At 36.4% G+C, this 288,358-nt stretch overlaps 3 protein-coding genes across 13 annotated transcripts; 2 read left to right on the forward strand and 1 right to left on the reverse strand.

Moving 5' to 3' along the window:
- The first annotated feature begins 35,947 nt into the window (after window positions 1–35,947).
- On the forward strand, window positions 35,948–46,886 carry LOC126812590 (uncharacterized). Its single transcript, XM_050539053.2, has 6 exons — window positions 35,948–37,212; window positions 43,089–43,279; window positions 43,556–43,797; window positions 44,034–44,499; window positions 44,754–45,432; window positions 46,105–46,886. The coding sequence occupies exons 1-6, from the start codon at window positions 36,715–36,717 to the stop codon at window positions 46,297–46,299; spliced, it is 2,271 nt and encodes a 756-aa protein (XP_050395010.1). The 5' UTR covers window positions 35,948–36,714; the 3' UTR covers window positions 46,300–46,886.
- A 57,843-nt stretch (window positions 46,887–104,729) lies between these two features.
- Window positions 104,730–198,368, forward strand: LOC126812589 (uncharacterized). Of its 7 annotated transcripts, none has more exons than XM_050539051.2 (6): window positions 104,730–104,842; window positions 191,990–192,825; window positions 193,949–194,250; window positions 194,737–195,343; window positions 196,026–196,845; window positions 197,058–198,368. In XM_050539051.2, the coding sequence occupies exons 1-6, from the start codon at window positions 104,828–104,830 to the stop codon at window positions 197,241–197,243; spliced, it is 2,766 nt and encodes a 921-aa protein (XP_050395008.1). In that variant the 5' UTR covers window positions 104,730–104,827; the 3' UTR covers window positions 197,244–198,368. The 7 variants fall into 7 exon arrangements, with proteins under 7 accessions (XP_050395008.1, XP_050395005.1, XP_050395002.1 ...); XM_050539048.2 differs by lacking the exon at window positions 104,730–104,842 and adding an exon at window positions 148,933–149,014; XM_050539045.2 differs by lacking the exon at window positions 104,730–104,842 and adding an exon at window positions 180,251–181,144.
- A 52,009-nt stretch (window positions 198,369–250,377) lies between these two features.
- LOC126810206 (uncharacterized) lies at window positions 250,378–278,671 on the reverse strand. 5 transcript variants are annotated; one of them, XM_050535154.2, is made up of 2 exons: window positions 278,460–278,671; window positions 250,378–253,482 (listed from the first exon to the last, which is right to left on the reverse strand). In XM_050535154.2, exon 2 carries the CDS (start codon window positions 252,939–252,941, stop codon window positions 251,850–251,852), a length of 1,092 nt encoding a protein of 363 aa, XP_050391111.1. In that variant the 5' UTR covers window positions 252,942–253,482; window positions 278,460–278,671; the 3' UTR covers window positions 250,378–251,849. The 5 variants fall into 5 exon arrangements, with proteins under 5 accessions (XP_050391111.1, XP_050391115.1, XP_050391113.1 ...); XM_050535158.2 differs by lacking the exon at window positions 278,460–278,671 and adding an exon at window positions 276,293–276,310; XM_050535156.2 differs by lacking the exon at window positions 278,460–278,671 and adding an exon at window positions 270,791–270,943.
- Window positions 278,672–288,358: the final 9,687 nt, after the last annotated feature.

Consider the following 288,358-nt stretch of genomic DNA (forward strand, 5'->3'; position numbering starts at 1 on the left):
AATTTTAGACGGGGAAAAGACTATCCCGGTTTTGAATCTGGGTATGCACTTCTTCTTTCACTGAAGGAAATCACATTCTTCGTCTGTAAACACTAGAATACTGATTCTGTTTTATCGAGTTGTTCCTCAAAATTGTAACTTTGGTCTGTGCTTGAACAAGAGGTATTGAATCATTATGTAAGAAACGTCATCCTTACTAAGTATCTTGGGCCTTGTTTGTGATTGTATCATGTTCATTGTTGAAGGGTATGATTTGCGGAGACTGAATATGTGTGTTAGTTGCATGACGTATCCATGTGTCATTCATCGTTTCTGAGTTTTATAGTTTATCCAATGTCGGTCTGTGTTAGCTGTAGTTCCGTCGTTAAGCTGTTTTGTGAAAATTTCAGTTTTTTGTAATTTTTTCAGAGCCTCGTTTAACATGGCGACTAGGCGGCGCCAACGCCTTGCACTGGCCAAACTGTGCCGCCTACTGAGCCCAAAAGTTGAAGACTGAGCGGCAACATACATACGTTTTGAAAATGCTTGACAAGGTTTTTCCCATGTACCAATACTATATCATGGTGCGTAGGTTTACAAAATCGTCTTTCTAATTATTTTATGGTATATTTCTGTCCGCGGGTCAGCCGCAGCAGTGTTTTGATCTCGATTTTACAGGGTATTAATCAATCCATGGTTTAACAAGATGCCAAAACTAATAGTGTATCAAATCTCCGAAACTATTTTTTAAATGCTCAGAAATCGAGTCTAAGGGAGTCAATTTTCAAAATTTTCGGGGGGAGGACCCCCCTGAACCTCCCGCGCGGGCTCTCACCTGCGGTGCTCGCGGGTCGGGCGTCGCCCGACATTGGCGCGCACGACCAAATCATTAGACGAGGCTCTGAATTTTTTTATGAAATCTTTTTAAAAAATTGATTTATAGAATGTACATGTAAAACATATATTTCCTTGTCTATATTTTGCAATACTTTGGGCGCTACTGACCAAAAAACGCTTTTGTTTGTTCTTGTTGGTGATTAGTATAAGACTCAAGTAATATACGTTTATTGATATTTTGCAACTGAAAATATGTGCTAGATATATGTGTTCTCTGGCGGTTACATAGGTCATCTGTTGATCGGTGCATAAGTCCGGCTTTGAAAAGTAATTGGCATTATGTATATATGTGATGTAGTGGTTTTGAGAGAGTTTCTGCTGGAACATTTAATTGGCAATTAGTACATCACCACTATATACATGTACAGGTGTAGGGGAATCCATACCAACACTAATAGATTATATAGTTCAACATATGTGTTGTTATGTTCGTTACGCATACATGATTGATACTGGATACAAATATCAAAACAACGCGGCTTTTATTTGATTCATCAACTGTGCACTAACATGTAAATAAAATTAAAACTTCAATGCTCTATTAGGGGTCGAGTGGTCGAGTTTTAGATCACACAATCTGTTACTGAGTCAAGTGACATGGTTTCGATAATCACCGTGTCCTCCAGTTTCCTCCACTACCAAAGCATATCTACGCGAAAGTGAATAAATTATTGCACTACACGTCAACAATAGTTTAGTTCCGACATGACCTAGTTTGTATCGAGCGGACGTGAAACCCCATTTCTTTCTCCTCTCTCTCTCTCTCTCTCTCCTAATGAATATATATATATATATATATATATATATATATATATATATATACAAGATGATTAACGGTTTTAAACAAGGGGGATAATTCTATAAAGCTTATTTCCCGAAACTCCACTATTTCTGCTCGAGAAGAACCATCAGTATTCTTAGGCTTCGTTTAACCTGTTCTGTAACTAGCAGATCTCTCATTTTGAAAAGTGTGTCAGTGCCCGGGCTTATTGTGACTACAAAAGTTGTTATATCATTACATGTATATTCAGGTACAATACCAAGGTCAATGACTAGAAGACAACAAACCTCATTATGTTTCTCATTCTTTATCGGTCCCTAGTGCTATGATGTTAGTCCAAGAAAATTTTGGCTTCAATTAGGGCAATGTCTGTGTAGTTGCTTCCATATTTTGGTGGAAGCATTGGTTGTGTACGTCTAGTTATTTTTATGCTTAATTTGATTCTCTAAGATTTGAATATGACATGCCCATGCCCGTGGTTTAATCAGCAGATCTTAAGGAGGCTGCCATGGAGGTTGTATTTAATTACACACGTGAAAATTTTAACATTTGGCTTGAATATTTGGATAAATATATAATTTTCTAAAAGGAAATCGATTGTCTTGTATACGACCGCGACTGCTCATTAGAACAAAATGAAAAGCCATTTGTTGCACCGAAATGAAATCGTCTAATTTTGCACAGAATGAAGAAGTCTAATGTTGATATTTCGATAAATGGTCGGGTGTGTCTATGTTAGATTTATTGCTGGGGATGGTAGAGACAAAATATAGATATTTTGGCTTTATTTTGATCAATCTCTGCATGAGGTCGGGCGTGTCTTTTATAAACTATAAATGGGGAATAGTTTGGTGAAATATAGCAGGTTTCGGGTGGCGAGACCACATTAGTGTTTTGGATTTCCTGGTTCTACGATGTCTTCTGTTGCACATTTCGATTGGTTAATGGGTTGTTTATTGACCATCAAATCATAACGAGGCCAGCCAGACCAATAATCGCGACGAAAATACGTCACTGTACGTAGTTGGACAGGAAATAGAATGGATTGTGGGGAACTTGCATGTAGCTATTTGTTTGGCCAGTAGACCACGACAGAGCTACGAAAAACTGCGATGAGTATGCTATCGTACAGGCAATGATGGACACCATTGACAGGACCGGATTAAAACCTTTTAGGGGCTCTTAAAGACTGCAAAGAGTTTGGTGCTCCCATTATATGTAATTCAAAGTAAAAACGATACTTAACGGTAAATGAACACGAATACTTCAGCAAAAAGAATAAAACGATTTCAAAATTTTTTACTCTATGATAGGGCATGCGATTTTAAAACTATTTTATATCTGACGAATCTCTTTAGCAAAGATCGAATTTAATGTACGTTTAGATACTGTTCAATAAAAAAAATAGTTCGACACGCCATATTTATTGGTTAGAAGAAGAAATGGATAATTTTATATGGCCCTAATTATTAATTACAATATATTACTTTTACTATTGGCAAATCAATGGCAGATTTCATTATGATATTAATATGTCGTGTTAGCTTTTCCTTTAAAATAAAATAGAACTGGAATGAAACTACTGGCAATTATCTAAAAACATTTTGAACTTCATACATGACTTCCTTATCACCAAAGCAATCTAGGCTGAATGTAGTGTGCAGTCTAAAACAAAGGGGTATAAATGGGATTGCTTTTTCAATATGTTAAATACTATTTGATGTAAGTACGTACTGATAGAAAATTGTCGATCGTTGATGTAGAAAATATTAAAAATCTTACTTAAGCCCCGACCTACTCGAAGTTGATTAGAATTGGATTCCTTGTACAATCTGACAAGCATCTTATATTTTGTTGCTTTTGGTAGAAGTGGGGTTTGGGTGTCCTAATGATCTACCTCGTGCGCAAGGTCTGTCACTTAGTCAAGTTGTGTGGTATCGATCCCAGACTTGTACGTGGGTTTATTTATGGGTCATCCAGTTTCGTCACACTTCCAAAGACCCCTACGCGCAGGCGAATTATTGAAATGAAATTGCACCATGTCAGTCCCGAAATGACGTGTTTTGTGACGAGAGAACGTTATGCTCAATCACCCCCTCCCCCCCCCCTCTCTCTCTCTTTGTAGAAAGATAAATGGTGTCAACGTCCTCTCGACACATATCTAGTAGTGAGCTAAAACCGGAGAAAACCCACGAGGTTAGACAGGCGAATATAGGCTTAACCCTTCTCACTTTTCTATCTTTTATGACTGAATTCACAACCATACTAGTGTAATCTAAAATTAACTTTAAAAGGGCGCATTTATGCGGACAAGCCACGGAATATAAAACAAAGGAATAGCACCCATCTCTAATCACAACTGTGCATCCAATGAATGAACAAATTATTTTAACCAAAAGCGATAATTGTAATACAATTTTACATACGTCTGACTAAAACATGACCATACGTATATAGGAGTTGACGTGACATAAACACCACTCTTCATATTTAATTTAAAATATGTCATGATACATCGTGTCTGTATAATTTAGAACAATGGCGAGTTAATTTCATGGTGTCCATCAATGATCTATCTATAGTTGAAACGATTCATCACTGTTTTATTTAACGGCGTGTAACTGAAGGCAAAATAAATAGGATACTTAATATAATGATTTGAGCGGGGGAAAATATAAAGCCTACAACAGTTGCTAGAATAAAAAACATCACTACACAGATAAATACAATCGGTCCTCATAAACAGGAAATCATAATAAAAATAAGTTCATGAGCAAATGCCAATTCAGCAGTGACCCTTGAATAACACATCCTAATCCTAGATCGCTATAGGTCGTAAAAATCACTGTTCATTTAGGTGACAACAAGTCCCAATAGGCCAGCGGTGACATACCAATAAAAGAATATGAAATGTGATTTAACGTCTTGCATTTCTACACCGACTGGGTCAGCGAAGACGTGCATAAACCATGTTGTGTGGTGCTATGAGTGATATTTTGCAGAGTTTCCTTGCAAACCAATACCCCTCGCTTCTTCGTACCATTCGAACAACTAGACGCACTTTCGTTGCCAGGCCCCCTGCATGCACTTCTGACAAGGGGAAACAGCAGAATTGTTATGACACAAACAAATAGGGTAGAAGAATTATAGTTTAAACTGTAGCCGACACTGCTTGCGGTCGAGTTTGATTGCCAAGAGTTCAGGTTCTCTTTACAGATTTAAATGACAAACATCATATTACAGGAGAATCTTTTTTGGAGGAACCCAGTTATTCTCTATTGTTGAGTTGTGAATTCATGGATTTAATTCGTGTGTTTGGATTTAATGGGAAACAAACAGAATGTATTTAGAATCTGAAAAGACTGGGATTCGTAGAAATCAAACACATATTCGAATCCCACACCAGTTCGAGCTGCGTCATACTTTTGCATCGTCTTTTTTTAAACACTTGGCTGTACATGGTAATTAGCATTTGTTGACCTCGCGGGTAGGTATATTTATAAGCTATAATATATTCGTGTTTGAAAGTGTTGTCTACGACAGTTTGGTGAGAAGCTAACTCTATCACAGATTAATACTGACGACCATCCTAGATTGCGTGACGATTTAAAAAAACTCAAGATGTTTTACGACAAAAAGGAATATATTTTATGTATAATATATACTCTTTACTTTGTCGAATTCCTTATCGTGTAAACGTCTATAATCTAGTCCAGTTGAAAATATAACTTACTTATTATTGAATTGAATATCATATCTGTGATACCATACTTATTCTATTGTATATCCTTGACGATAAAATTAATTTATATGTCATGCAAATATTTCTGTACTGTTTAGTTTTTTGCGAAAACGCGTAATCCCCCACTTCGAACCTCCCAGGCGCGGGAGAGAGCAATAGTGTACTCTATATTTACCCCCCCCCCCCCCACAGACACACACACAACCAGTATGTCAGTAAAACTATTCGGCTATTAGCTATGAACAACCTTGCAATTTCAGCTACATCATGTCTAGGTTGCCTTCATTCTCGGGCGCATATGCGGATAAAAAAAATATACATGAAACAAACAAACATATTACGTGCATAATTATAGGTACAATCGTACAATCAAAACATTTTCGGTAATAAATGCTACGACATTCAGAGACTTATTTAGTCTTTCAATGGCAATGACAATTACCTGTCGATACATGGGCCATTACCCGGAGGTTAAATTCTACAATATAACTTCGGTTTCTAATATCCAAGTTCACAACTATGCCTCCAATTATCTATAAACTATAAATAATATGGGTGGTACATTTGTATCTTCATTTTCAAGATTAATGATTGCTGTATCACCAATTTGACCAAAAAACTTTCTTTTGTTTCTGTGTAACTTATTTACGGCATAAACACTATATTCTAACTCGATAAAACAATTGCCTGGTAACGTATCATTTTACGAATTTTCATCGTATACTTACCATTTCTTTAAAAGCTAAATGTTGACATTTGATTTTCAGGTGTAATTTTATTTAAATGAAAACTTTTCTTAAATAGTCTTTAATTTGACCTTTCCTTCCAATGTAGCAACCAATGTGTCGATTCATTGTTAATAAAGAATGACACTCTCAGCTCAAACGGAGCCATGGTTGCACTTGAATAGACGCAATCAGCATGGGAGTTGCGTGATTGGTCGTAAATGACATAATCGCACGCGTTCTTACTATCCGGAGTCGGTTGTGATGGTTTAGTTGCCTATTTTACATGACATAATCATATGCCTTTCCCAAACAATAGCAGTTGTTCAAATATGGTAGCTTACCACGTATTGGGGAACTGCATCGATCCTCACCTTATGACCAATAGTGATAAGTATATTTGATAGATGTCCATTATCCTATAATTAACTACTAAACACTGTCCACATTAAACCATGATACATTATAACTGAGATCAGGTCTAATTGTTAAAGACGTATGACATTAATGCGATTTCTAGTCATTATTTATTTAACATTGGTTTTCAGGGAACGCTATAGAATTGTTGGTAAATCCATGGAGCTATATATTTTTTCTATATACAGGACCATTACGTGGTGAGCTCTTTAACTTTAATAACGTTTTGGTGTATTGTCTAGCAGTATTAAAAAATGACTGGGTGAATTTTTTGTCTTGCTTTCAGGATCCGTATTATTTGTATTAACACCCGATACCACTTCTTATTTGAAAATTTAGCATAGCCAATAAATATTTGTTAGATTATTGTATCTACCAAAAAGAACATAAAATATTTAGAAATGAATACTTCTCAAATGAGTTATCAGGTGTTCGTTTAGATATAGGCGTTCCGAAACTATAGTGGGCAGATGATAAAATCGTCTCTTATATTTTAATGTGAAGCCTCTGCATAATTACTCGGATGTATTTAAAGTCCGCAGTTGGAATATATTTACCTTGTATCATTAAGACCATGACAGAGAGTAATGGCTGTTCATTTGAAGCTACACTAGAATACTAGAAGAGAGATAAATGTGTATGGTGTTTGTTTTAGACGAACTGTTCTAGGTGATGTTACCCACTCCTACTAATTTACCATGCTTATTAGCCACACACTGTATTGGGTAAACAGCCATATGTACCCCGGCGATATTAATCTTTCCACATGACATGTATTTCTCACGTGCCCCCCCTCAATTTATTCTAGCTCGACTATACTACAGCACGTTCCTTAATCATTGAGATACCTCTTATAGGAAACTAACGACTGACGCATCCGTGCATTTATCTCGCCAAATTTCATCAAAATAGCCATGAAGCGGTGAAGTAGAGATAAGCGAGACACGAGCTCGATTCAAATGTGATTACACCAGATCAGTCGCAGCAGGCGGGAATAGACCGCAGCGCCGTAACGTCAGACACATCCGGGAATTTACGAGATGTGCGTGCTCCAAGGCACGTCACGCTAAGCTGCAGTAATCCTCTTTGTTTAGCTATACGGCGCCGAATTCTACCAACGTTATGGCGTTAAAGCGGTCAAATACAGATAATGATCGTTCAAGTTTATAGCTTCGTGCCGTCAGTCGAGTTTTTACGCTCATTACTATCATTATTTGTAGGTTATTAGCGTCGACGGTCTACCATTTATCATACACAGAAAAACAACCCGCTTCCTTGTTCAATAGCGCTGGAGGTATTAAGTCCTAGAATTCTCAGTGCACAGCTCGTCAATTCAAAAAACCGTTCGATACTCGAGTTTCATAAACACGTTAGAAATATAATATGTATGGGGTTTAGAGAAATTGTCGCCGATAAGGTATTACACACATGTGATAGTAATTATCGCTTGCACGAGTTGAGCTACACGAGACGATAATTACTCTGACGATCTCTCTCTCTCTCTCTCTTTCTCTCTCGAGCTCCTTGTAGACGAGAGACGAGGTTCGTGGCAGACAACGGATAGATGGAACCAATTTAATGTTATTCTAAAGGAACCAGAATGTTTATTGTAGCTAGGTTTGGAATCTTGACGAATCAGAAAGAAACGTAACGGTTTCTAACAAAGATGAAGTAGAGACGATTAACCGTTAGTCGGGCTTTCCTGCTAGAGCATTGTGGCTTTCAGTTTCAAAAGAACAGGAAGCCATTTTGCGAGGCCAAATTGTAGCCTACCAAGTAATACTTTTGTGGATAATACCATTAATTATATGCCCGCCCATAGGGTGTTTGGGTGTCCGATTGATTGTGGCGTACGCTATAGACCATATATGCAAGGCATGGGTTCGGACCCAGGTTTGAACAAGAAAAATAAGGTTGTCTACCTAAACTCGTGCGTTTTCCTCAGGATATTCCGAATTCTATTCACTTCTCAAGAATGCTACACAAAAACGAATAATTGAAATTAAAAAATATATAATATTACGTTAGTATGGACATTAAACCCCATTCCTCTTTCTCCCTGGCTTTCATTTCTGACATTTCTTCAATTTCTTTTCTCAGTTAAGGGAGTTTAAAATTAAAGAGAACGTATGATGTATTGGAACAGCCCTGTAGTGGTCTGGCCATGCATTTAACTATAAATTAGGTAATATTAGATACCCATCAGTCTCTTTGTGCCCGGCCATTGACAGCTATATTTTGATGGATGTCGGTCAATGCTAGAAAATCTAGACCAATGGATCGAGGTATTTCAAGTCTTTTTAAGTCACTCCAAAAACACTACACCGGCAGATCACCGGAGCGCTGAATCATTTTGTAATTAATTCCTAGCATGACCACATATTGTAAGGCCCTCTGTCTCTCTCAAATACTTTGTACTTTGGCGGACTATAAATAATTTTGTAACAATAACGTGTGTTCTGTAATTCGGAAACTGTCGTGCCATCTTTGAAGTTCCTATACCGTAGGCTTGCATAAATCGATGGACTGGATGACAAAAACGATCTATCATTTTTAGCAGGTAGTCATATGTTTGGTGCTGTGCGCAAGGCAAGGTATACTTACACTTCCAGATCACCTATAATAACATTTATCATTTTTGTGAGACATAATATTGAACATATAATTGGGCCTTCATTTTAATATAAAACAGCAAAAATAAAAATCATTTGAAGCGCTAGATGAAAGAACAATATCAAAACCAATCTCAGGCAATCTTTTTATCTTCAGTTACAAAAGGGATGTACCTAATGAATAATGCACTCCTTTACCCGATCGTAATAAATGTATAGTCAGAATTTAATACACTTTATCTCGCACGTTACCTTTTAGCCGTTCTTCGCGGATAACTGCACACTATAGTCATTCACTATGAAGATGACAACTGCGACATTTATTTAAAATGTCATTTACATAAAACATGTGAATTAACCATCTGCCGCAATATAGTTAATAAAAATATAAACCACAGATTATGTTTTTCTTTTGTTTGTTTTTTTTTTCGAAATGAATAACCCCTTCCCGTATTATACATACGTCGTAATTTTGAATACTTCAAAGTCAAATTCATATTATTGGCGTCGTCAGTCTATTTTATATCATATTTTAAATAATAGATTAATTATATCCACCTATATAATATTTTCAACCTTTCCACCCTAATGACGTCATACAAATTATACTTTAAATAGGTTCAACAAAATTATGACGTAGATTATGTCATAGATAAATGGCAGACTGAGATTGTGTTGGAATAAAATAAATCCTATTGTGTGTGAAATAGCTTCATTTAACGTCCGCTTCCATCGAGGCGATATCGCAGACAATCCTACTGAATTCATGTTCGCTTTTATTGCCGTTCGGATGTCGTGGTTTCCTACCACGTTATTCAACTATCTTCCAATTAATCGATCTAAATCACCCTTTTGTCAAGCCATTGATCATATCAAATGTACCAGGATCGTCTTTCGTGACATCAGCAAGGCTTTGGACAGATAATCGACAACAATGTGTCATAATAAATGGAATCTCCCAAGACTTCAGAGTCAATCCCGCCGGTGTCCCACGGGGCAGCGTATTGGGGCCATTATTATTTTTATTATTATATATCAACGACATTGTGAATAATATAAAATCAAACATCAGACTATTTGCTGATGATACTTCTTTGTACTTAAATATAGATGATCCAGAGGCATGCACATTTACCCCAAACAAAGATCTCCAAACAATCAATACATGGGCGGAAACATGGCTAGTGACATTTAACCCCCTTAAGTGGCTAAAGACAGAAACTTTACGCAATGTTGTGAAACCACCCCTTTTAATGAACTCCATAAGAATAAAGGAAGTAACTGAACATACCTTTCAAAACAATTGTAAATGGAACAGCCACATTGATAGTATAATTAATAAAGTATCAAAATTAATGAACTGCCTTTTGCTCCATGAAATATCGTTTAAATAGAAACTGACTTTTTTCTAAATCATTTATCCCATCCAGCATAAGAGAGTGGCAGAAACTCTATACCCCTGCAAGAAACCCAAGAACTCTTTATAAGAGTAGGTCGTAGCGCTGCTTTCCGGGCAAAATTTACCTCATAGCACACTATATAGCGTATGCCCGTCTTCATTAGGCCAGTCGGGGCAGAACAGCAGGACGTTAAACCCCATTTCATTTCGTTTAAATTGTGAAGTTAAATGTAATGGCAACCATCATGGGCTAAAACAAACCATCTCCGTTATTAAGGCGTGCATTTTGGACATAAATTAGCAACCAAGAAGGTTGGGGGAAAATCTGCAGTGCTGATCAATGTTTATTGCTGGTGCTAGAAAATCGGCAACTAATAATCCTTAGTGGGCACAGACCTTAATGAAGAAAGTGGTCTGTGGGGTTAATTAAAGAAGACTACATTTCAAATATTCTGAATTATGAGACCAAACAGAACAGCGCGAGTTTTGTTGCATTAAAACCTTGTAAAAGCCTGTTATTAAGAGGTTTCTAACCTCCAGTAGAAAACTTCATAAGCCTAGACTTTTTTGTTTACAGATTTTCTATAACAACAGGTGAGACTTCCAATCTTTACATGTATTTGAAAATTTAGCCTCATAGTGGATTCCAGAAATGCAGTGATATTAAACTTAGATATAGACCAAGGAATAACTGATAACAATTAAATTACAAAGTGTAAAAAACGATCTTAATCACAAGTCAACTTTGTCAATTAAATTATTACATTTCTTCCATTCTTAAATAGCCATGTATTTTTTAAAGTGTTAAATAGACGACAGTTATGGGTACAGTTGACACAGCTTGTCCTAAAAGTGGAAAAATTTCATCGTATGCGTTTGCGGTCAAGAGCAAATCTATTAGGATCTCCATGTAGAAATGAGCTAGCAAGGCTTGGCGGGTGTTGGTCAAGCAATCTGTATCACATAAAACCAAATATGTAAGGTTCATCTGCTATATACGGTCAGACCTGTGACCATTAGAACGTGGGTTACGTCAATTAGCCCGTGTCAAACGAGCTTTTGTTTTTTGTTCAGTACAGTCCAAAGTATTGCAAAAAGTGACAGAAAAGGAAAGACAAGCCATAGCTGTGCATATTCTACCCGTGATATCCGAAATTTGAATGATTTCATAAAAAATGGTCGATGATTATTAGTAGGACCATTTTTTGTCAAAATTTCAATTGTCCATAATTATGTAATATTTTTTTTTATGAAATGGGGCCAAGAACACATCATCCAAATTTTCTTATCTCTCTAGTCATGGAATGATTTTTATGTCCCCTATGTTGTCATGTATTGTCGACATTCTTATCCACTAGAGACTAAAGTCAGATACAGTACATGTTCGTGAAGAACCCTATTTATTATCAACGATTTACGATAATTACTGTCGGGGTTATGGTCATTGAAATCGATTATTATCACCTGAGATACCTATATACAGTTTTTCTTTCATCAGGCGAGAACGTATATTAATTTTCAACGATTTCCAAAAATAAGTGTTCGAGTTATTGGTCTTGAAGAACTCAGCGGGCGATCAAGATGCTAAAAGTATATTTCCATTGTCTTTAAAGTTATGCTATTATAAATATTAGGACATTCCAAAGTTGACGAAACCTTATAAAACAAATGAAATATCAAGTTTCGCGGCCACTTAACATTATTGTTTTATAATTAGACCCAATATCTAATTGCTAACAAAACGGGACTAGTATGAGAATTTCGTGATAGCAGTTGAAATCTTAAAAAGAAAACAATCATTTTTTCCGACAATTACAACTTCTTGACTGCTCGCAATAATCCTCCGGCAAAATTTATTTACCAATTTTAAATCATTCAGTTTTTCATCGTCATGCGATCCTGAACGCTGCTCAACCAAAGCTTGAAAAAGGAAACTATATTTTTGTTCGTTAAGGCACAATTACAAGTTGTACTTTACCATTAGTGTACAGCTTCAGTAAATCTTCTTCCTTTGGGGCAATTTACATTTAATCGACGGAAATGGATTTTGCAGGCTCGGATATTCATTATACATTTTAAGCACGCACGGCGATAGAAATCTAGCACTCGCTTTGTGCGATGAATCGTGGTTTCCTTTATTTCAACATTTTCAGCTCCTATCTACAGCTCGTTCACCGAGCATGGCTTCCTCTGCCTGATATTAATGAAGTCTCGATCATTAGAAGTGAAAACGAATTAAAAGAGCGACTGGGTGATCGTGATATTATTCATTTCCTCACCACATTCGCTCATAAAATCCATACTTCAACTGGCCCCGAGGGGTCAACGGAAATGACATCAGGGCACGTGGCGGAGTAATCGATATCTTCGCGCATGACCTTCAGCCTCAAAGGGTCAATGTCAGATCTCTGGGCATCTCGTCTTATCGCGTTATGAAATACAGAGCTGTTCTGTGTGTTGCTTTAAACAAACTGTAATGTATACAATTTTAAAGGTTGAATGATGAATATATGCCAGCCTAATCTAAAATAACAAATATGGTTTTCATTTTGAAATTGATATAAATTGGGCGGATAAATTTATATTATTTAAAGAGCAATGGGACATCTATATAATTCAAATAAACTGAATAGAAAGCATATACCTTTCACTCTATTATCGTTCAAAAATTGAAAACATTATTTTAATGTCTCCAATTTAAAGAATAAAGTTAGTTTGCCAGGCAATGAATCATGCATCCACAGCAGCTAAGTCGCCCTGACAATCCATATCTTTAATGTTTTGCAGATAATTAGAGACTTTACAAGACGCTTACACCTAAAGTAATTAATATTTGATTGTCTTCTAGTTCTCTCATAAACAATTATATATACAATTAGATGGTAACTTTAGTCTCTAGTGATTCCTCAAGCTTTTCTTATTTTATCAAGGGTCATAACTATGAATGAAATGAAATGGGGTTTAACGTATTACTCTTCTGCTCCGACAGAAGACTAATGAAGACGGGCATATGCCATGCAGTGTGCTATGAGGGAAATTTTGCCCGGACAGCGGCACTACGGCCTACTCTTATATCCAATTCCAACTGTCAAGGGTTTTTTTACGTGCACGCCAATGTGTGCACGGGGCCTCGGTTTTTCGTCCCATCCTAACGACTATACATTGTCCCTTGCCAGGCCATCTGTCCTAAACCATTGACAAGGGGGAACCATTCCGGAAAATTCCGATGAACCATAACTATGAAAACGGCTGTCTTATTCATCTTATGAACATGACACTGTGTATAAACTTCAAGTAAACTGGGTGATAATTTGTTCAAAATCAATAGGCCTTTTCGTCTCTGCACACAGAGACCTATCTACTGTCCAAAAATTAGTATTATATTTTGTAATGCGGTTCTACTCCGTTTCAAAACTGTGATACACACAAAGACTCAATAAAATTGTAGACAGACAGTGTATTTTTAGAATGGGACTGAAGGTCCGACAGACAGGGGTGGCGACAATATACATCTACATGGCATTGTAGGCGCAAAAAATTATAATATCAGATTATTCATTTTTTGACTGAAACAGAACAATTCAGACGACCTTTGACATTTTGAAACTCGCGATCATTTTACCCGACCGTGAAACTCAATCGGTCTTTGTTTTACAAACGGAATAGTTGAAGTGGGTGGCCATGTTCGTAAGAGAACCAGAATAAACTGAACCAGTTTGTATGATCAAAATATAAAGAACACATTATCCCTTGAAAATAAATATACACACAGATTACTATCAGCCGTAGAAATCTCAACACCAACTTAGTCCTCTGCGGTACGTCTGTCGTTTTATTGGGTGACAAGACCAAGATAAATCGATGTAGCCCCTTTAAGTAAATGAACATATGGATCGTCGTCTTGACAGATATATCCGGGCGAGGTGGGAAAACGTGAGATAGACACGGAAACAAACCGTTACATTTATATAACAGATGGGGACCAAATGTACAACATGTAAGCTAACTGTTGGTCGTTAAGGTCGCAACTTAACTGCTTGCTTCCGACATCGGGTCATGCACCGAAATAAAAGAACAAAAAACAATCTGCGCCAATGCACAAACCAAAGGCATTCCTACCTTTTTAAGAAATTTGTATTTAATCAATATTTTCCGGAAGAATAAAACAAACTCACACAGTATCATAATTGGATAAATACATTATTTTATTTCGGTTGTTTTGGAATACAGTTGTGAAGCGGGGACGATTGTTTCACTCCTGTCTTGGAGCGAGCCATGGTAACTCACTAACCAACAGGCGATCCCGGCTTCGATTCGAATGATTTTCTAGTCTGGCTTCCCCTTATCATTGAACCGGAATTACTGTCTGAAATTTACGGAAAGAGATTAGAAAGGATATATATATATATATATACTATTTAATCCGGTTTCAGAGACAATTTCTGCAGATTCGAGTAGTTTACCCAGTAATCAAATATTTTAGAAGATGGAGGTAGTTAATCTCGATTGCTTTATCGCAGATCGTCTCAGTTTCGACCATGACAAATATAGACACTAATTATGTTCGTGTGCGATTGGTTGAAAGGCAAATGACCTTTACCTGTAGCTAGGATTGTACAAAAGGCATGTAATTTGATTAACGGCCATAACTATGAATGAAATTAAATGAAATGGAGATTCCGACTAGGTTACTTAAGGCGGGCTTACGCCATACAGTGTGCTATGGAGGATATTTTGCCCGGACAACGGCACTACAGACAACTATATGGAATTCCAACATGGTAGCTCGGTACATGGTAGGAGGATATTTTGCACGGACAGCGGTACTACAGACTACTATATGGAATTCCAACTGTCAAGGGTTCTTTTAAACGTACATGGTAGCTCGGTTTTTCGTCGAATTGGAACGAATAGACCATGCTCTTGCCAGGCCCTTTCTCTGCCAAACCGGGGACAAAGCCGAGGCCCCCTGTTTAGCGAGCCAGCGTCTTAGTCACTGGGCTACCACAGCTCCCAATGTTCAGAAGCCTGTGTGCCAGTTGGCTATAGATACTGACGTATGTCGTGCAGAAAACCGGATAGCCTTACTCTTTCTAGAATATTCGATACCATATACATTTGACCGGTTCATATACATAACATATTTTTTTATTGTATTTTGGATTCAAAGAAGGATGAATACAAATTGAGCTGACAAAGTATGTATAAATGCATGAATGAGCGAAATGGGGGTTCAACGTCCTATACAGGCAAACTTGTTTTACGTACATACGCCAACGTGTAAATGGGACTCGTCCCATCCGAACGACTGGCCGATATTTCTTGCCAAGCCTCAAGGGAAGACACGCTAGAATGCCCGAGGAACTTTCTGTCAACACTGGGAGCGAACCCGGACCTACTGATTAATGAGCCAAAACCATAATCACTGCGCCACCGTAGAACCTGATATCATTCCACAAAATACATATACTAAATAGATTCAACCTATTGTTATACAATTATAATAGGTCGGTGATAAAGAACTAACAACCCTGCTTAAATTCTCGTTAATTTCTTTCTAATAAACGTACAAAACCCGTAACCGTTATTACTCGACCGCTTGTTAATAACGCCGTGATCTTTATATGGGTGCGAACAGAAAAATGGTTATAATATTGTTAATTATGTGATAATTTGATAATAGCCGGTAACATTTTTATGGTATGTTAAATGTGACAAATGACGGCACGACAAATATTAAAACACTTTACGAACATCTAAAATTGGAACTTTTAAATATCGCGTGAACACCCTTGCTAATGTGTGACAAAATTCGTTTAATTGAGAGTCGTTTCCATAGCGACAAAGAGAGGCGTTTATTTTTCGCCCCAATGGACGTTCATGATCTGCTTTTTTTAATAATCTCATATACTAACAAAAAGCGGTTCTCTAATTTGACTAAATGTTCATTATGTGCGAAGCGAAGTGAGAAATACCCAATGGTTTCTGCACGTTAATCAATCGTTATTAAAAATCGAAGAGGGAAAGTCGGTAGTGAGGCGAGGCTAAAACATAACACGATATAATTATCTAGAAAATGTCATATTTTCTCATTAGACTTCAAATTACGGTCGTTTTTCTAAGGGCAATTACGTGCGTCATTCAGGCGATAGGTTTTTGTTACCGCGTAAAGGAACACTCGCTGGCGTGCCATTTCAAATAGCGTTTATATTATATTTCATATAATATTTGTAAGACCATTGTGTGGGTATACATTACATATAAATATATAAAACTAGATTCCAGACACGGTATCAGGTTTTTTCTTCTGATTTTTGTTTTTAAACCACCTCTAGCATAATAATATGTAAGAGAGATATATGTCTAGATTAACCAGTGATAATATTCATATTGATCAGAAAAGAAATGAAATATGATGATTTTGAATGTCTCTGTGATTATATTGTAGTTTGACTGTCCGTGTCTTCGGTTACTAGAAAATTTACATATTTCTCATCAGTTAGAAAACAAACCTTTCTTTTATTCAAAACGAAAATTGCAAAGTGTCGCCATGGTGTCATATATATACATAACCGGTCATACTAAAATAGCGGTTATAAGGTTTGATCCGCCAGTCTCAATTTCACCGTTAACATGGGATATAAAGGATCTTTTCTTACTCCGCTAACCATGAAATACGAGACTAGATCCTCCACTATAGCTCTATTTTGTTTAGTAATGGATAACAAATAGCCAATCCTGCCACTTTTAATCAAGATCGGTGGTGCAAACCACGGCTATTCAGACGACCAGTCATTGCGTTGATTTACGGACTTTAGGCAAGCAGGCAGTTTGGCGTTACTGTTGTCATGAAATCGACACCACGTGCGCAGCGACGCGGAAACTGACAGTCGTCAGGGGCTTATCGACTCAGATCGTCACGAAATTGACAAACATTTGATGGTGGCGACATGCGGCGAGTGTGGAATGAAAGTTAACGCTCGACTTCTTTTGTATTTCTGCTGCTTCGCAATTCAACCTTTATTTGTTAAAACGTCATAGCAACCTGGTGCAAATTTGTGATTAGTTTCTTGTCAATTTCGTTCCTTCAATAAACCAAAACAAGTCCGACGTTCGTGGCAGTAGATTATAATTAAACAGAAGAGGCAGTGTCTTGTCTTTCTCTTGTGTTTATAATTAAAGGTTGGGCCTTTAGAAGTCCAAATGATCCGCAAACGCTTCCCTTCGTTGGATAGTAGTGCATTCTAAAGATTAAAATGGTTTGTCCTTGATAGTTCCAGAAATATTTTGACATCGCATACCTCTCGTTTAGTCATGAATTTTCATATACGTGCAGCTTACAGCGGACACTCAAAACCCGTCATCATGGGTTTTGGCACAATTTTAATCTTTAGTTTTCTATTTAACGTCCGATCTAATTTTCAGTTAGATACGAATTTAAATATATTGCGCACATTATGTGAAATTCTGACTGACAAACAGTTCTGCGGATGTATACTTCTATTTATCTTAGTTTTCGGGGTCCCTTTGTTTGGGTCCCCTCTAGAGACATTGGAAAGACAAACGCTTTCATATTCTAATGTCTAAATCGGGCATTTCATTTCCTTTGTAAATTGTTCGATACTTTTTAATAAAGGTTCCAAGTTAGGCACATAAGACTTAAAGCAAACAAGGACCAAAATGTATTGCTTTCAAAAAGCACTTTATATTATACTAAAAACAAAGCATCGCGCATCTTTACATGTTTTGAATAAAAGCATGAAGTGTTTTATTAATATGCTATATATCAAAATTTGAAAATGAAATAATAAAAACATATAGGGTAGATAACTCTGTCTACATATATCCTATATGTACTGGATTCAGACTACTATATAGATAATGGGTTCGCAAAAAAAAAAAAAAAATAACAGAGCCTCTTGAAATCAGTAAGTTTTGATTTCACAAAATGTAGCAAATGTTCAGTTGCTGAGTTTCCGTTACTTGAATATTAAGGCACGACTCCGCCACACGGATTCGCATATTCATGTATCTAAATTCGTATTTAAATATTTAAATACTTTAAGCAACAAATAAATTTGTAGAATGAATTCTAGATCTGGAAAGAAACCACCCTCGGGGTTTCCTAATCAACTACGCCCACTATCCTTAAACGTGATCACGGTGTTGATATTACGGTAATGATGAGTCATACAGGTACACACATTATTTTAACATCCCATAGGTCTCGCTTTAGTATGAATTTTGTTGTCATCTTGGATTTTAAGAATATTTTGTTTTATTTGTTAGCTAACTAAACTTTTTTCACACAATCAACTCAGACCATCGGATTGCCATTATATTGAATGGATTAGTGCATACACTCCTAAAAGTAGTTTAACCTCAATATGGATAATCGAGACTTTGACTTTTACCGTAGAATTGGAACTTGACAATGACGACAGACGTCCGATGAATTATTTCCAAATCAACCGTTATCGTCTATTTCTAGTCCCTATTATTATCATTTAAATTTCGAGGTCTCTTTCTTTGGGGCCCCTCTCGAGACATTGGAAAGACAGACGCTTTCATATATTATACTGTCAGAGACAGGCATTTCATTTTATTTGTAAATACTTTTGATACTTTTTTTTAAAGGTGTGTGTATGGGTGTGTGGGTGTGTGGGTGTGTGTGTGTGTGTGAAATAGCTTTATTTTACATCCGCTTCCACCGAGGTGATATCGTAGATATTTTTTTTAAAGGTTTCGAATTTAACAAATTATGCATAAAACAAACAACGAATGAAATTTATCCCGTTTAAACTATATTATTAAATTATATTGTAAAAGAAGCATGACATATCTACACATGTTTTGAATAAAAGCATTAAAGTGAATTTTTATTATTATTTATGATAAATTTTGATGATGAAATATTCACCCGTTTAGTGCGCATAACTCACTCGATGTTGGTTCAGACCACTAAACATAATGGTTGTATGGGTTCGGAACATCCGATAAAATGCCGTGTCAAGGTATATTTAGAATAAACAGAGACTTCGCAGTCTGTAAAAGCCACCTTCTCATACTAAGTAGCATATCAATTATGTACAATATCTATTGATAAATGTCATTCAATTTGAATGGTCCCAACGGATCATTTATGTGAACACCCAGTTAAGTCAGGCAGCTTGTAAACTACTATATATCGGCGGTCGCATTGTGTAATTTCGACCTACCGCAGTTCCTTAACTGGAGCACAGTTTGATTCAGAATGACTGACTTTTCTGATCGTAAATATTGCAAGCTTTGTGAAACGATATAAAAGGGGATCGTTTTAAGGACGGACATTTCGCTGTTATACGCACTAGGATTTCGCTATTTCTTCTTTTGCTTAATATTTGATTAATTACGTGACAAGGAGTAGGGTAGCCTGTCCAACCTCGTGGGTTTTCTCCGGGTCCTCCGGTTTGCTCCCACTGCTGAAGACTCCAACGCGCAAGCGAATTATTGAAATAAAATTAAACCATATGTTATTTCTCTCTCTCTCTCTCTCTCTCTCTCTTAATTTTTGTAATTTCTAGGACTACACTTTTTGACTATTGGGACCAATATTTCATTTTAAATGTGTTGATAATTCTTGAAAAATAAATTGTGGAAGCGCAGCATTTCCGCTGGAAATTTATTTATAGATAATAATGATAATAATGACGAAAGGTGGGCTATCAAAGGGTGCGAAGAACAAAAATCTACAGTTAATTTTTAGAAATGATGACACTTTGGGTCCAAAATTCAGACAAGCGTAATTATCAGGACTATTAATATATAAATATCACAAATAAAAGTAATAAATATGGCGGGCTTTTAATGTTATACAATCGTTATATATCAGTCGACATCTGAAATTAGTAAAAATGTGCAGGCGTATTATTATCAGTATATTATTTCTAGGATCTGTGTGAAATATAACCGTGTGTTTGATGAAATAATGTTAAATCCTATACGTGTGAAAGATAAAACGCTCAATACAATGCTATTTTTTATCCAGCGAAATTGATAGAAGCTGATAAAAGTTGGTATAAATCGATATTAACTGTAATTTACATACGAAACTGACATAAACCTATCTAACAAAATATGCGCCAAATTGGCAGCAGTCAGAATAAATCATTCTATACTCAAGCTATATGATTGACCTGGATGAGAAAATGTTATAATCGTCCCTTATAGATATAACTAAAATGCCAAGGCCTAACTTTGCTAATTAGGTTGACTGAAATTATTTTGAAACATAAAAGAATTTAGAAACGAAAGGAAATTTATTTTAATATGTATGACGTCCAGGACTCGCCGACTTATTGTAACCATGCTTAATTTGATAAAACTAATCTTAATCTTAAAGATAGAGATAGATGGGGTTTAACGTCCACTCGACACAAACTAGGTCATTTCAGGACTAATATATGGTTTAATTTTATTTCAATAATTCGCTTGCGCGTAGGGGTCTTTAGCAATGGGAGGAAACCGGTGGACCCGGAGAAAACCCACGAGGTTGGACAGGCAACCCTACTCCTTGTCACGTACAACCGGGGATTCGAAACCACGCCAGTTGACTCAATGACAGGTCGTATGATACAGCACGCACGTGCTAACCATTCGACCCCCCCCCCCCCGAAATCTTAAAGATACATTATGTAAATTATGTAAGATTTAGATAAAGAGCAGACAGTTCTCGCTAAGATAGATAATTAAAGGGAATGTGTTGAGCATTTAAGTCATATTACTTCATTCTGAGCAGAGCTATGACCATTTGAGTACTGACTAGTCTTGATTGCCTTTGCTACTGTTGGTACGATGATAAACAAAGTCTCAATAGTCCAGCTTTTAATTAAATTATTAAATGGCAATCGTGTTCAAATCCGTTGAAAATCAAAACCATCCGATGTTCTAGAGAGTTGATTAATGATTTATATAACATTTCAAACGAAACCAAAGATCCGCATTAGGCAGATTTAGATCTTAAATTACCGTAATAGTTTTGGGTTTGGGTACACGTGTATTTGTTTGTTTGGTTGGTTTTGTTTTTGTAGAAGAAACGACTTTACTTGGTGCATCGACTATTTAATGTAAAAGCAATGTTCGAGAGCCATCCAGCCATTCCCATGATCCTTCTACATATAGATAAGTTTCACCAAAGTACGTCAAGCAACCGTACACTACAATAAAAAATAACACAAAGTAGGCGGAAATCGGCGTGTTCAGAGCCAAGATACAAGACAGGGAGGCGATCGTACTATCCCCTCCCTCTGTTGGTATAAGATACTAATATACTGTAATGGACTCCCATCCCCCTTACTATTTGTAGACAACCCTAACCTGTGTCTATACGGAAGAACCATAGAAATGTTTCTAATACGCATGTCTTCCGTTTTGCCTCCAGTCACAGTAGTGGGTGGTTCTAAAGACTTTCTTTGAGAACGTTTTGTAATCATTTAATCACAAGGATACTGGACTATAACACACTTCTTCACAAATTAAACTGGCCCCTAACTGTATACTGTATATAGATTAACATGATAATACACCGAAACACGTATTGTTTTCGTAGGAGTTTTTATTGGGGGGGGGGGGGGTGAGAAGGGCGGGGGCGAGGAATTTAGTCAGAGTGCAAACATTCTGTCAACGTAGACGTGGTTGGCCTCCGTTGATCTATTTATTAAATTGCCCATATCTCGGTTATTTCTCAACGGATCTTCTTCGGGTTTTCATTTTTAGATTCTTTGGACGGATCCCATATGGGCTCTGACTGACGATTTTTCGAAATTCGGAAGTTCGCTCGATTAATATAAGCATCAAAGATTTGCGAAAGTTTTCTGCTTGGTAGGAACAAGGAACACATCGATGCCTTTAAAATGACACATTCAAAAAATTTGTGACGGCTTCCGGAAGCTTCCGGAAATTACTAAAGCCTTCCGATTTTTCCCGAACATAATTAGTTCTCTCCATTTAAAAAAAAGAGACAAAAATGACATATGGTGGTGTTAACCCCAGATATTATCTTTCTTTTTCAAAAACCTTGTTCCATAACATTTTCAACCTCTTGGCCGCCATACTGGATTTTACAAAAAACATTCAAATCGATATTCATCCGCCATTTTAATCCCGATTTTCGGAATTTCTTTTTTTTTTCTTCTTTTTTGAACCTACTCCAAATGGCAACAATTCTTAGGGAGTCGATTTTTGAATTTCAATTTTGTTTACTTCCGGTCTCACTTTAAATTTCACCTTCTCTAGCTCGTGACCTAACGTTTTAATGACTCTAACCTTTGTATGTATGATGATCCTGGTGTTTACTAACAATTAATATAAAAACGTTCGGTTATGAAGTATAACAGCCGGTTTTATTAAGAGTTCAAAATGACCGTTTTTTTCCACTTTAATAGCTATTAGATGTTACTAACTCAATAATTCATGGTGTAACTTGATTGTTGACGTGACAAGGCGTGACGTGACGTGACATACCGAAACATGTCAGCACTCCTTCGAAGCTCTAGTTATTATTTCACGCGGAAATGGCCAGGCGTTAATTTGTAAAAACTCGCTAACCTGTTACAACGATTATCGACGATGAATAAGGGGCGGATTACAATGAAGCACTGTGGCGGATGACAAATATGACGTCATTGTCACACCCTCTGTGCTAACATCCTCAGTGCTCGAGATTTAAATAGACGCGAAGGTTTAGTATTATTGTAACTATCGTAGTGGGGAAGATTTAGTATCATGGTAACTACGGTAGTGAGGAAGATTGGATATGATGGTAACCACGGTAGATTTAGTATCATGAAATGAAATGAAATGGGGTTTAACGTCCTACTGTTCTGCTCCTATACTGGGCTAATGAAGACGGGCATACGCCATACAGTGTGCTATGAGGGAAATTTTGCCCGGGCAGCGGCACTATCGCCTACTCTTATATCGAATTCCAACTGCCATCGGATCTTTTAAGTGCATTCCAATGTATACACGGGACCTCGGTTTTTCGTCTCATCCGAAGAACTAGACAGCTGTCCTTGTCAGGCCCTCCGTTCTGCACCACTGACAAGCGGAAACCACGTCGGAAAATCCAGATGAACTTTCTCGGCCAATGCAGGGATCGAACACCCGACCTCCAGGCTAGCCATCCAGCGTCTTAACCACCTAGCCACCGTGGCTCCCTTTAGTATCATGGTAACTACGGTAGTGAGGAAGATTGGGTATGATGGTAACGACGGTAGCGGTAGTTCTCGGGCTGCAGTCGTCGATTTGGATTTGTACTGAAATTGTGCTTTCTATTATAATGTACACCTTTTCCCAGTGTCACTGACACTTGCTGACTGGAAAAGGCGCAAGGGTGGGATTGACCTCTATTTTTTTCGACACCGATTAAGCCGAATATAAAAGATGACGTTTACACTTTTCTCAAAAGATATGAAGAGTCCAGGGGAAGAACGATCTAAGTCACATTTTTGTCTTTTCGCATAAAAGGCAAAACAGTCTTTTGGACGAGAATGCTTGACGCAAACAGAACAACAAGTGGGTTTAATTACAACTTCAAAATGATGTTTAATACGAATCATAATTACCAGTACAACAACTGACTTCAACATTTAAGCCAAATTAAAGTCAAATAAAGGGTACGATGGACGTAATTGTCCGGGAAGCCATTTCAGAAAGGCCTTGGTTCGATGTGACTCCGATCGTTTTTACCTGAAATTGATTGTTCCAAACAAAGCTTATACAATTTGCTACTAGATGGCGCCATTAACTGGGGTTCGTTGAAAAAGTGGGATCGTTCTTCCCCTGGGCTATTATTGCTAGTAATAGTAAGATATACTTTGTACGATAGATTGGAATATTTGTCACGATGATGCTTGTTTTAACTGACCTACTATTTTTTCAAAAATTCTTCATTGGAATAGATGGAAGTGAAATGATTTCCCGATTTTGTGTAACCACCTTGCCCACATTTCCAGTGGCCCAAATTTTAGGGGAATCCGGCTCGTACTGCATTGTTTACGGACATGACACATTTCATATTTAGAACTATCTATATATTTGCAGTTTAAATTTCTTGATTAGATAAACTGGGCTGATTTCACCTAAAAATTTCCATGCCAAGTTTATTCCACATAACCTTTTTATGAACATTTCTAAGCTGTATTTTTAAATCGACATTTGTCTTCCATATCTACGATAAATCCACTGAATTCCTATTTACAAGTTGGCAAACAATATAAAAAAGATACTTAAAACATTGTGTGTGGGCATGGGTGTGTGTGTGTGTGTGTTCGAAACCTATGTGTGGTTTAGCCCGCTAGAAATATGTTCGTCACGCGTCAGCCACGAAAATCGTATAGGAAATCGGTGGTCTAAACCGGGCTTAACACCTTAGATGCCGTCGTTTGTTTTTCGGCAGACGTGATGTCAACAAATCGAGAATGCGAACGGATGACATGAGAGACAGCCATTGAACGAAAACAAGCACAGTGAAACGGTGCAAATTATTGACGAAAGTGTAAATTTGAAGCCAGGCTATGGTATTCCAAGTTTCACGTACATCGTTTGTTAAATGAATTGAGAGCAAGGCGCCTTTCTTGATATAAACTTAGCTTGACAATGCTTTAGCATTCATTAACACCTTTTATTTACGACATGTTTTCGTACTAAATGTGTAGTGCACGTTCCGTTGAACAAATAACAGTATATATCATATCTTTGCCATGCCGTCCATTGCTTTTATTTATTTCGGGCTTTGTGTGAACTGAAAATATTTCTTTAAATGCTCTTTCATTAAAAGATAAATTAAATGCTATTTAACATCCTACTTTTCTCCACAAAGATGGGCAATCTTCAGAGGAGACTCGTCATAAAATCCACACTTTGTGAGAATGAAATTGTCAGAGGACATGGTTTTATACCTTTAAGGAATTTTATAGGCGATATGTGGAAAATCTTGATCTAAAAAAAGATAATGTGAAAAATACATTGTACCCGAAAATACGTACTGCTACTATCGCCGATGCATCACTATTAGAAAAAGTCAAATATGGAGTTTGTTTTAGACGGTAAGAGCTTCGAAGACGTTTGTTAGCTTGTTCGTTTTTATGAGGCGGTAGCGCTTTGGAGATCTTCTTGGTTAATTTGGTAAAAAAAATAATTCAATTATACGTGATTTGACTGTACCTTACAAAGGGGGGTGTTCAAATCACATTATCAGCACTTGTGTAGATAGCATTCGCTCTCCAGTCCCCATCCGTACGTAAAACAATACAATTCTTATCATTGTCAGAAACATGAAGAAGTATCTTAGTTGAAAAATAAAATTGTGTCAGACCTCTCTATACTTCTACAGAAAAGCAACTATTTTCACTATCGTAGACCAAGAGTGACGCTCCCGCCCCCACTTCTACCTATAGCTAGGTTGTTGGTCGTATGCTACATCTGAGATAATTTTGGCAATTTATCATTGACGTTTAAAATTTCAACACATTATATAAAATTATTAACGTTTCTGTTCTTGTTGAAAGTGATAACTGCTCTTTAATATTTTAATTTAGAGAATCTTCCGAAAGCAAAGGAAAGAATAATGTGGAATTCCAACATCTTTCAGTCGGATATAGATGTTCCAAGTAAACATCCTGAAATATCCACTCTAAGTTTGCAATAAAATCCTCCTCTCCTATAAAGAATCAAAACGATCTCAGTAAAAACAAAACCAAATGGGTATTTTATAAAAGCGAATAGAAAATGCAATGACTGACAGTAAACAAAAGACATTTAACCAAAAATATCAAGGTCGCGAAGCTTAACGAGTGTAGGCCGACATAACATAAAATGAAGGAAAGCCAGCTAATAATATAGTTTTTGTGAACGAGTTTTGCTACAGTCGATATTGTATTCTAAATACTAGTAAAAGAGAATCTTGGTGTACGTTGTATTGAGCGTGGTTGGCTGTCTATTTGGTGTGACGACAAACCGCCAGTTGTAGAATTAGCATACAAATTGTTCATTTCGCAGTGTAACCTCCCGACAAAACTCCACCATATTGGCGCGGATTTCATTTCTATGACGAGAGAGAAAACGATTTAGATTTCTATTTTGACAGACAACCTAATGGCAATATCAGACCGGGGTTATTGTATAAACAATTTACGCTGGGAAATGAAATTCTAGCAATTAAGCGAAAGCACTTGTGCGTGAACCGACTGCCGAGCAAAATGCATAAGATCTTCCGCGAACAGCTATAAAAACGAAATTATCAACTTGAATAAACTCACGGCAACGGATCGAATTCTGTAACTCGGCGACCATTTATTTTCCGCTCGCAGATGTTGCTTCGCTGTAATTCAGTATAAAGCCCGTCAGCTCCCGGCGATTATTACCCGTTTGGCTTTGTTCGGCTAAAGCTGGACGGCTAATTCGCGTTTGAGGAGAACCAGGCGTTTACAAGTACTCTTCTAACCTCGGCTTATAAGCTGTTCAAGTCCCGCGGCAGAAACTCGGATGGAATAAACTAGAACACTTTATTCGGTATGTGGCTGTGAAATCCACTATATTGTCAGTGATTAACGAGCGGTCATCCCTTGTAATTTTCGTTAAAATCACAGCGGCGTGAAAACGCATTGTGAGAGTAATCACTCGATGTAAGAACGCCGTAAACCCCGTTCCATCATCATAATAGACTACGGGAAAGCTTTTACAATTACGTGTTGGATGTAATAAATTCTAATCTTATAATCTGTGAATCCTGTCACCGTCCAGCGATTTACCTAGCTGTCTGTTTTTGACCAGTAAGGTAAGAAGACGATAAGTAGACGACCAAATGTACGTCAGATCTCCCCGCACAATTGCTGCGCTTTGCAAGCTGTCAACACAAAGGTGCATACGGTGTAAATCAGTATCAAGGGATTAACAATCTTCAAGTAGTCCAGTTGTAATGTTGTCTTCTTGGTCTGGACAAATCCAATGACCAGACAAAAGTACCGCATGTTTCGTTTGATTAATCATTACAATGCCGTTTGCATATATTTTTTTATTTTTGTAGAAATCGAGTGTCCAATTATTCCAATTCCTTAAGATATTTTCGTATTTTAAAAACAGTTTTTAAAAATATATATATATATATTTTTTTTTTTTTCGTGGAAATTTTTATAATGCAAAAATATTTCGGAAAAGGGTAAATTAAGAGGACTGGCTGAACAGTTCTAAGCCTGTCTGTGAAAGGCCCGTACAAAGTAGATGGTTTCCATTTATTTTTATACGCCCACATTTTCATGTGGACGTATATTGTCGTCGCCCCTGTCCGTCCGGACGTCCGTCCACAATTGTTTGTGAACAGTCTACAGGTCACACTTTTTATCCGATTTCAATGAAACTTGAAATATAGGTTAATCACCCGAAGATCTCGGCTCCTTTCGATATTGGCATGTATCGGGCTGTAACTTCATGGATTATGGCCCCTAATTGTACGAAAAATCATGTTTTTAGCTTGTGAACACTGTAGAGGTCACAATTTTAATCCGATTTGGTTTAAACTTGAAATGTATGCTTATAACGCAAAGATCTCGGTTCCTTTCGATATTCGCGCATATTGAAACGTAACTTCGTGAATTATGGCCCCTGATTGTACGAAAAATCGCGTTTTTAGTTTGTGGACCCTATAGAGGTCATAATTTTTATCCGATTTAAAAAAAAACCGTATTATTATATCACCGTTACACCCTAAGGACGGCCGAGTTCGAATTTCGTGAAAATCGGCCCAAAACTGACAGACAAAATGGCAGCCGTTCGTTCTCAAATAGCGTTAAAATATGACATATCAAGGTTGTGGACACTATAGAGGTCACAATTTTTATCCGATTTTGTTGAAACTTGAAATGTAAGTTTATAACCCAACGATCTCGGTTCCTTTCGATATTCGCGCATATCAGACCGTAACTTCCTGAATTATAGCCCCTGATTGTACGAAAAATCGCGTTTTTAGCTTGTGGACCTTATAGAGGTCATAATTTTTATCCGATTTTAAAAACTTTGTTGTTATATCACCGTTACACCCTAAGGCGGGCGGAGTTCGAATTTTGTGAAAATCCGCCCAAAATTGACAGACAAAATGGCCGCCGTTCGTTCTCAAATAGCGTAAAAATGTGGTATGTCAAGGTTGTGGACCCTATAGAGGTCACAATTTTTATCCGATTTTCTTGAAACTTGAAATGTAAGTTTATAACCCAAAGATCGTGGCTCCTGTCGATATTCACGTATATCTGAACGTAACTTCCTGAATTATGGCCCCTGATTGTACGAAAAATTGCGATTTTAGCTTGTGGACCCCATACAGGTCATAATTTTTATCCGATTTAAAAAAAAACTGTATTATTTTATCACCGTTACACCCTAAGGACGGCTGAGTTCGAATTTCGTGAAAATTGGCCCAAAACTGACAGACAAAATGGCCGCTCTTCGTTCTTAAATAGCGTAAAAATATGGTATATCAAGGTTGTTGACCCTATACAGGTCACAATTTTTATCCGATTTTGTTGAAACTTGAAATGTAAGTTTATAACCCAAAGATTTTGGTTCCTTTCGATATTAGCGCATATCGGACAGTAACTTCCTGAATTATGGCCCCTGATTGTACGAAAAATCATTTTCTTTTTAGCTTGTTCTCTATCCATCTGTCGAAAATGTGGGCGTATCCTGCCTGGCAGCCGATGGTTTACATGCTCCTCCGCGAGGTGTACACACTTTTCCCAACGATGTTGAAAGGCCTGGATGCCGGTGAGGAAGAAATTTTCTTCAGGCACCCTAATAAAGTCGTCCACAGCTAACATGACGTCATCGTTACTAGGAAAATGACGACCGGCTAGTTACTTTTTTATTTCTGGAAACTGGTCTTATCCATTGTTACAAATCTGGCCAAAATATTATCAAGATTTGTTTCGAAACGACGCAGATTGCCATGGGACGTCATGAATCTGACACGTTTCTGATCCGCAGTCAAGAGCTTTGGCACCCATCTTGCAGAAACGTTTGTCATTCCTAACTCGTTGGCGATAATATGCTCAACCCTCTCATGAGAGATGTCCAAAACACTGGCAATATGTGGAGTGGTCAATCGTCAATCAACCATCATCATGTCATCCACCCGGGTAATGTTTTCTTGAATGGTTGCTGTTGGTGGCCCTCAGGACCCACCAACCCCTAAAGTAGAGACCATGTCATATATCTGTGTAGGGGTTATTCCTTTCATTTGCAGATAGCCAGTTTTGTTCCGAGGTTGCTTTAGAATGGATAGGATATGCGGTCGATTGCACATTATATATAAGGTACTGTGCTGAAAAGTATGAAAGAGAATATCCTAATATTAGTTTAACACAACTTTACAACGAAATTCATACCAAGAGAAGAAAAAATGTATGCATAATAACGTTGCCCTTAATTGTTTACTTGTTCTTTCGATTTTCGTAATTTTATTATGCCTTGTTTTTGAATGATTATTTTTGTATTTTGATTTGCGAATATTTACATAATGAATGTATATTTTGTTATCGCAATGTGGAAGTTATTGAATACAATTTCGCCTTATTTATTAGGATTATAAACGCTTGTATTTTTTCAGTGTAAACATTAAAACAATAAATTTTACTACACATGCATTAAATTCGTAATCTCCTTATTTATGGCCATACGACTGTCAATATATGAGAAGCCTATGGGGTCTTTGAATTTAAACTTTTAGTGGATCATGTGCTGTTTCAAAGATTGGTTGTTCTTCTCTGCATTCTTTTAGTTGCTCCGTGAGAAAGACGCTGGCTCGCTAACCAGGCGGTCCGGAGTTCCTGTGGATTTTCCGGCGCGGTTTCCACTTGTCAGTGGTGAAGGACATAGGGCCTGACAGGGATAGTGTCTAGTCGTTCGGATGATACGGAAACACGAGGTCACGTGTATACATTGGGGTGCACGTAAAAGAATCCTTGACAGTTGGACTTCGAAATAAGAATAGACCGTAGCGCCGCTGTCATGGCAAATTTTACCTCATAGCACACTGTGAGTCGTAAGCCCGTCTTCATTATCCCAGTCGGTGCAGAAAAGTAGTACGTTAAACCCCATTTCATTTCATTTCATTTCGACGCCAGGACCTTTGTGTCGCACGTCCACGTCCTTAACGCGGCTTTCGAATGCGATATATACAGACTCCTCAACAAAACATGGAGTAACAGCCTTATATTTTACCAAGACAAACCACTTCTAAACATAGTCTTACATACTTATCCCCAGCCCCGAAAATACCCCAAAAATAAAAAAATCGTGTTCAAGTTGGTACTACTAGATACGATACAAAATGTCACATTGAATCACATGGATTTACTACTGGACAACACCTCTGTGGCTGAATGGTTAGCACGTGCGCGTTTTACCATAAAATCTGTCATTAAGTCAACTGGCGTGGTTTCGAATCCCCGGTTTTACGTGGCAAGGAGTAGGGTCGCCTGTCCAACCTCGTGGGTTTTCTCCGGGTCCTCCGGTTTCCTCCCACTGCTAAAGACCCCTACACGCAAGCGAATTATTGAAATAAAATTAAACCATGTGTTAGTCCCAAAGTGACCTAGTTTGTGTCGAGTGGACGTTAAACCCCATTTCTCTCTCTCTCTCTCTCTCTCTCTCTCCCCTCTGTCTACCAAACATAGATTCACGAGATTTTGGGTGTGTTCTGGAATGAATGGTCAACGCGCTATTCCTTACATTTGATCCGGACAGCGACATTCGAGACATTTTTGAACTTCCAAGCCAAATAGTATGTTTTTAATCGCCTTGCGCGTTTTTAGTGAATTAAAGCTCGCGCTTACCATGTACGTGTTTCCGCCTGCAAAAACGTCGGTCTAATGCACATGAACTTGGACCGTTTCCATTTAAGCGTTACACGCGCGCGGAAAAAAAAGTTGCTCAATGAGCGACTTTTTTGCTGGCGTTTTTTTCTCGCGTGAAGTGTGCTCATGCGGATGTTCACGTTTTGGCGCACAGATTCTCGTCCACCAAATCAATCAGCTCGGAAATGGCAAGAGTTTTTGAACATGGTGTTATTATAAACAGGCGGCGACTGAACGTAAACCATGTTGCGCTCCATCCTGTAAAGAGAACTCCCACTTATGACGTCATTTAAATGGGATTCCTCAAACTTTTCAGCGATTTTTTCTGTACACATGGAAATACAAAAATCGAGCGCGGAATTCTGACTGAAACGCGTACATGGAAAGCTGGCCTTATGGTTTTCTTTTATTTTACATATTTATAGAATACAAAATTTACGATAAATTATACGCATGGTTAAAGGAAGGGTGCTTAGTACCTACTAAGAATTTAGTCTATACCACAAATGTAATATTTTCTCGATTTTCAGCAGAAAAATAGACTGCGACAGACTTTACACCTCCAAACTCCAATGAAAATATCGTTTGCGGCGTGTTGTAGCCTACCATAATTGATTTTATGTTACTGACCAATTCTGCGGTTCTTACTGGTCAGTTGTGTAAAAGTTTCTCGCATTTGATGAAATTACAGGATCCCCTGAAACAAAATCAATAGCCAAGATCTATAATCTCAGTTGAATTCACCCCCAAATTTACAGATCTCAAAAGTAATATCATCAACTTCAAGCTGCCTGTTTCGCAACCGATGCACGATATTGTTGGGGTCAGTAGACGGCCATTGCTTTTGGTCATAATCCATTTAGCTCTGAAGAGTGGCGCGTCAATGTCTTGACAAACTTCTTTATTCAGTGCTCACGGCTTTTAATTAATAGTTGATCCGAACAAAGTCATTTTCAAATACGTGTGCTGAAATATTAGGAAGGAACTGTTTTGACCGGATGTATTTTAAATCGAAACAATGCGCCGATTGCATATGAAATACCAACGAGACATTTTAAGATCACATAGCTTGCATCCAGTTTTCATTGAGTGACCTGATAAAATCTAGTTTCCGGTCCATTTTTAAACTTGCAATTAGTCAAGCGCAGCAATAACCTACAAGAAATGAAATGAAATGGGGTTTAACGTCCTACTGTTCTGCTCCTAACCTGGGCTAATGAAGACGGGCATACGCCATACAGTGTGCTATGAGGGAAATTTTGCCCGGGCAGCGGCGCTACGGATAACCTACAAAACAAGGAAGAAGAGAATATAGTGGAAACTAACCATTATAGACAGCTTTACCGAGGCACAGCGGTATTTGCTAGTCATGAATTTTGTTTCAAACTACACCTGATAACTGGACGTATTTTGTCCTTTGTGGCACCGATATTGAAACGGGAGTTTTGTTACCTCCACGTCGTCAATTAACCGTGTTTTGTGTTAATCAGAAGATGAAAGACTCGTCCACGATTAATCAGGGGATTAGGCTATAGAATATAAATCGTTTATTACCACGCACTAACAACACCTCGGCCATAATAAAATTCAGCTTAAACGCCAACAGCAACGCAATTTAGCTCCCTTTTTATGATCTTTAGAAATTCTCCAACCCTTTCATTTGGATCCTCGAATGTTTATATACCTATACCAATACATAATGCCCGCGCAAGTTGCCCGAATGACATGAAATTTATTTCAAGTGCCCTTTAAATGTATACTGTGGCATTTGATTGTTTCTTTGTCGGTAAATTTGTAAATAAAAATCACTTAAATACTTCACTCGTAAGTAAAATCTCTATTTAGAACTATATATATGTTTGTTCCTTAGTAACATTTCAAACCTGATCAACACTAACTTCCAAATCTTGAGTCGATCATTGTCAATTTCTTTTTGATGTTTGTTACAAGATTAGCCAGTATATATCGCCGCTTTGTCCGATTGTTATGTATGATTTTCGGGAGTGTTCGTTTCATCACGTATGCCCGTGCAATAGGACTTGGGTGAATTTAACATTCTGTCAAATTAGTGCATTTCTCAGTCATTGCGTGGTTTGGTATTAATACGCAAGATCTTATAACACAAGATTGTGTAGTCACGGAGTTGAAAATTATCGCAGTTAATGAGGATGTGTTTGTCGTATACTATATATAACGTGTTCTTTTATTATGTAATGGTAAATCTCCCACAATTTTTGTCGTATATATTAATATATTCGCATTTTTATCTTATTTTTATTTAAAGCACTTCCTAAACGTATTAAGGTGCGATTGGTCGCCAGTTTGTTAATTTTCTAACTTAACAATAATAGGGATGATCTTTATATTTTATTATGTCACCCGCCTTCGTCAACGTCATCACATTCATTTTACATGAGTATATATAGTTACAACCCCGTCTGCCTGTCCGTCCACCGATTTGCTTGTCTGACTGCCTCTGTATTGTCCACGGGGCTGAAGATAATATACTACCTCCTGTCCCCTCCAATAAAAAACAAAACATCAATAAAAAAACCCAAGATAATCAACAACTGGAATATATTAGATTATTTTCGTTGTTACTGACCTCATACAATCATCAGTGGGAGGGATTTTTGGTAGGAAACATGGAAGAACCATGTCGTTGTAAACAAGTCACTGATCACTGTTTTTGAAAAATAAAACATAAATCTTGCTCCCACTGCTAAAGACCCCTAGGCGTAATTGATTTATTGAAATATAATTAAACCATGTGTTAGTCCTGAAAGTCACACTGAACATTAATAACAGTATGCTTGGTTTACGCCATTAAGGTCGCGGGGTCGCTCCCGGTGTTGGCCGAGGAAGTTCATCGGGAATTTCAGTGGTGCAGGACGGATGGCCTGAAAAGGGTAGCTACCGGGGGTTGTTCGGGTGGGACAAAAGAAACCGAGGTCCGTTGTACACATTGGTGTGCTTGAAAAGATCCCTTGGCAGTTGACATTCGATATAAGAGGAGTCAATAGCGCCACTGCCCGGAAAATACCCGTCTTCATTAGCCCAACCGGGACAGAACAGTAGGATATTAAACCCCATTTTATTTTATTTCTCTCCCAACGAAATTTGAAAGTTAATAATTTTGTTTTACACTCTGCTGAACTTGACTTGCTTAAATTCAACGTCGAGAATGTGGTGTTCATTATTTACTCAAATAAATCTTCAAATTACTTGACGGAAATTGTTGACTTGAAAAATTTCAAGCAAACCACAATGCGGATCGTGATATTTAGCACATAATAAAGTACGTCTTGAGTTTAACCGTACACCGATGTTGATAACAGTATGACTTGAATTTCTGACGGCTTGCGCCTGCTGCTTTTCAAATGTTCTGTTTTTCCACAGCAGAAACTGATTTATGTGTTCATGTATTTTCGTCAAAAGTATTTGATTTCTGCACGTGGTATACGAACCATGCGACTCGCACGCCGAGACCGGGTCGGTCGAACTTTGAATCCCAACAGCCGTGGAACATAAATAATCCTAGGCGATAATTGCCATATGGAGATTATTATGAAGGCTGTACAGTTGTTAGGTCTGTGTAGATAATATCGTATATATATCGTCAATATATTTGACACGATATTTTTCAAAGTCCACACATGTGTGGGATATTTTGTGACAATTTTTATCATCTATCTCGTCAGTATTAAGTCGACTGCATGGCAAACATCCTTCGCATAAATCTAACAACACGTAGTGATTGTAAACAAAGTGAGTCAATCCGAGGCGTTCCCTTGGTTTTATCTGCCATAATCTGTCATTAACACTCGGTTATCAATAAAACCACTGTTATGGGCTTTAGTTCACATTTTCTACCTAACAATTTTAATATCGGTGATAAAACTTTTCAAATGAACTATTTCATACAGTTGGAGACCTCTTTCAAACTTTTACAACCCCCATGGTCGCTAGTTACCTAGAATTTCAAGTGGGGCATTTCATATCAGACGAGTGTTTAGGATAATGTAGAAACCCTCTTTCATAGCAGTAAACCTCACTAAATCGCCCTTTTAATTCCCCTCGCAACGGCGCTCGCGGCATGTTAGGAGATAGAAACAAAACGCATTATCGCTTGAAACCAGGCTCGCCTCACGTATTACTGCTAACTCTAATCTAGATAACACAAGAGGGAGTGTTGAAGTTTGTCAGGGATACTCGCCACGAAAGATTGCTAGATCACGTAAAAATGTTTTATATTCTCGCCAAATGACAAACTCTTCAATAAGGCGTCTCACGTTAATTCAAAGTGCCGGAGATACGTCTCGCTTGTAAACGTGTCTTCTTTCTAAAGAATTTTTCGAGGTCGGCGTCTTTTAGATGATTGGAGCGCGACCTCTCTCAATATTGATCTCATGCAAGCGGAAAATAGCAGACCTAACAAAGCGATACCGCCCGAGGGAAGTCGATCGCCACGTTAAGTAACCTTTACTCCCGACTGTCAATGAGCGACGGGCCATTCTCGATTAACGAGAAAGAATATAATGAAGATTGCGGGACAGTGTGCGTTACTTTACTGCCGTGTTGGCTTGTTGTTTATTACCCAGTTTTAGACACTATTCTCCTAAACCCCAAGTCCTCAAGTAGCTTGGCGTATTTCAACTCATTTCACCACAGTTCCGCACAAGTGGTAAGACGAGACAGGCACGCAACCAGTTCATTACAATCTCCCGGCTTTTGCCGATTACTACCGTATTAAGTTTCAGTGTAAGTCGTGCATAACACGCTCAGCTCGAATATTTTCTTTATCGGCGATAAGTATTGAACTTCAGCCGTGTGGAATTAGTGTTTCCGTGACGAGCCCTAAGCTACGTGAAGTATGATAAGGGCGGGCCACGGCGGAATTATAAGTATCGATTGATCTGTGTATAGCTGTTCACGCCACGATCTTGCCGCTCGGACGATCCCGCTTCATAGTTTTGTCTCTGCTTTAATCACCGCCTATCAGTATAAATCCAAGCTGTGGCGAGCTAGTGTCTAATAGCCCCTCTAACAGCTATAGTTAGTCGACGTATGTATGCCGCATTGACAAGCCGAACGCGTGCAACCGCTATAGAAATACTACAACGTGCTTTCACCGGATGTGTCAATGAGTGAGTTTTATTCGCCCCCGTCATACTATAGATGTACGTTCAGGCTTTGACTCTGTTGCGCAAAACTGTTTGTGATTTTAAAGAGGCGTGGTTTTGTTAGTTGTACAGAGAAATATTGCCAAGAACAGACATGGGCAAGCGAGTGACGGACGAGAGCTCGGAAAAGAAAGGGGACCACCCGCAAGAAAAAGATGTACGGAGTACTAACAGCGATGACGGAATAACGGAAACTAGTGTGAACTGCAGCAGTGTAGCTGACGAGAAGTCTACAGTTTTGGGAACAGTTACTACACCGCCTCAACCGACGATGGCAGAGGATGCCGAGGAATATATTAAACCCATAATAAAAGACGGTGAAGTTATCTTAGAAGTTGAATGTGGACAAAATAAGGCATTGTTATATTTATCTAAACTTTGTCAGGGAAGTAAAGGACCTTGTATATATTTTCAAGGATCGTGGTTAGCGCCCAATGAGTTTCAGTTTGTTTCTGGGCGAGAAACTGCTAAAGACTGGAAACGATCTATTCGTCATCATGGGAAAAGTTTAAAATTATTACTGGCCAAAGGAATATTATCCGTTCACCCGACTGTTTGTGATTGTGAAGGGTGTCGTACTGGTTCAACCCTGGTAAGTCATATAGCATCATTATATATTCCTATATTTATTTCCGTCGATTTTCAAAACGTGCAATATGACAGCTGGTTTAGTTGCTAGCTTAGTAATTATATTGTTTAGTTTCAATACAAAGCCATGGAGTTGTATACAGTTGAAAGAATTTAACTGCCGTGTACAGGCAGACAATAATATATGCCCCTTAACACTTCGCGTGTTGAGTTTGTATATTTTTTATTCACAGCGAATTTATTATTCATAATAATACGTAGGTAATTGCGTCTATAAAATAGGCGCGACAGCCTATCAATACCTTTTGATGATATGCAATTGTTTATCTGTGCTCAATAAACGGAGACGAAATAACTATACAACCGCCGACTGCCGTCATAAATTTCTCTTCCACAAAACTGCACTGGTTAACCACACACAAGGCATGAATAACTAAATGCTCAGCTTCTGCCCAGTATGCGTTTACTAGTTTACTACACGCGTTAGACCTGTAAGTAATGAAAATATTACAAAACCAATCTTTACTGAACAAAACTACCGATATGTGTCTAATGTAAACATACTACACGTATTTTCGAAGTCCGCGTTGGTAATCATGAAATATTTATACACTTCAAACATGGTTGTTGGTGACGACATCGGCAGCGGATTTCCCGCTTGATAATAAATATCAACGCGATTTGTGTAAGAACATGATGCAAATTTGAATGATACGTGACGGTTTCATGTTGTATGACGTATGCGCCTTAAGAAATAAATAAATGTATTGAGGAAGAAGTTATCAATATATAATTTATATTATAAACCTCCATTTTCTGAATATTTACGTTTTAAAACTGCATCAAAGCAAAACTTGTGAGGCTATAATTAGTATAATTTTGTTTTGTATGTGCGCCTTGCAATATTTTGCATGGTTATTATTAGGCTATTAGTTATTTTTTTCCATATATAATTAATATTACACCCCATCCCCCTTTCTACACCCAGACAAAACTTCTGCGAATACACATTTTTGGGTAGCTTTTGTTTGGTAACGTGAATTATTTCGTGCCTTGATGTAATTATACCGTATTCGTATGAGGTATGAAAAGACCATTGTGTTAACATAATTACCTAGCTTACCAGTAATGACGTTTAAAGTGGCCATTTCACCTCATCGCTCTAGTAAATCATCCTGTGTACGCTAATTCATTTTCCAGATTCGGTCGTGCTTAAATACCCGTGACCCACCATATATACCTAGACCAAATATAATTTAAATGTAACGAACGGATATGTATCAACTTAGGAATTCATCATTTATTGAAGTGGCCCGTGTAATTGAATACCACATGGAAGAGATCGGGGTTTTTTTTCGGTTTTTTTTTTCTGGTGTAAAAGCTCAATTTGAGTAAGCGATAGTTTGGGTGTACTTGCATTCGAAGTAATAAATCGATATGCTTGGAGAAAAATCGCACATATATGAATTGGTCGTATAATAAATTAATATCATTGATATTTCAACAGACCGTCTTCATTAGCCCCATTGGAGCAGAAAACTAGAACGTTAAACTCCATTTCATTCACTCATTATATAAACAGAATGTCTGATACAAAAATTGTTACTCCTTTAGTTTTCTTTGATAAAATACACCAAACTACATAGCAATAAAATTACTATTTCCTACTTGTTAGATGTGAAAATAATTAGTTTATTATCTTGAACAAATCCAGTAACAATTGTAAGAAGCGTGGTAGAATAGACACGTGTACTAACAATCCTAATCGATTAATCGATATATTGAAAATCACTATATGTCTTGGTAATTATTCCATTGTACAAAATATCAGATTGATTCTCTAGATTTTCCGTCGCTTATTGATGTCAGAGTTGGGCGAGGAGAAGCATCCTCTAAGTAAGATGGTGATTGGGTTTACCCGTCGAGCTCAGTGTTCATGAATGCTGGTCTTTATTTAATTTTTTTTTTTAATTTTTAGTTATCGCTATTTAGATCGAACATTCGCTAGACTTATTTTTTCTGCTGGATAAATAGGCAGGATGAAGCCCCTTTTATGAAATTGCAAAAGCGGACAATTCAGAAACCAATATTTTTTCGAGAGCAATTATCTTGATCAGAGGGGCATATTTAATTTAGAAAAAAATTCTACTATTCTCTCAGGTGAAGGACCTTATAGATATTATCGCTTTTATTTGCAATTGCTATACAAAAAAATCAGTGCATTCTCCAAGCCCTTATATTTTACAAAAGATGCTAAACAGTCTATTGTACGAAAAATCCAAATGGCAAATGTAAGAAAATAAGACCACTGGATTTCTAGAAGTAACTTTCTAAATGTCATCAGTTACATCCGGGTTTTCGTAGACTTGAGAAAAATACAGACCAAGATTGAAGTTGTTTTCATCGTCTTAGTTTGTGTGAGATTTGTCGCTTGGGAGATTTTTCCGGCCGAGGATTTTGTATTTATGGTCTTTAGAGCGGAATGTTAACTCAGTTGCTCGGCTTCGGAACATGAGAAGACGCGAAGCACGGATTTCGATTGACGCTGAATTTGTCAATAGAACTTGAAGTTCTTAGCGGAAGGCTTGGGTCTTAACAGAACACACTACGGGTAAAGTTTGCTTTCTGTCCACACATCGTACAATACACGCCCAGATCCAACTAGCGCCTATTGATATGCAATCAATTGCTCGGGGTTTTGTTTACGCAAGTGGGTTTCGAGCGTGTGAGGGCGAAGTATTCTCGCGTCGTTAGCATTGATTGACAGTCGAGAGGCTTGCCAATACTCCCTCGTGTGCCGCCATCCGTGGCCAGGTTTCGACCGTGTGTGAAGGCAAGATTACGATTAGATAAATAAAGACAGCCATGCGTCAGTAGCCGACAGTAATTGCGACGCCAGTTTCACTTGCATACTGATAGAGAAGATGAACGAGGTAATCATTACCCGACTGTCTCCTCTATCATAATACTACTTCTCACACCAAGTGGCCCCTTTATTGTATTCATATTCCACGATGACCTTCTTCACGCGGCCTCACGTACGATACAATTTCCGACTTCAAAGTTCTAGCTTTAATACCATCCCCTATCTCTTCACGATAAAATGATTTAATGTAACTTCGCAATTGACGAACCCCAATTCACGATATCATAAATATCATTTACGCTAGTTAAAGGTTAAAATGTGCGGAGTAAAAAGCCAATACTTTTATAACCAACCGTACAGTTATAAATAATTCTTTTAATCCCCATTGCCGCAATGCCCTGAGCGAGCTGTCCAATTCGTGCTAGATAAATGCCGGCAAACTACGGAGAATGCGATAGCTCGGCGGTAATTACGGAAGAGCCGCGGGTTATTAGAAGCCGTAGTTAGTCGCGCGGAGTGTTATTATCTGGCGAGACGGGCGCCTCAAGTTATACCGCTTCACGGCAATCAATTCCAACACGCCGTTTGAGAATCGATTCATATACTTGATCCACCGACGGTTCACAAAGAAATTTATTTTTCACTCGGTAGAGCGGCGAAGCGTGCTCTTTTCATAAATTCAACCTTATTTTAGACTGTTTGTCACCTAAGTATAAAATGTGGGGTTATTAAGTGAGCTTGTCGACTGAAAATGCCGTCCTCTAATAATTCTTTCATGATATATCGGCCTGTGTGCAATTTCCGCTTATAGTTTAACAATGTTTTTAGCGAGAAAAATAACGTCTACTTCTTTTCATGTTGGATAGGCGATGTTCATCACACTCTTAATCACGCACGATTCGTTATTTATGTGAAATCTTTGCACGTTTTCTACTTAAAATTATAAACTTGATTATAAATAACTATTTATTGTCATATCCAGTTTTAAAAAAAAAAAAAAAAATATACGAATGACATAATTCTCGGCAACTTATAAATGTTTCGTTTTTCGTTTTTAATGTGAAATAATATAGACTTTATTTAGACTACTGCTTTTTTTAAGTTAAAGAAACATATTGGGCGTCATATTTTATATAGTATATACCCGTTTTCGAATTTCATATTATATAGTTTGTAGATCTTAACGTTTTCTTCTTTCCAAGTAATTTTCTACCAACACGGGTCTTTATCGCATGGCTGGTTAACCTTCTCCAAGAAGAAAAGGACAACGGGACGCCTAATACATGCCTAACTGAATTACCAAGCAGAGTTGAAGAGCCCATGTTAAGAGTTGAAATACGAGTCGTTCATTTGGAACGTGTTAGAAAGAAAAGGGCAGAAATCCGGTCACGTGATATTGTTTGTATACGTACCATTGGCGTTCGCAGTATGAGTCTGCTTGAAATACGATGGTTCTCGACGAAAAGCCCTCTGAAAAATTAATTACTTCACTATCCGCCGACAGCCTAAAAGGCCTTGGAGAGGTCGCTGTGAAAATTGCAAACTCTAAGTGGTAATCGAAGAAACTATGCAAGCTCTCGGGGGTAAAAATGACAAGAGAAACTGTCGATATAGGCGTCAATTCTCCACGGAAATTTGCGCCTCAATGCAATAGCACTGCGCAACACTCTTTAATCGCTTTAGCGTGGCGTGCAACTGCCCTCTGGGAATGCATTAATCGACGTGCCTTCATTAACAATTTCGCGTGATTAGATGTACGTGGCTGTCACGGCTTGTGCATTATTAATCTCCACCTAAAGTACCAATCGACGACGGAAAATGAGATTTACTTCGTTAGAATTGGAATACAACAATACCCCGAGTCATAAATTGGAATTTTCTAGCCAGAAGAAAGAGGAGCAATTTATACTCGACTGACGCGGCCTGTTATTAAAGTACGAACCTAAAACATAATGCACGGCAATTTTGGAGAGGAAATTGTAATGGCTATAACCAAAGCGTAATTTTCATACAGGATATAGCCCGCGGATGTACTGGTCATATTTCCGCTAGCGCGCGTCTCGAGACAAACCGTTAAATTAAAGCAAGGGAAAAAAGCCCAGGGTTATAAAGTCTTAAAAGAAAAGAACAATAAATGCTTCATATAGATGATATAATCGTCCTTTATTGGATGATAAGTATAATAACATTAGAACTACTAGACCATACTGTTGGTATATAAAATACGAGTCGCCGTAAAAAAAACCAAAAAAAACCAGAGCCTATGGGAAATAAATTTGTTATTTGCTCGTTGTGGCAGATATTCGTTTACAACATTTGGGCATTTGGTTTTGCCATTTCAGTTATACATACAACTATATTTAAACCTGTGACTATTTATTACAAACGTGATTACTCAACGTTATAGACTACATATTAACTGGGGGATTTCCGTGCTGTACATTTCCGATGAAACGATATTTTAGAAGCCAGACGTAATTGATGTCACATCTAGCAAATTGAATTGTCATGCGCCCTGACCTTTTCTTCAAAGGGGTCATCTAAAGAAAACGATTCCATGGCGACCTTTCCTTTTATACGCCTTGTTTATTGGTAATTGATAATACCCCCGTGCGGCAGAAAATCCGAACCAGGTTTTGTTCGTTCAGTTGGAAGAAATCTGGTCAATGCTCGGCTTGATCAATCTTCGCTGTCGTATCGGCGGAAAACAGCCGACCTGTACTCTTCCGCCTAGCTGACTCAAACTGATACGCCCTAACAACTCAAAATAAATGATGGAATTAGAGTAATGAAAAGTGTAGAGAGAAATAGAGATCAACTAATAACATTATAGTGTTAATAAAAACGATATCCTTGTTCACCACAAGCACATTTGAAATACCGGACGCGCCCAAGTTATATCTAGTACTCTTTGTTTTAAGCATAGATTGCACATATTTAATATTAAAATGTTGTTATCATCCTATTTAAAATAACTCGAATTGAACATTTGGAATATTTTTGCTACATTTCAGAATCGTAACAGAAATGGAACTAAAAAGAAAACGCCCGCTAATAAAGAAAGTAAACCCAAAATAACAACAGACGGTGTCAAACCCATTTCTCAAGATGGTAGTAAGCCCATTGCTCCTCTGTCAACATCAGAGGGCGAAAAGACAAAGAAGGAAGCCAAAAAGATAAAGAAACCTTTAGAGAAACCCGTTAGGTAAGATAGAATGAAACACATTCGATGTTTTTATACGTCCATTATTGTTATGAAGACCAATTACAACAGTGTCTGGTGAATATACCTATACTGTTAGTACACTTTATTGTGTCGTAGAACCCCGTCAACGCACAGATAACAAAGTTTGGCTTTCTATTTCCTAAACATTCACAATGCAACAACCTTTATGGACTACTGGACAGCTTAGCTGTCATGTGCATATGTTTCATTGTCTGTTGGCCTATTTTTATTTATTTGATCTGTTCTATTTTCCAGTCCATTGCGGGAATCTAAATCGACCAATATTATGAATCCAGCAGTTCTACCCACCGTGCCCATTACCCAAGAGCGTCTACCTAAAGTACCCATTGTCATGCCCTGTAATATTGTTCCTGGTGTGTTTCCAGTCCCTAAAGTACCCGTCCTATCACCAGTGAAGCCAGAACCTCGGGACCCAGTCAGTAAAGTTATAGAGCCTACCGTTTCCGAACCTAATCAAAGGCACAATGAAACAGCAGGTTAGTGACATTTCTGCTTAAAGATATGTGTGCTTAAAGAAATCTATATGTCAATTATTTAAAGTTTGTCAATAAAATTTTTTAGGAGCATTGTTAATATTCCAATAAACTTCTATCCAAATGTCAAAAACTGCATCTCATTTCTGTCAATTTCTGTTATTTATTGTGATGACGTCATTTCAACATGTAATATAGATTATAAATGTATATTTTAATACAATTATCATATATTTCAGTTAAATCAGAAATCATTCCAATGGTTCAGCCCACACCTGTCAAATTGTCAGCTGAAAATTGTAAAGCGGAGGAAACAGCTAAGCAGCCATCATCCACACCTGTGATCAAATCCACCCCAGATGTTTGTAAAGAAAATTACATCAAAGATGATAAACCTCCAAAAGACACAAACATTAAAGAACGGCCAAAGGAAATGCCAAAAGAAACAAAACATCCTAAAATTGAAAATCCTAAAACGTCAAGTTTTGAGTCTCCAAAGCCAAGGGAATCTTCACGTTCTTCTCCGGAGGATCATGCCAGAAAGCTACCCGAAAGAGAACACGAAAAGATGACACCTAAATCTTTCACTGGATTAGGTCCAAGGCTTGGTAGCGAGGTTCCGACTTTCCGGCTTCCAGAGACATTTCCAGATACAGCGGCTTACGCAGACTACATGAGAATGTTAACTGGGGGACATCCTTTATTGTAAGTGTATTCATTTGTGGTTTCGGTTTTCTCATGTGGGATCTTGGGTTAATCTAGCAGTTAAAGATTTGGGTATGTAAATTGAAGTTAAATGGTATTTATTAAATGGGATATCGAATCAGTGGATGGCATGCAGCTGTCGGTAGTACTGTCGAATATTTGAACTAGAAGTTCTCATAACTGTTTTGCAGTCCATTGGATATTGGATTTGGTTGTACTGTTGTATAATGGGTTTTCTCAATGTTATTTTTCAGTCCTCAAGTTCCACAGCAGCTTGATACAATGTACTCTTTACGAACCAGTGATCCATCTTTTAATCATGTTCTTCATCCTTATCACGGTTGTGCTATGTACAACCCTGTCCCCCCACACCCAGGACTATATCAGAAAGACCCTGTGTTATACCCAACTACAGCTGGAGCGTTACCATCTAGTATTGGAGCACCCTGTTTCTCGCCCTTACACATGTTTTCTCAGAGACTGCCTTACGCTTTATCAGCACCTGTGATGGAACTTCCAAGACCGTTCCAGTATATGCCTATTCCAACTTCCATGTCCTATCCGTGTTCTAGTATTAATGGTCTGAAACGACACCACGCAGAATTAGACTCCTCTTCAGATATTGCTAATAAAAGGCTTCGTCTGGACTACCAGGTACCCGACTTTCGGTTTGATTCCTATCCGTCTTGTTCAACGACGTATCCACCTCTGTATTATGATTCGGCCTTGTTACAAAGTGAGGATTACCGCCGTAAACGACTGGAAGAAAGTATGAATAGTGCTAAAGACATTCCTGGTTATTTACATCCATATATGGGTAAACCTAGTTACCAGTGTACCTGTGTTAATCGACCTGATGATATAAGAAGTTGGTCAGTGGAGGATGTTTGTAGTTTTGTTTCCAGACTCGACGGATGTACTTTATACGCTGAGGTAAGTTTTACATTGTAAACATATTATTTTTACTGATAGATAAGGATACATGGTTATCATCGCTAATGAATTCCAAACATAATCCAGACCACACTTAAGAACCATCAGCGATCCGCAAGGATATTCCCATGTTAGCATTTACATGTAGAATCTAATCAATCACCATACGTGTCTCAGAATTTATTCCGTGTCCTCTATGTCTGCGTTCGAGTATGATTTATACCTTTAATATCATTACTAAAACATTTGTCTGGATCATATTGTTGATTCTCAAGTTTCAATATTTGTGAAAAACGAAACGAAAATACTCAGTTGATCAATATTCAGAGAGGAGTTAAAGTGGGTGGTTGCAATCTAAACAAGAATTTCAACGAGCAAATTATTTTATATGCCGATTTCCAGCAACATTCTTTCAAATAAAATTTTCAGAAATATTAAGTAATGTAATATAACCCACAATGATTTAACAACTGCCAGTTAATATTGTATAGTGTTAATCATTTAATTGATTATGAAACCCGGCTATCGGGATGAAATCAAATGAATGCATAGTGAATGCGAATTATTTACGAACTATGAGTTCGTGTAGTTTTTTTCCACTGATAAATCGGTTGAAGTGTGAAATGGTGTCAGCCTGATTAATTACCTCTTATCTTTTTAATTATTTTTCAGACATTCCGAGAACAAAGAGTTGATGGTAAAATCCTGCCATTACTTACAACAGATCACATGATGAAAAGCCTCGGTTTGAAACTTGGACCAGCAGTGCTTATAGCGGAAGCTGTTGCTAAGAAACTTCAAGAATCGCGATTAAATGGATGTGACAGTTGTCGTAAATTGACTTTAGGTGGTCCTATAGAAATGTGATGTGTGGTGTTGATTTTTATGGGACATTTTCATTGGATTTTAGGAGACAAGGTGTCTTTTAAGGAAACAATAGCAGAAGGCACTGCAGCAGCAACAAAGCTACTTGTCATTTGTTTTCATAAATATATACATGTATCATTGTGTTATGTCGTGTGTGAACGTTATAAAGTGGACTATGATCTGAACTATCAACTGTATATACATGTAGCAAGTCTACGACATTACACAATACATCAGATAGTGCTCATCTTTAATATTTGTGTGATAAACATTTGTAAAACAGCAAACTAATATATTATTAATAACTTATGATAAATAGACATTCAAAAAGTGCTTTTTAAATTTTTGAGTAATAGGGGTTTTTTTTTTACTTAAAAGGTTAAAAGAACACAAGTGGCTCCCTAATATGGCGCATGGAGCGTTTCGTGTGGTCGCTATATTGGATTAAGTGCGGGACTTTTAATGTTAAATAAGGCCCTTAGTTGATTTTTAGTTAAAATAGAAATGTCCCCATCTGTTTGTAAGTTGAATTTTGTAATATTGTGTTACACAGAGTGTGTTCTTTATATTAAAATATATTAAAATAATGTGGGTTTGTGTTTTAATGTTGAAAATTTTATCTGTAATAGAAAAGTCCCCTTGTCCAAAATTAAATGGTGGTGGGCATAGGGTACGCGAATGGCTCGAGTTTTGAGAGGAGGGCCATAGCGGGAAAGACAAACAAGAATCATACGGACACTCGAGACACCCTACACAACGATCAATTCAGTCCTACTGCGCAATAGATTACGACATATTATAGGCCTGTAGGTATTTTTTTTATGGAATTATACAATAGATACTTCAACATTATTCAGTTAACATATACTGCGTGACAACCGTGAACGGGCTATAATTTGGCTGGATTTCGAGAGAAATTCGTCCGATGAATCAAGTCAAAAATAGAGAAAGATATGCAATCCATAATTCCCTGCAAAAACAATCTGAATGCTGTACTGTGTGTTTAGAAAGATGTCACGTTGGATTGACAACTTCCTTCGTATATTTTTTTAATTTTCTGATTGTGAATCTAACCAGTAATTACTTATTACTCAGTTTCATTTCAATTGACACTTGTCACATGTGACCGAATTATGACTTTGTTATGACTACGTTACACTGACAATTACTCACATTTGACAAGAAAGAAAACAATGAAATAGTTTTATGAAAAGGGGCTACACGATTTCAAAAGTTATGACTAACTTGATTGAACAGTCAACAAAAGAGGAAGTGATATGATTGTATGCGTGTATTTTTGATTCAAACGTCTATTCCTTTCAGAACAGGGAACTGCGGTGGCTCAGTGCGTAAGACGTTGATTTGCTGACCAAGATGTCCGGTGTTAGCCTAGAACGTTTTAGGCAACATGAAAATATTATATGTTCTCCCTAATAGAGTGATGCCATTATCCAATCTATGGTATTTCTATTTAGGGTGGTGACTGTCGAGTTCATAAATATTTAATCACAATATGGAACACCATAGAATTGGGATTAACGCCGCTTCAAGGTTTTAAGTAAGATTAACAGTGTAAATCAAGAGACCGCCGTATTCTCTCCATCCAGGACGACGATGATGAACAATAGTGGCGATGTGGTTTTTATCCATCATGAAGAACGTATTTTTTTTATTTACAGTCATGTGTATCTTCACTGGTAGTTAAAAATATTTTTAAAATTATTAAACAGCAAACACACTCCCGCTAAAGAACCTGAATAGATGTGACCAAAATGTCTAAAGGACCTTATAGAAACACAGTTTTCATCGCATAGAGATCGCCTAATCCCGGGTCGAAACAACATACCCGATTAACCCAATCAGTGATGTCGAACAGAGGGTCTAGTAAGGAACGAAAAACCGAGGTCCTATGTACACATATGTGTGCATGTAGAAGAACCCTTTGAAATACAAGTAGACTCTGCGAACAAAATTTTTCTCATAGCACCTCCGTACCCATCTTCAGTAACGCGTTTGGTACAGAAAAGTAGAGACACCATTTTCCTCACCGATGGTAAACCGCGGCCGCATAAATATGATCGTTCATATCTGTTTGATACAATCCTATTTCGTTTCGTTTTTTTTATAGTTCAAAATTTCGTTTTACTTGTCTTTACTACACGAGGATCTGGAAGAGTTGTTATATGACCCGCGTTTTGGATGATGTGAGGGATTAGCCAAGGAAGCGGCCTGTTGCAGCAAGTTCTTGGCCTGTGATGCACGGAACTGTGGGTATCCTACTAAAAATATCAACGCTGATTAGTTAATCAAATGTCTGACGTAAAAGGTCAAAAGCCGCTCGTATGACCCCCTGACACGACTTCGCACTACAACTGGTCAGATCTTCATGTAGTAGAGGCCATCGTAATATTTTAATCAGATTGCTGTTTTATAGTATCTACTCCAAACGTTCATATCACTATGTTTCTTTTACCTCTGCGTGGAACGAAAAATCGGCGTTCATGAGGTTATCAGTAACCCGCCATCATAACGAAATCCCACCACACCCTCATTGCACACATAACAACACATAGTAAATATATTACAAATGATTGTAGATGTTTTACCCGACCATTTTCTTTACGTGAAATTGTATATAGAAACCAGAAATTAGGTAGATTAATTCCAATATTTCCCTTTGACCTACAGGCAAATAATTGCGTGATCTATCATATCAGTGGATCGTATATCAGTGAAAAGCTCACTTAAAGTATTCAAGCATTGGAGTGGATAAAATGATTTGTTACTGGACAATATGAATACGTAGATATGAGTAGATATACCAATCAATACAACTATAAACTATCTATATAAAACTAGGCTAGTGATTGAGTGCAGTGGAAAATTATGTACCGTGGCGTACTAATTTGACTTGACCGACATATAAGTATTGGAAACCACATTTTATTCTTTAGATGTTGAAATGGAATTTTGAAAGAGTTCGATTCAGGCTTATACAGTGCGGATTTGCTAACAGAGACTCTTTTTCAGTTATCGCCCCGAGTATCCACCACAGTTATTTTAACATTGTCAGACGGCATGACTTGGAACTTCAACACGCACATTCGTTGTGTAATTTCTGGTGCATTTCACAAATCGATTCTTTTTAATTTGCGTGTCGATTATTTGTACACCTACTTACACCTTTTCTATACTTTATTTCACTTTCCAATAATAATTAAATGTAAAATATTAAAGAAGACAGAGATATAGCATGTAAACAAAATATCGAAAACGTGATTATCACACAATTTTACCACAGGGAGAAATGGTCATGTGATCAACAATGGCAGCGCCCATGGAATCTGGGTTAAGTGCTGATAACGAGGTGTCTATAGGCTTGGCAGGCTGAATCCTAGAGCCTCAAGATCTAGGGGACCTTGGACTAAAGTGTATAATGTTTTAATACTGCCATAAGACTTCCTTACACACACTTTACTCTTAAACATCCGTCATCATCCTCGGCATTGCTCAGTTGTGGTTAAAACACACCTTTATCTTCCCCCAGTCGTCAGGGTGGGGGCTTGGAGGGACCTCATATATAAGTGAAATAGTCTGGGGCCATGTTCATCGAAAGCCGGCATTGGTCTTATATCTTAGATTATATTCTCCATGTTAAATCGTTTTCCACGCTAAAGCCTGGAACGACTGGAAGTGCGGGAATGTGCATCATTAAATTTCGTGATTGACTGATCGCTTGTATTTTTGCTTATGAAGCAGGCCATTTCTGTAGTCTGCTTTACACAGTCACATGCGTGTATTATTGAAATGAAATTTAGAGAAGTAATTCGCTTTACGGTTGTATCGCCTTCGCTATCAAGTAATAATCCCAACGATCCTCAGTGGTAACATATAAACTAATTGTTTATTGATAAGTTATTCCTTTATGGCACTGTTGGCATATACAAATGAGTTTGCACAGGTCAGCTTAAAGTACGGCAGCTGTAACCCATCCCTAATCAAGTGGCCCTCGGGGTAAATCAGCAACGTTTTCATATGAAGGAGTTATTTTATCACTCGATATTTCTGTTCAGATTTCTAGAACAACAGAAAATCTGATTAACAGATACAGTTATGTTTTTTTTAAAAAAATAAATGGAGCCCAAAGGTGTGAGTAATGCATGATACGCATAGACCAAAGTTGCTGGGGTGATTATAAATTACATGTGCATCTATTGCTTGATGCGTAGTGTTTTCTGCTTAACTGCTTCCTAGGGCAGTGAACGAGCAACCCATGAGTGGGTAGCAGGGGAAAAGCCAACCATAAAACACACCTAATATAGATACTTCTCAGAGATATTTATCGTATATGACGGATATCGGCACACATGAAATTACAGCAGAATACACGGATCGGTGATAATAACTTAAGCGGAACATTTTAGCCGAACATTCATGAAAACATTGTTCCGATCAATTTGTTCGCCGTCTACGGGTAAAAAAAAACCGGACAAAAATGTTTCGAAAAAATGTTCGTGAAATCGAACGTGTTAGATATTTGGAACTCAGTTCGTCGTCTGCGTCGAAGGTGAATGCTCGCAGAATATTTTTTTCCACGCAGCACCAATCAGCGATCACATACATATCACATGACACTGATATGTATGCCATTTTGAAATCATGTGATTTTTGTTACGTCATTGGGCGGTAGATATTGTTTGAGCTAAAACATTCGCTTGTCTGAGTTACCTTGTTCCTCGTCTTTGGTGATTTTATGTGGCTCTAGACTTATTTTTCGATCTATAACATTCGTTCGTCTGCGTTACCATGTTCGTCGTCTGCGGACAAGAAAAACAAACATATTTGTTCGGTGTTTTTGTTCGTCGTCTGCTTTCGACTTTCGCGCACCACGAATCACGACAAACATTTTGACCGACAAATTCAAGCAGTATATACGCATCAATCCGCAACCCGGACATTCAATTCAAATGTAATTGGTTTATTGTGATGTAATGCTTCACTACAGTACAGTAAAATTGGGTAAACTTACATATGCGAAAGGTCTCATTTTAAACACTTAATTCTTCCATCACAACAAACAATAAATTATTTAGCAAAAATACAGGGCATAACAAAGCCGAAGTGGTTTAAACAATAGAACGAAAAATAAGCGGCTTAGTTTGTCCTAGTCTATAGATAAAAATACTAATCCTTCTATTTACGAGATGCTATTTATTCCGGATGTTGTTTCAAACGATGCACATACTCATGATATTATATGGTATCGTATCCACTAATAGATCATATTGCTGCATATAAAATGGATTGGAGTTTCATAGAATCGATTGTTAAAATATATTCAAATTCCATAATTACAAAAGACAAATTAGTGTAATAGTACGTGGACTTTGAGCAATATTCTATTCACTTGAAAAGAATTGAACAACACACAAATGCTAAACGAAGGCCTATTTAAAGTAGCTAAGTCTCTAAACTCGATATCATCCAAAGTCTTCGATATTGAAAACACGAATTATTTGTCAATTTAAATCAACATGTATGCTATGATCTTACCGAGAAAGGATGGGCTTCTGATATCCAATATTTAAGACAAAATAAACATTTTACCATTGGTACACGCCATTTGTAACAAGGCACTAGCAGAACGAGACTAGACATATTCCAGAAGTCATGCTCTTATTTGGAGAGCATGCGCAATAAATACTATCGGTGTAGACTGAAATAACCAGACACTCGAGATTGCCATTCGATTGAACATAACTGATTAGAAATTACAGTAAAAACAGAAACGATTGAATATTAATCAGTTTATAAACATTCGTATTACATTATGATATGCTTTGGGACCCATTTCTGTCAATTTCTAGGTCCCAAATTTTAGAGATTTAGCCCCTTCAAGTTATTTACTAAGATGTAAAAATTATTTAAAAAATATACATTAGCTGTTAAAAATAAGATAATACATAATTGTTTATAAAGTATGATGCATACAAATATACATAGAGGTAATCTATTCTACCAGTAATATTATGACTATTTGATCAGTGGCTAAGTAAAAATAATCGACTTTGTAAAAATACTGAGTATACCTGCTCGAGCACGATATCCACCACTTACATTGGTCGACAGTACCAAGAATCCCAGTACATCGTGAATCAAAAAATCTCTTTTGGTGCAGAAAAGAAGAACGTTAAACCCCATTCAAATGGTAAATGTTATTTCTGTCACAACAATAAATTTTAGAACATACCTGTGCATACTGGGACTTTAAATTTATTATTAATTATGCAAGTCAAGTTCTCGTAAAATAACAAATAAAGACTAAATTAATACGAGAAAGTATAATATTCTATTGCTATTTTAAGAATATTATTCAAACATTTCTAGATAGTTTATCAGCTGAATTTCATAAAACCGTCAATAATATTCAAATCACTACAAAATCATCAAATTGCAGTTTTAAAGAGGTAACATTACGATCAGCGAGAAATTGAATATTTTTGCTTTTAGACAGAACGTATACCTAACCTAATCATAAAAAATGGCCGCCATATCAAGCTGGCTTAGAACCAAATGTTCTGATGATTCGGGTGCCGCGGTGGCTCGCTGAGAAAGGTGGCTCGCTGAGAAAGGGGTGGATCGCTAACCTATTGACCAACAAAGTTTCTCTACGTGGTTTGCCCTTGTCAATGGTGTAGGACGGAGGTCTGGCAAGGACAGCGTCTAGTCGTTCGGATAGGACGAAAACCCGAGGTCCAGTGTACACCTTGGCGTTCACACAAATGAAACTTGGATAGTTGGAATTCAATTGCTGTCCGGGCAAAATTCCGTATGATGTACGCCCGTCTTCGTTAGACTTGATGGAGCAGAACAGTGGGAGGTTTAACCGCATTCTGCCGATTCAGCAGTTTTTCCCTGTTCGAAACAGTTCTATCTGGACGATGATTCGATGGATGGACACAATATACTATCAAATCTAACTGCATGCCAAATCATGTACAATTATCTTTCTTTTATTATTGCCTCTTTCAAGAAACACGAATAAAGCTTATTATAGCGACGATTTACACTTTCCATTTAAATCATTGACAGTTTCTAGGCAATATCCTGAAGCGTCTGCCCCCTGCATCTCGATGGTGACATTTTGTCGGTTGGGCTTCTCCTTCGACCGTAAGGACTTTCGCACCAGAAACCTGTATAAAACACTTAATTTTATTGGCGATGTTCGTTCTAAGAATGACTGACACATTGCAGACAACCAGACGACATTTTATTCAGTTATCCGTTAAAATCGATTCCAAATAATTCCCCCTATTCAAATGCAGCTATAAGGCATGTAATCTGGAGAGTTCAATTGTGCCTGTTAAAACCTTTGCAAAATGAAATATAACGTCTTACTTCACCAACCAGGTTAATGATCTGTTAAGTCCAGGCCAAGGGAGGGGGGGGATCACGGTGGCTAAGTGGGTAAGACACTGGCTCGCTAGCCTGGAGATCAGGTGCTCGATCCCTGCAGCCGAGAAAGTTCATCCAGATTTTCCGGCGTGGTTTCCCCTTGTCAGTGATGCAGGATGGAGGGCCTGACAAGGACAGCTGTCTAGTCATTCGGATGAGACAAAAAACTGAGATCCCGTGTACACATTGGCGTGCACGTAAAAGATCCCTTGGCAGTTGGAATTCGATGTAAGAGTAGGCCGTAGTGCCGCTGTCCGGGCAAAACTTCCCTCATAGCACACTGTATGGCGTATGTCCGTCTTCATTAGCTCAGTTCGGGGCAAAACAGTAGGACGTTAAACTCCATTTCATTTCATTTCATTTCCAGGCCAAGGGTTACACGGTGCTGTTGGTGTGGGTGTCGGGAAATACTATCAAGGGGGAACCAGAATGGAAAATGACAAGGATGGAACCCGACACACCTCCTGGTTAGTAGTGAAGCAGCGCTATACTCACTGGCGTCTAATGTACCCCTATCGCAATTTTCTGAACTCTGTTTAAGAATTTTACCGATCGCCTTTCATACGTCATCATATAAAATATATATTAACAAAGTAAGTCCAAAAATGGCCTTTGTAAAGTTTTTTGCACGCAATATCTGTCCATGTAACATTGTAATTATTCAATAAAGAATTGCACAAGCGAGGAAATATTACTTTGGCGATAGTCGCCGGTTGATGAAATTAAAGATTTTTTGATAAGACCTGGGAAACTTTACAGTTGCACCGATCACATTCGTAGTATTACACTGTATGTACATTGTATGTGTGAACAATCTGGGGTCACTATCATTTATTCTTTTTTTTAGTTTTAATATAAATAAAAAGATTATGCGGGCACGCGTGTGTTGCCCTAGAAAGAGATTTGTACTTCAAATTTAGGGTGATTTTAATTATATGTTAATAATGCCTTGGCAAAGAGAGAGAGAGAGAGAGCGAGTTTAACCTCCACTCGACACAAACTAGGTCATTTCGGGACTAATCTTGGTAAAAGTAAGGGGCTCTTTACATAATTGTTAAAGCATAAGTAATTAATATTTCTTTATTGGCACGTAAAAAAGGACTTTTCAATGTCGATTCGGTGTGAGAGATTGACATGCTAACCTTAAAAAAACTTAAAACTAACTTAACTATGTCGATTTGAACAGGTTACTACACACAAACCATAACGCGCATGGATGGAGCACAGTCCAATAGTCCGAAGACAGGAATCATAGAACCACCCACAAAATAAAATACATTTTTTTATTATCTTTAAAAAAAGGATTTGATCTGGCTTCATCGGTGACTCTAACAAACCTCAAGGCTAACTTTAGTCCGAGAAATGTCAGTTACTAACAAGGCGTCACGTCCGGTAAAAAAATAATAATTTAAGGCCAAGCTATATACGAAATAAGATAATTATGGAATAAGAAGGGTTGTCCTTTTAAAATATTAAATGTTTTCGTTGTGTTATTGAAAGATACTGGGGTATGAAATCGTGTCACATTGTTTTGTTTAGCTAGCAATTAATTGTACCGTTGATTTCCGTGGCTCAAAGTCCATGTGTGCAACCATCAATTAATATCGACGGTTTTATTTTACTGTCGTGAGTTTCTGGCTCATTTGATTAACTGTCATAAATCACTAGTCGCTTTATTTAATAACAAGCATTGTCAGATGGTTTTGAAATATAGCTGATCTTTAGTTACAAAAAATCCCAATAAAAGGAAGAAATTGATACCATAGTTCATGTATAGAATAATAAGATCATATTGGTCATGGTAAAGTTGATAAAGTAATACAGAATAATAAAAATGCATAGTTTTATAGGTATGGGCAGTCCCGTAGCCAGCCGAAAAAAAATAATTGCCGACAATAGTTCTAAAATACCCACTGTTTGTAATAGACAGCAGTCAGGGATCATCATGTGGAGTATTGATTTGGGGACGTGGCACCCTGCACCCAGTCTCATATTATTGGTTATGTTATGTCATCTATCTGCCATATATTTTGTTCTGACATCTATCTGCCATATATTTTGTACTGACTTGCCCAATGGCACACTGTCGTGGGGTCCCTGTCGTGTCACTATGTTCATATTCAGAGTTTGTAGAGGACGATATACTGAGTTAGAAAACGCGTTTGCGGTCGTCCAATTTACAAAATTTTCCAGGGGAGGAGCAGTGACGGACCACGGAGAGGGCAACAGAGGCAGATTCCTTGATCCCGGTGATTTGGTGACAAAAAATATATATTTTTTTTTATATTTTGTAGAAAAAATAATGAAGACCCATTTCCCAAAGATCGTGAAACACAGTGGCCTTTTTTCGATGAATTTTGATATAATTAGGTAGGGCGACCCCAAGGGGCATCGGTCAGAAGAAAAAAAATGATACCAATGATTCTACATTGGGTGGGTTGCCAGCGAGAAGTTGATATCAGAAATGTTTCCATAACCTGAAACCCGAAATATTATTTCTGGTTGTAAGGTAGCGGTCTTGTTAATTGTCCAATATTTCGTCCGGGCGGAGAGAACCCCTTGACCCCCCCCCCCCCCCACATTGGTATGGGTATTGGGGCAGTGGATTATTTGTTCAGTCTATATTCATGCATACATAACTATACCGAATACCATTGCGATGATTGGATTTATAAATGTCAGACCTGTCACAAAAAACGACAAAACGTCGGTCACTAAAATACTTGAAACTAGTCCCATACTTTCAAAACATTTGCGGCATGTTGAACATTCAGTTCAACGCCAAATGTCAAAATTCTGTTTTTCTATATATCTATATATCTTAACGAGCGATCGAGTGAGCCAGATGGGCGTCCACGTTGATAGTATTGAACAGAGCGACGAAACGCATGGCGTAACGGTGAACCGGTGGATTCTACCATTAGCGGTACATGACCCTGATTTAGAAACCAGATTGAGGCACCAATGTCAATGAGTGCAGCGCAAGTTAAGGATTTTTAAATAGTTTACTTTATAAATATAAACCAAAACTTATGATTCGATTGGTGTTTTTTGAGCAAGCTTGTGCAAATTACAACAGCTTCCTTATTGAACATTCAGATAAAATTTCTAGAAGCCCTTACTTTTGACATTTAGGAATTACAGCGCTGGCTTCGTATCACCTGAAAAATATATTGATTCAATCCCTGCATTGTCTTCCTGGGTTGTCCTCTGTTGTTAGCCCGCCCGTGTTACGTCTTCTCATTTTAAAGCGAAAGTACACAATACATTTGATTTGACTTAAATCGACAGAAAATACTCGAGCCAAAATAAAATAAATAATTTGAAAGAAGTAAATAGACGGCGTCTGTGAAATGATTCTCAATATTACATATTGGTATGAAATGTAATAAGGTTATGGTTGAATGTTTTCTAGTGGTCCAACGCATTGGTCTGTAATCGATGCAAGTTTCGCTTGCGATTACCAAGAACCCACTGCTAAAAACCCACGCGGACAAGCGACGTATTGAAAATAAAAGTGTTGGAGTTGCCATAAATTAATAGCGTTTCCGTAATATATAAGAGAATTGACAACCTGGGCATTTTCGAAACAGTAAGCATAGCCTTGGTAGAAGGATAACTAGGGGCATTGGATACCGACAGTCACCAGTCTTCCTGATTGGAGCTTAATTTACGTGTCGAGTTCTTAGTAATTGCAACTTCCCAGATAAACGAGAAATAACATCAAGTACTGTAGGAAGTTTTAAAAAAATACAGATGATTCGAATTTGGTCTCTAAACCTGAGTTCACACTGTATTCAATGCGAATTCCGGAGACCGGCCTCCGAAATTCGGATTAGTTTGTTTCGGATTAAAAGCGATGCCCCACATTATAGCTTATTCGGATTGAATTCAAATTGAAACGCGCCACACGGAATGCGCATAACTAGCAGACGTGAAGGTCATTCATATCTAAAGCTGCGTTCACACTAGGGGTTTAATCTGAATTGAATTCAGAAAAAAAGTCTTATTCCGGACTTTGGCGTCACACTCAATTCGATAAAAACCGAACTGAATCTGAATTAACGAATCCGTATATTTTTCCGAATTCAACCCGGAACAATTATTCCGAATCGGGTTATTCGCTGTCACGATTTAAGTGTGACACGCTTGATTCAGATCAACAGTTTTACCGGAAACGATAACTTTACGCGCATGTTGGGATGTAGCCTACGTAGCTGTAGGGCTTCGTCACTGAAACAAATACTGCGGTAACATAACTAGCTAACGATAGGTTTTCAAAAAACGAACCATGCGCACTCAGCAGCTAAGTCCTCCAAGCAGTCAACAAGGGTTGTGGTATACTTTTTCTTTTGCCAATAATGCAAACATTTACAACACACTTAATTCTGATTACGAGTTCTGCCCTATACTAACATTCAATATCATGGGCCATAACTCTGGCAGTAATTATCGTAAATCGTTCAAATTCAAATGGTTTCTTCATCTTTGACCTAAAATACTGTTCATAAATATCATGGGCCATAACTCTGGCAGTAATTATCGTAAATCGTTCAAATTCAATCTGCTTTATTAGCCATGACGTTAAACACTGTGCATAAATTTAAATCAATCAGATATTAACATTAGCCTCTAGCGCGTCGGACGGGGCGACGACAATATACGACCACATTTCTATGTGGGCATATACAAATCCAAATACAAAGATAGGTGTGTTCAGATCACAGCTGAACATTCACGGTCTAGACCTTGGGGACAGGGAAGGTAAGCTTTAGTCTTCTCGAGTCTAGTGGAGTCTAGTCTCTAGCATGTATTGCATATAGCTGGATAAAATGCTTTACATTAAAGATACATTATGGGAGATTCGATAATGAGTTGGCAGTTCTCACTATAATAGTTAAAAACTAGATAATGGAAAGGCAATTTGCTGAAAATTTCATTCAAATCGCTCCACTATGAACCGAGAACTAAGCGGTTGAAATTTCCGGCTAGTCTTGCTCATCATTACTAAAGTCAGTACGATAAACAGCATAGTCTCGATTATCCATTTAATCATTAAATCGTAAAGGAAAGTTATGCAGGCTAGCGATTCCATCTAGTTGATTATGGTCTGGATAAGTTAATTAATGTCTAATTAATAACTGAGATAACATTTCAGACCTCAAGAAAGACCTGCAATAGACAGATTTAGCTCTTGCATTATGTATGTTTATGTATGTTTAGTGCTGAAAAGATTTGAATTATGAAATGGGAGCTACGATGGTTCAGTGAGTAAGAAATGTAAAGTCAAACGTGAAGTACATGTACATACTTGTTGATGTATAGCAAACGCTACCAAAAGAGTAATCGTCCTCATTCGCATTTGATTTTGGTGCCAACGAAATCGTGCCCGGCGCTGCATGGCAAGGTGTCGAAGATGTAAGGCCTGGCGTCGCTGATGTAGCCTTGCTTGCCTCAGGAAGCATAAGATCACCAATACGAATGTCTGGCGCATCCATCTTGGCGTTTTTCATTCTGAATTCAATCCGAATAAACTGTAATGTGACGCACCGCTTTTAAACCGGGAAAACCCAATCCGAATTCCGGAGGGCGGTCTCCGGAATTCGAGTTGAATACGCATGTAGTGTGAACGCAGCTTAAGCTGGATGCACCTATCATTCGTATTTGTGATCTTCTGGTTACGTTACTCGTTATTTCAGATTCTGTTCGGATTTTAGCGAATTGAGTGTAACGCCTAAATCAGATTAAACCCCAGTGTGAACGCACCTTACCACTACCAACCCTACCAAATGGAGTTTTATATGATTCCAAGTTAGTTGATAATATTTTATTGTTCATATTAATGGGGGTTTGCGTTATGGTTTGTAAAATTATTTTGTAAATCGATTAGATAATTGGTTGTCTAAAACTTAATTATGTGAAAATTACCTGACAATTCCGCACTACTATTGTCGCTTAATTAATTTATGTCACGGTTAATTAATTCATTTGATTAATTCCTGTCAGAAATAATGCCAGACAATTAACAGAAATCATGATATAAGTATTTTTAAAATGCCTTCTATCCATATAAACGTCACAATTTACTTATTTATTTGGACTATTATTATCTGCTCTTCTTACGACAGCGAATTTTAACACAGTGTTTTGAAGTGACAATTTCAAATACAAGAACTTTTTGATTATATTTTATCCATTTTATGCCTCCTTCATAAGTAAATAAGAGTAATCAAATTAACATGTCCATAATATGATTTAGATTTAAACAATATTTTATTTATAAACGAATGGGATTGATTGAAATCTATAATATGATGTGTAATGTATTGTACGTTAAAATTGAAATACACAACAAAAACAATGCATTTGGGGTACTTTTGTCACTCGATGTCTTCATTAGCCCAGTTCGGAGCAAAACAGTAGGACGTTAAACCCCATTTCATTTCATTTCGATATGTAAAATTACATGGTTATCTATCCATTAAAGAAATGTTTAATATGTCATGTCCAATGTGTAGCAAGGTAAAACATACATTAAAGTAGCTAAGTCTCTAACTCAATATCATCCATAATCTTCAACATTGAAAACACGATTTATTTGTCAAATTAAATCAACATTCATGTTGTGATCTTACCGGGAAAAGATGGGCTTTTGATATCCAATATTTAAGACAAAATAAACATTTTACCATTGGTACACGAATCGTGTACCATAATGCGCTTCAGCCCCAGTTGCATCGGTGTAGACTGAAATAACCAGACACTCGAGATTGCCATTCGATTGAACACAACTGATTTGAAATTGGAGTAAAAACGGAAACGATTGAATGTAAATCAGTTTATATACATTCATATTACAGTATTATATGCGTTGCGACCCACTTTTGTCAATCTCTAGGTCCCAAATGTTAACGATTTAGCTCCTTTAACAACAAAAACCAACGGTCGGTTAACACTATTTTTGAGCTCTAATCAAATTTCTACTCAGACGAAGGACCAGATCCGACTTGCCAATTAAGCTCCATAAAACTAAACGATTTTTGAAGACGGGAGCTTTTTCTATTCGTCTGACCACTTTTCCCCACCCGAACTCACCAGTTTGCCACAATTTAATTTAATATCACTGAAACACTAATTACGACTACCGAACTCCATCGGGTGAATTTTTTTACTTTTCTGTGGGACCTAGACTAAAAAGTAATTTAGATTGGCTAATTTAATTGAGAAATTATTTTTGTTTAATCTGATATGTTAAGGAATCGTGTGTGGTTTTACTAAGAGCATGATATGATGGTGGCAACAAAACCATACATTTGGAATTACTCAGGCAATCGGGAACCGCGGTGGCACAGTGGGTAAGGCGCTAGCTCGTATACTAGGAGCTCCCGGGTTTGATCACGGTGTTATCTTAGGAGGGGGATCACGTGGCTAAGTGGGTAAGACGCTGATTCGCTAGCCTGGAGGTCGGGTGTTCGATCCCTGCATTTGCCGAGAAAGTTCATCCAGATTTTCCGGCGGGGTTTCCCCTTGTCAGTGATGCAGGACGGAGGACCTGACAAGGACAGCTGTCTAGTCGTTCGGGTGGGACGAAAAACCGAGGTCCCGTGTGCAATTTGGCGTGCACGTAGATTCCTTGGTAGTTGGAATTCGATATAAGAGTAGGCCGTAGCGCCGCTGCCCGGTCAAAATTTCCCTCATAGCACACTGTATGGCGTATGCCCGTCTTCATTAGCCCAGTTTAGGAGCAAAACAGTAGGACGTTAAACCCCATTTCATTTCATTTTGTTATCTTAGGAATTTCCCTGGGATTTTCCGGTGTGGTTTCCTCTTGTCAGTGGTGCAAGTAACCGTGTCTGGTTGTTTGAATGGTTCAAAACGCCTTTGGCAGTTGGAATTCGAAAAAAGAGTAGAGCAAAACCTCCCTTTTTTACGCTTCCCGGATGGAGCAGAAAAGTAAGACGTCGTGGAGAGGCTGTCGTCAACTTGCCTCATACGGATTTTTGCGTGTCTTTGCGAACCATGTAATATTTGTAGATAAACAAAGTAAAAATGCATTCGCATTTATTGTGTTAATTGAAAGCATATAATTTTCATACCATTGTGTCCAAATACTGGTATAGTACGGTCACAGGGTGCATGTTTAGAAATACGAACTAGCCATACTTCCTTTTTCATTTATACTCAGTAATGATACCCCAACCAATATTTAATTTATAAGAGTAATAATAAAACCATAGCTAAAGTTAGTCATAGGCAATGACGAATGGCGTACACAAGACAGGATATGCTCCCGTGCAGCTGTCATATTTAAACCTATGGCCCTGAGTAATTTTTAGTGGAGCCCCGGCTTCTAAAACCGTTATTCCCAGGCCATGCTAGGTATATTCAGTCATTGAAGAACACCTGTTAACATTTTTCCTTTGAGGAGTTCTTATAGCTAACAACTTTTTGTTGTGCTTTGTATTCAATATTCACTGCAAGTAGACAGATTTAAACGAAATACTTAAATCCTAGTACTGTATAAAAAAAAACAAAAAAAAAACCCCACATCTTTACACTGGGTATGGAAAATAAATTGACAATCGGATATACTAGCCATGTATGGCAGCTGTAGGGATAATGTAACACAAAGCAGACGACCCACGCTTCCGCAGACGATCGTATACCTAATGAATTGTAGATTGTGGCCTTCGTACATGGTGATCCATTTCATATCTTTTTATACAATAAGTGCAGAATTTATCGAAGAAGCGATACGGCTATTTTGTACTCCACGTGTAAGCCATGTGCGGTTTTAAGAGATTTTCTGATAAACGCCCATAATGCATATGGATGCCATCTTAGGAGTAGGGCTAGAGTACTGCCGTTTATACTCGCTAAATGCACTGAAATGAAACCTTAGCCGATTCCAAATAAATTGCTAAAGCAGTTTACGAACACATTTAGCTTCGTAAAGTGTGTTTTAATTGAAAATACGAGGCATGCCTGGGCATAAATACACCCAAATTATTTCTCCATAACTGGTTGAGAAATTTCACTGATTTTCACAACCCATTAAAAGTATGACTATTATATTATGAAAGTCTATTCTGCCAAAACTGTCAACTTCCTTCCTCATTAACTTCAGTTGATTTAGCCGTATTTTTTTTTTAAATTAAAGTATGTTCAGACGGGTAAATTCGAAAATAAATGTGGAATGGCGGATTTCTAAATTGTAGATCTAAATATTCTTCAGTGACATTACATGTATGCTGGTTACGTCAAAGGAATTTGTTTCATGTTTCAGAACGGGTGGTGTTTGCGGCTATATTCTTTTGGAAGTAAACAATACGCAGGCCGAAATCATTTGAGTTATTGTTAACATCCGCAGCCTTGGGAAATACTTATTCCTTTTCCATGAATACTTGTATCCTGCATCCCGATACCCATTTTATACCGAAATCTGTATTCAAGTGCTGAAGAGCAAAACGTCTAAACAACGTGACGCAAAGCCTTGTGGCCGTCTTTGCATGATGAACAGTAATGAACACCCGTGGCAATAGGAACCAGGGTGTGGGCCAAATTGGCTATCAACAAAAGCTTTAGCTTACTATTGATTCGCCACAGTATTATAAATTTCAATCTAGTGTATTCTTTGTTAGAACTTTACAACTTACACAGTTAGTTTGGCGAACAATCCCGCTGCTCCGCCATACTGTTTCCCGCACGAGCAACGTGTATTATCATTGACCACAAGGTGAAACTTGAGTGACCCTATATGTTGGTTTAAAGCTCTAATGCCGTGTGCGTGCCAGGACTCACGTTCGGGAGCCTGCAAGATATAGCCGTAAATGACATTAAGTCTGCTTCCACGGCTCATAATTTATAGCATTACGGATCGCTTGAAATGGAATATTTCTCATTTAGCCGAGAGTTAACGATTCTCCAACTGCAACGAATAGCACATACCAATGGTGGGGAGAAAAAAAACTTGGTAGATTGGGTAATCTGTTCGGCAGCCATGCACAGTTTAATACCACATAAAGCTGTGTTTTAGCCCTAATACATGAAGGCGGGAGGCACCATGGCTATCTGATATCAGATACACTGTGATATATGGTGTGTATAAAGTAATAGACTGATGATAAAGAGGTTGAAACGAGTACATCATTTATTGTATTCTATCACCAGTCCGCTTATATTGATGTTTATCTGGAGCTGAGCTGTCCAACTAAACGAGATATTGTTCAGAAATTCCCAAGACTGAACCAAACACGACGAGTCTGAAAACCTAGCACGTACACGGAAAAGGTTCAATAAAGGGATTTACAAGAATGAAGTTAGTGTCAACACAACGGCACATGGCAATAGTGAACGCGGTCGATCGGAAATCCCGCCTGTTTTCGGTCTCGCGTGTAAACCAGTTTGCTAAAACGATTTCGCCGAAAGCAAGCGTGCCCTGTGGTATTATCGTCGTCTCTGAAGCGTGCATTGATGGAATAAAACCGTCTAGGCTGAAAGCGCCTCCCAATTATCTACGACTGTTTTTGATGGATGAGGCAAACTAGCTTCTACACATCAACCTTTGCCGACCGCTCGCCTCCATGTAAACATCTCTAAGATGAACGTATTGTAAAAAATCTTTTATACTTGTTTATAGATATTCCGGAATTTACGTAACAAATGACGCAGTGTCGGCGTTCTGTATTATTGTTCGCAATAACACTGACAAATGGCTAACCTTTCTGCTGTGTTTTCTCGATTTCTCGCTTCAACAATAATTGCTAGAAAAATCGGCCCTGTTTTGAATTAAACACAAAGATCTTGTTACCGACCCTGTATAAATTTGCTGCTCTCGTTCAGATGAAAAGCGTCAAATATGTGTCGATCCACGGCACAAAGAATGAGATAAAGAAAAACACGATGATTGTTTTATTGTAAGAAACGCATTGCCCGAGGCGCTATGCACGTTTTATGGATTTATGTATCGAACGTTGTGTCTGTATTTGTAATAATATCGCCAACGTCTTTCAAAACGGAACTTTTATTCAAGTATAGCATTCCCTTGGGGGTTTCAGAAAATCCATCGGAAAATCAGCAACGCACTCGGCTTCCTAATCCGTTAAAGAGAATAGTCTAATATTTCTTACATTCGGTCAACTTGGTTCATTTGTTTGGGAATCTATCAGCTTTTTGGTTGTGAAACTGTTAGTGATAAACGATACTCGAGAGCAAAGAATCTGAGCTTAATGTCACGAACATGGTCAATCAACAAAAGCTATGTTTATTGATGTACGTATAAATAGGTCTTCAATTCGTGGTATAAGGTCGCAAAATTCTGAGGTTAAAATCGTGTTACAGAATTCTATTAGGGTATAATTACCGTGTCTCGTTTTAAAACTGATCGATCATTTTTCGAGAAGGCGACACTGACATATGTAAATGAGAAAAAAGAAAAGACACTGTACGAAATTTCTATACAGAAAGAAAGAAAATACACACACATACTTCAATAGCGCCACGCAACGCCTTTATATCACTTTATACGCAGGTCCCTTTAATAACAGCCTGTCGTACTCATAATGCTTCTGTACACACAGATAACGTTACTACGGCCCTCGCTTGCTTTATCACTGCGTACGATAGACCGCTATTTCTCGACCTAGGCCGCGTTATGATGAGTAGTGTTATCGCGGGACTGTAGACGATATTCACATTGTCAAGTGCAGACTTCAAGTAGCATTTCCCGCCATTAGTCAGGTGTTATGTTTTGCGATGTACGATTCACGATTGACACTTCGCTACGCCCATTCGTCGCTGCCGCCACGGGAGGTGAGAATGTCAGCTGTCAATCATTATACGGTTGCTTAGAGACCGCAATAAAAGTAGATAACGATGATATAAGAAATGTGCAACAGCAATTTATGAACGCTAGAAGCGTTTATGTAAATTATCGTCAATTTATGGGATTTAGTTAAAAATCAACAATTAGCCCGGTATTTACCGCACCCTTTTTATCATCACGTCCCTTTGTTTGGAGCACGGTCTCTCGTATTACTGATAAATAAATTAACAAACCGACGTGACCAAATTTAAGCTTAGATAGTGAAACCAGAGAAGTAATCCATCAAATACACAATATTTTTCGTGGGGGCTTTCCGTTTGCTCGTATTGTGAAGTTTGCGGACTAATCGGGAGCGGCGACTGTTCGCAATATCTTATAACTTATGCCCCGTAAAGCCTTTCATCGTCATATCATTAATAATTACAGTACTCTGGAAGTTGAATCTCCAAACGAAATATCAGCCCATAAAATGATTTAATTCCGTTCAGTATTTACAATGATAAGATGAACCGAAAATTTCGCAACATTCATGTTCCGCTGCAGAGGATAAAAAACAATTGAATTCAAGTCGGGAGTTTTGTTTACTTTATTAAATGTTGAACAGTCAATGTGGGAAATTTTAGTGTGAACAAAGGCGTGAAAAATTAGATATTGTGTCAACGATAATACTATTATGAACTAAACTGGACATGTTGTCATAGCCGCCATCTTGGAATTGTGACGTCTTATTTAAATCGAAGTCTTCCAATCGATGCATAAAGCAAGTATAGAGCATGCCCGGTTTCATATCGAATTGGCGGAGGCTATAGGTTTTTACGAAGACCATCGCCAGCAAAAAGAAAAAGAAAACAAACAACTGCAAATGACGATAAGAGGCTTTACGTATATAAACTGGATGATTTGATGATATATTTGAACTAAAAACATATTCAAACTAATTAATCTATCAAAAAATTGCTTCAAATCCCTCTCAAATATCTCAAGCTATAAAAAATCTATTTAAAGAAGCCATGTTTGTCACGTGACTTGGGGATTGGATGACTGACTGGTTAGCGCGTGCGCGCTGCATCATGAGGTCTGTCATTGAGTCAACTTGCGTGATTTCTATTCCCCGATACGTGACAATGAGTAGGGTCGGCTGTCCAACCTCGTGGGTTTTCTTCCAACTTCTACAGACCCCTACGCGCAAGCGAATTGTTGAAATAAAATTGAACCAGATGTTAGACCTGAAATGGCCTAGTTTGTGTCGAGAGTGGACGTTAAACCCATTTCTCCCCCCCCCCCTCTCTCTCTCTCGCTCTCTCTCTCTCTCACACACACACACCCATACACACACACACATACACACACACAACTTGTCGGTCGTGGAAACTAGCCTAGCCGAGGGAAAATCCATTGCATATAAAAGACGATGTTGTCTTTAATCGCTGTCCATTTACCATAAATATCGAAGCATAATTAAATTCTGGAATTGTTCTCTGTCTACACCTCTTTTTCGCAGTTTAGTCTCAGAATCTGTTGTACGTTTAAAGTAGCTAAGTCTCTAACTCAATATCACCCAAAGTCTTACACGTTGAAAACACGAATTATTTGTCAATTCAAATCAACATTGGTGTTGTGATCTTACCAGGACAAGGTAGGCTTCTGATATCCAATATTTAAGATAAAATAAACATTTTACCATTGGTACACGAATCGTGTACCATAGTGCGTTTCCGCGACCAGAAAGAACGAGGCTAGACATATTCCACAACTCATTCAAAAGGTGGCGCCATGAGAGCATGCGCAATAGACTGGAATAACCAGACGCTAGAAATAGCGATACGGTTGAGACTCATGCCGTATTTCGCTGGACATAACTGATTTGAAATTAGGGTCAAAACGGAAAGAATTGAATGTAAATCAGTTTATATACAAACAGATTACATTATTATATGCGTTGCGACCCTTGTGGGTCAATTTCTAGGTCCCAAATATTATCGATTTAGCTCCTTTAAGTCACACTTTTTCCACGTCCGCTCGCCATCTTAGTTATCAACATATTTACATTTAGCGCTCCCTAATGCAAACTGGTCAGATAATCTGCGAGCGCAACCTTTGGTGTCACTCAAGCAGACAATCCTAATCGTCGGGCTGACAATTAGTGACACCCTCTCATTTTTGTCCTGTGCGAGCTCCATGTGTGTTTTTCCGAGAATCCAGTATTTTTCTAGTAAGATTGGGTGTCTCTACTTTCGATGTATATCAAAATTGTCATACTTTTATTGGAACCTTTGGCGTCACTCGAGCAGACAGCCCTAATCTTCGGTCTAACAGTAACACCCTCTCATTTTTGTCCTGGGTCCTGTTTCACGAAATTTTAACTAAAGATAAAATCCAGATTTTAGTAGATACTTCAATTTTGATTGGCTAAGCACTAAAATCAATCTAATATTATCCAATCAAATTACTAAAATTTGGATTTTATCTTAGTTAAAATGTCGTGAAATAGGCCCCTGTGCGGGCTCCATGGGTGTTTTTCTGGGAATCCAGTATTTTTCTAGTAGGATTGGGTTTCTCTACTCTCCATATATTATACCAAAATTGCCATACTTTTATTGGAAATAACCACCTGATAAATACTATTGTGGGAATACATCTTTAAGCAGTTAGATTTTACCTTCCCTAGGTCTCCAGCCCCACAACCTTAAACCAAAACCGTTTTAAATACATTGCTTAATTTAATAATTTGTAAATAAATGAATTCTGCCCGGGGCCAACTCGTTCTACAAACTTGTTATAAAGAATCAGCTATATTGCGATTTCCTGTCGGAGACCTTTACAGAAGATTCCTTGGGCAGTCGATAGCAATAAAATACTGAAATATGTGTTGTTGACATGTCATTCCGATCCAGAATAATTAAAACATAGATCCTATTTCGTTTCTATTTTATTATAGTTCAAGATTCCGTTTTACTTGACCCCACTACATCTGCGTAGTGTAGTACACCTGCGTTCTGGGTGATATGAAGAATTAGCTAATCGTTAATGATCTGTTGCGTCGAGTTCTTATCGTGCATTGCGCGGAACTGCGGGTAGACATTCGAGGCGATAAAAAAAAAAACAAAGCAAAAGTTGTATATCCGAATAGCCGCTGGAAAACCGACGATGATTTGGTAATCGAGTAACTGACGTCACTGAGTCAAAAGTCGCGTGTATGAACCGATCTTCATGTAGTTGGGGCTTTCGAAAGTATAAAAAAAACCGAAACGAAATATAGAGCTGTAACTTTACCAGATTGATTCCAATCCCAAGTTACTATAAATAGAACAAAATTAGGCACATGGTTCGGTACATACCCAGTTACACCTTATCCACAAAATATTTCCAATGTGGATTTCATTCCTGAAGATTCTGTTGTTTCACTCACTGGTATTATGGCCATAGGAAATAACGCATCTCTGAATCTTTACACATCAGAGATTCATTTTGATACTCTTATGACAGCTCTTTCACATCTTGGTTGACGCTTTGGTATTTTACTAAAATAATTAAAGAGGTGGTGAGTCGTGATGAGTAGTTACCGTCATAGAATGCGACATTTAGCCGTGTTGTTTAATGTCCCTTACTACAAAACATTGCTCAAACACAGATCGCTAGAAAACTGCAGAATGGTCTAACATTAGGTCCGATTAATCCTTAAGAACAGCTAAACGAGTGTTTCTATGGTTGCTTCGTCATCTGAATTCTAAAATCAAATCATTCGTTGATGTATGCCGTACATGTGAGCGAGTATGCTTACTCTTTGTAAACACCATTTGTTGATACCATTTCCCATTTGTTTTGGTAGATCAAATGATTTATGTCGTGTGTATATATATATATATTGAGCAAGGATAAAATCAGAATCATCTAAGAATAGCTGAAAGGGGTTCTGTTTGTTTGGGAATGAGGTCCATTTTGACTCGGCAGAAGCCCCAACTCCCAAACTTGTCTGTAGTTTATCAAATACTCTTCACTTTTTCAGCGATCTTCTCACAAACGATGTAAATAACATTTGGTATATGAATGTTGTGTGGATATTCAGGGACACATAATTGGCCTTTTCTCCAAAACATCTGGATACATTTCAGCACAATTTGGTACAAGACAATGTATGAGTTTGTTTAGCTATACTATTATTCGATATTTTTCCCCGAGACAAGTGAATGACTTCTATGAATACGTGATAATATATCAAAAAGTTTTAAATATAAAAAAAGTTATCGTATTGAAATGGTATGTTTTATTTTTTCAAAGGCCCAAAAATTAATATTGCCTTCCTTTCAACCAAATTATTTATAGTGATTGTATCAATATAAAATTGATTGTTATGGTATAATACGTGAGATATTACACGAAAGGATGATTTAGCTTGAACAAAACCGTGTAAATGATTTTAATCCGATATTGCAATGACTTGACTTTAAAATTTACTCGTTATAAATGGCTATTGAATTATAAATGAGAAACCTTACTCAAAAACTCTATCAATTCCGTAGATAAAGTAACTATTGTTAGTATTTTGATCCTTGATAAATATTAATACTGATTTTACCCCGAAGCTTAACATTTCTATGTTTTAGCTGAGCGTTTAGTATTTTACAAGCACCAGTGGCGTGCAGTAGATTGGGGAGGGGGAAGGGGGCGACGGCATCCATATGTGATCAATCAATCAAAGTTAAATCAATTTTATCGAAATTTAAAACTAACGCTATTAACTTTGTCGTGGCTAGCCTACTTAATTTATTTGATCTGTTTTGACATATTTAAGATTTCCCCTTTTCTCAGATGTTAAGCCCTATACTTTTTTTAACGTCCGCTTTAACGTATCGCAGACAAGTTGTCTTATTTTCATTTCTATTATCTTAGCGCATGCGCAGGAGTCTTTCCTGTGGGAGGAAAACGGAATACTCGGAGTAAACCCATGAGATGGAGAAAGCGCCCCGATCTTCAAGCCACATATACGCTCACACCAGGGATCGAAACCACAACTGCAAGCCAGAGGTGATCGGCCAGCTAGATGTCGAAACACGCCACTAGATCACTAGGTCATCCACCACCCATACTTATAGGCCTATACTTAGGTCATAGAGTCATAAATCAAGGGGTTGGCCACAGGCAGCACCAAACCTCTGCACGTCGCTAACAGTTTATGTTGTATTTGTGTGTATGGTGCTAAATCACTATATTCCAGTTAATAAATCAAAAATAAATTATCTGCAAAAAGTCTCCAATAAATTCAATTTATATTTGCATATTTGTTTACTTACTTTGACAAACGGCACGTTTACGGTTTATACAATAAAAAAAAGATCATGATTCATTATTCAAATCGTAAAAAAATATCTTGATCTTATCATAGTCCATTAATATTGATATATAATTGAATTAAGTTGTTCAGTGGTTTAGATAAGTCATTATCTTTTGTAACACCGTATTGCAAATTGTCCTCTAAAGGGTCTAATGACCGTAGTCCAGCAGCCAAGGCAAATTAATCGACATGTAGCGAGTAACAGACTACACTACCAGAGAGAGAGAGAGAGAGAGAAATGGGGTTTAACGTCCACTCGACACAAACTAGGTCATTTCGGGACTAACATATGGTTTAATTTTATTAACATAACTCGCTTGAGCGTAGGGGTCATTAGCAGTGGGAGGAAACCGGAGGACCCGGAGAAAACCCACGAGGTTGGACAGGCGACCCTACTCCTTGCCACATACAACCGGGGATTCGATACCACGCCAGTCGACTCAATGACAGACTTTATGATACAGCGCGCGCACGCTAACCATTCAGCCATCCAACCCCCCGACTACACTACCATAGTTTTAATGTTAATAACACCCGATACCACTTCACATTTATTTGGGTAACATTTATTTTTCATGTGTCCATCTAGACGTCATAGTACTTGTTAACTTATAGGTATTAATCATTGGGTCATAAGAAATAAACGTACTGAAATGCTTTTTGTCATAAAATATTGTTAACAAACTTTATTTTCGTTGGACAATTCAATGTTGCAATTGAAATTGGAAGACCCCTTATACGAAAGCAAATATCGACATTTATTACACAAGGGGTGATTTATACAGCGCGAGTGGTGGACGTACTTTCTGCTCTGATCTAAATTCGAACATGTTCTATCTGCTTTACCAGAAACTCACGAGGCGGTAAACAGGCATAGGCTAAAACTCTTTTGCGTCGGCGTCTTATAGAGATCAGTCTGGAAATCATCGATCTAGACGTCGGCAAATTCGTTGATTTCTCCGTTTCTCACCATTTATGTGTCTAGAGACTTATCTTACGCGATAGAACAATAAATTCGCAACACACAGATCACATCCCTTTGTAGTCTGAGGTATCTGACTCTCTCTCTCTCTCTCTCTCTCTCTCTCTCTCCAGCCTTTGTAATGTATTGTAATAGATGTCGACCAAAGGAGAGCTCAGGCGATTAGGCACTGTTTTTAAACCGCCAAGTTGTAATTTATTGTGAACATTCTAGAGACTACGATTACTACTGGGTCGTTTTGTAATTTTAATTCGTTGCTTAGCTTGGCAAAAACATGATCTCAAATTTCGAAACCTTGCAAACACCGCAAACACCATTTATGAGATAAACACCGTCTGTTTAGAATTTAGAGGACTGTTATTGTCCATTTGATACCGCTTAAATCATTAGAGGCCGAGATCGCGTAGCGATCGACCGCCTCTAATGAAAAATTCATGAAGATTTCATAGAATAAAGTTTTGAGTTGTAGAATTTTTGGTAACTACAAACAGAGTCTAGCCCAGAAAATATTCATTCGCAGTGAGTCGTATAAGAAATTTAGAGGACTGTTATACTCATTCGACGCCACTTTTTGACCAATCAGAATCCACGAAATTTCCATTTTGGGCTAAAATAACAAAAAGATAAGTCATACAGCTGAGCAAAAAAGAGTGCCCTCCTCATTTAGCTCACAAATATCGTTTGATTACGAAACCTTGTTAAAATTCGGACAACAACTGCTAGAGTTATGCTCGTCGTCTTTGTTACGTAACCTTTATTTATTGGAACGTTGACATTTGATTAAACCTTGTTAACACTCTAGTTATTTCTATAGGTGGTTTCAGATGGTAAAAGAAGATCCGGATTTGCGATGTTTATTTTCAGAGTTCTACCTCCTGATTATAAAACGCTAATACTCAAAAGACGTTAGCCAGGATCTCTACCGAGTTTCAACAATTTCAGATAACAATTATATCAGTTATGTCCCCTGATTAGACGTCATTTGAAGCACCAATGCAGAAGAGCCCGATCAAATTTGAAATAACCCCAAGGGTAATACTCCTGATGTGAACATTTATTTAACAGTTTAGCGACTACAATTATTTTTTTTTTTAACTTTAAATGCTTTCGAAAATTTCTGTTATTTCCTCTGAATAATGAAATTTGGTTGGGTCTTTAAGGATAGTATTGCATTAGAACTGTTCAAATTTTATTGTTGACTTTACAAGGCCGCTGGGGTACGTAGTGTGCGTTAGTTGGCAACCAATGTTTTTTCAGCCTATCAAAGCTTCAGAGCTGTTCAGGTAGTTTCCAAGACTTTCCGCCTGTAACACACCTTACATTATACATTAATTGAAAGCGTGTATCTTTTCAAGGACGCGTCGATCGGAAGACTTTATCTTTCCAAAGATGCATCTACGACACACGGCATATGCTCCATAAAGGCCACACGAACCTGTCGTGGCGTGGTTTCGATTCTCGGTTGTACGTGACAAAAAGTAGGGTCGCCCCAACCTCATGGGTTTTCTTCGGGTCCTTCGGTTTCCTCCCAATGCTTAAAGACCCCTACGCGCAAGCTAATTATTTAAATGAAATATACCACTGACAAGTGGAAACAATGCACGCCGGAAAATCCCGATGAACTTCCCCGGCCAACACCGAGAGCGAAGAAGCCGCGATCTCCAGGCTAGCTAGCCAGCGAGTTACTCACCGTGCAATAGACAGATTCAGCTCTTATGTAATAAGTAGTGATGGTGGGTGTCATGCACCTAACCATTCTGTAGCATCTAACACTATAAGAAGCTTGGGATTCTGCTCTCTCCGATTTGTGAAATCATTGAACAAGCCATCTTAATTGTAGGCAATGCAGGTTATCGTTACGCTTTCTAGAATAAATGTATAGTGGAATCATTTCACATTTTTAAGGAAGTTGGCATGGCTTCAATCTTATCTTGTAATTTTTGTCTCGAAGGAAAATCAATTCTATGCACAATCACAGATGCCAATTTAACACATTCCACCCATTCTTAATGACAAGATAAAATTCGTCATCTTCTTTAAGCAATGCCGGAAGTTCCTCTATAGTACTATAATTGTTAATGGCATTACCATATACAATACCAGTTGCATTCGGTGTAAAATTAGGGATTTCTTCCTATAATACTAATGGACATAAGTGGAGCGACGTTTCGACCACAGACATTTACATCCACAATCTAGGATCTAACTGGAGCTAGCGGGCTAGGGTTGTCACAGCAGAATGGTACATTCAGTTACAAAAGAGGTAGCTAATGCTATTTTATATTTTCAGCTATTGATGTAAGTGTCCTCACGCAAGACAAAATCTGATAATATCACATATTACATATTCATATCATGTTGATAAGTACGTAGCACAGACAAAAATGATGGGTTGCTTTACGTTATTATTCATTTTTTGACACTTTCCTGTGAGAAACGATAAATCATCAAAGAACTGGAATGACGGTGACGTTCTTAAGGATCTGAATGTATTGGCCTGACGTGACAACCAAGCGTTCGTTCAGAATGAACTGGCGTTCAATTTTACGTATTGTCCATTCGAATCGTATTGGCTACGCAGTATTATTCACCTGCTTTGTTTCTTATTTTATATGCAACCACAGTACAAGTAATACCTGGTATACTTCAACGAAAATTATTACAACGCCCCCATCAGCTTACTAACTATTTCTATAAGAGACACAGAGGCGATCAACACCCACGTCAGAATGGATGAAATCGTGTTAAAGAAACACCCACCTTGACAAGCAAGGCCGAACCTGTTTGAAGAAACGAAGATAACTCGTGGAAAAATGACTGAATATAAAATAGCTCATTTTTCACGAAGCCTACAATTTTCACGTGCTATAATTATACACCCATATCCTGTGCACCTGGTCTAGTTCACATACGGTAACAATTGACGGACAGTATAGTACAGTCTATAACAATCGGCGTTCGCGGATCTTCGTACCGATAAGAGCCAGCGATTTGCCGCTATAGAAATACTACAATAACCTCTCTCGTTGTTGTAATTGTTTGGCGAGCGTAAGCTGGTTCGATCCGTGCAGCCACTCACTTATCAGGCCACACGTGAGAGATTAAGAATTTCCTATTGCTCTGGCGAGATATTTACAAGGCGGGATTAGATTATTCCAATTTTTATTGAATCGAGATGAATAGTAGAATACGAGGGCCGCTCCTGTGTCGCTAAGAGAAACCCATTGGGACGACCGCACTCGAGCATTTTACGTGAGCGTCAATTCGTTCATTATCTGGCAGTCGCTGTTCGAGTGGTTACGACTGGGGAATAACACATTGTTTTCGCTTCATATAAAATTTTCGTTGACCCCGAGTACACTGTCTGAAATCTTGGTAGCAAAATGAGTAATGACATTTATGTAAATTAAGGTATTTAAGGCGGCTACGTGCATGCAATATAGCGCACAGATATGACACGCGGGATTTGATAATTTAATCACAAGTAATATCTTCTGACGACTTCAAGTCTTTATAGAATTTCCACAGATCGTGAAAACAGCCATATAATATTGTGGCTACGGATAAGGCAAAATTAAAGGTTATAGTAATTATATAAATGGGTCGTATCAGCGTAATGCTTAAACGATCTCAAGCGTTCTGAAAATGATCGTCTATTTGAATAACAAAGTTTATTTTAACAAATACTTAGTCGTAGTATTGATCAAATTTTAATAACGGTAAGTATGTAAATTAACCAACATGGATCGGTGATTGTAACTTAACATTAAATTAAATAAATTTTTTCAAGCGCAGATGTAACGTATTCTATATGCTGACGATGACGTCATACTCCAATTCATATAACCGACTTCGTTCATTTGACGAATCTGGATAAAAAAAATATTGTTTATATATTCATGTTCTACTGTTTCACATTCTGCATTTCTGATTATTATCTTTCAACGTCTCTGCTCATAGACTATTATTTGCAACACACATAGCGTAAACGATATTATCGCCCTCTAGGGTACTTTCGCCGAACCGCGAAATGATTTTAATGCGGATTTCCACGCGGTTTATCAAGCGGAATAAACCGAAACGAATTTACTTATGAATCTCGATGGTGTTTATTTCTGTTGGAATATTCATAAATTGTGCTTTAGAATCCTGTAGTCGTTTTCCGCATTTGAAGTCATTGTTACATTGTATTTGAGAGACCCGCAGAGCAATAACTAATTCCAAAACTGTCATATCTACATAATCATAATGGTTGGAATAAATTGATGGTTAACGTTTTATGATACTATAGTTAAAACGTGTAAAACCATTATTGTGGGAGCACGGTGGCTCAGTGAGTATGGCTCTAACTAACTAGGAAGTCCAAGTTTTACCGTTGTCGGTGGTGCAGGACCGAGAGATTAACAGGATGAAACATTTTGGTTTGCCCGTCTACTCGTCGGCATATACATACCGTACAAGAAACCTTGTACGGTGTAATATTCCGGTCTGCGTCGACTGTTCAACCTGATTTACAAATTATTATTTCTTCATTTACACCTGGAATTGTAATTTATAGACCGAAAAAGGTACGTGCCCATGAAACAAGTGTAAACATTTCATATTTTAAAAAATAAGCTTCTGGGTTCATGCCTGATTTGAGCTACACCCATCAGGCTCCGATGCGACCACTTATCAATTTTTGACACCAGTCCAGCTTTATAACAGAAAACATTACAGATATTGATGAATGAATAAAATCATTACCCCAATCAAAAAATAAATAAGAAAACAGTAACACTGACCAAGATCGAGAAATGATCGATAGTGCGGATGTGTTTTAAACTGATATAGAAATGAAATGGGGTTAATCGTCCATTAAGTCATTTCGAGACCAATATTATCATAACTATTTGTAGGATGAAACCTGAGATATACATATGGGATTAGACAGGTCAGCACATTCCCTATCGCTATCACATACATCCTTAAAATCGAAACCACAATCGAAATTGTTTCAGATCTGTGATTCGCAACTCTTTATACAATTAGGTCAGGGTCGTATTCTCGAAAGTTTATTCTAGCTAAATTGCTTTGATTTCGGTCTAAAATAAAATTGTCGACTTGATGGGATGTCATATGACTTCTTTTGTGTGGCGACAATCTGATGTTTAAAGGCACTGCTGACACTGCAAGTCAGAAACTAAAATTAGTAATTAAGCATAATCGCTCAAAATCTTTTTTTAGTCGAATAGAGTTTAGTATTAAAAAAAAAACACTTTTGCATTATTTTAGAATCCCACTACTTCTGGATCTGGAACGTCCACCGATGTGTCTTACAGTCGCGGTTCCGATATGCTTGACCCACACTGTCCCATCTTATTTTGTTTATATAGCTATCAACAAATATAATTATACACGTAAGTGTAAAATAATTGCGCTAGCTTGATCGACGGCAACCCACATACATCTGTCGACATTGTCCACGAAACAATATCATTACTAGCGATCGTGTTTTTGTCAAATGTCTACGGTTCATCAATATTGAATTCGATACCATACTTATCAGCAAATAGCGTTCGTACATCAAAGTATACCACAGATCTGTAATATGAATAAAATTAAATATCTGTTTCCTGTGAGCCACCTCTGGGATTAACAGCGCCGTGAGGGTTCCATTGTTCTGCTCTTTACGCCAACAACAGCTGTAGAGAATCGATTTTATAATTCCAGAAAAAAAATTAGCCGCGCTTATAGATGCATGACAGCTCAAATATGGTGGATTGATAATCGATTTTCCTTATGACAATAACATAAATTTCACCCCCGGAAATTATGGAACAATATTCATTTCTATGGCCTAATCCGTCACAATTTGTGAAAGCAAGTAGATGAAAGCTTCCGGAAATTTCCGCTACGACAAACCTCACGGCTGCTTCGTTTTGATTAATGAGTCGTTGAATTTCTAACGCGTGCACACCTGACACGGGTTGTTTAATGGTTCATATTTCCGATATGAAGCCATAGTTTCGCACGCAACACTCTGTAGTTTACGATGTAGTTTGGGCTCTGTAGGAGCTTGGTTACGATAATGAACAGAGAAATACGATTCCTGTTAATCTAAGACTTCTTGCAATACTAGGAAGTGCTATAAGTTCTCCTGCTTCACGCCGACAATGTTGGAAATCAGTCGGGAACAATTCCTTTTTCCTTTGTTGTGTCTTCAGTGATATGGAATGGATTTAGATTGACGTTATCAGGCGCTGCATTAGTAACCCTTGTCAGTTGTAAAGACGCTATTTACACTCGATCGAAGAAATAATACGTACCGTAGCGCTACGTCGACCGTACATTTTCTTCAGTCTTGGTCAATCAGTTTTAGCGATTGGCATGTACTGAACCCAGGGCTGTCCTTCTGGATTGGTTTTCCGCCCAGTGCTCGCTGCCTAGTAATTATCAAAGAGAACAACGTCTAGTTTGTCTGCCCTTACGGTCAATTAGTTCATAATCATTTATTTTTGTCTGTTGTTTCGCCAGACGATATATCAACATATTTCTATAGAGTATACAACCCACATGAGACTAATTACAAGTTTAAGCTGACTCACATTTGATGTTAAATCTTCCGTAAATTACACCTTCGAAGTTATGTGGACAATTTCGCCAGACAAAAAAAACCACGCTGGTTGCGCGTGACAATGGCGGAATTACGGAAGCATTATGTCGTTCGACCGCCGTAAAGTCCTTAGATTTTGAGGGGGGGGGGTATGGCCGAATGGTTAGCACGTGCGCGCTGTATCATAAGGTCTGTTATTGAGTCAACTGGAGTGGTTTCGATTCCCCGGTTGTACGTGGCAAGGAGTAGGCTTTTCTCGGGGTCCTCTGGTTTTCTCCCACTGAACTATTTGTTAATCCCGAAATGACCTAGTTTGTGTCGAGTGAACGTTAAACTCCACTTCTCTCTCTCTCTTAATAAAAATAGTATCGTACATTTTATACAAACTCTAGGAAATATCGGCGGTCGGGAGGTCCGGTGTTAAAACCGGATATTGGCCGAGAAAATTCTTCAGGATTTCACATTCTCTTCTTCCTTGTCAGCGGTGCAGGGCTGAGTGGCTCGCAAGAAAAGGCTTCTATTCGTCAGAAGGTCACATGTTCACCATTGACATCGTGTTAAAGATCCCCTGGCAGGGCACTATTTCACTTATATACAACGCTGCATGGGACGTGTCCGTCTTTATTAATCCGGCTGCTATACAGAAAAGTAAAACGTTTAACCCCATTTCATTTTCCTTTAATTTGTATACATACTAGAGTAGGCCAAAGTGTAAGTATGTACACATATTATAATGTTTGCCGCTCTCGTGTAATGTCCTTGTGACGGGCGATTCACCTGCAACCCATTGGTCACAGGTGTACTATCATTGTTTTCACATTGTATCAAGATATATGACAGACATTTTTCTGACAGCAGATTTCTTTGCCGGAAGACATTTTATTGTTGACTTGCTTATTAGGATTACAAAATTGACAAGTCTGATTCTGAAATAGAAAATATCTATATTCGGATTAGTTGAGTTGTATGCCCTAAACATAATACGACTTCCATTATTCGTTTTTATACATTTTAGTCTACCTAAACTTTATTTAAATTCACAAGTTATAGGCCTACTTTAAAATTGTGATTATTCTGACTCCTTTTACTAAATTACGAATATCACACCCTCATTCGTTATAAATAAGATCTCTTTGCTCAGAATTTAATTTAACTATTTGCGACTACACCCATTTGTAATAATGTCTTATTTATTATAATCATATATCTTTTACATGTTATTAAATTTAGAAATATTTTAATGAAGTCTGCTATATCATACACGCCCGAATAGTCGTTATTAACGCACGAATTGTCGTTATTAATCTTTCAACGTATGAAATTTCTGTTCTATTAAAAGCTTAATATGTTTTATTATGATTTTCTTTTTTTTAAATAAAAAACAACCCAAAAATAAGATTTAAGCGCGCATTCGCTTTTTTTCTTGGGCCCATTCCCCCGATATAGGCATAGTTTTTCTCAATACGTTCTTTGTATCATTGTGAAACGGCCGACCTTATTACCTTGCCACCACACTTAATACCATAGAGCTTTGAAATTGTGAATTTAAACTTGTGAAGCTATTAGTTTTTTGTCAGTTGTCGGTGAGTGATCACTTCAGTCAAGAGATATTCTCCCTTACCGGGTTTTAATTTCTATTCTACTGGGAGGTCTAGCGAATCACTTTCCATTCTTTGTTAGTAAAAAATCGCTTCACTACTCGATAGACCCGAGGTTACTCTTGTCTCCACACATTTGAAATAATATAAAAACCTAGAGCGTCAATTGCAGAATTGTCAATGGCATGCACGTCTCTTTTTTGTCAAACTGGCGCGATCTGTCGTGACCCCGCCATGCCTTTTGCAGATTAAGTAGAAAATGATCCTCGTACGATAAACGCTTCACGCCGTCATTGATTTCAACCTTGTTGAGAGCCTCGTCGCTTCAATATCGATCTTTTTGATTGAAAAGACTTCTTAAGACTTTTGTTCGGCCGACTGACGGGATTACCTCGCGGTAGGTGAAAACGCCATGATGTATTCAACATGAACTGGGCTAAGTGTTAAACCGTACAGTTTGCTGAATCGCTGTGTTTGCCAACAATTTACCCATTCGTATTCGTTCCGGTACGCAGGTGAATTAAAAGCCGTACCGGGGAGAGCTTGTTAAATCTGGCGTGTTTATAAATTTCGATTCCCTTAATACACTTTGTGTGTCAATAAATACTCGTAGGTCTTGTCTCTCAAATGCCTACCATTAAAAAGAACGCTAGATCAACATTTCTTTTCCCCTTTCCCCGCCGTGTCAACACAAGGTTTGTTCCTTATGACGTACGAGGTATACTTAAAGGGGTTGACATTAGATAAATGGCCGCAATCGATGTATGGATACATCCTGTTGAAAACCGGGTTTGGTTGACGACAAATGACATGGATAGACTTGTACGAGCGCGGTGATAAATAGCACGTACAACGCACCTAATGATTGATATATCACTCGATATACGCCGCCATATCGCTCCCATGATTGTTGATTTTATCATACAAAAATATAAATATATCCACTCAAATGTTTCATAAAAAACAGTAGACAGTATCTTTTCGTGAATATATTTTTTTATTTATATAAAAATTCAATTGTTGATTGTCTTAGCTTTAGCTATATATTATAAGTATAGCGTTTTGTTATTTGGATTGATATTATTAGTCGATGGTCTAAATTAGTATTACGATGTTCGTGTATATGGTATTAGAGGCGAAAAGGCGATACACAACCATTCAAAATAAGAAAGTTTGATCGATTAAAGGGTCATTATTCAAGAACTAAATCTGCCTATAGCAGGTCTTTCTTTAGGCCTTAAATGTTATATAAGTTATTAATTAGACATTTGTTAACATAACAAGACCATAATAAACGCCCGATACCGTCGAATGGTTCCGATTTTAAGTGGATTAGAACGGTTCGGCCATTTAATGATTTTAATTCAGAAATAGAGAAGCGAGACTAAGACTGGAATAACCAGCACCGTGGTTACTATAATTAATCAATGCACACATCTTGTCAAGACTACAAACATTGATAACTTCGCTCAGAATAAAGTAATTTTAATGAAATTTTCATTATATTCATTTTGCATTATCTATTTTGGAACTTTTATAGCAAGAGCGACCAGTTCTCTATCTGAATCTAACATAATGCATCTTTAAGGTACCAGTCGGCAACACCCTAAAAGACGACTCATATTTATATAATTTTAATTAAACTTGTATATATTTTGAATTGAATTAGAAATATTTACCGAATTGTATAGCTCAACAGATCTTTTTATGTCGACATGTGAGCATAATGTATTTTAACTGCGTTTATGTTTATTAACTCTATATGAGTAAATGTTTAAGTACGCTATTTCAAATGTTTTTTGCATGTGGGTCCTTGCATTTGAGGTTTAAATTTTAATGTTCAATCGGTGTGTATATTTTTTTTAAAACTAAATCTATCAAACGCCATTTTCGACTTGATTTCTATTAGGGTGAGTTTTGGGATCTACTTAATACACGACAATTTTTAGTTATGAGAATACCTCAAATGAAAAATGTCCAGCTCACGCGATTTTCGAATGGGGCGTTGTAGCAATATATAAATAAATTCGACCGAATCAATCGCCGCCGAATTGCGGCCGAAGGGGTGGACACACTTGGCGTATTCTTCGCTCCATTCACTAGTCGATTGGATCATCTATCATGTGATAAGTTACATGATTAAACATGGCAGCGACCAGGAAAATAAAAAAAAAATATAGCTGCAGAAAAATAATACGCCCCGATTCTTTTTCGGAATTCCACGTTGCCATGATAGTCGCCATTTTGTCTTCAAAAAATCATGCGACTTTCTTGACATCGGTGATGATTGGCTAATGAATTCTACAATGGCGCGAATGCTTCGGCGAAGCGGACACACTAGACGAATGTAAACACGGCGAATGAAAATTCGGCCGAATATATCAAACATGTTTCATTCGGGCGAATAGAAATTCAACCGGATGACACTGAACACAAATATTGAATTTCAGCGGCTACAGATACGGCCGAATGATTCGGCTAGAGTTTCCACCGCTTTAATGGGAAAACGTCCAGCCAAAGACAATCTGGCGTATCTTTAAAATAAAATAATATGACCGGACAAGTTCTCTCCCTTCACAACAGGGTAGATCTTGCATTGTATATTGCGATTTTATTTCAAGGCTCTAGACAAATATCTCGAAAAAGGGTACATTAGAACACTATTGGATATATATTTTACAAACATATTTTTGCAAAATGTCTCATCGGGAGTCAAATCAACGGAATCAACACGACGGAGCTTTGAAAAGGGGAAATAAGAGTTACGTCCCTTTACTCATAACACCGTCATTTTCTAGTTTATCAAGTAAATCATGGAACCGATATTATAGGTTTTTAGAAAGAAAATACAATAATATTATAACTAGAAATGGTCTGAGCAATGTAAAAAATTTAAATATTGAAGCCGTCAATCGTCACTTGCTTGTTGTTTGACGAAATATAATTTTTCAAGATTTAATACATGCTAAAATGTGCGCAAATTCATTATTTAACATTTCATTATTAACGCAGAAGCAAAATGTCTCCCTGCTGGGATTGAATTAGATTTAACCGTGGTCCGTCAAATGATATGCGCGAAGATTACAAGTGGGGTTGACTTGTTTTGACTGTATCGGCTAGATAGGTTGTTGAGCGGAATTGGGCCATTTTTGGACTGATATTCTAGGTGTGGCCGAGTGGGTTCAGCATGATTTCAATGTGTGAGTGATGTAAGATGGAGTATCTGGCAAGGAACAAAGTCAAGTTCGATTGGGACGAAACATTGTGGCGTGCACTAAAAAGAACCCCTGGCAGTTAGAAATGAAATGGGGTTTAACGTACCACTGTTCCACTCCTAAACTGGGTTAATGAAGACGGGCATACGCCATACAGTGTGCTAGAAGGGAAATTTTGCCCGGGCAGCGGCGCTACGGCCTACTCTTATATCGAATTCCAACTGCCAAGGGATCTTTTACGTGCACGCCAATATGTACACGGGACCTCGGTTTTTCGTCCCATCCGAACGACTAGACAACTGTCCTTATCAGGCCCTCCTTCCTGCATCACTGACAAGGGGAACCACGCTGGAAAATCTGGATGAACTGTCTCGGTCAATGCAGGGATCGAACACCCGACCTCCAGGCTAGCGGCCAGCGTCTTACCCACTTAGCCACGTGATCCCTCTGGCAGTAATAAGTCGATGAAGAGGCGGAAACGCTGCTGTGCGAGCAAAGTTTCATCTTATTGTAGTTGGCTTGAATGACTCATTTTAGAATATTTGTAATTTATTATTTACTACAAATTTTAGGTATAATACGTTCTAAGGGTTTTATCCGATGTAAAAAAAGATAAGATACCGTTAGAAATGTGAACTGGAGGTTATTATCGCCGCCATCATGTATTATAAATGTATGACGTTCTGAAAGAGTAATTAATATGCACAGAAACAGTTTTAGACACAGACTTAAATATCGATTTTAAGTTTCAGCAATACCGAAGAGATTAACACGAGTGTTATTTAACCCGTATCGTGAATACCACACGTCTGGAGAATCACACACGTAAAAGACACGTGCTCCCTTTATCTCACCAAATATATGTCATGGGGCGTTGATAGGCCATTAATGTGACTACCATCGCCCTCTATTCATAAAAAAATACGGGTCCGTAAGTGTTGAATTTTTAACAGAATTGATAGAACAAGTTGTTTGCCTGCTTAATTGAATGAAGATAGGCACGGTTATTCACATATCGATTGAATCGCACAACTGTGTATATTCTTTATAGAATTAAATATGGGAACTGGTACTGATTATTACTGTCATATATTAGAATACGAAAAATGCACAATGCTAAACAAACTTTGGATGCCAACAAAGTAATTTTAATGTATTATCTGAGTCGCTTCACTTGGCGAGAGAAAAGTTAACAAAGTCGCCACATGAGTTGAGTCAGAAAAGTCTATTTGAAATCCAACTACGTTTCAACTTGCACGTTTCATTATTATCTACCCACAGAATCATTATCTGCATTTGTCTTTGTGTTCGTTTAGAAGAAACACGCGGCATGAACAATGACTTAAGAGATAACCAATCTAAGACGAAACATCTGATTAACGGGCGCATTTGTCTTTTTGAAGATTTCTTCATGAAATGGCAGCCAATTTATTGGTTTTGTTTACTCGTGCTGGTCAAGTTAATAGAGGAAACCAGTAGAAGACTCTATAGCAAGTATTAACTGTCATAATCAACTAAACCGTCCCCATTGGCTCTGTTTACATTGGAATTGGTCAATGACAAATTGTCCGAGAGAATTAGTAATAATTGATAGATTCTCGCCTTGAATGGACGGTGACCTTTGAACTTTAAATGCTACAGTGGATTGTAAGAAATAAACCGATAACATGTTTCTCAAAGCAACTTCTGTACATGCTCATAATCGGATTTTAAACGGCGGCTTCGCCTAAAGCATTTTGATATTGTCTTGTGAAAAAGGCGTCAACCTTTCCCTGTGTTCTTTAAGTGCACGTTTGGCGTCTTAAATCGATTATGTAATTCGTTTATCCTGATGTCGTAGGGAATACGGACAGATTTCAAGTCCAGCCATAATATCGTTTTGGTTATATGTGCCGCCATTCTTCCCGTTTTAAATGATTTTTCTGATGTACTCACGCGTCTTGTATGAAAAATGAAGTAGTGTTGATATGAAAAAGGAAGACATGTTTACGACACATCTTTGCCGCCTGTCGATGTCACAGCTGTTGTCTGCTGAAACAAGCTAGGCGTCTGCGTCTAAATCATTTTTGAATTTTTATCTTAGCTGTGATCAATAACATAAATTGAAAAGACTTAATGGTAATGTGATCGATCGATCACTACTCGAATAGCATTAAAGTGTTCACGCTATCGATTGTGAATTATATATTATTTGAGAGTACAATCTAATTATATATAATGTCGACTCAATGGTGTGCTCTAACAGGACAAATTGTAACGGTGACTATTTATATTGTTCAGTTTCAAAATTTGGACATTTTCTATGGATAATGATGGCTGCCGATCTGTCAGCTGTTGTCCAATAACAATCACCGACACTTTGAGGTCATTATGCTTTCCATTCAAATTGCGATTGTTTGAAGCATAATTAACTTGGAATCCGACCGAAGTGGAACATCTGACCACAGGAGAATCAAGTTACAGAATAATTAAGTTGGATCTGGTACAAAACTTCCGCAGAAATTGTTCTAAAATCTTTGTTAATTAGAATCAACGAACAATCTAAGGATTCCTCAATACAACTTAGCAATACTCTATAACATCATAATTGGATTACGATGCACGCCAACCCATTTCGTAATATTTATTTTCTGTTAAATAGGGGTGGGTTGGGGGATGGTCGAATGGTTAGCGCGTGCGCGTTGTATCATAAGGTCTGCCATTGAGTCAACTGGCGTGGTTTTGATTCCCCGGTTGTACGTGACCTCGTGGATTTTCTCCGGGTCCTCCTATTGCTAAAGACCCCTATGCGCAAGTGAATTATTGGAATAACATTGAACCATATGTTATTCCCGAAATGACCTAGTTTGTGTCAAGTGGACGTTAAAATCCATTTCTTTATATCTCTCTCTGTTAAACAGGGAGCGTATTGGCTTGGGTTCGATTCCTTTGTTGTCAGTGGTGCAAGAGGGAGGGCCTGACAAGGAACGATGTCAAGTCGATCGGATGGCACTAAAAACCGAGATCCTTTTCCACGACGTGCACGTAAAAGAACCCTGTAACGGGAAAAATTTCTCTCATAGCTCACTGCTTGGCATGTATGAGCAGAAAAATGGGACGTTAAACTCCATTTCTGTTAAATACAATATAGTCATGACCTGTTGGAAGTAGAATTAATACGCGGAATGGTCCCCATTCATGGATCCTATTAATCACCGACACCGACGGACAAGAGCGTTTAGGTCAACACCATCCACAGTTTTGGAAAAAGTGACCGACAAAGAAATTTATGTTATAGATCTGCATATTCTACACATCATCAAAAATTTAAATCATTTCATACAGAATTTTAAAAAAAAAAAACATATTTGTACACACCCTATCCAAAATTTAAATCATTTCATAAAAGATTAAAAACATTATGGATAAATAAGCAGGATTTTGTTGTCAATTTCACGTACCTATACTTTTGTTAATTTTGCATGACACCTTTTACAATTTGGATGTGATGTGTAGAATATACATGTATAACATATTTTCCCTTGTCGGTCACTTTTTTTTACAATACATTGGGCGCTATTGACAAAGTCATAGGACCGCCATTCTTAGAATCTTTGGAATAATGCTACGAAATGTCAACTACCAAGCACAATATGTCACGAAGATACCGAAATGTTTTGTTTACCAGTCTTACAGCCATTGTATTATAGTGGCATACCATTTAACCAAAAGTCCTGGCCATAAATTACAATTTCAAACGGGCTGTTATGCATTATATTGCACACTATATCGCCGCGGTGTTAAATATCAAGACGTATGGTAATCTATATATAAATATATGTGTATATACAGTTCACGATTTCTAGGGCTACTGTCTGGTTCATTGTTATTTTTTGTTTACAGCCGACACTTTCTGGCACGATTTGGAAGAACGTGAAAATAAAACTCGCCTGGCTGTAATAATTAAATCCAAATTTGAGCCAGTTAAAGAAAATAAAAGTCTTATCCAATAAATGCCAGACGATACATGATTTCTGTTGCAATATCATCCGACGCACTACTACCCAAGCAGTGGCCTATGATTTATCGTACTGTTAAACTTCGAATAGTAAGAAATCCGTGCTCGAATTTCTTTTTTTTTTCTAAAACGGGGACGGGTACGTAATTGGCGAAGTATTACAATGACTAATTATTCACTTGTAACCAAGACCAAATGCTTGTGCTGGCTCCATAACTCAGAGCATTTACGATTTTATTAAAACCTTGCCGTCATTGTTTAACAACCTGGGTCGTTTGACAATTAATCGTAAATTATAGTCCTTTAGATTGCATGACTTTCAAAAACATTCTGTGATGGTTCGCCTAGGAAAATGGAAGAACATATCGACATTCAGTGCCATGCATGCAATAATTTAGCGGCTGGTGGGTACATTTCAAATTATAAATTATATTTCAGTTCCAATTCCTATACGTTCACTATTGGGCTCACAGATGTTACCGTCAAAGATATTAATGGCGCGATGGCGATAATGGAAAAATTGCGTCTGGAAATAGTTAAAACAATTTGATTGTATTATGCCACAAATTGGTCCTGCTTTCCTTTAATTTTGATATATAATACTGTTCAATTCAAATAACACACCTCACTTTGATGTATTGGGATTTTATACGGTCTCTGGCAGTTTGATTTAAAATCTGAATAATAAGTGTTGTCAATACATAGGCGTACGGGCCCGATGAGTATTGGGGGGGCAAACTGAAATGCCCGACAATATTCCCGTTTAAAGACAGTCGTCAGAAAACGCCGTAGTTGTGGTTGTGGGGAGCACCGTGTTGCCCCCCCCCCCCAGCTATTCCAGCCCGTGATTCAACGTATTCTCTAACTTAGGTGGCTGACATGAATTCCAATCAACCAATCAATCGTTAACAGTCCACGGAGAGGCGACCATCGGGAGAACATTTAACAGTCACAAATACGTTTCATGTTATTCCAGCCCGTAAATACAGCAACTTCAACGTGGTTCAATATAGCTTAACTTAGTTGGCTGATATGAATTTCAAACAACCAATCAATCGTTATATCCACGGAGCCTGTCTTTGCGATGTATAGGTGGGGCCTTGCCCTTCCTGAGAAAATTTTGAAAATTTAACCGCCGCAAATGTGTTTTCTGCTCTTTTAGCCCGTGAGTTAAGAAACTTCAAAATTATCCAATAGTTTTGCAACCGAAATCTCTATGCCGACCTGAATTCCAATCATTCAACCAGACTGTTGCAGCTGCAGTCACAAATAATAATCGATGCCCGAAAAACGTCGCAATTTACAAATAGTAATGGATGCCCGAAAACTGTCGCACAAAGCAGAGTGGCTCCAGACAAAATGTTTTAATCCATAGTCAATTCAAGAGCTTTATTAGAGCTTTATTAGATCTCGCCCCCTTCCCCTCAACTCGTGGCTCGTACGCCTATGGTTCAATGACCTTTTAAGTACAACTTGGTAATCATAATTTTTGTTTTGTTTCGAAGTGCAAATTGATCTTGAATGCTTGTCTAATCTGTTTGGGGTGGGGTGGGGGCACGTGGCAAGGGCTTTTCATCGTTGTGCTGACTGAAATGGTTCAGTGACCTTGTTTTTTTATTTCAAAGTACAAATTGATCTGGATTGCTTGTCTATTATTTTTTTTTATTTTGGTGGGGGTGGGATGTCACGTGGCAGGTGCTTCTCATCTTTGTGTTGTAAAGGCGGGTCATGGTGGCACTTTAAATTTAATAAACCCGCCTGTTACCATAAAATATAGGCAAAATGGAACTAAACAAATTGTAGGGCGGTAAGATGGCACGCGTCCACGAAACAAATTATTGGCTGTCAATGTCCTAATTAAACAATAAATATGCAAATGAAGCGCGTGGGGAGTGATAAATGTGTGATTAAATGATGACTAGTATTGTGTAGTCATAATAAAGAAGAATTACTACTCTTAATTGATTTAGTCTTTTCAACAGATTGACGTTCAGTTGTTGGGATTTTGTACGCATCGGGCAACTGTTGGTGGGGTTTTGTTTTGTTTTGTTGAACAACCCTTATTTTTTTTGATTTACTTAATGCAAAGCGGCCATCTTGTTTCATTGGCAATATATTCTTTACAAGTAATTATATTATTTTTCAGATTAAGATATAAAATAGCTTTCAACCAAATTTCACTCCATTTCTGCGTTTATTTTCTAACACATATTATGTTAGTTGATGCGTTTATCTTTTTTTATGTTACGTAACGAGAATATAAATATAAACAATTCGAGATAATGGATGGCAGCTTGTACTGTTGATGACGTTCGAGTTGGTATGAAACAAATGGTTAACGTGTATAATTATTTGTACAAACAGCCATGATGAATTAGGCTTATCAATATTCATGTAAGACGATCAGCCCGCTATAAATAATTAGACTCTTCTTCAGAATCAGCCCACACAATATTATCGCCATGACAGATAGCAATATAGCACCGACATATAAACGTTCACATAATGGCCGATAATTGACTTGGTTCTATAAATACGAAACCACGGCATCGTAAATAACTACACACCACCATTTCTTCAACCGACAAGATATAATTAGTTGGCCAAGGGTTGTTTCTGGTCACGATCAGACTAGGATACAATACATTGAAACATGACAATCTACCTTAAGCAATAATGTCAATTTCAATATACTTATACATTTATATACCTGTCTTCACCGTGTGTTCATTTCACGTGGGAAACTTCAGGCCGATACGCACTGTTTAACTATTGACACAGAAAATGGGAATCAAGCGCTATTGATGAGAAGCTGTCCTACTGTACATCATTAAAATGATCAGTTTCAAGTATAACAAACATCAATACCATTGATCTAAGCATCTATATTTCAAATCAGATGGAATTCTATACTAAAAAATATAGCATCTGATTTTGTATTTGGTTACACTTAACGATAAGTATTTTTTATAAGAAAATGACAATAATAAAAGAAATAAATACACCAATAGAATAACTGTATACATAAATATTAAATCACTTAATACATATATGTTGCATTCTTGTGTGAGATGTATCAGATGGTATATAATGTTTATTTAAATGATACAATACTTATATTTTACCGATCCCATAGTTTGATTTAGTTCAAAATATGAGAGAGAGCATTGTCATATTCAGTTCATCCCAATGTATATGGTTTTCTGTACATGTGAGAGTAGAAACTATACAATGATCTGAATTCACATGACATTTTAATTAATTGTGAATTAAAACTCATCACAACAGCAATGGCCGCCATCTTGAGATAACAAACGGGCATTATCATCTCAGAGGATTTATGAATGACGTCAACTGCGACTATTATAAGGTTTGTATATTCTCTATATCTGCATTTGTAGACAATATATTTAATAGTTAAAGAAAGAATTATCATTCATACATAGGCAATTCATTTATTCTGTTCAGGAAGGGACAACAAACCAGGTCCTGTTTGCACACGCCACATTGGCGTGCACGTATAAAATGGACGCAGGCCGTAGCATACTACACGCCGGCGTATGCCCGTCTTTCATTAGCCCAGTCGGTGTAGAAAAGCAGGACGTTAAAACTCCATTCATTTCATTTCCACGATTAGTTGGTTTAACTCGTTAATGGCTTGTTTAAATCTTGTAATAAATATTGTATAAACCAATAAGGTAACATGCGTTCTGCTTTGATAATTTTAAAACAGTAAACAATTGACTTTTAAACACAAAAACAGTCAACAATAATGCTACACAATCAAACCCGTAATGTTATAATACATTTCCCTCTGTCATAAGATCAACGTTTTAATCAAACTTTGAAATTAAATAGGGAATGAATGCATACATTAAGAGTAATATGGCGTTCTTAGACCAGTTGGCTGCAGCTATAACAAACACATGAAGATCTGCACGAGTTCATTTTAGACTATACCGTTGATGCCGTCTTTTATTATACAAACCATAACGCTGAAGAATTTCATACATCGCTTTAAATATTTCAACGGAAGAACATCCCACTAAACACCTGTCAGCTATTTGGGATAGGTCTATTCTTATTACAAATATTAAACATGGCATACATGGGCGACTGAACGGAAATAGGTATTGCGCAGAATGTACCCGCGGGAAAGGTCTTCAGGCAAACATACCACAGGCATTGATAAGTGAAGAAACATTTACTTGACTTTACTAAATTGCATTGCTTCTCAGAGCATGTTTGAATACTACCGATTTCAAACTCATCCAAGTGCAATTTCGATATTGGTACAAAATGTAAAACACAAACTGTGAGCTATGCCGTATTTTGTTGAGCAGTATTAAACCCAGAAACACCATTGTCATCAATCTTTTGGTGGATCTTGAAATTTATAAATGATTCTCACATGGAGCAGAAAGGGTACGAGATCATGTGGTGAAGCCTGTGGGTGCGATGGATTTTTTTGAGGGGAGGCATAGGAGTAGTGGATTTTGTTGAGGATTCGTATTCTATTTCCAGCAACCGAGTGAATACTGGGGTGACTACAGAAGTTTCGCTAGGCAAACGAACTAAAGTATGTTGGCTTGTGGGTATGCCTACTGAGAATTAAAAATTATTCTGACTCTTCATGAAATGAGCAATTCTCTTTAAGGCAAGTAAAGTAGACCAATGACAAGCATTTTTGTTTTAGGTACATAACTATATTATTCATTGTTTGTATTGATTGTTTGCCATATCACCCGTCGTGGAAGCGAATATCAAACCCTACCGGGTTAACCAGTTAGTACTATATTTTACGAATATTGTTCTCTGAAGAAGAAATTACATCATCCGTGTAAAAATAATCGCAGCTCTCGTCTTACTGTCGATTATTTTAAGTATATAGGTATTTCAATATAGTTCTTTATATATTAAATAACCATAACTATATCCATATTATGTCAACCATAACGTCTTCGGTGTTGGGCGATATTGAGTAAAGCTATAAACATATATATATGGTAACATCCAAATACCGTTAAGTGGCCTATTGACATACCATAAATATATAATAAGTTTAAGTAAATATCGCAAATCTTGTCGTTGCTTCGATACCTGTGTCTTATTCAGTAAGGAGTTACAGTATAATAATAGTGATATTTTAACCACGTCTAATACGGGGGATTATCGTGGACTATATATAAAATGGACGTTAATTTGATAATCTATTTGTGGATTGTGTCCTAGACACCACAACTATGGTAACCCACAAGGCCTTTAACCGGCTTGATAAGATTCTATGTTCATCGATTAATCTGTATATGGACGATCAAAGCCCGTCTGTGGCCAAACCGTTTACAGAGAGATAATATAGATTAACAAACTGTGGGTTTATATTCTGATATTATAGTCGATTTACAGTACAGGAGAAACACTGACATTTATCATCAGTCTCCTTACATCGTGACCACTATACGTCATTCGACCGTCACCTTTCTACCTTCAGGGCATTGATATAAAAATAAACACCCATGACTGTAATTAAATTGCAACCGCATCACATTTTCTGTTGTCTGAAATAATTGGTGTATTTGAAGCCATTCATTTCAATGTGGTACTCCCTATAATACGTTCGCTTCCAAATTTGTATCATTGGATTGTAGGAACTAAAATATTGGATTCGTTTTTGGTTTTTTTACGTTGCTTTTGTTTTACAAAGATATTACGCTTCAGTATAGCTTATCTTTAAACGAATATTTAACTTAATCGATCGATTGAAACGATGTTGGTGTGTACAACTACAACATTTCAACCAATTTGTATTAGTTAGCTATGGGTACATGTATGTGCGTTTTAGTACCAAAGTGAGATTCGAGGATTCTAAGCAGTGGGTAAAGATGGTCTTACCTCCCTTTGGTGGCAGTTGATCTGTTTACCACCAGTACATGCATACATCTTCTATATTTTTTCGTAAAAACAACAACAATCATGATCACCTATGCTGATAGTTGAAACTGTAAACTGACTGAGATGTTGACAAATTTGAATAAAAATAAGGTAGTACGTATTTTCCAGCTGTGTTTTTATTTTTATTTTAGAGGAGTGTAATTTGAGGTAGATCCAAAATGAAATGAAAAGGGGTTTAACGTCCTACTGTTCTGCTCCGAACTGGGCTAATGAAGACGGGCATACGCCCTACAATGTGCTATAAGGGAAATTTTGTCAGCTGCACTACGGCCTACTCATATCGAATTCTAACTGCCAAAAGATCTTTTACGTGCACGCCGATGTGTACACGCTGTCCTTGTCAGGCCCTCTGTTCTGCAACACAAGCGGGAACCTCGCCCGAAAATTTGGATGAACTTTCTCGGCCAATGAACAGCCAACCTCCAGGCGAGCTAGATCCAACTGTTAATTTTTTAATTAAATATAATATGCACGTCACAAATGTATCTGCATGGTTTTGTTGGCTTTAAGTGCGTCCGTACACGTACCCACATCAATAAGGTCGCATTCATTTTCACTTTTCGAGAGAATAAAGCTGGAAAAAATATTAACAACACGACCCGCTTTTAACAGATTGAAAGTTGATCATGATATCAAGATATAAAAAAATCCCAGAAGAGCTGAATATTTAAAGGGTAAATATTTCAGCTTCCTGGTAAAACATTGATTACGACCATAGCTCGTCTTTATTCAAAAATTCAGAAACTGTGTGATAATTGGTTACTTCCTCAATCACCGACACCACATCATTATACGACTGGTGATTATTGGCCTGGGGCATCGTAAAGCTTGCCAATTATATAAATATCAAGTTCGTCTATTTAACGTTTACAGTAAATAATCATCAGTGATGGACGATTTTGTTCTTTAATATATATGATTCTCGTTTTCGTATATTAAATGATTAATGTCCAGATATAATTAATGGTATGGGGGTGATTACGGAATCGTGATCTTCCTAATACTATTTCGTACCTGATTTCAATGCAACTGAAATACAGCAAAGTGAACAGATCCTTAAATCCAGTTTAATTGCGCATCAAAGATGATTACAATGTTAAACTGAAATCAATCTTACTACCATGTACTACTCATCATGTTGTTCTTGTGGGGCAACGCTCTTCGAAACAATCCGAAGGCTCTGCCAATTCAAGCACGGTTGCCACGAAACTTGGTATGCTTGTTCCTTGGACAATTGACGAACTTCGAATTTTGATATGAATTCACAATTTCAAGATGACTGCGATGGCACCGTATTGGTACGCTTATTCTGGTTTAATTTAATTTGCGACCGAGGGTTGATTATTAGATACTAGCAGGATACCCGGTTTCGCTCGGGGGTCATAACTCCGAAACCGGAAGTGGTAGACTAACGCCACCTGGCCTATGTTATTCCCCGGTCGGAGCTACCCCTATACCCCAAATTTCAGACTTGGGGCAGACCTAGTGCAGCCGCCAACCCCGCTTTGCTCGGGGGTCATAACTCCGAAACTGGAAGTGGTAGACTAACGCCATCTAGCCTATGTTACTCCCCGGTCCGAGCTACCCCTATACCCCAAATTTCAGACTCGGGGCAGACCTACTGTAGCCGCCAACCCCGAACAGACAGACAGACAGACAAACGACAGTCACAAATATTAGTATATAAGAAGATAATAATATCATTGTAGTAACCTCTCGTGTTTCTAACATATTAAATACGGATAGCGAAAATGTTCACTTGCTTTTAACTTATAGCACTCTTTTCAGCCATAAAATAATGTTTCGATAAACACAGTCAGTAGTACGACCTAAATTCAAATAAAGATGCTGATGACGTAATTTTAAATTATATTATAATAGCATTATGTTTATAACATTACATTTGCATCAGTTATTCAGGGGTCATCTTCAGTTCAATTATCTCATATTCATTCAATATGTAACTTAAGTTGCTCTTGGTATTCATTACTGCAAGTCATAAAATATAAACCTTTCGTACTTGACCAAAAGGAATGTCTACTTGTACGTCGATTTAGCAAGGAATCAGAGGACCTGGCGCCTCGTTATTAAAAGATCTGCAGCTACGACTGGTTGAATGATTTAGCCTTGATATTAATGATTTTGTTTCAAACTTAAGTGATTAAATCGTACCGAACCCTTGGTTATTTAAAGACTCGTGGCCTTGACATATTCAATCAATTTCTTATCGTAAAGTTACATGCACTATTTCGCCGAGAACGTCGCTCAACTCCTTAACGCTACTACTTGTGCCTGGTTAGGTCGTTTAAAAAAGCCGCACCGCGGACACGATGTACAATTGTATACCAAAAGGGTACGTGAAGACCGAGAAGGCAACGATCAGGGCCCAACTTAGTTTTTGCCACGAAAGCTATCGGGACTAAATGTAAAATGGACTCGGGTTAAAATTCAAATAACTAGGTTTCGGTTGGTATGCATCAGAAGATCTTTTGGGTTGTCTACCGTTTTCCGGAAGTCGTCTTTCTATTTCTGATGTTATATTATGTATATATGGACTTGACTATTACTGTTCTTCATAATTCTAAATCGACTTCAACGGAACTGATCTTAAAGAAAACTTTAATATCATGGCTTATGGCGCCCATTTCCGGTCTTCAATTCAACCGCTGACATTCTCGCCGGATCAAACTGTGTTTCGTCTTTAGTGAATTGTATCCGCGATTAATATTTTTTTTACACTACTGCAATCATTCTCCGTAAATCAAGTTGGAATTAAGTCGACATCTGCTTCCTTTATTGACGACACTTTGTCATTGGAAGTTGGCGTTGAAATCAAAGAGGATTAACTGTTTGCCGATAAGCCTACAAGCTGTTGTTCAATTGAGTATGGATTGAAAGAGTGACGTCTTACATGCCACAATTTTAAAGAATCAAAAATAATTCCATTGATTTCAACTGTTAAGGTCATAAATCAAGCAGACGACAGGATAGAAGTGATCATCCTAGAATCGTGTGTCGACACCATCGCGCTCTGTTAAAACTTTGTAATCAATAAATTTCGTCCACAGTTCATACTTTTAATTTGGGGAGATCATCCTATATGCAACCGCCTAGTGCTCATAGAAAAAAATGTAAGATTATAATTATTCGCCAATAATAGTGTCTGGAATACGAATTAGACGGATGTCGCGTGATCATCCAAAAGGGACCGAGTGGAGTCAAATGGCGCAATTTGCATTTTAAATGTCATGGGAGAGGTTTCAAATTCTTCTTTCATTGTTTTTGGTCAGCCAATATATTTCTTTGTGTAGACAAAGAGCGGCAGCTTAAATGTTGACCAGGGTCTTTATATCTATTTAGGAACTGAAAAAGAAAACTGTGTTGAATAACTTTTTTATTTCGGCAACTATTTATTTCCACCTTACCCGAGTCGTTCTAACACTATCCCGGACCCTGAGAGGTATTTGTAAACAGAGGCTAGAATCGGTAAAAGGCGGCTATGCTGTTGGATCTTCCAAACTATCGAAGGATTCTTGGATTTTGAGCCCCTTCTACACAATGGACTCCGTAACTCACGTTTTGTTTGAATTTACGACGTCGTAAGTACATCAGGATATCGTTGGAAATCTAATAAATATATAACCATATCCATAATATTCGGGAAGTTGAAGTGTGCTTCGTTTATGGCTACTCAAGCATATTTAATTGTGCAATAAACACAGATTTGATCGTTAAACGAGGATTTTTTGCGCTTACAGATCTCACCGAAAATGTCTACAAATAAAATAAAACCAAGTACGAACAATCCAAACCATTACTTTAGACAAAATTCGAAGTCCTAAAAAACGGTATCGGCAAAATAGTGTGATTAGAATGAAAATGTGTGCAGTGTCATTGTTTATGAGACAAGAGAGGGGCAAATACCCCGATCACTCGAAGAATTGGAAGCATCAGAACGAGCCAGAACAACTCGAGCCACTTTCTACAGAGAAACTTTGTCTTCGCTATCAGTGTTTGTGGATTTTATCATTGGAGGATCGTACCTTATCCAATTAGTGGAGTATATATTCGGTAAATTTCGAATATTTGTGAATATAAAAGTAGCAACACAAGAGTCGATATCTGATCATTTTTACCCTACAAATATGTCAGCTCTAAACACCAAACATATCTGACACGTTAGTCAAACCCTAATCGACACACACACAATTATTTCACCTTTTCGTAACCTACTCTAACACACAAAGATGAATTTCAATGAGATAACACTCGCTTCACTGCACGTGTAAAGCCAATGGAGTCTTTTGTACAAAACATGTGGTAGGCTACGATTTTAGCCGATCACGTGTCGTTGCTAGGTTACAAGATTTTACGATCTGCGATGGATAGCGTGATGTCATTTAATCCCATCAGCGAAGCGAAAACTCATCTTGCCAACCCTATTCCCAGCGGGTTATATACCAAATGGTGTGTACCATGTAATGGGGTCGTCTGATGACCTCGTATATATTATGGACTGGTTATAATCTATTTATTAGATTTCCAACAATATCCTGATGTACTTACGACGTCGTAAATTCAAATAAAACGTGACAAGATTGCATTAGGGGTTGTATTACAGTCATATTTACCCAAGGTCTTTAGCCCCGTAGCTATCTAGTGTCTTCGGGTTGCACTTATACAGTAGATACATACATAAAATTGTTCATTTCTTAAGTAAATAATGGTGCTATAAAAAGACCAAATGTCGGTTTAAAGGAACCATTGAGTACGCCCACGACGAAGGAGCCACAAGCAATGCAAAATGTTTTTAAATGTCCACTGGCAACCGTTGACTCTTACCCTCTCCAAATCTAAATATCGTGTTCGTGTTACCTTGGATAGCCTCCACTACATATGGCCACAGATAACCAAATATTTCCCCATTCACTTGAATGTTTATTCTCGTCTCTTTTCCTCAAAATTTTAAATGGCGGAACGCTTTCCACCAAAAATGGAACATGTGGCAACATCTTGCTCGAAAGCATGTATGAGATGTTTATCGTGGAAATCTTGAAATATTCAAACAAGAAGTAGCATTCTAGTAAACATGTAACTAATGCTGTATTCGTTACAGGAAATAGTAAATACCACACTTGTCGTGTTCGGGTGCACAAGTGGGAAATCAACATGGCTGTCATTATCCCTTCAAGGATTATTAAAACCCATAATCACCATTTGTGAAATATAAATCGCTAAAAAGGCATATCAGCCCAAAGACGTTGCAGTTCGGTTCAGTATTTACAAAGATATGATGAATTGAAAATTTATCATCGTTCGGCATCCAATGCAAACGATATAAACAAGCCAGTGTAACGCTTAAGTATTGGTCAATCTCTTGATGAGCCTCTTTTAAATCCAATTGAATTCAAGCTAGGAAATATCTACATATACCGTTGATGGTCTATACTGGTTTAGTTTTCTTAATTAAATGTTAAATAATCAATCTAAGAACAATTTATCGTAAATTAAGCTGTGAAAAATTACATAAAGTCTATTGTCGATGAGCGGCACGGTCAATTAGCTTAGCATATGCCTATTGGTAATATCTAATTAATTGTTACGGTGTGTGGACATTTAAAATTCAAAGAAACGTAGGATTTTAGTCCCAAAAAGACCTAGTTTGTGCCGCGTGGACGTTAAACTACAGGCTACTGGAACATTTTTGTTGATATAGACCGTACTGTCCTAAAACATGAACTGCCGTACGGTACAATAACAAGTTAGTACAACATGGAAAGCCGGGTATTTTTCTCGCTTTCAGTTTAATGTGTTTCTTGTTATTGTTCAGAAAATGTATCCTAATATGTAAAATTCTATAAATCACGTATTCAGATCTATATGCACGTCCACAACAAGCATTTAACTACAAAAATAGTATAAATACCGTTCAAAACTTTCAACTTTGTAATTTTGGCTGCAGTCTTGTTACGTTATATTTCGTGAACTCGATATAGTTTTAGCTACCCCAGTTCTCCAGTAGAAGTCACGACTTCCGAGTCAGTTTTTGTAGTTACGAACGATATTTACCATAAAACCGAGGAGTAACGAATACAGCATTACTCTCCGCTCATAACCAACCCCGTAACTCTGTTATCCTTCTAGCCTCAATTATACACCAAAAGGTGGGCGAAAATCGCCGTGCAAAAAGGCGAAAGGGAGATAGAAACTATTTTGGTCCGACAGGCTGTCAAGGAAGTCGACGGCGATTTTGACTGACAATCATCTATGTCTCTAGTCGTCTTTTCGAACAGCTCAAAAGATTATTTACCAATCAACTAAAACAACCGAAAAGAGAGTTTTGTACATTAAAGCTGAACTCCGATTACAAACCTACAGAAATAATTAAATTAAAAAAAGGTAACGCCCTTCAATTTGTAGGGGTAACAAAAACACAGACAGGTCACGCCCACGTCCTGTACATGCCGTGTCAAGCAAACTGTTCACACCCGGTTAGCTAGTCAACTACCAATTACGTCCAGACTGATCGCAGTTCTTTCACTATCACTACTATCAGCTAACTGAAAATAGTATTGCTACACAATTATTATGTCTGATCAGGTACATATTATTTTATTAATTAGACGAAATAAGTCAAATAGTTTTATAATCGGAGTTCAGCTTTAAATTCCATGCACGCCTCGCCTAAAGCTAATCTAAACACACCATTTCATCGGCTAATCTCTGCCAATGTAACAAAATTTGACCTATAATAACAAGTGAAGTATCTGTTCTTTAACTATTATAATAGCGTTATTAGAATCGGTCAACTTTCTTTGGGTCATGCATGCTAACCGATTTTTTTTTACCATTGTGACTTTGAATATCGACCCTGTAAGTTCAGTTAAAAACTATTTTCGCACAAAATAGATCTACCACAACTGCGATTTAAACTGCTTAACAAGGAATTGGTGTCAGATGTTTTAGAAAGATCGGTTATATGAAACCTCACAAATAACCCTATTTTATATTTTAGAATTTATTTCCATCGATCCTCTGGCAACTAATACTAACTAACTAATGTTGATCTTACGCTGTAAATATTATTTGTGTATTTTAATCGTAAATTGACTGGCAGAAAGTTGCCAGTAAAATGACTGTATTTTAACACACACAAGTGGTAGATTTAGATTTACAAACAGCATGTAAATTTACAGTGTGTGTAAAATAACTTCGGTGTAGATTTGCTTTGTTCTTGTAAAGTGTGATAAATTTACATTCACTGTAAATTGACACTGTGGTTGTAAATTGACACTGTGGTTGTAAATTTACCTCAAATTTATCTTACACTCACTGTAAATTTACACGGTGGTTGTAAATTTACCTCAAAGTTATCTTATACTCACTGTAAATTTACGTGGTGTTTGTAAATCTAAATCTACGGTTTAGGGGTACATTTACAAGTCAGTGTTAAAATACACTGATTTTACTGACAACTTTCTGCCAGTCATTTACGGCAAAAATGCAATTTGAAGTGTATATTTACTTGAAATATACTTTGAAAAGGTGACATTTTTTAAAGGGAATGTGTTTGTCCCCACTCGGCTAAGTAGTCCTAGATCCGATCCTGGCGAACAGTTTTTCGGACCTTTCAGCCGAGCATGCAAAACATCATTCGATAATGGAAAGAAATGAAATAAAATGGAGTTTAACGCCCAACTGTTCTGTTTCTTACAATGGAAAGAGTGGGAGGCATGACACGAAGCAAAATGTCCCACACAACCTTATGTACGGCATATCACTGTCTCCGTACGCCAGTTAGGTGCATTCAGATTTTGAATAACATATTTCTCTAAAATAGACTAATCTGACTGACATAACAGTAAATATTTTGCACAAAATTCGATATGTGGTCGAAGGCGAATAACAGATTTGAACACTATTTGACAGTAAATTTACAATCTGTTGTAACAAGCGGTTGCCATGTAAGATACGCCCACATTTTGCAAGAGATAGACAGAGAACGAGCTAAACAAATAATGTGATTTTTGTACAATCAGGGGCCATAAACCAGGAAGATATGGTCCGATATACGCGAATATCGATCATTGGGTTATAAACATGCATTTCAAGTTTCATCAAAATCGGGTGAAAATTGTGACCTCTAGAGTCCACAATATTTTTACACTATTAGCGTATCAGTGGTGATTTTTCATACAATCAAGGGCCTAGTTCAGGAAGTTACGAACCGATATGCGCGAATATGGAAAGGAACCAAGATGTTTGGCTTACAAACATGCATTTCAAGTTTCGTCAAAATCAGATGAAAATTGTGACCCCTAGGGTGTCCAAAAGCTAAAAACGTGATTTTTCGTACAATAAGGGGCCATAATCCATGAAGTTTCGATCCAATACATGCCAATACCGAGATCTTTTGGAGATAAACCTATATTTCAAGTTTCGTCAAAATCGGATAAAAATTGTGACATGTAGAGTATCCATAAACAAATTGTGGGCGGACGGACGGACGTCCAAACAGACAGTGACGACGACAATTTACGTCCACATGAAAATGTGGGCGTAGGAAAATACTATTTCAAATGGCATTTCTGTTAATATACAGCTTACATAATGTAAACTGACATAATGGTTGTATTTCTACATTACGTTTGATGTAATCTTACATGTGGCCAAAGCGGGAATAACCAATGTGGCCACTATTTGACAGTTAATTTGCAATTTGCTGTAAAAATAATAATTCAAATGACATTTCTGTTAATATACAGCTCACATAATGTAAACTGCCATATGGTTGTATTTCTACATTAAGTTTGATGTAATCTTACACAAGCTTTGTATTCATATGCATTTACATCGGTTTAAATGTAAGTTAACAAACCATGTGATATTACAAATCGGACACTGTATTTTAAGTATACTTATAAATGTTAATATATATATAATTTTAACAGTTTAATAACCGCGTATACATTTTACAGTGTTTTTCATTTTTGTGCTCAGTGATCTTTTACGTGCATGCCAATGTGTACACGGGACCTCGTACCACCCGAACGACTACACAGCTGTCCTTGTCATGCCCTAGGTCCTGCAATACTGACAGGGGGGGGGCACGCTGGAAAATCTGGATGTACTTTCTCGGCCACTAAGCCCCCCCCCACCCTTCATAAGTGGACTATGACGAAAAGTAATGAAGCCTTCACAATAAACCTCAGAATGCCTCGTTTGACATTTCTGTCCAAACGAGGCAAAAACGTGTCAAAATTTTTGCCCCGATTTTGTCACGCTGTAACGAGGTGAAAAAAATTCCTCGTTTCTCTGGATTTCCAAAACGAGGTTTTTTAAAATTGCCCTGTTTTTGGACCGAGGTATTTTGTTCAGAACGAGGCTTGGTAAGATTGCCTCGTTTACTAGGCGTGTTTTTTTTATCCAAGATAATTATTAGCGGTATTTGCTATCAGTAAATAAAGCCATATACATAATGGTCGGACCATCACGTGACAAATTGCAGATCTACAAATTAGATTATTTATTTGGGACATGATATTGTTCATAGTTATGGTTTACAATACTGGAGTTCTATTGTGTATAATAAACGTCCCAAGCGAAACAACACATAACAATGTCACGTGACAATATTACATATCGCGGATTTATAATGCGAATGCCAAAACGATAATTAAATAATACGGCAATCTGTAATGGGAAAAAGAGAATTTGTAGTTTTCTAGCTGGTAGGGGGGGGGGGTGTTAACGTCCACTCGGCACAAACTAGGTCATTTCGGGACTTACATTTGGTTCAATTTTATTTCAGTAATTCGCTTGCGCGTAGGGGTCTTTAGCAGCAGGAGGAGCCGGGGGAATCGAAACCACGCCAGTTGACTCGATGACAGACCTTATGATACAGCGCGCACGTGCTAAACAATTCGATTAGGGTACTTTTATATGTATTAAGTTACATATAGGCCCTATTTATATTTGCGTCTCGTCTAAATTCCATCACAACACGGCAAACTGTATTTATGGGAAAAAGAGAATTAATTTTCTCAAATCCAAAAATTTACAAACCACATTTTCTATTGGTACATGTTATGGTTGATTATTAGGGTTTACTGTACTGGAGTTCTATCGTGTATAATAAGCGCTCCAAGACGAAACATAACAATGTGACGTGACATTATTACATATGGCTGACAAAGGCGTTCTTTGATTAGAGTCATGTTGTTTGTTTTGATTATTAAAACTCGCCTGTACCATTACAAGGTGACAAACTATAGTTATATAACTAAAGTTATATAAAGGTCTATCAATGTTAAAGTTCTAAAGAGATATACAATTACACGTTTTCTGTATATTGTACACAAATCTCGTATTTGAACATGTTTGAATAGTAGAATTACCCATAAAAACAGTTAAAATACAACATACATGTACATTAAAAAACATATTTGTATCAATACAGGTTACATGTAAAACAATACATTTCTAATTTGTGAAACTACACTTTTATTGTTAATTTACCCATCTTTTACAGTAACCACATGTTACCTCACCAATACAGTAAATTTATAGTATAAAAACATACAGTGGTATTTTTACAGCGTTATGTTAAAAAAAATACGTGTTTTTCGTTGTAATTTTACATGCATTTTTAACAGTGTAGCGACACCGTACATGGGAATAGATATTAGATGTTCTCGAAACGGTAAACATACCCTGTATATGTGACAGTCAATGTCTACAATCAGGCAATGTGTACAATGCCTGAAATATACCAGTCAATGTGTACATTGCCGGGTTAGGGTAAGGGTTGGGGTGGGGGTTTGGGTTACAAAGGCATTGTACACATTGCCTGATTGTAGACATTGACTTTAACATATATACACAACTAATGCATATATCGAGTTCAGTGACATGGTCAGGTGGAGTATCTAGTAAGTGTATCTTAAGCACACCCTGTCTAATACACGCTATTAAATAGGGAGAGGTGGGGTTTAACGTCCACCCGACAAACTAGGTCATCTCGGGACTAACATATGGTACAATTTATTTCAATAATGCGCTTACTCGTAGCGATCTTTAGCCGGGGGGGGGGGGGTAACCCACCAGGTTCGGCAGGTGATCCTAGTCCTTGTCATGTCACGTGCAAGCTTTGGATCGAAACCACGCCATTTGACGTAGGAGTCGAGACTAAATATATACAATATCACCCTAGTCGATCACTTAATGAATATTGTTAGAAAATGTCATGTTATGTACATGATGATATTAAATAAAATATTGTTGCTGTGTTGATTGTTGTCATTGATTATAATAAATACGGGCTCAATTAATACCATCATTATAAACACTAATTATCATTATAAACACTGATTATTCTATCATTATCTTTACTTGAGCAATTAATTTTACATATTGCTAGATATATAATTAGTCGGGATTTCAAAACCAAATGTCACAAGACCAAAAACAATATATTTTATTAGCTGCATAAATTCTGTGGGTAGTTGTCTCTGGTTGGTGTACTATACTTTATCTCGTGGTGAGACTGGATACCCAATCTGAATCCAGATTTTGTTACATGGTGTTCTCAACGGTAAGTTGTTTTATAAACTATTTTGAAGATGACACAGCTTGTTTGTAATTCCAGTAATCTTTGAGAAAGTATTGAAATATTGAATGCAATTATTTCTGAATAGGTACCTTCAAACTTATTGGTGCCACGTTGACTAACCAGGAGGTACAAAAGCTGCTCGGTGTTTCCCCAGTCTTCTCAGTTGTGCAGGACTGAGAGGGTTATACAGGAAAGCGAGCTACACGCCTATACCTCTATACACGGGTTCAAAGTTGCTCCGTATTTTCTGGACAAGTTTCCCCTTGTCTGATAAAACCAAGGTCAAACCATGCACTCTTCGGTGTACCCGTAAAAAAAACACTTGACAATTCAGATTCAAAGAAGAGTAACCGGAAATGCCACTGTTCGGGCAAACCTTTACCCATACTGCATATCCATCGTCATTAGACCGGTTGGTGCAGAAATGTAGGGCGTTAAACCCCATTTTATTTCAAACTTAATTATTTGTTATACGTAATTATTTGTTATACGCAATTTGTGACCGATTTTCTGTTTTAACAGTCTTTTTTAAGCTGCACATGTACGGTTCAAACCATTAGCGCTTACATTTGCAACTAAAATCTTAAGAAGTTCATTTTAATTGTAACTATTTTTCATTTATTTCGCATAGTTAACAATATTTATACATGTAAGCTTGTGATCCTTGTCCTTGGTTTCAGTTTTTTTCCAGTAGGTTTATTTAAATATAATGGGAAGCTAGTGTACGTGACGGGGAATACCCGTTCCCCTCTTTTTTTCGCTAAGCATCCGTCCCCCCCCCCCGCTGCCCCACCCTACAATCACCATGTTCCACAATTAAATAACAAACACCGATCTCGATGCCTTGACTTTTATTTATTAGTTAGAGTGTTTCATGGATTGGTATGCCAGGGCCGGTGAGAGGGAGGGCAGCTTTGACACTAGTCCGGGGGGGGGGGGGGGGCCGGGGGAATTCCGAGCAATGTTTTTTCTTTTAAAATTACTAAAACCAGCGGCTACCAGGCAGGATACGCCCACATTTTGCAAGAGATGGATAGAGAACAAGCTAAACAAAAAGCGATTTTTCGAACAATCAAGGGCCATAATAATTAAGGAAGTTACGACCCGATATGGGCGAATATCGGCAGAAACCAAAATCTTTGGGTTATAAAGATATATTTCAAGTTTCATCAAAATCGGATCAAAATTGTGACTTCTAGAGGGTCCACGACCTTGATATACGATATATTTACACTATTTGCGTACGAGAGGCGGCAATTTTGTCCGGCACTTTGGTCCCATTTTCACGAAATTCGAACTCAATCATCATTAAGGTGTAGCGGTGATATATTCAAACGTTTTTTTAAAAAAATTAGATACAAATTGTAACCTCTAGAGGGACCACAAGCTAAAAACGCCATAGGGCCATAATTCAGGAAGTTACTATCTGATATGCGCGAATATTTCAAGTTTCATCAAAATCGGGCCACAATTGTGACCTCTAGAGGGTCCACAACCTTGATATACCATATTTGTACACTATCTGCGTAAGAGGGGAGGCCATATTGTCCGTCAATTTTGGTCCGATTTTCACGATATTCGAACTCAACCTACGTTACGGTGTAACGGTGATAAGTTCGAACGTTTTTTTTTATATCGGATAATAATTGTGACCCCTAGACGCGACCTTTCGTACAATCAGAGCGATAATTCAGGAAGTTACGATCCGATATGTGCGAAACCAAGATCTTTGGGTAATAACATACATTTCAAGTTTCATCAAAAGCTGATAAAAATTGTAACCTCTAGAGTGTCCACAAGTTAAAAACGTGATTTTCCGAACAATCAGGGGCCATAATCCACGAAGTTACGGTCCAATACATGCCAAAATTGAAAGGAACTATGATCTATTTGGATATTAACCTATATTTCAAGTTTCGTTAAAATCGGATAAAAATTGTGACCTGTACAGTCTCCACATTTAAATTGTGGACGGACGGAAGACCTCCGGGCGGACAGTGGAGACGACAATATACGTCCACATGAAAATGTGGGCGTATAAAAACTAAATGAATAACATATGCGATGAAAATATTTTCACGGTCACGGTTTTTGTTTTTCCATTTATTAGCTTCCTTAAAATTTCCTGTTAAAATCGTGTACATCTGATTATTATTACATCAGTAAAACCATGGATCTTATAATACATTATAAGGTCCATGGTAAAAGTAGTACGTGTCTTTGGTGTGTCGTATGTTGTGCTAAATTTCACTTTCTGTGTTTTAGCAAAGTGACTTCCATTTACCCCAGATATACGCCAAAATGACGCTAGAGATCATGTATCTTTGAAAGCATTTCGAGCCCGGGCGACCCCCCACGCCGAGCTGCCTGTCGCGACCCTGTGGACTGCCGTATTGAAATACGTCGACTGGCCACGATTTTGGAAATGCCATATAACTTGTCTAATTCTAGGACAAATGCACCCACCCCCCTCCCGCCTCTTCCACCATTGAAAACCACGGCGGGCTTAGTATAACCTACAATAACAAAAGCTAGAAATCGTGTCCACAGTGATTATTGCTAATATCGTAATTGTTAACGATTTTCCTCTTCTATCCCCTAGACAAAGATAAAAATATCGATGTTATTAGACAATATTATAGTCAGGGGACCTTTCCTTTTTAAAACATGGGTTCACACTGGTATAACTGCGAGATTGTAGACATTTACAGTTCTGTCAGACAATTGATGAAACGTCTATTTTAAACTATGACGTATCCCTTTGTTGAGACAGACAGACCCTAGTTCATCTTCAGTTTACATTTTACAACCGGAAATGACAGATTAATGAACTTCCGGTCTGGACAGGAAATGTGAATTGGGCAATAATCACGTTGTGTGAGCGGCGAGAGCCTCATCCTGACACTAAGGTGATTGGAAAGGAAGACTATCTCAGTGATCGAGACTAAGAGGGTATAAATGTGACATTGAGTTCAAATCAATTCATGTCATTTTTTTCTTGTTTTCGAGACGAAATTCAGTTAAATTTATTTAAATTTCCATCACGCCATGAAACCTACACCCGAGAAATAAGTTTAATTCTTCATATTTCGCACATTACTAATATTTCAACTCATGATGATGGCTTGGCAATGGTATTAAAAACTGCCGGATTGCGTTTGGGCTGTCAAGACGAGATGTAAAGGTCAGTGAAGAATAAGCTGGCGGTGGTGAAACAGAGAGAAAGATATAGTTATAATTTTGATAATTACAGAGCACAAAAAAGCGATAATAAAAATGATAATACATGCAGCCAGTTCGATTTTATACGCTTGTTTTCCAATTCAACAAAACATTTGGTTATATCAGAAAAGATGGTCGTGTGATGCACTACACCTGATATATAAACATCTGGCCTATGTTTATTTACACCCTGTTCAATAAAAACGGTGACTCATTCCCAACTTATCGAATAAATGTGTAAATTAATAGGTATTATAAAATGAATCAAATACGTCACGGAAATCCATCCCATTAAGTTTATTTTCAAAAAAAAACTGTGTCCTTTTCGGGACGATATTGAATTATAATTAAACATACATTATGCAAGACTTAAATCTGCCTATTGCAGGTCATTCCTTAGGCCTGAAATGTTATATAAACTATTAATCAGACATTTATTAACAAATCAAATTAACAAGACCATAATCAACTCTCGATGGCATCGGATACTCGAGATTGTGACTAGATTAGAACGGTTCGCCAATTAAAACTTTGATCTAAAAATGGGAAAGTGAACAAACTATATTCCCCAAACAGTTACCTGCTAATTAATTTATTATGCATTGTTGAAATTAACAGGAGGGAACTTCATTCTCATGGAGGATTATATTAAACCGTGTGGGAAAACTAATATATACACATAACTGGATAAAGTCTTAAATATACTAAACAGCAAAAAAAACCGTCAGTACGATTTCAAAATCAGAGAGGAAATTTAATCAAATCATTCTAGAACCAGCGGCTGCCAGGCAGGATACGCCCACGTTTTCGAGAGATGGATAGAAAACAAGCTAAAACGAAAGTGATTTTTCCTACAATCAAGGGCCATAATTCAGGAAATTACAATTCGATATGCACAAATATCGAAAGGAACCAAGATCTTTGAGTTATAAACTTACATTTCAAGTTTCAACAAAATCGGATAAAAATTGTGACCTCTATAGGGTCCACAACCTTGATATACCATATTTTTACGCAATTTGAGAACGAGGGGCGACCATTTTGTCTGTCAGTTTTGGGCCGATTTTCACGAAATTCGAACTCAGTCGTCCTTAGGGTGTAACGGTGATATAATAATACGTATTTTTAAATCGGATAAAAATTATGACCTCTATAGGGTCCACAAGCTAAAAACGCGATTTTTCGTACAATCAGGGGCTATAATTCAGTAAGTTACGGTCTGATATGCGCGAATATCGAAAGGAACCAAGATCTTTGGGTTATAAACTTACATTTCAAGTTTCAACAAAATCGGATAAAAATTGTAACCTCTATAGGGTCCACAACCTTGATATATCATATTTTTACGCAATTTGAGAACGAGGGGCGGCCATTTTGTCTGTCAATTTTGGGCCGATTTTCACGAAATTCGAACTCAGTCGTCCTTAGGGTGTAACGGTGATATAATAGTACGGTTTTTTTTTAAATCGGATAAAAATGATGACCTCTATAGAGTCCACAAGCCAAAAAACGCGTTTTTACGTACAATCAGTTGCCATAATTCAGGAAGTTACGGTCTGATATGCGCGAATATCGAAAGGAACCGAGATCTTTGGGTTATAAACTTACATTTCAAGTTTCAACAAAATCGGATAAAAATTAAAATTGTGACCTCTACAGTGTTCACAAGCCAAAAAAGTGATTTTTCGTACAATCAGGGGCCATAATCCATGAAGTTACGGTCCGATAGATGCAAATATCGAAAGGAATCTAGATCTTAGGGTGATAAACCTATATTTCAAGTTTCATTGAAATCGGATAAAAATTGTGACCTGTAGACTGTTCACAAACAATTGTGGCCGGATGGACCGACGGACGGACGGACAGGGGCGACGACAATATACGTCCACATGAAAATGTGGGCGTATAAAAACGACTTACTAAATGGATCAAAGCAATTTTTTGTGAACAGTATGTTGACACATTAGTGATTAATTCATCACAATTCCAAGACATTACGAGAAGATTTAGGGTCTGTACACAGCCTATATGTCAATATCTGGTATGTCCACCGCGAGTGTCAATAACAGCAGCGTCTGTACATGGAGTGGACCAGACGATTGGTGAACGCCATTGGAACCTGGAACCACACACTCAGAAAAGCCTGGCGCAATCTATCGGCCGTGTTTGGTCTCGGTACGAAGTTATTAAGTCTTCTCTGAATTTCATCCCAAAGATGTTCAATCGGGTTTAAGTCCGGACTAAGGACTGGCCAGTGCATAACGTTGACACCGTTCTGCTGTAGAAAGTCCGGAGTAACTCTGGAAGTGTGAGCACGGGCGTTGTCATGCTGGAAAATGTTGTTTCGATGACGTGCGAAATGTTGTATGATACGTGGGATCTGAGAGCTTGATCGGTGTAGCGCACCTCTGTGATGCTGCCTCCCCTCTCGGGACCAAGATTTTGGAACACTACATGGCCCACTCTCTAGTTCAGGCCGATTCCACCCTAAACCATTATGCTTAGACCTCCCCATGAGTCTCGTTCCATGACACATTGGTCAGAATAACAAAGGCCACGTCGACAACATATTCTGGTCCTGCCATCTGCAGTTGATACGCAATATCGACTCTCATCTGTGAACAAAACAGTTCTTCATTGCCTGTGTCGCCAGTTCTGGTGTTGCTGGGCAAACTGCAGACGTTCACGTTGATGGCGAGGGGTGAGGATCGGTCCACAGTAAGGTCTACGGCAATGGATGTTCTCTCTGGTGCGACGTCGGCGCACTGTATCGGTACTGATGGGTTTTCCGTGTGTTCCCACTGTCTGATGTGCTGTTTCAGATGCCTGTGTGAAGGGATTCTGCCCGTGCTGTCGCACAACATGGCGCCTTGTGGTAACCCTTGGTCTACCAGTTTTGGGGCGATCATCCGTGGTGTTGGTGCCCCGAAAGCGTTGGTGAAGCCTGTAGATGGTCCGAACATAGACCTGGAAATGATTGGCAACGTCTTGGGCAGTGTGGCCAGCGTCGATACTTCCAAGCGCCTGGTTCCTCTGAGCTGTCGTGAGTCGTGGCATGCTGCTGACGTTGTGGTGTGAATGATTTAACCAGGTATGGAGGTGCATTTTATAGGGCTGGTCGCGGTGAACAGCACGTGCGGTGAAGATTTGGTCACAAATATACAATAAAAACATTTGGCAAGTTTTATGCAATGCGTCTATTCAGAGTAACATACCATTTTGCTGCTTAGAAGAAACATAAAAGAGGTTACTTAAGTATGAAAGTGAACAGGCCATGCTCAGTTTGGGTTGATCTCAATTCTAAACTTGTGATTGGAAATAACATCCATCGTAAATGTGAAAAAGCCTCGTGTGTGTGATCAAGTAAAGAAAATGGCAAGTCACAGATTTCCTACAAGCATACTCGTTAAAAGTGAATTACTTATTGCAGCTTTGCAAAGTGATTGTTTTGTGCCTTGTCTGTAACTTAAATAAACCTTATTTATAGATATTTGAATTGAGATAACGGATACATTACAATTTGTCGTGTAAACAAAAATATATAAAATATTTATAATACCGGCGTCAGTATACATAACAGTAGCTCAAGGAAATAAAATATAGTATCATCGATTCTAATTCAAGTTCAGAATTCATAAATATAAAGTTTCAAAGTAGTGCAATAATGATACACCGGTAGGTTAAAATAATATCGGATGTTTCTAGAAGAGTATAAAATGAATCTGTAATGACGATCCACTTTATATACATAAATTATACCGTGGCCTGCTCGATTGTTATGTGGGTTAAGAAACAAGCAGACTTTATAGAGAACACATTACCCCAGGCTAAGTTGTACAATAGAATGGTTATAGGTGTAGTGCATTACACACTTCCGATATCCATCTTGGTCTGACGTCATACACGCGTGGGAAAATTTACAGGAATTAGAAAATCGTTTTCGAGTGAAGAATAATATTGACTACATCGAATGAATGTGTCTCAATTAATTATGAATGAATTTAGATGAAGAATGGTTTTGGTGTATCAAAAACACAAGACCGTAAAGCACATAATATGTTTATGCGTTCGCTGTATGTGCTCTTTAAACTTGGTTATTGTCGTCACAATAAAGCATATGCGTGGTGGGAAATATCCTATTTAGAAATAGATATTGCGTGATGAGTAGAGATCAATCCAAGTATTATCCAATGATTTATGATTTTGTGGTCTTTCTACAATTGAGACGAGCTAATCGATGGAACCATAGGATCACATCCAATCAAGATTTCATTATATTGCCTATTGTTTGGGGATTTCTATAGGAGGGCAATCAAAGGCATGGCAATTTAAACTCAAGTTATACATTTACAATGCACACATATGCAATGCCGATTTTATTTTGCTTGTCAATCGAACGAACCTTAGGTTGGTTCAATTCATATACTGTTGCGATTTAGATTTAACGCATCAAGTATCTCTTTTAGAAACTTTGCTGTGTGCGCAATTATCTTTAAATTTTGTATTTCGCTAAATTAGGTCGGGGGGTCAAGATATCGGAAACATTATTCTTTTTTATCTTGCACTCTATTGTCGATTATAATGTAACAGCATCACTGGCGCTTTTGTGATGATCAAGAAGTTAATTAAGAATAACGAGATGTTAGATTGTAGTTGAACTGATAGGAATGTTGATAACACGATCGGTGAATAGAATATAGACGCAAAAGATCACCATTACTTTGGAATTCTTTAATATATTGACGAAAGGTTAAGAATAGCTAAACTAAATACAACATAACTTTGGCTGATGCCGCTTTCAACTTATTCTATCCCGGGCGGATTTATAAGAAATAATTCCCAAACGTGACAAGAGCTGTATCCAAGATATAAAACTAATCAGACGGGCATTTCGGGTGGTAGCCATTTATTAAATACCTCCAGAAACGCTGTATCTATAGTTTATTTTTAAGGGTATGTTCCTAATTACCATAACTGTATCCATGGTGTCTATTCTCAATGTGCCCTATTTAATACTTAATAATTTTGATAAACATTTTTGGAATTAGTAAACTTGCTTAATAGATTTCGTTCGTCGTGTTTGTATCTCAGTCTTTGAATACTGACGCTTTTCTACAGATGTTCAAACAAAGATTGAGGGATGTTTATGTTCAGTATTGGAAATATATTGAAAAAGGACAAACTGTTAAGAACTTAAATAATTGCCTTAAAACTAACACAAAAAAATGATTTTTATTGTAAAATTAAGACAAATTATGATATTGAGAAATACATAAGCTTGAAATAGAGACAGGGAGGCATAAAAAAAACTTTGTCCACAGAGATAAGAGGACCTGTAAAAATTGTACTAGCGGAGAAGTAGAAGATGAAACGCACGTTCTTCTCCATTGCTCCGCCCTCAATAATCTTCAGAAAAAGTTTTTTTTAAGTCATCACATTAAAACTAGTTTGAATGATTCAATAATGCATATAATGAACGTTGATAAATGTATACAAGATGTTGCAACGTTCGTATATAAAATATTTAAAAATAGACATTAAATACCATTTACTATGTAAGGCGTTATATATATATACCTATAATATAATTTAATATACAGTAACCTCTGTAAACCTTATTCTATGTTCTTTGATGTTTATTATTGTATTGTAATTTGTATTGTATGCTTTACCATACTCGTGTATTGACCATGCAGTTGTGTAATAAAGCATTATTATTATTATACAAGCAAACAGTAAAAAAGTGTTGCAGATGTGCCTGGATACATCATGAAATTGTGTCCTATCTAATATTTTATTATATCCGTGAAAATATTTATAGATTTACTTCCCTGCTGCAAAAACTACATTATTTCGATGGCAGAAAGTGTGTGTTAGGGGTGGGGAGGGGTATTTACCTCAGAAAGATATTGGCCGTGGGTTTGTCTTCCAAGTTTCTGTTTGTTAAAGTGTGGCTATATAAAGATGTGATTTATTCAATATTTAACATTTCCGATGAATATTTATGAAGTTTGACCTTGCTTCAAAAGTTCCATCCATTTACAATTTTTGATGCCAGGAAAACAGTAAGATCCCCTGGACACATAGGCCCCCAGCAGGCTTTTGTTGTCTTAGCGTGTCACCCTCGTTAGCTTTCACACAGATACCTGCCGGATGTCTGGGTAACAAAATGTGACGCAGTGCAATATCCGTGTTTAATAAGAGCCTACTACGGACTAGTGACCGAGAATCTTGGAAGTATGATATATCAATAATAGTCGATCGTACAACAATTGGCAGAGCTTTGAACTTTTTCGAAGAGCGCCGCCTCAAAGAACAAGAGCAACAACCATATGAGTAGTTCCTGGTCCACAAATCGCTATAGCGAACTCCGTTCAGCAAAGACAGAAGTGGACTGTCACGAAAATCACCTGTTATCAGACGGGGTCCTTAGATCAGTCTCGGGGACATGTATCCTGTCCTGAAATATCTCACTGGCTAATCGTAGTATCATATTATTAACCTCATACATTCTACCCCCCAGCAAAAATAACAACGCAAAATGGCGATAGCAAACAAGAGCAAATATTAGATAGATTAAGAATGAGGAAGAACTTATATATCTACTTCACTGATATTATACAACCACTATTATAAATCATTTGCTGTGGACTTCAGGGATTATTTTTGTAAAACTATACACGGAGATGAGATAGAATATTGAAGGTTTATCTATTTTAGTTCCTGATAAAACACGTGGTGGCTAATACGGAAATAAGACGTGCTTACAACGCTCTATTTACGTCATTAGGATGTGGTTAAAGACAAGATCGAGCTCTCTTGTATAGTCCAGGCCGTGATATAAATACATCGTTCTATCTAGGTTTATATACTCATCTTTCTTATATTTATAGCCATATGAATATAGCGCCGTATATATCATCTAGGCCCTTTCTCAGTGTATTTTCATCTATAATAAAAACTAAAATATGCTAAGCTCTGTCTAGAGAAAATATAAAAGAGAAAACAATAATTCAAAATAGCATCATAATATCAAAATCCGTGAGGATTAAGTTAGAATAACTGCATGTGGAATTCATTAAGATCAAAATATTGAATTAGCAGTCTGGTGTGGATTTCTGCGATGAACCAGTATTCAATACTATGTCACTCTGTCCTGCATTTATTTTTCTTTGCAGTGGGATTTGTTATAGGTTCCGTCCATAGACTGAACTAGTACGTATCGTTTTGACTCAACATTCCGCCTCCGATTATTGTTTGGACTAAATCGTTGCTGTAGGAATCGAACAGTTTGAACAAATTAGAACAGCGATTTAACGTTACCAATATGATCGCCTGTCTTAAGCTTTTGGGATTTATCAAGGCTTACCCCCCCCCCCCCTCCCCTCCCCTATCCAACAGCTGCTTTAACAGATAAAATATGGGCTCAACTGAAATCAGAAACCAGCTTAGTTACCCGACGTTAAACGGGCGAAAATTTTCGAACTTCCTTAATAACGCAATAATCATCTTTTTGGTGTTTATGTTCGAAAGTAGTTAAGAATATTATCCAACTTTCATTAAACCTCAACGGAAAGTAGTTAAGAATAGTATCCAACTTTCATTAAACCTTGACGGAAAGTTGTGCCCTACCTAACCGTGATTCCACGCACATAATATAGACATTAAACTGTTGGGTGTATAAATATATATTTTTATACAGCTCTACAAATCGTGATGTACAATATGTAAAACTAATAGCAGCACAATTAAAATATCACGATATAACACTCCATATAGTAGTTCAGGTCATGCACAAATCATATTATTTAAAAGGAACGCTGACTGTTCTATCTCAGACACTGCATTCAAGGAATAACCTAAGCTCTTGAGAGTGAACATTGTACATATAGTGCACATTAACAGCCCTTCATGGTAGAGATTCCGAGATGGGTCGGCTGTTGGGTGTGTGTGTGGGGGGGGGGGGGGCATTTCCATACCAAGAATTCGTCTACCTAACCCTAACCTTGTTTTGGAGTGTGCGAATTTCCACCCTCCATAACCGACTGGAAATAAACTGTCCTGACAAAATGTCCCCCCCCCCCCCGCACGGTGATGGTGAACGTAGATAAAAGTGTTAATGTTGTAGCATCCCCAGACAATGATATATATTGTACGATGTTTGAAACAAAGCTATGTATATTTTATAGGGATTGCTCTGGAACTAATGGTGTGTTATGTGATGGCGAGACGTTAAACCAATTACCGTGTATTCAAGATAGATTTACTCTTTTAAAAAATTAATTTGATTTTTAATTAATATTTTTTATACAACACGTGATATCGCTTTCTTCGTCGACGTTTTTGCAAAACTCATTTATGAATGTTAAATTATCGCTTTAACCGTTCAAAATTCACTGACTTTAAAGTCTCTGGTCGTCAAACTATAATATCGCAAACGTTGACACTCTAAAGGAATATCAAATAATGTTTCCTTCTATTCAAATCAACCCGTCTTCATTAGCCCATGGGGGGGGATTAGGGCGTTAAACTCCAATACATTTCGTTAAGTTCAACGATATTATGAATTGTAATTTGTCAAAATTCAGCACCGCCTACAGACAATGTAAACGAGACATGAACAAAACAAACCAGCGGCAACTATGATTTTCACTGAAATCTTTTGATGGACCTCTTATTTTATCCGATTGAATAAAACTTGGACATTACCCACTGTGTCTATTTTGTTTTAATTATTTGATGTTGAATAGTAAATTTAAGTATATAAACAAATTAGATATTGTCCGAAAAATGAAGATCAGCGGCTTTAAATCAAATAAAGTTCATGATCGCCTGCTCGGCATATTTTGAATAGGCTCTAGTTGTATACCTTAATTTAAATGGTTGCATTCTTTAAACATCTGTCTTATCTCATTGGTTAAAACAGACAGTAAATCAGTTTCACTCCTTTGTCAAGCATCTTGCGGTCCCCCCTTTCTTTCAGAATTTGTATAAAGTTTTAAGTACGACGTCGTTAGTTAATACATTCAGAATGAAATACAAATCCAGACTGCCAACGATTATAAGGGAATGATATTTTATCACGCTACATTTAAAATACAGTGAAAAAAATCGAAAAAGGGTTTTGTCTATTATCATCACAAAAACGAAAATCAATATTGAAAATAAAAGGCACAACAATTCCATTAAACTAATTACGTAATTAGATGAAACATTACACCTTCAATTAATGCATGAGAAAACATCGGTGATTGTTAATATTTAATTTAAATAACATTCACTACTTGATATTCCTTTTATGGTCTATGATAAAAGATATCCCCGTTCGCACGATCTCGCTGCACGTTTTTCCTTAACGGGCACAGATCAGTAATATTTAATGGTAAAAAATTGGTAAATAATTGCCTCTTGTGTCCTACAACAAAGAAATATAATATCGTCATATTTTTATTCTATTTACATTCCCTATAAATACCTATCGATTGTATCTTGTACGAAAACCGATTCATTTCCGGTTTGACTAGACGTGTGCTCAAAGCAAATATTGGAGATTATCGTAAATGAATCTGACCAGTAAATTAGTTAATGATTGATTTTTTTTAAAATTAATAATAGATAATTTCACATCTATATCGTTAGTTTTATAAAATTAACGGATGTGTTGTCTAAAGCCGGGTGTCAAGTGTTGAAACGAAAGACAATAAGAGACTGTGTCATGTGCGTCATTTCTCTTAGAAACGTAGGAGTAGTTTTAGTGTCATATTTCTGAAACCACCGTTAAAAATAATTCATTGTTTAAGTGCTAGACATATTTTTTTTTTTTTTTTTTTCGGAAGGGAATTTACGTCAGTGTCTTAAAAAACACTCTAGCCTACAGACGGGTGAATGACATGTCGTCTAATTGTACAATCTGGCCACTGTTTAGCATAAAAAATGTATCCCCAACTCTGTCAAATAATTTTACTCTTGTTCTCATTCCAACAAATTATTTTCCGATATTTCTAGAGTACGAAACAAATAAGACTGAAATGGATATTTAGAGGAAATAGCGATTAACGATGTATCAACATACGTGAACTAATCGATTAACAGTTAGATAACAATTAACGACTTCGGTTAATGTGTGAATAAAATCGTAGCTATAATGGCAAAGCGGGCCAGGATGCGCATGCATGCCACTCTACTTCTAATACCCTGAGCTTTCTCCTTTGGATGAATTTCACCTTGAACGCTTCCCTGCAAAAGACATTGTGACTTTACCCAAAGATTGTATTTAGGCCCAATCCCAACTACACATGATGATTCGGTTACAGGTGGGATTTCATCTGGGCCCACGAAAAGGATCAGGCCAAGATTCCCAAGATCTACTTACAAGGGGTACCACGTCTCTTTCGTTTTTTTTATCTCCAGATTACATGGTTCCTGATGATTTGAATATATATTTCATTAAACAAATTCCAGTCAAATCAAGTCTTTGTATAATGGCTGTGTCGTGATAGTATCGTTAGCTGGACTAACCTAGAAGAATAAATTGATATCATTGTCTCTTTGCATGATTAACAAACATTATTCTGACGGTTTTCTAATATTGACTAGACTAGGTATCTACTGTATATATTATACTTGGAATTTCAGACTCCTTCTTTGAGTAGTCCTTATTATGTTCTTTAGGCCAGAATCGCATTTACACATGTAAAGGACGACGTAATGTATAACTTTACGAAAGATCTGTAGGATTTCGGACGTCTATCTGTCTTACTAGTATATCTGTCTCACCAATGTACTGGTCCAATGTTCTTACAAACGAGGCATCTCTTGGCGACAAGGAACGGGTGGTTGCATTAATTGATCGAAAACATCGGTCTGAGCATTTGTTGTGACTTACATAAGATGACTTGAGCAGCCCTGTGATGATTTGCAACAATACTCTTTGGGTGTTAAATGTTTTTAAATTAAAATGTGAAATACATGTGGCTGCGACCTTATAAGTGCTGTATAGTTCATTTTATGTTATTGAATTAACTGTGGGGTTTTGTCGACCTCGTTCGAGTTAAATTGTGCTGTGTCCCTGTTTAGAGTACGATTTCATGAAACGACCATAAAATATAATTAAATATGTTCACTTATCTTTAGCGCAAAATGTTATTAGTCCTAATAAGTTATTGGTTCTCTTATCCTTAGCGCAAAATGTTGTTAGTCCTAATAAGATGTCGTATATTAAGTTTCTTGTATAGTTTTAACAACATTAACAAAAAGTATTTGTTATTTACAAGTAAACGTTTTTGTTTCGACGAATCGTCTTTCAAACTGACTAAATCAAGAATTAACTTTTAAACTGTACAGCATTGCTTTAAATTTGTAAGACTCGCCAAGACGAAAGAGTGTCATTAAACAAAGCCAAGTGATTATTTGAAGAACAATCAAATATTTTAAACTGCAGAACACGTGCGTTAAGTACATGGTGTCTCAGAGAACAAGTATTTATTGAAATATAATCATACAAAATCGTGTGTTTCAAATGCAATTGACACCGAAACATTTGATTAACATCGTCATTATACAAATGAAGAGTTAGGAAAACGATTATTTCCTAATGCCATGGAGGTATTTGTTTATTTCACTAACAGAAAAGTAACATTAATAATGTAATGGTCTGTTTTTGTTTAAGCTGTTTTGTCTCAGTTCATTCAAAGCTACTGAACATAAAAGTATTAAAATTGATATGATGGTCTCCTTGCATGATTTACCAACATATTTCTGGCTGTTTTAATATTGAATAGACTAGGTATGTGGTTTAATGTTGTATTAGGCGATGTCTGATATTTTAATCTGTAAACAATTACAGGATTGAGAAGCTTCTCCATTAAAGTCCTACTTCCAATTTAACTAGAATAACGACCTAGGGTGGAATGAAAATACCCGCGTAAGGTTAGGAATAAACAATGATATTACAGCGAATATATATATTAAATTATAACCAGCCAATGACAGACCTCAGCAATTATTGCCCATACCTGCGTCCATTGTTCCGTTCAACGTTTCTGTTGAACACTCAACAGACTTTTCTTGTTGATTTCGTTTTAAATTTGCAAGGATTTTTCATTTGGTTATAATGTATAACGCTATGGAAATTCAGAAGTTTTCGACTGATAGTCGCCGAGTTACCACACCAGTGCGTTCATGCTTGGAAATCTGGAGAAAGTAATACAGTTCTTTATGAAATGTATTTCTAAACCCGCAAATTTCGAACCACGATTTGATGTGATGCATACAAGCGATAAATGGAATTATTGAAGAACAATAACATAATTTGTCGAATGAGCTCCCAAACTAAACTTACGCTGTCGGTCTACAATTAGCTCCGCTTGAGAACAGACAGTAAGCTAGTTGACCTCATTTAATTCCTAAATCGACTAATAAAATTGAAAAGCTTTATTTAGTCTCTATGTGTATGACAGATGTGAAACGGAGTAGAACCACATTACAAAATAGTATACTAATTTTATGATATGGCGGCCATTCAGGGCAGAGATCTATTCTCGAAATTAGATAGTTCTATGTGTGCAGAATGATGAGCTTGATGAGTCAAGTGGGGAGAGAGAGACAGAGAGAGATATGGGGTTTAACGTCCCACCCGACAAAAACTATGTCATTTCGGGACTAACACATGGTTCAATTTTATTTCAACAATTCGCTTGCGCATAGGGATCTTTAGCAGTGGGAGGAAATCGGAGGACCCGTAGAAAACCCACGAGGTGAGTCAAGTGGCGTGGTTTCGACAAGTATAGTATGGGTGCCTGTCCAACCTCGTAGTTTAATTCGTTTTGAGTGGAGGTTAAATCCAATGTATGCCTGTATTTTCTTCTTGTATTAAAGTGGACGTTAACCTCTCCACTTCTATAGACGAAGAAAACACTAGGCAATCAACGTTGTTGTGGTTGTTTATTACAAATGTAACGTCCAATACATAAGGCATGATATGATGGACAGGTTAATTTAATTAAGTTATTAACATAAGAATGAGTAATATATAGAAGATAAGTAAACAAAAATTACAAAAAAATAAAAAGTTCTTGTATATCTAAAAGTCACTTTAAAACACAGTTTTAAAATCGCTGTCGTGAGAAGAGAGGGTGGGTCATCTTCTCACTTTGTCATAATGAAAACAAGTTAAAACAGGAGGTCCAGTTGTTTAATGTGGAAAAGCGAAGTTCTCGCAGTAAAAGCCACATAGCTGGATCCGTGGAGTATTTACAAATAAAAATGTTCGTGTGGTTATTTCCATATAATAAAAGTTAGTTAAAAAGTCCTTTGACACAGATCACAACTTCGGTATTTAAAATGATTTATTTTCTGTAGTCCATTCAATATTTTCTTTGTTTGTGACTCTTCCCAGATAAAAGTTACCTGAAGAGGGAAATAAGAGCCAGCAGCAACACAGAACAGAACAATTCAAACATTTATAAGAATAGTACTTTACACTGCATACAAATTATATAGATGTATATGCACTGTCATTGTTAATAAATCTAATGGTTGTGTAGATCCCTATTCCATTTGTCATTATTTTTTGATTATACTATATATTAAATCATACAGTAGATTGAACCGCCATACTCTCCTACAACAATAGTTCCTTCCTTTGTAATTATATATGTAGTTCCCTATCTTAATGTCAATCTATTCTGATATTATTAAAGCACCCGGGTGACTTAGCCGTCAATCTGGTCTACACAACCAGTTATCTTTCCATGACTAGTGCTCTTTTTCCGCAATTTACTTAACCAGTTAATTCCCGATTCTGCTTTGAATTTTGAGATCGCTCCATAAATTTTATATGACATATTAAACTTCTTACACGAAGTCTTTTATCTTCCAATTTATTGCATGTAATGAAGACATGATTAACGGTCAAAATGTGGCCGCATTCGCACTTCACTGGCTTATATTTATAGTCGGTAATTAAATCTTTAGTTCTAAGTCTTGTGATTAACCCACAAATTTTGCGCGATGGGTGATTGATCTCCATCTTTACAACAAAGTCGTTATTTAATTTGAATCTAAAGGTATTTGCTTTGGCCAACCCAGTTTTCCATTCTGATTTAAAGGGCCAATCCCGATAATATTTTGAGAATAAAACTGTTTAATTTTGTGTTAAAATCCCTTAAAATCCTCTACCTTAGGGCCGAGCAACTAACTCAATATATGTGATACATTGTCAAACAACTTAAACCCGTCAGTATTAATCTGGAAATGGAGACCGGTGTCCCAAGCTATATTAGGCGGTGTCTGGATAAAACCAGACTTTTATTTTATAAAAATAATGTGTAGGTGAAATTTAACTTTTGTTATCAAGTACAGCACATGGGTCATTCACTGTATAGACCTTTAAAGGAATGGGAATCGATTAGCAGGTTACCCAACGAAACAATTGACCCGAAATCTTAAACGGGTTACTTGTCCGGATAAGCAGTTTTGACGTTCACGTCCAAACGACTCTATATTTTGTTCAAATCGGGATAGTCCCTTTAATTTTAGTTTTAACCATGATAATGAATTACTGAACGTTGTATTTTAAGTCAGTTTCGCAGACTCATTTCCTGCTATGCCGACATGTGATGGTATCCATGCAAATTCTACGGCTCTATTTTTGTTTTGGAGAGGATCAACATTTGCACGAATGTTGTGAACAGTTTCTGGTCTTGGTGTTGTTTTGTCATGTGGTTTTGACTCTGTACTGCTAAGGAAGTCTGACACGATGACTGCTTTTTGAACGGTGAGGGCAATCAACTATCGTTCTTACTTTTTATATCTTTCTCTTCGATTACAGAATTAAACAAACAAAAGTTATTGAGTAATGGAATTAAAGACTCATCTATCATGATTTTAACAATAGATAGTTAATTAGCGCGAGTCGCTGTATATTGATCGCTTTATATTATTAGCTTTGATTGTCTCTATTGTTGGTCTCTCGCTTAACACTGAAATAAACGTGATTGATATGATAAAAACTAATTAAGATATTAAAGACTCTATTTTTTTCCAGCAAATGTAAGTCGATACCAATATCCCTTTATTGACTGAATAGCTGTTTACGGCAATAAGCACTCAAGGTAGTGTTTCAAATCAGAAAGTGGAAAGGCAAGACGACACAACGATTTAGCAGGGAGATCGAGCATTGAAGCCTCTATTGTCGCAACGGGTATTTTGCGTGACGTGAAGACAAAATTGCGAATCAATATAAATCGAAACATGTTGGATTGCTTGAAGAAGCCATTAACACTAGCAGACGAACGGTAATTTCTGCCGTTACTAAAGCAACGTGTACCCCCGGTCTGCTTGGCACGCACGTTATCCATTTCTAACTCATCACGATCGAAACCCACTCCTTCCAATACGATTATTAACGAAGAAGAAGTTCTTGTCGGTCAACCATCCGCGGTATGTGTCGAGCTACGGGGCCGTAAATAACTAAACGTATGGCTTGTTGGTTCGATATACAGTAGATTAGGCTAGTATATATAGGTTACTTATCTATAGTATCAAGAATATAGTCAGTTTGTATATAGTGATGTATAAATTCAACATTCACCGGGGCTATATACACCGTTTACTTATTTTATCGTTAATCAAAGATCTTTTCAACGCCTTAAGAATTTACTATGGTGTACACGCCGTATGTGTGTGGTAGAATAGTTAATTAAAGCTGTTATTTGGTAATATATAATTGAAATTAAAGATGACATTTATCAGAGCCGCTATCGCGGTGAAAACGTTAGTATCAAAATGTAGTTTTATTTTGCCATCTTTAATTTTATGGGGGGTTGGATGGCTGAATGGTTAGCGTGCGAGCGCTGTATCATAAAGTCTGTCATTGAGTCGACTGGCGTGGTTTCGAATCCCCGGTTGTACGTGACTAGTAGGGTCGCCTGTCCAACCTCGTGGGTTTTCTCCGGGTCCTCCGGTTTCCTCCCACTGCTAAAGACCCCTACGCGCAAGCGAATTATTGAAATATAATTAAACCATATGTTAGTCCCGAAATGACCTAGTTTGTGTCGAGTGGACGTTAAACCCATTTCTCTCTCTCTCTCTCTCTCTCTCTCTCTCTTTAATTTTATATATATATATATAAAATAAATAAAAGATTCTATTCTCAGGTAAAGGATATATAAATATGAGGTTTTTAGAAAGAAAAAACTAATTTCATCTTAGCTAGCGCTTTCACACACAATATGTGTGTGTTTGTGTGTAAAAAAAAATTATCGTTGAAATTCAATTTTTTAAATATTCGATATGGAAGTGAGAGCTGACAATGAGCATTCTGCAAGCAATCGAAAATGGAAGCTACGAGGGGAAGGGGATACTTCCGAATATCCGGTTCAAATTTATACCGCCCACATGCGAATCACTTTGAAGAAATATTTTATGAAAATAACGAACTGAAGGATCTCATCTCTACGAGAATAAATACTCAAACCTATGCGTAATCTTTTCTGGATTAACGAAACAAGGGGTCATAACACATAATACTTCTTAAAATAGCTTGCTCAAACATAGATGACTGATTTTCAACCTAATCTGTTACGTGTTTATTTTTCGTGTTCTGAATATTTGCCTTTAATTGCTTCATTTTTCAGAAACGTTTGACATCTATAATTCATTAGCTTTTTCCCCGCGTTTAACCCAAAGTTAATTTTACGGACTACTAAATCTCAGTACGTACTCACTAATTGTGTTAAGTACTAGCACGTTTGGCATATTAAATCGATCGGTGAGCTGAACGAAAAGTGTTCGTCTTCGGTTTAAGTTACTGTGATCATGAACCAAGTTGAACCCAGGGTCATGAAGGCCCCTCCCTTCAGTATGTCTTATGTTGGTCACGTAATTATGAGGACAGCGTAATATATATCCTTAAAGAGATATATTATGGGCTTGCATTTTGTTCTGATTTAGCTTGTTGTGCTTATTCTAAAGATCTTTATTAATCAGTTACAATTTATGTTTTACTAAAACCTATCATTGGTAGAAAACATGTCGACCACTTGCTTTATACTAAACGTGTAGTGAACAGGGGTGATATAGAGCTTAGCTGTCAAAACAATCGGTTGACAGGATGAGTTTATAACTAAAGTAATCAGGAGTAACACATATAGGTCCGACAAGAAAAGTATGTATTTATATTATGCAAAATCAAGCAACCGGTGTTTAAAAAAATTGTAGTTCACGCACACTCACCTACTGCCCAATGTTACTACATCCCCGGATCCATTCACTTGAATTGATATTTGTCTTATCGGTTTGGTTTTGCGTGTAGCGCGGTTCTCCCGCACTTACTAATAGAAATATCAAAATAATTAATATAATGGTCTCAGAAGCACCAAAGTCTCGTGTTAGTTCACACACACACACACCTCCTTATATTACCACAGAAATACAAAAACAATTAATAAATGTCATTCCTTTCATTTATAAGTATGCTATTGTACAACTGGGATGGTGTGCTGATCGATGTCTGGGTTTATAGGTGAGATAGACTTCCCGTGGTCAATTCATTTTGCTGAGGGTTCCGTATTCATTTCGATATTCGATTTAATCTCGTACCCCGTGAACTGAATTGTTATGCTACGTAGTCCATTATTCGCCCATCACCGTACAGCTCTATCTTTATCCACAGTCTTCGACATTTTAAAAACGAATTGTTGATCCATTCCAATCGATACTGATATGGGATCCAATATTTAAGACATAATAAACAATTTTAAATCAGTCGGTGACGTCGGGTGCTCTATAATCTCAAGCCCCATAATTGTAATGAGGCGCCTTGACGAACGAGGCAAAACGTCAAGTGAAATGTCAAACGTAGTCCCGATGTAGACTGGACTAACCAGACGGGAGTGACAGCCATTTAATTTGGTCTGCACATGTATTTCGACAAACATAACTGATTAGATGGGAGCTGCTTCCTAATTATACCGATACTCTTGTAAATAATTATAGGTTATTATTTGTCCTATCAATTAGAATGTGCACGAATACGCGTGTTAAAGGATTTACACTTATATCAGTTATAAACAATCTTGTATGTTGGGGGAAACAAAAATATAATAATTCATTCGCACGTTACTTTCTTGTAATAATCTTACCATTGTTTAATTCAACGGCGCGCGTTCGGGTAATTCAGAGGAAAGAAAACCATTAGAAGAAAACGGTGAATACCATCCTCTAAGGTCTCATCAAAGATATCACTTCCCTTCACGTTACCAACAGATAATCCATATATGGTTTAAATCGATTGTTACAACTCCCAGTCTTAGATCAGAAAATAAATGCGTTATACTAATATGCGGCTACTCAGTGTAGGAAATATTGAGAATAATGTAAAAGACGATACCGTAGCGGCTACCCAGTATCGGATATTTTGAAAATAATGTAAAAGACGATACAGTAATTAAGCAGTTATTGAAAATAATACACAAAGTTAGTATTTGTTTGCGAGTGAGAATGGGATTTAAAACCCTATAACGGTTGAAATGTGTTCTTTATGTTGTAATCTAGAGTATTAATTCAAAACACATAGTGTAGATGCCATCATGACCTCGATGTTCATGGATAGAACGGTACACTCAGTAGCTGATAGCATTCCAAGAGGGAACATCATGACGTCATTAAATCAATAGATGGTCATGTCTTATGTTCAAATTGACAATATGCATTTGGACAAGAATTTAAATGTAGATGGACTGAATAGTGGTCTGGAATAGTGGAATATCATGGCTTTTAAGGAACCGGTATCATTGTTTCTTGGCATAACCTAGGATTTGCGAATACATCGATTTTAACTGGCAGTCAAATAAAGTATTTGAAAATATTTGACATGAATAAAATGAAATTCGGGCTGATCAGATCATAAACTGAAAATATGATCCTCGAAATTTGTAAATGTCGCTACGGTAATGCTGGCGTCACACCGTCCCGAAATTGACTCCAGATGGCTATACGAATATGGAATTTTGAATTTCGCGCGAAGATGGTCCCGAACTTGGTCAAAAACAAATCAACGGCCGATGCAAGTGCGATGCCTGTCGAACGTCACACGAAGCAAACACGAAGGTAATACGATGATGTGAATTTTGTATAGTAATTTGTCCCGCAGGCCACACGAAGGTCACACGATGACCCGTGAATCTCTCGGCCCAGATCGTAAAAACATCGGGCCGGGCCATTCGTGAGGGCATCTTAAGCCATCGTATGACCCGCCTGTGAAGTTTTTTAGACTATGGCAGCAACTATGGGAGCGCTGGCAAAATCTTTGGCATGCCAAAAAAATGCGGAAAGACCTTGCGAAGGTCCATTTTGCCTTTGATAAGGCGATTGTGGGGGCATTGCGAGGGCTTTACATATTCTTGCGACCTTCGTATTGTGTTCGTATGGAGAACAAGCGGTTGCCATGCAAGGTACGCCCACATTTTGCAAGAAATGGACAGACGACAGGCTAAAAAAGCGATTTTATGTACGGTCCGATATACGCGAATATCGAAAGACACGGAGATTGTTGGGTTATAAACATACATTGCAAGTTTCATCAAAATCGAATAACAATCGTGAACCCCTATAGTGTCAACAACTATGGTATTACATACTTTTAAACTATTTGCGTACGGGGAGCGGCCAGTTTGTCCGGCAGTTTCGTTACGATATTCACAAATTTGGAACTCAACCGTCATTGTGGTGGACGGTGATACATTTAAATGTTTGTTTTTGAATCGGATAAAAATTGAGACCCCTAGAGGTTCCACATGCTAAAACACGATTTTTCGTACAGTAAGGGGCCATAATCCACGATACATGCCAATATCGAAAGGAACCGAGGTCTTTGAACGATAACATTATATTTTAGGTTTCGTCAAAATTTGATACAAATTGTTACCTGTAGAGTGCCCACAAACAATTTGTGGACAGACGTTCGATAGGACAGGGGCGACAACAATATACGCCCACATGAAAATGTGGGCATATAAGAATGCCCAATGGTACCGATGATCAGATGAAGATGACAAGATTTGACAAGATACCCTCACGATGGCCTTATAAAGGACACACTGGACACACAAATTCTAAACGAAATGAACTTTCGCAAAATTTTCCCAGCGCTCAAGAATTTGCTGTCGGAGCCTGAGAAACTCCACAGGAGATCATACGATGGCTTAAGATTCCCTCACGTCCATCTGGTGTCAATTTCGGGACAGTGTGACACCCGCTTAAAGGACAATAAAGTGAATTCAGTTACTACTTAACTCGGACAGAACAATTTTTTCGCCTCGCTACGAGCGAGCTACGTACCCACCGTGCATTGTCGACGAAATTCCATACTTGATCATCGCGACAACAAGGGTGTGAATTTTGTTGTAATATCGTATAAATATGCATGTAGAATGTGTTGAGCGGCGGTATTCTTTTGCTGTTTCTTGTTTGGGTTTTTTAAATCTTAGACTCACCCGTTACTAATATAATCCCAACAGGCCTGTTTTATTGGACAAATGAATGGCAATCCAAGAGTGTGATTTGTATAGTAATTATATATGAAAATGTTATACCACCCACAACATTATCAAACAGTTCCCGTAGGCTTGTGGACAAATAAATAGCAATTAAAAAACCCTACTGTGTTTACCATTGCCTGATATAGCCGATTAGATCGATCTAGCCCCGTACAAAGTATATGTAACGTTTGCTTATTTTTACGTCTCCGTATTCTCTACACGAAAATGTCATTTAAGAGAAAATCAAACTAGACTCCATTCGTTAATTGGAAAACGTTTAGATTGACCGGAGTGTTTATAACACCCAATCTAGCTACATTAGTGAAGAACTCTCAAAATAGAAGAAGTGGTGGAATTTTAAAGTACTTAGTATGTACGACCTTTAATACCAACTCACGTCAAAGTAGATCATGGGTAAAGACATATTTACCCTCGCTCTTGCCACTTCCGATATCTTGAAATAGAAGAGACCTTATTTAGGCCAACATAGACTCTCCTTTATGAATATAAATAACAATGAACAATCCTTTTCTTGCTAGATGTTGGCGTCACGCAAAACAACAATTGAAACAGAACGTCACCCATATATATATATCTATGCGTAAGAAAATGGTCATTATTTTAAAAACCGTTACCAGATATTTCATCTGCGTAAAATGTATGTAATTTTATAAGAAGACAACATTATATTTGCAATTATAGTCCATCAAAATTAACATGGTCATAGACAATCGAGATTACTAACATTCTTCTCGTGTGGTAATTTTGGTTACGTTTAATATCAGTAATATAGCATTGATTGTCCAACGTATTGGCATGGGGTAGTACGGTCAGTGAAGCACGTCATTACGTTGGGTGGATCTTCTATATCGACGTTGAGATTCTTGTCTGCAGACATAAAGCGTCAACAAACCTACGTCGAGACTAGTAATTGGCGACAACATTTCCGACAGATAATGTTCTTATCTCTTCATGAACCACAATGGAACCCGATATGTTCTTCATTGTTTCCGTATCATTCAGAAACGAGAGATTTATTAAATAAAATCTTTTCGGTATCGTGGCGGTTGCCGTGAATGCTTTAGATGGGATTTCTGAGTAATTGAAACTGGTCATACAAATACAATCTATTATTTTATATAAGTACACAATTTTATAAAAGCATTGGTGACGTCAGAATAATCGGACATACAATCGTAGGTCTGCCTGCAATATTTGTGTGGTTTTGATCCCATGATGACACGTGAACGAGACGAGATTCGCTTAACCGGTTCACTTAATGCTATAGGAACAATACGTAATGCCATATTATATTAGTTGGGAAATCACACAGCCTCTCTTTTAATTTACGCTGGGGTTTTTTAAAGGCGTTTTAAACATGTCCTTTTTATAAATGCATGTGTAAGAAGAAACGTGGGTGGTATCATAACAAGGAGTAAGAATACCATGTAAATACAGTTGATCTGGGATTTGTATCCGCTGATTTTTGTATTTTTAAAATTCGTGACAAAGTCTAATCCGGCTCACTCAGCATATTGATCAGTTTTCTTGAAGTCCTTTGGAAATCCTATTTAACCTTTTAATGTGAAAATTATAGATTTCCCGAATATTTACCATTAATTCTATGATGAATTCCTTAAAGGTTGTCCGTGTCTACCACTACAGATGCATGATTATGATTTCAAAGAAGTGTGTATACTCTATATTTTAGGAGGGGTTGATAGACTATGTATTTGAGTGGGGTGGATATAATTTTTGGACCAGAAACATTTCAAGTATGATCGACAAGAAATTTAGCGTTCTTGTTTTTTTGACGGGCCCTTAATTTTTGATATGGCGTCACATATTTAAATTGCTGCAATGACGTCATGCTTGGCTGCTGGTCCATAGTATGCTTGCCATGTTAGAGAATGAGATAAAGTTTGTATTACAGAGGGGATCGGTATACATGTATGCTTTGTATTTTCGAGATGTGGGCATATCTAGTATTTTAGAGGGGCTAGTATACTTTATATGTTAGAGAAGTGGATATGCTTAATATTTTATAATGATGGGCATAGACACTTCAATTTTCGTTTATAGTGTATATGAATGTTATGGGGTTAATTAATCCAGCCGTATCGAATAAGATATCTGGACAGAAATATATGTGTGTCCCTGAGGCAAATATAATTTACATGATTCAGTGCTCAAGTAAAAACTCGTTAAATTTTACTAGTAATTTCACAATTGCCCCGAAGCTATTGTCAGCTTCTTGGATATGAAATTATTTGATACGGTATCAAAGAATGGGAAATCAACGAACTTCAAATCATATTCCATAATCCATATCATACCAAGTTTAAATGAAATCGTAAACAAGAGCCATTTAATTTAGCCCAATGTTAATGTTTTCGAAATAACCCAGAGTGGATCTAGAAATTTCTGGACGGGAATGACCAACTCAAAGGGACATGAAGCTAGTCAGTTCGGAAATGGAGATTTTGCGCGGTTGTTGCAAAACTCCATAAGAATATTGTTCCTCTTCAGGCATAGATCGTAATAACATTTCGAAAAATCTTAGGGAGATTGAAGACGTGTTTTTGTAAATGAGTGTAATGTACTGTTCTGTTCAAGTAATATGTATTTGTGTTTAGTAGAATTATGTTAAAGTATAAACCTGTAAATCGCGAGTAGCGTGTAGGGTAAAGGAAAATGTTCAAGGTAAATTTAGAACTGAATGGCCTTTTTAAATTCGCGAGATAAGCGTGTGGGTCGGTATAAGGTTATAATGAAGGTTTTAAAGGAAACACGGGGTCCTGCAATAAAAGCAATGTACCGGTTTCCAGATTTTCGCGTTGTTTTGGAAACACGGGGTCCTGCAATATAAGCAATGTACCGGTTTCCAGATTTTCAAAACGTATAACGGAGAATAAGTTCAAAATATGAGTTAAAAATGGGAAAACATACCATGGTAAAATGGGTAATTTAACGTTGGATTCGAATGTGTGGTTAGCTGTCGAATAAATTTTGAATTCTCAGAAATTCCATGCGTAGTGTTTACGTAAGTGTGATCATTCTCATCTTACGTGTCATTAACTGTGGCATTTAAAAACATTCGTCGACGGATGATTATAGGATAGACATTTAATATGAGGACCGTTAACTGGTTTCTAAACACAGTTAAATCGATACTAAAACAACAAGTTAAATGGATCGATGGAGCCAGAAAATGTAATATTTCAAGATAAAACAAGAAATATTAGCTTAAACATACATTATGCAAGAGCTAAATCTGCCTATTGCAGGTCTTGGGCCTGAAATGTTATCTAAATTATTAATTAGACATTAATTAACTTATCCAGACCATAATCAACCCTCGATGTCATCGCTAGCCTGCGATGTTTATTGGATTATGTTCCGATTTGCTGTTCGACCTCCATTCATGATTTAATCATGAAATGGATAATCGAAACTGTGTTTTTTATCGTACCGACTTTAGTAATGATGATCGAGGCTAGGCCGAAAATTCAATCGCTAAATCTCGGTTCAGGGTGGATCAATTTGACTGAAATTCCCTTATATTAACTAGTTTTTAACTAGTATAGTGAGAACTGCCAGCTCTTTATCTAATCTCACATAATATATCTTTAACGACTGAATTTCATTTTATAAAAGTCTATACGTCAGAGGTATTTTGGTAGTTTCCGAGTAGAATGAACACATTCATGTAATAAAAACATCCCAAACTTGGATATACATATATTCCGATGTATTATTCATAATGTAAGTCTGGTTAGATTCAACACTTTTGAACTAAAATGTGGATGAAGAAATATTCTGTGGTATTTGACTAATAGCATTGCTGAGATGTGGCCTATATGCTTTTTGAACACTCGGTCAATCCTATTTGTATACAGTACTAATATGAATATGTAATCAAAATATACACGGGAGTAAATCGTTCTATCTCCGGGAGAACTGTTCGCCAACATATAAATCAACTCTGTTTTGTTGGTAAAGGGGGAGATAACTCATGATTCAGAATTATTGACTTGACAGGCCTACTCATTGGAAGCTATTGACAACACCCGTAAATAACAACAAGTCGGGCTAATATAACACCACCTTGTCCAATAAAATCAATACTCGTTGTTTAAACTATCATCATGCTCTATGTTAATATCACAATGATCCATTCTGTTCCAGGAGATTGTCAGGCTAGGATCATCTATAAAAAAATCAATTATAATAATAATTCCACAAAATCGTCAACACTATTATCGAATAGGGAATACGGTAACGTTTATGACCGGTTGAAACGGGGTGTTATTAATGTCACACCCGCTGTTATCATACCTTTCGACCAAAATAACAATCGTACTAGTAGAAGTCATGGAACGATGGCATGTTATTTGTTGATTTATTAGCCAGATTGTAAATGTATGCTATTTTATGCTATACCACTTTGGTCTATTTTATTTTATATACCATCACCTATCGGGACTAATCCACGATTTTGTCTTTTGTGTTTAGTTGTGGTTCATCTGATTTTATGTTTATTTTGGTGGATAGTGAGTTATGATTGGTCTTTTTGTTACTGTTTTTCCTGCAGATGCTTCTCAATTCAGACCGTCATTGCATTCTGACGTAGAAACGTGTCATGCAAAGATTATTGACGGTAATACATTTATAGCTCTTTTGGTTGTGAGGTATTAATACATCCAATTCATAATCAGAATATCCGGGGATAGAATACTAGCATGAACCCGGGTCTAACCTGTCAGGATTTGTGTCTGTGGGGCTGACAATCCAAAAGTTTTAGCGTGATGCTCTACTCGAATCAAATCTGTTTCTTGCCAAGAAGTGTAGTGGACCAAGATGAAGGTCAAGGTAGTAATTAACAACACCGTTACTCAAGTAGTTGTAGGAAACGATTTTCAAGACCTAATAACATATATGAATTAGGATGTGCGGATCTGGTGGCATATATGTATACATATCTGTATTTAACTTAAGGTCAGTTATCAACGGGGAAATTAAAGGTTAAAATACGTGAAATATGTTGGTTGGATTGGGATGTTGGTGTCGGGAAAGCAGACATGATATTTCACGATTAAATTGATGGCCTTGTGGTAGGTAATGAGAATTGATAGACGACTGCGGACTAGAATATAGATTAGTATCACCGTAACACGCTCGCTGATAAATCATACCCCTAAAAAGCTTTAAACTCGTCTAGAAACTTTATAGTCACCTAGCCACAGGCTTCATTGGAAGAATTTATTACATGACGGATAAATATAACAAAGTCAAATACATGTCAAATACACAGGAATATGAATGGAAAGTTTAGTGAAATTGAGCTCATTCAGAGGATGCGACGATCATGTCAGATATTTGAACTGCTCTTAATTCATATATTTATTACGGAGATAAAACGATGGCGTTATGAACATGTCAATCGGATATAACAATCCATCCATACACTACAGTTGAACATTTTATTTTTCATCTGTATTGCTCTCGGCTGCGATTTATTCATTTATTTCCCAATGAGCATTTCCCGGAAAGCGGCTTTTCTGCTTCCTCTTAATCGACATGAAAATGTCATTTTACGTGCACGACACAGAGTTTTCATTGGTGTTTCTTCCCATAGACGCTGTTCCTTGCCAGGCCCTCCTTACTGCACTACTAACAAAAGGAAACGAGGCACCGAAATCTATACGAACTTTCTCGGCCAACACCGGGAGTTTCTGTGCACCCCGGGGTTAGTGAGCCACCATGTCTCCAATTAGGATATTTAGTGGCTTGCAACTAGGTATTGGAAAATGAAATGAAATGAAGTAGGACGTTAAACTCCATTTCATATCATTTCATTTTCCAATACCTAGTTGCAAGCCACTAAATATCCTAATGCTGAAGATCTAATATATTGTAGGAAACCAGTAAAGTCCTATAGGTAAATATTTATATGACAGACCTTCGTGCCTTCACCAACACTTCGTCCTCTCCGTTCTGTTGTTTCACTTTTTGCAGTGACTGAAGGAAGTTCACGTGTCCTCCAAATCACGCAAACATCTCGAGAAAAAATGAGAAGACATTGTGTTAATATTATGATGTTTAACATACGCAGTATTTATATATCACAGTTTACATAAAATAACATTGACACCAGACATATTATTATACTACAGCTTACTCTCGACAGCTACAACCCAATGTGAAAAAACATATTTCATGCTTATTAAAGATATCTGATCATCAGTTTGTAATTATTCGATGTAATTTAAAGTCCTTAACTCAAAATCACCCAAATTCCTCGACATTGAAAACACGAATTATTTGTCAATTTAAATCAACATTGTGATCTTACCGGGAAAAGTTGGGCTTCTAATATCCAATATTAAAGACAAAATAAACACTTTACCATTGGTACAGGAATCGTGTACCATAAGGCGTTTCAGCGCCATTTGTAACAAGGGACTCGAAGAACAAGGCTTGACATATTCCACAATTCATGTCAAACGGTGATGGCATAGTCTTATCTGGAGAGCATGCGCAATAAATACTTTCGGTATAGACTTGAATAACCAGACGCTAGAGCCATTCGATTGAGACTTCTGGCGTATTTCGCCGTACATAATTGATTTGAATTTTGAGTAAAAACGGAAATGACTGAATGTAAAACATTTTATATACATTCATATTACATTTTTACATGCGTTGCAACCATTTGTGGCAATTTCTAGGTCCCAAATATTAGCGATTTAGTTCCTTTAAGATAATTATTACCTCAGTACTGCCATGAACAATCTGATTAAAATACAGATCTATATTTCGTTTCTTATTTTATACTTTCAATGGCCTGCAATACATGAAGATCTGACAGGTAGCAGTGGAAGGCCGTGTCAGGTGTTATACGAGCGACCTTTGACTTTATGACGTCAGACATTGCTTAATCAATCAGCGTTGACGTTTCTAGTGGTTTACCCAGAGTTCCGTGCACCTCACGCCAAAATCTCGCCGTAACAGATCGTTTCATTAGCTAATCCCTCACTTCATACAGAACGTGGTTTATATAACAACTCTTCCAGATCCTAGTGTAGTAAAGACAAGTAAAACGAAATTTTGAACTATAAAACACGAAACGAAATAGGATCTGTGTTTCAATCAGAGGTCGGTATTCATACTGTGGTTGAGGTTCTGAGACTTTCCACCAAACTGTCTACTGTTGGTTTTCCTAGTCGGATTTGCACCCCCCCCCCCCCCCGCGCAAATTCGGTGAACCGTCTATTTTTCGTACAATGTATTTCAGATGATGAGACCATACATGTATGTCATGGAAATGTAATTATATAATTGTAAAAGGGAATTCGCTCGCGGTTTACGTTTTGAATAATATAATACTTATAATACTTAAGACCTCGCGCAATAACATTTATGGAAAACTCGTTTTAGTTAATGATTGGTTCATTCTAAAAATTCAATTGACAAAGAAAATTTTCGGGCAAATGATGTTCGCGAACGTTACTGTACGTTACAAAAGTACCCATTTTAGGGAGTTAAGACACCAGTTGCGTCTAAATACAAAGCAATATCACAAGTACTACAAGACATAAGAAAAATGACGATCGAGAACGGTAGAGTATGTTATAAATAAAACTACCCATTTTATGAGGACAGGCGGGGAGTTAAAACGTCAGTTGCTTCTAAATTCAAACTAATACCGTGGGCTAATATTGATTGTTTTATCGCCACCAGGAGAAAAAGGTGGGCTAGACTGTACAATATATTGACGATACATCTTATATTAACGTTCTTCTTCACAGACGGTGTAATAAATAAACATGAAGAAGACCCATGTCGAAGTATTCTCACTGTCATGTCTTCTTTATTGAAGTAAAGTCTGATAAAGGAAGTGTTTCCCAGCTTCAAATAATGTATTCGCCACTCGGTCACACGCTCCTCAAACACCGTCATCTGACATTTTCCGAACAAAATTTGTTCTTTTTTCCCCCAACACATATCTTACGTTATATTGACTTGATCGCATCTGACCAGTTAACCCCAAATATTGAACTTTTCATTAACCTGGAGGCAAATTTACTTGTGACCGATTTTCACCAACAATTCTGGACATATCCTTGTTTAAGTTGTCTGCTTTCCCTTCTCACGACTCAATTTTCCATTTTCTGTTACAATAAAGAATAGAAATTGTTGTTAAATGTTGTATTCTATCTAGGGGAATGGGTGGAAAGTTTTCCGGTTGTAAGTATACTTACATATTATGTCATTGTTTATATTACTTAGATCGTCATTGCATATTATTGGGAATTCCGATTTCCGATCGAATTCCGATCCATTGACTATGATTTGATTTAGTTGTAAATAGAATATTGTCAAGACATTTTTCGAATATTTATTAAGTATTGTGTAAATATGGCAGGGGATTTGACGATATGATCCATAATCTCAATAATACAAGAATTACAAGCGAATATTAAGACATTCTGTTTCTTTGATGCAAATATAAAATACAAATATTCGCTGAAAGATAGAAACTCCAATATTTTATGATTGTTTTTTTTTTATCGGTGTTAAAAAGAAATTTGTTTTGTTATTTTGAATCAATTCCGGAAACTACAAGTTATTTACTTTCTCTGAATTCGTAAATACTTTGTGCAATTATTTATCTGGCATCATTTTTAGTAGATTCTTTGTAAGTCTTCATGCCAATTTCCAATTAAAAAGGTTTCGCTACTGTTGCATGTAAAATGAAAGATTTTTAGGTTGTTTTTTAATCCGAGTTACCACTCTTAAAGCTTGACATGCTAGAATAAACGTTGGGTATAGAGATTAAGATCATGTAGAGTCAAAAATACTTCTATTAAAAAAAAGTTTTGGCCCAACAATTATTAAGATCATGGCCATTTAACTTTACTTTGGTTTTAATTGATTTCATATCGGCATCTTTATCGGTCTTAGATAAATGAAGCAATAAGGATTGTGCTATTTGTTTCATACACGCTAGTCAATTCTTCGTGGAAGCTAATTTAAACTCGGATGTTATTAATTACATAATAACATCATAATTTACGTATTTTTCATTTTTGAGACGAGATGATGTCATATATCATGGCGAGGGGCGTTGGGGTGAATGGCCGAATGGTTAGCGCGTGCGCGTTGTGTCATAATGTCTGTTATTGAGGTAACTGACGTGGTTTCGATTCATCGGTTGTATGTGACAGTTGGGTCGCCTGTCCAACCTCATGGGTTTCCTCCTGTTTCCTCCCACTACTAAAGACCCTTACACGCAAGCGAATTATTAAAATTAGATTGAGTCATATGTTAGTCCCGAAATTACCTACTTTGTGACACGTGAACGTTAAACTAACTCTCTCTCTCTTTCTCTCTCCCCCACTATCTCTCACTATAACACGGTGAATTCAAACTTTTCTCTCGATTTTAATCGGATGTTTGCGACATCGCCCTCGGTAGAAGCGAACCTCAAGCCCAACGAATGAACGAAATGTTGTTTCTGTTTGTTACTACCATACTAACATTCAAACCGTTAATAATATTAAAACGTAGGCTGTTAAGTTGATTATATTTATTTAAAACTGACCAAACTAGTATTTTATCCTTGTGGCTATTGTTTTCACTCGTCGCATAATCTGGCAATTTAAAATGTTGATCGTGGGTTTACTTAAGGTCAACCTCCTTTCTTTCCTGTTTGATGGGCTGTTTTATTATATATTATGTCTACGAGTCTTAATTGTGACATTTTCACTGACGTTTGCTGAAGTAATTATTCCATACATTTCACAATATTGATATAAATATCACAGGTTTATTTTAATTAACAATCGGGTCAATTTCATTCATACAACTTCATATCATCATCAACAACGTAGTTTTAATTAAACAAACAATGGTAATTGGAAACAAGACTCTTGATATGTTCATAAAAAAAACTTTATTCACCATAACATATTTTATAAAGATCAAAAATAGGATTTCTTTAAAATGATTTTTACACGTATGTTTATCACTGTTAAGATTTAAAAAATCTTTTCATTACCATTTCAATAATGTTCTATAATTGTTCAGTACGCAATTTCATTAAACTGCGGATTTAATTACTTAAGATTTATTTTAAATCACTGTGACGATATTATAGTATTTCTAAGAATTGTTCAATAGGAAACGGAAGAAAACAAGACGTAGTAGAATTTGCCTCTTAATCTGATTAGTAGCCATTTTCTGTAATAGCGTAAGACATAAGGCGATGTCGTAATGCACCAGTTCACTTATAATGCCTTTCAACCGCGATCGCGTATTTATAGTGCATAATTCTAAATGCCACATCAGCAGAGGTCTTTACGATTTCGTTATCCACGTAAGAGTATCACGGGAGATGCGTCCAATATGTATATGACATTTTACTAATCTGTAATCGACCGTAGGGAATAAAATCGTCTGGCTTTTTCTGATACTTGAAGTGGATCTAAATTTGTCTTAGTTATTGTTATAAGAAGTTTGCGAAGATTGAAGACGTCAGACTCTGCGAGCGAGAGCTATAAGGCAACTCCCCGGTCATAACTTGATTCCTATTTAGAAATTAAATGAGAGACGTGTAGACACCGCCGCTTAACAAAATATCTATAAATATCATTAGCCACCCTATGATGACATGACTTTTCTACGTATTATTATATAGATCAGGCGCGATGTTTGTTATGCATTTGCGTTAATCTTGATGTATTTTTTTAAGTTTCTAATTTGTATTATCTGTACTGTATATTTTGGTTTATACCTGCCGATTATTTATACATTAAACTTGCATTATACATTAGAGATTTTTTAAAACAAGTTCATGCCGAAAAACCCGAAGCAGTGAAATTTTAAATATCTATATATCCCTCAAGTACCAACAGCTTTTTTTATATTATATTAATTTTAGGTTTTGTAAACCGTAAACCGTCAGTAATAACTTGTAATCTGTTGTCTTTGGACTAAATAAAAAATGCCCAAGATTAATCTATAATAACTTCAAAGCGACTATCTTTTCAGAGTAATATTATTACTCTTCAAAAAAGTAGGGGATATTCAGAAACAATACAAAACTGCGGAAATGCACTGCTGTTTTATTAGAGGTAACCAGTGTATGTTAATATAACAGGCCAATTGCCTACACATGAACATAAACAGTTAATATCTGCGGCTTATCCGACGGCCCCATTTCACTCGCAAAGATATACACCGTCAAATGTGAAAATGGACGTTTTTGATTTTTGTCTTAATAATGAGTAATTGCTCCACCAATCCTCAGACATTCAGCAATTCGTCGTGACATGCTCCTAATCAACCGTCCAATCACGATTTGGGGCAATCTGACCCACTCCTCTTGCATTGCCACGGCCAATTCTTGCAGTGTTGTCGGTTGACGTTGGCGTCGACGAACACGTCTCCCGATCAAATAAAACGTAACACACTAAAGCAAAGATACGCTAAACAGTAAATCTTATGCAAGAACCGATAGGAAAGCAAACATGGGTAGGATAAACCAGCAAGCGGCAATTTTCATCAACCCTTCCTTGCAGTGTCAAATTTGACAATGAAACTCCACGTGTATGGCGCTATTGCGTGTCGCATGTGCAGCTCAGTGGCTCTGTTGGGGCGATAAATTCTTCATCTGTGAACATACTCTCAAAGCATGTCAAATGTCCATGGCTCTTTATCATATCGCAACCTGCATAGGTATTTGCATTTCAATATCCCCTACTTTTTTGAAGAGTATATAAGTAGTGTAAATGTCTGTTGGACCATCGTCAGATAATCGATGAAACAACACCTTTTTAAAACTATCATAGGTATCGAAAACATTGCGGGCTATGTAACAAATACAGAGGATTAATCTATCATCAGATTAATCTAGCATCGATACTGAAATCATTACGGTCTATGTAACAAATGCACAGGGTTAATCTACCATCAGATTAATCTATCATCGGTTTTGAATAACATGAGCTGCCCTTTACACCGGTGCGGGTTCTTTAAGTCCCATATGCGTACACTTAAATATGGATATTCGGAGAATGATATTAAAAAAGAGAACAATAAAGAACAAAACACAAACATTTATTTGGGACAATTACTATGCAGATTAAATGTGTGTGTCTCATCCCACCACTATCGCCGCAAAAATTCATTGGTCGTGATGATATCAGACTATATTTTCAAAGTATTATGCAATAATTCGCACGGTCTCTCTATTGACACGTATTAATATCACTGCCGTGGATATACAATTTTCTAGCCAAATTGATATGGTGTATGCTTAGTTAACTATGCATTTAGATTCAAATTGGCCCACTTTGCAATGGTGTGGATAGAAATCTATACTTATAGACGACACACGGAAACATAATAATCCAATATTTTCACACGTTAGTGGAATAGTGAAGTAGACGGACTCGGCAACTAAATACTATTACACCAACACCATGTTAGAAATGATATACATTCTTAAATAATGCATACACCAACACAACTCGATGAGCTGAGCACGTTATGCTTTTTTATTAGCAAGGGGAAAGAATTCACAAGCTAATCAATCCATTGACATGGGCAGCAAATAGAAAGATTGCAAAATCATAGTTCTAATACAAAGGATGAGGAAGGAGTCGTTAAACCATGAGCAAAGTCAAACTGAAAAAATTACTGCTAAAAATAATGTTCATTTAATATATAGTTAATCTATTCTAATTATTAATCGAGGATTATTTTGAATACAGAAACATGATATGAAATTGATCTCTTTCACCAGACCTGAGATAATAGTACGTCTTCATTAATGTGATTATCCGATGTCTTTAACTTTCGTGTATGTGTTTCTGATACATTAAATATTTTGCACATGGGTGCATTTGTTGAAATTATAATATGAATGTTGGTTTTATACAAATACGGACATGCATATTAAAAATACATGTTCCTATTTAATTTGTTAGAAATTTGTTAGATATTGTCTTCGATAGACACCAAAACGTCAACAAAAGCGCCATGCATAAGGGGGGGGGGGGTATGTCAATAACTTTTGCACTGCATTGGTAGGTAACCAGCGTAGGAATTAATTGTGTTACGTGTTCGTGTGTTACATTATTAGTAACCGGAAGAGGCTATGAGTAGCCATTTAGGTTAGCACTACCGTCTATTTGTCGGATAAATGGCCGACAATGACCTGACGTGTGAAAAGACTGATAAGCATTGCCGAACATAATGCACGCAATTACTTTAGAGAAACCTTGTGCAATTAATATGCTTTTAGATTTTCTATAGACTTCTGATGTCTTATGACGACTTGCTGTCACACGAAGCCACCTGCGATTTCCCAGTTTGGCTAAGTATCTAATTATTTTGGGGACACAGAAGCCGCCTGATCCTAGGATTTTACAAGTAAAACAATACATAATATACAATACAGTAATCAAAATACCTAAGTAGACCTAAACGAAATAATGCAGGCATGTGAATGAATAAGAAATGCAACACCAAATCACAGATTTATATTCATAATAAACAGTTGAGCTGCCCAGAGAAGTCTCCAGTTTCATAAATACAATGAAGTAACATATTTAATTCTCGGCTTTCATAAACAAAATCGGTTACATCTGAAAACAAGTGCTTTTCACAATTGTCCCCAACACAAGAAACCGAGTGAAGCCAGACAGGAGAATATCACGTTTTATACTACAAACATTGCTTTCAAAAAGAAAATGGGTATAAAATGTTATTTTTTAAAATAAATATATGTAGATAAATCACCCCTGTTGTCAGATATCTACATTAATTGTATTGGTTCTTTCTATTTTAGCTCAGTTAATCACTAAATCTGCCATTGTAATGATCGTTGTTCTAACGTATAAACAATTGAGTAAAGTAGAGGAATCCCGTCTAGTGGCATGACGTAACTTTTGTCACGTATAACTGGACACCGCCGATGCTACTTTTAACGTTACAATATTATGCAATGTGATATGGTTGGGTTTGATTCGAGCCCAAGTTGATTTCTATGAAGAGAATGGATTAAGCATTAAAATAGCTTAAATTATCCATTTTCAAAGGGTAAATAACATAATATTGTCGAATTGACAATAAATAATTATTTTGTGGACAAATTTTGAAAGAATAAATATTTTGAAATCAAGGAGGCATATACATTTTTCCTATTTACATTGTATTGTAAATGAAATATAATGAAATGAGGTTTAACGTCCTACCAGTTGGCAATTGAAGACCGGCCATTGGATTGTAGACACTAAACTAATAAACAACAAGCACGAAAGTATTGTAAAACGTAGTCGACAAGGAAAATTATGTTATAGATATGCCTATTCTACACATCATATCAAAAATTTTAATGATTTCATAAAAGAAAATGACAAAATTATGGATAAGGGAAATTGACCCAAAAAAATCCCGCTTTTGTCAATGGTTGGTAGGATCGCTGTAAAATGGCACGAGTCCGTAAAATATTGTCCCCTATTGGAATTAATTTTATAATTATTTTAGATTTAAATAAATTTGGTGATATATTATCAGTTAGTCTTCTTCCTTCTATGATTCAAAAAATAAAAATGTGCTGACAGGAAACTAAATTAACTTTTTGTTATAAATTCGTCATCATTTTCTGTTTCATATTAAAGTGACCCATGACATATTCAATGTTACATGAGCTATCTTTAGAAACACTTGTCTGTAATTTTTGAATCATTTCCGACGTAAGCGACCAAACTTAGATCATAATGAAGGGTTTATGTCGGAAGTTACGCGGTGACTCCTTCAAAAATCACTTTGCATCATTCTTTAAAGGAAGTGTTGACTGTGTGATTAATAAGGAAGAGACACCATATTTTTTTAACTATTATCGATAGTATCTTATCTTCTAACAAATAAATGCCTACTAATCTGTTACCATTGGATCACACCACAGTTATACATTTATTACATGTATTCTATACTATATGATTTACTCTTTTTACAATTTATTTCCCAATCTTTTTTGTCTTTTTTTTTAAATTTCAATTTAACTTCAGACAAAATTTATTTTATTTGCGTCATGGGTGTGTTTTACTATGAAAAGAACGTCGTTTTTGGTTGTTTTTTTGGGGGTTTATTTTTTTTTTTTGGGGGGGGGGGGGTAATAGATTTCAAACCAGGTGTTGCTTTTGAATTATTAAGATCTCTGCGAATTTAGATGATTATGACTAATATTAATCGTGTACTAGTGATTCAAAATTCAATTATACAATTTAGTTGAAGGAACTAAATTAAGATGAAAAATCACCATGATGTTTCCGAATTCATTCAAGGAAGTGTATCAATTTACGGTGATTATTATTTTTTTTTTATGAATTTGGACTGACAACAGATAAAAACGAAGGAATAGTCTTAGATTTACATTCAGACTCTATCAGATTCCATATGTACATGTATATGCGATAGTTTCTTATCTTTAAGTCATTTCCTCATACATAAAGATGTATCATATAAGAGCTAAATATTCCTATTGTGGGTCTTTATTTTGACTTCAGCTGTTATATAAACTATTATTCACACATTTATTCACACGACAACCCTATAATCAACTCGCTAGAACATCGGATTGCTGAGATTTAAATGGATTAAAAGACCCACGATATTATTTAACGATAATAATTTGCTACGATAATAAAAGAAAATGTCTTGATTATCCATTTTAATGTTAAATTTAACGTTAACTAATTCACTTAATATCTCGCCCATCCGATTATTGATTTGTCGTGTGAATAAATGTCTAAATAATAATTTCCAGAAAATTTGAATCCAGAATAAGACCCGCGATAGACGGATTTAGCTTTTACATGACGTATCTTTAAGTCAGTTTCTTTTGCTTAAGATAAATCCTATTAATTGGCTAGTTATTAATTGAATTCGAGTCACTGAAAAGCACCTTTAGGATTTTTATTATTATCCAGAGTATGACGATAGAGCACTACAGACAGAAGTAAATATAAATAAGCTGTGTACAAGTCCAGCCATTAGTTTAAAAGTCTATAGATATTGTCATTGTTTGGTTACAACGTATATATATATTGTTGAAGTGTCATTTGGGAATTGACATGAAAACATTAGTTTAAGATTTGAAAGTAATCATCTGGCCATATAGGATACATTAAAAATACTTTATACTTTATTTCTCCTGGAGTAGATTTGTTTGTTTTTCGTAAACACGTGAAAAAAACTTCGAATTTTTTCTTTAGTTTTCGTAAAAGCATGAAAGACAGGCGACTTATTATTTTATTATATAATAAGTCTTGAATCAAATACGATATTTAAAGATGTTATAAAAATGAAATTACTTTAAATCATTCCAGTAACAGATAATATTCGTAAAACAGTGTACATATAAGCGTGTACGTAAAAGAACTTTGACAGTTGGATTTCGAAGAATGGTAGGCGGAAACGCCGTTTCCAGCCAAATTTCTCCCTCACGCATTGTGTGCGCAACTATAGAAATAACAGATACGGTTGTACTGTATGGACTGGGAGCAAGATATCTTGGAAGCCATTTTGGAATTATCCAAGGAACAAGTATGTCATGTGTCATGTTGATTACACATGAATTGGCGTAATTTTGAGCTTTTTTTTCGCAAAACGTCGCCTCCAAGAAGAGGAACAACAACAAAAGTTACCATAAATGACCGCAATTTTAATGCCATAACATATATCTGAAGTATTTTCTTTAGTGGACGTGCTTGCTTTGATTGCAAAATACAATATATGTTTAATTTTAAAACTACTTGAATTGCTTTCTTCTTACTAAACTTTATGCTTTATCTCTCATTTGGGACATAGTTTTATGGATAACAATCACTATATATTTTTCCTCATTTGTATGCTTGACAACGACCAGTGAAATCTTGTCGAAACGTCGTGTGTATATAATACAGTGATTGTTATTTATAGAACTGTGTTAAATGCCATTCAAAGAGATACACAACCAAATTAACAGCAACGACCTTGGGCAATGACTAAAAATGTTGTCGTATCTCGTCACCCCTTCCGTCCGTCGTCCACAATTGCATACACAGTGTTAAAGGTCATTCAGAAATCATTCGGACACTCTTCAACTAAAGAATGGAACAAACTGGATATCGTTATTACTACTTTCAGACAAAAATTGAAACTTAATGATCTAATTAATCCCAATTCATAGTCCAGGGCAAAAGAAAGAATCAGACCATCCATAGCAGACAGCAACATTCTTTAAGTGATCTAAACGGACATAAATTGTTACATCTCTAAATATCCATCTTGCTGCTACAATCATCGATTTGAAGAAACCGCGACTATTTTCTCCTCTGGTGCCCTTCAGTATTCGAATGCACAAAACCGGTAATATATCCTTTGTCACTGCATGATCAATCAACTGAATAGATAATCGGGCTACAACAAATAACATCTTTTAAATAGTACATGAATACTTTGGTGTCACCAGTTGTTTCACTATTTAAGTCTTTCTCTTTTTGATCATTTTACTTATTTTTTAAATTTTGTTATAAAATAGCTTAGCACTTATCATGTTTTAAAAAGTGCATACTATTGAGTTTCTTTATCTGACCGTGTGTCCCATTATTTCATAATATGTACATAGTAAATCTGTTCATAATATATTTCAAATTCATTGTGTGAGTAGATTAGTTATATATAAGCTATGTCTGTTTACCGATCCGATTTCACCCATTTGAAACAAAATATCATTTATATATAAAAAAAGGGACACGATACTAAGACAACTATTGATATTCAGCGATTTCCGATAGTTAATATCAAAGTTATGACTCTTGATCACTTTTTTTAAATATTGTGAACGCTCTAATTAGTCTGGAGAAAGTGACGGTCACCGAATCGTGATCTTTTTGAGAGACAACGCAAAACAAAAATTTAGCAGTGCTAACATGTATTGTTGCTCGTCTTAAAATGTGGTATTAACTAAGGTTAGTCTATTTTAGACGACCATTTTACCAGGTGTGCACAGAAAAACCTATAATTTTTTCCAGTATTACTTAAACACAGATTATGCAAGAGCTAAATCTGCATATTGCAGGTCTTTCTTTAGGCCTGAAATGTTATCTAAATTATTAATTAGACATTAATTAACTTATCCAGACCATAATCAACTCTCGATGTCATCTCTAGCAAGCGATGTTTATTGGTTTTGCTGTTCGACTTCCATTCAAGATTTAATCATGAAATGGGTAATCGAGACTATGGTTTTTTTTATCGTACCGACTTTAGTAATGATGATCGAGGCTAGGCCGAAAATTCAATCGCTAAAATCTCGGTTCAGAGTGGATCAGTTTGACTGAAATTTTCAGCAAATTGCCTTTACATTATCTTGTTTTTAACTATTATAGTGAGACCTGCCAGCTCTTTAAGAGTTACTGAAGACGTTAACGGGAGTGATAAGATATTTGTAGCCTTTTGAATCCGACATTTCCAAATAATCTGTAGTCCATAACCATTGATGGTATGATTTGTATGGTCTCAAATCATTTAGATTTTGGATAACAAAATCAGTTACTTTGTGCAATATCGAAGTTTCTGATTCATTTAAATAATACAAATGTAAATCAGAAATTGTTAGCTAATACGAGGAGTAGAAGAAATTTCCATTGACACTGCTCTCCAGCAGAATGACCAGTCAGGTATTCCATTTCAAAGCAAAAAATGTTTGCGCATCACAATGTACAAAACTAATTAAAAAATAGATTTTTTTTTTAGAAAATAATTTTGGTTTATATTTTAAAAGCGGTTTTCTACAGTTGCTTGATAATGTGTTTTGTCAGTATCTTAACTTAAAATTATTCTTTAACATTAATATGTATCCAGAAATCTCGAATCCACCCATGTCCATTCTTATCTGGAAGTAACGAAATAAAAGGTTAAAAAATACAGACCCAATAAGCCATTTTAAACTGGCTCTGACCGGCGACTAAGTCTAATAATATTTCACCAAAATAGAACGACTGTTACTTGTTTATCTTGGTGTCATTTTGTTGTATTTGGTGATTTTTTTGTGTTTTAATTTCATTTGGTTGTTTTGCGTTTAGTTCTAGAATACTGTTAGTATGAGTCTATTAAGTATTTGCTTATCTCCTTTGACATTTAGTTTTTATGGGAATGTATCTTTTAGATTAAGCTAAGTCTATAAATGGTGGTCTACGTTTTGTTATTTATATAGAAGAATTGCTATTTATTGTCATTTTTAGGGCAGTCTATGTATACGAACATTTACGAAACTTTCGATTTGTGGAACTAAATATTAGGACCGCACTCAAAACGACACGTGCATTCTTGTAGACAAGTGCACTATGGGAAATTGATATATTGATGATACGACATTTAAGAAAACAAGTTTAACCCTTTTTAAGAAAATAGCAAAAATGTAGCCTACTTATTTTCGAACTTTGGTCAGATCTAGCTAATATGCCTGTCGTTGTCCGTCGTATCAATTGTGTATCGAATTTTGAGGAATTTTTTGATGACGGTTTACAAAGTTACATGTTACTCCGCCCACGACTAAACATAACAGCGACGGATAACTGCAAACAAACTTGACTTTCCACACGAATCTTCAGTGAAATGGATAAGATACTGTTTACCGCCATTGTTATATTTTCTTGCCGTGATATGATGCGTGTTATAGCCGCACTGCCTAATTTACTTGTTGACAATGGCTTGTTAAAAGACAACTAATGACAAGAGGTCATCAAGCATAGTCAATATTTAAGTGCGTGAGATATCATATTAAACTTGAAGATGTTGACAGCATGTCTAGTGTCATAATATTGTTTTAGTCTTGTCACATTTAATCCCTTTTCCAGATAATCTAACTCCCTGCTCCCGGACTTCTTGTTTTACAACGGTTTCGTACATGTATATTGAATGAATGACGTGAGGGTTATCACTGCTTATTTTACGTGCTCTGCAATTCTTACTCATTTATAGATTCCAAAAAACAATGATTTTTCTCTTCTAATCATTGGGATTTAACACTTTGTTGGAACAAATGTGGTGTATTTTTATTGATAGTTCAGACTCATTTTGAGCAAAAAAACGATTTTCTTAAAATTGCACAAAAAAAACACCGATCGATCTGTTGGAATAAAAGTAAATAAAAGTAGTTATGTCACATTGCAATTTCTGTGCACGTACCTGACTTGTATGGGAGTCGATGTTTGACATCGTTCAGATACCTGAAATCGGATTGATAATTGAGTCGTGGTGGCCAAGACCTTAAGCCGCTTAGTGCATCTCTGATATTATGACTACTTTCTGCTTAGTGACCTCAACTCTTCTGAATGTAAGTAAAACCTACAACCCCAATCTTCTTATAATATTAATATAATGTAAAATCAATATTGTTCCCATTTTGAATTTCTTTAAAAGGACATCCACACCGTTAAAATGCTATAAATTCTGTTGTTTTATTTACTGAAATATTCCACAGAATGGGGAGTTCAGGCCCCTTGCTTAGCGAATGTTTTTTTTTTTACTTAGATAAATAGAAATTGCTTTAGCTTACTGTAAGTGCATATGATAAAATATACAATTTTAAACACTAGTTGTGTAAAACAATTTTGTCTTCCAAGACCATTCTGATTATACTACTTTAGCAATATCGATATAATTACGTGCAGCATTTTCTTGCAAAATTCTAGTAACATTACATAATGTAGTCCATTCTAGGCTAGTTTTTGGTTTGAGATTAATTAAACTCTTTTATTGTTGGAAATATTCTTATTGGGTAGCTTTAATCAACAGAAAATGCAGAATTAATTTCTTTAAAATAAATACAGATTAACCCCGTCAAAGAGTTAGACTTTCTTATTTTAACGTTTCCGTCTTCATTATCCCGATATATACAGAGCAATAGGACGTTAAACCCAATTTAATTTCATATTTGTACGTTTAATTAGATTTAAAAAACAACTAAATACAAATGTTACACTGCTTTATTATCATTTACATAACATACTAGATCATTATAAACAGTTGAACTGGAAATGTCCTTTCCAAGTCATCAAACCATTGATCCAATGATAAACAATATATACCATCGCAGTATATAATAAACAACGGGATTATCATTGGCAATAATCCTTAATCCACAGATAGTAAATCAAATAATATTGATCATAATTGATAGGTAATAAGATTTAAGCTTCTTTCTTAGATATGATATGAATACAGTCATTCATTCGACTATAAAATCTTATTAGAATTTTACGTAACATCTTCGTGTTGCCAACAAAACTATGATTATTTGATCTCTTAGGGAGCTATGACAATATTAATACAATCTTCGCCCTCGTCAACTTTATCTTCATATGACAGAAAGAATGAACAGTGTAAGTACTCTTTTAGTCTTTCATTAGCTGTTCATTACTAAACAAAGGTGTATAACATATTGTGGGGGAAATTGGATCGTAATAGAATGTTGGATGTTCCACTGAAAATATAAATAAAAGTTCAAAAAATCTGTTTGTAATATGTCGTAGTTGGATTACGGATTAACCTAATGTTTTGTTGTTTTGTTTTACTGTTATATATTTGAATTGATATCGGGGGCCACGGTGGCTCAGTGGATAGGTCGTTGGCACGCTAATCTGGGGATCCTGTGTTCGATCCCTAGGTTGGCCGAGGATTTCCGGTGTGTTTCTCCATGATCAGTGTACTGGTGTTAGAAGGAGGGACGAAAAACCGAGGTCACGGTACACATTGGCGTGCACGTAAAAGAACTCTTGACAATTGTAATTCGAAATAAGAGTACACCGTAGCGCCACTGTCCGGGCAAAGTTTCCTCCAAGCATATGGCCATCTTAATTAGCTCAGTCGGGGCAGAACAGTAGGAGGTTAGTTAAACCCCATTTCATTTCAGTTCAATTTAGAATTAATATTATTTATTTCTCATAACTCAAAAAGTGTCCATTACATCAAATTGAAATGAAATGGCTAATAACATTAGCTTGGCTTTTACAAGTAAACAATACATCGTTGACTGAAAATGTGTGGCATACTAAGTCTAATTCAAACTCTATGCATAGGTCATTTGTAAAACTATATAAATATGAAGGGTCCAAAATGATAGCCTTGCCACCACCCTACATGCATTATTAATGATACTCCTGTGTTGTATTGACAACTCTTATTTTGCATGTAATATTTATATGAGTAAATATACAACTAAGCTTATTTCTGATAAAACTTGTCAATATTTATGGTATGATAAGCGTGCAATCCTAAAACAAATATGTCTTGAATGCCATTTCCACACCTAAATACAACACAAATCGTGAATATTTCGGATATTCGACAAGTGATATAGAACGAGCCATCTAAAGATGTGATAGATTTCAATTTTATAGGACATATGTGTTTACTTCACTGAGTCTTCATATATACAATAATTATAAAAGCATTAATAATTCCTTAAATGATCGTACATTTAATTTACGACATAATTTATTACAGGACAGAAATGCGCTTTAATAATACTTCTTATTATGGTTATATTTATTTATTTCCCTTAAAATATAAAAAGACCTACAGCATGTAGTTCATATCTGGAACATTCTGTCAGTGATTTTGTAAACGTAAATAGTTTTAGTAATCTTCCTTAATAATACTGTGTTGTTTCTTGGTGTGTTACATGGGAAAATACTATTGGTGACTAACAAGTACACGTATATAACTTTATGGGGGATTTCCTGTTCCATAATTACGGAATTAACGTTTGTGTAATTTATTTGTCATTACTATTCAGTAATCGGTTATTTATTTCTTTTATTGATAATAAATAGATCTTTTAAAAACACACAAAAAAATCCGGAAAATTGTCGTATTAGTTTTAAATATTAAATTACTGTCTGTTCATTTATTTTTAGTATATGATAGTCTATGAGTCCTATATAATATTTTATTTTAGGATATGATCGTCTTGGATTCCTATAAAATTTTAGTTTAGGAAATGATATAGTCTGTAAGTCCTATAATATTTTAGTTTAGGATATGATAAGTCTTGGAGTTCTGTGTATGAGTCTCTGAGTCCAATATTATTTTAGTTTAGTATATAATATGTGAGTCACATGTATGTGATAGTCTGGGTATTCCTATATTTTGTAACTGGTTATTATCTAGAGATGATTATTGCGGTGTTTCAAGTTCAAATTCCGTAATAGGACGTGTTCCGTATGGCTGTCATAATTCTTCAGCATAATAACTTGTAAAGTCAGAGAGTGTCAATTTGAATATTTCAATGGTCGAGGATCAAGCTTTGAAACCCCTGGAACCGAACCCTAAGTGGACAGATGTATCCGTTTTGTAATATTTACGGGAATTTTGGAAAGACGAACGGCCATGTGAAGTCAATGTTAATTTTAGAAAAATCCATTCAGCCGTAACCTCACCCTGTTTTGACATGATGATAACAACCGGATAAGAAGCGAACTTTACTTATTACATAAATATACTTATTACATATTTATAAATATCCTTATTACATACAACACATAAATAAAAAGGTGCCCTACGAAAGCATTTTTTTAAAAAAAATGTAATAACATCTATCACAGGTATTTACATTGCTGTGAATATGGTAGAAAATTAATATATTATTGCAATGATGTTTCAAACATGTGCAGGATTTTTTAGAATCTTGAAAACATTAGCTCAATCAAACATAAACATTTAATATGCAAACATAAAAATCAATATGCAAACTGAATCATTGACGATAGACGAGTGTTTTCACATAGTAATACCCAAAAATTATTATTATGATTGGGTGAACCTTAGGTGTGAAGTTAATTCGATTGTTTGTTTCAGTCGGATTATTGTAAGCAACAACGAGTATTAACTATCTTTTTCATTTATAAAATTTTTGACGTAAGATTTAGTTTTAACTCAATTAAAACACTGTCATTGAGACGGCTGACTTGTTTCAATTCCAAACGTACGTCAGCGGATAATATATTTGTATCTAATGAAGCATGACATCAGCTGTTGCCACTTTAGGATCTGTGTTTGTAGTCGTAAACGGAGCTAGTACGCCTATCAGTAAAATTCTATTTTTTGTTTCTGTCGGACTATTGTAAACCAGTTTTGACTATCTTTTCCATTTATAAAATTTTTGACGTAAGATTTAGTTTTAACTAAATTAAAACACTGTAACTGAGATCGGTGTGTGGGTTGACTTATTGCACATTTCAATTCCAATCGTATTATGTCAGCGGATATATATATTTGCATCTGATGAAGTTTGACATCAGCTTTTGTCAATTTAGGATCTGGGGTTGTTGGTGTTTGTAGCCGAAAACGGAGCTAGTACGCCTACCAGTAAAATAAAACTTGTCACACGACCCAGATCTGCCTTTTCCTGTATCTCATGTGTCACAAGCGACCCGGGGGAACTGTAATTTAGAGACATTCATTTTGTTTTAGTTTGTTTATATATAAACAATATTTTACCCCCCCCCCCTCTCTCTCTCTCTCTCTCTCTCTCTCTCTCAATTTTATGGTTTTGGTTTCCATATTGACCCGCTCTATGGTTCATTTGCGGTCCCGTCAATGTGCACGAATACGAGCGTTACCCCTAACAAAAGTGTTTCTCTCTCATGCGCAAATTCAAAACCCGTGCGTTCGCTCGTCTTTATTCAACATTCATCATTCCGGTCGGATGTTCTGTCTGGTCAAGGACATTGTAAAAGCCCAAGTGCTAGGTTATAAAACCACTGGACGGTAAGCTCGATATAAAGATAAGTCAGTATTTACTTCCTTTAGTGAAAGTCGGTTCGTGAATTCGATAAAATGACGATAAAATAGATACAGCCCCACCACTAGTAATAAACTATATGAATTATAATAACCATGTTATGGTTAATGACTACAGCGATAGTATTTCACCCGGATAATATAAATGTGACCTAAATTATTGGTATACCACAAACAGGACACCACGCCAATTTACAGTTACCATAATAACGATTTATGTAAAGGATTTCTGTAATTAAGGTCCTAACCAGTATTCCAGTTAATCGTGTGTATACAAAGTAAGGAACCCCTTATCCCCCCTTCTTATTTGAGGAGTTCACATGCGATGCAATTTTGTAAATGTGGTTGTATATTGTCGTCGTCCCATCTTTCCGTCCGTGGATGCTCTGGAGGCTAAAGTTATTATATCCGGTTGACTTTGAATTCATGCAAAGTTTTTAAAGGTTCGAGACGGAGAAATTTGAGACAGGTTTAATCATTAAGTAGGTTTATGAATAGAAATATCCATGTGAATCGATGACGTGTGGGTGTACAAACATCTTTCAAACTTGGCTAATCAAAAGGGGTAACCTTAACGAAATTGAAAGATGTGACTCGATTAAATGTTGGGTTATAGCCCTTGTCACTTGAGTTTTACTCAAATTTGCTGGCATTATTTTTCTAGCTCTAAAGAAAAACAATATCGAAATCAAGAATCACAGTACATTACCTCTTTCACCGAAACATTGTAAACGCTTCACAGGGCAAGGTTTTTGAGAATTTGTTCAAACTTGCTGTGATTGTTTGGACAGACATAAGGAACAACCTTATCGACCATCGATTTTATGCGTAGTGTATTGTCCCATGCCCCGACAACTTGAAAACCACCTATTAAAAAGCTGCTAGTGGTCGTATATTTCTTGTCTCGCAACGCTATGTTATGTTTACTCAATTAGGTATTATTTTATAAACTCGGGTCTAGTTTGATTTGAATCGTTTATAGACACAAATAGCAAAGAATAGCCGGATGATATGGTCTTCTCAATTATGCGATGTGTGCCTTGCTGTCATCATCAGACATGACATCCTAAGGGCCTGACAAATTGTAGACATAACAAAATTGATGGAAATCAAATGATAGATACACAACACGGGCACGCCATTTTGATACGAAGGGGTGTTGGAGCTGGCGACATTTTATTGTAAAATTTACTCTGAAAGCTGTGTAGTTAAGAAACCCCTACGTGACATCAAACTTTTTAGCAAAAGCACTAGGGAAGAACAGCTCGTAATTATTTAAATACCAAAGGAGTAATTTCATTCAGTCTAGCTCGCTGACGTTCAGCCATTTTGCCTGCGAGATCAAATATACTTATCTATGACGTTAAGAGAAAATTACGTGGTGACAATAGTAATTACTGTTATTTTAAACAACCTTATTTGAACATCGACATCGGTACCAGGCGCGTGTCCAGGGGGTGGTTGGGGTTGGGCGGAGATCCGTCGAACAATCAAACGAAAGAAGCATTGTCGCAGTTTTTGGCCGCACACTAGTCTAATCCTATACATGTCTGTACCTAAGCTTCTGATTTTGAAATATTTTCGGGTACTTAAGCAGACCTCACCCCAAATTTGACGTTGTCTCAACTGTGGGTCCTTACCGTTATCTTACAGTGAAAATATGGGATCCTAATATTCAATATTTAAGACACAGTGAACTGTTTATTACACGAGTCGTGTATTCTATAGTTTTTGGTGCCATTTGTACTAAACAAAGAAAAACATATCCTAAAAAGTCAATGCGGAAGCAATTAGTAATAATAATTTTACAAACGTGTAGAATGGTCTGTTCACGTGCAGCGAACATACTTGATTAGAAATTACAAGAATTATTTTTATGAATTGAATATAGATCATTTTATATACATTTACGTTAATTTTGTGCTTTTAGACCCATTTTGTCTATTTTAAGGTTCCAAAGAATAGAGCCATACGCCCTTTAAGTTTCAATTACGTGGATACAGGACATTAGTTACACGCCCATTAGTCATTCAAGATGACTAGATACAATGGATGTTAATTCCGCCCTGAACGATATGTTACCCATTTTTACATCACGATTTACCATAAATATTGAAGTAGATAAACCATTAATACGTATGTATTTAAATTTATATATAAAACTATTGCAAAGGATGTAATTTAATACATTTGGGTCGGTTGACCTTTACAGATACAAAATAATCTTTGTTCTGAGTGCAGAAGGTTCGGATGGTGTGACAAACCAAACATGGTCTAATCGCAACATCCAAAGTCTATCAATGTCAAGCGGTGTTATGTTAAGTGTTACACGAATCCTTCCGTATTTCTAGATAGGTCTGTATTTTCAGTAAAGTGACTTCTAACTCAATGAATGAATTTGCCATAACCGAATGTTTTAGCATACTCTGACAACTGATGGTGAAGGCGTATCGCTCATGAAATATCCTCCAACTTGTTTTTCTTATAGAAATAAAATACATCATACAATGATCGTTTATACAAAGGGGCAAATTAGTAGAATATTACGTGATTTTATCAGTGGAACGCAATTTGGATAAATACAGGAGCACTAGTGTTAAAACCATGAACTGTATAAAGCAGTGGAGGCTTAAGGCCCCCCCCCACCCTCAAACCAGTCACTTGATTTGTTGCTTATCATTTGCACTGTCATTGTATATTTTAAAACTTGTCTGCGGTTTTGTCTTGTGGGTTTTATTTATGTGTGGCGCGGTCCTTCTGTATTTACGAGTAAGCCTGCGATTGTTTAAACATACATTATGCAAGAGCAAAATCTGGGCCTGAAATGTTATATAAACTATTAATTAGACATTTATTAACATGAAAAGACCTTAATCAACGCCCGATACTATCTTATGTATCTGATTTTCACTGGATTTGAATCCGATTTGCTGCTGAACGCTCATTGATGATTTAATCCAAAAATGGATAATAGAGACTATGTTTTTTATCGTACCGACATTAGTAATGATGATCGAGGCTAGGCCTAAAATTCAAATGCTAATATCTCGGTTCAGAGTGGAGCAATTTGATTGAACTTTTCAGCACATTCCCTTTACATTATCTAGTTTTTAACTGTCGGGGTGAGAACTGCCAGTTCTTTATCTAATCTTCCATAATGCTCCTTTAAGTAAACTACATTTTACACGTAAGAAGAATTTAATAATTACGGAAACAGTATTTCTTTAAAACAGTTCTTTTTTAGTTTGGATGTTTGTATATAGCGTGTGTCTTGTCCAAGGGTTAGTTGTGTGGGCTTTGTTTATGTGTAGTTCAGCCCTCCTGCACTTACTAATAGACCTCCAATAATATAGGTACAATACATTTTACACGCGGTAAGAAATTAATGATGACGACCACAACATTTCTTATTTGATTTTTAGTATAGAAGTTAAATATATCTCAAAGCTCTCAAATATTGTACACTCTCTAACATATTGGTTCTACTGAGAAGTAAATACTCCGTAACTTGGTAGCTGGAGTATTACTGTAAATGAATCGGAAATTAACGATAATGAAATTAACGACCCTGTTTGTTCTACAGTTCAACACTAGGCTTCTGGTTTGGGTCAATATTTAACAGCAAATCGATATTGGATACTAAGTTACGTTTAAAAACTTTTATTATCACATTATTACATAATTTTTAAACACTTTCATTTTTCTCCAGTTTATTCTATGCAAGTCGAGACATTTTTATCGCTTTATAGTTATACGCATCAAAAAAATGCTCTATTTATAGATAAAATATGTTAAAGTCTTATTGCGTCATTTTAGAGGAATAGAAGTCCCTTGTAGGCTACAATATTGTGAAAGATTAATCTCTAATATGAATAAGTCCAAACAATGGTTCAATTCCGTTCAGTGTTTTCAAAGATATGTTGAATTTAAATTTCGTCGATCTATTTTAAATCCGATTCAATCCAAGCGATCACATTATCTAGCTTTGGTAATTTGATGTGGTTTTCTTGATTAAATATTAAATAACCAATCTTAGTGCATTTAAGCCATGAGAAATTTGATATTTTAGCGAAAAAGCAAGTGACATATCGTTACTTTAATGTTTACTGTAAAATGTCCTTGTTGGCTATATTAAAACACAAAAGGTAGACAACAACACAATGTTATCTACGCTACGGGCGTATAATGGACTCCATCGTGCATGTATAATTACCCATAAATTGCACAATAAAGTATTTAGCCTAATAAAGTATTGCGTCGTATATTTGCATTTTGATATGTGCGTCTTAAAAAGTGCCGTGGTTGTTTTGAAAACAGGAACAGACACACCACCTATCATATTTACTCTTTACCAATTGAGACTAATGGTGTAAAGTGTAAACGGACCCTAAGTCAATAGAACAAACTCGTCAATCGTGATCATTCCACAAAAATTCTATTCTTTCGACTCATTACCAGAAAATATACTAGAATTACAGAATCGTGGGCATATGAAAAGACTTCACATAATTTAGATTACAGATAGCGATGTGTGCCGTGCATTAAACTTTTTACTGTATGTTTATTAAATATGGTTCGAAAGAGATTAATCATTCAGATAGGACCACAAATAATATTTAAACCGGTTATTGTTTTTTTAATGCACCTTTTCGTTTTTAAACGTAGGGTGGCGATTTTTATAAATACAATGGCAGTATGGCACTCTTGATTGTTCATTCTAATTGATTGTTTTGGTATTTCACATACTTAAAATTGTCAAATAAAGATTTTGTTAAAACGCACGTTTTGGACAGTGGATACGTTTTAAAGATAAATTCTCACGAAAGTATTTATCTAGTGGTTATTGCCAATAACAGTTCTGGCAAATTTGGTATATATGGAAAGTATAGCCGATCAAACTTACTAGAAAACTGGATTACCCGAAAAACACACATGGGCCAAAACAGAGGTACGGATTCGATGACAGTTGGGGTGGGGGGGGTGGGGGCGGGGTAGGATCCGAAAGGCCCGAAAAAATTTCGGGTTACAGGCGGCGACGCTGGTCGTCTGTGAGAGCGGGGGCTTACCATGTCCCCCCCCCCCCTATTTTTGATAGATTAATTAGTTTGAATTTGTTTTTAGTCCAAATATATCATCAAATCACACAGTTTGTACGCGGAAAGGTATCTTTAAGTACTTTTGAATTCCCGGTCGAAATTATATAAACAATGTCTATAACATGACATGACATTTATGAACGAAAAATAACATTGTAGATTTTATTTTTACACATCTCATACGAGATTATATTGTCCGCCATCTGTCCACAACCCATAATTGTAAACGCTCAACAGGTCAGCGGGACATATTTAATTTAAAATTACTGTTATTGTACCGTTAGTCATAACGATGAACGCTGTTGAGTCGCATCAGGACATTCGACTGGTAATCATTTAATGTTAAATTCATGCCATTCCTTGGCCTATAACATTTTTTTAACATTCCGATTATCCCAATCTTTATAACCACAAAGAGACCAGCATGTCACAATCATTTGATAGAGATATAGAAGGGCTTTGACCATCGCGATTATTCACTACACCAGATAAAAGGAATCTATATGTACTGATGTTATTTTGCACTCGAAATACCTAATCCGTGTCTATTTAGCCTACTTCGTGATCCTTCCTATCAAAATCATAACTGGCTGAAAATATAACTTCAAACACTCTTCTTCGATTCTGGAATAGAAATTCAACTACAAAAATGTCATTCAAATGCAAAATATGTTGGTGGTGGGGTGGGGTGGAGAATTGCTATAGACAGACGGATTACATTATCTACGGGGGTAAAGCGGAGCAATTATTAGCCTGAGACCATTTGTTTGTCAAGAGTTATATCCCCTATCAAGGAAGCCTTGTAAACCACCCAACAACACTGCATACAACAATCGGACAACAGAATGGCGTATGCTTCTGTGTTTACTTGTATGAAAATGAAAAAGATAAAGCTGTTACCAACAACTGTGTATAACGTTCGTATAACAGAAAGTCGATATCAGCAAACTCTTGAAGTAGCTGAGAAAATAAACGACATTTCTCTCGTGTAAATTGTGTAATGATTTGACAAGTGAGCTTCATTACGCGGGGATTTTCCGTCCCTTAATGTTCACCCTTCCTAGTTCCTTTGCTAACCCATTCGCCCGCGAGGTATCGGAATATAAATTCAAATGACCTAGTTTGTGTCGAGTGGACGTTAAACCCCATTTCTTTCTCATAACAAATAGTAGTATTTCTGCAATATTTATGTAATTTGCTGAGGCAACATTACTAAATGGAATGTGGCTGTCTCCACTTGGGTAAGTGGTCCTAGGCTCGATCCTGGCGAACACAGAAAGTTTTGGGGGCCTTTCAGCCGAGCATGTTAAACAACATTAGACAATGGAAAGACTAAGTTAGATGACAATGTCCCACACAACCCAATGCATGGCATATGCCTGCCTTCATTAGCCCGTTAGGTACATCCAGATTCTCAATAACCCATTTCTCTAATATAGACTAGCCTGAAAGAACAGTAAATATGTTTGCACAAAATTCGATATGTGATCAAAGGGGGAATGAGCGATGTGACCACTTTTTGACAGTAAATTTACAATCTGATTAAAACACAGATCCTATTTCGTTTCGTTTTTTATAGTTCAAAATTTCGTTTTATTTGTCTGTACTACACTAGGATCTGGAAGAGTTGTTATATAACCTGCGTCCTGGATGGCGTGAGGGGTTAGCCAATGGAACCATCTGTTACGGCGACGTCTTGGCGTGCGATGCACGGTACTGCGGGTAAACCTCTAGAAACGTCAACGCTGGCTGATTAATCAATGTCTGATGTCACAGGATCAAAAGCCGTTCCTACGACCTCTGACGCGACCTTTTACTACAACCGGTCAGATCTTCATGTAGTGTAGGCCATAGAAAGTACAAAAAAAACGAAACGAAATATAGATCTGTATTTTAAGCAAATTGGTAAATTTACAATTTGCTGTAAAAATAATATTTCAGATGGCATTTCTGTTAATATGAACTCACATTTTGTATACTGACATATGGTTGTAATTTGATCTAATCTTACATAAGCCTTGTATTCATAAGCATTTATATTGTTTTAAATGTAAGATAACAAACCATGTGATCTGACAAATCCGACACTGTATTTTTACTATACTTATAACTGTAAATATACATATAATTTTAACAGTGTATCATAGACAAAAATTATGTTTCGTTGACTCGCATTGTTGTGTTTGGAGTTTTGAACATGTATTTCTAAGCTTCGGATTCTGATCAGGTTTCTTCAATCAAGTTTTTCAATGAGCTTATCAATACGTCTGAAAATAGTTCGCACATATAAAGATTATTGTGACAATCTATAGTCACTTTTATTGACAATACATGCGGTAGTTGAACGCATAAACAATTTATCATATTCCTATAACTGTATAACACGGTGATATTTATGACGGTCCGTACAATAATTCAGTTTCGATCGGCTTTTATTCTCTACTTCCTTCAAAGAAACGTGCCGAAATGAAGTGAAATGCCTATGAGTCACATCTGCTAAATCTCTCTATTTATGTTTTCATCCATGACACAAAGTCAACTTAAAATCATTTATCATACGTTTCAGTTTCAAATCCTTTGGGTTAAAGAAAACCAACAAACTGGTTAAAGAAAAACGATTAGATTTTAATAGCTTCATTTAAAGAATTGGTAATTGCTAGTTTTTCCTGATAAGAGTGTAGACTGAATTTCATTTTTCGAGACAGAAACCACGCATATCTATTTATAGACAAACTAAGATCTAAAATAACTCTTCAAAAGAGACATGATCAATAAAAATCCGTAAAAAATATTGTGATGAAATTTTAACCGGTTACTACACCACCCAAACAGATAATGGTGAGAGCCACAAAGGTCACTTTTTTTCTCAAAAATTGTAGTTTTCCCCAATAAAAGCCATTATGTAAAATTTAATGAAAGGGCTGACCTTTCTTTATTGCTATAATAGTTCAAAAACAGATAATGGAAAACGGAATTGTTGAAAATTTCAGTTAAATTACTATATATATTCTCTAAGTTATAAATAGCTACCTTTATCGGATTTCAGAGAACGGATGCAATTAAATTTGTATTAAATGTGTATTATTTTTAATTCAAAAAAGCATTTTAATATATGAAAATAGAAAGCTGTGAGTGACGGCATGCATATTCTGAAAATTTCTGTTTGGTCGGTCATATTAGCGTTGAACGCAGATATGGTGGAAATCATGTAATCCACTCAATATCTGGCTAAGAGGGTTTCTTATGGGCAGATTTAGCTCTTGCATAAATGCCTCTTTTATTAAAGAATGCGTTTGTGATGTCACCAATACTACCACATCTTTTCAAGTTACATCTATTCAACCAAATTTTGCGTTCCAAAACTTAGAGGAAAGTTGTACGATTTACAGCATTTTTGTAGAAAGTCTGCTAAAACTACACTGACATGTTGTTGCGACTGAGGTTGCTATGGCCCCGATTTATTTCGTTGGGCCCAAGCAAGACCTGGCAAGAAAATGTGTACAGATGGGACTGAAAACAGAGGATCCGTGTACACCTTTACCAGCACTCTAAAGATCCTCTGGCAGTTGTGAATCGAAATAAGCCTAGGCCCATAGCCCACTGCCCTAAATATCCTTTTCAGAGAGAGAGAGAGAAACGGGGTTTAACGTCCACTCGACACAAACTAGGTCATTTCGGGACTAACATATGGTTTTAATTTTATTTCAATAATTCGCTTGCGCATAGGGGTCTTTAGCAGTGGGAGGAAATCGGAGGACCCAGAGAAACCCCACGAGGTTGGACAGGCGACCCTACTCCTTGTCACGTACAAACGGGGATTCGAAACCACGCCAGTCGATTCAATGACAGACATTATGATACAGCGCGCGCACGCTAACCATTCAGCCATCCAACCCCCCTCTCCTTTTCAGTTCATGTTCCAACTACCTTGGTAAAGCCAGTCGTATCAAAGCAGGTAAAGCCGACCGTGCGTTTCATCGTGTTAACTTCCTTTGTTGACTTGTTCTTTATTGATCAATGTTATGTTTATTGTTAAAGAGCGGCAGTGTAAAGGCCATCTGGTCACATAGCGACCCTTGAATTTGTTTATCAGTAAATCCACACGTATATTTATCAGGAAGAACTGGCCGAGATGGTTAACGTAACATAATACCTTTACATCTATCATATTTAACGTGGGTTGTAACCGATAAGTCCATCAAGTAAACATCCATTTATCTCATGTGGTCGTTAGACCTTATCTCCATAATCTACGAGTATTCTGTCGTGTAACACCACCATATTGATAATTTGAAGTCAGATCATTCATTTGTTACGCCAATCGAATTTGAACGCTGATATCCACATCTGCATTCTCAAAATTAAAATAAATAGCATACCAAAACGATCAGTTATTAGGCGTGTTTAAACTGTTTGAAAAACATATTCGTAAATGTCATTCGTGTTTCATCAGTAAATGTGATCCATTGTAAACAGACCCAGTCACTTCCGTGAAGCAGTTTAACCTTACGGCCACTAATCATCATTTGACATTTTTCGGACGAAATTAAATTTATTTGTCACGGCCTTTTTCACGGTAGATAATATCCTGGTCTGGATTCAATCTGATTAAAATGATGTCTATAAACAGATTTTTCCTAACACTTATAGGTGGCGCTTGCTTGTTTACATCGTCTGCAGAGGATCCGGAATGTTATGAAATTTTCAATTCATCACATCGTCGTAAATTCTGATATTCGATTTTGTTATTCAACTTTCACAATACTATAGTTTGCACTGGATGCGAAATCTCATTAGCTTTAATTATCAGATAAATGGGTACCATGCCAATTTATTTTGTGTTTATGGGGTTTAACGTCCTTCTGTTTTGCTGTGACTGGGATAATGGGGGGAATTTTGCCCGGACAGCGGTGCTACGACTTGCACTTATATCGAATTCCAACTGCCAAGGGATCTTTTACGTGCAGGCCAATGTTTACACGGGATTCCGTTTTTTTCGACAATCCAAAGGACTAGACAGCGGTCCTACACCACTGACAAGAAGAATTATCGCCGGAAAATCCCGTCTCGATCAACACCGGGAGCGAACCCGCAACCTCCAGACTAGCAAGTCAGCGTCTTACCCACTTAGCCACCTACTTAGCCACCGTGCCTTTCCCAACAATAGATAGTATTGGTTTTGTTTTAATCCTAACGGTTAGCCAAAAACAACTTACACTGCTTGCATATCGAATATAAAATTATAATGTGGACCAATAATTGGAAATCAACTCAATATTATATGTGTCTACGGCAGCATTGTACTTTCACAGATGATAATTATCTTATTAACTAATTATAAGGACCTTGATATATTGTTGGTATATTCTCAGTAACCGTTCAGACGCTTATTTTTAAACCAGTTCAAAATCGCCGGGCTTTTTAAGACAGGGTCGTGTTGCGTTCACACGTACTATAATCCAAACCAGTTTCACTATTCTGACCTCTTCGCCGCCATTTTCCCAGGAAAGTAACTTAATGCGTACTGCGCATGTCCAAAGCGAGCTGGAGCCGTGGTTTTAAGCCAAACCGTTCAGACGGCTAGGATGAACCAGTTTAAAATAAAAAGCCTTCTCTATGACAGGTCGCGAGCTGGGGTTTTTTAAACTGGTTTATTTGCCCCACATTTGCGTTCAGACGACAAAGTTAAACAGGTTTAACGATCCCCGTTTTTTTTTAAACCAGTTCAACTTTAACATACATTATGCAAGAGCTAAATCTGTCTATTGTAGGTTCTTTCTTTAGGCCTGATATGTTATCTAAATTATTAATTAGACATTAAAGGACAATATTGGTGCCAGTCATTATCACATATGTGATAGAGCTGGTTAAACACATTCCAAATATAATTTTAACATAGAGATCATTGCTACGATAGCTGAGTAATACAGGTTTCCTGAGTCGGAAGTGACGAACGCCAAAGGAAAACACGAGGCATCTCTCTATATAACTGACTGATGTGACGAGTGATAACGGATATACGGCCGAATTTCTGCTCACTAATAATTCCTTCGAAGACCAAAAATTGATATTAATTAACTTATCCAGACCATAATCAACTCTAGATGGCATCGCTAGCCTGCGATCTTAAGTGGATAGTGAGCCGATTTACTGCATAACATTCCTTCTCGATTTAACGATTAAAATGATAATCGAGACTATGCTGTTTATCGTACTGACTTTAGTAATGATGACCGAGGCTAGGCAGAAATTTCATTCGCTTAGTCCTCGGTTCATAGTGGATTAATTTGAATGAAATTTACGTTATCTAGATTTTAACTATTATAGTGAGAACTGCCAACTCGTTATCGAATCTCCCATAATGTATCTTTAAGCGTCTGAACGGGGTATATGATCTAATCATTTCTTTGTATACTATTCAAAAAAAGTAGGGGATATTTGATTTTTAAGTGTTATTAAAGTCACCTAATGAAACTGACGAAGAAACAAATGACAAAATGAAATGAAGTTCACATTCATCGATTTATTCCAAATGATCGTTAGACTAAGTAAGGCACAGACTGACCATTATAAGGGTAAAATGATACCCGGGGTCAAACAGCAAAGTTACCACAGCATCACAACCAAGTCAGTAACGGGTAAATACTCCTCTGTTTGCCAAACAAGCATTGATCCGACGTGGCATACTCCTAATGAGACGTCTAAGGTCATTTTGGTCCAGATTTTCCCATTCCTGTTGCAACGCAGCAGCAAGTTCTTGGACATTGGCAGGATGTTGTTGACGTTGACGTAACCTCTGTCCAAGCATGTCCCAGTCGGGACTCAGTGCTGGCCAAGGTAATGTGGTGATGTTCTGTTGTTGGAGGTAACCTGTAACGATCCTGGCCCTGTGACATCTTGCTTTGTCATCCTGGAAGATGAAACGGCGGCCATGACGTCGTGCGAACGGCACAACATGGACTGCCAAGATGTTGTCCCGGTAGTACTGGCCTGTAACACGCCCTGCAACAACATGTAAAGCCGTTCTTCCAGCAACAGTGATGCCTCCCCACACCATAACAGAACCACCCCCAAATCGATCATGTCTGATGACGTTAACGTCTTGGAAGCGCTCGTTTCGACGACGCCACACCCTCCTACGTCTGTCCAAAAAATCAACAGTGAACCTTGACTCATCTGAAAACATCACATTGCTCCAGCGTCGATTATCCCAGTGTTGACGATCCCTACACCAACGACGTCTTGCCTGAATGTGATGATCTCTCAAACAAGGGATCACGCGAGAACGTCGGGCGCGAAGGTGACCCCTATGCAGTCGATTCCGAATCGTCTGGCCACTCACTCTCACACCAGTGTCTGTTTGAAGACGAGCGCTGATCTGATTTGCTGTGATGACACGATTTCTCAAGGCCAAGGTACGGATAAATCGATCCTGGGCTTGAGTTGTCGCCCTTGGTCGACCTGAGCGTGGTCTGTCCTGTACAGATTGTGTATCACGGTATCTGGACCATAGCCTGCTTATGACAGACTGAGAAACATTCATCGTCCGCGCCACAACCGCCTGTGTTGTGCCGATCTGTAGCATGCCAAGGGCACGTAACCTTTCATTTTGGGTAAGCCGACGCATATCAAAATTTGTTTTCTGTTCACTAAAACAATTAAACTGATGTTTCCACCCTGGAATTCAATGCCACAATGACTGTAACATTCAAAGTCAGAGTCGTGCAAATCTTGGGTTGGACCCCCATGATGATCCCAAGCATCACCTGCATTCCATGCGGTAGCTATTGGTGCGTTTGGGCGTCACATGTAACTGGAAATGTTTCTTCTGTTAGGTTCTATAGTGACTTTTTTCGTAGTCATTTGCATATTTTAGTATTATGCCCCCAAAATCAAATACCCCCTACTTTTTTTGAATAGTATATTATAGCTGTCCCTGTTCCGCCAATGCATCTTTTCATTGGTTGAATGATGGGTCAAGTCTGGTCATTTGAACACAAACTTCTTAAAGATGTAAGTGAAACTGTAAGATATTTAAATCAAAGTATATAGTCTAATTTTATAATGTCAAAAACATTTTCTTTCAACTTATATTTTTATTGTTTTTGTTATAGTAATCTGTCAGTTTAATAACTGACGTTCATTAATAATTAATGATAGTATATAGATCTATACATTTAGAGTTATGAGGGCGATGAATTTAAGCAGATGACCTGGATTTGAAAGATAAACACGGATGTGCGATACAGGATACATATCCTTTTTTTTATATTGGCATATTTTGCAGGGATTAATGTTCATTTGAAATTTTAAATAGATAACATAAAATCCCCGTTTATTAAATTTATACCTTCTTACTCGGTTTTGGGGGTAGAGGGTGTGGGGGGGGATAACGTGTGCGCCTTCAATCCTAAGGTCAGTCATTGCACGTGACAAGGGATGGGTCACCTCCCCAACCTCGTGGGTTTTCTCCGGGTTCTCCAGGTCCCCCGGTTCATCTCACTGCTAAAGACACCTGCGCGCAAGCAAATTCTTTAAATAAATTGTTTCATATTATGACCGACTTCGTTTCGAGTGGACGTTAAACCCGATTTCTCCTTTCCTCTCCCTCTCTCTCCCGTCTTCATCGTATCTGATTTAAATAGAATATATAGGATTTTTAAGTCCCTGCATATATTATAAAATATATCAATAAAGTAACAGTTTACTACACAGGTAGCAACATATCTAGAATATTTCATTTTAACTAGATTTTCACAAATCTATGCAGTCAGGTATACTTTAACAATAAAGAAAGGAGAATTGTTAGAGACACAAGATGTCGCACCAATAAGAATTGTATTGTAGTTTTATGATTGAATATCTGGATGACAGGTCAATTCAACAGTCTATCGTTTACTATCTAAATTACCTTGGGAAAATGAACATTAAGGTAAGAACTATTCTATTATACAAACCATCTGCAATTTAGATGTATGATCGCGTCATTAATTAGAATGATAATTGGTACCGAGAAATACAGCGTTGATTTGATACTGTTAATCAATATACACGATAAATATATTGCTTGGAATAGTCCAAATATTTCATTGCAATTTCAGTTGAAATACCAAATATTATTGCAAATGTTTAATTAATTTATGTACAAGTTTTTTCTCCGTGTCAGTATAAATGTAACTAGGGAAGATGTGTAAATACGTGTAGTTTATACAATATGAAGAAAAAGTTTATTTTATGGGGTTTTTTTGGGAGCCAATAACAGAATGGACTCGACTTAAACGCGCACACATTTTCTAACGCACAACAAGAAAATATGAAATATGCACTAATTTATACCATAAAGTTTAAAATAGCATAAAGATACCACAATCAAATGTTCTTTAAAAAAGGACTACAATTTTAACAGTCTCAGAAATAAAAATCCGTGTACGTGTGAAATTTAAGCGCCTAAGCATAGAGGAATGGTGTATTTACCTTGTCTCAAAATTTCAGCTCAAAATATTTAGTCGTTTAGACGTGAACTGCAAAACCGCTTATCCGGACATTTAACCCTTCCAAGATTTCGAGTCAAATTTTTCGTTAAGTGACCTGATAATATATTGCCGTTCCTTTAGGGGTCTATACAGTGCGTGAACCACGCGCTGTACTTGATAACGAAAGGTAAATTTCACCTACACGTTATTTTTATAAAATAAGTCTGGTTTTACCCGGACACCATATAATACAGCCTGGGACACCGATCTCCATTTCCAGATGAAGGCTGGCGGGTTTAAGTTGTTTGAAAGCGTATCACGTATATTGAGTTAGTTGCTCGGCCCTAAGGTAGAGGATTTTAAGGTCTTTTAACACAAAATTAAGCAGTTTTGTTCTCCAAAATATAATCGAGATTGGCCCTTTAAAAGTAATTTTGCTGTATTTAATCTTATAAATATTAAGGCCGTATTCAAAACTCACGTTTTACATGCCTATCGCTGAACAACTGGGCTTCCGGGTTTCGATGTCCCAGAACAAATCCATGTTTTCATTCTACAGGCTAATATTTATCACAAAAAGTGATGGCATCTCGTCCTTCCATTTCGTATTAAAGTTCTTTTGTTAAGCTTTCCTCTCACCAACACACCGTGAACATTGGGCAGATATTGAATCCAGATGGGATCCAATCGTGATGTTGGTATTTATCCAATCAATAAATAATGCCGTAGGGTGCCGATTTTAATAAGTCTTGTAATAAGAAAATTAAAGTCGAGTTGAAATGCATGTATAGCCTGCTCTTTCATACTTAATTCTCATCATTCTTTCTCTTCTCATATAGATGAAATCGTGCATACGTATAATACCGATATTAATATTTTTTAACATTGGTGCCTTCGGTTTGAAATACTTCCTGTAATAGGTGTGATATGACTGACTCAGATCCGTTATGTTTGGCATTTCATCCAGGAAAAAAATGGCTGCTGTCGACAGGTTATACTTTCTACAAAACCCGACACAAGTTCATACACTTTGGTAGTTTGGCAATTCGACACGAAATCACTATTCGTTCATATCAAATTGAGAGATGTCATGGTGTGGTTGCTCGGTGTGTATGAAGCTGGTTTATTAACCAAGAGGTCCATGGTTCGATCCCGATGTTGGTCGAAAACAAGTAACACTCTTAGATATGTTTGTTACTAAGTAAATAAGTAATAGTTTATTGTCGTTTCCACTATTGGAGCATCGATAATACATTATAGAATTTAAACATCGAACATGATTACACTGTACTTCGCACCATTAAACATCGAACATGATTAGTCTACCATGTAGCATTAAACATCGAACATGATTAATCGCACCATTATACATCGAACATGAGCATGATTTGTCTATCCTTCGTAGCACGAAACACTGGGTATGATTACTTTACACTTTACAACATATAACACCGAACATGTTTAGGCTACTAAATATATCATTAACATGAATATTATTAGTCTACAAATTGTAGCATTAAACACTGAACATGATGAGTCTACCATTTGTAGCATTAAGCACAGAGCATGGTTAATCTACCAATCGTAGTATAAACACTGAGGATCAAAAGTCTACCCAAGTAGCATTGGTCACCGAGCATAATTAATTTACCAAATGTAACATGATTAGTCTACACTTCGCAGCATTAACACCGAACATGGTAAAGCTACCTACTATTCGTAGCGTTAAACACTGGGCCTGATTACTCTTCCTCTCGTAGCACTAAGCGCCTAACATGATTAGTCTACCATTCGTAGAGTTAAGCATAATTAATCTACAAGTCGTAGTATTAAACACTGGGCATCAATAGCCTACCCTTGTAGCAGTGATTAGTCTACCGTTCGTAGAGTTAAGCATAATTAATCTACCAATCGTAGTATTAAACACTGGGCATCAATAGTCTACCCATGTGGCATTAACCACTGAACATGATTAATCTACCAAATCGTAGTATTAAACACTGAGCATCAATAGTCTACCCAGGTAGCATTAATCACTGAACATGCTTAATTTAACTCTCGTAGTATTAAACACTGAGCATCAATAGTTTATCCATGTAGCATTAAACACGGAAAATTATTAATCTACCAGTCGTAGCATTAGGCGCGTGATTATGGTAAATAAAATTAATCGAATGGAAAAATGTCTTGAACAGTGGAAGAGGTGTCAAATTCTTCTTGTGTGACAGAACAAACCACGTATTTTCATTTATTTGTGTTTTAGGTAACGAGCGGAAAAAAAAACCTTAGAGAATGTGACATTGAAAAGTAGGACGTTTAACCCCATGAAAATGAGACATGTTTACAATTACATTACATATCTGTATGGAAACGCGGTTTTGCAAAACAAGAGATTAAGGTTTTTGGTGCTTACTAAATACATAGGAGTAGTTACAGTCACATGTACATGTCTATTTTACGAGAATAGGCCATTGAACCAGACACATTAACGGAAGTGACAATGGAAGGTAATTAGAAACATTTAGAACTGATGTGAATTTAAGCTTATGCGCGAGATAGTTAGGCCAAAATATAAAATACAAGCGTTTACGGTTTCCCTACCGACTCTATTCATTTAATCAAAGTCGCCGACCCTACACTGTTGGGTCTTGGCGTCAATTTCCCTAGACAATTCCAACACTGAAATTTCGGTTTTATTTCCAGTTATTAAACAAGATAGGAAATAGATAACACAAGCCCCGCGAAAATAAAAAAAGTTACCGTAAACACAGATATTTTGTTTCTTGGCCTTTGCCATTTTAAATGACGAAAACAACACTGAGAAAAAATCTACAGAATGACAAAGTATAGCAAAAGACTATTATCGATGTGAACTCCTCAAATGCGTCCTGGAAAGAGTTAACACTCCCTGACTAGTGTCTACAGGTAACCGAAGCAATGATTTGGAATTAAATATCGGGAATCAGTATGCTTATTCATGTTTCATAGCTACCAATAACATCTGATAACTGGTTTGGTTAAAACTTTCGACCCAGACTACGAAAACCATGCATACTGTTACGTTAATTCTTCAGCAGGGCATTGTCATTCATAAAAACCTACATGTTTGTTTCATCCATAATGTTGTCCCTGTTCCACTTCTCAAAATATTTACGTGTCGTTAAAAAAATAGTAAACTAATGTTCTCGTTTATTTATATAAAAAGTTGCAACAACAATTAAAAGGCATAACCAAACAGTCGATAATGATCAGCTGACTGAACATCCTTCAGTTGTAAATAAATTACGAAGGTGTCATCTCAATGAACCGACAGTCGTTTCGCGACAGATGTCATTTTCTTCTTTTTATAAAACAATGTTTTTGTTATATGAAAATTGTCTTTCAATGGGTATTTGGGAGACTTGATATTTATTTATTTTTCAAATTGTTGCTACGTTGGTCCACGTCCAACGATGCGACATTCCAACATAGAAATATGTCATATGTAATGTATAAATTCCTCGATGATACTGAGTCACTCGGGTGGAAAATGTTGAATTTTGATGAAACCGTGTTGAGTAGACCCTTTTCGAGTTCACTTAGCTATTTAGTTTGCGACAGTTACCTGATTTTACTTTAATTTCCTTAAGCGCTAAAATGAGATGAAATAGGGTTTAATGCCCTACTGGGCTAATGAAGACGTACATACGCTATACAGTGTGCTATGTCTGGAATTTTGCCAGGACAGCGGTACTACGACCTACTCTTAATTCAAATTCCAGCTGTCAAGGGCTCTTTTACGTGCAGACAATCCGAACGACTCTACGTTGGCCCTTGCCAACTGACAAGGGAGAACCCCGCCAGAAAATTCCGATGAACTTTCTTGGCCAGCACTGAGAACAAACCCGGAGCCTCCAAGTTAGCGAGCTAACGTCTTACTCACTGAGTCACCACAGCAGCCCCACCCCCACCCCTTAAGCACGGCCTGAATCAAATGTGATTTTGGTGAGTAGTTTCATTTTAAGAATATTATCTAATGACAATGGTTGGCTTGTGACGTCCGGCTATCCCACGCCTTCCTGTAAATTGTTTCAAAATATTTTTGGGAGATAATATTTCTCGCTGCGTAGGTGCTTACAATCAACATAAAGAGGATTATACGGAATGCACCCAAAAATCAATTCCCCCTAATATTTTTAATATAATGATTAATAAATAATCAATGTTTATCGTTTTAAACTCACTTGCGTACATCGCTATATTGTGTAGTGTTGTTTCACCCTTCTCTACTGTATTTGTGTTTTCTGAAAGCTAAATAATAAAATAGATTTAATGATACGGTTATTGATATACAGATGTCACATAGAGTCTCGTGGGTCAAGATATTTATTATATATAATATACTTGTCACCAGCTCGTATAGAACTATAAATATTAGCTTTCCGATCGGTGAGGTTTACAAAGGTTATCGGAGATATATTTTAATATTGAAAACATATGATTATGACTTGACGTACGGTCAAATAAAATACAATGAAGTTAGTCAATCGGATTAAAATACAGATTTATATTTCGTTTCGTTTTTTTTATACTTTCTATGGCCTACACTACATGAAGATCTGACCAGTTGTACTATAATGTCAGGTAACTGGTCGTACGAGCGGCTTTTGACCCTGTGGAGTTAGACATTGATTTATCAATCAGCGTTGACGTTTCTAGTGATTTACCCACAGTTCCGTGCCTGGCACGCCAAGAAGTCGCCGTAACAGGCCGTTTCATTGGGTTATCCCTCACTTCAACCAAAACGCCACTAATATAATAACTTTTCCAGGTCCTAATGTAATGAAGACAAGTAAAACGAAGTTTTGAACTATAAAAAAACGAAACGAAATAGGATCTCTGTTTTAATCAGATTGTGAAATTGGTTTAACGTCCTATAAATATTATTTTAGACCAATCGGGCTAATGAAGATGGGCTTACGCCATGAAGGAAATTTTGCCAGGACATTGGTGCTATGGTCTACTCTTATTTCGAATTCCAACGGCCAATGGCCCCTCTAAGTGCACACCTACTTGTACACGAGAACTCGTTTTCTGTACCATCCGGACGACTAGACGCTGTACCCTGCCAGGTCTTCGCCTTGCACACCGGACAATCGGAAACCACGCCGAAAAATCGAGTAAACCCTTCTTAGCCAACATTGGGTTCCAACCCGGAATCTTCTGGTGAGTGAGCCAACTTTTAGAATAAAGCAAACCCGACTTTATCAAAGAGCAATAATTCAGTATACACGAATATACGTAACCAAAAGTATGTTGTTTAAGTATGTTAGTCCAAACATGATTCAAATTGAGCAATCTCAATGTTATGGCCATTTTAAGTTTATGTTAATTGATTTCACTCCGCCATTTTATGGGTCTGTATTTATTTGAAATATATTTGGTTTGTATAGAGAACGCTGGGCCAAAGCATGTTTATCTAAATTATACTTTACAGATATGTTGGGACAGCTGTTCTAAACTATACATTTATTTTGTCTGCAAGTAAAATATTTGTATTGACGAGAAAAAAAATTAGATTATTGACTCGAATTGCCTTTATAAGTCTTCAATACCAAAATAAATTAAACATGTTAATAATTACAGAGCGTTAACCACTGTACCCGGCGTGGCTTTTTAAATGCGTGTATTACTCATACTATACATAATGTCTGATTTGTAGATAGCTAACAACAAAAAACAATCACGCGAAATATCCATTTTTATATGACCACGTATTATGTCGTCACACCTGTTCGTTCGTCCGTCTGTCAAGACTTCTCTCGCGTAACGCGATAGATGCTACGAACCCTACCGACATTATGCATTCCGCGACATTCCGTTCCAGACTTATAGAAATAGAAGCTACAGTTTTCAACATATTTTTGTTTCAATTTGATGTGAAGCGCAGGGGTCACCAGAAGACGAACCCTATCGATAATTCGGCGTTGCGTGACCTTGCTTCCCTTTTCCAACTTTTTTCAAATATAGTTTGAAGAATGGAAGGACGAATCCTATCGATAATCAGCTTTCTGCGACCTCCGTTGTGAATTTACGCCCTCTTTTCTGGTGAACTTGATTGAGGCTACAGATGATTACAGATTTTTTTTTTTTTTTAATTTGGTGTTAAGCATCTGGGTCGTGAGACAACGAACCGTAACGATTTTCAGTATTCCGCGACCTTTCGTTCCACAGATATGCTGCGAGAAGATAAACCGTGTTGAATTTCAAATTGGGTGTGAAGCATTGGGATCGAGGAGGATGAGCGCTGTTGAATTTCAGCTCTCTAGGACTTTCTGTCTCAAAGGAGCATCACGTGTCCATAAAAGCCTGTGAATACGATCCAGGTCAATTTCTTAATAGCAATTATCAGCCTTATCAAATTTCGTCAACATCCAAGTTTTCCTTTCTAAGAGGGTGATTTCTATGACGATCGTTTTTTTGTCTCAGACATACCTGCTGTGTGGGCATATTTCTGTTCTTTGCGTAGCTATCTTTGTTAGTTTCGCTGTTTTTCTTCAAAACATTTTTAAGTTGTTACATATATTTAAACGGGTTTAAATAATGCGATGTGTACATCGTAAATCAGATAGAATTGGAACGAAATAATTTCGGCTTCTTTTTTAAAATGTCGTTTTGAATCTGATTGCTGTTTCAACGTCAATTCATGGCGATGTCGACAAATCCCAACCCGAAATATTTATCATCGAAGATTAGTTTTCTTAACTACTCTGCATGCCACAGACTGTGTACCTTAGTTTCATGTCCATCCAGTTTGCTAGGTCATTTTGGGATTTTGTTTCAATAATTCGCTCTGCGCGTAGTGGTCTTTAGCAGTGGGTATAATACAAGATTATCCCAAGAAACACCACAATTGAGGAATCGAAACCACGTCACTTGACTCAATGACAGACCTTATGATCTGAGTTCTAATTGGGTAAGAGTTAAACCTCATATCCCTCTCTCCATCTGGGTTGAGTTGTTAATTCCTTCGACCAGATGAACACGTCTTATACAAATACCATTGACCTATTATAATTAAACCTGAGTATCCAAGCAATTAATTCAGTTTTACTTTGGCGAAGAGATGTCAAATTTTCAATACTTAAATCTATAAATAGATCAGATGTTGAAGCATGCATGCGTGTTGTACGACGTTTCGACCGCCACGTGCGCCTTTGTAACCTCTGTTGCTGGAACGTCCATCTGTTTTTATGATAACATTCGACAGAATAATCCCTTGTGGCAATCGGATTAAAAAGTCCCAGATTTCATTTCCAGACATTACCTTGAACTTTGAACTTTATTTCAAGGCAAAGCATATCACTTACTATAGGCATCATGAGTAGGGCCTACATAGAATATAAAACGTATAAATTGGCCAAAGAGTCTGTATCGAACGTGGACAGTTTAGTATGGAAGCATATAACTACTCCATACGTAATTTCTACTATTCGGCCCTTCAGGACGCGAAAGTCGAAAAGTAGAAGTTACGACCAAATGGAAGGCGACAGCACACACGTCAAGCAATAATTGACTCGGAAATAGGAAATTAAGAAATAAACACATCGCGATATTAGCGCCCTTGTTTTGTCGTACTTCTACTTTAAGACTTGCATTTTGCTTTTGTATCGTGATGTCGATTTTCAACTTAATCATATTTTTGTATTTATTCATGAGAGTAAGAAGGCGCCAACACGCATACCAAGCAAACCTGCAACGCGGGAAGTAGAAATTAGGAAATTAACACACCGTTGTCGAGTTTCGAGTCGGAAGTTGTTGTAGTCTCCGCATTCCAAGTCTAATTTGAATACGCGCAATTAGCGTTAACAAAATGGTCTGTGTTATAGCATCTAGTAATGATGGCGGTCATTTACGAGAATATTAATAACATAATGTTGTCAGTGTTGGTGATATGTTACGACAAATTTTATGCAAACTTCAGTAATATTATAAAACTTACATAGCGATAATCTTGATCGGGATATTATTAAGGCGAATGTAAAGACTACAACTTCCCAGTCGAAACCCAAAAAGTCGACAGTACGACAGCAAGCCAAAATCATAGGTCGCTGTATCGCGGGGTGATATTTGTTGTGTATTTTTTGCAATGTCTGTGTAACTTGTGTTCTCATTCTCCGCAGGTTTTTCTTATCGGTTTTGTTTCGCGTGTAGTTTGGTACTCCTGCACTTACTAAATGTATTTGTTTAATAATGTGTGGGATTTTTACAACTTCAATGTGTTTTAATCTCGAATATCAAGACACATTATTAAAAATTTAACCTACAAAAAAAACACCAGATTTTACCCAACAACACCGATAAAAATCACTGAGACAAACTAGGCCGTGTTTAGACAAAAATACAAAATCTATCAATCTAGCGTGTACTCAAATTGATAATGATAATTTGGCAGGGTGGTGTTACATGTCGGAGTGATAGCGAAGTATCAATAGAAAATCTCACGGTAGAATGATGTAACCTTGGCGACAGCGATACAAACAGTCAGCATATCTTCCATGTAGCACGATACCTGCAAAACATGTAGGGTGTACTACAAATAAAAGCATTTTCGTATATGTAATTTTCAAAGTAAACACGCTTACGGCGCCGTAGATGCTCAAATGTGCCTGGCTTTGCTGGGGGATATAGGCTAGCAGAGAGTAGAGCGAGAGAGAGAGAGAGGGGGGGGGGGTAACGTTGGCTCGACACAAAATATGTCATATCGGGACTAACATAAGTTTATTTCGCGTGTACGAGGTGTCTTTGGCAGTGAGAAGAAACCAATGAGATGAGCAGTCGACCCTTCTCCTTGTCACGTACAAGCTTGGGATCGAAACCACTTGATTTAATGACAGACCTTAGGATCTAAAGCCCACTCAAGACCAAACCCTGTGTATTGTTCTACAATGTACAAAAACGTTGTATTTTAAATGCGTCCAGTGTTCAAGGGTCGACATAATAAGCTGCAAGGAGAATCCGTCTAAGACATTTTAACAATCATTACGTTATATGTTGAAATGTTGTCTATTCAGCCAGTTTTTGTCTTCTACGATGTTTGTGTGATTCCACTCAACCGCTGACGCAAACTATCCGAACTAAGTTCAGTCATTATATGGTTTACAGAATCTTTTTTGAGTGAAAATCTTTAACGTACTACAGCCAGTTTTGAAAACAACTAACATTTTAGTGCAAACGTGACCTAGCCGCTTCCTCCGAGGTTACGGGGCGGGGTAGAGAAAAGATAAAAATGAAGATATACGTGGTTGATAGAGACAGCCGCCATTAATTGTACGTGTTCGTACTAAACATATCTTTTGTCTGCTGTTTTTCTTTGTAATTTTATCATAATAAGCGAGATGAATAAAGTTAATAGACACATTTATTTAATAGTCATAATTACGTAAAATAAATGTCTTTTCCTGTATGATGTCTGTTACACTGAATGAACGGGGAATGTTTTAAAGCCAATATGCATAATCGATCGAATAGAATATAAATATCGTACAATAAACTGTTATTATTGTCGGCTATCATTACCAAACGAGCATCGCTAAAACTTTCGATCGTATTTGACAGGCAACGACAAAATATATCATTGACGTGATCGCGCATATTAAATACAGATGGGCATTGTAGCGATACGTTCAAACTACTCAATTGGGATAGGGTTAACCTTAGAGTTCTGTCATGCTTGGATTATTAAATTTTATGGTCTGATATATATATATATATATATTTATTTTTAAGTCACGCCTACCCAACTACACTGACAACGATTATCAAAACTATTTTTTGTGGTGTATATGAATATGGCGATACACCCACTAACATGACAATAATGTTACGTTACTCCTTAAAAAGGAAATGACATTGAATTATTGACCACATGGGGACGGGGTGGCGACCGAGTGTTTAAAATTCAGTTTCGGAAATCCTAGTTTGGTTTTGTCACATAATCGTCAGCTATGATTCATTAGTCATTTTAATATCCCGCTATATAGACACAAGCTTCGTGTTTTTCATTATATATCTGACAAAATGGCGTCGCCAAATGACGCAAAAACTTTTAAGCATGTGTTATTTACACGATCGGTGTAAGGTTTTTGTTTAGTTTCGTGCGATCGTCTTTATGATGATCTACGAGTTTAGATAGTCTCCGTGTGACCTATTTGGGGTCTAAATGGCTGGAGTGTGACCTCTATAAGGTTCAATACGAACAATGAAGTGGACAATTTGCCTATCTAAACATAAGCGGTTATCTTAACGTCTATAACACGTGTAATTAACGTGAAATAAGTAATTCTTTCGCCCATCTATTTATTCTATCGTTTAACTATCAGCGGTCACAAAGAACATAGTGTGGTTGTAATTATATAAGCATATTAAGTGTGAAGTGTCGGGTCTAAATTGCTCTATTTAATCACCTATAATATGTCGTGAGGCAAGATATTAACCCTCAGCCTAAAGCCACTGTTGCTTAGCAACTGCATAGAGTATCAGGAGGCAGGGCTCACGGGTCCGCTTGGATATCTATTTCGTGCACGTTCGTTTTCTTTTACGTCAATCAATTAATTCGGGGAAAGATATGTGCAAATACGCAAATAGAACGCCGTCTCTTACTAAAGCGATGGACGTGTAATTTGTTTAGAACTGTTATTTCCACAAAAGATTCTTCGCGAATGTGATACGGTTTATGGCCAACCTCAAATTAAATCCATGTTTATTAAGCATTTATAAATCGAACAGTAATATCGCCACGTAATGTCCATTTACGGGCCCGAATGTCTTTCTTCTGGCATTTTATATATTCCCCTGCGACGGTATATTTCTCTGTTCTCCAACTTATTCGTTAATTAAACATTCTCATGCCGATATTCATGCGTATATAATCATAATAGGAGTATGAGAATATATTGCATGGGTATAATATTCTGTTTATATGAAAACATATTGTATATTTCATTAAATTAAATTTTGTCTGGCATACATAACATTATATTGTTTTTGTCTCTTTGTATAAAATGGGGTCATATCGAATGATTATTGATTAAATATTATGTAGCATAATACCGACATTATGTTAGGATCGAAGCACACACGTGAACACGGCAGCTCTGTAAACCTAATCTAATTTTCAAGTCGTATAGCAAATTATTCGCTGCGGAACAGCTTTCGTAATTTGCATAAAATTGAAGCTAAGTTTATGTTACGAGTTTGCAGCTGTTTTAAGCGTTCAATTTCTGCTATATTGAAGTTCTTCTCATCTCGTGGACGATTTGCTCACACATACGTCACTCGATCGTTTCAATCAATGGTTTGTGTCTGTTAAAAGCAACCTATCGATATTACGTACCCTCTAGCTAAAATGTTTTTTGAGCAGGATTTTCTTTCTTTTTTTTAAATGCGTCCGTGCTTTTGATTGGGCGTTTTGTTAAAAGTTTTTGTGCGACTCGGTCGTTTGGAACTTTTATCCTTCTATATAATATTGACGCAAAATTACGAGCGCGTCTGGTAATAATTTTCATTTGGCGCGTTCTAGATATTCAAGCAGGCAATATCCTGATCATATTCTGTGTATATCCTAGCGTATCGTAATTACTCTGTATATATCTGAAAGCAAAGCCCGGGATTATAATAAAAACATTATTGAGCCTACGCATTCCAACTTTATGTCACGGACTATGATTTGGAAGAAAGAAAGATTTTGGGCAAGTTAAGGTGAAAAATGGACGATTTTGACATTTATATTAATTGTTACGGCTCCGTGGTTGATATTAAAACCGGGGCTTTTGGTGTGCGTAGAAATGTTTCGCGGTGACTATATATATTCTAATCGTCTTTTCCGTGTTGTTGAGGTTTAGAGGAAAAGGCATGCATAAGTAAACAAAGAACAGTTATATCTATAACCGGTTCGTGGTGTATCACACGAAGCCATTTTGTGAGCATGTTTTATTGTCTTTGTTTAAAAAGCCATGATTTTCTAGCCAAGCTGTGTGTTCAGTTAGTGTATATATATATATACCTAAACTTATATAACAACATGTGGAAAAGCTTATAATATGTTGTACAATGAATACGTATTTATAATGTGTAAAACATTCGCCACTTTTTATAGTTATTAACTAAATTAAAACTTCCGTAGTTGGTCGGGGCATAAATCAACCGAGGAGAACGCACGTGACCGATAAGGCGGAACGAAATCGAGTTCTAATTATTGATTATCTAAACACTATCCTGTCACTGGGCTTCGGACAGACGAAAAGAGAGGATTGTATACGGTTTTGTCATTCATCGGCCTTAGGCTTGTATTTAACGATCAATATCTGATAGCTTGCGTGGCTGTGACTCGTGCAATCCAGGACCAGTGGAGTCGGCGCCGTAAATAGTACACTATGAGAGGAAGTGTGTAGAGAGAGACATAGTCGGATAACGAGCGATTCTCGATCTTCGAGAGTCATTACGCTCTATCACTTGACTGAGCGATCCTCCCAAAAATAGCCAGGAGGTCAACCGCTTACAGTCTACATTTACACGTTTGAATTCATTGTGTGTTTATACATCGCCGAGATGCGGAGAAAGAAAAGTGGGCGCGGACGACCCAAAACTGTTCAAAACCCGAAAAAGTCTTCGAAGAAAGAGATGGGTGTTGTACGGAAAGGCGCGGAAAGTTGTGCCCCTACGCCGGACATTAGTGTGTTGGGATATACAAAGACTGGACCTACTTCATACAGGATTGGAAGCACACACGTTGAACTTGAAAGTGCCGAAGATGACATTCAACCCATCTTTAAAGACTCGGAGATAGTTTTGGAAGTTGAGTGTGGGTCAAACAGTGCTCTCATGTATTTGTCCAGACTTTGTCAGGGTAGTAAAGGACAGTGTATTGAATATGATGGCGCTTGGATATCGCCAAATGACTTTCAGATGATTAGCGGTCGAGAGACGGCTAAAGACTGGAAAAGATCTATTCGACATTATGGAAGAAGTTTAAAACTTTTGATAAACAAGGGAGTACTGACTATACATCCCGCCGCTTGTCGCTGTGACAGCTGTCGTCTGCTAACACAAACGGTACGTTTGCCAAAGTTTTTCACGTGTTACTTTTCTATTGTTTCATCTATTCATATTGATTTAAATATACCTTCGTTACAATGAAATATTTTATGGGTTTTGCTGTAAAGCGTATATTGTTTACGAATCAGCCAAGGGGAAGTAATCGAAACACTATCCAATTTATTGATATATCGATTTGTATTTTTAGTTAGGTTTCGCTATCTTTAGTTTGTAGGATGACCTAGAATATCTCCAAGCTGTTTTGTTCGATTTACTTGACGGCTTACAGTAACCCATTCGATATTCAACAACGTGGCATACTGCGTGACGTTAAACATAAAGATAACATCAGGCCCCCCGATAGCTGGTATGAATATTAATCACGCATCGTGTTTTGTTACGGAACCGTAACATTACACTGAACGGAAGGGATAAAACTTTGAGCGGTACTAATGGCGTTGGTCTTGCCCTAATGTTATATACGGCGCCGTAAAAAAGTTCTCCAACTTGGCTTAGCTTTGTTATTATCGATTTTGGTGCCAGAACTCTTAACATAAAGATCATTACGTTGTGGGTTGCGTCATTAGGCGAGTTAACTATTTGAGAGGAAAGAAATTCTTTGTTTGAGTTGAGCACGATTTTAGATATTTCGATTCACTCGAATCACAGAAACAACGCACTCATACTCCCCGAAATGAGTTCATGTCAACCACATCGCACCTGAATATTTAATCAAGTCCCCCTGTTTTTGTTGTCGCAGTTCTTTTTGTGGGCAACACATGATTCGTGTTAACATATCGTTATCTAAATAACACAACGATGTTATATTTATTACATATTCTGTCGAAGACTCAACTCACGTGATAGCTACCCATTGCGCGTTTAGTTTTATGAAAACCGTGTCTATGCTAATAAGTTACACGTTTGTCATCTGGATATTGCATGCTGGTGCGAATGCCTTGCGACCATAGGTCGACTTTTTATTGGATATAAAACTCCGATGAAAATAGTTCATATGTGGGCAACGGCTGTAAAGCCTGCATATGGCGATGATTGCCACGGGCGTTGTCAAGATTTGCTCTCACACGAGAGCAGACGATATTTTGGGTCTTTGTTTCATCTATTCTAAACGATACCAGCCGTTATGGCTTTTAGGACATTTTCTACATTTTAGCTGAAAACAATAAAATTTGACTTTGTTATTATTAGGACAGTCATTGTTCTAAGATTGTCAGAAGATAGGTCTACTGTACTCCAATATAGATGACACATCAGAATAGGTATCAAAAGTCGCGCGTCTTGGAATAGAGTAGGGTTGTGTTTTTCTAAGGATGCTTTCTCGCAGAACTTTGCAAAAGCGAGCAGTTTTGTTGAGCACCGTTCCAAACGTAAGTCTATCATATATTATTCTAGCTATATGTATGTGTGTATCTATATATATATATTATAAGCTTATAGCACATATATCTAAATATATACATAAATATATAGCTTGAATGGCCGCAGATATCAAATGAGATGCCAGCTTGGACGCAAATAGACCTTGTTTACACGTCTACAGTTAAAACGTTACGCTAATGGTAATCGTATTACGTAACATACGATAGTGTGAACAATTGTCTGTAATAGGGGAGACCGTAACCTGTTGAATCCATATTTTATCAGTTTTCCTGTTGACCTAAGTACGGAATTTAAGTACATAGAAGAGATAAATTATTTAACAGACGTATTATAATCGCCGTGAACTAATCGCGTCTTCGGTTACTTGATGACCATGGATAGTGGTTCGGGTTCAAAACCCACCCAAGGCTGGATTACGCCATATTATCTAATTCAATCCCCTGATCAACTTTTAATCGGCTTGTTTGAACTCGCCCATATAATGATTTATCTCTTCGACTTTTGCCCCATGCAGGATTGAAATCAAATCTACGTCACGGGCGGTCTCCTGTCTTGAAAGTAGAAACCATTTTGAAAAAAAAACCGTGGGTGACATATATATAACCCACTAAGCCCACCACCTAAAATAAATCCGAGACGCACTAAACTATAGTTATTGTTGATTTAGTTTAAACATTGACTGAACATAGCTGTCAAATGGTGAACCCACTCGTTTAGAATAATTAAGTTCGGGATGAAGTATTTCTTTTTCAAGATGACAAGTCCATCGATTATCGCATGAAGAAAAAAAAAACAACGAAACAAACAAGCGGCCTTTGAAAGAACAGTCATATTTAGCAAATAGTCGTCATATTTTTTAAATGTTTGTTTCCTTTTCGAAAGTTTTTGTTTTCACTTTTCAATAGGGGCATGGCGGTTTACAATTATGACTAATGTTGCTTAATAGCACGTATATGGACATCACGATTATTTCGTTAATGGACACATAGATACTACATGTCATCAAAATGCCGGCCTGTTGATCATGTCTACGTGGCATAGGATAGAAGATGTATTTACCATATACCTTAAAGAATGTCTCTCTCAGACTCTGATATCATTATAGACATTTTACGTTGACAAGCTTGGGCAGCCGGTTGCACTTGAAGGATCAAGGCGTTGACGTTAACGCTAGTGTAAACATGGAGACACCATTATGTAAATGTAAAACATAAGGCATATTACGTGTGTCTATATATCCCATATCCTTACTTAATGCGTTACGTAACAGATCTCGACCTTTGTGGAATGGTTGTCCCTCTCGTTTGAATACCACTATTTTTCTCGTATAATAGAACTTATATAAAAGCATTTCCCTGACTTTTATTTATCTCTAATTGCTTAGAAGGCAAGCAAATAACACGGGCATCCAGTCTGAAGGGCTGTTGTTTAGGAAATTACATAAATATTGTATAGTCGCCGAATTCAATTTATGAGGACGCTTTGAGAACTTTCATCTGACAACAATTGAATGCTATTATACTCGATGGCTAAAAGCTTGCTACCGATGTTTTAATTTTATTCCCATGGGGTGAGTTGAATAGATTTATTAGCAAAACGTGGCATTATGTAACCTCAACACTACAATGGAATATTAATATCTATCCAGGGACGTTTAACTTATTATATTATCATTCGACATATTTAGATTCGGAATAGTCTACATCGCTGGCGCGCCATATTATTTATCAAGATGGCGACAAGATGAGAATCCTGATGGCAGCGATGGCATCGTCTAAGTGGCGTCACTATCTCTCCTGCAGAAACACGTGCGCACCATTATGGCGGAAATGGGGGTCGGTGATAAGCTTGCACGCTGTGATGGGTCGGTTTCCATCAGACATCATTCAAAACCATCTGTGTGACCTCACAGTTCATCAGACCAACAACGGGAAAAAGATGGGTTTTATTTTGGTTCGATACCCGAACTTTTGCGGAGATCAGAGACTCATGTTAACATGAAATAGCAAAGCTTGTAACGGCGCCGTAAACAAATTAATCACCGAAAGCGATAAAGAGTACACCTGCCAGTTAACATTATCGCACTGTTTTCAATATTTCACTACCCTACTGTTTATGGTAATGAGGCAACAAACGCCATTAATTTTGTATAATTTCCACAAATCTGGGTTTTGGACTGTTCACGATAACCGTGTACTATCCAAGGATAATACGAACTGTTGTTGTCTTGTATAAGATTAATAGAAACCGCAAATATTGCGCAACATTTTAAAACAGATTAGACCGGATTAAATCCAGGATGATAATATTTTATGTAAATCTTTTTTAGAAAGAATTGTTTAATCCTCGTTTTAGATGCTTACTATGACCATAAATCTATCCTGCTTAAAGCCGATCAGCGTCATTTGCATTTTTCTGAACTTATCTAAACTTTTCAAGGCTTAACCCATGCTAACATGTACTCAACTTAATTATTTTGAATCAAACCCCAAAATATCAACGGTAAATAATCTCCCGGCTTGGATTTAATCGAATTAATAAGGGACCGGCAAAAGACGGGACCCAACACGTATAGATGGCACTATATATAGCTTGTTTAAATCTTCGGGGATGCAGAATGTTGCGAAGCTTTCATTTCATCATATCTTTGTAGATGCTGAACGGATGTTTTGTTTTTGTTGTGTAGACAGCGTGGCATAACTATCATTTGTTGTCATTAAGGAATAACAATCATGCTTCGGTTTATCATTATAGATTCGTCAGCGATATTTTTTATATTTTAACGCATATTTAGGTGTTAAAAAAAGAGAAATTCAGAATCCCATCATTGACCAGAATTTATTCATAAGATGGATGGTCTTTTCAAGTTCCAACAAACGAGTAATCTGCTAGATAACTACGAATAACGGACGCGGTGTCAAATAATTTGATTTTCCTTTTTTCCCTTTTTTTAAAAAAAAAAAATGTCAACCTACTTAGAAAGTGTGCGTGATTGTAAACTTAATTTCGTTCTGATATTCGATTAAATGGAGGCAAATCCTCTTTATTATTTTATTGGTCCAAGTCACGTTGGTAATACAGGAAATCGGCAAATGCCATGCAACCACTCGTCACAATCTAATTACTCTTTTATTACTATGTACGTCAGCAGATATTGGTATTTAATACCTATCTATTATATATAATAACCCGATATTTTCCTTACATGTTAAAGTATCCCATTTCACACGAGAATTCATCTCTTGTGGCGTACAAGAATACATTATGGATCACAATATCAGACGATTTAAGTATCAATTTCAGTTTCAAAAAATAGCCAAGGCATCGCGATGCGTTTTTAAGCCCCCTAGCCCCACATCAAATTAGCAAAATTTCTACAGGGCTCTGAAGGAGCATTCCCATATCCCACAAGGTGTCAGTTATTGTCAATAGGACAATAAATGGTATATATCCCTTATTCCCTTAAGTTTACACTATTCGGCAGTTTAAAACACTCATTTGTACTTGTACATCAATGGGAAGACGTTTTATATGACACTTTCAAAATAACTATTTAGGCGTACCAAATTTGAAACTTCTAATTTCTGCCAATGGCAACTTGTCTAAAACGTTTTTTCATAATCAGAATGTCCGATCTATCTTATTGAATATAAAATCAAATTGAGTTTACACTGATCACAAAAAATTATGAGTTATGGTATGTCGGAAATAAAAAAAAAATACTCTTTAACTGAAACCTGAATAGTATTTTCCCACTTTTCGCGAATTTTTGGTATTATAAGATACTGTGGTATTAGATTACAACTTGATGTCACAATTATAGAAATAAGTAGATAAGGGTATTTTAGCTGTCTGCATTAATAATAATCTTCACTTTTGTTATTGTCTATATAGATTTTAGTGAAAGAAATTATTGATAACCTACTCGCTATAACTATTGATCGTACCCACTAATACAACCATAATAAACATAACTAAGGATTGATAGTGTTTCATTAACCATAGATGTCTCGTATGTCTCTGTCCTTTATCTGTCTGCGGTCTTACAGATGTCGATGATTTCAGATCGGTCATTCTCCCAGAACCCATAATTCAACACCCTAATGGCATCGAAAAAACGGACATTTTGGTCTTCAATTTGACAACAAAGAATAGCTATTAGTCCTTATCACGCTATGTCGTCATCTTCAGGCCAGTATTTTTAGAAGAGCTTCCCTTCTGTCTTGCTTTAATAGTTTGTAGAATATGTTTACAGAAATTTGATATTCTGCCGCTTCAACATTTTCATGTTAAAAAAAGACAAGATTGACGTTTGCGCATCGACAAGAGTTTGACTTGAACTTAAGTGTCGGGATGGTATATCCGAAGAAAATGCTGTCTCAACTAGCTGTTTTATCGAAGACGGTAAAGTACTGGACAATTTTTACTTGCACTTAGGAAAGGAATTGTTATATAAGTTTTAATTTGTCACCGTTGGCCGTGATACAAGTGGTTGTTGTGTGAGTTAGGGTTGTCGATGGGTATAGTATCGTGTTGAGCTAGTTATCTTATGTCAGTGAATTTTCTCACGGGTGTCGCCATGCTGGAAACACCATTACGTGGCAATGTTGGTATAAATACGTATATATTATACATACACTGATGTGCTGACATACTTTATTTTATAAACAGTAGGAACATGCTAAGTAGTTTAAATAACAATAACATAATATGTTATTGTTATTATGCAATAAACGGTTTGGATAGTAACATATGCAATAAATAAAACACAGATTTGTGTAATAAATATTGTCCGCATGGACATGGGTGTTGAAATTTAGTAATGAAATAGTTATTATTCTCACAAATTAATTCTGTAAGCCATCCATCTTTACTAGGTGTTTTGGAACTATTGCAAGCATGGTTATGGGAGAGTCACTTTTATCAGAGATATAACACGTTCCTACGCATCTTGGTGCATCAAGTGTCACACTTTTAATTGAAGTCTTGTAATCCGAGATAGTTAATGATTGTGCTTTATCTTGTATATTAGAAGACAGTATTTATCTTTAAAGCCTAGATATTTGTTGATATCAGTACTTGATCTATGACAGTATTAATGACAGAACGTGATAATGATGAACATTATGATAGTAAACTTTAAGATCCTTTAATTAACCCTAAGATGTGCAAATGATATATTGTTCTAAATTCATCATTCGGTTTTTGTAGTCGTAAATTTCAATGTGGGGCGATATTGTCGTCTCCACTGTCTGTTTGCCTATCGGACTGCTGGTGGACATTCTAGAGGATTCAACGTTTTACGATCTTGTTTATTGCCCTTGATCACTTTGAAAAATCTTGTGGACCCTCTAAAAGGCTATGGTTATCATCCTATTGATTTGTTCATATTGTCTATGATTATATTCATGAGTGGAAAAACAATAGATTTTCAATGATTTTCTATAAATCGAACAGCTAAAGTTATCATCTGATTATCGGTATATGTTTTATGTAATAAGTGTTAGCGCTAGAAGAGAACTAGAAGAGAATTACATTTTAATCATTTTTGACAATTACTTTTGATGATTTTGTGTATACTCCCTCTACCTACAAAAACATATATATTCGACAACTTATATGGACTGTCGGACTACTTAGCAGTTGTGCGCGTGTGTTCTGTTGCCTGGCAGCCTATCTTTACTTCTATTATTATTAAATTACTACAAAATAAGTGTTGATGTAGGTTAATATGCTGTGGTATTTCGATAAGTAACCGGAAAAGTAGTTCCGTGATATTAAGCATTTATTCACAGAGAAAATTTGTCTGTTTACATAGTTTAATTCCGGGATTTTGTTTTGTTTAATTTTGAAAGCAAAATCAGTTATCTGTTAATATTGATATTATATGAGACAATTAGTTCCGTGGCATTAAAACCTTTATTCACAGAGAAAATCTGTATGTTTATATGGGAGATGTGGAATTATACATGTATTATGATCCATCTCGCACTACAAATGAACACTTCAAATTTAATCCAATCGACGCTTTATACAATATTGACATTTCAAGCATCTTAATTTTGTTCTCTATTTCGGTTTTCAAAGCTCTTCCGGATAAAATTGCCGTTGACGTCACCCAGAGCTGTATATCGTCCATATTAATGAAAGATGACATCCACAAAATAATAAAGTCAATCCATCATGAAGAACATTTAACTGCATGTTACGTTTGGCCATTTTCTAATACATTATGTTTGAAGGTCCTGGATAATCTTTAATTAATTTCCCGAAAAAGCAGGATTAATGATTGTGACGTCATCTATGTTTATGATGTATATTTTTAAAAAGTCTAATTAGGATTTCCAAGATTGGAATAACCGATAAGACAAATTATTGGTAACACCCACAACATTATCTAATGAACTCCCATTTCAAGACCCATCTTTTAGTGTCTTGTTTATTCTAGAGCATTAATTGCGTCTTAGTGGTCGCTCAAAGATCTATTCTTAACAGATTAATATCCGAAAGATGTTACAACATTATGTATTAAGGGCTTTTGAAAATAAAAACCGGCTATACCTTTGTGTGCGCGGGTGACCTTTTTAAATTAAAGATCAAGCGGTCGCTGTATGCATGGATACATTTGTCAACTGATATTTTAAAATGTTTCTTAGATAAGAAAGAGAGTTATTGTGTGGTGTAAACATTATAAGCACGTCCTTTAATTAGTTTAGTTATTATAATTATTTCCTTCATAAAGGAAGGACAAATGACATGGTATAGTCATTACATTTAAAGCGAGAACGTGACTTTTGTGTTCAGTCTATTAAGTGATAAAGGGCGATAATCGTTGTAAAGTAAAACGATTGATTAGTTATTTCTTCCAACTTTTATTCGACTGGGGTTGTTTTTGTAATGGATAAAACACTCTGATAACCCTTTGCTTGCCTCGTATATTGTATTTCCTAGTATTAGTCAACTTTTTCGGTTTTACTCATGACTTACTTAATATATATTTTATAGTTTATCTTCATGGAAAAATGGATTAGATCACTTGTTCTGTCATTATGTTTTATGTTATAATTAAAAACTCATAAAACTTTCCTGTAAATTTTCGTTAAATTAAACCCTGTAATGAAAGTCGCTTTACTCGTCGATGCTATTATATATTCCATGGATTGGCCTTGAAGATTCTGACCAATACCAATACGCAACCGAATCTATTTTTTTAAAATGTGTGTAATACATTTGTCGTAGAAATGTTGCTGGTTTCTCTAAGATGGGACACTTTGCTATTTTGTCTACTAGATGATATTTGGGGATATATCTATCGTGCGGGTTGAACTTTTAGAAGATTGTTTTAACAGTTCCAAAATTTATACAAATTTATTTATCTTGGCGTTGTATATTTTTTTAGTTGAAATAAATTTGGTATACGTGCTTTTTAAACATTATTATAATTCCCTATACACAGACAACCACAAACTACGTCTTCTTTCCGTCCGTCATTAAAAAAAGATTTGTACATCCGTTCGATTGATATATGTGACAGATGTATATATTAAATATTTATTGATTCGGGGATTAATTTCTAGGTGTCCTCCCGCTAAACTAACCATCTATCTCCTTTTATACTAATTTACATAAACAGGATGCGTCTTTTATTGCTATTTTATATCTCGGCAATCTGGTTAAATCCTTAAGTGAAATAGCCGTCTCTTAGCCACCTAATCTCAGCACAATAAGTCGATTGTAAGCCCCCGTATTATGAATACAGTTTTAATTGAGACTAAAGCCGATGTGATCTATCACACAATATGACGGTTTCCAACTACAGTCAATTTGATTATATTGAATAGAAAAGAACGCCCTATAGACTGTCAATTCTTAACGTCGTTGTCTACCGCTCTCACGACCCAGAAACTGAAAACACAACGATCTCCCAACTCTAATTTGTATATGCCTGCGTGTCTCTCTACCGACTAGCACTTTTTTTTTATCGTTCAAACTGATATCTCATTATCAATTGACAAATAATCATATCTTGAAGACAGATATCGAATTATAATTAATTTCTCCTTCATACATAAAGCTGCTTGCAGAAGTGAAAAATCGCGTTACTATTGTCTGCCTGTAACGCTAGTTATTCGATAAAGTATCGATTCCAGCCGTTTATGTTTAAATTACCTTATGTTATGCAGGTAATACGGTCGGGCGACAATGAAGTGACATTATACACACAGGTACCTCGCATTACACAATTACTACTTAACGACTCCGCTCTAGGAATCATTCACCGGTTCAGTAATGTTTAACGTATGGATGGACATAAAGGTTGGTTTGTTAAAATATTGATAGGTGATACTTAAAAGAAGTGACTCTTCTGTTCTATATGGATATTGAATGACTTTATCGGTGAGGAAGAAGACAAATTGCTAGACGCTAGTGTGTAGGAATATTGACGTCAAGGTGACGTAGAGTGAACTTAGAAGGAGGTGTGAAATGGCTTGGCTGGACAAAAATCACGTTCAACATGCCCACTGGTGTCTTTATCCGCATCTATGGACCCAAGTTTAGATAGACGTATCACTTCCATTTCATTATCTAAACAAAGGATTTGACAATATTCAAGAAGCTAATTTGTGTTGCTCTTTGTAATTATTTTGTCAATAGCACGCAGAAAGTGTAACATATGTGAAGAGGTCGTGTGAGAGATTTTTTAAAACTAAATCACAAAACACGACAACTTGTGACCCAAATTATAACTTAGATATCACTTTTCAGACTCGTACACTCAACCTCTTCAGGGATAACCATGTCTTGCACTGTAGTGGTTATGATAAAAATCGGAACAACGTACCCCCGTGGTCTGGAATGGAGTATTTTTCGTACCACGTTGTTCGCACTTGATATCATTGCTATGCACTTATTGCACATTTTTAACAAGTTAGATTTTGTTTACAGCCGTACCATCGCTTAACAATTACATATATATATCGCATTAAGTAAGAAGTATTTTAACTGGGGTATGTACGTATATATGTAATTTAAGATGTAAGTAGTTTTTGGAAGAGCGAACAAGTCGTGAATGTGATGGCTCATTAGATATTAGACTAATTACCCCGTGAAATAATGATACAAAGGCATCTAATTATACGTTTCCTGTCAATTATTAAGTGTTGCAAAGTGTCTTAAGAGTTTTTGTTTAATTCTGGATCGACTAATTGATAAAGATATAAAATAGCATATCCTTGCATGTAGTCCTTTCTCAAATTAATTTTATTACCTAATTAAGAAGCTGAGACAGATATATAGGGGTGGATTCGCAGCACGCATTCAATCGCTATTCATGTATTCCTGGAAAATTTCACGTAAAACTATCAAATGGGCCAAACAGGTCTGTAAAAAAGTTTTTATATTTTTAATTTGAAACTTTATTCAATCTGAAAATATTATATATGTTTATTTTTCTACTTGCAGACCGCCTGTGAGCCGCCACGTAAAATAGAAAGAGGGCCAAAGGACATCAAGAAGCAGCACAAATTCAACACTTCTGAAGAAGATCGTGATGAGCCTTTCACAGATAGTCCAGAAGATTCCATAGAAACGGATATTAAAACGGACAACAAGCAACCATTTAAGTACCAATCGGACGGTTCTAAAGCGGAATCGGACTCCGGTGAGTCGGAGTCACCGGACGGTTACGTAAGTGAAGCCGAATCTTTATCTGGTGATGTTCCTCAGGCTAAAGTTAGCAAATCTCCTAAATTTGATCCACCCAGACAAGTGTACCCATCTATAGCTTTTGATAAATCAAACTGCGATGATGACGAAGATGGTGATGACGATGATGATGATGACGACGAGGATGAGGATTCTGACACTATTATTGACGGTAAATTAGACGCTAAAAGTAATGACGATATACCTTTGATTAAATGGAGTGCTTCTAATTTTAACAACAATAATACTACTAAAGAACTTTCAAAAACTTTGCCAAACGTTAGTGACCCCGTTCTGCTAAAGCATATCGCGGACGATTCTTCGGATGATAGAAGATCAGACTCAACTGATGATACCCCTCTGTCTGTTTTAAGAACTTCATTGCAAGAGAATGAAATCTCACATGCCGAGAAGACCAAACAAGAGCAAGGTGATACAGAACATGCTTTAAGTGATCAACAACCCACAGAAAATGATGAGGTCGATGATGTCGATGATGAACATATTGATGTAGACGATTCTGCAAATCATAAACCTGAAAATTCAGCACCTAAAGAAAAACCAAATTTTCGATCACCAGAGAAAAATAACGGGTAAGTGATTTATAGTTATCTAAAAGTAGATGTTAAAAAATATATTATTTCATGCATTGGATCCATTTATTATAAGCGAAAGTTTTTTTCTCAAATTAGAAATATTTTCTCACCGTTTTCATAAATTGACCCCCCCCCCCCCAACTCACATTTTCTCAATGGAAGCATTCGCCCTTATTTTCTAAAATTGAAAACGTTCCCCCGTTTTCTTAAGTTGAAATCATTCCCCCATACCCCATTTTCTCAAATTAGAAGCATTTCCGTTCCCTTTCGTTGACTTTATATATAATAGAAGGTTCTTTGTATACTTGGTATATTAAATAACTTAAATCTAAAATAAACCCATATACCCGACACTTGTTGTATATCAATATATCTATTGTCCTTCTGCTGTATTGGGTTTGTGTAAATATAAGTTGTTATCAATATTGAATAAGACAAGCGATAGATCCAAGGTATTTATATCATCTGGTTATATAACTCATCAATTGTAACATAGCTTCTTATCTATCTTCTCAAGTGGTCGTAAGAAAAATCAATTTCTCAATTATACGCACACAGAACTGATAATGATAAAATTGTGACCCCTGCATAATGCCAAGTTAAACAGCTTTGACATATTATATTCGTATACCCTACACAAATCAAACAGCAAAAGAGTAATTAATTTGTGCATACAAAAACCATTTATCACTAAGTGTATTCAACTTGACTGAACTGACATAGCCAAGATTGGATTTGCCCATATGCTTTTATTTATTTAATGACAGTAGACGGGATATTATGCTCTCTATCTAGGCCTATTGACATTGATAATAACAGTTTGAGTGGCGATGACAAACATTGTCTATATGTGACAGAGTATCGTCTTATAGCTACTGTCCCAAGAGACGTGTGGCAATAGTAAAAATGGCTGGCCAGAAGTTGACTGAAGTCATAACGAGTTGAGGTAGCTGGAGAAAGAACAAATACAGGTTTATATTGATGTTATATGAGCCTGTCACTGTGCACAGGTGGGCTATCAATCGCCATGATAAGATTGGTTCAAATTATGTTTGCATTATTGTACGCTTTTTTGATGTATTTGTGTGTAACTAGCTAATTCTTTTATTATGTTCTACAGACATCAGCGTGAATCAAGACTCACCAGTATTATAAACCATCTAAGAACGTCCAAAGAAAAACTGTCACCTTCCGAGACAAAACCAGTGACAATGAGCGAGGGGCTTTTGATGCCCTCGTTTGATGAAACATCGTCAAGTGTTGAGAAGTACTCTAAAGAGCGTCGAGCGTCTGATGATTCTAAAGAGGAGAAAGCAGACGGCAAGGACTTGGAGCCAGGCGAGATAAGAAGAAGTGGCAGCACGGGGCCTAACTTTGATTCGACACCAATGACCGCATCATCATTACCTCCTCAGCCAATGGGTAAGTTTTGAAATATAAAAAACGTTATCTTTTTGTATCCCGTTTCTCTCATTTCTGAAGCATTGTGTATCCTAACCATGTCTCTTCTTTTATATCAAACTGAATGATTTATTATTGATTGTATGGAAGAGTCATTTAGATCTTTATAGCCTTCATTTCAGGTGTCCCATCATTTACATGGTGATTCTTAAGTTGTCTTCCTCTCGCTTTAATATCGCTATCTTTTCAACTAATTCAATACATAGCTCGCGTGGCGCTTCTATTCATCTGTATTTAATAAGCGGTAGAAATAAGGTATTGATTCACGTGACACAATACCGCGTCTTAAACACAGCCCCAGCACCTGTCACCTGACAAGAAATAAACTATATTGATTGTACATTGCAACTTAATATCACAACCTTTTCTTTTTCACGGGAGAAAGTTAACCATATGCCACTGAAGATTGTTTTTCTATATTTGGATATTTTTATTTTGTTTCTATAGTTCCGCCGCCATACTTCGGTGTTCCGTTTGATCCACAGTACCCGATGCTTGGGCTTAGTTTACAGCATCTCTTCGCCCAAAACCTCGCCACCTCCTACGGGATGAATGGGATGTCATTTCCACAGAAGCCGTTTCCAGATTTAACGGCCAAATCTAAGCCGCCATCCACTACTGTCAAAGCGCCAGCAGCGACAATGACAAAGGAGGAGTACAATAAGCAGCAAACCACCTCTCCTACCGCGGCCAGTACTCCACAACCACGTTTTACATCTAGCCCCGTGGGTTCAACTAGTTCCAGAGGTTCAGCACCATCATCTTCAACATCACCTAATTATTCTGCTGAAAAAGCTGCCGTAATGGCCAAATTAACAGAGAAATTGGCAAAGATAAGTAACAAGCCACCGGAGGTAATAGATAAAACGGTGAAATACGCCATTAAAAGAGCCAAACGTATGCAGAAATTGGAACGACTCCAGGCGAAACTCAAGAAGCACGACTTCGTTAGTCCAATTGCCGGCAAGTCTAACAAGGAATATTATAGAGATAGAAGTCCAGAAAGACAACCACAGAGATACGGCGACCCTAGTATTAGAGCCGATAAACGACAGTAAGTTTATTCTTTGAATGACATTTAGTAATTAGGACATAATAAAAAAAAAAACACACTATTTATAGATGACAGATGCTTTATTACTGTGACGGTTTAACAAGATTTCAGAAGTCGTTCTAATTGTGTATATATGCTTGATAACGACTTGTGAAATCTTGTTATTCCATAAATAGTGTGTTATTTCTGACAGCAAGTTTAATTTTTTATTCTATTAGTCCAATTAAGCAATGATTAATGGCTGGTTGTGAGCACTAGACAGTATTTCTTGCCCTTTCTTTAGCACCTCCTGAATATATATGTGATACATTTGAGAAGTTCTTTATACTTAATGATTTTTATAATACTTATGTAAATTCAGTTTTCTTGACTGGTTTGGAAGGTTTTATCATATATCGATTATGTCGGCCCAGCATCTGTTTGGGATTGGTTTAAAATGACAATTTTCTTAAACCTGAAATCTTGGTGTGAAGATGTCAGTATGTTGTAGGCAATGAGAGAAAGATATGATGACTTCAGTGTTAACTAATTAAAAATGGGAATATTATAGTCACTAGATGTTATTTGAAATAAATTTCATAATTTATCCATGTGGATGGAAAACCGTTCCATAAATTTATACAAATTTTAATATTTACCAAAACTATAACCAAATATTTGTAAGTTCCCATATTATTTTCAGGTTACCAGCCAACCCACCACCAGCACATCAGAATTCCAAACATGCCGGTCAGCCATCTTTCTTACCCACTCCAGGATTATCTGTAGGGTATCCTTATCCAGCTGACGTCATGGCTAATATATCTCCACTACAGATCCCCCTTCCCTCTCTCCAAATGTGGCAGTCATGTTTCCCCTTCACTATGCCTCCCCCAGGATTAGAAACCACGCGATTTACACAATTCTTTCACAACTTAAATGGCGGTATGATGGCCAGCCCTACATTAAAACGCCCAGCGGAAGAATCGGTGGTTGACTTAAGTTCTAAAAGACAAAAACTAATGCATAGTGAAAAAATGTTTTACCGCGATTCTGGAAGTGATAATTGTGTTACAAGTATTCATTCGCCGGCTATGATGCACTCGTTACCTAATGTGGTACCTAGTCCCAATCACAGCTCTGGATCTCCAACCACAGAAAGTAGTTCGTCGCCTTTTTTATCCAATGGCCCCCAGCTGAACTGTGAAACAAGTTCCTCGATACCGACTAGTTTCGCCGCTGTGTCTAGTTTGGCTGGGCAGCAATCATTGAAACAGCGCCTCGAGGAGAGTATCGACCAGGCATTGGATGGTATGGACGATTCAGAAAACGATGGGCGCCACGAGAGACAAGGACATAAATTAAACGGTTTTGGGATCAGTACTTGGTCGGATTATGAACGTAAGAAATCCTCTATGGAATGTACTTGTGAATTTAAACATATAGATGATATTCGGCGCTGGAGTACTGAAGATGTTTGTCGGTTTATGAGAAAATTAGATGGATGTGGACCATATATTGAAGTAAGTAAATAAAATGAAATCTTGTCAGCTGCCGTGTCTAAGCATTTTTTTTTTAAATCAATTCCTTGATAAAATACTTCTTCAATAAAAATGTGCATACTTACATTATGGCTGTTGGATTTCAAATATTTAAAGATTGTCTGCATACCGTAGCAAAATTAAGGAACATATTAGCCTTAGTCTTAATTGCTTGTGTACTTTTCTATTTTCAGACATTCCGTCGAGCAGGAGTAGATGGAAGCAGTCTGCCTCTATTAACAACAGACAGTTTGACAAAATCTCTTGGAATGAAACTGGGACCAGCATTAGTACTTACTGGAGCAGTTGCCAGAAAAGCGCGGGAAATTAGCAAAATAGTGCCATGTTCATATTGTAGGAAAAAGATTCAAAGGGGTTGACTAACTGTATCACCGTCAAAATAGACGGAACTATATCGACAGTGTGAACATCTTATAACAATGTGAATACGAATAACAAATGAGAATATATATAAAAACAATGTGAATGAGAATATAAACAATGAGAATATAGACAAAATAAGAGTGTATATAAGTGGCTTTTAATACGACGAAGGGCGGTATATTTCTTTATTTCAAACTATCAACCAACCTCTTGTGGATTTACTGAAAAGAGAAAACTTCCCGAAGTTTACGGACTTGCCAGTCAGTATATAAAAAGCATTAATTTATTCATAAACAGTGACTTATGCAATTTTATTTGTTTTTGTTTCATTCTTGGTATTTTATTCCACTGCAGTATTAGTGTTTATTTCTTAAAGATCAGATTATTGGTAACTTTAGTGCAGTAATAATAATAGTAATAATAGTTTCTGGAGAGATTTTGTCCGTCCCAACTTTTCTGTATTATACTGTGAACTATATTATATACCCGTATCTATTGTTATATCACCTCGACTATGCAATGGTCATATTATGGATGTGTATATCGTATTTTACGTAGCCATTGCTTCTGACCATTTCATTTAAACAATACCCTACAGGTTTATATAATTTGAAAATATATGGTATTGTAATCTATATACATATGTAAAGTATATATACCACATGAAATAATTGACAGCTGAAATCTCTAAAGATATTAAAAACTAAGATATCACGTGATCATCAATATCTGACCTTTTAGCATCGCTTGTAAATTACGCTTTTAGAATCTTTTCCGACATGGTTTTAGGTCAATATTCGACCTATTTACACGAATAAAATGTAGACTTCAATAGACGCAGTTATCCCACTTATCCAGTTACTAAATAATTGCATTTATAGTAATAGTACCTCTTAGATAAATATTTTAATGGTTTTTTTTTAAAACCTTTTTGCATATTAATACTAATCTTGTACCTTTGACCTTCTTGTTAAGGTAAAACAGATATCAGCCTGCATTTATTGATGACGTAATGACCTACATACCAAACGGTTTTTGTGGTCCAAGTACATTATTATTAGTTATTATGAATCCCTATTATAATGCAATAAATAAAAATTATCATAGTAAAAACTGAATAATTCTTTTTTTAATGGCTTCTTCACGTTTCATTTCCCTAACACCGCTATTCCTCGTTAATACTTATCCACTATCATCGTGTCCAAGTACTTGTCATTAAATATCTCACATTCGAGTTAAGATCCACACTGGGGGATTCGTGATGCTTTAGTGTATCTAAAGGGCAGCAATCAAGAATGTCTTTCAAATGAAAAACAAAAAGGACGATTATTGTCATCATCAACAATTGTACTATCATCTAAACAACGGTAGTCTAGTGGGCTAACGCTTGCGCTTTAGGTCATAAGGTATGTCATTGAGTCAAGTGCCATGGTTTCGATCCCAAGTTTATACATGGCAAGCAGTATGGTCGCCTGCCCAGCCTCGTAGGTTTTCCTCTAGCTCTTCTCCTGTTTCCTCCCACACGCAATTTTGCATCATATGTTAGTCTCGAAATGACCTATTCGCTCTCTCGATACTTTTATTTTTCTCTCGATATTGACTTCAAGAAGTAGTTTCTTGATATGCAGAGAGTTGTAAATTGCAAATTAAAATGAAATGATTCAAAATAATTGGATTTTCCGATTTCAGTATCAAATCGAGATAATGACTTCCTGGTTGTAGTGGTAGCTAACGTCACTTGTACATCTTGACAGTTGAAGATTATAAATGTGTAACTGTTTCTTTAAATACACCGAATGCTTAATATTTTGACATGAAGTTGCCATTAAAATATTAAAAATCTCAAATTATTAAGCACTCGGTGAACACCTCGACCGCTTTCGTATATATGTAGATCCGGAAATGGAACAGTTGCCTAAATAGATTGGTCAATTTTACACTGAATTAATATGTTAGAATTGAAGCTTGTTCACAGACTGCAGTGCAGTAAGAATATAATGTCGGGAGGAGATGTGAAATATATCACTCATTTTCAAATGGTAAACTCAATCCCACTTTAAACTGTACTGAAAAATTAAATAAGTACGAACGTACTATGGAACCGAGCATCTTGGAATTCTGACATCGGCTTTTTTGGAAGAGCGCCGCTCCCAAGAAGAAAGTAAACAACAATATTGTAGAAGATGAATTACATTTGACCACTGGTTAGGACCGATTGTGCTTGATATTTGGACCGGAAACTGGACAGTAATCATGTAAAACCTCATTGTTAAACCGGAACTGGATTTTAATAGTAATTCGATTTTACGCTCATTACCTACATTACTATCGAATAAAACTGGTATCGGCCTTTCACTGGTTGGCTAAATGGATAAGACGTTGGCTCGTTAGCCTGGGGGTAGCGGGTTCGATCCCGGTGTTGGCCGGGGATTTTCCGGTGTGGTTTCTCCTTGTCAATAGTACAGGATGGGAGCCAGACAAGGATAGTTGTTTAGTCGTTCAGTTGGGACGAAAAACCGAGATCCAGCGTGCACATAAAAGATCCCTTGACAGTTGGAATTCGATATAAGAGTAGGCCATAGCGCCGCTGTCCTTGGCAAAATATTCCCCCATAGCACACTGTATGGCGTAAGCCCGTCTTCATTAGCCCAGTTGGAGCAGAGCAGTAGGACGTTAAACCCCATTTCATTTCATTTTTCATTTCCTGTCGCTGGTACATCCTGGAAGGTGGTAATTAATCTTTTTAATTAGCATTTTGTTTTTTACGAGTACGTCTTCAACACGTTTATTTTTAAATTACTCTTTATTTTTAGGTATTTCATTGATAACAATCAAAGACGAAAAGACGCATTATTTATCACTGTGTGCTTATCTTTATCGTCACTAATTAAACTAACTTGTTTTCTATACCACCGTCTAGTACAAATATCTCACTGATTCCCAATTGTTAACATTATTTTGTTCAGACACACTTTTTACGATAGGGTGTTATGGAACAGGAAGTTCCATGAAAGTTTATTGATCTACACACTGTAAATGGCAGTGGTACAGCCCATCAATTTATGGGCACTAATCAGCAGGCCCGGGTTTGATCCCGTTGTTGGTGGAGAAATATGATGTGAAGAATATGCATATTATATATAACATCTTTCCTTGTCGGTCACTCTTTGCAATACACTGGGCTATATTGACAGAAAAAAAACGCTCTTGTCTGTTCTCGTTGGTAATTGTAGGACCCCACCCAGTCTGTTGATATTAATGAAACGTTATAAGCGGGATGCATACAATTGAAGATATGGCTTAAACGTCCAAATACAAAAACTAAGTGTTTGGAGACTAACACAGTTCCGGTGTATCTGTATTTCAATTATTCGCTTGCATGCAGAGGTCTTTAGCAGTGAGTCTGTGTGTTGTGGAGGTGGGGCAAGAACACCTACGATACGTACAATTGTGGTACCGAACTCTTATTTCAAAGTGAATAACGAAGAATATATTAAGCAGAACCTCGAGATGAATACCACTTGTTTATAATGTTCTAAAGAAATTCAAATTGAATTGAGATATAACGTCCATTCGACACAAACCACGTTGGGCAAGCGAAAGCTTGAGATCGACCACCAACCCCTGTATAGAACGGTGGGATACATTCAAATACAAAACAAGTGGTCAGGAGCAAGTGGTGACGACGAGAGGCTACAGTACGAATCTTCAGTGCAATCTTCCAACAAAACAAATGATTTCAATAAATAAGAGAATACTGAACCCCATTCCATTATCACTAAGATAATATTCGCCTATCAATCATCTATGTTATCGTGTTAATTAGCAGAATGATCGTGTTGATAAGTTAATTTCCTCTATAATACTTCACCCCTTTAATATCCTAATGTAAAGCCTGTTTTAACATGATTTCATTTTGTTCTGACTTAAGAGCATTGTTCTGTTGGTTCATTACAAGTATCAGTTAACATACCTATCCGTATCTTATATAGTAACATGGAATTATTAATATACATCCGCTCCATGAGGTAATAACTATTTAATCCTGCGGGTTTATACACCGGGTTGGATTGAGTGTCATGCGCGTGGCGGAATATCCTTAGGCAACGGATCAAAATTCCATATTGAGATACTGGTCTCTAAAGCTAACTTGCAATCGCCACAGTGGGGGGGGGAAACCGGTGGACCCGGAGAATACATAAGAGGTTGGGCAGGCGACCCTACTCCTTGTAATGCACAGGCTCGGATGAAAATCACACCAAGTGACTCGTTTAAAGCGCACGCGTTCGATCCCCCACCCCTCCCCTCCGACCTTTCAATCACCAGAGCAAAGGTACATATTATTTGATGTTCCATTAGTCGTCAGTGAATTAATCGATTTCGTACAGGGTTATACTCATTCAATATTTTATGAAAACAATTAAGCTTTGGGATAGTATTTCTGTGTGTGATGGTCGGTATTAACAGGTTATGCGTGGACTGTTGAAAGTTACAGCCAATCAGATAGTCAAACATATAAATAAAGGACTATGCTATCACCATTGTTGCTTGTGACTTACGTATTAGTCAGGATTAAAGATACATTATGGGAGATCAGACAAAGAGTTGGTAGTTCTCACTACAATAGTTAAAAAAGACTAGATGGTGTAAAGGGAACTTGCTGAAAATTGCAGTCAAATTGATCCACCCTGAACCGAGTATTTAGCGATGAATTTTGGTCAAAGCTTCGATCATCCTTACTGAATTCGGTATGATAAAAAACATAGTCTCGATTATCCATTTTACCGGGTTCTAATCCAGTAAATATCACAGGCTAGCGATGCCATTGAGAGTTGATTATGGTCTGGATAACTTAATTAATGTCTAATTAATAATTTAGATAACATTTCAGGCCTGAAGAAAGACCTGCAATTGGCAGATTCAGCCCTTGCATAATGTATATTTAGCAATTACGAGTGTACAGTAACTGTTGATCAGGAACCGAGTATCGCGTCATCACAGCCATCTTGGAAATCTCATCAAAAATCGAGGTCTGTCCATCGATGCGCAATTGCCGAAGTAGCAAGCATGTCAAGTTTCATGTCGATCGTACTGGAATTGACCGAAGAGGACCACCCAAGAAGAACAAGATGACTAGCACTAGGGGCGCAGTTCCGGGTCCAAAAAGTATAGTCTAACATGTTACGAATACTACTGCCGTATTGGTCTTAATCTCATTAAAACTAGTTTCGTTTCATTTAATATTTGTATTTGCACACTACATTGTCATAATGGCGTACATCAAAAATAAAACGAAAGGATATTGAAATTAGATTGGGAATAAATGAGTATACCGGTAACTTGTATACGTTATTCGTCATTGTTCAATTTTAAAATCGACTATTCTAAATCATTAGACATTAGAAAAGTGTAAGGCTACGAAGAGCGTATTCGAGTATTTATCTAAAATTTATTCATGTGTAATGCCGAAGTGATTAGATCGTAATTACTATTCACACGCAGAAAATACATTTACCGGTTTTCTTTGATATGTTGATGGTCTCATCTTCTGTGTTTCTCGGGTACGATGTAATCGTTCTTATGTTAGAAGCCAAACTATCCTAACATTGGGAAATACGATCTTTGCTGCGTCCTACTTTATATTCTTCCTATCATGGGTAATGGACCTGGTTGTCTTAAAGGCTAATGTCATGTAGCAAGTTCACCTGGCGAACAGTGTAGATAAATTTGACAAACGAGTATAATTTTGTCACCTTCGACACAATACTTTTTTTTATATTATTGATTCTTTTTAAAGGATATCTTACGGGTATTCACTTGGGGGCTATTATCTTCAATATCCGCCATGACGTATGGGTTTAAAACGTACATATGCCCACTCTTCAATAACTTCCAAGGCAGTACTTGTTTTCTAGTACATGTAATTCACTTGGTATATTTATATGAGTTTTACAAGAGTTTGTATTTTCTTAAATCTTACACAAAATTCAACCATGTTGTTTAAGCGAGTTGAATCGGTCAAGCACAAATGCAGAATGCTTTCAGATGGTATAATTGACACATAGATGCACGTGTCAGAGTATGCTTACTAATCCCTGATACTAGATCAAAATTTACTGTTATATATGATTTTGATAATTTCCCAATTTAGGAGTCCATTTTGTATATTATTCGAGTTTGCCTTTTGTTTTATGAACTCTTAGTCATTGATTAGCTCTTAGAATTATTAAGTACCGTATTTGTATTATATGAAATGAATTTTGGTTTAACGTCCCACTTTTCTGCCCCATCCGGGTCTAACGAACACGGGATTTGTATTATTGCATTAACATTTAGCGTATGGTTGATTTTAACAATATTAGTAGATGTCACGTTTATCCATCTTTGAGAGCAGAAAATGGCTATAACATTTGATAATTAAACAGAAATGAAATTAAATGAAATGGGGTTTAACTTGGCTAAAACGGGGAACAGAAATCTCCACATCATCACACGTTGCATGAACTACACGATACCAAAATACAGAGATCATCAACTAAAACAACAAAACAATGACATGGGTTGAAGACTCTGTAGATGCCATGAAACCCTCCGGGTTAAATCAGTCTCGAACCATTCACCAATAGATTGAATTCTAATCTTGATTAAATCGAAGCTTGGTATTCACCAGACCATTCAATTACAATTACATGATAATCGATTATAACAAACTTATCATATAATGACATTAAATGTAGACAATCATTTTAAACATCTAGAACGGGTTTATTCGGTTTATTTTCTATCCAATTGTAGGTCTATATCAATTGAATCTTTTAAAAAAACGACCTTTGCATAAGTTTAAAATTAAGAAACGACCACACTGATTTGCTGTCAGACACCAATAATGATCACATTACTATCATTGGGGACTTTGTGTTTATTGTAGACAAAATTAAACATGTTTTTGTTTATAGAAAGGTTCTATATCTCTCTCTTATGTGTGGCTTATCCCAAGAGCGGGTCGGAAGGTTGTAATTCCCACCTGATGAACATAATTCAACGTCCCTAATAACCACTTGGGTTTCTAAAAATAACAACAAATAACCATCATATTTGTCAACGAGGACATTAATTCTGATAATATTCAATGGTTCGGGGTGGGGTATGTGTCTTTACATGGCCCTACTCCCCATGCAAAACAATCCTGGATCTGGGTTGATATTTTATCAGCTAACTGTTAGATTTTAGAGAAAATGACAACCTGTAAGTTGAACAGATGGTAAACATACAGAAGCCTAGATGAAGTACAGTTTATATTCATCACATCTGATTCTATTTACACTGATATAATGGCGATATTCAACCCAAACATTATTTGTTTTACCCACCCTTTAAACATGAAGTTCCTCCAATCCCCCTCCGTGATTTAAGGGGTGTCGAAACTGAATCCTCCTCACAAACCACGGGAATGATCGGCATCAATCTTCATGTGACACGCATGTCTTAATCTGGCCACATGTTAATGATTTTGTCAGAGCAAGGAATGCGATAAATGGATATATAGGTTTACCGCTTGTTGTCTCGTGTCTCGCGAGACGTCGATTGTATCACATTATATTCACAGTTGAGCTGGTTTACAAAACACATGGAAGAACTTACCGAAAGAAAAAAGCTAAAATAAATTACCTCCCTTCCCCTTTATTCTTTTAATGATGGGTTGTGGCCATCGTGAATTTGCTTTAGCATGTTGACAATATTCTTGTTAAAAATACAAGGAGCCACGGTGGCACAGAAACAAAGACTCCGCCTCATTAACCAGGTGATACTGGGTTCGATCCCGGTGTTGGCAGAGAGAGTACCTCGGGATTTTTCATTGTGGGTTCCCATTGGCAACGAACAGCGTCTAGTCGATCGGATTATACGAAAAACCGAGGTCCTGTTTACACCTTGGCGTACACATAAAGAACCCTTGGTTGTTGGTATGCCCGTCTTCATTAGGCCGGTTGATGCAGAAAAGTAGGACGTTAAACCACATTTCACACCCAATCTTATTAGAAAAATACTCCATTCCCTGAAAAAAAAACATCGGGCGCGCATATGACAAAAATGTTTGGGTATGTGCTGATCATGATCTAATGACTAACGGTTGTGAGAAGATTTGGGGGAATTAAATGTCCAGTAGACTCTACGATTAATCGGCTGAAAAATACGTTGACAGAGGATAATCCAGGAATTTACTTAAGCGTCTATATTTATGGTAGATGGAAAACGACTAACCACAAATACACGTTGATAATAGATTCTCCCCCAATCAAGTCACGTGATAAACACGGATGAATAAAATAGAAAAGTGTATTTTTTTTTCGATTAAATTCTTTTGAGAGGGATTCGAAGAAAACTTTTGATAGATAATCTAATGTAAAAATGTTGTAGTTTGAAATATATCATCAAATCATGCGGTTTAAACGCGAGAAGGCATGAACTATATAGCTTAAATGTCGGTATTACGTCGCTTCTTAATCATTTAAATTTTGGAAGCGGTGTTCAGAATACTTTTGAGGCTACTGGCGAAAACACTCTCTTGTATGTTGTCGGTGATAAGTATCTGTTCACAATGTTTCTAATTGACGCTTTCTAGCGAATTGAGTTAATCAAATTCTCAATATTAAAAAAAATCAATTTCCAAGTCAGTTTATATTTATTCTTTCTGTAAAACATGATAATATCACTTAGTAAATCGCAAATTATAATACTTCTTTATATTGTATTATTTAAAAAAATTCCCTTATACAAAATTAAAGTCGCTTTTCATTATCCTCCCAAAATAAAACTGTGTCTATCATTTCCTGTATGACAGAGCAAGTAAAACATGAATTTCATTCTGTGTACTATGTGAACGTAAAGATTCTAAATCACTTCAAGACAATTCCTTATTTTAACAATTCTTTGTAATATTCATTTATGACCAATAGGTATAAGGTGGGATTGTATCCCACCATTTCAGTTTTTCGCCGAAAGCCATAATTGCGCAAGTCGTGATGTTTTTCAGATCAGATATTGTCACTTATTGTATATAGAAATCTACACAGCTACACGAATACGATCGTATAATGAAATCATAAAAATTCTGGTCGAGGGGTTATTTCGATTTAGATCATAACAATAGAATAGTGTCGCAATAACATATTTGTATGCCTAATGGTTAAACAGAAATAAATAAAATAGGATAGTATCTGAATACTTAGCGATAGGTTCAAGCCATAATTTCTTGCATATTGTTAAAAATGTCTCAAATAAAGTTAGGTTGTCTCTGCTTGGGGTGCTATAAAAGTGGACGTGTTACTATAGACATTGTATTTGTAAATAACGTGAAAGTCTAACGGGGATTTCAGAATTCTATGTCTTGCTCATAGTATGTAAGTGGATTCGTCATCTAATTTTTACCACAGTAGATGCATTTTAGTTTGCCCCTGGGCTTAATTCGTAAGAAAAGAAATAGTACCGATACCACCAATCTTAAAGTACTGAAGTGTGTATGTGTCAATAGTGCAGTAGATACGTCAACATATAGTGATCGCATCAGCGATTTTACCACAAAATTACCTTTGCAAAATTGTCTTTCTGGGGTAAAATCATCGCAACGAACACGATAAGTTGACATATTGCTTTATTAATATCATGCACGGTAGCAATCGCACTATTAACCCTTATACGCTTCCACAGTAAAGGGGATTAAAAATTTTAAAAGTTCATAAATTTAAAGTGACAAACTGGTGTAATAGTTAATTGATGTTTCTACGGTATATGGTTTCTGTCGTACGCTTTCTGGCAAAATAGTTAATTTACATGCTACCACCAACGATAGTCTTGTATAGCTAATTAAGACAAATAATTCAGCTAAAACAATGCCTAGACAAATTGGAGATAGGTTATGGAATTTAGGAAAACTTGATCAACCATTGTTTTCAAGTCATCAAGATATCAGAAGTCGTCAACGGGCTATGATGTACCCGATGTCTTTGTCTTAACAACTCGCCGATGTCAAAGACATTTTGCTGTTTATTGATGTTAACTGAAGGGCGAATCGGGGGAATCGTAAATATGGTATGGACCCACTTTGATAATTGAATCAGCCTTTGTGGGCAAGCTTGTGAGTTGAAATGGAAAGGAAAGCAAGCCGTAACGTGAGATGAATGACAAGACTGTGTTTACTCACGGACGTCCAACAGGAAGCGAGAAGAGGTACCGGCACGTTATGGCGTCAGTTGGTAAAGATGGCGTTCACAGCGATCCATTCCTTTTATCGCCAAAACGTGTTTTCACTGCCTTATATCTTCATTATCTCTTCTCCTAGGATTTATCAGATTCCAACCAGATTGAATGGTGCGTTGCCGTCCGGCCAATTGCAGAATTAATCGATGGCGCTCATGTTTTATAGCTCTCATAATTGCTAGTCTTAAACTCAACTAGGGGTCCACTTGTATAGAATTGATAGTGAAACAATTGATCTTGAATGTCGATATTTTCTGTGAAATGTGATAAAGGGAAATACATCTTCATATAATCGCTGTCCTGTAAGATACAACTGGACCTATATTCTCGTTTATTTTACTCGTATTGGATAACGAAACCATTCAATATGCATTGACCCTTCCTTATTACAGAATACATCTTCTCATTTTACGTTCAGCCATCTAATTTCTTTAATTCCGTTTTTTATACACACGTGCTTTCTTTGAATTTATATCGACTACACGGTTTATTTAATGGAGCCGTTTATGATGGAATAAATCTTCTCATTTTCCATTCACCCATCTAATTTATTTATTTCCCTTTTCATCAATAAATCCTTTGATTTTATTTGGACGACACTGTTGAACGTTTTCAGATTTTAGCTATTTTCTCGGTATTGTAGTTTTGAAGAAATAAAACATCTATATTTAAAGGGGCATTATGGGAGATTAGATATAGAGTTGACAGTTCTCGCTATAATAGTTTAAAAAAAATAGATAACGTAAATAGGAATATGCTGAAAATTTCAGTCAAATTGCTCCACTCTGAACCGAGATATTAGCTTTTGAATTTTAGGCTAGCCTCAATCATCATTACTAAAGACGGTACGATAAAAACAAAGCCTCGATTATCCATTTTTACGTTTAATTATTTTTCAAAAAAAGTATTCCAATCCGCTAATGTTTATTTAATAATTCAGATAACATTTCAGGCCTAAATAAGGACGTGCAACAGGAAGATTTAGCTCTTGCATAATGTATATTTAATAAGCTATATATCTTAGGAAATGGGGTCGAATGGTCTAATGTGTGCACTTTAGATCATAAGGTCTGTCATTCAGTCACGTGGCGTGCTTCCCATCCAACACTTGTACTGACAAGGAGTATGGTCGCCTGCCTAACCTCGTGGGTTTTCTCCATGTCCTCCCGTTCCTCCTTCTGCTAAAGACTCCAATGTGCATGCGAATTATTTAAATAAAATTGTACCAAATGCCGCTCCTGAAATGACTGTTGGGTGGCGGTTAAAACCCTCCCTCGCTATATATCTTGAAAACACTATTAAGTAATGGATAGACAATTAAACAAACAACGGCGCTATTTAAAGATCAAATTAAAGTGTACTATCAATGCTATTTTTTATTCAAATCATATATGGATAATTTGCGTTAAGGACAATTGATTATAAGGGGCGCCTGCCTCAAAGCCATAATTCTAATCCGGTCATCAAATTACTGTATCTTTTATAACGGCTTTATCATACGCCAATAAATCTTTTTAAGTTCGTGCACTTCTTTACGAAAATAACAAGTGTTGCACGCTTCCACGCCAAACGGTTATGTTTTGAGCAAATCAAATTTCGGAGAGAATATCATTGTTGTGGCTGTCGAAATTCGTGACTAAGCATTCGAGTCATATACACGGTATTGGTTTAGAAGATCGACTTCTCTTTTTTTTTGTAGAAATAAATTATCGTGAGGAATGGCAATCTGATTGACAATTCGCGTGAAAGAAACCCACTACGATTCAACGTTTGTAAAGTTCTCAAATTCCTCGCTATTTACTCAAGAAACAATCGTTAAAATCCTATTACATCTAAAAATAGGCATGGCTGTAATATAAAATGTTGTTTCTTGACTTCGGCTACATTTTATAAACATTAATTACGAACAAACCTTGGTTTGACAAGGAAAAAAATCTGGTCCATTGCGTGAAAGATCATGATGTAGGACGAATGTCCCGGAGCTCTCAAACTTCAATACTTTTAAAGTGATCGTTTCCGATCGTCCAACTAAAAACCAATGCACCGTGTACAAACTAACACTACTGTTTATATCACTACGCCTACTGTTAGTTAGACAAAATGGTTTTATTTTGAATATCATTCCGCCATGGTGTGGTTTTTCAAGAGTTTTGTTTTCAGTTTCAAACTTAAAATTTATTTTAGAAATCTGTGTCATTATATCAATTATCGATAATACTATAGATAAACCATAGGCGGTCACTTTTCCTATACTATTCATAAAGAAATATTCCAATTTAACAGGCCATTTGCTGATTTCACTATTTTGCCTTTACCGTCTCTTTAGGACTTCGAATTTTTTCTAATTGTTTGTATTGTTCGTACTTGGTTTTATTTTATTTATATATTTAACCGCCTTAGCTACACAACTTGCAGTCCTTGAGTGATTATACACATGGACCGCGATGTTTAAAACTTCCAATTTATTGAATGCTCAGAAAAAGGTATACAGACGCCACAGAGGTTTTTGAACCAGGAACTAGTTCCATACACTTGGTAATCTTCTTCTTGTTATTTTCTTTAAAGGGCTAAGGCTCCGCCATTTCGATTACACGATCGACTTGGACAATTGCACATCGATTGACAGCATTCCAATATTTGATATGCCGTATCAATTCCAAGATGGCTGCGATCATGGTGGGCCCCTAGTCCATGCTAGTACTTGTTTACACTTACCCTAACACTTACCCTAACCAGTTAACACCTATTAGCGCATGTTTAACCTTGGTGGGCTTTTAACCTCTGTGGTAGAAACGCCAATGGCCGAAATGTCGGTCTATCACAGACGATGTCTTCTGTGGTTACTATTCGCTACATTCAATCGACATAACAATAATTGGCGACGGTGAATATGCTACTCATCAGTGGAACTACTACCACGCAAGGGAACACAGAACCAACAACACTCTGGAAGGGTGGCTTTCAAGGATCAAGAAGCTAGTTGTTAAAGCTCACCCGAATGTTTTTTAAATGATCGCATTTTTACAACAAGAGCAAAATATTAATGAAATTATAATCGTACAGTATGCCGGGAGGCAGGAACCACCAAGGAAGAGATATAGATATGCCCAAATCCAAAGCCAGCTCCAGGAATTAAAAAGAAGACACGAAGAAGAGAAATTAACCTTAGCTGAGTATTTAGACAGGGTGTCTTATTAAATTAATTTGTTTTTATTTCTTAAACATGTTAAAATGTTAGTTAATTAGTCACATTAGGGATTATGAAAGTGTAAATTCTCATCATAACAATCTATAACTCTGTTGTCACATTTTTAATCCATTTTAATCCCTAAAAGCTGGATTCCCACGAAGACGTCGAAAACGACCTCCTTTAATCCGTTACGGTCAATAACTGCGCCTTCGTGGGAATAAACCGTCATGGTATCAGGCCTTGATAATTGTGCTATTTTTATCGACCACTCAAATATTCAATAAATACAAAGTGAGGGGAAGTAACTCGCATTTTATTGCAACTAATGTCGCCAAAGTGTTGTTGCAAGCTCTGTCAAAATATATTAGGACATCGTTTTAGGGGAATGTAACTTTGATATTAAATTTCTTGCAAAACTTCTCATAATCGAGTGCACATGCTGCTGTATTGTGGTAAACGTAAACAATGACGCCAAGACTGGTATGTAAACTTTTTTTTGATTGGTTCATAGATTAAACTTACGTGGCCAATGAAATCAAGTGATAAGTTAATGAGGTGTCAGTATTAACGTTTTATTCACTGGCGATAGAATTCTGAAACTATTTTTAATTTATTTTTTTTTAAAAAAAAAGAAGCAGTTTAAAGTAGGTTTGACGTAAACATATAATCGTAGTTCCTGTAATTTGTAAAGAAATTATTACGCACACGTGTAAAAAGAGACAATTTAAACATTCATTTCTAATGGCGGAACTGGATATTTTATTTATGTATTTTACGATTTATCTTCGGTTTTAAACAGTTAAATCAATGTAACCTATGTAGTGATGTTATTACAGCGTGTTCAATAAAACCGACGTAAATGGCTGATATAAAGGTCGAAGATAGCAGTTCCATTTTAAATAACGAAGAAACTACTTTGGTCGTTTTCCCCCGCGGTGGTAGACCATTATTTGTGTATACTAATAGTTATCGTATTTTTCTCCGGTGTTACCTGGATTTAACATACATTTGTGATACAGTTAGTAACGGTTTGGGTTCGAAATTTCCATACAACCACTGTCTAAATTAGGTTACGTCACAGTGAAATCATACACGCACTCTCCGTAGTATTTGGTTGAATATTAGAATTTGCGGTACAAATATTAATCATATGACCCCCCCCCCTCACACACACACACACACACACACACACACCTACGCGTCTCTTAAAATATCTTACTATAGGCTAACATTATCCAGTGTACATTATATAGTTACTACATTCTATTTATAGGATAGCAGGGGGTGGCATTTTCAAGACCGAATGGAACTGTTCTATTTATAAATGAAAGATGGATTCAAATTCAAACATGTGTTACCCAATATACTAGTAAAAATCAAATCTCCATTCTTACGGCAAACTTTATCAAGATTTAAATTCGGTAAAAATATTTTCATGTTTGATCCCGTTGTTTTAAAATGCCTTCTTGCCATCCATGGCTCACCATCACAGATCCCATGATCAGATCCCCAATACACCTAACATTGAAATCCGGCTGGTTGACAGCACTGACGACGAGACAACCTAGTTTATCGGGTCTGGGGAGATTTAGAAATGTACTGCACGGTAATTATGAAGACGGCGTCATAATAGTAAAGCACATGGGGCCATGGTTCATGGTGTAAGTTACCCCATTAACACGAGATACAGGTGACGTAACAGAAGGCCCCAGGCTGCGGTCGACTAGCAATCAACGGAAGTCAAAACAGTAGTGTAAATTGAGACAAGCTGGCGTATGAAATAACTAATTTGTAGTCATGGCACCGGTGTTCAATGAACCGTATCCAAAACCGTGGTGTAACTGGCAAGATATCTCGTAAACAAATGGTGTAACTGATTTGTACACACAGGCCGAGTTCAAGAAGAAATTGTATTTTATACGCAAATAATAATCAACCTTAACCCTATCTTGTCCGTAGGTTTGTCTTGTGTAACTATTTGTGTGTGGTGCAGTCCCCTGCATTTACCAATAACACTCGAGGGATTTACAGTTATACGTTTATCATACAGGCGAGCGGCGACAACTCTGAAAACACTCCCGTGACCGTCTCTACTACATGTAGCAATTCCAAAATATTTGAAAAATAAATGCCAAAAACAAAACTCTGTATTGGAGTACGTGTACGGTAATCAACGATCGGTTGTCAAGTTTCGTAAAGCTATACTTTGATCAACAATCTACCAGTCTTGGGCAATAAATCTGCAATTCCAAAACAGATAGAGATGACACAATTGTTAACTGCCCCTGAAAATATTGTCAACATTGGCCAAGAACTGAACTCTGTAGAGCACGTGCAAAAAGACATGGACATGGGCGGCGCTAATATACGACTAAATACTAACATGTGAGTATATAGGCTTATGTCACCTTATTTACTGTATGAAAATCCATTTTGCCCATTCATAATGCAGAGTGTTACTATAATAAAGTCAACCAGTAAAAGTTTCAACAAAAACTACAATAATAATAATGTAGGGCGAAATGAAAGAAATTTCGCTTTAATTGCTTTTTATTATCATGATATTCACGTAAGTTTATACAATAGTTTGTCAAAGGTCAGCAATTTTTTTTATTTTTTGTATCTGTGCATTCAACTATGAAGATGGTAAATTCACCATATAAATTATGTATACCCGCACTTAGGCGCACTTCATAAGACGCTGACCTATATTAGTGGTATGTATTTATAAACATCAAAATATAACAACAGTGTCTATTTTAACACGAATTAATAACATGCATGAGATGTGGTACAATGTATTCTAGCAAAAGTAAGACCCCCACCCCCGCAAGGACTATTCGATTGAGTGATTTCAGTGGTACAAATTGTTAGTACAAGTTCGGTATTCCCGCCATTTTGATGACGAACATTATTATAAGACGCAGTCCTCGTTAGATGCGTAAACAGAGGAAGCTGTCGGAGCATAGATATTTTGCTTAAGAGAGGAACCAGTGGCGGATTAAGCTCCACCAAGGCCTGAGGCGGCAGTTGCTGGAGGGCCTATTTAGTTTTTAAAGTTAGAGCCAAGGTAGTTGCTAACATTAAAAACGGGATTCGTTACTGAGGTTATAATATTATTAAAATATTAGTTATAACTATTGAAATTTGTCGTACAAAATGCTTTGACAGCAGAAACATCACCGGAAACCAACTGTACATACACCTATTTTCAAGGATAATATTTCCTCATGATGGGGTGTTTACATCGAAACTAGCGCAAGATCTTTTGCTAGATATTTTTTTCTATTAGCCCTTTATTTAGATGAAGTTAATAAAGAAAACGATATGACATATGAAACAAAGAGGGATACTGTATCTGGGGCTTTTTTTCTAATTTGCAGAAAATAACTAAACTGTTACAACGCAACTTTCCGTGTCTTATTAAAGGCAAATATCTTTGACATCATCGATGTTTAATTGCTGGAGAATATCATTTTCTATGCACATAATGGACAGATAATTAAGTCTGTACTGTGTCACTGTCGAGCGCATATGGTTTTTGACACGCTTTAGTACCGAGAATGATCACTCTCCAGTACAATTGGATACCATTAGACACAAATACATCGGCAATATCAACTCCACATCCGGAAAGGTACCCCTTAAACCGGGGCCTGTGTTTGAGTCGTAAAACATCTCCATCATTTTTGATGGTTTCGATTTAGCAATTGATTCGTGGGATGTTGGTCTGAATTGCGCCCCCTCGGTTTCTTTGTACAGTTCACAGAATTGGACTAATTGGTCACTCGATGTGTCACTCAATTCTGGGTACGTTCGAACAAGGTTTTGTCCAAAGTCACGAACTTCGTCTGCAGTGAGTTCGGATAACCGTGACAGAAATCCGAATTTTCCAATCAAATCACTGTAGGCCGTCTGTCGTTTGTCAAGTGCGGATTCTAGTTGATCAAGTATAACAAAGTACACGCATTTAACGTACATTGTAGGCCTACGTTTAAAAAATAAGATCAGATCTCCAAACAATAGGGCCTATTTAAAATGGCGTGGGCCTAATTAATTTCGGGTCAGGGCCTATGTTGATTCCCGTTAGGCCTAACCCCCCCCCCCTAACATTCATTGTCTATGCGTTTTTAATCGTATGAGACAAGTGTAAAAAATTTTTTTTTACAAAATCTTTGAGTCTGAGGCTGCAGCCTCATCAGCCTCACTGATAATCCGCTACTGAGAGGAACGGATGCTTTTAAGATTTCAAGAATATCGTCTTCACTGTGTAGGTCAGACCGTGACCTAATGTGACCGCAAAGTCTTACCCAGACGTAACGGTCGTAAAATAAACGAAATCTAATAACGTCTGCGATGTCAGTTGAAATGTAATCAAGTTGACTGCTGAAACCAAAATCCAGCGTCTTTCAAATTTGGAGTATATAATATTAATCCGTCTGGTGAGAATGACACGAGGACTGTAATGTGACAAACAAACAATATTTAAACATTATAAGGGGACATTGCAATGGTCGTTTTTACAATCAAAATGGCGATCAAAATGATACGTAAATGGCGGAGATTTTGCATCATAATACGATGTGATGTGTTTCATCGGATAATTCCTGGCCATCAATCAACATTAGAGAAAGTTACCGCCTTTTACACCATGACAAGCCTCATCATTAACCTTTCTCGTCTGGCTAGCTTTATTGTTTAAAACAGGAAAGGAGTTTCGAATAACGGACGTTTTGGGAATACGTGCCCAGCCATTAATATAGACAAATCTACTTATATCTGTCGAGCGAGTAGACCTTTTACATTATAGAACCTACTGACACGCAGAACTTGAATCCTAAACACGTAATTAGTTTGATGAAGAGATGAAAAAACCGTAATAAGACGCCGAGGTTTGCAAGCTAGAATTATAACGAGTTGTTGTAAGCCTTCAGCGATCCCGTCATTCTCGCCTCATTTACGGTCCCGTAGAAAGTCGTTGAGTGCACAGCGACGCGTACTCTAGCTTCTTTAAATACGGAGATATCCCGCAAATCTTGTTTCTTTGTTCATCGCGTATCGTTTATAACATCCACATGATAAACGTTGAGTTGTTCGTCTTCAACCGACAGCATGGAAAAGATTAATGGTTTTTGACTACGATAAACACATAAAGACCGTTCTGCCTTTGATAAATCATAAACCATACCGAAATCTTTAAAAAAAAATATTTCTTCGATGGTTTAAGATAATAAAGAAGCTACGATTGATCGCTTGGCCTATTATTATTTTCAGATTTTGCAAAGGGTGAACTATAGTAACTACACCCTAGAGCAGGCTCTCTCGACCTTAGCATAAACTATATATCAATACCCCTAGGATAATACTGATAAAAACCAAAAGATCACGGTTGAAATAAATGATGTCTATTTTGATACCTTCAAATATTATTATACTGTGTTTAGTGTGTTAAAATGTTTTTGGTTTACGATCTATTGAATTCTTAATTGATTGTAAATATATCTTTTTACTTATAATATAGTATTATGTATCCATTTCAATGTGAGAGAGAGGGAAAGAAATAGGGTTTAACGTATACTCGACACAAAGTGGGTCATTTCGGGACTAACATATGGTACAATTTTATTTCATTAATTCGCGTGCGAGTAGGGTTTTTTAGCAGTGGGACGAACCGGGAGAAACCCACGCGGTTGGACAGGGGACCCTATTCCTTGTCACGTACAGACGGGGAATCGACAGACCTTATGATACAACTGCCACCCCCCCCCCCTTCAATGGAAGAAAGGTCATTTCAGGACTAACATATGGAACAATTTAATATTTCAATAAATCGATTGCGCGTAGAGGTCTTTAGCCGTGGGAGGAAAAAGGGTGACCCGGAGGAAACCCACGAGGTAAGACAGGCGACCCTACTGCTTGTCACGTACAAGTGCCGGATCTAAACCACACCTTCAAACTTAATGACATACCTTATGTTCTAAAGTGCATACGTTTGACACCCCACCCCACCCCCGCTTCCTATCCTTATTGCACAGATTTATATTTAGTAATAAAAGATTTAACAAGCGGTGAGTTAAGCTTTACAACGTATTAGAAAACACATCGCAGAAGTATATACGATGTTTATATTTCGCCAGGAAAAACAGTCCTATATTAGATGTGGCTATTCATCCAGACAATTTCATTATCTAAGTCTCTAATAAAACAGCCTGCCTTACACCAGACACCAGAATATACATTTAAAAAACGTGATTCTTTTGTTTCGCAGACGGTGATCGGCTCAAATAAAGCTGATCTATATTCCTATCTTCTTCAGACAACATTTTAATTACATTCTTTGCTTGCTCTTATTTATTCGAATCAATAGAGAAAAAAAATGATGAACGTATAGAAATGTTCAATTGATGAACGTATAGAAATGTTCAATTGATAAACGTATAGAAATGTTCAATTGATGAACGTATAGAAATGTTCAATAATTCACTTTGTCGTAAAATTGATGATTGTATAGAAATTATGTTCAGTAATTCTTTATGTCATAAACGTTCGTAGAAATGTTCAGTAATTCTTTATGTCGTAAAATTTCTCTGTTTGCGAAATGTATAGACGTTTCATTCTACCTGTCGTAAAAATTTATTATTCCATTTCGATATGGACACGGTTATCGAGTATTTTCTTTCATATCGCCATTTCTACAACAAAACCCTGGTTAAAGCCAAGTCTCAACATCGAAAGGTTATGTTTTTTCTTGATGGAATGAGTATTCATTTTACATGTCTTGTATGCCACACAAATAATTCTACAAAGGCACAATAATTTCACAGTAGGAATATGCAAATTTTGACCAAATATGATAAGTTGCTAAGCATAAAATGTATTCCATGCGACCGTGTTTGGCAGATAGCTTGCGGAAAAAAACAACATGGCTGCTATTTCAGTGGCTGATGCAGTGTTCGATCGTCAACCCAACGGTTTCGTATTTCGATCGCCAAACCAATGATTTTGTAATAATTCGATCGTCTACCAAAGCTTTTAATACTTTGAAATGCGCTTCGATATAAAACTATAAAATTAGACATGTGCATTGATTTATGATATATGTATGGTGGTTTAATGCATCTAAACATACGCCCACAGCCAAGATTCCCTCATTTGACAATATAAATTATTGAAGAAGATCATTTGAATAACTAATGAGACTGATTGTGAGGATTACACTAGATGAGACGAAGTGTAAGAATTTCAAAGTATATTTCTATATAACGATAGCTAACGACATGCTCTAAATACAGCAGATAAAGAACTCCAATATGCCAAGGAAAACTATGGAGGCGTATAAGGGTCAATAGCGAAATAGATACCACGTTATTAATAAGAAATATTTATGCCATCATAGTGTGATCGTTGCAATGATTTTAACCCTGAAAAGATGATATTTGTCGAGTTAAATGAATCAACGCGCTATGCTGCATCTCTTTAGTTCGTTTTGAATGTGCACGTTTGTGTTAAGATATTGTTATTCTTAAGATTTATACTACGGCAAAAGCATTCTTTAAGTACAAACGTGTGCACGTAAATTGAAATAATGACATACAACATACCGTGTTGATTCAATTAGCTCGGCAAATAATATTGTCTTTTCAGGGATAAAATCATCACAGCGATCACAATATGTTGACATATTACCTTATTAATATCGACGTATCTTTCCATAGTAAATGGCATACCCGTGGAGAGATGATCTAGTGATGATATAATTCGACCACAACCGAAGACAGTTCATCTATTTCTATTTTAAAACAACATATATATAGAGAATAATAGAGGATGATGACAGCGTCTTTACTTTTAGAAAATTTATAGGAGCCCCCGCTCAAACGTTACATTAATGAATGCGTTCTTGACGTCACTATAGTGCCAACTGAGCTAGTAATTGTCCACTGGAAAAGTTATCTCCAAACACAAAATGAATGCATTTAACCGATTCACTCTAAACATCGCTAGGGGGTTTCGATATTAAATGATCTGTCGACGTCGATGACGTCACTAAAACATTGTTTGTATAGCACATAAATAGTGGGTCATTTCCAAATTTATAAAACATACATTATATACGAGCTAAATCTGCCTATTGCAGGTTTTTATTTTCGCTTTTTCGCTTCAAAAATTATATAAACTATTATTTAGACATTTTTTTTTCACATGACAAGCCTATAATCAACTCTATAGATCACCGGATGGCGGAGATTTAAACGGGTTGAAACACAGTCGCCATTAAATGATTTAATTTAAAACGGCGAAGCGAGGCTAAATCTTGAATAACAAGTACTGTTGTTACGATAATTAACAATCTATGCCACATCTTGTTAAAACTTCAAACGGCGATAACTTCGCATAGAATAAATTAATTTGAATGAAATTTTCAATATATTTATTTTGCATTATCTGTTTTTGAACTGTTATAGCAAGAACGTGCAGATCTTTATCTAAATCATACATAATGCATCTTGAAATATCTACATATTGTTCAAATACATGGTTGAACTATGGTTGAAGTAAATATTGGTTTTCCTTCGGGTCCATTTTGGGGTAAACTACCCTTGACTATTATTATTAATTATTAAGACCATGGGAAAACTTGGTATTATTATATGGAAGTACTAGAAGAGATTTAGTCTCGATCATCTAGAAATACAATTACAGTCCCGATCATTTGAAGGTGAAGGGGAAACTATCGTTATAGTTACTAGAACAAAACGGACGGACTTCTTATTTCATATTTCCAAAAATCAAGATTTGTGTGCATTTGTGTATGTCACCGTTATTAGACCGGAAATTAAGTTTTCTGTTATTGACTGAAAATATAAGGATGTCAATCAAAAAGATGAATAGAAATAATGTCGTGCCTTTAAGATAATGAAAGGACGAGTGATTATTTCCAATAAGACCGGTGTACATGTTCCACGAAATAACAACTATTAGACACAAAAACAGAATTTAACATATAATAAATAATCCACGATTGAAAGCGATAAAAGTTGTTCTGACGAATGAAATCAAGGACATTTTATTCAATAAATTATAACACATACTTATGGAAATGAAATGGGGTTTAACGGTTTACTTTACTTTTCTGCACCAACCCGGATAATGATGGTGGACACAGCCACACAGTGTGAAATAAGGACTGTTTTGCCCCGACTGCCACGCTACGGTCTTCTCCTAATTTGATTTCTTACGCTGCATGCGTGTTGAAGTCAATTACTAATTTGGCGTCGTTTGGACGAGTCATCTTATTCATGCAAGTTTCCAGAGGAAATCAAGTAAAGGAACCATAATATCTGCCATGCGTAGGCGCGTAGGGGTGTTGATCTGTGGTAGGAAGCCATATAAAACCAACGAGGTTGATCAGGTGACCCCATGCCTTGCAACGTACATAATGTCATTGAATTGTTGTGTACTTTACCGTTGCACTTTTTATTTATTCCTTCATTCATTCATTCTTTTATTTTTGTTTCAAGAATAAACCAAACCATAGTCTTCGAATGTGTCACTTTATTCATACCACCTTTTAACCAGACGATATAAGCGTCTTCAAGATCAAGCTTTAAAAAACAATCTTAAGATTATGCTTAGAGATTCCTTTGACATTTCGTCAGGATTTCTGTCAAACGTGTGGAGGTTTTTAAGATGCCATTGACAACTTTTTATGTAAATTGAAGGCATTTTGTCTAATTTCAAATTAACCAAGCTTACCCATCAGAGACAATCGACACACGACGGAAAGAAAACTAAAACAACCTTTCAGTCGACATTTCTAGTTTTTCAAAAGAAGAGCGAAGAAAATCGATTAGAAGGCCAATGCTGTACAAAATTCACTCACGATATCGGAAATATGGAAGACGCTCAATATTTAATACGCAAGTTAGACAAATTAACATGATTTGCTCTTCCCTGAGGATCGGTCTTAAATTCTTCATTTAACTTTTCAAGGGAGGATTTTCGTGACGAAACAAAAGAACAATAAATCTAAAATGGCGCAATAACTTATAAACGGATTACACAATCGAGCGAACAAACACGTAACATATTTCAGAAAAGAACATTTAAAACCTTGCATTTACTAGGCTTTGTTAACATCATGGCGTCTTAGAGGTTCCGAAATCAGTTTAAGGGGAAATGCGCAATCCGTCATAATTTAATTTATTGGTATCAGTGTGGCTATACGAGTGTAGATCAGTTGGCGACAAAAACATCATTACAGTTAACTTTAACATTTTGCGGTAAGATAAACATCCATTAAGTTCAGAGTTCGACAAAATAGAACATCCAAAGTCTTCAATTATTTCCGTTAAACTGGGCAGTAGTTTTTATTTTTAGTTCAACCGGTGCCGTATTTGTCATGATTATGCTTAATTGGTATGAACATCACCGGATTTTTAGAAAAAGTCACGATAGATGAAGTTAATATTTCATATAGGCACCGCCAAGACAACCTCAAATTAATGTTGTCGTATATTGTCGTTGTCCACGTTCGCTCTAGGGGATAAATTTATCAACCGATTGACTTTACGCAATGTTTATGAGACGAAGATATCTATTGGTTTTCAACCATTTTCGATATTTACTGTCAATTGCTGTCGGGGTTACCCTCCTTGATCAATCTGAATCTTGTGATGCTAAAGTTCATTAACTTATATACAGTATTGTGTTCCTGGGATGTAGAATTCTACTGATTTTTAAGTAATTCTGATCAATCGACCAGCCTAAGTTATTAACATATTACAAGCATTTCTTTTGTATTAAACATTTTAAAGGAGTATTAAAGGAAAATATTTCTATGATATATGTCGATCAGAAAAAATTCTAAAATGAGTTTTATAAATGGTTAGGTGCCTGGTTATGCAGACGGGTATCATTTAATCATTTCTCTTTCGTATATCAATTATTAATTAGAAATTAATTACTTTGTGCAATCGAAAAAACTTCATATTAAAGTAGCTAAGTCTTTAACTCAATATCATCCAAAATCTTCAACATTGAAAACACGATTTATTTGTCAAATTAAATCAACATTCATGTTGTGATCTTACCGGAAAAAGATGGGCTTTTGATATTCAATATTTAAGACAAAATAAACATTTTACCATTGGTACACGAATCGTGTACCATAATGCGCTTCAGCCCCAGTTTATCAAGAGACTCGAGGGCCGAGGCTAGACACATTGCACCAAATCAAACGGCGTATGTAGACTGGAATAACTAGACGCTACAAATTTGCACTCGCTTGAGACTGCTGGCTTACTTCGCCGAACATAACTGATTTGAAATTGGAGTAAAAACGGAAACCATTGAATGTAAATCAGTTTATATACATTCATATTACAGTATTATATGCGTTGCGACCCACTTTTTTCAATTTCTAGGTCCCAAATGTTAGCGATTTAGCTCCTCTAAGTTCTTCGATGTTTTCCAATGAAAAATCCATTGTCAAGTTACTGTATCGCGTTCGCAATGTTCACGGTTGAAAATATGTTAGCAAAATGATTAAATTGTTGACGTTATTCTGCTTGATTCAATGGTGCAGAAATCCAGATAAACGTGTGCGTACAGGTTTTTATTTTATATATATATTAGTCACATGTTACCTATTTTACCTATAAGGGGCATTATATGAAAAATATGAAAAATAAAGAAGAACTTTAAAAATCGAAGTTTGGGGTAACAGATGTGCTAACTAGATGGATAGCACTATTCAGTAAGCTTATTTCATCAATAATTTCTAATATACGTTAGTGTTAATACGTCGATCTGCTGGAGTGGCCATCGCTGTGCCTCTATAAAGTCACAATCACATGGACAGTCAGTTGAAGTTAATTAATATTTTCATATAGTGACAGTCGTGGGTCGTGATAGGGTACCCGCGGTGTGTCAGTGAGTAAGTCTCTGGCTCGTTAACCTGTTCGTAGGGAAAGTCCCTTGGGATTCTTCGACGTGGTTCCCCCTTGTCGATGATGTAGGACAGAGGGCCTGGCAAGGACAACGCCTGGTCGTTCGGATGGGACTAAAATCGGAGGTCCCATACACACGTTGGCATGCACATAATTGAACTACTGACAGTTCGAATTTAATTTCTGTCCGGACAAAATGTGCCTCATAGCATACTGTATGGCGTACAGTCCGGTAGGTGCAGAAAATCATTACGTTAAACCTCATTTCTTTCATTGGGTCGTGACTCCTGGCAGACTGATAACACGAATAGACGCAAAACCTTGAGGATTTTTCGTTAAAACAGTCCCACGACTACTCATGACTCATAGTGCAAATGGTCTTAATTCCTGGACACACTGTGTGAGTCTAGTTCCGCCGAAGTATTCGCCACCAAAGTTACGCCTGTCAAAAGCTGTTATCTGCCAGTGTGACAAGGGCTTTAAATATCGAAATGGCCGTATGTTGTTGAATAAATACTATTGATCTAGGTTTAGCAGGTCATTCCCCTAACACCGCCATTCTTCGTTATAACTTATCCACTATCATCGTGTCCAAGTACTTGTCATTAATTATCTCACATTCGAGTTAAGACCCACACTGGGGGATTCGTGATGCTTTAGTGTATCTAAAGAATAACAATTAAGAATGTCTTTGAAATGATAAACCAAAACGACACTAACACTGTTTTCATTGTCAGATATTATTTAACCAGGTACTCTTAGAATATCTACACCCTCTTAATCACCCGTGCTACATTTATTCACTGGTTTTGATTTGTTTTGTTTAAACAAAAAGCTCGACTGTCAGGCAGCGGACCATACACCCACTGGCACCCTCGCATGTACAGGATACTATTAATCTACGCTACGATATGTAATACTGCCATACCAAGTTACCGGTTTACCAAGCCCCGTTATTTTGCCGTGTTTTTCGTTAATTTTGAGAAAAAAAGCCAGGACCATGTAGAGCAAATCACAAGACCATCATAAAATGAAACTTTCGAAGATGTAAATAAACACAGGTTCGTGTTCGCGGAGAAATTAAACCAAGCCCAGAATACCATGTTGAAATAGCGTCCAAATGTCACTAGGTGATTTAACAGCAGAGGTTATGGAGGTTTGTCTAGATTGTCAATGACAGACTATTTGGTCAAGGTAACACACAATAACTCACACATACTTGTGTGGCTTCGTAAGTGAGGGCTACATATTTTTACAAACATAGTGAGGACATGTATTTATACTATACTTTAGACAGAGGACTTTCCTTGGCTATTAATGGGCATGTTCCATTGGTCTCAAGTAGCACAGGTCATATTTTTGAAAAAGTTAGACATTCCATTACATTGGTAGATGGCATTGTGAAGACTCAAATGTGTCGAACACATCAGGGTTTAACTAAAAAATGAGAACCAAGTGCGGGGTTATTGTTCTTGAAACAAAGTGAGATCCTTGAAATGAATTAACGTCCTTCTGTCCCTCTCCGACTGGGTTGAGGGAAATTTTGTCTGGCAGGGCCACTATGGCCTACTCTTATATCGAATTTCAGCTGCCAAGGGATCTTTTACTTGCAGGTCAATACATACACGGGACCTGTGTTTTTCGTCCCATCCGAACGATTAGATAGCTGTCCTTTTCAGACCCTCCGTCCTGCACCACTGCCAAGGAAAGGAAAATCCCAATGAACTTTCTCGGCCAATGCAGGGATCGAACACGCGACCTCCAGGCTAGCAAGCCAGCGTTTTACCAACTTAGCCACCGTGGCTCGGATCCTTACCGGAAATTCACTTAAAAATGTGAGGACTGAAGTTTGTTGAACACAAAGTTTACATACAATATGAGACCCAACTTAGAGATTTCTTGTCAGGTCCATCCGAAGTCCACACATGTATACATTCGTGTGCACGTAAAAGCACCCATTTCATTCAATGTTTGTTGATCAAGCACAAGAACTAAGGTCATGCCAATGTAAATTAAACAGGCCCGAGAACGACCAGATCATGACCACAGCTCAAAGGCATTAGTTCAGAATCAGAGCCAAAGTCTTAACCTTGGTAGAAGGTCAACAAGAATAATATAGCTAGAAAGCGGATTAAGAAAATAAACAAGAACATAAATTGGACTTAAATAAAAACTGTAAAAGTATGACTTACATTTTGTGTAAATGATTTAAACAATATTTATTCAAATAAGATAGATAGGAGCCACGGTGGCTAGGTAGGTAAGGCGCTGACTCGCTAGCCTGGAGGTCGGGTGTTCGATCCCTGCATTGGCCGAGAAAGTTCATCCCGATTTTCCAACGGAGGGCCTGACAAGGACAGCTGTCTAGTCCTTCGGATGAGACGAAAAACCGAGGTAAACATTGGAATGCACGTAAATGGTCCCTTGGCAGTTGGAATTCGATATAAGAGTAGGCGATAGTGCCGCTGCCCGGGCAAAATTTCCCTCATAGCACACTGTATGGCGTATGCCCGTCTTCATTAGCCCAGTATAGGAGCAGAACAGTAGGACGTTAAACCCCATTTCATTTCATTTCATTTCATTTCAAATAAGATAGATAATGAATACATACATTGCCAAAACGTAAGGATTCAAAAACAAGCCAAAGGCTTATATTAATTCGTTTCCTTATTTAATAAATATACTACACATACACATATAATGTACATTTCCCATACAAAATACATTTAACAGTACGGTATTTTATATTTACTATTAATCATAAGTAATTTAATAGTCTATGTCATTTTCAGTGCCTTACCATTTCATAATACGCTTGCTTCGTATGATGTTTTGAGGACGTCAGGTGTGTATTAACCGAGAAAGTAATTAACTCAGCTAGTATTTTAAGATGGTTATTGGAGTCTTTTGGATAAATGTATAAATTTGTGGACTGTATTAAAAATTTGCCTATTCATTTGCAATGTATTATTACTATCATCGTTGTTTAGAGTTTGTAAATTAATAAAATATTTCGTAATGTATTTATAGTTTGGGATCTAACATTGGTAAAATTAGGACAGTATAACAAATAGTGTTCCATATCCTCTATGTAGTGACCACAGGAACAAGCTGGGTTTTCCGTTAAGTGCATGGCGAATTTATGGTAGTTTAAGTTGCTTTTATTGTGACGCAATTTTGGTATGGATTATTTGAGAAGAACGTTTTCCGGTGTAAAAATATTTAGGTAATAATATATCATCATTAGTGAACCGTGCTTTAAAGATTTTTATAGTAGGACATGCTTTCATATGTTCAGGTAAATTATTTTATAAAATGTAGTATTAGCAGGAATATTTAAATACAGTTGTGAATTCGGCGTTTCGTAAGGGTTTACGTACGATGATTTGGCAGGAAGTAGGATAGATAACTAACCTGGAGTTATTTTATTCACCATTTTGTAAAGCAGAATTAGTTTATGGCGATATCGCCTAATTTAAAGCGAAGTGAACCCAGCTTCTTTATACAATAGATTGTGAGATGTACCTCTCACTAGTCCAGTAATTGTTCTAAAGACATCAAGATTTAATTACAGCACTTTCGTGTTTAATACAGTTATTCCAGATTACGTCACCGTTGTCGAATAACGGTAGTATAAATGCTTTGTATATTGTTTCATGGGACCTCCTGCTTAAACGATACTTTAAACTTCTGAAACAATCTATAAATTTACTAACTTTGATTACGAGGATACTATGTAAAAATATATTGTCCTCACATAAGAAATAATACAAGTTTAATGCGGCTCATCGATGCCAAAAATTAGATTTAGCCGTATACGCGAGTTCATTGGTTAGCAGATCATAGGCGTCCATGTCTTACTACCATAACAAAATACAAGGTGTATATCAGTGGACTGTTACCAAATTTAGAGATATAGATAAAGAACTTATTTTGCGCTGAATTCTGATTGTCAAAGGGAGAACCTAAGTGCAAGTCCTCACTTTTAAAAAAAATGTCCTCTATTTGTTCGTGTTCTGTCTATTGTAGGACCCCGTTAATTTGGCAAAGCAAACGCCGCGACTCGCGGTTGAAATGTACGATCTGAAAATTTTGATTTTCTATAGGTTCTTCCTAACAATCCGACCTCCATGGAGATAGCTCATGTATGTGCCACCACAAAATTCTTAATCCGAAATACTTAATGAACAATTACTCAAATCTTTAAAACTTCGATTGTCTTTTATCGCGTTCAAAGGTTAAAATGTAAACAAATAGATAAAATGGTGGATATATAATTGTGTTTGATTCAGTGGTGCATAAATAAAGATAAACGTATATATTGGTCATATGTTACCTATAAAATGGAATTATATGAGTATGTATATGAAACTAAAGAAGAACTTTCAAAAATCGAAGTTTGGGGTAACAGATGTGCTAACTAGATGGATAGCACTATTCAGTAAACTTATTTCATCAATAATTTCTAATATACATGTATTTAATGTGAATAAGCAGATCTGTTCACAGTGATATTAAAATCAATATGGTGGCATGATATATCTCACAAATAATAGACCACGTGATACGATAAAGATATATAATTACACTATGTACACGTACACCATAACATGGAAGTAAGTAAATTATTGACTATGGGATATGTCTGACATAAAAATCCAATCTTTATCACGATTGGCTAACCAACCCATGAGCGAATTCATCCGATGGTCAGCCCCCTCAAATATCATTAACTTCATAAAAATATAAGTCAGTCGGCATATAAAAAGACTCCAGATGGTGCTAAGCCTATTCTATCTTTAAATTTGGCACGCATTAAGTGATGTCAATAATTTATTTGTAAACTTCACAAATATAGATTAATATAAAAAGTTGACATGTGTCATGACACTAAGATTCTAGACTATAAAGTCAGCAAAAATTGCCCTGAAAAAAGTGTGCGCGCGTGTGTGTGTGTGTGAGGGGGGGGGGGTATAAATAGTGGAACTTCATTTAATCATACGATATGTCATTGTGTCAAGTGACGTGGTTTCGATCAAAAACTTTTACATGGCAAGGCCTGCCTAACCTCGTTGGGGTTCTACAGATAAAGACCCCTAAGTGCATGGGAATTATTGAAATAAAATTTATCGTATGTAGTCCTCAAATGACAATTTTATGTTGAGTTGACGTTCAACTCCGTATTTCTTTCCCCCCCCCCCCCTCTCTCTCTCTCTCTCTCTCTCTCTCAATGAAATAGAACGCATACAGATACCGACTATTTCGAAATGAATTAAATGAAAAGAAGTGCATTTTAACGTTTTGCATACCAAACTGGAAAATCCGGAGGATCTTTCTCGACCAACACCCAGATCGGACCGATGATCTCCTGGTCAGTAAGCCAATGCCATAGTCACTGGGCCACCGTGGCGTCTACTTTAAACCACAGACCTTTTTCAACAGTGAGCCGTCTCGACCAAATGCAATTGCCAGATCGAAGTGTCGTGCACGAGGCGGTAAATTACTATTTCCAGAACACTACTTCTCATACAGCTAACACAACTATCCATTTCGTGTTGTATTTAAAGCACAAGGCTGTCGAGCCTGCTGGTGGACCCGGGATTATCTTCAACCAAGTAGCACCCAGCACCCGAAAACCACTACAATAAAATGGCGTCTTACATCTGATATTCATACATTAGTTAACTCGTTTTTGTTTCATATTTGTATTAACATTCGCAATGATTAGGAGACACGGTAAAATATAAACTGTTTTGGTACTGTATTGAAAACTTTGAAGCAACATGAGAATGCTAAATTTGGCCATTATATAATAGAACGGTAGATTACAATTTCGTGTCGATTTAGATCTAACATACTTTCCATCAGAACCATTTTCTGACTGTAACAGTTCTATGTATATCAATTTAAACAAAATCATACGATAATCCAAAACCCTACTTGTTACTACTATAATAGCTCTTCACATCCGCTTCAACCAAGGGATGGGGGGGGGGGGTATGGCGAATGGTTAGTGTGTTTTCGATTCCCCATTTGTACGTGACAAGGAATAGGATCGCCTGTCCAAGCTCCGGTTTCCTCCCACTGCTAAAGAACCCTTCGCGATAGCGAAGTATTGAAATAAAAATTGAACCATGTCAGTCCCAAAATGACCTAGTTTATGTCGAGTGGAAGTTAAAACCCATCTCTCTCTCTCTTAAGTCGGTGATTTCGCCGATTTAACCGAACACCCATCATATTCACTCTTGTGTGTCTTGGTTTTAAAATTCCCATAATTCCTCTCAAAATAAGGCCCAGTATACATTTACAGAAAATTTCACGGGTCAATATAAACCTACGCGGTCCGAAAACCGATAACAAAAGAAAGGATCGGATATTGATACTGATATAATACAAAATAAAAAACAAAACGAAACGTAATTGATATCTGATTTTAATCAAATTTGCTATGTCCCAGTTTAAAGCATTTGTTATTATTCTAAACCGAAGTCATCCTCATACGTTTCTCCATAATATCAACTTTCGGAGGATGCATCTATCCTAATTTTCAAAATCGGATTTATTTGAACTTGAATAACATAACATAATCACTCGCTATCAAAGCTGTAACTGATAAAATATTTGTGCAACTATACATAACCTCCTGGCTGCGAGTTCTAAGTGTAGGTAAGCAGAATTGATCCGTATCCTAGTAAACCGGTTTGTCTTTTATCAAACACTTTATTTCATACAAACTAAAAATCCGAATTGTTTTGCAGCTGTATCTTTAAGTACATGTATGCGTAGCTGTGGAGGTGCGGGGTGGGTATTGGAGATAGAATGTTGGAGATTAAATTCCGCGTGTCAATCTTAACTGTAATCATGGCCAAGACCTCAACTACCTAGTCAGTTAATTGTTACTGACCATGCGTATTCTACAAGACAGGGTATTACACGAGTTTGTCTGACCGACTTAAGATATGTCCAGAAGTTATGTCTGATTGGTAAACAGTTGAATGCAAAAGTTATCGACCAATTAGACACATATTCCAGACACTTAACTCTGCCTTGTGATACCTTATAATAAAACGATCCGTAGAGGTCGCCTGGGCTTATCTTGTAATCCTGTTTTAAACGAATCATCTTTAGGCTGTGTAATTAAACAGCCAGACTGGGTCCTTATGTCTATTGGTAGTGGACCCAATAATGTACAGATTATCGGTATACATAAAAAGCACGGCCGGTGCTGATGGTTAATCAAAAACAAAATATCCTTTGTCAAACCCTCTAGCATCAATTTTCAATTGGGATGTGTTCTTCAATTTGGAAAGTATGCTGACTACTGCCCAATAATCGTCAATAGCAATAAAGACAGAATTTGTTAGTAGTCAGCATACTTTCCGAATTGAAAAACAAATCCCAATTGAAAAATGATGTCTTGTTTTGTGTTCGACCTTCACCGCTAGTATTTATATTCCAATATGAACAATTCATAAAAAAATCCGAAAGCATTATGAGGTATGAGGTAAACTAGATAATCATAGTCAAGAGACCTATTAACTGTCTTAGTAGTTTGTATGTCAATACTCTTCATTCAAATTCCGAAAAATATCCCGATGACATATTAAAATTAATTTCTTTTATCCTTTTCGTCAAGATCTTGTACAAGAAAGTTTTGCAATTCTTCGAGGAAACCATATACAAATCAGAAATCAGAAGCGATGATCTAGAATAGAGAACAACGTAAAGACAAATGTTTGAATGAAAACTCGTTTACAAGTTATTCATTCGGTCTAGACATATTAAATCTTACGATAGAATAAACAACACATAATTTACGACTGGAGAAATGAGGTTCATAATATACATAAAGACAATCTCGTCCATGTGATAGACGAGTATGTCCGGTAATCTATATTTAAAAATTTTATTTACCATTATAGAAACAAAGAAAACCCTTGTAATCCACTGAAACTGGGAATGTGCGACGATTCGCTGTTATTTCGAGGTAGGGCTGTTTATTGATTTAAAACGCAATCCTGTGGATCCATTGGATTGTAGGTTTGATTCCACGTGGGTGACCGGAAATGGGGTCGCTTGTCTAAACCTAACTATCCGGTTTACACCCACTGTTAATGAGCACCGGGCGTTAAATGAATTATTGAACATCCGACTGTTCTGCTCCGACTGGGCTTATGAAGATGGGTACATGTATATGCCATACAGTGTGCTATGGGGGAAATTTTGCCCGAACAGCTGCACGGCGGTTTACTCTTATATCGACTTCTAACTGCCAAATGATCTTTTCCGCGCACGACAATGTGTACACGGGACCTCGGTTTGTGGACCCACCCGAACGACTATACATTGTGTCTTGTCAGACCCTCTGTCCTGCACCACTGACAAGAGAAGTGAATCATCAAAGCTTGTATGTGAATCTCTAAAAAAACTGGATTTGATGAACAATCGTTAAAGCTCATCTGCTTCCTTCCTTTATTTTTATTTTAGTATTGACCCTTTTGTTTAAATTAACTATGAATATTCATAATTTATGAAAAGCACATATTAATGTAATATGAATGTTTGTAAACTGATTTACATTCAATGTATTGTAATTTCTAATCAGTATGGTTCGGTTAAATACGTGATTCTCAATTAAAAGGAATTAGTTTGGTTTGTCCAGTCTACAAGTTTATCTGTTTTTCTTGCTGTGTCTCTTCAGCACTGACTTTGTTTTGACTTTGTTCATCAAGTTTTCTCGTTACATATAGCCCTCGAGACAATAGACATCCCGACATTGGGAAATGATTTTAAAGTGTTCATTGTTTTCTTAAATATTGGATACCAGGGGCCAATATTCCCACGATAAGATAACAACATCAATATTGGTTGAAATTGGCCGATACTGAATCTATATAATTCGTGCTTTTTTGCTTTTGTTTTCATGCCGAATATTTTGTATGATATTGAGTTAGAGCTACACACCCTTTAATTAAAGAAATAGGTCTTTGTAAAGTTTTGTATACTGCCACTAAAACATACATTATAAAACTAAGCAAGACCTTTCCCACAAACACCCTTATTTATTAAATAATATGGTATACATTTTATAACTATCGATTTTGAATTATCGCTTCGTTCCGTTACATTCGTTTTTGCTGGAATTGTAATATAGAAAATAAAAAAAGAGTGTTTTTAAACTGAAATAAACGTATTGGTGAAATCGAAATTCCCATGCAGTCAAAAAAGAACTATCCATAAAAATAAGAAACTATGGGATAATCACTATTTTACTGTCGTCACGACACAGTTTTTGTATAATACGACTCGATTACTGTTTAAATACAGCGTTGAGAATGAAGAAAGAAGTCCCTATAGGATTCAATAGTCACGACAATGATAGATAGATCTACATCGCGTCTCATTTAACTTGAATTTCCCTTGGTGACGTAAACAACTGTATATAGCGTCAAGCTGGTAATGCACAGATAGGAAGATTTTGTCGCCTGGTCTGAACAATTACGTCAAACACGTCAAATAGTTTACGGATATCAGCTAATTGATCAGATTCGCCGTATTTTGAATTACATGTAAATATTGTACATAGATTATCAACATATACCCAGTAGCGTAGTTAAGGCGATCCGCTCCCGGTGACCCTTTGTGGGCGCGGCACATTTTGTGTACTGCATCGACACACTTTTATTTTCCGAGGAAATAAAATTGGATTTAACGTCCTTCTATTTTGCCCCAAATGGGCTAATGAAGACGGGCATACGTCATACAGTGTGCTATGCGGGAAATTTTGCCCGGGCAGCGGCAATATGGCCTTACATTGAATTCCAACTGCATGCACGCCAATGTGTACACAGGACCTCAGTTTTTCTTCCCATCCGTATGACTAGTCAACTGTCCTTGCCAGGCCCTCCGTCCTGCACCACTGACAAGTAGAAACCCGATGAACTTTCTCGGAATGCAAGGATCGAACACTCAACTTCCAGGCTAGTGAGCCAGCGTCTTATTCAATTCGCCACCCTGGTCTCATTTCTCCAGGCAAATATGTTCTTATGGAGTTAGAGGAAAACGCAGTGACCGCCCCGAGCGACGGCCATCAATATTTTAATCAACATACCGATTTAGAGAGAGAGAAATGAGTTTAACGTCCACTCGACAAAAGGTAGGTCATTTTGGGACTAACATATGCTTGCGCGTAGGTGTCGTGTTACCTGTGAGAGGAATCCGGTAAAAACCGCGAGGTTGGCACGTACGAGCGCGGAATCGAAACCACGCCACTTGACTCACTGATATACCTTATGATCTAACACACCTAACACGTACTTAAAATTATGAAAATAGATAAACGGCTCCGTACAATTTAAAGATACGAACTCTGGTTGTAATATTATAATCAATCAATATAATCAATCAATCGTTCGATCAAGTTGTATTAAATCTATTAGAGATTAGCGGGTAATTCGCTTTAGGGTGTTAGTATTTATAATTCGTTTGGTACAGATAGCGACATTGACACAAGCTAAATGGTTTTATATATTCCTTTCAACTGACGTTAATCGATGATCTGAATGGGTTTTCATAGTGTTGAAAAATGTATTCGATTGTATGTTTGATGGCATACAGCCTATACATAAATTATATCCTCAAGGTATTAGGTATCACAAAACCATTAGGATGCAAATTATACAGCGAAATACATCACAATCACCGTCCTATTAAATAGTTTATTGATGGCTTGAAATGTATTTTAATGATAATGCGCCCACATGTATATACCTCAAATTTTCGAACCAAATAAATTTATTTCAGTATCTACTACATTTAAAGTGCGAGCATGAAATTTATGCGGTATTCTATTCTGGATACCTTAATGATTTTGGAGTTTACAAGAAATATTCACTTCAGTTCACGCTCTCTGATATTTATAAACATGTGACTTCGGGGCAGCCATAATGTTTCGTGTGCATGATTCTTTGTATGTTTCATTTTGAAGTACAGCGTCATACGATATTTAAGGTGCAGCATCGGGGGGGGGGGGATTTAATAGCAAAAAGAACCAGAAGAATGAAATTCGCATTTTATCAATCGACCTAGTCTGGCGTACGATATCCAAATATTTTGGGCATGTTGTGACTAAACCTTCAGAGCGACAACTTTGGGGATTGGTCAGTGATTTAGGATCTCCATAATTTAGTGAATAGAGTTGAATGTTGTTGTTAATGAAGGTGGTCATTAGAATGCAGTTTCTACAATTTAAACACAGATAAACAAAACAAAGTGTCTCTCAAGTAATTTATTGACTGAATAACCCCGTGTAATATGAGGATGTCAGCTTTTACGTCATACGATATGTGTAATCAATAAAGCTGGCACCTTATTTGGACATGTCCCGAGGGGTTGGCTCAAACAGGAACTTCCGTTGTTGACAAACGTGACAATTTACTTCTTCTGTGTTGATATAGATAAGCATTGTAGGATGCCCTGACTAGACATGTCGGTGTAATAAATGTCATATATAATGGAGAGCTTGATAAAGGGAGGTAACCCAATTTAAAGCACTTGCGCTCCCGTTTGGCATTTTGAAGCTATCTTAATTCAATCACAAGTTTAAAATTAATTCTAAAGAATGAATACATTAGCTAAAATACGAAGTGTAATGGTAAACTTTCACTTATGTGAATATTATTCCGAAAAGGGATGAACTGAAAATAAACGTTGCAAATTTGAGAAGGAACAAAATCGGTATTACCTCCCTTGTATCAGTAAAATGGATTTAATCACCGTAAATGGGCACATTTTTCAGAGTATTAAATAGAACCGGAATTGAAAAATATATAGCGTGACTATTAGCATTCCGCGAATTGATGTTCGATACTAATTAACGCCGAACAAGAAGTAGCGGCGTTCCCCTAATTTTTCGGAGTAAGGGCTTCTCTGCATCCTCCCAATGTCGAAATAAGATATTGAAATGAAAATTTATCCTGGCTGTACTTCACTCGTTCCTGACTTAAAATTACTCCCCTTTCTTCTTTGTGCAAAAATAATGAAGATTGCTTTCGGTCTTAAGTCGGTAATAGAAGTATTATTGTGAGCCTTTATATATAACGGGTATGCGAATACGTCATCTGGAAGAAATCTGTTAATATGATCTGAGTTTATTTTAATTCACAGTAATCACTGTTATTTTATCTTAAATACATCAACACTTTACACTTAAAATACCTCACTTATATTAAGAAAGACAGACAGATTTAGAAGTCACGGTGGCTGAGTGGGCATTGCACTTGCTCACTAACCATGTGATCACTGGTTTAATCCCGGCGTTGGTCGAGAAAGTTCTTTGGGTTGCACATTGTCAGTGCAGAACGGGTCGGGGTGGGGTGGAAAGGAAAATATATGTAGTCGCTCGGTTAACACGAAAAACTGAGGTTGTTGTATATAAAGAACTCCTGACAGTTGAAATTCGGTGTAGAGCAGATAGAAACGCCGCTTTCCGAGTAATATTCCCATCTTCATTAAACCAGATGGTGCACGAAAGCTCAAATACATGTATATACATTGCCAACGGTGATGTAAGCCTCTTCTAAACATCGAATTTATTCTGAGCGGTTTTTATTTTTAAAAAATTTATTTGCAGTGTACAATAATTAAGTGTTATTAAATTAATTGGGGATAGAAGTGGATTTGGGTTATATGTGCCCATATATTGCATGTTGGTGTCACACTCTTTCCAATATTCAGACAGACATAATAGCACTTCATTAATGGACAGTCTTATCAAATCCAAATATAATCTTATCTTCATCATAGACATTTTCATATGCTGTCTAGAAGTTGAGATGTCGTTGCGACCTGATTAAGAAAATTGATAGAGTGATTTGGCGGGAAATGATTACACGTCTGCCGTTAATAGGATGTAAGATATTTATGTGTATATAGTTACAATATACGGATGTAACCTGTTTATCGATGGATTGTGTCGGATACAAATATGATTATATCATGCACTTGTCAGATTGTTAACCAGATGGTGAGGCATACTCTAAAATACTTTATCAAATAAACAATAGTCGAACTTCTGATAATCAAATCACGTCATGGATGATGAGTTGTCTCAATATCAATATGAAGCTTTTTAAGCTGGGGTCAATTATCTTTGATTTTCACACAGAACAAAAATTCGGACCAGCTTTTTCGAATCCAGATGAATTGATGACGTTTGAAATTTCAATATATTGCTGTGACCGACAGACATGACAAAGAGTTAACAAAAATCTAAATTATAAAAAAATAATGCCTGAAACTAATATTCATTTTCTTAATTAATATGGTTTGATAACCTCCTGTAAGTGGGTTGAAAATCATACTGAATTGCATAAACACTGTCTCATTAGACCAATGGAGAACTATATTTTTAAAGATGCATTATATAAGAGCTAAATCTGCCTATTGCAGGTCTCCTTTATGGCTTCAAATGTTATATAAACTATTATTTAGATATTTATTAACATTGCACGCCTATAAGCAACTCTCTAAATCATCGGATGGTCGAGATTTAAAGGTATTTAAAGACCAGCGTGATTTAAAATGTAGCAATAAAATTGACAGTCGAGGCTTAGTCTCGGTTGTCTATTACCGTTGCTACGATAACGGTCATAACTAAGCCCAGAATAAAGTAATTTGTATGAAATTTTCATTATATTCATTTTTCATTATCTATTTTTAAACTATTATACCAAGAACTGTCAGATCTTTATCTAAATCTTACATAAGGCATCTTTTTAAGCCACGTAACTCTCTTTTGGTGAACATATTGCTTTCAAGTAAGATTTTAATTAATTACCACTTAAAAACAACCATGCGTCCATTTTGTTTGTTCATCCCGCAGCGTACATCACGTACACGTTTTGCCCCGAATAAATAATAGTTCACATTATTACAGAAATAATAATAGATAAAAAATAGGTAATGTTTTATCTTTCTTTGTTGCTTCATTGTAGATGTTATATGTTTTTATTTGTTTTGCAATTGTTTGTTTTCTTTCTTAGTACCATAATTATTCGTGATGTGGAATGTATTGGTTTATAAAAGGCTTGCGTGCTTATGAAAGAAAAATTCCAACGCATTCATTTTAATAATAACCATTCTACGAAGGCAGGGTGTGTCATTTACCGACAGACAATGGATGCACTGATGACTGACAGTGATATAAACATCCTTTGTTAAATATGATATCGTTATGAATGTTCCATAAATACATGCACGTGATATTTTCGACCTACTGAAAGGTGATGATTTCCTGGGTAATAAAAGTGCTGAAACAAAGTCAGGTTTATTGTACCAGGAAAACAACCCAGACGTAAAAATGTATAAAGTCATTTCTGTGGTATTGTGGGGTGTGGTAGTCGAATAGTCAGGGCAATATGCTCTCAACTAACGCCATTTCTGTGGGGAAGACACTTTAGGCGTTTTCAAGCCAGCAGACCTTCACTGATCACGGATGGCGCCTACGAGGCTAACAAGTCTGCCCGGTCGTTCGGGTAGAGCCAAAAACCAAGATCCACCCGTGTACCCATTGGCGCACACATAAAAGAGCTCTTGACAGTTGGAAATCGAAGAGGAGGCGGAAATGCTGCTAGTCGCACATTTCACACGTAACCACAGAAATGCAAATAATCATGTTTGTCTCAAAATGACTGAAGTATTGTGTTGACGGGATGTTAAACCCCATTCCTTTAATATCATTTCCAAGAGAAATACGTAATAAACGAAAGTAGTTTACTATGTCATCACGGTTAGGGCTATGGAGCGCCCATTAGGGTAGATTAATATAAGCAATGTCTATTCATGAGGATACGTTATTCAACAAAAATAAAGATGCATATTACCATAAAGATCTCGTTCTCGACAACAACAGACAATTACAATAAAAAACATTTTATTCAGAGAAAAAGTTGAGGATGTTTGTAATTTATTCATTTGTTGTTAAATAGGTTTCAATAATCTGGAATCTATGTATTGTATTTGTATAGTTGTATAATTAGTGTATTTTTACATATATATCCATGAGTTGTATTTGTATAGTATTGTATTTGTATATCCATGTGCTGCGGATTTGTACAATTCGTGTGCCGTATTTGCATAACTCGTGCACCGTATTTGTATTATCCATGTCTTGTATTTGTATAATCCATCCGGCAGACCTATGACTGAACCTGGAAATTGTATACAAAGTTTTTTTTATGATTGATTTTAGTAGCCTAGGGTGTCCTCGTTCAGAATCTGCCGGGTGAACCTCGGTCACCCTTGAGCGTTTTGAGAAATTCAAGATGGCGTCCAAGACGGCCGCCACATCAAATAATCCCCTATAGTTCCCATAGTATTTATTCTAGGATGATGCTTTTGGTGTCTAACCGTATGTTTCTGGGGTCAAGGAATACACTGAAATCATTAATTATGTTGTGGGGTGATTAAATGATAGTAAAATCAAACATGCCAGACAATATGACCCTTTAACACGTTATCGGCGGTTGGGGGCGATTATTTCACCGAACCAAACTAAATCTAGAGACAAACTATATATTTCTGGACATAGGAGCGTTTGAGTGATAGGATAACATCAAATACAGCCCTATCAGGGGCTCCGGGGCCACATGGGTCAGTCCTGAAAATGGAGACACAAGCTGATTGTTGAAATTTAAAAAAACTATTTCTAACCGCAAAACAGGAACATAACTTCCACAAAACTAGGTAATATCCAGTTTAATACTTTAGTCGTGTTTCTGGCAGCAACCTGTGACAGCACAAGCGCAAAATATTGTATATTCTAAGCCATCCCTAGTGCAGCTACAAGCACACGTACTACATGAGCTGTCACTATATACTGCATCCACATCTGATGAGCCACATGCCAGACTCCGGAGCAAGTTTATTCCTTGACCCCAAAAACATACGGTTAGACACCAAAATTATCATCCTAGAATAAATACTATGGGAGCTATAGGGGATTATTTGATGTCGCGGCCGTCTTGGACGCCATCTTGAATTTCTCAAAACGCTCAAGGGTGACCGACGTTCACCCGGCAGATTCTAAAAGAGGACACCATAGGCTACTAAAATCAATCATAAAAAAAACTTTGTATATAATTTCCAGTTTCACTCGAAAAATTGGGTTAGGCGACCGGACTAAAAAGCGACAGAAGCGATATAGTAACGTCGAAGAGCTTTCTAATACAGTATAATTAAACTAGAATTGTGACATTTAAGATAAAAGTGATACATTTATGAATGAATTACACAGAGAAAATAGTTCATGCGTATTAAAATAGCTTGAATTTTCGCCATACATTTGTCTCTTTTCCGTGCCATGAACCCCATTTCGTATCATTCCTTTTACAGAATCATGCAAAATTTATCGACATTTCCTGAGACTAACAACAAATGTTCGCTCATTAAAGACAGCTCACCATGTCTGTGAGTCAACATCTTGACTAATTCCATAAATCTTGAATTTCTAACAGGAAACGAATATCACTCCCGCATTGTACTGTGATTTGATAACTCTACGAAACGAACAAATAATAGCTCTTGGTTGTACCTTTTATACAAAACTTTGACCTTAACTGAACAGACGCTTCTTAGATTGATTAGAAGAGCTCTGTATCCGATTTAGAGAACTCGACAGACGTTAAATCATTTGGTTGCGTCACGAACAGGCTATTGCTTACAAAATAAGAAAATCAATAAGATATTGTAATTGATGAGTGTTGCATGTTGGTGTGTGCATGTTGTATAAGGTATTGATTTATAGTGTGCATGTGAACCATCTTACAATACATTTATTACAAATACAGCTTTCGTTCTAACAACTTCATTTATTTAATTTTTTTTATTATGTTTTTTTATTATTATTTATTTATCTATTTATTTATTTTTTTTTTTTTTGCATTAGTCATGACAGTAGTCCTTTGATGTTTATGGAAACGTTAACAAACATCGACCTACCGAGTTCATGTTACTTTTTCAAGTTGTTTACGAGTGTTTATCTGCGTGATAATTCGTTTTTTTTTGTAATCTAATAGGCGTTTGGTATTCAAATTGACCAAAACAATTCGTATTGTGCTTTATTCTGCTGATCATTCTTCTTATTTTACAACCTTATACAAAATGAAAACTTTGCATACTGAAAGTAGTCATTGGAAAAGTAATGAATATAAATAATGATTACAAACTCTTACTGAGTACTAAATATATTCAGAGCAGCTTTTGGTGCATATTGTGTAGATAGAGCAGAAGCACATGATCGCGTGTTTCTTCTTTTTTTGTCATATCCGTACCGTTCTCAGCAGATTTCCACCCTTTACAGCTCAATATATGATATTTGCTTCTCCCCCAGCGGAAAACCGTAGATAGTTTATTCAGAATCGTTACCGCTTGTTGTGTAGGTTTCAATCTAATACCTGTCGTCTGATGTTTGAATGACCCAATTAACCGTCTTATCCATCAAAATTATCAATTGAGGATTCACCTATGGTGTTAGCATATTCTTTCTCGTCGTTCCTGGTTTGAGACATGATCATGCCAGTTTTTATACACAGGATCCGTCTGAAACAAGAATTTAAACATTGATAAAACATAAATACTGTTTATATTTACTTCCCGAGTATTTAACTTGGTCGGCGTTTTCTCAATATTTAGTGCAAATAGAAACATTTGTGTGTCATAAATTTATTTCGGTTTTAATATAATACACAAAACAGACGTCCCTATTAACCTGTGCTTACTTAGATCGCGTGTATATACTTACAAATTATGCCACCGGCATCGTGTCTGGAACATACTGGATCGACACAATATTTACATTCAAAATGTTTTCTTCGCCATTTCAAATATGCTGTTTATTAGGACTTGTAGACTAGTGATTCCATCCATCCATTTAGTGCATGTTGAATCTATCTGTATTATGGTTATAGTAAGTGTACCCTAAACAAATCTGTATTATGGTTATAGTAAGTGTACCCTAAACAAATCTGAACATACATAGTAAGTATTCTTGTATGTAGGATTTTTTAAATTATTGCGACCGTTGCTTTTACTCGATAATAAATGCTGAGATAATCACTGCCGTTTCGTGACCAGAGAGAATATACCCCAGATACTGAGTCAGGCGCGCACTGGGAAGTACCCTGGGATATTATGTTTATGTTTGGAATTCAAACAGGTGTAAGCTGTACGTTCTCTAGTTATAATCAACGCAACACACCGTGTTAGTCTCATAGAACTCTCAATGAAGTAATGAAGACTGATCGACTGTTACCTAAATTAAATTCCTTCGATGACAACAGTCAAATTCAGTGTGTGGCAGTTTCAAAGTTTTATATAACAGTGGTTATTATCAGCAGATATTTAAGACATGTAGTTTCATTGTTGCATTAATTTTTGAATCTAATAAGTAACTCCCTGATAAAAAGAAGCTTAAACACTAGTTTAGAAAATAGCTTCCGTGGTTATTAAATTATGCCATTGTCTCTTCATATATTCATCTCGTGTCAGATTAGGATTTAACCATCTTGTGGATACGTCTCTTATCTTCCATGTCAGCAGGGGCGGATTGGGCCATCGGGCGATCGCCCGAAGGGCCGGTCGGACAAAAAATGAAAAAAAATAATTTTGTCCAATTCGTCAAAATAACCTATTTCTGCTGAACATTATATGGGGTTGGGTGGGGGAGGGGGTATTGGAACGGCCATGGAGCTATGATAATCATGTTGTATGTGGCCGGTGGCTTAAACGGGCCGCCACGCCATCACTGGAGTCTGGAATGGGCTGGTATAACAGACTTTCTGGGCCGGGTGTGCTGGGTGTGGGCAGGAATTCGGAATCCTGTATTTTTTAATGAAAATATTCCTACTTTTTCAATATCCCTAACTGGTTAATCAAATGGTCAAAATTTTCTCAACTAGTCCCATTTTTTAACCAGTTAAATACTCTTGACTCTTGACGATACAATGATGATACGTTACTTAATAATATGACGATATGATCATTTTACAGGTTGATAGTTGTAAATTACTTGCAGGTCGGGGTTTGGGCCTAAATTAATCGATTTATAAGATATATTATTTGACAGAGATTATAATCAGATATGCCACCAAATCGCATATTTGAGGTTCATTTTTCAAAATTTTCCCGAGGGAGAGTCCCCGGTTCCCGGCCCCAATCCGCCCCTGCATGTCAGACTGACAGGAGAGCATTTAGCCCAATCACCCCCCCCCCTCCAACCAAGCTCGATTCACTCACTAATTCGCCCATAGTTTCATAGAACGCAGCCAGTGAGAATCGTGCATTCAGAATCATGTGACGACTTTCGTCCAGCAGACGATGCACGATGACCATGTTGATACGAACTCTCGGGTAATCCCATTTCGGGAATCCCGGGATAAGAATTTTCGGGATGTAATTACATGTATATATTATCAACCCAGTATGGTCGGCATCTGAGATCAAGTTTCGACATATCTAACTATTAGTATCAACAGCTGTCATCTACAAGACGGGGTGTACTTAGTTTTGAAAACACCTTATACCACATACATGTATCTTAAATATATATAGTTCTTTTTTTTTGGGGGGGGGGGGGGTATGGGAAGGACGTGTGTATGTTTGTATTATAAACTCCATCAAACATGTCTCTTTTGAGGAATAAAGAGGATGATTTAGAAGATTTATAGAAGATGTCGGGTGTAATTATTTTAATGATTCGAGCAACTGGTGATTATAGACAGACATACACTATACAGTTTGAGACTGGGGACCTCAATCACAATTATCTCCCTTTGACATGTTCCAGTTAACTACTATTTATATTGTTTACTTAGCAACAAGTTCATCCATTACTCTTAAATAAATACAATATTTGATATAGACATTGGTATTATTGACCGAATGTATTACATAATCTATAGATTTCAACATAATTTTCCGCGTGCAATAGTAATGTATTCAGTTTGAAACCACATCGGTGTTATAAAAATCCTAATGCTACTCTTGCACAGTGACAAACATGGCGAATGAGTTTACGAATACAGTGATCATGTTCGTGGGCAAATGCGGTCAGAAATGGGAACATGCTCCTAAAATTCGCAAGGAAAGAATATTCTCATTGCTTTCGCAACACTTGCTTAGGCAATCACAAGCCATTATTATTGGTGGTAAGAAATTTGTAGTTATTGTAATACATTTGCAAGGATTTTATAGCATTTGTCTTGACTCGGCGGTGGATGACGGAGACTCTCATACAGTGGCGAATATCCTTATATAAAAATCTTAAATTCGTGGCAAATGCGCCGGAAATGATAGGATTGGCCTGGGGAAATATTGAAAAGGGTGAGGCCTTATAAATGCCGGCGAAGAGTCTCACACAGTGACGAATCCTTATATAAAAATCTGAATTTTAGGAGCATGTTCCTAATATTCGCAAAACCAGATCAAAGACCGCGAATGCTGACGAACACCTACGAATATCTGGCGATCACCTTGAGATCATTGCGAATTGGTGACGAATTGCATGAATTGTATTCGTAAGTCCATTCGCCAATGTGTGAGATCAGCATAAGTGACAATGCAGAAGTGTGTGTGTGTGTGAAATAGCTTTATTTTACGTCCGCTTCCACCGAAGTGATTTCGCAAACAAAATAAGAAGTATGGACAAGGGGTTTATATATGCAATTCGCCACACATGCGCTGTGTAGTCGTTTCATTCGTAAGGCTTTCGCAAACATTTGCATGGGCATTCGTGAGCATTCGCAAGGATTCGCAAGCATTATTGATAAACATTTGTAAGGCCTCGCGCTTTTCGCCAGGCCAATCTTAGCATTTTAGGCGAATTTGCAACGAATTTCAAATTCTCATATCCGCAATTTGAAGTATTAATATCTAGAGAAAAACAAGAGTTAGAATCTCATAAATTATACAAACACGGTTATTCCATGTTTATATTGATTGTGAGAAAGAGGTCAGTTGACTCCAGTTAACTGATGGATATTTTTATTATTAAAAGCCTTAATGTTATTGATATTGTGTATACCTATGATAAATATGTGCTGTTTATATGAGTAATATTTGTGGTACAGATAAAGAGAATGTATTAATAATCCATACACATATCAATACATCATAAAAGTAATTTATAAATTATGTTATTAAAAATCTCGTTATTTCATATGTATGTGTTTATACGCTTCGCCAAATCGTCCTCAATACGATAAAACAATGACAGTTGTTATATCTATCTACTGAAGTGTAAACGGTGGCAATATGTAGTCTGGTTTATACCAGTTTTAGGAAATAAATAATTCAACATTGATGGAAATCCTACGCTGTTGCACTTAACAGTAATTATTACCTTGTAAGACCGACCAATGCCACAACGATTATCTATAATTCATCAAATCATGTTGTTTTGGGTCGATCTCCATTTTAACTGCGTATTATACTCATTCCAAAGAGTGAAAAATGAACACCAGTAACGAAACAGTAGCGGGTACTCAGTGAGATTTTAACGACATTTTCGTAAAATGACAAAAATAACTAATTACTGGTTTGTTTCATTATCGTTTATTGTATACTGTATAGATCTAGTTCTTGTTCTGTACTTAATGATATTCTTGATTGGTTGATGCCATTTTTACAGTCTTTAAATCATTTCGGTAAAGCTAAAAGGCTTTAAGACGCGAAAGCGCAGCACAACAGATACACTACGCGTCGGCGCGTTATTCTTTACGACACATAACGTTAAACTTGCCAGTATGTAACAATGATATAACCACACCGCATAAACATTAATCATTCCCAACGTGTGCAGGTTTAGTAGCTATATGTTCTGAACTGGTATTGTACACGTAGTATGGTATGAATACCCTTTCCTGAATTTATGGTATAATTTATGCTATTGTGTTCGGCTAAGGTGGCATCGGGAAGTGTCCTGCAGTTAGTTCACATGCTTCGCAGTTTTAGAAATCACTTTCGGATTTAATGTCGACACGGTGTCCATTATTAGGTGTAGTGTTGTATTTTCATGTGCAGTTTATCTTCATTATTAGGTTTAAGTTTTGTGGTTTGGGTGCAGATTATCTTCTGTATCAGCTTTATGTGTTGTGTTTTAGTGTTTATCTTTATTATAATGGGTGTTTATCTTTGATTCCAGGTGTCTAATGTTTATATCATTTAATGTAAACATTTTCTTACATCTCCTACCAGAGGACGCGTTATAACATTTTATAGATCCAAATTTAGATACTGTTTAACGGAATGCTGTGATTTGTTCTACTAACCACTGAAACATTGTGTAAATAACGTAAAATGTCATTCAGTACACAGTGACCCAACTGAAACAGTCAAAATATTCTTAAGCTGTTTTAAAAATTGATAAATATTTTTACAGTCCTGATAGAAAACAATATATTTTGACTTGTCATTTCATATGCATGTAATTAACAAGCTATTTTATATTTATAAGGATAATTTTGCACATATTTCAGTTGATGAATGTTGATGTGTATATTGATGAAACTTGAAAAATGTGCCACCCTACGTGATTATGATTTCAATTCATATGGGGATAGCTGTAGACTAAAAAGAATTTTGATTACCATACCCAACAAGAACCAACGTTAGATACCATTCGCTTTGGATTTTGTTTTTTGGGGAGTTTCTTTGCATACTGAAGAATATATTTCAAGTTTAGTCAAGTTTTCGGTTACTGGCGTCTCAGTACTGTTAGTAGCATTTTGGCGCCAAAATATAAGAGGTTATCGGGGAATATCTCAATATATTTTTGAAAAGTGCATCCGATATCTTCGTACACGATCAAAAATTATTTGTTGTTTATAAACAATATAATATATCCGAGATCCCCATAAACTGAATTTAGTTTCCATTTGGACTGTGTAGCGGTTTAACGCTATCGCACTAATAACAAAATAGTTTCATGAAAATATTTGGATTGCCGTGGTTAAATCTATAGAAAAGTCGTTCAGGGTTATTTTTTAATCTGATCGTAAACGAAGCGTCACACAACTTTATGGCTTCTGATTAAAGGACCTAAGTCCGTAACTCAAGATCCTCCAAAATCTTCGACATCGAAAACACGAATTATTGGTCAATTTAAATCAACATTGATGATGTAAACTTACCGGGAAAAGATGAGCTTCTGATATCCGATATTTAAGATAAAATAATTTTTTTAACATTGGTACACGAATCGTGTACCATAATGCGCTTCAGCCCCAGTTGTATTGAGAGACTCGGGGGACGAGGCTAGACACATTGCACCAAATCAAATGGAGTTATGTAGACTAGAATAACTAGACGCTAGAAATTTGCACTCGATTGAGATTGCTGACTTATTTCGCCGAACATAACTGATTTGAAATTGGAAACGGAAACCATTAAATGTAAATCAGTTTATATACATTCATATTACAGTATTATATGCGTTGCGACCCACTTTTGTGAATTTCTAGGTCCCAAATGTTAGCGATTTAGCTCCTTTAAACATGCAACCTAGATTGGATTCAATGTTCAATAAAATTTAACGTAGCATGATACCTTTCCACGCAGTGGTTAGAATTCACAATCGTACATATACGCATGAATAGATTTTACATCCTTAAACCAGCGGTGGCTGAATTATCAGTCAATGCCTAAGAGCAAGTTTTTATAAGCTTTATAGCCCCGAGCCCTGGATAAAAGAAATAATTTATACGTTTTATAATTCATTAAGCGGCCTGGAATGTTTTGTTTGTTTTTTTGTTGCTAGGAACAAACATATCAGAACAGCATGTTCCCCAGCCAGCATATAGTTTATTTAATACACATGGTTGCATTTACAGCGGGGAAGTAAATTACTAAAACTGAAAAAATTCTTTCTAAATAATATACCTGTTTATTAAAAATAAATCGCTAGACAAAAATTTCTGGTTAAGAAAATAGTCTCTAAATAAAAACAAGAGCAAAAGTGTCCTTAAATGCCCATCGTAACGATATGTGTAACATAAGCATTTTTATTGTTTACCCTAAATGTATTAGGATTAGATCATTTGCATAGGACAGGGCGATCCACGCAACTTCATTTTAACAGATCTCAAAAATCAACACACCAGGAACAGAACTACCAGATTCGGTTGTAATCAGTCAGACACAGAGGGTATGCCATGGGCTAAAAGTTTAACATGAAATAAAATGGGGGTATAACATACCACTGCTTCACCAGGGGGATACACCATGCAGTGTCCTATGTCCAACTGCCAAGGGTTCTTTTATGTGCACATCAACGCGTACACGAGACTTCAGTTTCGTCCCACCCGAATGACTAGACACATCTGATTTGGCAATGCGTTACGATAGGATTATCCCTACTGAGTCCACGGTCTGGTACGTGAAGATACGTTCGGATACGTTTCGATACGATCAACACGAATGCTACGACTGACCGCAATATATGATAAGACTTGATTACTCCACGATTAAAACCACGACTTCAATCGTAGCGCGAATCGTGATTGTGGGAACCTAGCATTAGATACAATCACGAAATCTAGCAAATGTCATTTTTATGACATCTATAAGATTACATTGTACATTACGAGTTGTGACACTTTAACATTAAACATTCAGCTCAGTTTTATTGCAACTTTATCTGTTAGTATAATATAAGGGCGACATAGATATAATGGCTGCGGTGGTTTTTGATATTATGAAAAGAGACAGACGGGCGTTGTTTTTCCGATGAAATTCTGATGGTCGCGAGTCATATACAAAAGGAATGCATTGAATACCATTTTTGTTGCAAAATTCAATGTCTAAGCCTTGTAAAATTATCAGATAATCATAAAATTGTACATCACATCTGGCCTGCAGTCGCCACTATATATCGTACAATAATCTTAATTCAAAGTACTCGCGGTTTAAAATTGCCTGGGGGTCATACACAGGAGTCTCGACGAGAATATTCTGGGTTAAAGCGTTGACAGAACAGAACCCGCCATCCTTCCCTTGTCGGAGATAATGCTTGCGAGACTGAAAAGGAAATGTAACTTGTACTTCGGATGGTATACGAAAAACATAGTTATATGACTTCGCGAATTAATTAGAAGTGATATCGGGTGTTTTAGAAGGAGAAATCTACTCTTCCACTCTTCCAATTCGCTTAGTGTTTCCAGTATCAAATATGTTTTATATATTCCGCCGAATTTTCATTCGCAGTGTTTATTACCCCTAGTATAGTGTGTCCGCTTCGCCGAAGCATTCGTCTGATTGTAGAATTCATTAGCCAATCACACTGATGTCAAGCAAGTCACATGATTTTATGAAGACAAAATACCGACTAGGACTGAAACGTGGAATTCCGAGAAAGAATCGGAGGGTATTATTTTTGGGGAGGAGACGAGTAGGGCGTAAAATTAAAAGAGTTCCCACCGTTGCAGATATTTCTTTTCTTTTTCTTGGTCGCTGACATGTTTAATCATGTGACTTATCACGTGAAAAGTGATGCAATCGACTAGTGAATCGGGCCAAGAATTCGCCCAGCGTGTCCACTCATTCGGGCGAACGATTTGGTCGAATGATTCGGCTAGTGTGTCTCATGCTTCTCCCGCTTAACGACCATCAACGTTTTGGTCAGCAAATCGGTCAATTTGAATTAGCAGAAGCTTCGGCTTTTTTCGAAGTGCGTCACCCCAAGAGGAACAAGACCAACAAAAACAACAGTAATTAAATTCGTAATTTCCTAATTTACACTAGTAAAGTTGTTTATGCTATATGGATTGTTTTAGCTGTGTACCGTATACACCATCACCTTGAACTTCTAGGTAGTGTTGAGTTGTGATATGTAGATAGAAATAATCTAATTATAAAATACATATTATATTACAACTTTCTCTGTGTAGTAAAAGATCAACTAGCCGTGAGCTAGGGAGTATCAGGTAGAAACAGGTATGTCAAAGTTCAAACAAGTAAATATTTATGATGAACGGAGGAAGACGTTCAAGGATAGATGTATCAGGCCCCACCCAGCTCGATCGTCTTGAAAATAGAACATTCTCTGGTTCATCTTATAATATTCTCAATTTTTGAATGGCCATTCTGGTGACAAATTATTTATTTGATCATTCATTTTATTGTAATAGCTCCTTGACAACTGTTTTACAGATCCATTTTTTATCCATGAAGATCGGACCAAAGACCCAATATGTAAAATTTAGATAATAGTTCAAAAACAGATAATGAAAAATGAATATATTGAAAATTTCTTTTAAATTACTTTATACTGAGCGGAATTATGAGTGTTGGAAGATTAAGTGTTGATTATTTATTATCGTAGAAACGGTACTGGACAAACGAGACTAACGCGGCCGTTCTAATCCGTGCAATAGGCAGATTTAGCTGTTACATTATGGATCTTAAAACTCCCAGACCTTTAACGAAAAGTTGCACATTTGTACGTGGGTTCTATGGTTATTTTTGTAAGAGTAAGAACATTTTGTCACATGGAATGGGTCAAATTTAATATTTTATACACAGAGAATCATTGCTGCAGAAAGTTGATATATAAGCTCTTTAAAATGTCAGTTATGAGGCAAAATGAATAGAATACCACAAAGGGGTGTCTGTCCATACGAGGAAGTTTATGAGGCGTGGCGGTATGAAAGTTTTTAAATTTCTGTGTGTAATGATTAATGAAGGTATGCTTCACTTCATGAACCGTTCCAAAAAAAATCTCATCCATGAATGTACAATAGATGAGTGTGTTATGAAACCTAATCATTTTGGTGACTAACAGGTTAGGAAATATCCCATGAATAATTTAGTTTTATCTTACACACTACTGTTATATCGATTCCATTGACCTTTGCACATATTATTGTATTAAAGGTACGTGTTCTTTAAAGATGGGGGTTCAGAATAAATGAAATGTAACACATTTCAAAAACGATAACCCTAACTACAAATTAATAATACAGTATTACTTAAATTACTCATAATTATCAAAGTGAATCAAAAGCTATTAAGAGCGCGAACTTGTCATGGGGAATTTAGCTCCCTATCATAGTAATGAGCCAAGCAACAAGGTGTAGCTGATCATGTATTCCTGCAACAGATTACACAAAAAAACAATATGGCTCTATAACGAGTCGGTGTCACGGGTGTGTATGGAAATGGCTCACTAACCGGGGGATCACGTGGCTAAGTGGGTAAGACGCTGGCTCGCTAGCCTGGAGGTCGGGTGTTCGATCCCTGCATTGGCCGAGAAAGTTCATCCGGATTTTCCGGCGTGGATTCCCTTTGTCAGTGATACAGGACGGAGGGCCTGACAAGTACAGCACGTAAAAGATGTCTTGGCAGTTGGAATTCGATATAAGAGTAGGCCGTAGCGCCGCTACCCGGGCAAAATCCCTCACAACACCCCCCCCCCCCCTTTACGTGCACATAAAAGACACCGTGGCAGTTTTACATTGTACGCATAAGTGTGGGAAAGGAATTACCATAACAGTATGTTTGTCCCCACACGCATCTTCATCCCCCAGTGGGTGCAGAAAAGTACTAAGTTAACCCCCATTTCATTTAATTTGTCTCCACACGTCCGAAGTATTGACCGCAAACTAGAACAGCGTGAGATATTTGTGGATATCTGAGCAAGTTAGGCATCCCCATCATGTTATAACTCTCTTAAAGGAAAAACTGTTCTGTATAATATATTTTATTTCGTCAAAAGAATAACGGGCAGTAAAATAGAATAGATATTTCTAAAAGCTTGCACATTTCAGAATAACAAACAAATTGTTGTGGAATTTTGTTTAAATCCGTCGTATAATACAGTTTGGCACACAGAAATATTATACTTAGACACGCTTTCTTAAAATAAACTAAAATCACTGTATATATAACAGTTAGCATATACACTAGATAAAATAGAGAACGATTTAACGTTGAGCAGAGGAACGGTTACAAGTTGCTTAGAAAGTATTTGGAACACTGTGTTTGTTAAATAGCGGTGTTTCACAAAGCCCGAAAGGCATGCATGGCCTTTCTTAAACTTCGACTAGAGAATTCCTTATGTAATATATAATAAATGTATACATGTAGACATTCCATTGTCAGAATGTTTTATATAAATATAAACACAAAAATGCCATCAAGATAGTATACATATAATATAAGAAATAGTATCACTGGCACCATGTAAACACTTTACATTATCCGTTTCAAATTCAAACAATTAATCTCTTTTTATTTACGTAATTATAAGTAAACAATAGATATACTATCATTATGCTTCTCTTTTATTGTAAGTAAATATTTGTTTTACACGGAAGTAAGTGTTTCCATTTCAGGCAAACAAAGTGTTTTTGTTAATTAGCCTCTGTTATTAATAACCATCAATTCTTTCACGTCATACCTTTCACAGATGCTACAAGAATTATAATTGGTCCATTTCACCTAGAGTAGACGATATGATGCGTGAATGAGAAAAGGTGTTATGTGATCGTATTTATTATGGTGTAATAGGCTTGATGAATGTTTTTTCTTGTTATAACTTCAGTGCTCAATCCATCAACTTTGAGAGTATAAATATCCCGCGTTAAGTCTAAACAGTCGTATACGTTAATATACAGTATATAATATCCCATCCTTTACCCAAATAAAACATCAAAAACTTCACGATGTTTATGACTTTGCAGACTAAAATAGAACGCAGGTGTATTATACTAAGTTCGCAATAGAATATACGATGCATTTCTTTTCTAATTCATTTTTTTCTGGAAGCAATTGTTTCATAGAAATCACTTATTGATAGAGCCACATAATATGAAAAATGCACAAATATTAGGATTGACCATATTTTGGCGATTATTAGTCAGATAAGGAAGTTTCATGTATTTTTTTTTATCGAGATCTCAATGTTATTGGATAAGACGTAATGTAGCACCTTTTTTATTGTTATCATTAGTTTCACTTTTGTTCTCCTCGCACCGATAGTTGCTTGATTTATGATAGGGTAATTCCCCACGTGTATATACAATTTAGAAATATCACTATCACAAAAGACCGTAAACCATAAAATAGTTTAGTTCATGCACCAAATATAACGCCGTCCATATTAAAAGAAAATATTATGTAAGTTTATTCACTTCAGAACTGTTGTGGTTCAAATTTCATAATCTCTCCGACGCCGTATGTGACGAAGAATCCTCGGATATTTCCGAGCTTTCACTGCGAGGGATGTCCAACTTATTCGAAATCATTGCCGATAGTTCATTCACGGAATCTCGGGATGGCGGTGGTATCAACTCCGGGGGTTCCAATTTCGTAACGTGAACGAAACAACATGGTTGAGATATATCCGATCGTTTTGGAGGTTTAAATTTAGGTTTCTTTTCTTTCTTTTCTTTCTTTTTCTTCTTCTTTTTACTCAGGTTTAGCAGATCGTCCTCCGGATCGCCGGTTATTGTTTGAATAAAGTTGAAAAACTCCGAAGCCGCATTCGTATCATCAAAACTAAGACCAGCTAGTTTCGTATGATCTGTCGACACATGCATGGTATGAAAGTTCGAACTGGGGCTCGAGTATTTTGTCAGGTGATCAATGGAGTCCTTCCATAATGTGAAGCCCGTTCCTTTCTCGGCAAGAATAAATGTTAGTTTCCTATTCCGATGATGCTCCCCCGTGTCCAACACTAAAAGCGGTATTCCTGTATTCGCGAAATCCCATTTCTCAACATCAGTCTGTTTGGCTGAACCAAAATAAAGGTTAGCCAGGCACTTTCCAACAGTCACTTCAGTCTTATGACTTCTATAAAACATTTCCACTTGTAACAGATCATGTTCCTGAACACCTTCGGCGAATACATTGTTTCCTGGTTCCGAAGATCCGTGCCAAGAAAGCTCAGAGGAACCATCCGACATAGCAGAATTGCCGTTATATATCATGTTAGGAGATAACGCTAGAGTAGGACTGACTGCCGCGTGCTGTTTAATCTCTACACCGTTTAGCGGTATACCTGTACTAAATCCAGTCGGTAGTTGAGTCATAACATTACCTGGCGACTCATATTTACCGTTAAGACGTCGAATACCTTCCTCGTTTTGACTTATCTGCCCTTGTTCCTTTAACACATGTTTTGTTGACGTGTACACAGGTTTATTTGTTGTCAACTCAGTCTGTGTCATAGGTTTCTTTTCCGTGGATGTTTTAGGCTTGTCGAAATCAAGCTGTCCACAAAACACTGACGAATATCCCGAACTCATAGTTTAGTGATTTATCTAAATTCATATTTTTCTCATGAGAACACAATGTAAAATATCCTACTATTGTCGGTGATGAAGCGATAAAGAACACAATAAGACAAAGATGAATGAAGAAGCTTTTATCTTAAATGTCAAGGTGGATAGAAATCCCTTGATAGTTTAATTCAAAGATTCCAAACACTGTCGTGGTGTCTTTTTAAAAACATTCACGAACTATTTATGACAGTTAACAAAATATCTGTTCATCATAATAAGATTTACGACTGAACAACCATACGGAATATACATTAAGTGATCTGCTTTTCAAGTTTCCAGTTACATGCTCAGCTATCGGAATCGTTTTAAACGAGGCTTCGCTTTTGTGAACTTAGCACCAAGGCACACTATGTTCTTATTTATGATAAAACACGAATTATGTAGCGTCACTATAAACTGTTTACACCAGAAAATGGTATAAACCTTTCTTTAAGTTGAACTCGGAACTGATAATATTCCTCTAACTGTTAATGGACATCTTTAATCTGTTCAACAGGACTGGATTCTGAAAACAAATAAAACGAAATTAGTGATACATGAATACATGTAGAATCATATTCATTTCCACTGGGATATTAAACTTATGTATGATTGAAATAGCAAAGGAAATGGTTGAAAACTAAAAGTTATTTGTATTTTAGCCATAATGAAGGAAATATTTTGTTTATTTCCTTGTATGACAGGTAATGGAAAATCAACATATATTTATCAATAATTGGTTCAGTCGTTAAAAGATTTAGGTAAGCCTATAAAACTGCAATATTACTACATTAAGAAATATTCTGATTTCAATCATTTACGTGAAGTTTTGTGGTTTAGACTAGTTTGCCCATTTCACATATTCTTCAGATTTCAAGAATGTATTCCCTTCACAAAATAAGTGTCATATGTTTTGCTTCACTCAATGACTCCTAATATTTGAATAGGAAAATACAAAGATAGGTTGCCAGACAATGAACCAGCTAAGTCGTCCGGACAGGTAACCAGGGTTGTCGCATATTTCTTTCTTTTGCCAGTAATGAAAACATTTACAAGACACTAAAATCTGACTCTGAGTTAAAACTCATTAAGTAATTATCAGAAGTTATTAGAATTTGTTTGGCTTCTAATAGTGATCTGCCATACACTAACGTTTAGTATACAAAATATTTTATACCAAGGCCATATTAACTTTAGCCTCTAAAGCGTTAACAAGATTTTTCAGAGTAGTCAAGGGCCATAATTCTGACAGTAATAATAGAAATCGTTGAAAATCAATAGGCCTCTTCGTCAGTGTATGAATTTAAAGTCATTCAGATATTAACTTTAGCCTCCAGAGCGTCTACAAGCGACGGCAATATACGACTACATTTCAATGTGGGCGTATAAAAATTACTTAGAAAAAGGACATTGTTCAGAGAATGAACTGGGATTTAGCATCCTACTGTTCTATACCGACTGGGTTAATAAAGATAGGTTCTGAGATATAATACAACAGAACGGAGTTTCCAATGGCCGACCACATTATGCCAAACTTCATGGTAGACAATGTAAAACTTGGGGAATTTCAAAAATTACATTTCTACAGAGTGTCATTTATACGTTTGCCACACTGATTTTATATTGTCGCCTGTTCAGCATTTCTGGTGGCAGAAGTCAACATTTACTAGGTTTGTGGCCATGCCTATTTACTGAACATGATTACACTCAATTAAAATATCAAGGATAGCTTGAACACGGCACGTTTATTTTGAAAACTGTTAATGAGGAAAAGCATACCGTACACAACCAAAACACACAGTGAATGTAACCTTTTCAACGTAAAGAAAGGCGGTTCTCGTCAACTTCCGGTGTTCAGCCATTTTCTTTCAATTCTCTTTAATGCAGACCGGCGCCCAGTCAGATTATTGCGCAATTACAGTCTTATCTAGGATAGAGGGAAAGATAACTTGAATTCCATCGTCAACAATTTTGTAACGCTGGGAATGTCCTTCAATTTTTAAGAAGAGAAAGACTTTTCATCTATGGATAGACTGCAGACGTGCAAACGTAGACGGGGATAACTATTATGTATAGGATCTTTAGCTCGTATTTTACCAGAATTATGATCATAGTTCTGGTAACTACGATATTACCATTTTAAAGTTAACTACGTGTATTCATTATTGAACTATAATATTGTGAGACATATTTATTTGCAGGTATTCATTATTAAACCACAGCTCAGAGGTATATTTGTATTATCTAAGCTCCCCTGCTATTGTGCTCTTCTATAAATCTGCCCGTCTTCATTAGACCAGGCGGAGCAGAGCAGTTGGACGTTAAACCCCATTTCCTTTTTCATTTCTATAAATCTGAGATTAAAACCATATTCACAATATAACTCTTCAGACGCGTGATTCCACAGTTCATTATTATGTATTCAAGAAACAGAAGGTCTTATCACATTAGTCTGGACGTCTAATTCATCCTCTCGAAATATCATTTGAGCATAACATGAAAAACATGGAATATCCAATATCAATAGGGTATTAAGTCCCTTTTTTTTAAATACATTAATTATATTATACATTAAGCTATATTCAGTCTACCTGTTTAGCTTTCAACATAAGTTTAAGTCTTTAAATTAGATAGTGGAGCTTTAGTAAGAAAATATTAAATGATAATCGAAGAGAATCGTGGAGAAATAATTATGATTTAAGACATGCTGGCACTAGTTAATATCTAGATTAATTCTCTTATAATGAACGAGTAGGTTGAATAGCCCACTTATACACAGTTGCTCTTTAATTTGAGACGTAAATAGGTTAACACATGTTTCCGTTAATACCTTTATAATATTATTGATTGCATATTGATCATGCCAAACATGGCTACACTCTTGAGATATTTTATTTAATTCAATAATTCAGCCATCAACCCACGCATCTAGACAACAGCATGTACATACAGAATTACTCATTCAACTTAAGATAGGCTGACAAAAAGATTAATTTCCAAAAGTGTTTTTCCTCATGAACTGTTCAAATCCGACAGCTTTGAGAGACACCTGAGCAGACAATTGAAACCGAAGAAAAATGAAGTGTTAATGTTCTATCCAATTTGCCAAGGTGTCTGTTGTTGGAATTTTCATAAAGATTGATGAAAGAAGAATCTGTTCATTGTCAATCGATTATATAATATTTAAATGATATTCTGGCCAAATATAAAAGACGAGTATTTCTAATATATAACTCCCTACACAATTAGTTCACCGTACACACATCTATCACAATGGCTATATATTGAAGTATTTCAATGTATTTCTTTCAAGAAGATGAACAGTTTCTGTTCATCGTTCATCGTCCATTTCCATGAAAGGAACTGAATTACAACGAGACCTTGATTAAATTATTTTACAACACAATTTCTAAATTTTTCAATTCTTAACGGGTTTTTTTTATCAGATTAACAACTTACCTAATCGTAAATCGGATATATGCTCATCCTAGGATTAGTATGATATCAAACTGATAGCATTCATTTATAAACAAACATCGTGAGCTGATATTAGTAATTCAAAACTAAACGCATCCCTCGTGGGCTTGACTAGACCCACCTATCCTATCCCCTACTCTCCTGATGTCATATATTTATCTGTCCTATCCTAAGTTATATAAAATAATTACCTTTATTTATGAGTCTTGACCTGTGACGACTTAATAACTAAAATATCTGTTCATATCTTCTAGAACTAAACTGTTAAGACTACGATGAAATTCGGTATATCCTTATATAGTACTTATTCTGGGCTTTCAGTGAAGCAAGCTTTGATAGATTACTAAACTTACAACAATGAATAGACTCACTACAGCCGGACATTATACATCAAAAATCGATTTTAGGTCTTAGTGGGGTCAAATAGGATCATGACAGATGTCCAGTTGACGTATATGGAGTAGGAACAACACTACGGACATCAAGCTGATAAATTCTTTAAATAGCCAGTCATTGTCTAATAACGGTAAACAGCGCATCTTGATAGAACGTGGTATACCATCCTTGTTTAGAACACATAAACAAACTATGTAAGTAACGTTATACTTACTATACAATGTATACTATTTACATTCTCCTTACATACGTAATAATATACTTATATATTAGAATGATATATAAATTGCGACGAGCTCTCATTGTTGACCTTTCCACAACTCTGGTTAAAACCGGACATATATTGTGGACATCAAGTTTTCATAGCAATATTATTTAAGTGGTTTAATATAACATAGTTTTATCAGGTCAACGTTGCTTGAATAACACTTCAATATTTACATTATATAAAACATGTCGACCTTCGTGCTGGGTGAATTATTCTTTACCGCTAAGAATTTCAGGTATTCATAGGTTAGTTAATAGAAAAGAAGTATTTAATACACCATGTCATTCATTCAAGACAATGTCTTCCAAGATAAGAACATTTAAATAACCCCATACGTGTATTCATTGTTAAGCCATAACGATTTCTCTTTAACTAACAACATGCAAAAGCAAATCTTAACGAATAATCTATAACTAAGAAATTATAAATTAAAAGATAAATCGAGATAAACATCTATAATTAAAACATAAAATCAAGGACTAAAGAACTAATAAAACCAAGGATTGCCAAGACACAATTATTCTCGATATACGAATGCCAAATAAGTACTCCCAAAAACCGTAAGCTGAAAACTCATCGAATGAGAAGTGGTATCAGGTGTTCTAGAAAGAGTAAGCTCGCCACCAACTAAGTCTGTATATTTTCTCCATAATTAAGAACTCTCTTGAAGTATTACATTAAAGAAACAGCCATTACAAGGGAATTCTTACCAAAGAAAGCTGTTAACGCCCCATAAAATCAGTTCAATCATTGAATAAAGCAGAAGAATACGGTCAAGTCGGATATGGAAAGGTACATGGTGTCAAACTGGAAGACTCTTCAACATACAAAATAATAAATTGAGCTCAGGATTAACTTCATATTATGCTTTCATCAATATCGTTAGATAGACTATATAATAACTTATTTTGCGAATCGTCTAGACTATTTATTATACATGTCAAAGTTCTTTAATACAGTGTCCACCCACGTACTTTAATCAGTTGGTCTTAATATACATGTAGTATGTATAGACACGCGAACCTTGTGTTGAATACCAGTGTACTATTAGATTTATATGATATGACATTAATATTTATGTGCATAATGCAATTATAATTCAAATCATGTAAACTGCACGCTGGAGACGTTAAACGAATTATCTTTACATTCTTATCAATATTAATGTCATACATGCACAACGAATTAATCATCCTTAGACCACAATGATATAAACATTTTTTCCTCCAATTTAAAGGTCAAAATATGTTAGTACTTAGTACTTATATCATCGTCGGATTTCTCAAGAAATAAACATTAAAGTGCTTGGTGTAAATCGCCGTCCAAAGCCTCCCGGTCCTACAGGTTATAAGATACTTTTAATGGTCCACCAATGACTTATCAAGCAGGGGAAACCGCCTGGTATTAGAGGGGCGTTTGATACCAAACGCAGTATATCGTATTTTCTACTAAATACCCATCAATACATAGAACATAAGTGTTGAACGTGCAGATGATTAAAAGAGCACTGACATCTTTATAAAAACGCAAACAACCAATATTAAATAAAACCGAACGTATATATAAACTGTAATATAAGTTTTTACCGTTCTCATTGATATAAATACAGAGCTTACCATGTATATACTGTACCCTTTTATAAAAATATCCAGGCATATCCCTTTGATCCGACCTCCATCTCCAAATGAAATAACATTTCTACTGAACTAATTTAATCATAGCGGTCTGTAACATTTGCTTTGCATCTTAGACTGACAATACGAGTAATGGAAGAAAATGGTATTAGTATTTACCACTTTCTTTTCTACTTCTCAGATCAATGGCCTCTCTGGCCGTCTGATCAACGTGTCTGCTCAGTTGTGTCAGACGTCATTGAATGGTTTACATACCCCACGCACATTCAATAAAACTATTTTGCATTAAATTGGTCTGTACTGGGAATCTCGATAAAAATGACTTTTATTGTGCACTCGAGAGCCTTTTCATTAATAAGAAAATATCCCATTTGTTAACGGAGGCTATATGATATTATAGGCTTACAGTTCATTATAGAAGGGCTTATATAACGAGTCTTTTATCAATGACTACATTATGCGATTACCCGTATACACTTCACACTTCAGAATAATAACCTGTCACGTAAATACACGTAGAAATAAATACTTACATGATCGACAATATAGTATTTTTTTTAAAATATAAAATTAATTCAACCGATATTATAAGTTATAAAGTTAAACGGCCGCAGGATAGACGTCAGAATGTTAAAATCAAACCCCAGTAGTTAACCAAAGGACTGAAAATATTATTTAAAATGGACATTATGGGAGATTAGATAAAGAGTTGACAGTTCTCGCTATAATAGTTAAAATAAATAACGTAAATAGAATATGCTGAAAATTTCAGTCAAATTGCTCCACTCTGAACCGAGGTATTAGCTTTTGAATTTTAGGCTAGTCTCGACCATCATAACTAAAGTCGGTACGATAATAAACAAAGCCTCGATTATCAATTTTTACGTTTAATTATCGTTCACAAAATGTATTCCAATCCGCTAAATATCGCAGGTTAGCGATGACATCGAGAATTGATTATGAGCTAAATCTTCATATTGCAGGTCTTTCTTTGGGCTTGAAATGTTATCTAAATTATTAATTAGACATTAATTAACTTATCCAGATCATAATCAACTATCGGTGTCATCGCTAGCCTGTGATATTTACTGGATTAGGATCCGATTTGCTGCTCAACTTTCATTCATGATTAAATCATGAAATGGATAATCGGGACTATGGGTTTTTTTTTCGTACCGACTTTAGTATTGATGTTCGAGCAAATTCCCTTTACATTATCTAGTTTGTAACTATTATAGTGAGAACTGCCAGCTCTTAAGCTCATCTCCTATAATGTATCTTTAATTATTTGTTTACAATTTTATCTTCTGTGGGGGTGTAACACTGTAGAATATCTGATGCACGGTCCGCCCACTATATCTCTACTACACACACTATACTTATCAGACATTACAAATATTATGAATGAGAAATAGCGGAAAATATATAAAACAATCATAACAGAATGTCATGGCTTTTATCGGGAAGTAGGTATATATAAAACAAATGACAGTACTGATAAATGTGTACTTCAATCTATAAAATATTCATACCTTAAATGTCAAAAAGCTATTAGAAATTTGTAGCATTCATATTACCATAGATAGATGGCCATTTGACATTTGGCCTCATGCCGTTTTTATCAATAACATATACACACGCGCCCCTTAACCACGTGATGCGTTTACCAGAGAGATTAAAACACTTTTATTAATAAATGCATTGGTTATCAGTGATTCTTTATAAAACAATGATTATATGTCCAGTATTGAGATATATCTTCGAATGTAAACGACGCATTTCTCTCACAAAAAACGCCTCTTACTAGACAGTGATAAGGTTTACAAGCTTATATAACATGTACATCCTACCCAGACACATGGTGAACTTTCACTAATCTGTTTCATGCGCAGTTAGAATGACGTAAATGAATACCAAGAAACTATATCACTGGGGTCCACAACTTGAATTCATCATATATTCACCTGAACGAACAAATACTACATTCTAAATAAATACACAACATATTCATTTACACACACGAAGAAAAAAAGGGTGGAAAATATTCACCTTGTGTCATACCAGTTAACACCTCTTCCACATTTTTCAGGCTCTTATACTGGTAGCACATCGGTGTTCTTCGTAATCTACGCTAGGCCAATATTGTTTGACAGTTGTTGTGGTTTGAAATGCCTGCGGTATTAAGGGGCGTTGATCCCTGTGCCAAAAGATTACAGATTAAATGCGCCTCGTTAAGTACGGACATTTCTGATCCCTAACAAATGAATTCTTTAAACAGCAAATAAGGAAAGTGTCAAAAGTGTGAATAATACTTAGTTAGCATTAGGTGGCCCACTATAAAGTACTTATATATACGATTAAGAGGATAAAAAGTTCAAATATTTACATTTGCCTCACTCTAACTGGAAGCTAAATATTAACCAGGGAGCGAATTATTGTGTGTTTTGAAAGCATGACAGCAGATCAACAGCACAGCAAACAATAAACAGATAAGACATTGTAGTTATATTATTTGAAAAATAAAAAGGAAACTGCACTCTAATCGAGTTTGTTATACATAAATTATTATATCTCAACTCTATTAATACCCAAAAATTAACAATTTTAATACATTTCAATAATTTCTAAAAGATTCGTTTTTGTTGTTTTATTGAGTTAGGATTCGATATAGGACTTATTGATTTTTTTTTCAATAAAAAAGTGCAACAAAACCTTCTCAACATAACCATAAACCTAATGTTGGTAGTTAGGACTACAGCAGTGTCGTCTTTATAACAACTTTTTATCGAGAGTCAAAAATGAAGTCAGATCCCTGTATCCTACATATTGTTAAAAATTATTAACGAATTAAGCGGATATTTCAACACTTTATTCTAACCTACCTTTAAATATGTTTCTCTAACTTGTCAAGAACAAAATTACCCCTTTGGGTATTTCATTTTACTTTATAGACATTATATAGCTTCATGATCTCAATCCAGAACAAATAATTGTGTGCCATTTCTGAAGGAGATCGGTCAATCAATGCCGCCAAGTCGTTAACTTATTTTATATACAACCAATATAGGTGTTTATTTCAAACCGCATGCCGATACAAATACTAAATGGTAAAATCGATAAGCTAAATGGTAACCGGATCTTTTCTTTCTTTCCTTAGGTTATTCGGGGTAAATATGTATAACAAAATGTATATGAACCAGCTGCCTACAAACAGACATTAATTAATTCTTTCATCAGAAAGCAAACTTGGTTAATTTTGATATGAGAAACAGTCTTTCTGGCTTATAACACATCTTGAATTAAAAGTCAAATAGCTTATTTGATTACGTCTACCACCCTTTAAGTAAATCTTACTTAACTATGGTAATTCAATAACAGAAGGTTGTGGAGGGTTTTTTTTCTATTCAATCTTAAATATCTGTTATTTCGTAAGAGTTTGAGTACCCAATTAATATTGATATCACCATTCCAATTAAACTTGGGAGTATTGGCGCCTTTTTAAAAGTACGAAACTAAATATATCAAACAATTCTCATAATTAAACGTCAGACATTGTTCACTCTTCGCCACAGAAATGGATTGTATAACGTCTTAGTAGAAATATTGTTCAGATTTCTCCCTGACATTAGAAACTATTCATATTTGCACAATGGCGATTATAGTGTCGGGAATGTCAATATTCAGCAACTTAAGCCGGGATCCGCTATTTCACACTGACTTGTTAATCTGGTAAGACCAATTGTGTGTATTGACGTACTGGTACCTAATTATCTATAGGAAGCATTTCATCCTAAGCCGATTCGACGTCCGGGTGTCACATTATTATGTAAAAGTTGTGAGTACGGCACGCGTTAATAAAAGTGTTTGTGTTGGCTACAGGGTGATGTACTGTATCAAGTCGTATTTGACGATAAGGTCAAATTTTACAAAACGTAGGTCTACATATAAATCGCATTTATTATATTATAGGTTAGGCGGATGTTCACAATTTCTCGTCTAATCTCCCACAATTGGTAAAATTGTGGAGAAATTATAAAATTAACCCATAAAACCACTAAACGGTTTACATATGAAACGTGCCAAAACCACAACGCCGCGAAATAATATTGAATCATCGACTATTTTGGTCGCTTTTCATTTTAGGCTATAAGCATCACCAATCTTGAAACGCCAAGTTCTCTTCAAGCAAGATCTAAACATGCAACTTTCTACATTTTTATGAATTTGACAACTAAAATGAGCAATTTTCCAAGAACAAACCAAGACTACAAAAGGAAACAAAACAACCACCCAGATTATTTTCAACAGCTCATTTTCTTCGTGGTATAAAGGAGATCAACTGCTGTCTTTTTAACTGTTAAAGTCTTTGATAAATGAAGCAATGAAATGACAATTTGGGTGCGAGCAAGTGCAGTGTGAAAATAAAATCGCTTTTGTAGTCATCTCAAAAGAAAGCAATGCAGAACCATCACCATTAACCATGGGCTGCATAAACATCAAAGCTTTACGAAAATCTCGCCGAGCTAAATTTCATGGACGAAATTGTTTCAATTCTGAGAGACAACTAACAAACAGAGAAATAATTACTAGATAATTTAAAGTAAACATAGTTATATATAGATCAAAGTTAAACATTTAGATACGACCGAATTTAACTAGTACGTAAGTATATACATGTAAATATTTGACTATGACCTTGATGTAAATATTTGACTATGACCTTGATTAAGCCGCTCGTATTGTAGTCACCTGCAGTCGTGAGAGATGTGCCGTGTGTATGAAATAGGTAAATTTAACGTCTGCTTCCACCGAGCTGAAATCGCACATTAATAGATGTGTCGATTGCATAAAGTTTATTCTATATGCACAAGTTTATTCTAGGGATAATGATTTTAGTGTGCGCCTAATCCTCAGGTGATTGTTATTCATTATAAAAAGTGAAATTATCTCGCACATTAGGCGCTTTATCGTAGTGTTTATCATTAATAATAAAGATAAGGGCAAAATATTACGAATTTCTTTTTCGGAGAAGATTGCGATGTAGACAACAAGTCGCTTGTACTGTGTTTTTACCTCTTTAAGAATCAGTCCATTCTGTAAACTGTATAATCAGTAAGACATAATGATGAACCAAAACTAAAAAATAAATGTTACTTCTCTCTAGAGAATTATTTACTCATTTGTATCTGCCATTAGCATCTCGGAAAATGCGGTTCACAAAAAAAAAAGACTACAGTATGAATATCAAGAGGCAATCAGAAAGCGATTCTGTTCAAAATCTTGCTTCTGACCGTACTTTTGTTCAGATTACATCTTTATTATTCAATCGCACGTTTTTCATATTTGTATTAAACACGAGATATTAGCTTTTTCTTCATTTTAACACCCAAGAGCCAATATACCACCTGTACTCATTAATCTTTTTTTAACCATATAGAGGTATTCAGTACCCTTTACTACTTATAATTCACAACACATACAAGTATTTGAAGTGTTTAACGAGTTGTAGCGAGACTTCATAAATTTACACGTAACATCACTTCATAAAAATTTATAGTGCATTTCCAGGATGATATTATCACGGCGCTAATTGAATCAATACATCATTTGGATCTGAACAGCACCAGAATATTGGACTAAATTGAATAATAGTCTGCCATCACTTCATTTTAGATAAAATCCCTGATGAAATAGTCGATTAATTTAGTGTAGGCAATTATTTGATGCGGCATTTATGACCTGAACATCACCCGTATATTAAATAAATTGAAAATTAAACAGAAATCGCACTTCACCTTTCTGGGAAAAACTGGATAAGTTGTCCGCTAATCTCCTCTAAATGGTGATAATGTCTTTGTAAATGATATTACTGATCAGATCCGATACCCGGTCACACACTAACGTTAATACTGCGTTACAGATGGGAGGATTGTGAGATATTATGCATATTGAGAAGTGAGTCATTACCTAGTGAATACAGTGTAAACAAAGACTGCTTCCCCCGTCAAAAACAATCAGCACTGTAGTGTTCGATTTTGCATGCACTGAATAACTAACGCCCGTTGCCTCTCAAGCTTTGTCGACAGCGATGTTGATATCCTAACTTGTCGTTATGCAAGTCGAGCAAACCAGTGAAATTATAAACAGTAGTCAACATCCTCAGGAAATACGCCCTTGCATATTGTAGCTAACGGCCAGTCACACAAAGACTAAATTTTAATTTACTATACTGTAGACTGAAATTCGGTCAGTTAACAAAGCTAATCGCCTTTGGTTTATTTCTTTAAAAATTAATCGATTAATCAATACGAAATAATATCAGTCTGCTATGAATATATTATTCACTATCGTCATCCTTTTGAAATAGCTTCTATAATTTTAAAGGCCCACCATGCCAGAATAACTGTTAACGGCCGTATACACAATCAAGGGTACTTTTATTAAAACATTCTGGTCCAACAATTATTAAAATCAATAAGTTTTAATTAAATTCTGATTATTAAAAGTTTCCTTTGGTTTCACATCGCCAATTATAAACATACCAATAATTATACTAATTGTACTAAAGTTTTCGTAACAGCAGATGTACTTAATTACAACAACCGTTCACATTAAAATAGTACATGTTTTTGACTTTTGAAATATATGTCAACGATCTAGCTCATGTCTGCCTTTAACACTGTAATCTGTTTAGTTACAAAAGATATCCATCTCTAAACTAGCCTAATCTTACCAAATAAAAAATCTCACCCATCCGCTTGACAAAAAATACCAGTCAGGAAATTGAAACGTCGGCGTTTCAGATGCGTGTTGATTCACAGGACATGGTTATATATTTTTCAAGTTTTTTTAAAAGCTTGATTTAGATCGGGTCGTTTTTAGAAAATATAAAAAATATCATGTTTCATGTGGGGGTTCACTGTTATTTCATTTTCTTATGTCCTCAAATCTTTACTTAGTAATCTAATACAGTATCACACAGTTGAAATTATTATAGCCTGACCTGACAAGACCCCAGTTTTTACTTTGTAATCTACTGTAATATCGTACAGATGTAATAGTCTGACCCGACAAGACCCCATCTTGCGTTAATTCACCCCTTACAACCTTATAAATCGTAATCTACTTTCATCCCAGGTTAAGTATTATCTGTAGGTATGTTCAGTATTCAGGTTTATCACGACACATTTTCTTATATACGATGACGTACAGTTTCTACAGAATTAGCATTTCTAGTAATCAACATAAATAATATGAATGATTTTGTGGTTAACACCAATGTTTCTACCCGGAAATAAACATTATTATGCATATTTGTGCCACATTAATGAATTGTTTCAATTTTACGTATGCACATTTAGATAATGTGTTTTAATGTTCATACCAAAACAATTGATTCAACAGATAAACACTGCAATTTAGCACTTAGGTTTCATTTTTGTACTGATAATTAAAAATTTAACTGATTAAGTATTATCTGTAGGTATGTTCAGTATTCAGGTTTATCACGACACATTTTCTTATATACGATGACGTACAGTTTCTACAGAATTAGCATTTCTAGTAATCAACATAAATAATATGAATGATTTTGTGGTTAACACCAATGTTTCTACCCGGAAATAAACATTATTATGCATATTTGTGCCACATTAATGAATTGTTTCAATTTTACGTATGCGCATTTAGATAATGTGTTTTAATGTTCAAACCAAAACAATTGATTCAACAGATAAACACTGCAATTTAGCACTTAGGTTTCATTTTTGTACTGATAATTAAGAATTTAACTGATTGAGATATATCTAACAAGAGTTGTTCCTTTGAGGCCTTGCGCATAGGTAACAGCCAATCAAATTTTCTATTTTTGTTCAGATGTGTGTTAATCAAATGACCTTACAGTAACAGAGATTCATTTTTGGGAATAAATGTTCTAACTTTGTTATTCATAATAAATATTGCTACTGTAAATACTGGGAGCATGAGTATTGTGCTTAAATTTTGATGTGAAAATGTCAGAAACATGAGTACTGTGCTTAAATTTTGATTTGAAAATATCGGAAGCGTGAGTATTGTGCTTAAGTTTTGATGTGAAAATATCGGGAGCATGGGTATTGTGCTTAAATTATGATGAGGTGTATATTCAAGGAAATAAAACCAATATATTTATTACAAGTCTATACTGATGTATTGTAAAGTTTTGAAATACGTGAAGAGTATGTATAAACATAGTATATTTGTACTTATCATGATATACTACAAATATACATCTGGCTAGTCGCCATTTGTACCTAGGAATTCACAAACACAGTTATGATTTATGCAGTTAATGAATGACATCTCTATTTTTAGAATATAGATTCTTGATCAAAATAAGAGTTTACGACTTTAGATGTTATCTGTAAATGGTGTATACGTATGTACATGTCAAATCGATATATACATTACTATTATTAGACTTTACACTCAGTTCATTCATTCATATTAACCCGGTCGGTGCAGAAACGTGGGACGTTAAACCCCATTTCAATTCATTTCTTTCATTCCTAAACACAAAGATTTCCCTCTTTTATCATAATACAGAACTTAACAATCTAATAAAACATTATCTTTTCGAAAGAGATTTCTCTCAGAGAGTGACGATAGATCTACTACAGAAGCGGGGTTTAACGTCTACTCGATACTAACCAGGTCATTTCGAGATTAACATAAAGTATATCTTTATTTTAATAATTCGCTAGCGGGCAGGGTCTTTTGGTTTAACCAGGTCATTTCGAGACTCCCATATGGTACATTTCTTTTTCTTGAGAAGTGTAATGAATCCAGCTTATCTGGGCTCGACCCTACTCCTTGTCTCGTAAAAACCAGCGATTGAAACCATGACTTGCATAGATAACATCTGTTATGATATCCACAGTGCGTACAATAAACTACATAACCGATAAATAACTTCACATTTCATTACAGTTTCAATAATGCAAATTCAACACGGAATTGATAAAAAAAAATCTAACAAGAAAACCCTAGTGGGAATTAACTGTGTTAATGAACACTGGAGACTTGATCAATACATCTTAATAAAATACATGCTGTTAATGAATACGTTTTCCTGCAGTCTGTTTCATTGAGAGGGAAAAATCAATTACTGACTCAAAACTCAAATTTCCTTAGGCTGCTAAATATTTTTCTTGTGATAAAAAAGGTAACAAGTCTATATAAATCTAATTAAAAACAAAATTCTTTTGCTTGGAATACACCTTCATGATCAACACCACACAGTGTATAATTTTGTGAAATAACATGGCAGCTTCACCTTTTAATCATCCCAAAAGAAAGGTTTAATCGATATATCGATAAAGTCAATACCGCAGACAACCAGGTAATATGATTATAAACGTGTTTTTCTACAGCATGGCTGTGTTGTTTTATTTGGGTAATATTGTTTATCAACTGCCGTGGTATTCTGAAGAATGATTTACTTACTGATCGTATATAAATATATTATAATTGTCTCTGTATCGCTATAGAGGAATGGCTTAATCAATAACTATTGCCGACTACAATGGTGAAAATATTTCATCAGTCCCAACACCCTTGGTTAATTAATTTGGCATTAAAATCGACGGAAATTATATGACTAATTATCATGTTAATTATTCTGGCGTAGAAATTCTCGTCAGATTGAATCTGACAAGATTCCTGAAACTGACCTAATTAATACAATTTCTTTAATCTCCAAACTAAGACCCATGGTCGTACCAGGAATGCATTAAATGGGATTAAATTCCATTTTTACGCATAATACTTCCTAATTGGAGATGGCTTTCACAGCCTTGCATGAAACCAACCAAGTTCCTTAACAGAACAAGGTCATCTGGGGTCAATCCAACACGTGGTCATACAAATCGTTCCATTGCATGTAACAGAGGCTGACGATTATGACCAAAAGTCACCACATTTTGTATTATTGATGATCAGCAGCCGGTATTTGGCGCCAACAGACAACAGAAATCGTGACAAAATATCGATTAAAGATGTTATTGTCGTGACTACATCTAACTAGGTCACTCGAGGACAACTCCAGTAAGGCTGTTCATTATACAATTAAACTATATTTATAAATATTTAAATTGATCTACTAGTGTTGTAGGTACAAAACTGTAGAATTTTAATAAATTAGATATGAATATCTTAAAATAACTTCCGCTCTCTGATTTGAAAACAGTCTGTCCTTTTTCAAAATGTCCAAATGTCGACAAAAATTTAACTATAATTAGTCAACAGACTGACTTCCGCTTAATATTTCGAAACAAATTTAATCGTATATAGCTTTCTTGGTCATTAACCGAAACATCACATCAGATCCATCTAATTCAACAGTTCATTCACGACCAAATCATTCAGGACCAAATCTTTAGATATACTGAGGGAGTGGCCAGGGCGTCCTAGCCTACATACCTCTAAAATGTCGTCAAGTATAGAAATTGACAATGTATTGAGTATTGTGTTTTTACCGTTATCTTGTCATCAATCTGCCATATAGATGATCAGTATATACTTACTGATTAATATATAATGATGGAGTAGTCATTGGTATATTGTCATCCGTCTTCTTATAATGTCAATTAAATTGTCAAATCCTGTAGTACGAGTAAGTAGAAATACATGAATTGATTGTAACAATTATCATCACCTTACATTCATAATTTGAAAACATTTACAAGTTATACCATGTTCAATAAAACCAACATACTAATAAAGGTTAGAAAAGAATAGTTCATATTACTATATTAAAGTAAAACATATCGCATAGAAAAGTAAAATTTATAATTTAGTTCACTATGTCGAATGAAACTACTACTATATGAGATTACAAGGACTTGCAATGATATCTTGAAGAAAAAAGTGCCTACATAAAAATCCAGTAATCGGAAGACAAAAAAAAAGGTTTAACTTGAAGTAAATTAAACATATATTATGCAAGAGCTAAATCTGCTTACTACAGGTCTTTCTTTAGGCCTGAAATGTTATCTAAACTATTAATTAGACATTTTGAACACAAGACCATAATCAACTCTCGATGCCATCTTATGTGTCCGATTTTTATTGGATTTGAATCCGATCTGCTGTTCAACCCCCATTGATGATTAACAGTGGTAACAATGACAATCGAGGCTACAGTTATATTAAAATAAGGTTTTCTCGGCTTAGAGTGAAGCAATTTGATTGAAATTTTCAGCACATTCCGTTTACATTATCTAGTTTTTAACTATTATATTGAGAACTGCCAGTTCTTTATGTAATCTTCCATAATGTATCTTTAATTATTTATTTATGCAGCTCTAATAAACTTGACTGAATAACTTTATAGAAAATCAGATTTTCTTTTATTTTGTATAGAAAAGAAAAAAAAATTAATACTGCAAGAAACTCCGATACCCGAACCCACATTGTATTAACCATCAGCGATTAGCATCCAGTATTGTCATGATAAAATAGATTTGCAAAACAGGCAAAAAAGTTTTCATCAAGTGCATGTCAAAGCATAATGATATGGTTGCATGATACCAACAATAAGGCCATTAATCACAGATCTAGATCTCACCAGAGACAATAATCGAATACAAGTTATTAAAGCATAAAACGACTAAATTATTCAATAAATGTTGAACGTTTTTACAATGATTCACTCAAAATCTGGCACGATATTTCAAATAGATTCGTTAGTTAAATTACCATACGTATAGAATAAGCACATAATAGTGGAGAAAAAAAACGACGTCCCGTGTGCACATTGGCGCGCAGTAGGACGTTCAACCCTATTTCATTTTTTTAAATTTACATGTTTAAATTGGAGAGTAAAATCTTGATCAAAAAAATATGTAATTTGACAACAAAAATAATTATTCTCTGTATACATAAAAGTATAGCTTCTTGTGGATCGAAAACTGAGCTGTTATCTTAATTCTCCCTTAAATGTATACAAATAAATATCTTCATGTGTAGAGAGAGAAACCCCATTAATTAATCTGGACAAAAATGTTAAAAGCCAACTTTACCTTATTATTTGTTATAACTCGGGATCCTTTAACAAATAACTATAAAGTATTTCTCTTTGAAGTAAACGTCCAATAACTTTAACACGTATACGGGTTAAGAAAGATTTTCATTTAACAGTTAAACAATAAATACTATTCATAGCTGTAGCTATGGGACGTATTGTTCGCGAGCTTTCAGTTGATAAGTGAGTGGAGTTAGTATTGTGAGCTCAAGTTATAAGTTCAATATTCTCGCTTCTCGCTCTAGTTAATATGAATAGAGAACATATAGATACTATCATAAGCTTGATTACAGTCACAGAAACATTTCAATATTTATAATATCTTAGTTAATTGAATCTGAAATAGTTTATATTTTATGTTGCATATATGAATGTGGCTAAATGTTGCGTTGTCACCTTGCCACTATCAGTTATGACACATCCTAATTAACTGGCAATATTAAATAACTGAGATGTAATTTCGGTTCGGTTTATAAAAACGAAACGAAATAAACATCTTATTTTATTTACATAGGCTGAATGAATACTGAAGAAAGTGGTATATATTAACTTTACGAAGATGGTCATGACACTAATAGTACGTGCAGGAGGACAGCACTACGCGCAAAACAAAAATCTACAAGATACACCTGCGGATAAGACAGAAAATAGACATTGCACCAAATAAACAAATATCAAATCAAGTGAATGGATCCGGGGGCCAGCCGTAAACGCCCACTGCGCTGTACAGTCCCGGGCCTGTTATGGTACAGGCTTCACTAAAAATGAAAAATGATTTACAAAAAAGACGTAACAGAAATGAGGGTGTCGTTTTCATTCATTGATAAACAATACATCTACATCTCTAACAAATACTTCAAGATAGTTCCTAGACTACTGTTAAAGTTTATTCTTTCAGGGTGGACCCCATTTATACAACGTTTCAGTTGTTTTGAAGTTCGGCCAATTGAGATCGTCAAAACTGTGGAACTATAATCAAACCTGAACCTTTTGGTATATCCTTAAACGCTTAGAAGAATATTCACCATCCTGGATCACGAGTATGCTCAGAACGATCTTTATGTTTGTTGTTATAGATAGCTCTGTTTGGAAAAAAACATACATTCATCCACAGCTAGACTTAGTTATTGATAGATGTCATGTATGCAAATATTACATATTAATAATTTCTAAACTAAATAAAAAATCTGTTTAGACTCCATGCATTACTCACGTTAATTTTCCTATAACAAGCATTCCATCTTTATCTATACATATCTACATAATGAAATATGCCTTATTCAAGTAAACCTTTTTATGTTAAACTAGTAGGCCCTGTTAAGCTTGAATGCCCGTGAAAGAACAAGTTATTTTTTATGAGTAGGCTATTCATGATATAACATAAAGAAGTGGGCGAAGATCAAGATTTATTGGTTACTGTGACCTGTACCATGTTTGTGTCAACCTCATTTTACTTTGCTTATTAGTATTTCCACGTTTGACTCAGAACAAAATGTATTTACATATTGGGATGGACATTTAATTACAACTAGGTTTCTAGATAAAACATTAAATTGACGCGACAATATTGATAGTATTTTATAGATAATATCATAATTTTCTTTGTGGGTATTCATAAATAGACCTCATTAATTTGAGTCAAATTAAATCGCCAGTTTCAGTGGATTTAATATACTGATTTATTTCGTGGTATGATAAAGCCAGTATTGACATATGAAAAATTTTGCACACGACTGTCGACCAAGTAACCCAAAAAATAAACTAAAATTTGTAAACAGCACAACTTCTGCTCAATGATTCGAAGCAGTCACCTAGAGTTATTGTAATCCCTGTCACTAATCAAAATAACATATTCGATCAACCAAACTCATCACCTAGAGTTATAGCCCCTTTAAAATCTAATGTGTTCTCATTATAGAATAATTTCCGTTCTAGTGTTTCGTGTTTAAAAACTGATTTTGAAGAATTGCACCCTTCAACCGTTTTTCGATATATGAGATATGTATTCGAATTTCAAAGGAATAAGATAGCTATATATCATATAAAATTTCACGACTCAATGAGTTTGAACTATTCACGGAAAGCGATGGGTGTATTTTGCAGTGCATACAACATCCTGTGCACTTATGAATAAATACACCTTTCTAGCAGACGTACTAGGAGTGTGAAATATAATTTAGCTCATGTTAGTTATACAGTACTGCATATATTTTGTTTGTTGAATTGACTTGTACAATTTGCGAGAAATACTTAGCTCGCACTGTCAGTTTAGAAAGAACATGGTTTTCCAAAAGTGACGTACCAGTCCTGAGGGTGCTTCGCCCATGGCACTTGAATAAGATCTGTGTCGTGGACATGGACTTCTGGGAGACACGGTGGCTCAGTGATAATGGCGTTGACTGAAAAAATTGCTCAGTGGTGCAGGACATAGGGCCTAGCAAGGAAATACATCTAGTCGTTCATGTACTTCGTGACGCGCACTTAAAACAACTATTGAACAGTAGAATTTTGAAAAAGAGTTGGTAGAAAACCCTTTTCCGGGCAAATTTTACCCCATAGCCCACTGTGTGACGTATCCCTGTCTTCATTAGCCCGTTTGTTGCATCAAAATGGGGCATTGAACTCCATTTCATTTCATAAAATTCTCAACTACGAACAAGAACGTTCACAATAGCCATAGAACAATAGCGGTCTATAATATGCTATGAAAGCAAATTCCAAGCGTTTCTGATGAACAATAAACCTATCATTCAAATACTAAACAAAAAGCCCTATCAGAAAATATCATTGTCAAGAGATCTATGGAGATGAATAAGGTTATCAGACTCTATCTCTAATTTCATTCCATTTGGTGATGATTCAAACGATTAACTACATCATATCATATTACATAATGAATACACGATGAATCACTATCTTCAATCTGTTATTGCCAATTCCACATTGTTAGGGAATAATCTTTTTTTACACAGTTAAATGTCACTATGAAAACTTTATATAGCTATACCCATGTTGTCTATCGTATTTATATTCATAGCGACAATTCTAAGGTTATTCGCGTCAGTCTATTTTATCAGTCAGCATAATTCGAAGATGGAGATCGGCCATATTTATAGCTTTCTGAATACCGGTCATTGGTATTAATACATCGTGAAATAAGGTGAAACATTGAGTTGTCGATTATGGACGTTTTAAGCGATCGCGAGAACAAATTTACAAAGTTTGTAACACGATTCTTAGAAATGGATGAAAAAAAAACCATATCAAAAGATGGCAAGAGAATTAACCTTTTCTTTTAAAACCGGCTTATTAATTAAACCTGGGCTTATCAGAAAGGCAGATTTACAACTTTAATAACCATCAACAAGTCTAATCACCATGGTGATAAATGTAAACAAAACAGCGAAGCTTTTCTAAATCATAGTTGACACTAGATTTACCTTGCTCGACTATATATAAACAGTGTACTATATCACAATAGAGGTCAGTACTGGCCAATATACATATATACCTACATACTGGTCATCTAGTTTATACTGACCAGCTGTTGAACCTATAGACACAATAACAATACTACTGTCATGATAAAATCTAATGAAAATATTCAACACCCTTGGACAGATATCACAAAAAAACATGGTCTGACCCCTTCCACTGTTATGTGAACTTCTAGTATATAGAATTCGTCTTGGAATGTATTTTATTAATAATCCAATGAATACCTGTAGATTACCGTCTGTTATATTAATCAACCAATGAATATCTGAATATTATTGTTTATGTTAGTCAACCAATGACAATATAATTATTTGGTGATAATCGTGATTGATACATGTCATCTGTATCATGTTATTCCGTCCTATCTAACATTATGAACATATTCTCCATGACGATCAATTACATTACCTTAATAAAATAATTACATTATCCATATCTGTCAATAGAATCTACATCAAATATAACACCCAAACAATATGCAGTCGTATCGGATATGATCAGGTGATAGCTCCATACATGTTCCCACCTAATTTCCTTATCTACCAAATGGATGGGGTGAGACTGTTCCTGATCTTTAGGGAAACATAATTTAGCAGATTAATCTACAGCACCCACCCATAACACTGTAATAACTTCTAACGAACTTGGTGCAAGTCTCTGAGGTGGATCATGCACAGTACCGAGATGTAAAACGTGTGAACTAATTAAGTGTAAGACATAATAAAAAGCACATCTGCTCTAAATGATTATATTTTGAAGTTTCCTGCAGGGCGTTAGACAACATTCCGTACAAATAATAATTTAATATACTGAAGTGTTACACATGTTTAAAACTAGTTTAAACTATGTATCTATATATTATAACTATAAAATTAGAATGTCCATGTACAGAAATCAATATAAGCATAAACATTTAAATATAATATATACTTGCGATTACAATTACAAGATATAATCCAAAAACATACTCTAAAAACAAACGCCCACAGCAGCTTAATCGTCCCAACGTCGACAAGAGTTGTCGCATATATATTCTTTTGTGGGTAATGGGGGGCGGGGGGCATTTACAAGACAATTCTTACAGATAAGATTATCATTTTCGTCGTTTGAGGAGAAATTGTTGAAATTCGACAGGCAATTTCGTTTTACAAATTCAGATAATGCATATAAATTTCAAAGATCGGATGATAACTTTTGTCGTTAGAGTGTTCACAAGGTTCAGAAAATTGGAAAAAGGACCATGACTCTAGATGTAATTTACGGAAATTGCCGAAATTCTTCAGGTGTCTTCATTTCACCAATTTAAATAGTGCAAATAAATTTCATACCTATCGGATGATAACTTTTGTCGTTAGAGCGTCCGCAAGGTGCAACAAAGTGAAACAAGGGCCATAACTCCTGAAGAAATTAACGGAAATTATTGAAATTTCCATGTACACGTATAAAATTGAATATACAGTGCATTCAAATTACTTTATCCTGGATGAAGTTAAATGATTAGATGAAGTTTTGACAAAATATATCGTAAATAGTATCGATTGACAAGTACCATTGCTACGATAATAAAAGCATTTTCTAATCAACACTTTATTTCCAGCATCCGATGCTCTAGAGAGTTGATTATGGGATTGCACGCCTTGCAGTGTAAAGAAATATATAAATAAAACAGACCTTCAATGGCCAGATTCAGCGCTTACATACTGCATTTTTAAAAACCCCAAATGAATATGAAAAAAAGTACATGAAAACAATTAAGCTATGCAATCTTTCATAAGCATGAGACGTGATATCAAAATGTCTAAATATGAAAATGGGCCCAATCCTGTGCATGATATAAGTCAATAATTTCATCACAGTGCAATGCAAAAAAATGTGTTTTATGTTTGCTGTGTATGATAATATGACAAGTAAATACCCAACTACAGGTCATGTATTATTTCCCAAAATCTGATAAGAATCTTCACAAAACGATATAATCGGCTTAGTCATGCTTATCACTCACGTATTCACAACATCATAAATGCTTTCATCCTCTCTTCAGTGTTTTAACACATGAGAAAATTAAAACATGTCTTCTAGTTCCAGTTCAAATACCAGCTGCAGCACAGACTGTACTTTAGCAAATATAATTTAAAACGTTGTCACCTTAGATAAGATTTCAGTACACTCCCACACTTTTTATCAAGTTTAAGCAAAACATTGAATAGGCCCATAATTATATATGAGTAAATAGAAAATATTTTTTTCAAGGATGTCACTCAGTTCACATGCAAGATTAAAGGGACAAACCATTTAATAATATGATATATATTATTCTTATTTAGCTAAACATTTTCAAACTAGTGGACGAGGGGGGGGGGGGCTAGTCGGCTTCATATGCTAACCATCATGGGTTATTTTACGTGCATCCCATCCGAAACAACACAAAACTTTCCCAATAATCTAAAAGATGTTTTGTTATAATGCCTCAGCCCACATTATTCGAACATTAGGGAATAGGAATGTCACAAATTTAATGTAATCCTACAACAGCACAGCAGCAATACGAAATAATTCTAAGTACCTGCACGGTTGACAAAATCAATAAAACATTAGCCTCCAGTGTGGTCTATGACGACAGTAAATACTATTGTATAGGTAAATTGACTATCAACAACCAAACTCTATGATATATCAGTGTAAAGGTTTAATGTCCTCATTTTACAGTCTTCTAGCGTCAAATGGGAAATAAAATACGCGTAGGAAGATGAATATCTGAATACCATCACTGACTAAATTGGTACTATATCCGCTATAGATTAGTGATTCGCAACCACAGAGAGAAAGAGAGAGAGAGAGAGAGTGGGGGGTTCGATAACGTCCACAAGACACAAACTTGGTCATTTCGGGACTAACATATGGTTCAATTTTGTTTCAATAATTCGCTTGCGCGTAGGAGTCTTTGGCAGTGGGGGAAACCGGAGGAACCGGAGAAAATCCACGAGGTTGTACAACCGGGGAATCGAAACGACGCCAGATGACTTAATAACAGACCTTATGATACAACGGTACGCGCTAAACATTCGGCCATCCAACTCCCCTCTGTAGCATGAATACTGAAGGTAATGGCTAGGGTTATCCTATATCATGAATACTGTAGATGATGGTTAGGTATAAGAATTTGGGGGAGAGGTAATCTTTATTCATGAACACTTTGATTGCTAGGTAATCTTTATTCATTAACACTGTGATTACTAGGTAATCTTTATTCGTAAACACTGTGATTACGACGCAATCTTTATTCGTAAACACTGTGATTACGACGTAATCTTTATTCGTAAACACTTTGTTTACGAGGTAATCTTTATTCGTGAACACTGTGATTACTAGTTAATCTTTATTCGTAAACACTGTGGTTACGATGGTGACGAATGACGCTGTCCATATAGTTTAAGAATATCCAAACTGATGATTCATACATTTATTTGAAATGGCTATGGAATTGAATACTGATGTAGCTTCTAGTTTCTTAGAGCCAATCAGGTCTCAATTACTGGAAGATAGGTATGTTTGCAAACATTTGCAGGTGCATGTAGAAAAATAGCCCTTTTATTTACATTTTCAACCAAACCACAGATCAGTAAGATCTGAATGAAATACAAACTGAGAACATGCATGCAAAAATAATATAGAGAATGTTTGGTACATAATTCTGACACTAGAAACATTCGCCACAAGCTGTTCAGATTTCTATAAGATCAGCCGAAACGTCAAATAACCGTCCATAAACTAATCACGTGTGAGCCTATCCTGTTTACACTACGCTAGACATAACATATGACGTAAATTTCTATTGAGGATTGTCGTAGTCCTGGTGTATCCTATAGAAATATTTTTAAAGAAAACCCAATACAATGGTCTTGGATTTGAGCGACCATTCAACTGTCAAGCGTGCTTTAAGCTCACCTCGTCCGCTGTTTAAAATCTAGTCGCACGTTTCTTATTAAATTCAGTTATTTATAAAATACTACAAACGTGATAACAAGCTTATACCTGAAACAATACCAAATGACTGATGTTTTCTCATCAGATAATTGACGCAAAAAATTTTGAATTTCCCTATCTTTGATGAATCACAGTGATTAGCTATGCAATGTGTTTTAGTACAAATACAATATATGTGTACTTACTATAATACGGCACGCTTCGGTTATAATAATATCCAATTCCTGTTAGCCATATTTTCACACCCAGTTCAGTTTTTATAACCCAGATGACCAGAATAACATCTTCTATATAAATCGCGCCATAGAAAAAATACCATCTGTTGAAGACCTAATATTACCGATTTAACCATCACTCGGTTTTCAATGTCCCGGCTCAGTATCCAGGTTGAGTGGCCGCCTTAGTCAATATGGCAGTATCGGGATTTTTGATTGGCTCAGTGTAAACGAGTTCTGCACCTTCCGCCTACCGCGAGCATTGTCAATACGGTTGATGTATACGATAAATTATGCATCTCGCGTTCTTTCACACGTTCATCATTTATTACGGCCTTGCATTTTTAGGAATAGAAAAATGTTGTCAAATGGTCTAGTAACCTTGTTTCCTTCTCAGTGTGTAGAAACGAAAAGCGCAGACATTTTTTTTAATTTGATGAGATGGGCTCGTGAAACTATAGCAACTGAGATTCATTCCTGCAGCGCTTCAGGAGATGAGTCATGCAATAAGCCATCACAATCGACTTCATTTTGTGTTGTTTTCTATTTAGAACACGACAAATGGCTCTCACCAATAAGAGCAAGTTAAAGCATTTATTTCAATGGCCGAGCGAGTTTGATCATTTAGGCCTGGTCACAATTGAATAACTTTCACAATTGAACTACATGTTGGCCTACCTCTGGAGAATTTATCGACCAACACAATTAATCGATTAAAACAGATTGTTTTGTATACAACCAATAATTATACTGGCATAAAAAATGTTCTGGCGGAATTTTTATTTTTAAAAGAAGTATAAGTCAATTTCTGAATAATCAGATAGCCTAAAGCGCAACCTAGCGGCAAAACATCCATTAAGCAATGCAACCAGATTAAATCAGGTTTTACATAATTAAATGGATTATATAGAGTACAGGTAGTTCACCATTTAGTGACAGGGATGCGTAATGCATAATAATAATAGACACTAGCTAGTCGTGATGTATGTACGTAATACATATGTGAATACTTACATCTTAATATACAAAGATAATGACCTATAATTTATTAAACATAATAAACAGTAAAACGAAGATGTATTGTTTTGCCCGAAGCGTAAATTGGCTAGATCATTCAAGTCCTGTAACACGCTGCTATAGGTTTACGTCATAGTCATCGGTTTTCGACTTTCTGTCGTCTGCTATGGCTCAATACGCGCGCATTTGATTAATGGCAGTTCTATAAATTCCTGGTTCCAATACCTAGAAAAAGATGGATTATCGTAGATTTACACATGTTGAATTAACTCAACGGGAAAGTGTTTTAGACTGTATATTGGATTGAGGGCATTTCTCCATTTTTCATGAAATATGTCAGGATAGCTCTATTTCGGGTTATGTATTATTTAGTGGAGGGGGCGCTGGTGTCTAACATTTACTGCATGATGTATTCATGGGATATAGCGTGTATGTGATAGATAAGTCATCATGCTGATAAGAAATGGTGGCTATTTCCTTATTGTTTCCGTCATTGATGGTTCAAGAATGTGAATCACGGAAATATTTACGGTTCAGCTAAAGAATCTCGGTCTGATACAAAAATTGTTTGCTAAACATTCGCCCACCAGCAGCTATGTCACCCGAACGGTTATGATCTAAAATTAGCTAGAAATGTTATCATTGAAAATCACCGAATGGGTTAAACGATTTACATCAATTTCAAATAGATCAGACCATCATTAAACCCTCTATAAATTGCTAAAACAATTCGTAAACAAGGGGAATAATTCTGAACGTTATTATCGAAATCCGTTCAACAGGACAGATAGCCAATATGACTTTCAGAAATATGTATAAATAATTGCAGCCTATATAAAGTGTTGACAATATTTCGTAATCAAGGGGAATCCCTCTGGAGATGATGATTGAAAACTGGTGAAAATTAAAAGTTTACCATTGCCATGAGATGGACAACCCATACAAATTTTAAAAAGTTATATGGATTATTATGGTCACTATTTGACAAATTTCTTTGACGGTCTCTTCAAATTTTCTTTGACCGTGTACGAAGCCAGCAAAGAAAATTTGCTCGTGTACGACGGGCTTTACGCTAACATCAAATGTTGGTTACAAAATGTTTGGGATGGACAAGGGGTGGAGACAATATACGACTACACTAAAATGACCATTTTTAAACTAAGTCAAAGTTTTAAATTATGTTAATCTGATGTCCTATTGAAATTCCCGTCTTTATTTGCCCAGTCAGGAGCAGAACAGAAGGACGTTGAACCTCATTTCATTTCATTTCCTATTGAAATTAGCAATGAGACTCACAAAACAAATCAACATAAAATTTATATCAACTATATTATGTTTGACCTAAATTACAGAGGGAATGTTATAACTGTGGAGAAAACCACCATTATATTATTCAATAGCCTGAGGTCATCTTGGGAAAATTGTTTCCTGGCCAGATCATAATTGTGGCCATGTTAATAGAACAGTGTAAATAAAACGATCCAATTATGACCGATTACCCTCAATGAAAATAAGATCGTGTATCCACCAATTACAAGGCTGGAGACATCGTTTGTTGACACTGCTTTTCTCCACCTCTCTCGCAAAGGTGATCTGTTATAACCCCAGGGCAGCTTTTTTTTCGAGTGTTAAGCAATAAAGGATTAACATTGAAGTGTCTTCAATGATTTATTTTACCAATAAGTAAGGTTATTAAGTGCACTACAATGATAGTTGTATTGGTATGTAAAACATACGGTCATATATTATATGGTATTGTTGTCGTTGTATAATGAACGTGAAAGAAAGAAACTTTATTGCATACATAATTATAGATACATAAAGATATAGTTGCAATAACATAAATGATTCGTATACAAAAGCTGCTACATGTTTGTTCTGATTGTCAGATTTGTTAATCTTGGAATATTTCATTCAAGGATTTGTGAACCTCGTGATATTTCAATGTTGATTTCGAGTTGCAGTTAATATAATATATCCATCTCCTTGCCCTGTACATTGAGTTTCAATGTACTATCTCTATCAACGGTTATCGACAAATTAATTAAATAGTGTAATAGTAATCACACATTTGAAAATAATAAATGCTGCCTTGATTATGGGGGCTATATTTACGCGCGTCTTGAAGAACACCCATAAAGGTCGAACTACCTCGTTCGTCCAGACGCTGGGTCCTTCTCACATTGACAAATCGCTATCGAGAATGGACATCTCTGGGATCGATTTCTGGCGTCAAATATGCTCATTCTTTCGCATAACATAAAAGATTTCTTATTTATGTATTCTGTTATATTTGAATAGCTAACAATTTAAGTATAGAACAATGGTCGTTCGAAATAAACTTACTACGACCGCAACACGTCTTTAATAAAACAAAAAAATGCTCTCGACCTTTTAGCATAGCACCTATACTTGAATGTTGTAAATGTGTTCTGTGAATTTATATCTATTTGAAAAATTTGGAAATAGCATCTGTGTTATCTTAATAAAATTCATTTTTTAATGTAAAGATAAGCCTTGAGGATGTTTTACCATATGACGAACACGCCTTCCTTTATGAAACTTAAGAAAATGTCTTTATACTAAATGTTTTAAATAGTCATGTAGATTACATCAAATGTTTTTACTTGATATGTCTGAAAAGGCTTATTTGATAAACAAGCAAAAATACACAATAAAGTGTGTTGGGGTTATCGAGGTTGTTGCAAATAACATTTTTTAGTAAAGAAAAAAAATATATATGTATAAAATTTTATTTACAGTGCATTGCTCATCCAAAATAGAAACGTGTTCTGGACGGATGCATCCAGTATAGAAACAGCACGTGTGAAAAAATAAAAAGTCGTTTCCTGATGGATGGGTAAAACTAGACAATACACACGTTATTCCTCTCTTCAGGGTCTATTTTTCAAAGTTGACTAGCTCCATTTTGTCAGAAAAACACTTGAATTAAAACTATTGTCTCTTGATCTCAATAACAGTCTACATCTCTTCTTTGGCATTTTTCATTGCATGAATGACGAGTATCTTTAAAATGGTCTAAAAGATGTTTAACTACTTACTAAGAGATTCATTATTTTGAGTTATTTAATGTGCAAATTAAGACTATTTGATTGGAAAATCAAAATACAACGTGACGTACTTGTACTCTGAATAACAGCTATAGATTCGGGGTCTTTGATATCGTGTCATAAGTGTTTATTTGCTGAGTAGAATGGTGTTACCATTGAAAATTGACGGACAAATCCCGGTCAAACCCAGCTTGAACACGGTTTCATTGGGAATGGCTTGCTTTTACATTGAAATATCTTTTTTTGCGAACCCAGTGTGGCCTTAATCAATATGACATCCAACAAGCTAGTAATTGAGTAATGTGCACCATAAATACTTAATTAGATGTGGCTATACTTCTATAGTTTTAAAACGGTTTAGCATGCTTTGAGGACGTTTTGGAGTAGCTCTTGCCATCAATAGAAAAGCTCTTACATCGCATTCCATTTATAGCACATAATACAAGCTTGCAAAAATCGGCTATTTATGGGGGTCTTGTGATAACCAGTGCTGAATATTACTTTATTCAGTACAAGACAAAGCTTAATGAAGGTTGACATTTTCTTCTGACTGAATAAATATCAGTATAGAGAATAAATAGTCTAGTTATCAATACTTTGTTTATTGGATTTCTGGCTATTTAGGTGATATGACCGACTTCTGCTCTTTTGTTCTAGTCTACAGCAAATGGCGGTACCGACCAATTACCATGTGAGCCTACAAGATTTTGGTTTTATGACACAGCATGGGTTTCCGTTGAAAACATTATTGGGCTGAGAATTTTAATGGAAGAAGTCTTCAAGCTGAGTACATTATGAGAGTTGTTCGTGGTTAGCTTTGGTTCACAATACCAATATTCTATGTTAATGCAAACTCGTTTTGACGTAGTAAAACATATCAATCAAAATGTAGCATTGCTATAATTATGACGAAATCAAGATTACTGCAAACATAGTGTCATGGTCATGTCGAAATCGATTTGTTTGTTAATTTCAGATCTAACAATTTATCAAAATTAGAACACCATGTAATAAAAATCCTACAGGGCTACTTCTTTTTTGTTATGTCAATGGGGATAATTTATTTTTTTAAACAAAAATATGTATCCTCAAGTAAATTATATGATCTTTTCGATGCCGTAACTTTATTTTTATCTGGAAGTATATTTGTAATGACCAAGAAAAATAAAATTTTAGATTCATTCATTCAAGCCCGTAAGATTACAGAACGTCAACCTCAGAATATTTTACCCTGCCCGATAAAGACAGCGTTGCCCATTGCCTTGCATTATGTACATTAAAAATTTGTCTCAAAAGATTCACCCTGGGTATCTCATAGGGTACGTTTCGAAAACAAATAGGGTGCTCGTTCGTTACTCAGTAGGTCTCTGGTTCGCTGGCGGTATTGGTCGAGAAAATTCCCCAGGATTGCAGGTATTGGCCGAGAAAGTTCTGACAAAGAACAGTGTCTAATCGTTCGGATGGAACGGAAAGCCGAGGCCCTGTGAATATATTGGCGTGCACGTAAAAGCACCCCTGACAGCTGGAATTCGATATAAGAGTAGGCCGTAGCTCCGCTGTTTGAGCAAACTTCCCCCACAGCAAACGGCATGGCATATGCCCGTTTTCATTAGCTCATTTGGTTCAGAAAAGTAGGACGTTAGACTCCATTGCATTTCTGATAAATATATTTGTCCTAAATGTTGGGAACCAATCGATATTAATAGAAATATCTTTAATTCACCTAAAGTAAATAAGTTTATCTGCTAACATTTCTTTAGTTGAATTTAAGTTGTGATGTTGACATTCGGCTTTATAATATTCAATATACGTAAACACCTACCTGAACGTGAGAATATCACCGTTATAATTCACTACTGGCCACCCTATTACGTCATGAAGATTTGACAAATATAAAAAATAAACTTGCTGACTTTTCTATATTAAGTAAATTCCTCGTGACTATATACCATCTGTCACTTATATAGGTATGAAATAATATATATATATTGATTATTTTAAAACATTTTGCCCAAACAACACCGCGATAAATTTTATCGTTGTCCGGGTATAAAATATATGCTGCAATATAACAACGGCGGAAACGGGAGTTAAACAAAGCTATTTTACAAACATAAAAGGAAACGCCATAGTCATGTCATCATACAGAAGTAAGTTCTGCGATATCACCATCATGCAAGCAGCCATTAAACACAATGTTCAATTCTGAGCCACATTTAAGAGCTATCGTTAATTTTTATAAACTATAGATATCTTTACAGAGCTGAGGTTTGTTATGCAGCTCTATTCAAGTATAATATAAATAACGTAGTTTTAAATCGTCGGCTTTATCAAGCCCGGGGAGTGTAGCGTTCATATGACTTAGGATACCAGCTTAACCCAGACAGTCAAGATAAGCCACCTCAGATAACATGTGATTTGTGGTGGGTTTTTTTTTTAAAACTGGTTTATTTGGCAAAGCTTTTCATTCAGACGGCCAGCTTAATAATCGCTTTAAACCAGCTGAACTTATACATATGAATGACATATGAGAGATTACGCCCAGTTAACCAGTACATAGCAGAATATTGCAGGTAAACTAATTGCGTGACAGACGAGGCTATCAAAACGACTACAATGTAAACAATACTGTTAGGAGACGAACAATACTTTCGCCGTTTTAATACCGTAAATCACTGTCCAAAGTTTTAGGGAAGACTCCAGATTAAACGAAGGGCTGTTATGTTGCTGTACTTAGGAGAGATTTGATTGAACGGGAAGAATAGACACACTCCCTCAAAATCTCAAGTATCAGAAGTCAATCAAGCAATGGTCAGAGAGGGATTTCTCGGTCATTGCTTCAAGAATATTCTCGTATACATGACATTACAATCTTGAAGGTTCGGGCATTATCCTTTAAACCTATAATATAAGGCAGCCCTTTCCAATTTAGCTAATGTAGCTAAACCAAATAAAGTCACCGTATCCTCGTAAGACTGACAGTGATACAGTTGACACTTATTATGTACACGTCTATTGTATATTTTTATATGCCTCTAGTGTAATGTGTGAGTTCTGGTACCAATAACATCATGATGTTTCAAGTCACCAGGGAAAATGATGGTGTGGTTTTTATGCTTTCAGACAATTGACTAAAAACAGACTTGTGTTTGTAAGATAAGGATGGTGGATCTGTGTTGAATAGCAGATAAATTCTAACACGACAATACATATACCTAGAAGGAAACAAAATGCGAGCATATGGGGTTGTTGAACACGGAAGAGAAACTGGTCAAGATAACCTGATCTACACTTAAATATATAGAGCTAACCGTTCTTGCTATAATAGTTCAAACATAAGATATTAAAAAATGAATTTATTGCAAATTTCAGTCAAATTACTTTATTCTGAGCGAATTTATGAATAATTTATATAACATTTGAAGCCCGAAAAACAACCCGCAATATGCAGAATTAGCTCTTACATAATGCATCTTAAAACAATTTCTATCGAAGCGACACAAAGCAACCACAGAATATTATACAGTTCTGTCCTGAAATACCCGCTACTCGTCAAACCATTATGAACATATCGCTAACCCTAACCCTACTGGATGGCGAAATAAATGAGCTGGAAAACAAGAGAACTTTACATCCTTTGCTTTATCTATAAAAACAACATAGTTTGCGTGATTCAATATGGCGGTGGAATGCAGTTCGTCTGACCACCACGTAAGAGTTACAGGCGTCACAATCTACGCCATTTTAAAATAATGGGTGTAATATTGATGTCAGGTGTAGAACACTTTAAACCATGTGTAGAACAGCCCGGCCCGAGTCAACCATGTTAATATTTTTACAGATATTGTTGCAATCCCCCTTGTCATAATACTGAATGGTGCAATTTATCTCAAATTATCCTGAATGTGTTTTGTATAATAACACAGGAGGCTTTTGTTAATTCAAATGAGAATGATCAGGTGCGACATAAAATGTAACTTCAAAGATGATTTGGATGTATATGTTGGCATGTTATACGTTTTTTATGTCCTGATATATAGATCCTAGATGGTAGAAATATATAGAGATATCAATACGCGTGATATCCACGATTTGTCTTACAGTTGCCCTTTCTAGACGACATTAAAGGAGCCCCCCCCCCCCCCAACCACCAAGATAGCACACATTTTATATGGATATACATTATGGTACATTCCTGTGGCTTTTTTCTTTTCCAGAATATGATCCGAAGCTCCTGTACTGTTCTCTGATAAATGTAGCAGCATTTATATATTTTTATATGGTGGTGACTGGTAAGTGATCGTCGAGATTATCAAGTCCCTCATACGACTGAAGAATGAAACCAAGAAGCATATCTGAGTTTCTAATCTGACACATGTAATAGCGTATGGCTAACTATCTCCATATGAGTGTCATGATGTTGTAATCGCATATTTACATCCATTTTCCATACCGACTTCAAGTTATGAAAATCGATCTAAAATTCCAAATCGACTTTAATTCTTTTTATAAAATGTGTGCAATGGCTTGTTGAAAAAAAAACGGAAAAAAATATTCAGTAACGACTAATGACGTAAGGTATCCTGATATTGTCTGGATGGGTATGGTTAAGACGATTTACACCATGGGACATAATATGGTCATCATTTACAGACACAAAACAATTTTCGCCCTCAGAGATATACCGTCTCAGATAAACCGTTTTATATTGATCGACGAAAGAAGCAGAAGAACAATATGGCGCCAACATCAATCAAGACAAACCGTTTAATCTATTTGATATTCTCTTCTTAAATGTCTGCTCACTTGACGACATCAAGGACACTAGTTATGTTACAGTCCAAGTGGTCTTTATGATGATTTGTCTCATAGAAATACAAATGTAGTTTGAACGTGCGTACTTTCATAAACAATGTAATAACGCGTAACGGAGCATAACATTCGTCTACGAGAATAAATACTAGACTGTTCTAACGGAATTTTTATGGGAAATTAAGGAACTTAAATCAGGAACATTACCAGGAAATATGGTCTAACCTGATGATATATTATTAAACAGGACCAGAAAATGACCTGTTAGTCGTATGCTTATGTGTGTGTGAAATAGTTTTATTTAACGTCTGCTTCCACGGAGGTGATATCGCAGACAACGTGTGCTTATTAAGGGGGGGGGTGTCTTGAATTCGAGAATGATTCATCCCTGTCGACCTTGACAAGCAGGTTTGACAAACAATCTCGAAAACCAGGTAGTTTATGTCTATTAACACTGGAGTGAATAAAGGTAAATAATTGGGTAAATATTATTATGCAATTTTGTAGATTTTTACAGTGTGGTGACTTTAATTGCTCTTCTTGAGCGACGAAAGATTAGTTGGAAAAGTGTCAAGTTAACTGTTGAGTTTCCAACGCTCAATGATTGTGACATTTCCGTTTCCTAAAAGGCAACACACACACTTAAAAGTTGAAGTAAAATCAAACGAAAATAGCTCATGTTAAATTGTTTGAAATATAATGTACCCTATACATTGTCAACTTGACTTTACTCATTTGTAGTCTACTAAATATAAATGACCTTGATATATTAAACATCCGAGAATAACATTGGTTATTGAGTATATTGTAGGAAATATTGTACATCCTATTGTTATCTTTCTAGATTAATGGGAACAACACGAGAACATACTAGCTGCATCTGCTATCAACTGCGGACACAGTCCTAATTTTGCTATATTACCTGAAAACAAAAATCTACCATTATTTGATTGATTTATTTTAAAACAA

This window comes from Patella vulgata, chromosome 2 (genome assembly GCF_932274485.2).
Source record: "Patella vulgata chromosome 2, xgPatVulg1.2, whole genome shotgun sequence".
Lineage (NCBI taxonomy): Eukaryota > Metazoa > Mollusca > Gastropoda > Patellidae > Patella > Patella vulgata.

What these genes read in the sequence shown, in the direction of transcription:
- LOC126810206 (XM_050535154.2), bottom strand. Translation starts at nt 252,941, where the DNA reads ATGAGTTCGGGATATTCGTCAGTGTTTTGTGGACAGCTTGATTTCGAC.
- LOC126812590 (XM_050539053.2), top strand. Translation starts at nt 36,715, where the DNA reads ATGGGCAAGCGAGTGACGGACGAGAGCTCGGAAAAGAAAGGGGACCAC. An exon ending in AAGGCACAATGAAACAGCAG is followed by an intron (nt 43,798 to 44,033) that starts GTTAGTGACATT and finishes CATATATTTCAG; the next exon opens with TTAAATCAGAAATCATTCCA. An exon ending in ACTGGGGGACATCCTTTATT is followed by an intron (nt 44,500 to 44,753) that starts GTAAGTGTATTC and finishes GTTATTTTTCAG; the next exon opens with TCCTCAAGTTCCACAGCAGC.
- LOC126812589 (XM_050539045.2), top strand. Translation starts at nt 180,641, where the DNA reads ATGCGGAGAAAGAAAAGTGGGCGCGGACGACCCAAAACTGTTCAAAAC. An exon ending in ATTACCTCCTCAGCCAATGG is followed by an intron (nt 194,251 to 194,736) that starts GTAAGTTTTGAA and finishes TTGTTTCTATAG; the next exon opens with TTCCGCCGCCATACTTCGGT. An exon ending in GATGTGGACCATATATTGAA is followed by an intron (nt 196,846 to 197,057) that starts GTAAGTAAATAA and finishes TTCTATTTTCAG; the next exon opens with ACATTCCGTCGAGCAGGAGT.